Here is a 243,793-nt window from a genome sequence, read left to right on the forward strand (position 1 = left end):
ACGATATCCGCGTGCTGTACCGCAATGGACGCCAGCATGCTGACGCCGACGCACTCTCGCGCTCCCCCTTGCCTGACGACAATACCCATAGCTCAGTGTCTCACAATGCCGTTTCTTCTATCGACATTCACACCATCGCTACTGAACAGCGCAAGGATCACTGGATCGCCTCATTGATAGACTTGCTGACTGATCCATCGGCAACACCATCCACTCGCGCGTTGCGTCGTCAAGCCCACCATTTCGCCGTTCGCGACGACCTCCTCCACCGACGCAATTACGGCGACGGCCGCCAGTGGCTACTCGTAATACCCCGCAGTCTGCGTTCCGACATATGCGAATCGTTCCACTCTGATCCGCAGTGCGCACACTCTGGGGTATCGAAAACCTACCACCGCATTCGCCAACGGTACTTTTGGCGAGGGATGTACCGCTACGTGCAGAAGTTCGTTCGCTCCTGCATCGATTGTCAGCGCCGCAAAACATCAACGCACCTGTCGCCGGCAGTTCTGCAACCTCTGCCTTGCCCTGACCGGCCGTTCGGGCGCGTTGGCATAGACTTGTATGGACCACTTCCTCTAACGTCGGCTGGTAACGCTGGGCCATCGTCGCTGTTGACCACCTTACGCGATACGCCGAAACTGCCGCCCTCCCAGCGGCTACAGCGCGCGATGTTGCTTCCTTCCTGCTTCACCGATTCATGCTGCGTCACGGTCCACCCCAGGAGCTGCTCAGCGATCGAGGTCGTGTCTTCTTGTCGGAAGTCGTCGAAGCCATCCTGAAAGAGTGCACGTTGTTCACCGGAAAACTACTGCTTACCACCCGCAGACGAATGGCCTCACCGAACGCTTTAACCGCACGCTCGGCGACATGCTCTCGATGTACGTCGCCGCCGATCACACCAATTGGGATGCCATTCTGCCTTTCGTCACCTACGCCTATAATACCGCCCCTCAGAGCACTACTGGTTTCTCCCCCTTTTTCTTATTGTACGGCAGACACCCGTCGCACACAATCGACACAATCCTTCCATACAAGCCGGATCCGTCTGAGTGTGCGCCTATTTCTGCCACAGCCAGACTTGCTGAGGAGTGTCGGGAGCTTGCCAAGACGTTTACTACGCATGACCAAGAGCGGCAAAAGAGCATTCGCGGTGACACCACCACTTCTTCGCCCACGTTCCGCCCTGGAGCACTCGTATGGCTCTCAGTCCCTACCACTGCACCTGGCCTCTCTTCCAAACTGCTGCCCAAGTACGACGGCCCCTACCGTGTCGTCGAACGCACATCCCCGGTCAACTACCTGATCGAGCCCATTGAACCATCTTCGGACATGCGCCGTCGAGGGCGCGACATTGTCAACGTCGAGCGCCTGAAGCCCTATCATGACCCGCTCATAGTGACAAGCAGTTAGGTCGCCAGGCGGCTCCCTTTTTCGTACCCGGGGTAATTGTAGCGAAGCGTTGTTAGTCTGTAATGGGTCGCCCTCTCGACGCTTTCTAGTGGGTCGTCCCCTTCGGCTCCGCTCCTCGCGCTCAGAGCCCGCGCTCTGTCTTGACTGTCGCCGTTGTGCTTCGTCGACTAGTGCTGTCAATAAACGCCTTTATACTGTATACATTCTTTCCTTTGTATTCATGTACACCACGGCTGCAGTAGCCCTGCATTGGGCTGCAATATTTGAAAATAAATAAATAGACTGTTTAATTATGAACTCGATGCGTATTTTGTGGTGAACAGCGCATATTCATTTATTAGAAAACAAGAAAGTCAGGCCATACTTGCAGTGCTACAGTTTACCTGCATTTGTTGCTAGACGGGACATAAGTAACTGTGAGTTTCCAGTAATGTTGGTTTCTTGTTTCCATGCTACCGAAAAAAATTTGAGTTAGTATGTATGCTTGCTCCAGGATTCGAACTTCTCAATGTTGGTCCATGTAATAAACTGTAACTCATATTAGGCAGCTAGAATATTAGTCACGGTGACACCCGTGGTACGCGGCAGGGGCGTAGCCAAGGGGGGGGGGGTTCAACCCCCCCCCCGATATTTTTGAATTTTGCTTGCGCATATATACACGCACGCACGAACATACATGTATGGTTGAACCCCCCCCTCCCGAAAAAAACTTCTGGCTACGCCCCTGGTACGCAGGAAAGACGTCTTTTTGTAATGTGAAAAGTATTAGTCGTTATGCGGCGAATTTTTAGGGCACCTCGTTTGGACTTTGCAGCAAACGTCTATTCCCTTTTTTTTTTTTCGTAACTAAAGTACGTGCCAAGAAACGACGTCAAGCCCACCGACGGTGCGGGCGACGCCGCTCCGTCCGCTTCTTGGAGCAGAACCATTTTCATGAACAGGATGATTATTCGTGTTGGGCACTAATAGCATGGCCGTGAACAGGCGTCAACAAGGCGATCGCACAAGCGTTGGCGATCTCGCAAACATCGTTGGCTGTGTCCCGTGATGCAGACGTGAACTTAGCAGCGCACGCACCGATGTCGATTACTTGTGCATACCGTGGTTGTTACTTTGGTCATTGCGATGTTAATTACTTCTTAAATAGTCAAAACAGTGGTGGTGAAGCAAATCAATATTTTAACGACAGTCTAATTCGCTTCGATTGATAACGCACCGTTCTAGGCTGTACATGGACAGTTTTAAACAAAAAGATCAGGCAACACTGTGCCTCTGCCGAAAGCGAGCGTCGGCGCGGTCGACGCTTGCCAGTGGTTGCGCGCCCTTTTCCTCCACGGGGCGCGCCGCGACGCGTTTGACGCGTAGGCGCGTGGAACGCGTGCCGGCGCTTGCCAGTGGTTGGTACTTAAGAGTGACTGCGCAAAGTCAAGTGCGATAATAATAAAAGCAAGAAAATACGAGGGCGGTGACAGCAAAACCTTACTCGTGCTTTGGTAAAGCGGTCAGGGTACTTCTAAAAAATGATAAAGAATTCTGGCTGCTTGTTTCGCTCGAAGTCCTAAGCACAGAACTACTGCCAGATGAAACGGGCTGGATAGAGATCGATGTACAAAAAAAAATAGATTTAGGGGGGATGATTGAAGTAGCGGGGGAGGCCCACGGGGATTGGGCTCCTTTGAGGTGCTCCAGTTAGATCGACGGTTGTCATCGGCAGTTTATTGTTTTATCACGAGTGACCATGCATGCATTGTTAATCCATATTGTGATATGGCCAGCATTTGCGCATACATAGGCAGGGTTCCATGTAAATAAAATTAGTTTGTCAGCACGTGACGCTGTCGAGTGTTATTTTGGTGGTGCAATTCTGCGGTGTAATAAAATGTACGCACGTAATGTATGTTACTTGTTATGTACTCATAATACCTATGTATAGGTTGTTTTTTTTTTTCATTGGACCCGCGCGTACCAATATATAGCCTACGAGTCCAACCAGTTTTGGTAACCTTGTATGATCTATGTCTGCAAATAAAAAAATTTAAGATTACGGTGCGGATACATTTAATACAAAGCCAAGTGATTCCGCCGATTATTGATTCGCGAAAAAAAAAACAGCATTAGTAGGTTAGTCGCAGAGACCAGCTCATGCGAAAGCAAATAAATAAAAAATGAGGCATTGTTTATATCCGGTATAGTGGGGCTCGAAAGGCGGGAGTGAACTCGCTAGGATCGCTACAGTGGCGAAAGGGCATTGAAATCGTATCGACCAGCAGTACAAAAAAAAAAAAAAAACTTGAACGCCCCACACGAAGAGCATTCATATTCATCATAGCCTATTAAAATATCGCCCACCCTCTGTAAATCGGTCACAACAACAGCACTTTATTTCACAAGTCACAGAAATTTGCATGAAAAGAAATTTCGTGTGTTGTGCACCGTAATTCAGACTTTTCTTGCGCGCAAAACAGCAACGCGAGCTAGCCACGCCCTGCAACCCGCCGGAAAGTTTCAGGTGACATAGAGCTACTGCATATGCTACCTCTGATTCTAAGTGACTCTAAGGTGACGCTGCGAACACTTCTAGAACACTGTAGTTTGAACGATCGGGTGGATCGGGCCCAGAAGTTCGTCAAAAACGCGCGCGCAGCCAGGGGCTCCGGAAGTACACATATGGGGCGACGGAATGAATAGGGGTACTGAAAAATGCGTGCAGTTTCAGTTGGGTGTGAAAAGATGACTCATTTGTGGCGATATTTGCAAGCAAAGGCCGAATATCTTTTACTCAATTTCTCTCGCCCCAGACTCGATGCTGAAGAAATGTCTTCACGATCTCGTTGCTCTCAGCGAGTTCGAAGGTGCAATGATACGTCACCACGTGGATAAACGGCCGCTGCATGGCAGCGGCTTTCGTGATTGGTGCTATGGATGTGGTTGCAGACTTTGAACATCGCAGGGAAGGTGTCGTAAAAATATTATCGTAAGTTGTTGAATTGTGCTTATTTCTTTCGTTGTATCTGAGAGCTGGAACTCTGGGGCGATTTGAATGGCACGTGTGAAAATAACTTCAAGCAAGCCAAGATGGAAGATGTTCGAATGCAAAATCTCAGGGGGGACCATTGCATAGGGGGTCCCCCCCAGTCTAAACACAGGGGGGTCAGGACCCCCCTGACCCCCCCGGGATTTACGCCACTGGAAGCCGAACTAGACAAGACGGTGGCGATTACGTCCTTACTTGGGACGCCGGAGCGACAGCCTTTCCGGCTATTCACCGAGCCGCGGAATCGCCCCCATAGACCCGCGCGCGAGAGACGTCCGTGCACGAACGATCCAAACCCCAAAGAAAGAAAGTGCTCTTTCGCAAGCGTCCAAATAACCACGCCTCCAGCCAGGTGGCGCTGCTGGCGCCAACGCGCTCAAGCGACCTTACACCGCTAGGGTGCCTTGATGCCCGCGCGCTCCGCTGAGTACAGTGGGTACAGTGTACTAGAAGAGGGCAGTGGGCTTACTCCGCCGCTCCTCTGACGCAGTTGGTGTCGCATAGGAGAGGTGGCGCCACAGGCATCTTCGATGGAAGCTTCGCCTGCAGAAGCTGCTCGCCGATGGCCGCTCGTACGAGTTGCGACGCGCGTTTCTTCGATATTTATAATAAACTTGCTTGTATTCACTTCCCTCTGATCGTATTGAGAATGTATGTTGCTCTCAGTTCGCCATTATTCCCTTTTCTTTTGCGATAGAGTTTGCCGAAAGTCAGTCCGATGGCAGCTTATGCAGCCTATGCTTTCTCCTTTCTAGTGCGAGGCAGTTAACGCTTTCTTTTCTTTTCTTTTTCTTTTTCTTGAGGTGGGGGGGGGGGAGCTTGAGGTGTTTGCACATTTTGACAAGCTCTACATTTGTTCAGGCCACATCGTATTTTCCCCAATATAACACCTCGCCGAGCTCAAAAGGGCGGTGTACCCCTCAAAATATACGGTTTCATACAGTGACCACATATACGGTTACATGCCGCGTAGACCTAACCTAAAACGATTTTGTAGCAAGATATGCCCTGCCTTACACCAGATAATTATAAAACAGTGCATGCTCCTTCCTAGCCGAGCTTCAACATGCAGGCGTGCTGGCTGGGTTTGTGCCTTTGCTATGCTGAAATGAAATTGTAGCTCAAATACTTTTTGTTCTACTTCGGTTGTTGCACTTGGCACAGTAGTTTTCTCGGGGTTATTATTAACTATAATTATGCAGTTATCCGTCTGTTAGGCATATGTACAAGGTTCTGCTCACGGCATGAAGCTCACTATTTTCAAGAACTGAAGTACAACATCCAACCATTGATTTACACACTTCATTCACGTCATGTGCAACGGCTCAGCTTCATCTGCTTGGCCCGCTTTCCTCCTTTGTCACTGTTCAGTCCTTTCACATAAAAGAAGACGTACGTGTGACAACGTAAAAACTAATTACTTAACTGTGAGAGTAGCTGCGTGCACACTCACACTCGCTCGGACTCACTGAAATTTTTCTCAACCGGACTCACTCGGACTCAGAATCCCGAAAATATTACTCAGCCTGACTCAGACTCGCAGCTCGATCTGAGCCTGAGTGAGTCAGCTCATGAGTGAGTTTTCCGACCTATGCACGGCCGTGCAGTATACGACACAGGCGTGGCCAGGAAAGCTGTGCTTGCTCCAGTACGGTAAAGCCCATAGATAAAACTGATTCACAGGATGGTGGAGATGTAGATGCTTCTGGACATTCTTCACAGCCTGCATCAACAGCGTCGTCAGGTGTTCAAACGGGCCAGACACCGCATGTCGGTAGGACAGAATGCGGGCTTTGTCAGTCTGAAGATTCGATCGTTTCCTCTTACGAGCGGTCCTTTTTTTGTGCCGGCTTTTTACTAATGTAAGCTGGCAGATTTGCTAGAAGCGTCGGCAGCATCAGCACATAGAATTGGTCTCCCGCGAGGTATTCGCACTTCTTTCCCTCGATAATATGCACATAGTCTCTGAGCACATAACGCGGCTCGAAGTGGAGCTCGCACACTGCGCTGGTGTCTTCCAGGGCTTGTCCGCTCTGCGCAGGTTCTTCTCCCATTCTTACACCTGTTCTCATCCTCGGGACGCCAAACAACGACAGCTTCGACCCACCCTTCACGAACACGTAGCCTGCTTGGCACCCAGGGCGTAGCAGTGGTTTTGCCGATATCGCGGCTGGCTAAGGCACTAAAGAACATGCCGATTTCTTGCGCGGTGTGCACGGCTCACAGCTGACGGCAAAAACTCGGCACTCACAACGTCCACAGCAATAACACATCGCTCGACAACTGCTGCTGTGCAAGAGCTGGCCAGCACTTTCAGCCGCCACGCTCCCCCAAAGTTCTATTGATGGCGATGCGAGCGCCGCCGCCCGGGCGAAGAGAGAAGCACACACTGGCGACGTTTGTGGAGCCACCCCACCGCATACCCTCCGCCGGGAGTAAGCCCACTGCCCTCTTCTAGTACACTGTAGCTGAGGGTGAGGACAGACGCGTCGTCTGCTACGACGGCCGCCATTGCGAATCCCGCCGCAGCTCGGCAGCATGCGAAACGCGCTACACAAAGCGCTTGCGGTGCGGATACGTCCGGAAATAAGTGCACGCTAGTGAGCTTTCTTTTTCTTTTTCTTTTGAAGCTTGGGCAGGTTTATTGCGGTTGTTGCCTAAATGTTTACCAAGGAAGCATGTAATTCATGTAAGCTGATGGCCTGTGAATGTGTTATTCTCTAGAGGTAGACGTAGACTCTGTTATGTTGAAACGATCCTCTTCCTTACGTCGGAAACGACAAAGTCTAAAGTCTTACTTAATTTTCTTGTAAGCTCTGCATTCCAAATACAAATAATCGTTTAAAGTATTTGTATACATGTCAGCAGCAGCAATATATGTACCTGAACACACACAATTTAGTGTTGCGAAGCTAGCTAAGCGCGATTAAGGTGGCTCATTTTGCTAAGTTTGCAAACAATTTACTCGTTTATTATAATGGCATCATACATATTGTACACAGAATAAAGGGCCGAGGCGCAGTATGGTGCCAATATCCTGCTAAAATGAAATGAAAGCTGCTTTATCATATTATTGCTGACATTTCTTGCTCACAATCTGTATTCGCTACTGTATCGGCACTCGAGTTGCACCTTGAGTCCTTATCAAAACGATGAATACGATGTTGAGTAGTATGCCGTAAAACTTTGCATGCGCGCAGTATCAGTGCGTTTTTCCTTCTTCTTTTGTATCTGCAGTTTCTTTTTCTGTATCTGCAGGTTTTCTCGCATGCCCAACTGCATGCACATATTATTGAGTGTTTCCAATACTGTTTTACTCTATGTGCGGCAGATGCACGGCGTCGTTTGTTTGTCTCTTTTATTAATAGTCATATCTGCGGTTTTACTTCCCAGAACCATGATATGATTACGAGGCACGCCGTAGTGGAGCGCTCCATGAATTTTGACGATCTGGTGTTCTTTCACCTGCACTGACTCGCACAGTACACGGGCCTCTAGCATTTCGCCTCCACCTAAATGCGACTGCCGCGGCCGGTATCGAACCCGCAACTTTCGGGTCAACAGCCGAGCTCCGTCACCACTATACCACCGTGACGGACGTATTTTTCAAGGCGAAAGCCTTAAATGCCCATCAAACGCGAAATTTGACCGTCGGCGTCCCGCGTCTACGGCGTCAGCGTACCACGACGTCGGGGACGAGGGATGCAAAAAATCGTCACGTGATGACGTCACCATATGACGTCATCATGACTTCACAAATTTTGGCGTGACGTCATATGATGTCGTTATCACATGACATCGTAGCTTGGTCAAAAGTGGGCAGATCACGGAGGCAGTGCTAAACTACGTTAGGCGCCTCCGATCTTGGAGGCAATACAAAATCGCGCTAGGTGCGCAAAAAACTGAGAAGATGGCTTTCGCTTTCGAGCCGTCTTAAGCGAACGCAAAAGGGACCCTGTGAGTTTTTATTTCATTAACTGGTTTTCCATGACGTACCCATTGTACAACTTGACTTTATTTCTTGTATTTTTTACTGACAGCGTGTCTACTGTACACAATGCTTCCCCGTCTTCTTGTTGTTTTCATGCGTCTTCTTTGTATAGACGCTACGCGAGAACTGTTTTTATGCGCATTGCTGTATGAGCCTTCAGGGCCTTATTAATAATAAATAAATTATGCTTGCTCAAAGAAATAAAATACTGAATGTGCGTTAATATCCAGTGTACAGGCCATTTGTGCGCAATAATGCTGCACTGACAGAAGCACTTACACAAATAAAACGCAAATACACAATAAAACACAAATGCCACTAGTCGCTTCACAGTGATCGCAAACAATTAAAAAAAACATGAACTGCGTAATTATGTAAAGGGGAACAACACAGAAACAATGAATTGGTTTAGATTGATAAAGTGTGCTCGGAGTACTCTTGTGTAGTTTATTTGACCACCATAGCTTTATTATTAGAGGAGAAAACTAAGTTCAAGTTTCATTTTTAAATATCGCACCGAACTTTGTAATTCATGACGTAAAAGATTTCAAAGAGCATTTAACGTATTTTAGCGCCATTGGCTCGACGAGATTTCCACAAACTCGTTATGTCAAATCTCTGGCCCCCTCAGAGGACAATGTACTTCGATTTAACCGATTACGAACTACGTAGGCCAAAGCAGGCGGCGTCAAAAATTTGTGACGTCACGGAAAATGGTGCGGAAACTCCAAGGTGGCGTCGCCACCTGTATTTTCTTTTAGCGAGTTTTCTCGCTTATTAAGTGTCTTGTCGCAGCAAGCGTGGGGTTTTTGGTACCTTGGAAGACTACTTTAATAATTCGAGAAAAATCGTTTTGCTCTTTAGTGTCCCTTTAAGACAGGACCAAAATGTAACCTTGAAACACAAAAAGAAGGAAGAATAAAAACATTTACCTGCACACATACATACATGGGGATCAAACCAGCACAAAAGGCGCACTTGAAACACGGAAAGGAATATAAAAACAAGAACGCGCCGTGGTTGTACCTATGGTGCTTTACTGGTGACCCGAAGGTTGCGGGATCGAATCCCGGCCGCAGCGGCCCCATTTCGATGGAGGTGAAATGACAGAGGCCCACATACTTAGATTTAGGTGTACGTTAAAGAACAACATATGGTCAAAATTTCCGGAGCCTTCCTTGCATTATATACGGCGCCTCTCATAATCATATCGGGGTTCATGGGCCGTAAATTCTCTCAAATAATTATATTAGGAAAAAAGAAGGATCTGATCTGCCGACAAACACGCATAATAATTCAATGATACATTTCAAATCAGAAAAATAGTGAAAGCAAAAATCAAAGGCAGATACAGGACCAACCAAGTGCAGTAAAGAATGTTTGCGAAGAAAAAATGCAGGATTCATGCACACGTGAACCAAAACATTTTAAGCATGTAGCTGATATCAGTGTGTACATTTATTACGCAAGGTTAACACCGGCAGAGGTTATCCTTGCATGTGCGTTAGAAATACCGGCCGGACACTTACGCTAAAAAAGTGCATAATGTGTTCTTCGGATGCCGCTTGTCACGTTTATTTTTACTCTCCAAAGAAACCTCGTATCTTCTAAAACGATACAGCTCCCAGCGTTTCTGGAATGATTGGTGCACTGCGGCACGCAACATCCGGCCATGGTGACGGTAGCAAGCGCATAAAACTGGAGGGAAACGAACACCGACCTAAAAACAGCACGCGCGCCACGCACCAGTGACCGGGCGGGGGATTCAAAATGGCGGCCACGCTGCCCCCGGGAGAGGTTCTTAGCAGTACGTTCCACATGGGTCTCCTTTGGGCATGCGTGGCCACGCCTGGCAACCATGGGCAGCGCGCGCTGGCACCTAAAGTCCCTATATTTTTCCCTCTTCTTTCGACTTTACTGGCACCCGCCTCACGCAAACGCCTGGCCTTGGAAAATATGGGCAGCGCGCGCTAGCAGACGCCGCACGCCGACGGTTATGAGGACCCAACTAAAAAAATCACAGCATATCCACGGAGTGAATGATGAGTGGGCGAAGCTGCGGAGGTTCATCGGTAAACCGTGAATCTTCCGTGAATTCTGCCCAGTACATCATCACCGACGTGAGATCGGGCGCGTTTATACTAAAGGTTCGATGAGTTATGACGACTTGCAGCTCACTTTAATTTTACATGTACGCTGTGAATTTTCATTGTTTAGAAAACCATTGCTTTAGAAAACATCTGGCGTCTTTCGTTAAGCAGCTGGCGTCTTTTCGTTTTGCTTTAGAAACATCTGGCGTTCTTTCGTTTTGCTTTTAGAAAACATCTGGCGTCTTTCGTTGGTTTATTTCATCAATCAACGGTGTTTTGAACAAAATTTTTATTGTTTAATCACGCACAGGAGAAATCTCACCAGGCACTACCTTGGAGGTAAACAATGGCTGCTAATGGGAATGAGAGACAGAAGAAGTCGGCTTTAGCTAGCACTTACACTTCTACTTCTACTAACGTTTCCTACTGGAACATGCCAATGGCTGCTAATGGGGAATGATAGACAGAAGAATCGGCTTTTAGTTAACGCGCACGCTGCGAATTTTTTATTGTTCAACACGCACAGGAAAATCTCCCCCGGCACCACCTTGGAGGTCAAGTCTGTACTAGCGTTACGACTGGTTACCTCACTACCACGGCTAGGTCAGCTAGTATACCCCCCAGGTATTCGATAATTGCGCCACTAGCGCCAATTCGTCCCCTGGTGTTTGTAGGCCAAACTGTGAAACTAAAAAAACAAAAGAATTTCTGATGCTGCTATGGCAACGCTTTTTTGATGAGAGAGGAGGAAATGCCGAGCTGCTTGTCGTCGCTATGCGCTCGACGAGCGCGACTGCCTGTGAGCCGCAACGGAAAACGACACTGCTTGCATTTTCTTTCAGGTTGTGTTGCTGCTGAGTGCATTGTTTTCGACAGCTTTCGTTGGTAATTTTCGAAATCACAGCAAGTGCATAAACAATTGTTGGGGAATGTTTGTCAGTTGAATACGCGCGAGCCAGCATGCCCTGACGCGTGAATTTTGTTTCGGCGAGAAAAAGGAGCGGTCAGAAAATGTGGTTTATTCACTTATTTTATTAGCACGTATCGAAAACGAAGACATTCAGTACATGCCACAGTACGTATAGCTGCGTGTCACGTATTGTAAGTACAAATGAACGCGTGATACAGAATGAGACGGCGATTCATGGAGACGAGCTGGCTGTGGTATGGTCGCCTTCTGAAAATAAGGACAAAATGAGTAACATTCAAGCTCGCATGTTGGACTATTGCTTAAACAAATGCCAGCACTGTTTCCGTAAAATGGCGAATCTAACTCAAACTGGTCACTCCGATTGCATATCGTTGCAAGTCGTCAACTAAAATGTTCCTCCAAAAGGCATTAAAGCAATGCTCCAAATTTTAATGTGTTGTTGTACATTCCCGTAACATGTTAGCATTGCTGGTTTCTCACTAGCTGTCTAAGATATTGTAGTATAGTGAGTTCTTCGTATACTTTGCCCTTACCATTCTACACTGCCCACGAGAAATTAATAGCAATCATTTAAAAGCTGCTGGGCGCCGGCACGCGTACTCTTGCTCCTGTAAAATTTCTACTATACAGCGGCAACCAAACTTACGGAGATCATTGCAGCACGTGACAAGGTTTGGCTTCGTCGTATTGAATTGAATTGTGCGGTTTTAAGAACCCGATACGTCCATGTGACGCGCCCTAGTGAGGGACTGTGGACTATTTGACTATCGGAGGCGAGTATAAGTTAGCCCGCATCGAAACACGATTTGATCCCGCGACGTCGTGTTTCACTGTGCAGCACCATATCCGATACCCCGCAACGGCGGGTTACTGTTGTATCGTTTGCTGCAGCGCCAACAGCGCTGCGTCTTCTAGGAGCGTGAATTCGCTCGTTGTGAAAAAAAAAAAAAATTAGGCAGCTGCTCACTAGTGGTGGCAAGCCTCAAGTAGTGCGGAGCCGGGCTGCGTTCCTTGTTTTTCTTTATTTTTCTCTTTCTTTGTCTCTGTTTCTTATGACTTTTTTGTCTATGTTTATTTGTATTCTTTCTTTGTTTTTCTCTGTCTATTTGGTTCTCTTCCTTCCCTTTCTTTCTCCTATTTCTCGCTTCTTTCTTTTCTCTCTCTCTCTCTCTCTCTGTCTCTATTTCTTTCTTTCCATTTCTTTTCTTCTCTCTCTCTGTGCTCGTTTCTCTCCCATCAGAGTTATTGCATCCCACGCCGGACAAATGGACGCGCGTGTTCGGGGAGCGAAGCTGAAGATGAAGAATAGGACGAAGAGGGAGCGTGCTTGTTCATTGATGATAATTTTGTTCGCGACTAACGGGGATTGTTCGAGCTTCAACAGTGCCGCTGCTAAAAAACCGAATAGCACACAATGCCCTGGCGCACGCGGAACCAATTTCGCGGCGTAATGCCACGCGGAGCCGTAGCAGACGACGGGGAAAACAGAAAGCTGTTCACTTTTGCGCCGTACCCTGTATTATGGTTCTCCAACCCTACCCCCCCCCCCCTCCCACTTCACCTCGCCCCAGCTTTCTCGTCCACTGCACAAAGCGAAAATACGCGTCCCTTCCATGATGCCCAAAAGCAACAAGCCGACCTGTGCATACCTGACACTGCGGTGAGCCTGTTTTGGCCCGGGTGGTCTTGAGCCGAATCAGCCGTGACTTGTGCCCGGGAGGGTCCTTGAAGATAGGATAGATATAAGTCACGTTTAGGTTGGTAGCGAAGGAAGACCGTAGCATGAAATCCAGTGTACAGGGCACAGTTGAATTCATGCGTAAATATTGCATGTGAATTATGCATCAGACAATAGGTGTGCGAAAATCAACTAAAGAAGCAAAGGTAGTCGCAACCTCTAAAACCTTGTTTTCTTACCTTCATCGATCAGGGACACCACTTCCACTGCAACAGCGGAACAGCCGTCAACAACTGCCGCGTTCTGGCAAGGTCGGCGTGAGCGCATTCGGTGAAGTAGTACGAGCAGAGGGGTAGCCGTTGTACTGTACATTTGCTTTCATCCCAGCCCCGCCAGGTCTCCCCTTTTGGCACGTGTCATTCCACCATACGTCACACCTAGAAAATGGAAGAAATACCACCATGGATATCAGTAAACAACACGTAAAAGCGAAACAATTATTGTGACTGCAAAGCAGTCCCATTAAAAGTCACGAGTGCGGCTCGGCCGTCGCGCAGGTAACTCCAAATTCTTGTACACGGAATGCAAGCGGTCACTGCTACGTGAATGGTTTAGCGGGCTTCTTTCATGTTAATGAACAGTCAAAGGTGGTAATGTCAATACAAGAAACTAGGCTTCGGAATGATTAAAGCCAAACCAGTTCGTCGAAGAAGCGTTATTTAGCACATTCGGTAGACATGATTTGTAAGCTTTCTTCTCGTGAAAATAAAAAATTAAGAGCAACGGCTAACACAGACGATACCGAAGCGCAATTTCTGTCTGCACGTCAGCTGCCTGCAATCGGCTCACGAGAAACTGCCGACAAGTAGCTTCACATGCTTACAATTTACGGGCGCTGTGCCAAACCAAAAAAAAAAAAAACACTGTAAAGCAACAGCGGAAAATTTTCCAGTTCGCCCTGTAGCTTTTCTGATAAGAATAGCGCTTGCTCCTTCGTAAGGACCGAATAAGAGGTGTGCTTACCGGTCGCTGGGAAGCGGAAAAATGTCGCTGCGCTGTTCCTTCCTGAGTTGTCGCACCACGCAGAAGCGCAGCATGCCTTGTTTCCTTTGCGTAGTTTTTCGGACATTTTGAGCACGGTGGCACTCACAGACACCAAAATTTTCCCCTTCAAGGCATACTACGAAAATTCTACACGTGCACACAGTGAAAGCGGCAGGAGCAGACACACAGAATGGCAGCAGCAGCGATAAGAGCGAAAGCGCCGCCCGTCGGCGCAACGAATGAAGCGTCCAACTAAATATATCGGGTTTTAAAAAAATAGTCACGAACACATTTTATTTCTACACATAATTGCATAACTTTACTTTATTGATGCGTAGGTTGGAAAGAAAGGCCACACATGCAAAAGTTGCTGAATTTTTGCATCCTACCAAAACAATGGCGGACGCTTTATTTCCAATACCGAAACTAGTCGAAGTGTCCGGCCCTGCTGCTACGACTACGAGGGACGAACGGGCCGCCTTAAGGAGCTTCGCCCCTAAATATCGCTCTACAACAGCCGATATCAAGCTTAGAAGAATAGGAAAAAGGGACGAAGGCTCCCACGCGGGCACATTTGAAAGAAGTATTGGGCGTGCAGCTGCTACGATGGGCGAATATGCGCTGCACGCAGGCATCCGCAGCGGCCCGCGACCCATGCATCTAGCTTCATGAAAATATTAAGGGTCTGTCTTGTACTACTCCATTCCATCCGATACAGATGTTACTTCAGTACATTTTGAAGGTGAAACTTGAGCGCTAATTGGACGGAACACGCGCACTGCGCCAGGGCTTCATCTCTTTGTAATTCGTCTCGTTTGTGCTGAAGTTCTTACCTGCGAAGTTATGCAGCAACTAGGCCTATTAACCTGAGCGTTCGAACGGGTTCGTAATTCATCTAGAACATCATCTTGATGGCTTTCACCTTCCAGTCGTCTGAGGCGAATGCATAAGGAACCCTCAGTTTTTATTGTACTTCAGTACAAGCCATTTCACTGGGGCATCTTAGCACCTCCGTACGGTAAACGCCATAGGTACGGCAATATCTACCGCAAGCAAATGTCAGTCGCCACTAACAAGTCCCGCAGGTGCCTTACATCTTCTTCAGGTGCTGTGACCACTGCAGGCTCCACAGGGCCCCGCGCCGCAGGAAAAGTGGCACGGAATCTGCTCTCAACAAGTCCTGAGCGTAGTCGCAGCAGCGGCAAAGCGGCACTACCCCTACACTCAGTATATTCTCGGGACCGTACTACCGCACTAGCACACGTCCGACATGCCTGTGCTCGGCCGCGCCAGAGAACATCTGGCCGCGCTCGCAAGGCGCGTGTCGCCGTTGCTAGGCAACGGCCACGCATGCGCAAAGGAAACCCATGTGGAACGTACTGCGGTACTGCAAGAACCTCTCCCGCTGCCCCCAAGGCCGAGGGGGCGGCACCTGCCCTTTCGAAAGCTGACACCACTCTAAGCGGGGGCGCGCGCATTGAGACACTCTATACACCGCTAAAATCACTGAAACGGGAAAAGTACCGCGACCGTCCTGCGCGCCGCCATATTTGGTCCAGCGCGGCCGAAGCTGCGGCGGCGCGGTGTTGATTTCACGCGGAGTAACGCATGTTTTACGCATTGCGGGCGCTTTTGCAGCCCCGAATGAAGCATACTGTTGTTCTCTAACTGATTAGGAAAGAAATAGCGGCAGTTTTCACTTGCCTACACGCGCACGCACGCGTATTAACCCGATAAAGAAATGCGAACTGCGCGGCATTTAAGCGCTTGGCTGTCGGCATTTATTAACTGCGAATCATTTCTTAGCGAACTTCTGCGACTTTGAACGTAGTATCTATCTATCTATCTATCTATCTATCTATCTATCTATCTATCTATCTATCTATCTATCTATCTATCTATCTATCTATCTATCTATCTATCTATCTATCTATCTAGCCGCCCACGACTATGTGCTCTCCTGGCCGTTTCGTTAATGGGATGTATACCAAATTTGGTATGGGATAACATGACTGTATGATGATATAAACTACTGGTGGTAACATTAAAATAATGACATGTACGCCAGGTACGGCATGATTTACATGCCACGCTCATGGTGCGCTTGCGGCCGCTTCGCTAGCTTGACACACACCAAAATTAATATGGCGTGACAAGAGTTTATGACGAACATAAGTTACCCGTCATAACGTGCAAATCATGGCAGGCATGCCATGTAAAACATGATTTACATGACATGTCTCGGGGCGCTCGCGGTCGTTTAGTGAAATGCATACATACCAAAATTGATATGACGAGATATTTCTGTATGACGACAGGTGGTAACATGAAAATCATGACTTGCATGTCATGTACAGCATCACTTACTTGCCATGCTCATGGTGCGCTCGCGGCCGGTTCGGTAGCTTAATATACACCAAAATTGGTATAGCGCGAGGTGACTGTATGACGAACATGAATGACAGGTGGTAACATGAAAACCATGACATGCATGACATGTACGGCATGGTTTACATTACACTGTCTTTGCGCTTCCGGCCGTTTTGTTAACTGGATGTATACCAAATTGGTATGGCATGACATTGGTGCGTGACGAACATAAATTACAGGTCATGCGTTGTATATACCAGATTCTACATGCATGCATGCATGACAAACATGCGATATATAGTGAACTAGATGTCATGACATGAATGACTTCATCTGCCTCAAAGCGAACAAGGCGATATATGCAGCTCATTGCTGGCTACTTCGCATTAGACTGATTCCCACAATGCGTGGGATCCGCGGATTGACACAAAAGGCACAATTATACAGTCACGTCACGCGCTTCCATTCTTGGTGCATATCAAGCCAGCCGCCGCGGGTGCACCATGAGCATGGCATGTAAATCATGCCTTGCATGACATACGTGCCATTATTTCTTGTTATCACCTGGTATTTATGTTCGTCATACAGTCACGTCACGCAATACCGATTTTGGTGCATATCAAGCCAGCGAAGCGGCCGCGAGTGCACCATAAGCATGGCATGTAAATGGTGCCTTACATGAATGCGTGCCATTATTTTCATGGTACACGCTGTTACTTATGTTCGTCATACAGTCACGTCACACAATACCAATCTGTAGCCGTCAGTTTTCATGGCACACTGATCGTTACATGTGAATCCAAAGGCGTCAGTTTTGCGCCACACATAATTAAGAGCTGCCCGGCAATGTTATTGTGCGTGAACCTTCTGCTGCAACCACGCGAAACAAGCTGCACTGGTGCAGCGGAGACTCAACATTCCCCGAAACAACATTTGCGAGTTCTCAATGAACGCTTACCTCAGAAAGGCGGGTGTCAATCGTGGAACAAATTTTTCGCGCCGTATTCTGTGCAGCCACACAGCCCGTCGCATGGCAACCTTTTTCCCACTCGGAATAGCAAAGACGGCTTTGCCCGTTTCCCGCCGTTGCTGCACCCAAAAGTGCAGCACCCAGGCCTTCTTCGATGCATCAACAAGCTTGCGATGAAGTATCAAAACGATACGGGATGTCGTAATGTTCCTGCACGCTTTTCTGAAGCTATAAAAACAATCTCCCTTCAAGCGCCGTGCGTCGGCGGCCGGGAAACACTGGCGAGGCGAGCGAGCTGGACAATTTATGTGGTGAAGCCGCCGAAAGGGCGCGGCGGCGAAGAAAAAGAACGCGGTACTTTTCCCGTTACAGTGACTTTATACACCGCGCGAGAACAGCGCCATCTCTCGCTCGGCGGTGTTTATCCTAACTACGACTAATCCGCCAGACGCGCATGCGCCCTGCTGCGAAAACGACTTTACAGGGGGTGATAGCAACTCCACAATCGGCACATCGTGTCGTTCCTTCTCTCTCCTCGTCGTATAAACGCCGTTTTTTTTCCTTTCATTATCTCAACAAGATGCGGCAGAACAGCGCGAACGTAAAGCACGGGACGAGGAAGGAACACTCGAGACGACACGAGCGCTGCTTACCACCAACTCTTTATTAGATGCGAAGTATCTTATGGCGGAGTTCAATCCGGTGGTGGTGGTGGTGGTGTGCGGCGTGACCACCCTTACTGCGCATGCGCATACCCTCTCCACTCACCCTCTCCCCTCCCCATCTCCACTTTCCCTCTCCCGTTTCCCTCTCCCCTCCCTCTCTCCACTTCCCCTTTCCACTCTTCCTCTGAAACGCGGGCTAGACATGCCGAAATTCTCTCCTGCGCAACGCCGCGATGAGCACCAGCTCATGCGCGTCTCCTCCCCCTCTCTCCCCTTTCCTACGCTGCCCCCCTCTCGCACAGCTGCCGACCGCGTTCCCCGCTCACCCTGTGAGAATTAACGGCCAAGCTAGAGGGAAGACAAGACGCGCGTAGCGTTTCTCTTCGCGTTCCACGACGCGAGGTCGGTAGCATGCCCAACGAACGCCAACGGAACGCGATCGTGCAAGTGCTCCGGCTTCGCATCGCCTCATGGTCCCCTGTTGTGTCGTGCATATCAATTAAGGCAGATCAAAGGAAACATTCGTTCCTCATTCTTTATTTCCTCTTCGTCGTCTTCGCTGAGGCGGCCGCCGAGCACGTGCCATCTCCTGGCGCCGTAGTCGGCAGTGACGCCTTATACGACATATCCCCTTTTGCGAAAAAAAAAAAAAAAAAGTTGCTACCTAATATAGTCCTTGAACTTCTGCGGTGTCTTCTTCTTACGAGTGCTCCTTCTAATACGCGCTTGAGATCCCGACATATTGGGTGAAACTTGCGCACTGTCTGCTGCGAGTGGTTCAGGAGAGTCCGCATTTTCATGATTATCCTCTCTTGACGTGCCAGGATGCGATAGATCACCCATAACTGTACCAGACGATTGAGTGGATGCCGGTGACCAGTTCATAACAGCAGATGTGCCTGATCTCATTTTGCTGACAGCTGCAGGGTGAACAGCAGCTAACTTGGACGCGTTCCACACTCGTCCATCTTCCAACAAGTACGAGGCTGGTCCACGCTTTTCAACGATCTTCTTGGGCGCGGAGAACTGTGAAGATAGCTTCCCAGGAATGGCAGATAATTTAACCCGTACGTAATCACCAACGGCGAAGTTTGGTTCCTTGGCTCCGCGTTTTTCATCTGTATAGCTCTTCGACCTGGTTTGCTTGTTTTTCACGCGCTCTCGCAACTGCTCAATCGCCCTTGACGGGTCCGTGCTGAAGCATTTGTCGGGCATACCCACTATGTCGAGCCTTGTTCGAGGTTGGCGTCCATGAAGTACAGCGGGCGCAACACCAGTTGTCGCGTGAGGCGTACATCGATATATTTGCAGGTAATCAAGCATGGCTATTTTTATATCACGGCGTTCAAACAGAGCCAGTTGTATGTATGACTTCAATACCCTGTTGAATCGTTCCACCAAGCCGTTAGCTTGCGGGTGGTACACAGAAGAGTTGTAATGCTTGATTCCACGTTCTGCGAGAAATTCTTCAAAATTTGCTGATGAAAACTGTGGCCCATGATCGGATACGAGACCACGTGGGTATCCTTCGCGTGCAAAAAGTTCAAGTAAGAATTTCTTCACTGTAGGTGTGGTCGCGTCTCTTACGAAAGCCACTTCAGGCCACTTGCTGTAATAGTCAATGATTGTAATGGCAAAACGGCAGTCGGCTGAAGCTTGCGTGAAAGGTCCTACGATGTCGATTGCAACTTTTTCCCAAGCTTTGTCATGAAGGAACGGGTTGCATTGGCGCTGCAGAGGTACGTGCAGACTTGTCACAGGACTGGCAAATCACACATGTGCGCACAAGCTCTTCAATGTGACTGTCCATGCACGGCCACCAATAGGACTCTCTCAGGCGAGCTTTGGTGCGACTAATGCCTGGATGTGACTCATGGGCCAGATCCATAAAACGGCGTGTCATAGACGCTGGCACGACAATCCTTTCACCCCGGCACAAGATATCATTTACAACTGAGAGTTCAGCTCGCACATGAAAGTAAGCCAGCAGCTCTTTCGACAAGGATTTTTTGTCAGGCCAAGAAGTAATCGTGAAGTGCTTGGCTTGAGAGAGAGCGGGGTCGTTGGCACTGGCTTCTTGAAGCTCTTGCATGGTAACGACTGGAGACAGGAAGCATATGAATTCTTCTTCGGGTGCATCGCGGAGTAAACTCTGTACGGCAGCCGGGAAAGAGCGTCAGCCACGACGTTTTCGCTACCCTTTCTGTATTCCACGGTGTAGTTGTAGCACAGCAACCGTGAGGACCACGCGCAATCCTTAATGGACGGTGACCGGTACCTTTCGTTGAAAGAAGCGTAACCAATGCCGCATGGTCAGTCCGTAAGATGAAAGGTCTCCCCCACAGGTAAACGTGCCAATGTTCGCAAGCCCAGACGCAGGCAAGAGCCTCGCGTTCGCCAACTGAGTACTGCCGTTCATGTGGCTGCAGGGTACGCGAGGCGAACGCGACAGTTTGCAGTGAGGTTCCGTTATCTTGCTGAAGTACCGCACCTAATCCATATCCTGAGGCATCAGTCGTGACGTACACCGGTAAGTGAGGATCGAAAAGATGAAGACCTCGCAAGATGTTAGAAGAACTTTCAGTCGCTCCAAACTGCCTTGTGCTGCCGCAGTCCAAACGAAAGGTGCATTTCCTCGAAGCAAGGCCCGCATTGGCTCCACAACGTCAGAAAAATGGGGGATGAACTTGGAGTAGAAACCTGCAAGTCCCAGCATCGAACGAAGTTCGTTGAAGTTTTTAGGTGAGGGTGCCTTGGTTATCGCCTCAATGGATGACATAAGTGGGAATAACCCTCTAGCGCTGACAACATGACCAAGAAAAGTCAGCTCTGCGACGTCAAAAACACACTTGTGGTTCAACCTGAGGCCCGCATCAGAGAGCCGTTTCAAAACAGCGCGCAAATTGCCCAGATGATCCTCGCGGGAGCGTCCATACACGATGATGTCGTCAATGTAAAATAAGACGCATTTGCACCCTTTTAGGATCAAATGCATCATCTTTTGAAATGCTGAGGGCGCCGATGCTAGTCCGAAGCAAACCCTTTTGAAGCGAAAGAGTCCGTCATGAGTTATGAAGGTAGTAAGGTCACGGCTCTCTGGACTGAGTGGTAACTGGTGGTACGCAGAAGCTAAGTCGAGCTTTGAGAATCGCTGCGCCCCAGCCAAGCTGTTCAGTAGCTCTTCAGTTTGTGGCAAAGGAAAACTGTCCACTACCACAGCTTTGTTTGGCTCCCGTAGGTCAACGCACATGCGAATCGAGCCATCCTTTTTCCTAGCTACCACAATGGGTGACACCCACTCTGACGAGTCGACGCGCTCAATGATGCCCTGGGCTTCTAATTTTTGTATTTCTGCCGAGACTTGCTCGCGAATGACAAGTGGCAGCCGTCTCAGCTTGCTGGCCACTGGTTGAACAGACGCGCGAACTTTGACCTTGTGACAGAAGCCTTTAACAGTTCCGAGCTCTTTTGAAAATAGGTGCTCGAATTCGAAACGTAACTCTTCAGGCAACACAGGAGTTTCTTGCGTCATCAGAAGACACTTAAGCGGTGACCCCTGAATCTTCATATCCAGAGCCGCGATGCCATCTAATCCAAGAATGGTTGTTCCTCCAGGCACAACGTACAATAAGATAGAAGTGCATCGACCATGGAATGAGGCCGCAGCAATGAAACATCCTTGAATTGGAATGGCGGACTTGGAAACATTCGTTCCTCATTCTTTATTTCCTCTTCGTCGTCTTCGCTGAGGCGGCCGCCGAGCACGTGCCATCTCCTGGCGCCGTAGTCGGCAGTGACGCCTTATACGACATCCCCTTTGTCGGGAAATGGTGTAATTTTTCTTGTGCGCTTGCCACGTATAAATAAATACCTACAATAACCATCAGCGATTGGAAACAGAAAAGAAAGGAGACTAGACGTTGTCCATTGAGCGACTCAGCCTTGTGCTGGCTGCAAAAGCTTTCAAAGCGCAAACTCTTGTTTGATATTGCAGGGGATGCCACACTCGCACACCTGTTCCCCGCACGTGCAATGTTCATAGCCTCTATATTCTCCGTAACCTGCTTGTCTTTGAGACAACTAATGATTTCACTCAGTTGAAACAAGGACCTCGATGCAATTCGACATTGTTTTCAATGCATGCTTAGTTATTCCTGTTTGCTTTCACTAACATTTTAGGGGTGTTCCCTTAACCTGCTGGTCGCACACCTGCCTGTTCGCCCAATCTACTCATGGAACGGAACGCGATAAAGAACACTTTCACCACAAGTGACCAGTGACATAGCCAGTAATTTTTTTCAGGGGGGCGGGGGCGCTGAGATGTGAACATGTATATATGTATATATCATCATAATTTATTTGACCCTTAAGGCCCGCTTAGGGGCATTGTATAAGGGGGGGGGAAGAAAGTAAAAACAGGTCACTAGATAAAAAACAAAAAAACAAAAAACTAGTACAAATATACAAGTAATAGTTAGGCGGCATCCGAAAACATACGCACACAAAATGTACTTATGCAAAATATAAATTACAGCAACGTAAGTGGAGTGTTAATGTGCTTTTAAGTGTAAGTGAACTGTTAATAGCTGTCTGAATAACGCAAGTCACGCTCTGAGACATGGCTTCCGGTAAGTTATTCCATTCTTCGATGACGACAGGAAGAAATGACTTGTTGAATACAGTGCTCCTATCAAAAAACACCAGGCCTGCGCTGAAACCGCAGCACAGTCACAGCGAAAGCTGGAAGAGCGGCGTTTCTAAAGCACCGTTGTAAGCTCCCTTGGGGCTACTAATACAAGTACACTAGCAAGGTACCCACTACGCCATAAATCACAACTTTTTGAAGTTCGGAAGCACCTACTAAGCCATTATCCGTCATTCTGCGGAGAAGCGAGACACCAGCTACACGTCTGTAAGCATTATGTGCACTTTGTTGACGCGACGACTGATGACGATGAAGAATTACGGCTCAACCAATTGTAATGGGTGCGAAGCTTTAAACGGCCCACCAGTTATGTAATTTGCATTAGGTGACGCCCCGTCGCTATGTCCATCTCCCGCCATGCTGCATAACATACGTTGACGTGGGAGAGAGAGGTGGGCGGGAGGGGGCGAAGAACTTACTGAGACCCCGAGGAAATGGATCATGCGCTTATGGGCTTCCTTGGCAACTAATACCAAGTGCACTTGCGAGGAACCCACTATGCTATAAATCATTGTAATTTTTGAGAAGTAGGAAAGCAGGCATTATGCCATTTTTCGTCATTCTGCGGAGAGCCGTGGTACCTGCTAAACGCATGTAAGGCATTATGCGTACTTTGTTGATGCTGTGCCTGATGACGATGAAGAATTATGGCGGATCCCTTTGTAATGGGTTGGAAGCATTCAACAACCTTCTCGTTGCGGAATTCGCATTGTGTGACGCCTGATTGCAGAATTCGCCTTGTGCGACGCTTGATGTTTATTTTACTCTTCTACCACGCTATATTGCATATGCTAATGTGGTTCCTTCCCGACATGAAGCCTGTATAGGACCTTTTTGCAAAGCAGTTTGCAAAGCATAGGCATGGCTCAGAGGTTGAATACTGGGCTCCCACGCAGAGGACCCAGGTTCGAACCTCGTTCCTTCCTGGAATTTTTTTCTTATTTCGTTTTATTTCTGATTTCGAGGAATAGTGGTTACGGACACCGGCGGCGGCGGCGGACAACTACGGCGCCAAAAATGGCCGGTGAAATGATCTCATAACAGCTTTCGCTGTAAAAGTCGTTGTGGAATTGAATAGACGACAAGAACAGCGGGTGGGAGGAAGCAGTAGAGAACCATGTAAGTTAGGAAAGCAATAATACAGTTCGTGAAACAAGCAGAATCGAAAAAGTTTACGCCTGTCAGATCGATTCTGCAAGTCTAAACTCTTTGATGAAAGTGATGCTTGATGAATGATCGTAGTTAGACGTAATAAACCGGGCAGCTCGATTTTGAACGGATTCCAGCAGGTTAATTAGGTAGGTTTGGTGAGGGCTCCAAAGAGAGGACGTAGTCAAGCTTCGTACGAATGACATACGCTATTTTACGGAGTGCAGGGCGGGATAAAAATAACGTTCTACTGATGTGGCATCTGCTACTAAGTGTGTGATATGATCGGAACACGTAAGAGCGTTAGAAGTTAGTACGCCAGGGTATCACTATCTGTCAACACATGCTAAGGTGGTTGAGTGGTAGGCGTATTCCAAGTTAGGCTGATTGTGAGATATGCGCATGCCTTAGCATTTCGAAACATTAGCCTGCATCAACCACAGTGAACACCAGTTTTCAACTGAGGAGAGGTCGTTTTGTAGAATTTCGTGATCGCTAGTGGTGGTTATTCGGCGATACAGGACACAATCGCCCGCAAATAATCGAATGGATGATGAAATTACTAATGGTAGATTTTTTACATAGATAAGGGGCCGAACACTGACCCCTGATGGACACCGGATTTAACGGAAGCTGTCGTGGAATGGAGACCGGCAATGTCATTGAAACGGGTTCGATCTGCTAGGAAGCGTATGATTCATGACTAGAGGCTGAATTTTTAGGCACCAACAAAGTGCGTTTTAAGCGCCAAAAATAGGCAGGCAAAACAGCGTTTTAGGCCTCCAAATCGTAAATATAGGCACAATAAACTTTTACATAATATCAAATAATTTCAAACAAAGGTGTGCCCGACCTGTATCTACCACAGGAAAGTCAGAAATGTTGATGTTCATGGTGGCACGAAGGCGCCAACGGTTCAACATAGCCCTGCAGTTGTCCCTTTTCCCGCACGGTTAGCCGAACGCGGTCTCTCCTTTTATGGTCTAGCATGGTGAGTCAAGCGCCCACCGCCGAATCAACACACTCCTTTTCGGCGTGGCTGAGAAGGGCATCACAGGAGCAGATACCCAGACCGCTAAAAGACCAGAAGGAGGAGGAGAAAAACTTTATTGAATAAACAGGGAGGGATGCTTCGTATTCGCCGGGGCTATTCGCGTAGGGTCAATTTCTCCCCTGTTGGTGAACGCCCCGAAGGGCCCCTCACCAGGTTTGAGCATTTCGAGCTGACAAGTGTCATGGATGCACTCGGCGCTCATGATCACGTCTGCCAAGGTTTGCGACGCTACACGCTGCGGAAAGACGTGAAATTTCAAACTGAACGCCGTTGCCCTTCTCGTAGGCGCGTGCCCCCAGATGGAGGGGCTGACGTACAACAATGAGGGTCCTGCGTAGTTATTTGGGCACTGACGTCGCTCACCTACGTAGACATTGATGCTCTGACGTTGCTAACAATAGGACATGACGCTGCAAGAAGTATTCGAGACATGTGTAATTTGTTTAATCTGTTGCTTTAATGAATCAACGAAAGCTGAGAGAAATAATAAGACACAGAAACGAAATTTAGCAGCGAAGCTGTTCAGGCTAGCCGTAATGTGTGCGGCCTAGCAGAAAACGGATATCTTTCTATCAGAAAAACTATCACCATCATAAACGGGTATGTGCCACAGAAACTGGGTAAGTCCCACGACTGGTCAACTAAAGAAAGACGGCAACATTTAGCCCAACAAATGGCTGAGAAGCTATGGCGGCGAGCCGAAGATCCCGAGTACGTACAATACTAGGGAACGGGAAAGGCAACGGCGGCTGCAAGAAGACCCCGAAGCGATGGAAGGCCTACGTCAACGACGACACGCCCTTAGATCTGAGAGTTGCAAACGCTTAGTTTCAGCGCGAGGTTCTGTCTCGGGTTTGGACATCCGCGTCGTGTCTTTGACTGTCTGGTTGAACTCGAACCTCTGTACGCAGAGGATCAACGTAGAAACAACCCAGCATCACCTAGCTAAACCTCGCAACGACCTAGAAGCAACCTAGAAACAACCTGCATCACCTAGCAAAGGCCTACAAACAACCTACAAGCAACCAGATTAGTCTTCAGAATGGTCCAGTTTGCCCGGCTTAGTGCAAGCTTCGCCAATTTTTTTCTGTTTCTTTTTACTTCTAATCGCAGCCAGACTTATCTGCCGCAATTCCGCATGCGTTCGTGTTCTCGCTTTTCCCGCATCGTGCCGATGCCAGCCCCGACAACGCTTGGCGCCTTTTTGGTGCCTTTTTGGTGCATCGTCCCTTACAGCAGTTCTAGCTGCGCGACGCGGTGTAACGATACATGATCCGAGCCAGCCTTTCCAAACGTGTGCGCACTCAGGAGTCCATCCCACAGAAACGAACGCCGAAACGACACACCGATCGCGTTCACGAGCTGTCCCTGGCCCGTCATGCGCACGTCATCTTGCGTGCGCATGACTTGTTGATGCTTCTGGGTCATGTGATCCGACGTCCGCGATACTGAACAGGACAGGGAAGGGACATGGCTTCCGAAGAATACACGGGGCTAGTGGCAAGGGTTTCAAGATCGCCTTCTCGCATCACGGTTTCTCGGCTCATAATGAACCAATTTGAAATATTCTTGTGGTAAAACGCTCTTCATTGGGCACGCAACAACGCCCAGTGTCTAACTACAATTCCTTATGTGAGCTCGGAGCGGCTTTTTCAGAAGTAAATTACAAAGAAAACAATAGCCGCGTGCTCATCACACTTTTTATTTATTTTGATCTAAACCCTCCTTTCCCCTGACGGCACTGCACGGTTTCGCGTTCGTTCTCCACTTCCCGCGGCTGCAATGAGGGACCTCCTGTTCCCTGCCCACCACCACACGCAGGTCTTCAAGGCTGTTCTGACTTCCTTGTTGACACTTGACTGGAAACCGGTTGTACAAGCCACCCGCCGCGTCCTCGGCAATGCTAGTAGTAGTAGCAGTATGCTCTACTGCATGGCTCATACCCACTCGGGGGATTGGCCAAGAAGTCATCTTATGAAAAAAAAATTTGAAAGTTTTGAGTATTGAATGTTGATGCCAATAAAAAAAAATTGGCCGCGTATCTGCGTGCTTCGCTGCAAATGTCGTCTAAAGACGATAGAAGAGGCGCTGCGTGAGATATGGACGTCATCTGGCAATACGTCGGGAAACATGAGTGCTGTGTTGCGGGCTGGTAGTCCCGGCGCAGCAGTAGGCGAAGACAGGCGGTGACCAACGCGACCGGCGGGAACGCCAGCCAGCCCGAACACGCGGTTTGGCACGAAGCGCTGAAGCAGAAGAAACTTCCGCACTCAACGAGTACTCTCCACACACTCTTTTATTTACACGTCACCTGCCTAAAACAGGAATACCAGAGCGGCGCCCCATGGCATTCGTACAGTGCAATACAGAACTGAAACCGAAACACAACAATGAGCTCGTGCACAGAGCACGGAGGAAGTCAAGTTTAACGCGCAGTCGCATTTTCAGCGCAGCTTAAGAAACTAGGGTCTTTAGAATTACGTATGTATGCATTTCTATTAAAGGAACACACCACCTAATACTGCCTAATGATGTTGCGCCTCAGATATGCGTAATGTTTGCTTTTTGGTCGACAATGTACACAAGTATGATCCTAGTCAGCCGTTCAAGATGGCTGGCCCCAGGGCAAGTGGTTCAACTTTGGCCGAGAGGTTGAATCGAGGGACGTGCCGACAAAGAGAAAGACAGAAAGACAGACCAAAATTTCTCCGTTTAGGTATCCAAGAAAGACTATCGTCTTTAAAAATTATAGTAATAAAAAAGCGTACCCATCAGCGAAAAAGTGCACTAGAAATTACAATAAAAATAATAAGAAGAATTACGCCACTCTCCTTTCTTTCTGATTCCCATCTTTATTTCCCTCTCCCCAATCTCCTGCAGACGCTGAGACGGGCTTCCATTCAGGTTCACTGCTGCTAGTGCTTGTTTTTCCAGAAGTTGGTTGAACTAGAGGGCTAGGTTGAACCCCATAGAGTTTTAAAAGGTCAATATTGCCCGGCAACATGAATAACGGTTTCAAAGTGCACTTTAAAGCGAAGTTTGACGTTAAACAGTGCTCATAGGCGTCGTTTTTGAAAATAGGCATTTATAGGCATTTATATGCTTTTAGGCACGAACCCCAAAAATAGGCATTTATAGGCACTATAAAAACACTATAAAAGCCCTTCTTAACCTCTAATTCATGCACATATATCAAAGTGGCACGATAGGAACGCAAGGAACAAAATAGGCATTTGCCTAAAATCCGGTCTCTATTCATGACAGGGTGAAAGGGTCCAAGTTAAGACAGCAGAGTTTGTTTATTAGTCGTTTATGAGCGACGCGATCGAATGCTTTAGAGAAATCTATGTATATATGACGTCAATTTGGAACATGAAATCTAAGTTTAATTGGAGGTCAGTAATGAATTCGAAAAGCTGAGTTTCGCAGTACAAACCAGGCCGGAAGCCGTGTTGATTTTAACGCGACAGCATCAAAAAGCTCGTTTCGCAGAAATTCCGGCGTCGTTGGTTGTGCGATAATCTTGTCCGTGACCGCAAAATTGAGAAATGTGCAAATAAAATAAACAATGAAAATCTTCGGTTCGAGCGAGGATCGAACCCAGGCCGTCTGCGGGGCAAGCAGGTGTTCTACTCTTCTAAAAGGAAAAATACGTTCTTTGTGCGCAAAACGTTTCAGAGAAGAAGACAGATAGGACAGAGCGCAGGTGTTCTACTACAGAGCCGCGCTATTGCTTGAAACTACTTCGAAAAAAAAAGAAACGCTATATGAATGTCATGTAGGGGAAGGTTTCTCTAACGCATGTAATATTGCGAAGCAGAAGCGTAGAACGAGCCAGGCGTCAAAACATGTGATTTGCACAACGACTGGGCGTTTTAAAGCCCCACCCATTGCAAAGCGCTCAGACATATTTAATAATCATCAGCAGCGAAAGGATGAACGAAGTGAGTAGCTGCCTGGATCGCGTGTTGCCTTACGGACGCGTAGTGGGCCCTTCGCTGATTCGCAAAAGAAAGAAGAATTATGGCGTAGTGAGCACTTAACAACTGCACTTGCAGTAGGCATTCTAGGATGGTTTGAAAACGGCGAATGTTGCGCGCACAGTCGTTCGTTTCCTTACGGCACGGTTGAGGCATCCACCGAGGACCGGAGCTAGGCTAGCAATATCGATGTGCACGAGGCCCGATTACGCTGTCGTGTCCTAGTCTTGAAGGCGAAGCTCAAGCGTCCTTCATGTTTTTTAAAAGAAAAAGCGGTTATTATCTAGGTGGCGGGCAACGTGCGAATAAATAATGTGCTCGAGGATTTTGCAGGCAATGCATGCCAGTGAAATAGGGCGATAATTAGATGAGTTAGAACGGCGACCTGATTTCAATACTGGAGTCGCCATCTTGGCTACTTTCCAGTCTTCAGGTATGGTACCTTCAGAAAGGAACTGAGAAAATATTATGTGCAGAATGTGGCTAGTAATAGCTAAACGTGATCGCTGCGGTGAATTTTGTTAATAACTGTCTTCTTAAATTGGAGTAACCCTTTTACAATCATGAATTCACCAGTCTTTTGGAACATTTTTGCGTCTAAAGATTGTCGCATATATACTGCACCTGCGATTTTCTCATGAAAACGGAGCGCTTTTTACGTCGTATTCGGATGGGCGAATTTGAGCGCTCTGAAAAGTGGTCACGCGTTCGGTAGGTAGAATCGGAGCGCTCGAACTACCTTCGGTTGGTTCTTTCGGAGCGTAAGCCTCCGACTCGGAGCGCTGCCGACCGCTCTATTTCGAAGTGAGAGCGTCGTGCTATCTGACCGGGAGGGGGGGTCGCGTGACACTAGGCGCCGCGTTTACCGGCAGGTGACCGTGACAGCGAAAGCGCGCATTTCGGAAGTGGAGATCATCGGATGCGTATACTTCGTACACGTGCGCTGTATTGTGTTCATGGCGTTTTTGAGCGTTTGTGTGGGTGCTCATATGTACCAAGCCATAACTGCCATGTCGAAACGGAGGCGGCTACTGAAGGCGGAGGCAACGTAAATGGTGTTACAGCAGCTCGTAGACGAATTCCTTCACATCGGTGACGCCGAGAAAAATAATAGCGTATGGGAATGCATTACATGGGAGTACAAAGCTTAATCGTTGGCAAAAACAAGCGCTCAATGCCGAGCTCGCGTGTGATCGTGAACGGCGCAGGCGACGGCCGGCGCCCGCCATGCTAGGCCTACCTCTCGGAGTCGTGAGTGACGGCGAGCTGTTGCGATGCGCTTCATTATACGAAGATGCGGAGTCCTCCGAGTGTGCATGCTGAGGCGCCGTATGTGAGCGGAGCCTACGGCTCATTGCTCGTTCACCCCGTGTGTGCTGAAGCGCACGCCGCATGCCGGACATCCGACGCACCGCCGGATCGGCGGCAAAATCGTACACGATGACGCCAACTCGGATGGTCGACCGCATTTGTCGATGTTTACCCAGCAGCTTCCCGCGCTGGTTGCACGGTGGCGCTACAGGCGCTCTGCTTCTAAAACCCCTTGATCTTGAAAGTAGCGACACTCTCCTCCCCGCGCGCGTTGTTCTCCTCGATTCTCGGATTTCTCCCCTTGCCGGCGCGGTGCGCACGGCACGCTGAACTCTCCACCGGCTCGCCGCAGCCGCATTAGAATCACTGTGCGCGCTTGTTTGTTCGGCCCCTTGAAGCATTGCATGAGAATCTGAGTGGGCTTCCGATAGAACATAGTGTCAAATATATTTTGAAGACGCTTCGACAAATGCAGCGGAAGCGCTTACAAAAAAAAAAATGAGTATACCAACTGGCGGCAGAGCGGTTTACTTCTCCCTCGCCGCTTCGGCTGTCCGTAGCGCGGAGGTGTATTAAGGGCATATAATGTAAGCAGCATAAAGTATAGTCGAGAATTTCGTTCCTAATTGTCGTCTGGATGAGCTCAAAGAAGGTAGCCAAGAAATGTGGCGGTTTACTTAAACTGAATTGGTCGAAATGAGTGGGCCCGAAGCCTTTTTGGGCCAATGCCGCTGTCAGACACGCACACAAGCACATATACACACGGGCGCATACACACGCGATACAGGCACGCACGCATGCACATACATACACACGCGATACACACACACGCACATACATACCCGCGCACGTACACGCGCGATACAGACACGCACGCACGCCCGTACATACATACACACGCGATGCACGCACCCACATACATACACACGCGGGTACAGTGGCGAGAGACAAGCACGCGCGCAGTGGCACACACACACGTGCGCACACGCACCATTACAGACATGCTCAAACGCACGCAGGGGGCATCCATGCACACACATACACTATAAGAAAAAAGAGCGTATACGTGACTCTTTTCGGAGAGTTCTGACTTGCCACGTATAGGACTCTCTTTAAAGAGTCACGGTGACTCTCTTGGTGGGTCAGTGTCGGCGTGCTCCAGGAGAGTTCCCTGACCCTCAAGGAAGAGTGGCAGTATTCTTATCCGAAGGATCACGTTACCACTTATAGGGAGTCAGACGGCTCTTGCCGGTAACACTCCTACGGGGGTCAAGTGACCCACACCGAAGCGTCAAGCGACTCCACAACTGTTAAGCTACTCATTGACCCTTGATCTACTTTTGCGCGACTACTGTTAAAAATAGTGAAGTATTGATTCTAAGCAAGTCCAATATACTTGCCGTTCTGCCCAGCGACTGCAAAAAAAAAAAAAAGTTCAATTTTAGCATTATTTGAATAAAACTCGTCAAAACAACACATCTTTCGCAGCAAAGTAATATAGAAAGCCGGAAAAGATGGTCTGTGATATCCAATAAAGAAGTTTAGGTATTCATCATTTACATGCTGCAGAAATCAGCATCATGTTTCAATCTTTATTCCTTATGGTCAAGAATAACTCAAAAGTGGTGACGGCTGGAAGCATCAGTCTTGTGACTTGCTAGGCTGTCGCTCCTGTTCAGCGCGAGCACAATAAAAACGGTATCTGAAAAGCAGAAGGTCACATTATGATGAGAAAATGAAATTGCAGTACAAGTTTGCAAAATCTTCACAATAAGTAGTTCACACGGACAAAATGAAGGCTCACACAACAAACAACAAATGCAACAGGCCTGGTAAGGAACCAGGCTTTTGCCGTTATCGTGTAAAACACAACTTGCAAATAGTAGCTTTTGTGACACGTCACTTGGCGACAAACTTGCAGCACAAGATCATGTGAGCCTCTTTTAAACAACACACGAAATTGGTTTAAGCTACTTTCCTTGGGTGCCACTCACCTCTTTTCCTACGTCGTCTTGTCCAATTAAAGGAAATGTAGGACCGACTGCCTCGTTCGGTTGACAGGGAGAACGCCGCTGTTGATTTTCTTTCACGAGCGGTGAGGCGCCAAATCAAGTGACCTTAGTTTCCTCGAGTGTGGCTGTCAACTGGAGTGAAGAAAGCGCGAGAAGTGATCCGGGATTCTGGGAATAACCACAAATACACACTGCTTCTTTGTATTTAAAACCACCCTTTGTTCAACAAACCGTTACTGTACACACATCTGACGCAAGTGTTTTGTTCGAAATAATTTTCCAACGAAAACTAATTTTCACGTAAAAGGCAGCGGGAACATCGTTTCGCAATAGGCACTGGCTATGCACGAATGGAAGCACTTCTTTTCTGAGAAATCGCTTCAAAATTTGGTTCAGATTAAGCACGGCTTTGCGCTAGCATATTCCGACACCCAAGCACATCCTCCGGCAGTTAGAGGCACGCGTGAGAGGTTACTGACCGATTGTTTTACAAACGTAACCCATCCTTTAATACTCAGCAACACATTCGAGTACGAGCGCCCGAACGACGCCCAGCGCGCGCGGACGCCGTCTACGTCGACATCAGACATCTCATATGCTAGAATTAGCGCACATAACTCCACAATCACGTACGCTCACTTGATTCTGTTATAGCGTCATCGTAGATGTTGACAAACCACGAAAACAGCAAACAGAAACGAAGGAAATAAGTTGCAGTGGCTTAGCTCGGCTATGCCACGATATACGTAGCGTTAGCAAAGGTTCAGCTGATTATTCTGAGCTTTCCAGATTGTCTAGGAATAGCTTCATTGTCATGCTTACTGCTGCTCCAATGACACACATTCGGCCACATCGTTCAGAACCGGTAGACCTGGCGGCACGGCCGGCTAATGATACCCATGGTAACGCTAAAGAGCTGAATGTTCTGCTTAACGAGAAAGTTCTTGCACGTCGTACAAACCCGCGCCACGGTTTCACCCCACTCAGGCGCCGCCACTAAACTCAACTTTTCAAGCATGGTACTACTTAGCGGCGTCAAGTCTTTTATGTGCCATAGTCTTTCACACGTCGCACACGTATCCAAACAGATTATTTACGAAGTCCGTCTCGAAGGTCCCAGTCGCACTGGCGCTTTCGCTAAGTTTCACGGTATAGGCAGTCGATCGGCGAGCCTTGACGTTATCGACGGCGTCTTGTTGTTGCTGCTGCAGAGGCGGTCGGGCACGTCGCTCAGCATCCTGACGTCGCCGCATTGCTAAACGTTCCTCCTTTCCTCCAGTGTCTCCGCAGCACGTTTAGCCTTCCTCTGTTCATTCTTCGTACGCTGAACCGCTAATGCCAGGCAACTACTTCGGGATCGGGATCCGATGACCCACCTGAAACGCTAGTCAGAGGCGCTATCAAGCGGCACCAGCGCATTGTCAGGCGGCGACTGCACAGCGAAGGCGAATAGCTGCGCGCCGCCATGGCTACGACGTCACCCCTCTCGAATGCTCAGAGCAGCAGCGGCGAGTCGCGCGCGCCGGCGCCAGTCTGTCTGCCGGCAACGACGCCACTCCTCCGCTCTCATCCACCAGCAGCGGCGAGCCGCGCGCGGCGGTGGCGGAGAGCGCGTGAGATGCCGGCTCCGCACTCATCCTCGCGCATGCGCAGGACTCATGATGACCCACGCGAAATCGGCTCCGGCTACGCCAAGTGTAGCTAACGCTACAAAAAGTGCACGGCGGACCGCAAGAACGCGCGCCGTCGAAAGTCTAGCTTTTTCGCCTTACCGGCGAGGCGTGTCCAACTTAAGTGACTAACGCGTACGTGCTGGAAGCATCTTATAATCTGCATCTCAAAATACCGTCTTTAAGTAAAGAAAAACCATAATATAGTTCGTCTAAGCGTTCTGTGGGCGGGCTTTTTTTCACGTTCCCACGCGCGGAAGCACGCTGCACACTCAAGGTTGATGAAAATGTTGTTATGAAGTAGACTAAAGCGCATCTGAAAACGACATCTTGCACCTTCAGCAGTGCAGACACAATGTGCGATCAGCAAAAATGACCCTTGATTATTGTTGGCATCGCTCATTTTATGGGAGCTTGTACAGCAACGCGCATAACGGCGTCAACCCGTTAACTGACAGCTTTAGTTGGGCATCCGCAACAGCCCCGCGGACGCAGGCTGCTGTTGGAAATGGCTGGCAAACTTCCGCAGAGCTGCTGCAGACGCCCAGCTAAAGCTGTAAATTAGTCATCATCATCATCATTTATTGAACCCTTAAAGGCCTTAAACAAGGCATTACATAAGGGGGGGAGCAACTAAATATCATAAGTACATGTCATGACACAAATGCAGTGCTTAAAGAATAAAGTGAAGCAAATATACATTGTACAGTGTTGAGCAAAGATAAAGCAGATTGTGAAAGTGTCAAAACTTTTAACTATTACACGCGGTTGGTTGCAAGGCGCGAACACAATTTAATACTGGAAGGTTTAAAACTTTATTGAAAAGCAGAAGCTTTGTTGAACAACAGGTATGTGCGAAGGTTAGCTGAAAAGAGAAGTCAGCAACACTCTGAATTTGACTGGGTCGCGCTCTTGAACAACATATTCAGGAAGACTATTCCAAATTTCCATTGTTCTATGGCTGAGGGCAAGAAGGATTTGTTAAATGCTTGAGTTGAGCCATGAAGACGTTGTACACGTTTAGAGTTGTACAGTCGACGGAAAGTGCGAGTTGGAGGAATGAGCAGAGTGCCATGCAGGTGAGAAAAGTTGTGATATAGTTTGTGAAACAGGCTGATCTGTGCGGTTTTTCTGCGAACAGCTAGAGGGGTTAGCTCAAGAGACAATTTGATATGAGTGACGCTTGCATGTTTACTGTACTGAGATGATATGAACCGGGCTGCATGATTTTGCACCGCCTCGAGGGAGCTGATGAGGTAGTCTTGATGAGGACTTTAAATGGCGGAAGCAAATTCTAGTTTAGATCTGACGAACGTTTCGAACGCAAGTTTCCTGACAGCGGGAGGGGAGGGCCGCAGAGATCTTTTTATGAATCCAAGTGTCCTGGAGGAGTCTGCTGCGAGTTTGACAATGTGGTCTGACCAGGTCAAGGTGCTGTTTATGAGGACACCCAGGTAGCGGTAGGAATTTGCGCTCCCCTTAACCCTCCCTTGTGTTTTCTTTGCGCGAAATAGCCACTTCCGTGGTTTCTGAAAGGTAGGAGTCTACCTGAGATATCTCATCGGAGTTTAATGAATATTGGAAGACAAGGTTGGCTTTTTTGCGAGAGATGATCATGTGTTTGCACTTTGAAACATTTAGCTCCATGAGCCAGCGCGAGCACATGCCTCGATAATGGTTAGGTCTTGCTGTAGTAATGTTTGATCCGTACTATTGGCGATTCTGCGATACACAACACAGTCGTCCGCAAAAAGACGGATGGACGATGTAATTCCGGATGGCAAGTCGTTGATGAATATGAGGAACAAGAGAGGGCCAAGGACAGATCCCTGCGGAACCCCGGAAAGCACATCTGTTATAGTGGACCACTCTCCACCAATGGAAGTGAACTGTGAGCGAGCTGTCAAAAACATATTAACCATGATAGTGCAAGTGGGTCGAGATTTAGCGTGCAACGCTTAGTTATGAGACGACGGTGGGCTACGCGGTCGAAGGCTTTAGAAAAGTCGATGAAGATGGCGTCAGTCTGATAGCAGGAATCAAGGTTTAAGTGCAGGTCAGTAGTGAATTCAGCCATTGCGTTTCACATGATAAGCCGGGGCGGAAACCGTGCTGCTTGTGATAAAAGAAAGAGTTATTTTCAAGATGACGGGCAATGTGCGAGAAAATGACGTGTTCTAATATTTTGCAAGACACGCATGTCAGCGACATGGGGCGGTAATTGGACGAATCAGAGCGGTTACCTTTATGAAGACCGGTGTAACTTTCGCCATCTTCCAGTCATCGGGAATTTGACCTTCCAAGAGGGACTGAGTGAAAATAACTTGCAGAAAGTTGCTCGAGACTAGTTTCGTACTTTTTAGAAATTTGGACGGTATGTTGTCGGGTCCTGAAGCGCTTGAAGTATTTAGGTTGTCGATGAGTTTAGAAATACCCTGAGCTGAGATGACAATTGGTGCCATACTGCTGAAACTTTGACGAGGTAGTACTGGCACGCTCTACCTACGCTCTACCTACGAAAGCAGTACACTGACCGTTAACGGGCGCACGTTGTCCGTGTCCGCAGCTCCAGAATATTTCGCCCTTCAAGCGTGACTTCGACCACGGAGCCTGGCGTCAACGCCACCGAAGATGCGCATTTTTGTTCGAACACAAAACTGCACGACAGGCAACTGACGCGACCCGCGCTACCGACGCAACGCATTCCAAGAGACCGAGCAAACTGGAGGAGGCCGAGGCGCGGGCGCGGCGCCAGCCCATCTGGCTCCGTCGGCGAGCCACCGCGCCAGAAAGGCGCCGAATGGCAAACGCGCGATACGTACGGCGTATACGACGGCGCTTTCATCACGGAAGCGAAACGAAACGCGCTTCAGGAGAGTCCCGTGACTCCAGCCGAAATGCTAACTCTCTTTCACTTCATGTACCTTCCAAAAGGGGTAAAATGGACACCCGAAGAGAGTCACGCCCGTGACCCTCTTTTGACTCTTTTTTTTTCTTAGAGTGTACGTGCGCACACGCACACGCAGGCGCAGACGCATGCACAAACGCACGCACACGCAGGCGCGCACATGCACTCACACACACGCGCAAACACGTGCGCGCACGCACACACATGCAGACATACAAACATGCATGCACCAGCATAACACCTCTGGAGGGTTCATGGCGTGTGAGCGCGCGAAGTTTGCGCGTGCTTTTCGTGATGTCAGGGTCACCTGACTGGGAGGTATCGCGCGTCGCAGCCAATCAGCGTTCCAGATGCGCCGGCTCTGCGAAAGAGAGGGTGAAAAATGAGGAGGTTGACGGCGCGGCGAGGGTGTGGCGGTGTGGATAAAACAGCGCCGCTACTTTTCAACTTCAATATTAATGAGCACTAACGACAATAATGCCAAAGAAAGTATAGGGCATGGTATTAGTAGTAAATGCAAGGTAAATGTTGAAGAAAAAAAAGTGGACGAAAAGATAACTTGCCGCGTGCAGGGACCGAACCTGCGACCTTCGAATAACGCGTCCGATGCTCTACCAACTGAGCTACCGAGGCGGCCATCCCCCGTCCACATTATGGGGTATATATGTACATTTAAACATGGGAGTGTCAGTCAGAGCCGCCAGTAGCCATGACGGTGAGTGTGGAACACTTTTTCTGCCTGTTGGCGTCACGTAGCACGTTATCTTCTTTCGAGCTGGCAGCTGACCAATAATCCCTCGTTACTACCTGAAAGCATTAAGTCTGCCATAACAAGACCCTCGCTATGAATGAAGGAAAGAAGTGGAAATCTTAAGGGCTCGTTTTCTTTGTTATACACATATTAATGAACACTAAGGTCGCAGGTTCTGTCCCTACCCGCGGCAAGTTATCTTTTCGTGAACTTTTCTTTCTTCAACATTTACCTTACATTTACTACTAATAACATCCCCTATACTTTCCTTGGCATTATTATCTCTCCGCGATGTAAAAAAGCATTTTCTTTTTTTTCCTTGTCATGGTACCTTGCCAGCTCCTTGCGCATGTTTCTGATGCTTATCATTTGTGTATATATAATCTGCATATGCCTAATAAACCACAGTTGAGAGTGAGCGTTGTTCTGTGTATCCCTTTCTTCGTCCCGTCCGTCTGCGCGCTGTTTTTTGCCCATCATTATTGTCTGTTAGTGCTCATTAATATTGTGTATAACAAAGAAAACGAGCCCTTAAGATTTCCACTTCTTTCCTTCATTCACAGCGAGAATCTCGTTCTGGCAGACCTGATGCTTTCAGGTAGTATACGAGGGATATTGGTCAGCTGCAGCTTGTATTAAGTTCACGTGCTACGTGACGCCAACAGGCAGAAAAAGAGTGTTCCACACTCGCCGTCACGGCTACTGGCGATGCTGACTGACACTCTCACGTTTAAAATGTACATAATACCCCTAAATTGGACGGGGGGATGGCCGCCGCGGTAGCCCAGTTGGTAGAGCATCGCACGCATTATTCGAAGGTCGCAGGTTCGGTCTCTGCCCGCGGCAAGTTATCTTTTCGTCCACTTTTCTTTCTTCAACATTTACCTTGCATTTACTACTAATAACATCCCCTGTACTTTCCTTTGCATTATTGTCTTTTAGTGCTCATTAATATTGTGTATAACAAAGAAAACGGAGCCCTTAAGATTTCCACTTCTTTCCTTATCAAGGGGCTTTATCTGCTTCGAGATCGTCGATCCATTCGGTTGGTACGCTACCTGTCGCCTCCGATTCCGAGCTGCCTTTGCATCTGCGGACTCCGAGCCAGAGGACCGGAGCAACCGACGAATACGCCATGAGTTCCCAGCCCGCGCGGCACTCGGTCATTTCATCGTTTTATATCCCTGACACAAGTCCTTTACGTGAGGGGACATCTTCCGAAAGCGTTAATGTGCAGTGACCCACGAAAAAGGGGTATCTCCCTCCCAGCAATCTTCCTTTGCGGGAAAGCCGATCCCGCGAATGTAAAGGGCGCTCACAGCGTGCACAACTGAACAATGCAGGCTTTTATGGAAGGCCCCGTGGGTGCCCCCTTATTCCCTCTGTGATGTTGTAAATATCGCGACCCCCCGTAAATGCACTGCCGAGGTAGCGAGGCCACATTTTGTACGCGCGCATCAAGTGGCTAGCGCCGCCACGTGGAATTCCGGCAGTTTTCCGGCAGAATTCCGGCTTGGGATGCGTTCGAACGCCGTATAAGATCGTGCTTCGACAAGGAACGCGTCCAGTTATTCAACACCCGCGTCGAGTGCCCCACCTCCTCAAGCAACCACTAAAGGATGAGTTGCAGCGTATGAGCGACGCAGGCATCATCGCACGGGTTGATGAACCAACTGAATGGGTGAGTCCCTTCGTTATAGTTCGGAAAAAAAGTGGCGCTCTGAGAATTTGTATGGATCCACGGAACATTAATGGATGCCTCAAGCGTGAGCACTTCGAATGCCGAAGCGGGAAGAAATTGAAGCCGAGCTGACAGGCGCGCGTATCTTCTCAAGATTAGACGCCAACTCTGGTTTCTATCAGATTCCGTTAGACAAAGAGAGCTCTCGCATTTGTACATTCAGCACGCCATTCGGGCGTTTCAGATTTCTTCGCATGCCATTCGGATTAGCGTCTGCACCAGAGGTGTACCAGAAGGCCATGTCGCAAGTATTTGATGGCCTCTCGGGTGTCAGAGTATACGTCGATGATGTGCTCATATGGGGCTCGAATGAAAAAGAGCATGAAGAGCGTTTGAGGGCTGCGCTGGACGCGGCTCAGAAACATGGTGTCACGTTAAACGCTGAAAAGTGTGAAATGGGCATGAAAGAAATAATTTTTCTGGGCGGTAAGATCAGTGAGAAAGGCATACAGCCATCGTCCGAACTCATCAGCAGCGTCTTGCAAATGCCTGAGCCAAGTACAAAGCAAGAGCTTCAGCGCGTCCTAGGCATGGTTACGTATTTCGGAAAATACGTGCCACATCTCTCAGACAGGACTACTCTTCTCCATGAACTGTTAAAGCGCGATAGAGACTTCGCATGGGGACCCGAGCATACAAAAGTTAGAAGCCATAAAGGAGGCTATAACTAGCTCACCTGTGCTTGCAGTCTACGATCCCAAAAGAATGTAAAGTCCTACTGACGCCTCAGGATTCGGGCTTGGCGCAGCATTCTTCCAGAGGCATGGTTTAGATTGGCGACCAGTAGCATATAGCTCCAGCGCCCTCACAGAATGCGAAAAACGATACTCACAAATTGAAAAGGAGGCGTTAGGCGTTGTCTACGGCTGTGAAAAGTTTCACGAATTTATATATGGCCGAAAGGTGCTCATAGAAACGGATCATCAGCCGTTGATTTCGATATCAAGAAAATGTATTGGCGACATGCCTCCTCGACTACAACGCCTGTTCCTCCGACTGATGAGATATGAATACCAGTTTGCCTATGTTCCGGGTAAACTTCTAGTCCTGCCACACGCTATCCAGGGCTCCAACTCCCTACTGCAATGTAACAGAGGACGAAGATAGCGATGTGGAGGTACATGCAGTATCGGTCCGGTCCAGTCTGGTCAGTGATAAAACCAGCGCGAGACTGGTGAAAGAGACAGCAAAAGATCCAATTCTCTCAGATGTGATCAAAGTAATTCAATCTGGGCATGAGCAACCGCTTACGGGTCCGTACAAAGCGTACCGCTCAGAATTGTCGGTCATTGGAAAGCTGTTATTCAAGGGAGCCAAAGTGGTCATACCACGGTCATTACGAACAGAAATGCTGAGTCGGCTGCATGAAGGCCACTTAGGCATAAACAAATCGCTCGCGAAGGCGAGGCTGTTGATGTTCTGGCCAGGAATGACTCATGACATAAAGAACATGATCAGCAGATGCGAAACTTGCAAGATCAATGCATATGCTCAACCTGAGGAATCGCTCTTGATGAGAGAAATCCCCCATTCTCCATGGATTCGCGTTGGAGCAGATCTATGTCAATATGGAGGTAAAACGTACCTGGTGCTCTACGACGCGTACTCCAATTATCCGGAGGTTGAAGAGCTACAGAGTACTTCAGCACAAGAAGTTATACGCAAAATGTCGTCCATTTTTGCTAGGCATGGGGTGCCACTGGAAGTTCTCAGTGACAATGGGCCACAGTTTACATCAAGAAGTTTGCCCGCTTCGCAGCGTCATATGACTTCAAGCATATCACGTCGAGTCCTCGCTTTCCGCGTTCAAATGGACTCGCGGAAAAAGGCGTGCAAGTGGTGAAACATATCCTAAAGAAGACCCACCATTCAGGAGGTGACTTTTATCAAGGCCTTCTGAATTATCGCACAAGTCCTCTAGAATGCGGTAGCTCCCCTAGTGAACTGCTAATGAATCGCCGCCTCAGGTCTGGTCTTCCCGACTTTAATCCACTTCGCCGAGGTCACAAAGCGCCCTCAACGCGATGAACCAAAGGGAACGCTTTCAAGCCTTCAGCCAGGTGACATCGTTCGCCTGAGGGATGAGAAGGGATGGTCACGAAAAGCAACGGTGCTCGCCAGGTTGCACCTCGTTCCTACAGAGTACTCACTGAAGACCGTAAGGAATACAGGCGAAATAGACAGCATCTTCGCCCCACGTCGGAAGCCTTTATTTTAGCAGCCTACCCGATGATGGGATGACAAGATGTGCAGCTACCCTGTAATTCGGAAGTGCCTCAAACGCCTGACCAGGATTACAACGACAGTGCTGGTTCATCTGCTCCTGGGACTCACCCAGCAGAGCCAACCCCCCCAGAAAGCGCTTCCGACACACAGCCTCTTCGGATCTATGAGAACACGTCGTCCAACGAAGTTCCTGTCTTACGACAAGCAGTTCAAGCAGACCTTCGAGATGCAGTTGTTCCAATGCATCTGCGCCAAGAAAGGGAGGTGCAGCGGACATTACATAGTTGTCTGGTAACCTTGGGCTGCGTCCCCTTCCGAGTGCTCTAATAATAAACTGGCACTTGCATATGAGACGCTCTAGGTGCCGCAGCGTCGTGTGGTCTCTCGTGTCTCGGTTCGTCTGTTCCTTTAGCTGGCTTAAGCCCAGCGTCGGTTACAGGTAGGTCGATACAGGGACACAGGACAGGTGGTGCACAAACTTACAACTGGTTTATTCACATCTTGCGAAGTGTCAATATAAGTTAACAATCAGATGGGAAAGGGTGAAGGAAGGGAAAGTGCAAATAAGGTGGGCAAAATGTAAATATAGATAATGCAAGCATATGACATGTGCATCTTGAGCTCAGACAAATTTTTCGCAGATCAGCGTACGCCACTTTCTAGAAATTTTATTTCTGCTTGCGTAAATGTAACGAGGGTGTGCTGATGCATTCCTCTTTTGCAGTTAAGATGAACAGGGCTTCTTTTATCTCCCTAGTGTCTTTATCACCACCACGTGCTAGCAGCATGGTGTCGCGGAACTTCGGCGTGCAGGAACATCGTTTGCACCAACTAGCCCAATTCATCGCTCTTCTAAATGTTGAGGAAGCCGGCTGCTGCTGGCCGCCATTAGCGGAGTGTGGGCGCGGAGTGGTGTTGTTTGTGCTGGTTGCACCCCTTTTTAAATGATCATTTCTTAGTCGCACCTGCGGCGTCGGCGGCGCCGTCCACACCCCCACTGCGCATGCTCGGCTCGTCTCGTGCCGGCAGCAGGCCTCTCCTCTCCCTCGCTCCTCTCGATCGAACGCGGGCGGTGTGTATATAAGCGGCGGAGCGCGCGTTCGGAATTCAGTCAAGGGCGTCTTTACTTGGCTTTCGTTTGACTTGATGCTTTGCTTGACTCGAGTAGATGCGATGGAAGAAACGTACCTTCAATCAGCGTCCCACCTCGTTGAAGACAACGTTACCCCACCCTCACCGTCGTCGGCGTCAACAACAGCAAGTAACGCAGAAGACAAGGCTGCGAAGAGAGACATACGACGCTGAATCAAGCGTTTGAAGCGAGCTGCGGACCCGGAACTTCGTGCACGCTGGAGCCGTTCAAGTCGTACTTGGCGAGCGCATCGTGTAACAATTAAGCATTCCCAAACTATACCCAATTACGCAACATTCACGCGATACCCCCACCACTCTGCGACTCATTTACTCGAGCTCCCCCGTAGGAAGATGCGGGCGACTTTTTTTTCTTTTCGCGGTCACCTCGTCGTGACAGCGATGCCCCACGTCTCCTGTGTGCCGGGCTGTCGCTCGGGACACAAGGGCACCGTCGAAAAAGTTCCCGACGCAGAACAACGCGACAGGTGGAAACGTGCAATCTCGCGACAGGAGGCTATCGGGATTTTCGTTCGACTTCAAGTACGTTCGCGTGTGCGAAAAACGTTTCGATGCCAGTGACTTGTACGTGCGGACGTGTGCACAGTTAATGAAAACATCGTTTCACTGCCTCGATATCGACCAAGACTGGTGGAAGACGCCGTGCCTAGAATTGCTTGTGCAGTTTGTGTGAGTGTGTTTGGAGTTTCATGTGAAGTGCGGTGTTCGGAGTGTGTGCGTTTGCTTTCTGGATAATGATAGAAATTCAAAACTGATGCCGTGGGACAAATGCAATATCTCGTTTTACTTTTTAGCGGAGAGGTAGACGAAGAACTATGCTGCTACATTGACGTACGAAAACCAACTGCTTTATTCGAGGGCCCACGCGCTCGCCTTGCACGCGCCTCCACTGACTCCGTCGTCATCGGTGCCTCGGCACGCCAGCACGCAACAGGGCCCCCGCCGTATAGACGTAGGCAAATATGTCCATTATACAGTCCTGGTCGGAAAAACGGAGTGGCGAAGGGGTGCTCAATTTTCTCTTCAGGGGTCGGGGTTGAGAGTGGCGCCAGAGGACGGGTGGAGAAACCTATAGTGGATTTTGCGAGCCGTTCCGCTGACGGGCGGCGCTGCGGAGAGACGTTCCAGGAGGGCCGAGTGGGTCCGCGAGAGAGCGGTCACACCAGGCGCTTTCGTCTACGTGGGCGTGACCGTCGTGTCCACCAGTCCCGGGGAGGGGCTGGCGCAGTCATGGAGTGCAGGGTGCTTCCGTGAGGGTGCAGTACGACGCTGCCATCGTGCGCCAGCAAAAACTGTATGCGCTGCTGGGGAGTCACTGCCGGAGTTGGCGGAGCCTCGCTCACCACGACCGCACGCTCTCTGTGACTCGTGCGGGCGCGACGGGAACATCGACTGATGTTTTCTGATTGAACGTAGGGGACGGCGGGGGTGTACACTCCGGCATGATTCCGTGCTCCTTCAGCTACTCGGCCAGGTCTACCGTGGGCGCCTTCACGGGCTTCTCCGCGGCTGGTGGCGCCCTTGTAGTAGGCGCCTGTGGCTGGTGGTGTATTTTCGCCGACGTCATGGGTGCCGAGACGGATACGGAGAGATGTTGCAGTGGCGCCGGATGCAACACCGTAGTGGTGGTCATGACGGGATGGTGGGTGACGATATTGGCAGCAGGCATAGAGGACACCACACTGCCGCCCGTCGAGATGAGGGGCGCCGACAGGGTGCCATGATGGTGGTGATGGTGGTGGTCCTGCGCCAGTATCTGCGGCTGGGTGAACGTCAGTATCTACACCAGGACTGGTGCTGGGCGGTCTGGAACGCACCCAGCGTGGCTGGGCCAGAATGTCTGCACGTGCAGCATGGCCTGTAGCTGTTGTAGTGTCAGTGGCTGTCCTGGGACAATGACAAATGAGGGGGCGGAATAATGCGCGGAGGCGCCAGAATGATGTTGGGCCTTGGCCCGAGATTCTGCGGGATGACCAGGGTTGGGGTGCCAGGTGTGGCCTTGTGCTGGGCCGCCCGGCGAGACTGGGACAGGGTGGTCGCGGTCGGTGCGGGCGTCGTCATGTTTGCGCTGCCGCTCGACAGCTTGGGCAGGATCTGCGGTCGGGACAGTCTGATGTTCGAAACCAACCAGCGTGGTCGGGACAGTCTGAGGTGGCTCGGTTAGGGTGACACCCGTGGTGCCACCGAACACGTGACAGGCAACGCTGGTTTGGGTGTCGCACACAGGACGCGCTGATGCCGTCACGCTCATCGAGGTGTCCACAGGCGTTGACCAGTCTACCAAAGGCTGTTCGTCGGCGATGGCATGAATGGCAGGCAAAACAGTTGGCGGCAGGCCATACTCAGTCGAGGCACGTGGCGTGCACAGTGTCGTCCTGGGCGCCGCGTCGAAAGCGATGTCTTGCATGGTTCTCTGGTTCGTGTAGCGCGGTAGGGAGTATGTGACGCGGCGCTGCCGGTTGCGGTAGGGCTAGCACGAACCCTCGAAGTTGGTCGTATGCCTACGGCCCAGGAGGAGGCACGACTCATCGCAGAGCAGGAGCATAGCTACCGTGATGGCGTACTTGTCCTGCTGCGAGACGATGTTACGCAGGTAGAAACCAGCCTCCATCATGATAAGCCAGATGGCTGGCCATCGCGGCCAGAATATGGGAAACTCCGGCGGCAGCAATGCAGTGCGCTGTGGTTTCATCTGGTCGCAGCGCCATCGTGATAGGCGTGTCAGAGGTCGGTTGACTAGGTGAAAACGTCCGGCAGAATCTGCTGGAATGTCATTCCAAGGTCCGGGTCACCACTGAAGAAGAGAGGTAGAAGAATAACGATGCTGCTACATTGACGTACGAAAACCAACTGCTTTATTCGAGGGCCCACGCGCTCGCCTTTCACACGCCTCCGCTGACTTCGTCGTTGTCGGTGCCTCGGCACGCCAGCACGCGACAACTTTGATAGTGCTGTGTGCTGGTGCTGTCGATGAATCGGGAAAATTTCTAGGAACGTATGAAAAGAGTAACGAAGTTTTATGTATGATTGATCAGTTTAAGCTGAATAACTGAGTTGATGGAAGCTCCGGGTTGATGCCGATTTGCGCTGATGTTACATAGAAGGAACAGGGTGGCTAACTGGAACGCCAACTTACAACTCGTGGTCATTGTGACAGTACACGGGAATGGATAAAAAAAGAGCGGCGTATATTAGAACTCGGCAGTGTTATGAAATCTGCATGCGTAAAATCAAAACCCTTTCGCTTGAGAATTGCACATAGTGCCTACATCTAGCAAAAGCAGCTCACAGCAGTTTCACCTCATTATTGTTTTTTTAGTCTTCAAAATCAAAAGCGCGAATTATGACACCAAAGAAAAAAAAGCAAACAACACGAGCATCCCTCTCTGTTTTGTGGTATTCCAATGTGCGCTTTGATTTTTAAAGCTATGTCTCACTAACGATTATCCCTCAAGAGGTACTTCAAAGCTATTGTTGCCAAGTTAGCCTGATATTGGCACGCGAACTTCTATTTCCAGCTTCGTGATGTCCTATACATAGGGCTCCGTGTTTTCTGTTTTATTCGAAAAAATCCGATAAACATTCGCCGGTAAAATTTTTGACAATTTTATTTATCCGATAAACTCCAATTTCAAGGGCCAGTATGACCTGGTTTCGTTCTTTATCGAAAGGGCAAGTTCTAAGCGCTCATTGATACATCTTCTGGTTTGACCGATTTAAAGTTTACTGCGCGTAGCTGTATACCTGGGCGACGTAGCTGTATTGCACTCCGACTCAGCTTCTTACATGCAGAAGCTCCACAAGGACTTGCAGCTCTCCAACCACGAATTCAAGACGCTTCACTTCCAAGCTGCGTGCCGCCTACTGAACAACGTTCTGGAGGATCGAATCAAGACAAGCTCGTTTAACGTAGTTCACGATTTTGTTGTGCACTTTCCTGCCCTGTTGAAGTCGTCGCGGGAGCTGTGCCGTAAGTTTGTTCTTGTGTGCTTGGCCATGGCCATGTCCATCAAGTCGCTGAAAACCGTGTGTCCCTCGAGGCGTTTCACTTTTTATGAAACTCTAGAAGATATTTTGCCCTACTGGCGCGCCATTTTATCTTTCTTGAGAAGCGGCAAAGCCGAGGGAACGAAGATTGAGAAGCTCAAGAGTCTTATTTCATCGCCTGAAGCTGTGCACGACTTGCTCTTTAAGATGAGGTTTCTGAAGACGAATTCGTGTGCCGTGCTCTCAATCAATAATGAACTTGAGGTAGAGAGTACACTGGTAGACCAAGTTTATCCAATACTGGTGGTTCGTTTGCACGCACTCATCAGTGAATGGCGTGATCCAACTGAGGTCTTCGCATCAGATGTCACACTCTGTTGGACCTCCTCGACGATTATGGCCGCTTAACGACTGTCGCATACATTCACGGATACTACGCTGCTGTCGCCGAAAAGTGGGGACAGACATCTGAGAGGAACGTGTGCGATCAACTCCAGTTCACCAAAGAATCGGTTTGGTACTGTGTTCAAATTTTGAATCCAAATGTGAAGCATGAGCTGCCCTGCGCGTTCCAAACCTATGCGTCTATTTTTCAATTAGTGCTTCTTGAAATTGACGACATGCCAGCTCCTGAGTGTTTTGCAAACTATCAGTGCTATGAAATATGTAACATTGTTGAACCCCTGTCGTTTCGAAGACTTCACAATGTCCAGTGGCCAGTGCTTTCTGGCTGCGAGCTGCGTCCTCTGGCGCTAACGTTGAAAGGGCATTTTCAAAGCTGAGAGTCGTCAATCGAAAGGAGTGCGCTTCGATCATTGACAGCAACCTCGCAAAGTTTGCTTGCGTGTTTTACAATAAGCTTTAAGCATAAGGTCGTTATACGCACAAATACAGGTGTTATGTGTTCAAGTATTTCGCTTGTGCGTATGTTTTTTGTGCATTCAAACCTTCTAGAAAAAATAAAACGTGCTTCGTGTGTTTTGATGTTTTAGTATTCAGATATGAATTGATATAAAATTTTCGGGTTTCGAGAAAAATGCAAAACTCCGGATTTCGGAGAATCTGGGATTTACGAGAAGTAAACTCCGATAAATGCCCAATTTCCACCAGAATATAAACTCCGATAAACACCCGCCGATTTGAAGAAAAATAAACACCAAAAACACGGAACCTATAGAATAAAGTGACACTCCGAAAATGAGAGTTACGTGCAGCCAGAGCACGGCTACTCCGCAATCTCTAGCGCAAAATATGTTATCCTGTCAGTCATCTAGACCCAGTCAGAGTGTTCGGGTTAAGCCCGAAAGCGACTATGCAGGAATCGAGAAATGTAGGACCGTCACGAACACACGCGTCACTTGACAGACACCCTCAGTCAAAACATTGCCCGCAGTCAATGACTTGGGCAATTTTACAACGCGCATCATGTACCATATTGACAATACTAATCACTGCTATGATTTGTTAGCGAGAACACGGAAGGAAAATATCTGAGGAAGTGTATTTGACGGCAAACGCTTCCGTGAACGCGCAACTGCCCTACCAAGCGCGGACGATCAATGCCCTTCTGTTTACAGTGGCGCCTCTGGTGGCCACTTTTGTCCCTATATGAAACTTTCACGGGAGTTTCATGACCCGTAAAAAGTATTGAGGGACCATGGTTTGGTGAATGTAAGGGATTACCACAGATATTAGTTCGCGATCCTGCTGCTTTCCCCTCTCCTCGTGATTGTCTGATGGCCGTTCTTTTTTCATTCTTCGGAGCATGCCTTCAGCCACGGAAGCCACAAGTGACTCGGAATAACCGAAATCGAACGCTCTTCTTATCTATAAAACTAGGCATTCTTTCATCATGTGCTCGTATGAGATTTTAGCGCATTAGATAAGCTGTACTTGGTAATAATTATATTTTGACTAGCTTTCAATGCGCTGACACCGCTGGCAGTAGGGCTTTTTTCGCACGAGGTTCATAACCCCAACAAATGCGATTGTTATAAAACCTTAGTCTGAGATCTAGGAACGTAATTGGGTTCTTGTCAGGAAACTCATGCGTCAATGTTAATGGGGTCAAATGGTGTTTAAGATTGTCGAAGACATCACCAGCGATTGTATGAAAAGCATGTACAAATCAACTGACATATTTACAAGGGAGGTTGTTGAAGTCCTAGAGATAAAAAGGCTCGGGGAATCATGCATCAGCATGCCTTCTGTTTTGCTTTCGGAGAGGGATGTCAGATTTCTTGCAGGAACCGTTTTGCACGCGCAGTAGGAGTGACCACGTGATTCACTGTCATATCACTTATAACCTTTCTTTTCGTTTATTCATGTGAAGGTAGTATTTATTCTGTGCAGATACTGAATAAACTTTCAGTTGTTAGTCCACCTTGTGTTACGCACCCTTCTCCTAGTCTGGTCTATTGTTTTCGCCGGCGCTGTTTTACTGCGAATATGAACCAACTAGCCAAAAAGGACATCTTGACTAGGTAAAACTCCTTGTCACAAGTAGCAAATGTTGAGCACAGGTACACATCAAGTAATTCTAAAAACCCGCTCACACTTACTCCAGAAGTATTCTGGAAGTAAACACCGCCAAAAGCGTCGATAGCCTGTACCACGCACCGCAGCAATTCATCTTGTGGCAGGGAATAAAAAATTCGGCAGATCCCACGTACCGTGGGAATCGATGTTATGCGAAGCATGCGCGGGATGGCGACTGGCATAATTTTTCATGTTGAGCGAAACGTTACGGAATGACGCTAGAGAAATGTGGAAGTGGTATAAACACACTCATATGCTGAAGAGTCGCATAAGTTTTATATAACCAGTTGTTTACAGTTGCGTAACGATGGCAACGGCAACATGGGTGTTACCACCACACGCGGTAAGCTGATATGTAGTGCTTATATTCTTCAAAACTGGCTAGCGCGAATCCGAACAGCACAAAGAAGAAACACAAATGCTCAAGGAAAGCGTTACTCGCAACTAAGCTTCATTCAGCAAAGTTCCCCTGGATATACACACAGCCGAGTGGCACACGCAGGCGCACTTCACGTACGTTACAGTCACAGTTGCAGTTCTTACAGTTGCGTTACAGTTGTTATGCTTATACTTATCTGTTATGATGGGAACACACGCACGTGTCACGAACCAGTGTGTATGTGTAGAAGGGGTTCTTCACAGTTCTTGATCAAGGTCATTATCACCGTGATCAGTGAGCACAAGCAGCTGGACCGGACTTGTTGATCGGATCCGTTCGTGATCGCGGCTACGAGGGGCCTAAGTGTAGTGAAGTGCGAGGTATAGCACAGCTGGTGGAAATCCTGGATGCCTCTTACGATGAAATGATCTATGACGCTTCCTGTCCTGCACGTGGCAGCGAGGTGCGTTGTTGAACAATAAAAAATTCGCAGCGTGCGCGTTAACTAAAAGCCGAATTCTTCTGTCTCTCATTCCCCATTAGCAGCCATTGGCATGTTCCAGTAGGAAACGTTAGTAGAAGTAGAAGTGTAAGTGTTAGCTAAAAGCCGACTTCTGTCTCTCATTCCCATTAGCAGCCATTGTTTACCTCCAAGGTAGTGCCTGGTGAGATTTCTCCTGTGCGTGATTAAACAATAAAATTTTGTTCAAAACGCCGTTGATTGATGAAATAAACCAACGAAAGACGCCAGATGTTTTGTAAAAGCAGAACGAAAGAACGCCAGATGTTTTTCTTAAAGTGTAGTAGTAGTAGTTGTATGTAGCCACCTCGCCGATCGTCAACGGGCGAGGTGGACCGGCAACGGCGCGAGGACCCTGCCGTACGAGAGTTAAATCACACTAAAAGACATACTTTGCGGGCGATACACTCTAGTGAGCTTTCAACTTTTCGTCTCAATGTACATGATAAAGAAATTATTTCTACGAAAACGCAAGGCACACCTTGAGCAATATATTTGGTTTTGGGACGCTAAATGGAACCATGAGGCGATGCGAAGCCGGAGCACTTGCACGATCGCGTTCCGTTGGCTTTCGTTGGGCATGCTACCGACCTCGCGTCGTGGAACGCGCGTCCTGTCTTCCCTCTAGCCTTGCCTTTAATTCGCACAGGGCGAGCAGGGAATGCGGTCGCTCTTGGCGCTCTTTCGCTCGGGAGCGGACTTCTTCCTTGCATTTCACCGATCACAAGTGATAATGAAGGGACCACGTAAACCAACAGTACAATAAAGTTTGATGTTTATATACACGATGTTTCACACTCTTTATATTATGTACTGGGCGCATTTCACGGAAGAGTTTCACGGTTTACAGATGATTCCCTCCGTAGCTTCGCCCCACTCATCATCATTCACCCCGTGGATATGCTGTGATTTTTTTTTGTACAAAATCCGGTATTTGCATTGGCTCTTCGGTTGCTCCGGTGTTCTGATATTTGCTGGCCTCCTTTGATAGGCGTCTGGAAAGTGAATTTTGCGAAAAACCGGTTTTACATGTGTTTCTTTATGCTGACGACTTTTTAGTGATTTTAGATGGTTCTTTTAGCAGAGACCTTGATAGTGGCGTCTCTAACATCCTAAGCCGCTTCTCCTCTAAGGGGAAATGTTTGAATTTTACGCATGAATAGAACCACCACATTCAGTTTTTAGGCATTAAATTACAGTTTACTGATGGCCACGTTTGTTGGACGTATAATCCCAGGTCAAACAAAAGCCTCCTATCTTATCATGTCTGCCTGCCTTTCCGCCTTACAAGAATCTTGTGCCCATAAAGCATCATCCGGTTTAACTCGACAGGTAGAGCATCTGCTCTCTGCTGTCTATGGGCAATACATGCTTCGTAGCGCATCCGAAAGACTGCTTCAAAAGCTAATATTCTCAGAAAGGCGACAAAACGTTTTGACGAAAAGCCACCTTTCGTCATGCCTCATTCGCATTGTCTGACCCAACAATGCTAAGAAGGCCGCACAACGGTATAGAATTCGCGTCGTCTTCTCCGCACCGTGCAAAGTTCAAAAAGTGAGCCCACTTCTGACAAGAAAAAAACAAGAGATATCCTGCGAAAAGAACCATGAGATGAAATTCACTAGTTGCAATTCCAACGTTATTTACGAGATACCCCTTTCGTGCGGTCGGTCTTACATAGGACAAACCGGCCGATGTTTGAATGAGCGTGCAAAGGAGCGCAACGTATCTTTGTGCACCTGCACCGGCAGCAATCTTGCCCTGCATTGCAAGAGGCGTGATAGCAAGAACTGTTTGCCTCATCTTGAAAAGTTCTTATCGAAGGCTAAGTCGAGAACTGAAAGGGAAGTCATTGGGGCCTTTTTCATCGCAAGAAGGGGAGACAGTTGTGTCAGCTCTCCTCCGATATCGTTATCGAGGGATGAAATAGAATTCTCAGGTGGATGCATCAGGTCACTCCCGCGTACGGCGCTGTGACTGTGCTGCGGTTTTAGCGCAGGCCTGGCGTTTTTTAACTGCGTCACTGCGATTGTTCCTTGCTCCTATGTTTCTTATATTTTGAAGAACATTTAAATGGCATGCTTTCCGCAAATAAAGTCAGTCGGAAGTCCTGCGCTTGTGTGTATTTCTGTTTTCGTCCTGTCTTCTTCGCACAGTTTAAAACTTTTTTGCTACCTGAAGGGTCCGTCAAGTTAGCTAGCCAACAGATGGCGTGGTGGTCGCTCACAACGTTGAAGGGCTTGCCGTAGAGGCAGGACGAAACTTGGATGTAGCCCAGATGATGGCAAGGCACTCCCTTTCTGTTGTGACATACTTGACTTCCGCCTTAGATAGCGACCGGCTAGCATAACTGATAACCCTTTCCAGTCCGCCAGTACACTGCACAAGGAGGGCGCCGAGTCCTACGTTGATTGCGTCGAAGTGGATTTTCGTATCGGCGTATTGGTCTAAATGCGCAAGTATCGGAGGCGTCTGCAGGCGTCGTTTACGTTCTTGAAATGCCTCGACTTGCGCCATTTGCCACTTGTATTGCACGTCGGTTTTCGTGAGGTGAGTTAGTGGCTCGGCGATCCGAGAAATTTCCTTGACGAAGCGTCAAGGCGGCAAGGCACCGATATCAGCTGTTTTCCGCGGGTCGGCGCGAACTACAGACTGACTAATCACGTGGCCCAAGAACAAAAGGTCCTCATACGCGAGGCGGCACTTTTCTGGCTTCAGGTTGAGTATGGAGGGGTCCATTGCTTGAAGCACAGCTTCAAGGCGCCGGAGGTGTTCGTCGAAGCTGGAGGCAAACACAGTGACGTCATCCAAGTACACGAGGCACGTCTGCGACTTCAAGCCAGCCAATACTGTATCCATAACGCGTTCGAAAGTCGCAGGTGCCGTGAAAAGACCAAAGGGCTTGACCTTGAACACGAACAGGCCGTCTGGTGTTATAGAGGCAGTCTTTTCTGGGTCTCCCTCGTCGACCTCGATTTGCCGGTATCTGGTCTTGAGGTCCATCGATGAAAAGTACTTAGCATTGTGGAGTCGATCCAGGGCGTCGTCTATCCGTGGGAGAGGGTACACGTCCTTGGTGTTTTACAGCGAAAGGTGTCATGAGATCATTTCAACGGCCGTTTTTGGCGCCGTAGTTGCCCGCCGCAGCCGCCGCCGCCGGTGTTCGTAACCTCTATCGCACGGAATAGGAAAAAAAGGAAATAAGAAAAAAAATTCTAGGATAGAACGAGGTTCGAACCTCGGCCCTCTGCGTGGGAGCCCATTATTCAACCTCTGAGCCATGCCGGCGCTTGAAGCTGCATTGCAAAAAGACCTTATACAGGCTTCATGTCGGGAAGGAACCACATTAACATATGTAATGTAGTGTGGTAGAAGAGTAAAATAACAACCAGGCGTCACACAAACGCGAATTCTGTAACCGGATGTCACACAATGCGAATTGCGCAACGAGAGCGTTGTTGAATGCTTTCAACCCATTACAAAGAGCTCTGCCATAGTTCTTCATCCTCGTCAGCTACAGAATCAAGAAAGTGCACATAATGCCTCACAGTTGTTTAGCGAGTACCAAGGTTCTCCGCAGAATGACAAAAATTGCATAGTGGCTGCTTCCCTACTTCACAAAAATTATGATGATTTATAGCGTAGTGGGTTCCTCGCAAGTGCACTTCTATTGGTTGCCAAGGAAGCCCATGTGACTCCCATGATCCATTTCCTCAGGCTCTCACAAAAGCTAATTCCTTCTCTCTCTCGCTCTCTGTTTCTCCTGTTAACGTATGTTATAAAGCGTGGTGGGACAGTTAAATAACGACCAGGCGTCACACAATATGAATTACGTAACTAGTGGCTCGTTTAAAGCTTCCAACCCATTACAAAGGGCTCAGCCATAATTCTTCATCGTCATCAACCGTCGCATCAACAAAATGCACATAATGCCTTACAGATGGGTCCTCGCTTCTCCGCAGAATAACCAATAATGTCGTGGTGGGTGCTTCCCAACTTCCCAAAAATTATGATTTGTGGCGTAGTGGGTACGTTGCTAATGTACCTGTAATAGTAGCCACAACAGAGTTTATAACGCGCTCCAGAAATGCCGCTCTTCCAGCTTTCGCTGTGACTGTGCTGCGCTTTCCGCGCAGGCCTGGCGTTTGCGACCACAACAGACGTAGAAACGTAGGGTCCTGCTACATCGTGGTGGTGGGTGGAGGCAGCGCCTCTATTTTTTCAGTGCCTGGGCAAACGCTCTCCTCGGGCCATCGAGCGCGCGTTCCGCGTTCGCTCGCCGCTGCCGCGTGGTGGCGCTGTTCAAGTAGACTACACATGCACATAATGCCTTACAGATGGGTCCTCGCTTCTCCGCAGAATAACCAATAATGTCGTGGTGGGTGCTTCCCAACTTCCCAAAAATTATGATTTGTGGCGTAGTGGGTACGTTGCTAATGTACCTGTAATAGTAGCCACAACAGAGTTTATAACGCGCTCCAGAAATGCCGCTCTTCCAGCTTTCGCTGTGACTGTGCTGCGCTTTCCGCGCTCCAGAAATGATTTATGATAATTCAAGGGGAAGCGCTTTACTGTTTGAAGCAAGGTCGGGCTGCCTTAGAACGCGTAGTTATAAAGCGAGATTTAGTAACGAAGAAGAACAATGTACATGCTGCGGGGGAACTAGGAAACGATGGAACATGTACTGATTGAATGTGGCGATATTCACCCAGGTATACGTGTGGGCACGAGTCTACATGAAGCCTTGGGTTTTAGGGACAACAATGGAAAGCTGAACACGTCCGCGATAGAAATAAGTAAGAGACGGTTAGAGTATTGGTGGCAGAAAAGTAGAGATAAAGAACAAAAATAAATAATGGGGGAAAAATAAGGTCATTCTGCCTTAAGAGGCAGAGAGATGGACCGTGAATTTATATTTTTGGTATAATAACATAGATTTAATCAATGTAGATAAGGTATTAGGCCAACATGAAACAAGGAAGCTTTTTTTTTTTTTTTTTTTCTTCGAGCCTGGTGGCAGACATGTCACCGCCCCGTTTTAAAGGGGACGCTCATAGCATCCATCCAACCATCCACGGTAAGCTGGCGATGAACGGCCGCGCGTATCACGAAGCTCAAGAATTCATGTTTGAATCCGAGTTTAATTGCATTTGTGCTTCTCGCAGGCTTTCACAGGCGCAGTGGGGATAGAAAGAAGCGAAAACATAGCGGCGCGCTGTTTTCATGACGCTCTAACCGTGGCGGCAATAAAGATGCTAGATGGTCTTTCATTGCGTCATGGATGACGTCCTCTTCTCATCAATCAGCCAGGCTATAACCACTCAAAGTAAATGCGAAACAGCAAAGATTGCAGGTGTCGCATGTTCGAGTGTCTTTCCATGCCCGCTGTATGTATTCCACAGGCAGTCTGTCAGGCCGTGCTACCGGTTCGATACTTACACTCGAGTTTCATAGTATTTGCGTTTTATGTTATATTTCAGGCTATTGCAACCGCCCCAATGCCTTAGTATGTCATACTGCTGTGTTCCGCTCTGCAAATGGAACTGAAAGAAATCCCGATTGTCTTTTTTTTATTGCCTTTTATTCATAAAGAAAAAATCTCACAGGGCCCCTTTGCATTTATCTAAGACGACTGAAAGGCGAAAACCATCTTCTTTTTCTTGCAGTCGATGTATTGAACATTCCCTGCCTCCCTCCGAGATATTTCTGCGCCTAACGTGGTTTTCTTACACCCTCAAGGATAGGAGGCAGTGCAAGCTTTCTGCACATCAGCGGAGGCATGCACTGCCTCCGTGATCGGCCCACTTTGGCCAAGCGAAGATCTAATATGACGACGTCACGTTATGTGACGTCACGATGATGTCACAAAATTTTGTGATCTGTGACGTCATATGATGACGTCATCAGGTAATTATTTTTTGCATCACTCATGATGACGCCGCCGACTGTCAATTTTCGCGTTTGATGAGGCATCTAAGGCTTTCGCCTTAATACACTGTTCGGCTGTCATTCAATGAAATTCTAACTGCCGCTGGTGTTCGGTAGAGCTGGCTTGCAGCAATTAGGCCGCATAATTGGTCTCCTAATATATCTTCAAACTACACTAGAATATGCAGGCGTCGTTTAAGGCGCGAAGATTTCATAGAATATAAGAAGCGGTGGCTTTAGAAGGATGCGTCACTCTTTGCAGACTACCCTTGACGTTTGCAGCCCAAGGTAACAACTCAACCAAGCATGGCAAGTATCCCTAAACGTGACCGCGTTGCTTCCGAACAGTCAACGAATGCATGTATGACCAGTAGCAACGCTTCCTGGTGATCACCGCTATGTGCATGCAGCGCTGACATGTCCCGAAGCTGAAGAAACGGAGCCCATGGACACCACATGCGCTACCGGCGAAACAATCGACAATCATTATGTACAGTGTAAAAATAAATGAGTGCACAAGGCATGCGACAAAAGCGTCCAGGTCGACAGCCATTCGGCCTCTATACTTTGCTCACTACCGAAAACGGCAAATGGAAAGAAAAGAAGAGCCAGATACTGAGGCTACAACAATCCATCGACAAATACAAGGACGAACTCAAGCAACTGACAACAGGCCGCGCCATTTTTCACGCCTTTCACATTGGCTCAAATTGAGAGTCGGCACTACGACTTTATTACTTGAACGACCGCGTCTTTTTCACACACATCGTGAGTGTTACAGGAAGCGCTCGGCATATGTAGCTGTTTTTGTTTGTTTTTCGTACCACCACGATTTAACTGGTTTATGCTCTGAAATGGTGGAATCACTTGGCATAGTTCCTCTTTTTCTGGCACCAGCTGTTGCTTTCTGCCGGTGGAAACAAATGTAATTCTCAAAAGCTTTACGAAGGGAACGGGCGATCACGTATATCCCTGGAAGCATTCTAGTGACATTTCATGCTATTTAGCGCATGAACTCCAGGCTTGTGTATAGTGTGCTACACCAGTAGACGGTCGCACGCATCGGGGCACTTTAAGCGCCCAAGCTTTCAGTATTAGCTCTTGGCAAATGGTGCTTTCGAAAATTGACTTTCAGACAGTCAAAAACCGACTCTCAGTCAAGCGAACGTAACGGTGACAAAACTATTTTCCGCGCATCATTGCATGCGCTCTGTGGTATCGGGCTAGCAGACCACGCTCGAGCGTCTCGATCAAATAGCCGCGAAAGACACATGCCTTCGAAATGGCCTGGTTTCCCAGAACGACAAGTGCTTCATGATTCCAGTTTACAAGTTTTCATTAAACCTTAATCAACCCGAATACAGCCGAAAACTGAACCATTAGCAGCTTCGAACGCGGCCACGGCATTCGTTTCCGCGCGCGACGACGCGACGGCTAGTCTACTACGGTGGCGGCGACCGGCGGCTAAAAGCCGCACCAACGCCGACGGTCGGTGCCCATTGCGCTCCGCTCCTTCGCCCAGGCACAGAAAGATAGAGGAGGCGCTGGTGGAGCGCATAGCATCGAAGAAATAGCCCAGACGAAGGCTGCCTGAACAAGAATGTTTTTTAGGGGCGAAGCTCCTTAAGGCGGCACCCGTTCGTCCCTCGTAGTTTGTCGTAGTCGTAGTGCGTAACCAGTCGTAACGCTAGTACCAGATCTTGACCTCCAAGGTGGTGCCGGTGAGAGATTTTTCCTGTGCGTGTTGAACAATAAAAAATTCGCAGCCTGCGCGTTAACTAAAAGCCGAATTCTTCTGTCTCTCATTCCCCATTAGCAGCCATTGGCATGTTCCAGTAGGAAACGTTAGTAGAAGTAGAAGTGTAAGTGTTAGCTAAAAGCCGACTTCTTCTGTCCCTCATTCGCATTAGCAGCCATTGTTTACCTCCAAGGTAGTGCCTGGTGAGATTTCTCCTGTGCGTGATTAAACAATAAAATTTTGTTCAAACGCCGTTGATTGATGAAATAAACCAACGAAAGACGCCAGATGTTTTCTAAAAGCAAAACGAAAAAACGCCAGATGTTTCTAAAGCAAAACGAAAAGACGCCAGCTGCTTAACGAAAGACGCCAGATGTTTTCTAAAGCAATGGTTTTCTAAACAATGAAAATTCACAGCGTACATGTAAAATTAAAGTGAGCTGCAAGACGTCATAACTCATCGAACCTTTAGTATAAACGCGCCCGATCTCACGTCGGTGATGATGTACTGGGCAGAATTCACGGAAGATTCACGGTTTACGATGAACCTCCGCAGCTTCGCCCACTCATCATCATTCATTCCGTGGACATGCTGTGATTTTTTTGAGGCGGCTATCGTTTTCATAGCCACCGTGAAATTATATCATGTATAATCCGGTGCGACTGAGTGCAAGCATAAACAAACGCTATCTTTAATAGTATGCAGCCATGCGCGCGCACGTATAGCGCAATCTACTTTGCAGCAGCCCTTCCTTGTTATTGTGGATAGCTGAGCTGGTTCCTTAGCTCGCGTCAAACGCCGTAGCACAGGCGCAAGTAATTGTTCGGTGTCGGAGGCTTCATTAGGATCGACTCGAGTTTCAGGTGATGACCCGGCCACTGTTTCACTTGCTGCAGCCGCGGAGCCGTCCCTCAGACGAACCTGGTCCATGGTGCGCTCAAGTAGCCCGGCTGATGTCTCGATGGTCATCATACGGGTGCCGTTCAATTGTTTGATGTGCCAGGTAACCACTTCTCTCCCATCTCCGAAGTCTAGGGCCCAAACTGCGTCGCCCTGACCAAATCTGCATGACTTGTCTTCAAAAAAAAATAAAGTGTTGAGGCGTTTATTGGACGGTAGTCGGCCACGATATGCAATGGCGACAGTCAAGGCAAAAACACGGACTCAGAGTGCGAGCGCGAAGAGCCAATGGGGACGATCCACTAGAAGGCTATAGAGAGCTCAACCCATTACTCATTAAAGGCTTCGCTACAAAAGGAAAATGCAATGGTGGACGAAGACACGTGTCTAAACGAGAGCGAATCTGGTAGATCAGAAGCCTCTGCGAAGGTGACTTGGCGTCTTGCGGTGTTCTTCGGCAGTTCAAGAGAAGCCTGGTCAGTTTTGTAGACAGGCTACCCTGCGGAAGTTTCTTGAGGCCGTCTTTGATTGAACGTATGGCCTTTTCTGCGAGCCCTTCGACTGCGTGTGGTATGGTGCAGTTCGTAGGTGTTTCAAGTTGTTTCCGGACAAGAAGACAGCGTCTCGAATTGGGCGGGTTGGTACATACTGCTTTTTGAACGAAGAAGCATAGCTAGAACAGGACGAAGACGAGAGGACACAAGCACGACGCTGACTAACAACCATATCTTATTGCGTTTGCACGTGAATAATACAGGGGAAACACAATCAGTATATACATCGGGAAACAAGGTATCGCTGTAACATTGCCAAATCAGCGTTTTGAAATGTACAACATTTCATTTTTGCGAAGCGATAGCGAAACTGCGCTGCACCACATTCTCCACTTATGTGGATGCAAAAAGCCTCGAAGGTCTCACGTTGGCGTTGCTCTGCATAAGTCCCTAGTACTTCACAATCTTTAAAAACTGGTTCGCAATCACATTTCCGACAGTGATCTACCAGATGACTGCTCACGGACCCTTTTTGTCGTACCTAAAATGTTGTGCCTTTCAAAACGCTAATTTTGCAATGTCACAGCGATATCTTGTACCCCGATGTATGTACTGATTGTGTTTCCCCTGTGTATATTGACGTACAAACGCAATAAAATATGGTTGTTAGTCAGCGCCGTGTTTGTGTCCTCGCGTCTTCGTCCTGTTCTAGCGCTGTTTCTTCGTTCAAAAAGAAGTTAGCGAACGTCTCCGATGTAAACTGCGTTCCGCTGACCGTAACAATCGTCCTAGGAATACCATAGCGACTGAGCATCTCACGCAACGACGTGACGGTCGATTCAGCTGTGGCGTGTTGCCTAGGCACTGCCTCAATACATGTGGAATGGGAGTCCACTGCCACTAATATCATGACACTGTTAAGTGGACCGGCAAATTCGAGGTGAACGCGGGACCAGTTCGCTTGAGATGGTGGCCAGTTCATCGGTGTCTTCGCCAGAGGCAAAGGCCTTGCTTGCACGCATATCACAATTCTTACTCAAGTGTTCGATTTCTTCGTCTAGACCCGGCCACCACACATTTGCTCCCGCGATCGCTTTCGTAGCCGAGGCTCCCTGATGCATCTCGTGCAGCATTTGAAGCGTCCTCTCGCGTGCAGCCTCGGGAATGACTATTCTATGGCCTCAGAAGATGAGGTCGTGTGCAACCGTCAACTCAAGCTTTCTTGCCACGTACGCTTTCAAGCATGGTCCCACGTGTTTTCCTTGCGGTCAACCTTTCAGTATAAACGACTTGACAGTTCGCAATATCTCATAGGCTTCTGTTAATTGGCAAATCTCGTGTATCGTCAAGTTGCCGCAACGAGTACACTTAATCTGGTATTAATTAGGGAGTTTTAGCTTGAACGTATACTTCTTTACGTTGCCGTTACCGGGTTACATTTACCGTTTTACCGGAACTCGAGTTTTAGTAAAGTTTTTTTAGCTGCCCAAACGTAAACCTTTACGTACGTACGTAAACCTTTACGTTTTCGCAATCCACTAAATGGTCATTTAAACTACATTTAATTTAGATAATTGAAATACGCTGCGGCAAAATCATAAGAGAGGTTTTTAGCGTGTGCAGTATCCCGGTATAAGCGAAGGGGTGTAGCAATACCGAGTTACCGGCGATGGTGTCGACATCTTGTGACGCTTCGTGCAACCACAATCATGGACACGTTTGTTTTGTTAGTGTTATTGAGAGGAAAAATGATTGAAAACACAACTCATTCGTATTTATGCCGCTGCAAGGCATTTATATTGGAAGCAGAATGCCCGATGTTTCTGCAATAACAATTTTGTGCTTGCCTGGTAGACCTTGGCCCCACTAGATGGCGCCACCTATCCAGCCTGTTAGCGTCTTTTGGCCTCTTACGTTTGCGGATTCGGTTCTAGGTCGCTCTAGCCTCGGTAGTCCGGCTGAAATTAGATGATCGTAAGTGGTGCTCGCACTTCGGCTTATTTTGACTCGGCGGCTGGAGTCTCCGCGAAGCGGATATCGCGAGTAGCCACGAACGAAGGTGGATTTGCGAGATAGGGCCGTGAACGTAAAGTATCCGGCGAGTAGTTTACGTTCCGCAAAGTTTACGTTCCGTAAAGGTTCGCGCATGCGCAGATTCCATCCGGTATCCGGTAACGTAAAGATGTATACGTTCAAGCGACAGCGTCAGGGGTCGTGAGAGGAAGTCAGCTGAGGGCGTCGGCCTTTTGGTTGTCTCCTCCTGGCTTGTATTCTATCCGGTATCGGTAGGCTCCCAAAGCAAAGACAAGCGCTGGATGCGAGCAGCTGCCATGACAGGTGTAGGCCGGTCTTCGCGGAACAAGCAAACCAACGGCTTAAGATCGGTTACAAGAATGAAAGTCCCCCAGCAGGTAATACGGAACTTGGTTACGCCGAAACCCAATGCCAAGGCCTCCCGCTCGAGCTGCGAATAATTCCGTTCCGCCTGGGTCAGTGCTAGCGAACGGAATCCTACCGGTTTGTCGACGCCGTCTACACAATGGGAAAGAACCGCTCCTATGCCACACGGAGAGGCGTCACACCCGAGCCGCAACGGCTTGGTTGGGTCAAAATGCATGAGCATTTTGGCATGTCGGAAGGCTTCCTCAGATCGCTCAAATGCTTGTTGCTGACTTGAAGTCCACTTGCACCGGCAATCCTTCTTCAGGAGGTCGTACAATGGAGCAAGCGTGGTTACCACACACGGGAGGAACTTGCTACAATAAGTGAGCAGACCAATGTAAGAACGTAGGTCGCTCACGTTCCTTGGACTTGGTGCCTTCATCACAGCTTCCATGTTCTTCTGCAGTGGATGAAGTCCGTCACTGGTGATTTTGTGTCCCAGATACGACACTTCCGTCTCCTTGAGGGAACATTTATTCTTCCGTATTTTTACGCCACATTCACGGAAGCGTTGGAGCACAGCACTGAGATTGCTACCGCTGTCTGCTTTCCCTTCTGCCACCAGGACGTCGTCTAATTATGCTTGTACGCTATTTAGACCGCCAAGCACATTTTTCATAGTGCGTCACAATTCACAATAATATCGAGTTGCCACCGATCGAGAAATTCAAGTACTTACTGACATATCTGACGGGAGCAGCGAAGCGAGCGATCGAACGCATCAGGCTGGCCAAACAACTACGACATTGCTGTGAAGACATTGAAAGAGCGCTTCGGTCGACAAGAACTTCTGGTGAACGAGCACATCGAGCAGCTTCTTGCACTGTCCCCGGTAAGGAGTTCCAAGGAAGTGGAGAAGCTTCGGATGTTGCATGACGCCGTGCGTTTCCGCGTAAGTGCGGTCGAAGGCCTGGGTGTACCACCTGATCACTGTGGTGATCAGGTGGTACACTGTGGTGCTTAATCGCGTCCTGATGAGGTGCTTGTCAGAAGACTTGGCTATATTGCACCGACAAAAAAAGAAAGAGGTGAGCACCCAGGATGGTGACGCATCAGCTGAGCACACAAGCCCTGAAGCAAGAACGCACAAAGCGACCGACATTTTGTCTCTTTTGAAAATCCAGGTCGAAGTGCGCGAAGAAAGAAAGCAAGCAGCGCCGTCGTCGCATCCTTGCCACTAGACCATGATACCTGATGGCATGAATTCGCCGACAAGATCTGCACATGCCATTCCATCAGCATCTGCGCTGGTTGCGGCGGAGTGCCTACAGCAGCGCACTCTGTCTTGCGTACTGTGCAACAGTAGAGCTCACAGCCTCGCAGAATGCGCAGCCGACATGTCTGTCGAAGAGAAGAAAGCCAGGTTGCGCAACTCTCGTTGCTGCTACAGGTGCGGTACGCGCAATCATGTCGCGCAATTTTGCCGAGTTTCCCGGAATCTCACGTGTAACAAGTGCCGACGCCGATACCTAATGGTCCTCTGCGAATTGTCACGCGCTGTCGGAATGACCGCTTCTCGAAGAATGACTGAGCAACTGGTTACGTCTGGCACTATTCCACCGACAGTAACCACGGCCTCAACTGGTGAAAAGGGAGCCAAGTTAGTGCTGCTTTAGACAGGTCGTGTTTGGGCGGAGAGCGGACCACGACGACTCCTGGTGCGTGTGATGCTGGACAGCGGCAGCCAGCGTTCGTTTATCCGCACCGACGTTGCAAAGAGATTGCAGTGTAGAGCCCTTGGCACCGAAGAGCTATCATTGGTGACGTTAGGAAATGCAAAATTGCGGCATCAATTGCGCTGTCAACGCGTTTCCGTCACGCTGCGTGGACGATTCAACGACAGCACCGTCACGTTGGAAGCACTAGAGGTACCTGAGGTATGCTCCGTGACATGTCCACCGCTGTCCACTGAGGTGCTCGGGCTGTTGTGCGCCAGGAAACACGATGCTGCGGATCTGTTCGAACCATAGACTTGGCAGCCAGATGACATCGGCATCTTGATTGGCTCAGACGCTTACTGGAAGGTTGCCACCGGAAGCATCGATCGCCTCAAGCAGGAACTCACTGCGGTCGAAACGTCTTTTGGGTGGACCGTACTGGGAACAAGCTCAACTTACGAGGTTACAACGACTTGTGCCCGCCTCATGTCAGCTGGTGTCGAGTGCGACGAATCGGCTATTTGGCGCCTCGACACGATTGGTATTGAGAACCGGATGCCAAAGAAAACACAAGAACTCGATATGTTTGAGCCTTGTCTGAGCAGACAAGCTGGATGTTACCAAGAGCATTTCATGATTCCGGAGCCTCGTATCCCTGCTGATAGCTTGCCCACCCGCAACGATGGCTCCTTTATCTGCTGGTCGGTGAAGCTAACAGTCCCGCTGTGCTTCCTGTGGTGTCCTCATCGTTGGATGCGCAGCCTGGACGTCAGGATTTTGTTCCGCTCAGCTTAGTGGAACTAGAAAAGGTTGTGACCAAACAAGTTGATCACCTAGGCAAAGAAGTGAAAGCACTGCTTCTGCCTCCGGAAGTGAAGTGCAGTGCACTGCAAGCGGCGCCGAAGCAAAACAGCGCGATCCATGCGGCCGAGCACCTCAACGAGCTTACTCCCTGGGAGCAGAGGAATAGCCACGTACTGAGACTCGCCCCTGATATGTTGAACCTATCAGAAGGAGATGCGTCCATCTCAACATCCGTCTCCAAGTTCGTGATGACGCATAGTTCGTGCCACAGACGCAAAGGGCGCTGCAGACATACAGGCACTTCGTGGAGAACACCACGGCAATACGCTGCGGCAAAGTGTCTGCAGGAGAACCCGAATGCGGAGCACAACAGCAGCGTCGTGCCGGGATGGAAACGTCGGAGATGGAAACGCGCACACCAATTCCACGCCAGATCGACACGCTGCGTCCAGAACCGATATTCATCGCAGATTTGCGTGAGAGGCGCGGTCGTGGTGCAAGAAGAGAACGCTTCTGGCATCGAGTGACATCGCTACATTGCCATGCATTGCAGACTTTGGATGGGAGAGACCTTGTTTCGTTCGCCTTGAACCGGACCACGTTCTGAAGCCCTGTACATAGGTTGTGCATGTTGTCAGAAACGAAACAACCTATGTCACGTTCGTCCCGTTCCCTCGGAAGATGTTGAAAATAAAGAAGTGGGGCATGGGCTCGGGGAGAGGCGCGAGAGACAAAGAAGGAGAGAAGAGAACGAAGGGGGATTCCGAGCTAGCCCTTGCACTGTAAAGACGTCTATGACCGTGGGTCCTCGTGATTTATAGTGCGCTTGAAGATAGCCGGTGCAGACAACAACCCAAAATGTAAGCGATTGTAGCGAAACAACCCTTTGTGGGTACTGATGGTGGTCAACTTCTTTGACTCGTCATTCAATGAAACCTGATTATAGGCGTCCCGTAAGTCTAAGGTGCTATAGACGTCTCCCTTTTGCAGTGCTGCAAAAATGTCGTCGATGACTGGAGGCGGATACTGTTCAGTGACGCATGCTGCATTTACGGTCACCTTGTAGTTGCCGCAGATCCTGACAGACCCGTCTTTCGTCAGCACCGGCACAATTTGCGTAGCCCATTCAGAGTGAGCGACAGCAGAAAGCACGCCAGACTTCACTAGCCTTTCCGGCTCTTCTGTAACCTTGTCTCTCATTGCATACGAGAGATGTGTCCCCTTGAAAAATTTGGGAACGGCTTCTCCTTTATAGGTGAACAGGCGGAACCTTGAACAGGCCCAGTTTTTCCTCAAAGACGTCTTCATACTCAGACAAAATTGCTTCGAGCTCTTTCATCTCGTCTGCTGGCACTGCTCAGGCTTAGAACAGGAGCACCCTGGTTGTTCAGGACTCGAATGAGGTCGCGACCACATAAACAAGGTCCTGAATGACGAACTACGGTCATGGAGGTAGTCAGGGTCTTGCGGTCGATGGAAATTGGCAGCGTATGTTTACCAGCGATAGACAGTGGTGCCAGGTAACAGGACAACCTCAGGTCTGTCTGCTTGATTTCGGGCCACTTTTCGCGGTGCCTGTTGTACGCGTCCCATGGTATTACGCATACCGGCGAGCCGGTGTCAATTTTCATAACTAGATCAACGCCTCCGCTGCGAAACTTAAGTCGTACGGGACGGACCATTTCGTAGTCCGGCACCGACGCTTGACGTTTGCTGATTGTAAACAGCTGAAAAGTACACGCCTCGTTTCCTTCGGTGCTTGCGGTTAACGCAAATGTGCTCTGTCTCCTGCCACTTGCACTGCACGCTACGGGTATATGCCCCTTTTTTCCGCACTTGAAGCACTTGACATTTTGTACCAGCAAGCTTGATCCGTGTAGGTTTTGTTTCTACACCTTCCGCACTCTTTGCTAACTTGCTTGCTTGTGCATCGTACTGGCCGCCTGTCAGCCGACCTATGCAGTTCCGATTCAGTCTTCACGTCGACGTTCGTCATAAGCTGGATACCTTCACCCGCCGCCTCTGATGCGAGCACCATGCTCTCGGCTTCCTTCAAGGTCATACTTAACTGACAAAGTAGTGCTTTCTGTAGCTCTGTGCTTCGGATTCCGCAACTATTTCTTACCGCAGCATTCGGTACAACATGTCGCCAAAGTAGCCAATCTAAAAAGAAAGGGCGTGCAAAGACGGACACAAGAAAAAAGTCAGGACACCACAAACGTGGTTGCACGCCCTGTCTTTTTAGAATAAATACTTACCAACTAGCTCAGCTCTCTGTTATTCTAAACGCCAAAGTAGCACTTGTAGGCAAGTCGACGGAGCCTCCACAATAAACTGCTGAACAGATTCGTCTTCATTTTGGACACGAGTGAAAAATCTGAAGCTCTCTGCAATTTTGTTCAACTGGGGATCATAGAAGCCTTGCTAAATTTCAACCGCTTCCTTGTAGGTGAGCTGGTTCACCTTACGATTAGCGCACCGCCCACTGAGGATGTCAATTGACCTTGATCCGAGAGCGGAGACAAGAAGCGATCTCTTCCGCGCGTCTTCCGCGATGTTGTTCCCTTCTGTAGCGAGAGTGAGAGAGACGAGAGAGACGTCGTGACGGCGGCCGACGTAGCCGTGCCGAAATCTCGCCACTTTCTTCGGGAGGCGAACTGCCCTAGCGACGGCGGCTGCAAGCTTCGTGATCGCCAGGAGTGACAGCTCGTTCTCAAGTGCTCGCGCCTCGAGAACCCAGCATGAGCTGCGCGAGAGGCGCGGCGCGTAAGTGGTAAAAATGATGATCATGATTGTGAAGGATGATGATGCCGCTACACCTTCCAGTAGGACTCAATGCGAATGACGTACGACGTCCACTTGTACTTGCCGTCGTCAAACGGTGGTACTTGGAACGCCATTGCAGAAGTAGCGAAGCCCTTCGTCTTACGTGGGTGGGTTGCTCGTCGCCATTGCTACATAGTGGTGGTGGGTGGAGCGCATTGTATCCAAGTACGCCAGACGAAGGCTGCCTGAACGTTTTATTTGAGGCGGCTACCGTTTATATAGCCACCGTGAAATTATATCATGTACAATCAAGTGCTTCTCAGTTCAAGCATAAACAAACGCAATCTCTAACAGTAGGCAGACATGCACGCGCTCGTATAGCGCAATCTACTTTGCAGCAGCTCCCATCCTTCTTATTCACTAACACCACAGGAGACGCCCACGGCCTCTTGGACGACTGGATGTTGTCGTCGCGTAGCATTTCGTTTGACTTGTTTATTAACGGCATCACGTTCTCGCGTCGAAACTCAGTACGGTCTCTGATGAAGCGGACGGGCATAATGTTCGATTATAATGCGGTGTTTGGCAACCGGGCATTGTCGAATTTGCTATGACGACGAGGTCCAGTCCTTGTATTGTCGAAACAAGACATTGATCTGTTCTTTCCCGTGCTGGGGAAGACTCAGGTTGATAACAAAAGCGGGTTCTGGCCTTTGCGTGGTTGCAGAAGGTTCGGTAAAATCGGGCAGGGCGAAAGAATTGCCGGCTTGCACAATTTCTTCGATAAAGGTGACTATCGTGCCTTTGTTGACGTTCTTGCGCTCGTTGCTGAAATTTGTGAGCATCACCTCTGCTTTCCCGCCACGAAGTTCGGGTAATCTTCTTGGGACGCAAATGTCGCGACTGACCAACAGATGCTGGTCGCTCTCGATGACGCCCTCTAAGTCTGAGGTTTCTTCGATACCGACGGAAATGACGCTGGAGAGGGGCAATACAGTGACCTGCTGGTCAAGCACATTCAAGGTGTTGTTCCCTGACATCGTGCGGGGCGGCAGCGCTTCTCCTGAGGTTAGTGGTATCGACTCAGATTACAGGTCGATGACGGCACCGTGGTGACTTATGAAGTCCATCCCCTGTATCAAATCCCTAGAGCAATGCTGTAGTATTACAAAGCTCGCATGATAAGTATCGTTATTTATTGGACGCCTTGAATGTGCTTGACGAGCAGTTCACTGTTCCGCCTGTCTTCAGCGTCATCATTTGCGTAGGCGCCGAAGAAACCACGGAGAAGGCGTGATCGATGGTGACTCTTGCTGTGCAGACAGTCCGCATTTCGGGGCCTTGCCAAGCTGTCTTAACTTTCTGCAACATCGTGGCGAGCGGTACACTGATGACGGAATAGTCGGCTCCAGTGTCGACGAGAGGGTAGACGTTGTGGCCACTACTCCTTCGCCTTAATTGTATTGCGGTTAAGCCATGGCGTCGGGTCACGCCTTCGTCGGTATGTCCCGCTGCTTCTACGTCGCGTCGTCGGGTCTTCTTCAAGCCGCGAGGCTCTGGTATCTGAGGAACGTCCAGTGTGCTGGATCTTCTGGCGCACCACGTCAGCGATGGAACACCCTTGAGGCTGATCTCAGCACAGCATGGCTTAATTGGCTTGTCTAAGCATGAAGACTAACTAAGCCCATGAAGAAGAGGACGAAGAAAGATAGAGCACGCGTGGGCCTCTGATGGACAGTTTCTTGTCGACTCCGCACGCCATAACGAAAAGCTTAAGAGCTCCTCTGTAAAATGCTGATACGCACGTAGTATGATTAAAGGGTGTAATCACATTTGATCTATCTCAAGCACGACCACTTGACCTTTTCTTTACAACTTGATGGTAGCGATCAGAAAAGAAAAAAAAGATTGACGATAGCAGTGCTCAAAAGAAGCGGGGCTGGTGTCCGGTCCCCCCCAAAATTACACCATCTCCCGCTAAATGGAACCATGTGTGGATGCGAAGCAGCGGGGAGATGGTTCGCTTGAGCGGCAGATGGTGTAATTTATTGAGAGGACGAATGAGAATGTATAAGAGAAGAGAGAGACGTTTTGTACGTGGTGGTGGAGTCTTTATTTAGAGACCGTATGCGATTCCTAGCGTCGGTGCTCGCGGCGCTTTGAAGACGACGACCTTGTGATCGGTGGAGTGGAGCGTCAAGAGCGCGCGAGAGGGGGAGCGCAGGAGAGGAGAGAGAAGGGGAGGGGACGCGCATGCGCAGTGGGGGTGTGGACGCCTCCCGTGGCCTTCGTGTGCTGGCGCTAACACTGGCGGCGGCGCTGACGCTGGCATTCATCGCGGCGTTACGCCGCGATGAAAGGTGAGAGAGGGGAAGGGGACGCGCGTGCGCAGCGGGGGTGTGGACGAGACGGGAGGGATGGAGAAAGCCCCCGCCTTAAGCTGCTTCGTATCTAAAAGCCTAGCAGACGACAGCTGCGCAGGACTGCTTATAGCGCGCATGCGCGTATTCTCGTTAATTTCGCCGCTGCGCTCCGTCGTGTGACGCATATGAACTTGGCGGTCAACGCTCGCACGTTCAGGTTACAAAAATGCGCGGCTGTACAAGCAGTACACGCTTTACACTGAGAGCGGCGAGCAGAGCGTAGGCCGTCGGTAATCTGATCATTGGCGGAGTGCGCCATCTTTCATAAAGCGGTCATCGAACCTTCCAGCGTTATCGCTGGTGCTCGCGTAAGCTCTAGAAAAGCTTCACTATTCGCGACCTGCGCGTAATCTTAATAGAATGATCTCAAATAACCGCGAAGATTCGCAAGCATTCCGGCGCAGTCTGCGCCAAGCGTTGCTAACAGTTTTTGTGACCGAAACCCGAATACATGAAAATAATGTTTATAATCGCGCGTGGCAATACCTTAGAAGCACATATACGCGGAAGGCAACGGTATAGCTCTCCAGACCTATCCTGGCACGCGGCCCAGATGCGGCACTACATGGACATACGCACACTTCTGCTGCACCACATACACCCCTCCCTGTAACCCAACACTTACCCGTGATGGGGGGTTGTCATCTCTTGAGCACATTACACGACTGTGTAATAATCAGCCACAAAAATGTTACCCTTTTGGCAGAACGCTTTGACAGTAGTAGGCAGTGGGGCGTGTGGCTTGCCAGCAATGTACGGGAGGACCAAATGGCCCTTGTCGACCAAGCCCGGCGTGCCGCGATCACCAGTGGGGCTCTGGACTGAGGGACCCAAACACTCGACCTGGATGCCAGTCAATAAATTTTTATACTATCCGTGCACAATTTGGCTACCCCTAGCCACGTTTTCTTTCCACTTACTCTGTCAGAAACCCAGAGCTGCTCTGCACACGTTTGCTTCAATATATACCAGCGGGCCCCGGCGAATTAGCCGTCCAACACCTCGCCTTTCTTTTCTGATTTTGTCCTCTTGCGCCCTTATAAAGCATAATTTCCAATATGTGGTGGCTCTTCTAAGTCCGCGTAATTCAAATGTTGTAGGTTCGGATTCTATCGGCGAAAAGGGTGCTTTCGTCCACTTTTATTCCCTTCAGCTTAGGCCGTAATCTTTACAATACAATTTCGAACAAGGAACAATGTCCCGTACGCTTTGCATGGTTTAATTATCTGACCGCTTGATGAGTGGTGTCTAGCAAAAGAACTGAGCCTCACCCCCACCCCAATAGTGGTGATTCTTTCGTAGACTCAAGATGTGCTCATGTAACCGCATAAACACCTGTCTGTTCAAGATCGTCGTAAGTTGGCCAAATTGGCACAAGTCATTCATTATGGTACTGAGAGCGAACACGAGACACAGGGCAGGAGAGAGAACAGAGACCTGTCTGTTCTTTCTTTAACTGCTCCATTTTGCCTTTTTTCTGCGCATGTAACTTATTGCAAGACTCTTCCTTTTACAGCGAAGCGCTCTCACATATGTAGCCTGTGCCATCGTCATCGTAGTAGTAGCAGCAGCAGTAATAGTAGTAGTAGTAGTAATTGTAGAAGGCGCCACGCAGGTGAGGTGACCAGAAGGGGGTATGAAGAAACAATTGAAACGGAATGATGATGATGACTATCGGTACGAAATTTGCCGTTTCATTAATCGCAATAGCATAGGACGTGGCCGTTCTTCAGCACTGTATAAGCCTCCTGTGGCCTCCTAACCTCACTTAGCCCTATTACATCCCATTTAACACCCTCTAATTCCTCAAATAGTACAGCTAGACTTGCCTCACTAAATAAAGCTAAGCCACTAGATCGTGGCTTAGCTGACAGAAGAGAACTAGGGGTGGGGTTCCTTATTCATAAAAATATAGCTGGTAATGTAGAGGAATACTATAGCATTAATGAGAGGGTGATATGTATCGTAATTATGTTTAATAAGAGGTACAAGATGAAGGTGGTACAGGCCTACGCGCCTACATCCAGCCATGATGATCAACTGGTTGAACGCTTCTACGAAGACGTAGAATCAGCAATGAGTAAGGTAAAGACACAGTATACTGTACTGGTGGGCGACTTTAATGCAAAGGTTGGCAAGAAGCGGGCTGGAGATCATGCAGTTGGGGAATATGGCATCGGCTCTAGAAACGCCAGAGGGGAGTTACTAGTAGAGTTCGCAGAAAGCAATAATTTACGGATTTTGAATACCTTCTACAGAAAACGGGCTACTCGTAAGTGGACGTGGAGGAGTCCTAATGGCGAAAATAAAAATGAAATAGACTTCACAATGTGTGGCAATTCGGGCATTATACAGGATGTGGAAGTAGTTAACAAGATCCGATGCAGTGACCACAGAATGGTAAGATCTAGAAATCAACTAGTCTTGAGGAAGGAACGGCAGAAACTGATACGCAAGAAGCCGATTAATGAACTAGCTCTGAGAGGGAAAGTACAGGAATTCAGAGTTTCACTTCAGAATAGGTACGCGGCTTTAACCGAGGAAACCGACCTTAGCGTTGACGCAATGAATGATAGTCTGACTAATATAATTAAGGAGTGTGCAGTGGAAGTCGGGGGTACAGTCGTTAGACAGGACACTGGCAAGCTATCCCAAGAGATGAAAAATCTCATTAAGAAACGTCAAGCCATGAAAGCCTCAATAGCAACAGACAAAATAGAGCTGGCTGAGCTTTCGAAGTTAATCAATAGGCGTAAAGTAGCCGACATAAGAAAGTACAACATGGAGAGAATTGAGCATGCTCTAAAGAACGGAAGAAGCCTCAGAGCTATGAAGACAAAACTGTGCATAGGCAAAAATCAGATGTATGCATTAAGGGACAAGGAAGGCAAGGTCACAAAATATGGATAGAATAGTTGAGGTAGCGGAAGAGTTCTACAGAGATCTGTACAGCAGCCGAGACAGTTAGGATAATAACGTAAGAAGCAGTAATAGCCCAGAGGAATCTGACATCCCACCAGTATTGACAGGAGAAGTAAAGAAAGCCAAAAGGGAATGCAACCAGGCAAAGCCGCTGGTAAAGATCAGGTAACACCAGACCTGTTGAAAGACGGTGGAGAGATTATGTTAGAAAAACGGGTCACCCTGTATACGAATTGTCTCTCGATGGGGAGGATACCAGAATCTTGGAAGAATGCCAACATCATCTTGATCCATAAGAAAGGGGACGTGAAGGACCTGAAAAATTACAGGCCCATCAGCTTAATGTCCGTTGTCTACAAGCTATTTACAAAGTAATTGCTAACAGAATTAATCCGACATTAGAGTTCAATCAACCAAAGGACCAGGCAGGATTTCGTACAGGATTCTCAACAATAGACCATATTCATACTATCAATCAGGTGATAGAGAAATGCGCGGAATACAACGAACCCCTATACATAGCCTTCATAGATTACGTGAAGGCATTCCATTCGGTGGAGACATCAGCAGTCATGCAGGCACTGCGGAATTAGTGCATCGACGAAGCCTATATAAACATAATGGAAGGAATCTACAGCGGATCCACAGCCACTATACTCCTCCATAAAGAAAGCGACAGAATCCCAATAAAGAAGGGCGTACGACAGGGAGACACGGTCTCTCCAATGCTATTCACCGCGTGTTTACACGAGGTTTTCAGGGCCCTAGATTGGGAAGAATTATGGATAAGAATTAATGGGAGTGTCTCAGTAACCTGCGATTCGCTGATGACATTGCATTGATGAGTAACGCGGGAGACGAATTACAGCTCATGATTACTGAACTGGATACGGTAAGTAGAAGAGTAGGTCTGAAAATTAATATGCATAAAACTAAAGTAATGTGGAGCGATCTCGGCAGAGAACAGCGCTTTGCAATAGGGGGCGAGACACTGGAAGTTGTAAAGGAGCACGTCTACTTAGGACAGGTAGTAACCGCGGAGCCGAACCATGAGAGTGAAATAACTAGAAGAATAAGAATGGGATGGGGGGCACAACCCCGCACTTAAGGAGGCTATCCTGAGGCGGGCTGTGGTGGTAGAGGAGGCCTACCGCGAGTAGGATCCCTCGCCTTCATCTCGCAGCCCCTTTCCCTTAAGATGGGATAAATAAAGTTATTTCTCTCTCTCTCATTCGGCAAGCACTATCAAATAATGAATGGTAGTCTACCACTATCCCTCAAGAGGAAGGTATATAACAGCTGCATCTTACCGGTACTTACCTACGGAGCAGAAACCTGGAGACTTACAAAGAGGGTTCAACTTAAATTGAGGACGACGCAGCGAGCGATGGAAAGGAAAATGCTAGGTGTAACTTTAAGAGACAGGAAAACAGCAGAGTGGGTGAGGGAACAAACGGGCGTTAAGGATATCATAGTTGAAATAAAGAAGAAGAAATGGGTATGGGCCGGGCACGTAGTACGTCGGCAGGACAACCGGTGGTCATTAAGGGTAACTGACTGGATTCCAAGAGATGGCAAACGCGCGAGGGGGAGACAGAAAATTAGGTGTGTAGATGAGATTAGGAAGTTTCCAGGCATAACGTGGCATCAGAAAACGCCAGGCCTGCGCTGAAACCGCAGCACAGTCACAGCGAAAGCTGGAAGAGCGGCGTTTCTAGAGCCCGTTGTAAGCTCTCTTGGGGCTACAATACAAGTACACTAGAAAGGTACCCGCTACGCCATAAATCACAATTTTCGTGAAGTTGGGAAGCGCCTACTAAGCCATTATTCGTCATTCTGCGGAGAAGCGAGGCACCAGCTACACGTCTGTAAGGGATTACGTGCGCTTTTGTTGACGCGACGACTGATGACGATGAAGAATTACGGCTCAGCCCTTTGTAATGGGTTGGAAGCTTTAAACGGCCCACCAGTTATGTAATTTGCATTGGGTGACGCCCGGTCGCTATTTCCCTCTGCTGTCATGATGTATGACATACGTTGAGTGAGAGAGAGACGGGGGGGGGGGCGAAGAACTTTACTGAGACCCCGAGGCAATGGATCATGCGCTTATGGGCTTCCTTGGCAAGCAATACAAGTGCACTTGCGAGGAACCCACTACGCTATAAATCATTGTAATTTTTGAGAAGTAGGGCAGCAGGCACTGTGCCATTTTTCGTCATTCTATGGAGAGCCGTGGTATCTGCTAAACGCATGCAAGGCATTATGCGCACTTTGTTGATGCTGTGCCTGATGACGACGAAGAATTATGGCAGAGACCTCTGTAATGGGTTGGAAGCATTCAACAACCTACTCGTTGCGCAATTCGCATTGTGCGACGCTTGGTGCTTATTTTACTCTTGTACCACGCTATATTGCATATGCTAATGTGGTTCCTTCCCGACACGAAGCCTGTATAGGACCTTTTGCAAAGCAGTTTCAAGCACCGGCATGGCCTAGAGATTGAATACTGGGCTCACACGCAGAGGGCCCAGGTTCGAACCTCGTTCCATCCTGGAATTTTTTCTTATTTCGTTTTTTTTCTTATTTCGAGCGATACTGGTTACGGACGCCGGCGGCGGCGGCGGCGGCGGCGGACAACTACGGCGCCAAAAACGGCCGGTGAAATGATCTCATAACAGCTTTCGCTGTAAAAGCACAGGACCGGGTTGATTGGCGGAACATGAGAGAGGCCTTTGCCCTGCAGTGGGCGTAGACAGGCTGATGATGATGATGATGAATCGCAATAATTCGACGCTATTGTTATGAGCCATGGCAAGCAAATTAATTCGCGCTCTCATTAGTAACATTAACTAGATACTTACATTAATGGTACTAAACCAAGGCAAATCACCTGGGCCCGCAATGGGTCGTGTAGACCAGTTTCCTAGAATATTTACTGGAGGGAACTCTGCAGCCGCGATCGTTCTGCCAATGTGCGAATGATGGGAAGTATATGAATTTGCCTAGTCTTCGTACTTGCAGCTTTCAACGCGATGGTGGCTTTTCTTATTGTGGTGATTTAGCTTTTGTTTCAGATAAAAAAATTGCTTCTTCGGAACCTCGCGAGCGGACTGGGGTTGGTCGGCGTAGAAGGGTTAAGATGGTCAAGACGGACTGCTGAACTTTTGCGGAAATTCGTGAACTTCATTTCGCGACAAAGCGGCTGTGGGCGGCTGCTACAAGGTGTCCGTTCGATGCGCCTAAACAGTTCACGAAGTATTACACATTACCATTCGTAACAACAGGTACGGGAGAAATGCAGCGCTGGTTTGCGACTTTTCTGCACCCTCTCAAGTGCTGTGCAGCTTGGTTGGTGAAGACGAAGTAGCAGTGCAGTAGACGACACTTGTATACCAGACGTCGCATTTTTTAAAACCGCGTATCGTTCCTCCGGTTTGCGTCACCACAAAACTATAATCGTCCTGAATGGCCTAGACCCCATATGGCATGTCGCGTCACCTAACACCAACATCTTGCACAGCTGCATAGCGCGTGCAACGCAATAACTCGACCGGCGCGCGCTCATTGCGGTTGCTAATAAATGCGAAGCATTTCTTAGCAAACCGCAAGCATTTCCTAGCGAACTTCTGTGACATTGAGCGCATCTATCTATCTATCTATCTATCTATCTATCTATCTATCTATCTATCTATCTATCTATCTATCTATCTATCTATCTATCTATCTATCTATCTATCTATCTATCTATCTATCTATCTATCTATCTATCTATCTATCTATCTATCTATCTATCTATCTATCTATCTGTCTGTCTGTCTGTCTGTCTGTCTGTCTGTGCTGTCCTGGCCGTTTCGTTAATGGGATATAACAGAATTGGTATGGCACAAGATCACTATATGATGAACTTAAATGACAGGTCATAAGGTGAAAATCATGACATAAATGTCATGAACGGCATGATTTACATGCCACGGCCTTGGTGATCCTGCGGCCATTTCTTGAACTTGATATATATCGAAATTGGTATGGAGTGACAATAATGTATGACGAACACAAGTGACAGGTCGTAACGTGCAAATTATGACACACAGGTCATTTACAGAATGATTTACATGACATTGTGTCGGTGCGCTCGCGGTCGTTTAATGTAATGGATATATACCAAAATTGGTATGACGAGACGTTTGTGCATGGCGAGCATAAATGACAGGTCGTAAGATGAAAATGACAGGTCGTAAGATGAGCTCGTACACAAGCCAGCTTTGTGTACGAGCTCCAAAGCTGCATCATGCTACTCGCGCATGTATGCACTGCTGTTGACGTCATTACTTTGTTTATTACATTGCGATAACGATGACATGTTAGACAGCTAGCTCGTGCGCATCATCGATTCTCAGCGAACAGATCGATTGTGCAGGAGCGTGTTGTTTGTAGTTTGTTTCTAGTGCGGAATTTAACAAGGTAGCGTTTCGTGGGATGCTTTGCGCGCGTATTGCTTCACTATGCGTATTTTTCAAGCATTTTATGTCCTATCACTGCCAAATTCAGAGGGGCGACCCGGATTTTCTGCAATTGCTGCAACGGGTTCAACTGTCTTGGTGCAACGGGACTTACTGCAGTAGGCCGCGAAAGCGATCATGTGAACGTGAATATTATTGGCTTATCGTGTTATTCACGGGCACATGTAAGAAATATATTTCATAAACTACCTTCTAATCGGCACCTACTTTTTGGAGCAACTAACACTTTTCATGTTCACTTGTCCCGTGTGTGAGATGTGTAGTATTTTTAAATTTTAACCGTACAGTAATTCTATACATAACTTACGTCGGTGACTACAGCGGCGAAATATTTTTATGAAAAAAAAGACGACAATGTTTTATTTTCGGTTGGATGCACGATACATCAGGACGTAGACTGCCCCTTAGAAAGACGCTTTGAAACGAGTCAGCAGCACTTTATTACTTATCGTTATCGAAGCACCTAGACGTGTCGTGCGATAAAGCCTCTTCCAAACCATCCTACTCTACACGCAAAAATTTAGATAGCTAACAACGCTTTATTCTCTACGCTGAAAACAGCATTTATAACCTACCACACAGATTCATTCTCAGCGACGGCAAGACTACATCTTCTCGTTGTGAGGGAGTTGTTTACACTTAACTCTCAAGGCTGTTACTAGTAAATGTCGGTAACCTGTAAAGGTCCTTCCTCTGACATATTTATGCCCCTAATGACTACTGTCAAAGCAGATACAAGCAAGAAATTATAGCAGCGACTGCAATACGATTTTGACACAAGCCTCCAACATGGCACCGAATCCGTAGCTTCGTCAAACTTCCGACAGATGGCAGTAGTTTTCCATAATGTCTATACACTTAGAGGCTCTTACGTCGCTATAAGATTGAGCAAAAAGACGTTGATCTACTATTACAGAGTTATCTTAAATGCATTGTTATGAATCAAATTACCCACACCGTCATCAACCGCACTGAATGCTTCCCTGTAATGAACAAACTATGGACAACAAAGAATTACTTATCAGTTGCCATTACAATTAAATAAGCTGTATTCTGCAGGTATTGACATAACAGGTATCACACTTTTCAACTCCGCCAATATCTTACTAACTCTCCTGACATTTAAGATTTCAGCTTCAAATTGCGTGCCGAAAAATAACAAAAAAACACCACCACTGCTATGCGCGTCTAAATCAGCGGGTGATGCTCCAGCGGAACGGAGGACTTGGCTCTAACTTTGTCAGGCTTTTCTAGTACCATGGCCGTATAATTTCTTTTTTTCGCACGCCGCAAACGTTTTATCACGAAAGTACACGGCTGCTACTGCAAGCATGCCATATCAAAACTAATCATATGCTTCATACTCCACAACGCACAACATCGACAGCGTGTAGAAGAACTGATAGCTGGGCCACTTGGTGACAATAGTTGAACATGTTTGAACATGTTGAACACACAAGAGAAGAGGAGACGCTGTGGTTTGTATCCTCTTCTCTTGTGTCCACGTCGTCGTTGCGCTATGTTAAACATGTTCAAGCATCGATAGCGTGCACGGCTTCACTTTGCAGTTCATATGGACCATTACGTATCTCCAATATCACAGAATGAGTCGCACATCGATGTATACGCCCTACAGGGTGTTATCGCGGCTTTGAAAATGCATTTCGCGTTGAGTCGGGCGTCGTTGTCGTCGATCGTCTGTTCTTCACCGCAAACGCGATTGGCGAGCCTTTCTCTTTTATGAAATTGGCTTTTCGGAAGTGCCTGTCCAGCTCGAAGATCTTTTTGAAGCGGAGCTGCAGGCGGTGATTGTGAGGCGGCGCGAACATAGCGCGAGAGCTCTGCACGTGCGCGGAAGCGAGCGGCGGCGCGGCGTCGAAAACGGAGAACGCTCGTTGCATGCTCCCAGTTTCTATTTTTCTGCCAGAGATGGCACTGCCTGTCAAGAGCAGCAGCGCCACTAAGCGATTTTTGGGAAGCCTATAACATCCATCCGCCACAGAGACGTGTCCTATAGTCCAGTAGACCAAGTATGGGTGTGGACCCCTGTTCGTTGCCGCGGCCTCTCCGAAAAGTTGATAAGCCACTATTTCGGCCCTACAAGGTGCTACGCCGCGTGAGTGACGTAAACTATGAACTGGTTCCGGACACTGCGTCGTCAACACGAACACAACGAGAACAACCTAGCTCCGCATAGTTCATGTCGTACGCTAGTCATTTTGCGCTTTATAATTCCTCCTACCGCTCCTTTGTTTGTTTGTTTTCTTTTGTTTGCGTTAATGACATCGCATCATCGTTCATTGACTGTGCTCGCGTGACATTTCGCCATTCTTGTACTTTCTCGTTGTCTAAGCTACTTCATTTCTTTTTTTAACACGAAAGTGTTTTATGCCGGGTCCACCAAGGATTCAGTGACGTATTTCCGTCACGGAGATGACGTCGGAAAATTTTACACGATCAGATTGATTGATTGATTGAAATAACTTTAATGAGGTTCCGACGGTCCTAATGAGGTTCCTGACGGTCCCGACGTGGGAGTCGCCCACTGCGCGACTCCCACGTCGGGACCGTCAGGCCAAGCCTGTCGGCCGCTTCGCGGGCCTGCTGCACAGTCCAAAGCTGGTCGGCCAGGAGCGGGCTGCGGATGGCCGCCTCCCACCTGGCCATGGAGGAATCGGGACTTCATTGAACACACCCCCAGAGCACGTATGCCAATGTGGACTCCTCCCCGCATGCGGGGCACGCGTCATCCGGATAGTTCTCAGGGTATATTGCATGTAGTGTACAAAGATTCGGGTATGTCTCCGTCTGCAGCAATCTAAACGTAAGCGCCTGAGGCCTATTGAGTTTCGAGTCAGGAGGAGGGTATTCTCTCCGCGCAAGGCAAAAGCGCTTCGTAATTTCATTGTACGTAGCGGGCGCGTCCCTGCCGTCCAAAACTTCGTCCTCGTCGAGCCCGATGCCGGCGCGGTCGGTGAGCGCGCGCGCGGCTGCGTGGGCCGTCTCGTTGAGGTTCGTAGGGACACCCGCTATGTGCCCGACATGTGCGGGGAACCGGATTAGCCAACAGTGTTTCATCCTGTCGGGTCCGACACTTTGGAGTAGGCGCAGGGCTTGTTCGGAGATTACACCGCACTCAAATGCTCTAATTGCCGACCTCTAGTCGCTGTATATGACCTCATTGTTGGTATCAATAATCGCCAATGCGATGGCCAGCTCGGCTATTACCGCGTCGTTCGTTCGTATGGATGCGCAGTTTGTGAGACGCTTCTTGTCGTCCACGACAGCGACAGAGAAGGTGCGCCCCCATGGTAAGCCGCCGCATCAACGAAACTGGCCTTGCACTCTTCCCCATGGATTTGCTTGAGTATAGTGGTGGCTCTGGCCCTCCTTCTGCCCTTGTGTGCGGGATGAACGTTTCTCGGAATCGGAGCCACAGTGATGAGGTCGCGGATCTCCCTGGGCAGCTTTCACTTCCTACCCCCTCGACGGTAGGGGGGTGGCTCAGCTCTTGTAATATCTGTCTGCCGGCTCTCGTTGTGGAAAGTCTCACGAGTTGTGCTCTCTCCTGAGCCTCCACAATCTCCTCAAGGGCGTTGTGCACGTCTAGTTGGAGGAGCCGGTTGGTGTTGGTAAAGATCGGTATACCCAGGGCTCTCTTTGTGATCTTCCTAAGCAGCGTGTTCAGCTTGTCCCTTTCTGCCCTTTGCCACTTGTGCATCGCCGCAACGTAAGCGAAGTGACATAAGACGAAGGCATTCACCAGGCGGATGAGATTGTCCTCCTTGAGGCCATGGTGGCGATTAGCCACTCTTCGGATGAGACGTAATGCGTTATCGTCTTGGCTGCGAGCTTCATTATCGTCTTTGCGTTGTACCCGGCAGACTCGACAGTCATGCCCAAGATCCTTATCGTGTCGACTCTCGGGATCGTGTCTCCTCGGCTCGTGCGTAAATGAATATCGCTCTCGGCCAACTGCTTCCATCCCTTGGGCTTGCGTGCCCTCCTCGTAGGGTGGTAGAGTAGCATTTCCGACTTTTCGGCCCAGCACCTGAGCCCACTGGGCCGGAGATATCCCTCGGTTACATCAATGGCCTGAGCCCACTGGGCCGAAGATATCCCTCGGTTACATCAATGGCTTCTTGTAGCGCGCTTTCGACCTGTCCGTCACTCCCACCAGTACACCATATGGCAATATCGTCGGCGTAAATTGTGTGACTGATGCCTTTGACCTGCGAGAGCATCCTGGACAGTCCGATCATGGCAAGATTGAATAGAGGGGGCGAAATCACCGATCCCTGCTGTGTACCCCGTGTTCCTAGCTCGACCTCTTCCGACACCGTGTCTCCCACTCGGAGGCCGCCTTCCTCTAGGATAGGAACGACCTGACGTAGTCGTGCATTCTTACTCCAAGGCCGAGCTCCGAGATTGAGCGTAGCACCAAGAGTGGGCGATATTATCGAATGCCTTCTCGAGGTCGAGTCCGAGGATGGCTTGCGTATCTCGTGTTGTTATCAATTATTGGCGCTTGATGAGCATCATGGCATCTTGCGTGGAAAGGCCCGATCTGAATCCAACCATGGTGTGTGGATAGAGTCCCTTGTCTTCTACAAACCTCGTTAACCTGTTGAGTATCGCATGCTCCGCCACCTTGCCAACGCACGACGTGAGCGAGATGGGGCGCATGTTGTCGAGGCTTGGTGGCTTACCGGGCTTGGGATGAGCACTGTGAGCGCCCGTTTCCATTGGTCTGGGACCTGGCCGCTCGTCCACGCCTCGTTAACGATTTCGGTAAGGTAGTCTATCGACTGATCGTCCAGGTTCCGGGGGTCTTGTTCGTGATGCCATCGGGACCGGGGGCGGACTTGCTGTTGAGCTCGTGCAACGCCCGCCGTATTCCTTCGGTGCTGATGTCGACGTCCAGCTCGGGGTTGGCTAACCCTTGTTACTCGGTGTGAGATGTTGCCGCGTGCTTGGTGTTGACCGGAAGATATTTTTTGACCAGCCGTTCAACAACCTCTTTCATGGACGTGGCTTGCTCGGCTGTATGTACTAGCCGCGCAAGAACGTGTCTCTGGTTCGACTTTGTGTTAGTGTCGTGGAGCAGATGCTTAGAAGATTCCAGGTCTTTCCGTTGCGCATTTGGCCGTCAATAGAGTTGCACACCTCGTCCCACTGCTGCTTGGAGAGGATTTGGCAGTGCTCCTCAATGGTCCTGTTTAGTTCTGAAATCTTTTTGCGTAGTCTGTGATTGAGACGCTGGCATTTCCAGCGATCGAGGAGCGACTGCTTCGCCTCGAGCAGGTGGGCGAGGCGGCTGTCTATCTCATCCACTGGTAGATCTGTGCTTATCATGCTGGTGGCGTTTTCGATGTTTCATTGATTTGGCTCATCCTCTGCTCGAGGCTTGGCCTGGTGACCGGACGTAGGCGCTCATTCCGAAGCTTCCGAAACTTGTCCCAGTCCGTCCAGTAGAACTCCTTCTGTTTCTTCTAAGCCACCGGGAACTTCGTGACCAAGATATTGGTCGCTGCCCAGGTTTATGGTCGAATTAATCCATTGCGCCTTGGCGTGATTCTTGACGAACGTCAGGTCGGGGGTCGAACCTCTGCACGTCGAAGTATCCAGTCTGGTCGCGAATGTCTTCTCTGTGATGAGTGTCAGGTCCATATCCGTAGCATTTTGCCACAGCTCTGTCCCCTTGGCCGTGTTATACGTGTAGCCCCACGTGTGATGTGGAGCGTTGAAGTCTCCAGCTACAATTAAAGGGTTGGTACCAGCGATATTGACCGCCTTCCTCAGCAGCGCTTTGAATCGCTGGCGCAAATCGTTGGGGCTGCTGTACACGTTGAGAACAAATACGCTTTGGCTGTTCAGTCTGCCCGGTATAAATTCAATCATAACGTCTTCTGCCTTGCAGGTGGTCAAACCAAGGTCGTGTAAGATGTACGTGAGTTTTTGCTGACTAGAGTGCAAGTGCCCCTACCCCTCACCTGGCTCATGGCCGATTGGTGTCCGGATAACTTTACCTTTGTGGTGAGGCTTTCCTGAACAAGAATTACGTGCGGTTGCTCATTATTGCTGCGAATATATTGCTGCAGAGGTGCCTTCTTTTTGAAAAAGCCCCTGCAGTTCCACTGCCAAATACGAAAAGATTCATTTGTGCTGGCCATCTTGTTTCTGTATCGCCTTGCAGCTATTGTCAGTATCAAAAAAGTCCCTGAGTACGGGAGGCGCTGCTCCAGTGTGTGGTATCCCAGTGGCGCTAGTGTTTAGGGCAGGCGCCACTACATTTTCAAGGAAGGATTCCATTTTGGACACGCGCCTGTCTACGCCTTCGGCTTGCACAACGGCCTCGTTCTGCATCTGAGAGACTGTCTTCCCTAGTTGTCTCACGCTTTATCTCAATGCGAAAAGCATTTCGCGAATCTCTGACCTTGCGCGACCCGAAACACTATCCTGCTCGTACGTCACTGCCCTCTTCTTCGGGGGCCTCGACTCGTCACCTTCTCCTTCTGCTCTGGGAACCTCCATGGGTTGAGGTGCCGCATCCGAGGTGGCTGCGAGTTCGGGGGGTGAGCCTCTCGCCTTCTTGATCGCCGTAATACCCGGACATTAGCTTATTAATAGTTTCCTTCATCAACGCGTTTTCGCACTCGAGTTGCGCTATTCTGCTCGCACTATCTGCCACATGATCTGGGGGAGACCCCGACACCACCTTTGCTGGCCCTTGCCTGACAGTGTCGGCCCATGTGGGAGAGCCTGGCGTCCGGCGGGTCGGTCTGTGCTGGCGACCCATGGATCTGGAGCGGGACCTGGATCCGCTCCTTGACTCGATGTGGACTCTCTTTTAGGGGCGAAGCTCCTTAAGGCGGCACCCGTTCGTCCCTCGTAGTCGTAGTCGTAGTAGTCGTAGTGCGTAACCAGTCTTACGCTTTGACTCCAAGGTGGTGCCGGTGGGAGATTTTTCCTGTGCGTTGTTGAACAATAAAAAATTCGCAGCGTGCGCGTTAACTAAAAGCCGAATTCTTCTGTCTCTCATTCCCCATTAGCAGCCATTGGCATGTTCCAGTAGGAAACATTATTAGAAGTAGAAGTGTAAGTGTTAGCTAAAAGCCGACTTCTTCTGTCTCTCATTCCCATTAGCAGCCATTGTTTACCTCCAAGGTAGTGCCTGGTGAAATTTCTCCTGTGCGTGATTAAACAATAAAAATTTTGTTTAAAACGCCGTTGATTGATGAAATAAACCAACGAAAGACGCCAGATGTTTTGTAAAAAGCAAAACGAAAGAACGCCAGATGTTTCTAAAGCAAAACGAAAAGACGCCAGCTGCTTAACGAAAGACGCCAGATGTTTTCTAAAGCAATGGTTTTCTAAACAATGAAAATTCACAGCGTACATGTAAAACTAAAGTGAGCTGCAAGTCGTCATAACTCATCGAACCTTTAGTATAAACGCGCCCGATGTCACGTCGGTGATGATGTATTCGGAAGAATTCACGGAAGATTCACGGTTTACCGATGAACCTCCGCAGCTTCGCCCACTCATCATCATTCACTCCGTGGATATGCTGTGATTTTTCTTGGATGCCGAGCGCCCCTGGATCTGGAACGACACCGGGAGCTGCTGCGTCCTCTGGATCTGGACCGGCCCCGGGAGCCGGATGCAGCTTTGGAGCCTGGATCCCGGGAGTGGGGTCGCTCCCCGGTGGTATCCGGGAAATTTTGGTCGGCCGTGTTGAAGGGCGGTGACTTGCTTCTGTCCCGTTCGTCGTTGCGCAAACGTTCCCCACGTCTGCGCCTGACGAGGTAGGGCGTCTGGAATCGGTTCTTGCACTCCTTGGCGGCAGTTACGTGTCTGCCGCCACATAATTTGCACTTTGTATCGCAACGGTGTTGCTCGTCCGGGTTAGCACTACCACATCCCCTGCATATGGCTTCGTCTGGGGACGGACACACGTCGGAGCGATGTCCGAGACGGCCGCAGGTGTGACGGACGTCCATCTGCTTGCGGTAGAGAGTGCACCTCACAAGGGTGCCTCCGTAGGCGACGTAGTTCGGAACCTTGTAGCCGTCGAATAAAACCACCACCGCGCTGGTGTTCTTGATTCGCTTTGCCCCCAGTGCGAGCGGGTTCCTTCAATTAACAATGTTCCTGTCGATAACTTCGGGTCCTTCGCCGATGGGGATGCCACGAATGACCCCTTTACAGGTAGCATGCGGCGCGGCGACGTACGCGCTCACCTCGTGCTGCTGTCCGGCGATCACAAAGCTCTCCACAGCGGTGTAGCGAATCGTGTTCTCGTTGCTGGGCGTGCTAACCACCATGACGTTTTGCACTGGGTTTGGACACATGGTGTCCCATTCCCGTTCCGTGGTGTCGATGCCCGCCGCGAACCATATCGCCTCGGCGTCAGTGGTGGGGCCTGCTTTGGCAATGTTCAGAAGGCAAAGAAAAAAATTTCCGCCAACGGGCATCGAACCCACGACCGCTCGGTCCGCAATAACAGATGCCGGGCACGCTATCCACTGCGCCACGGTCACGGACTCTAGAGGCTTTACAAATGCGCCTTTTATATCTACCACTTTCCCGGTCGGGGGGGGGGGGTGCTGTTGCCCTCTGGGAGCGGTAAAGTACAATAATTCGTCATTGCTGTGGCCTCCGCGATTAACACATGCAACGCGTTACACGTCCGTCCCATTCGGCGCGTTTTCTATAGTAGTTCAATTTTGCCAATGCCTTAACACACTGCGAGGTGGCTATCTGAGCGCAAGCGTCGTAAAAGCGTCGGCCTCGCTCATAGCATAACGCTAATCCAAACCAAAAATAGCTCTGCGACGCGCGCCTGCCTCACCCAAGGAGGTTAAAGAAATGCTGGAGAGCCGATTGTTTCGCAAGAGCAAAGCCGTGCCACGAAAAGATAGCGGGCGCAACCGCCATCTTAGGGGCACGATAAACGATCGACGCTTGGCGAAGGAAAGCGAGCGTTTTTCTCGCAGGCCAGACGAGTTTAATGATATCTTTTACGGGTCAGATACTGCTCCAAGTGCGTAGTTGCTCTACTATTTTTTATAAACAAGCCTCAAAGTCATGAAAAATTTTATGGGAGATCAATCGCCAATATTCCTCTCGACGGGTTACATTTGTCGGCAACAACGATCTTTTATTTTATAATTTACGTAGTTGTTACACTAACAGATAAATGCCACTTGATCGCTAACTAGGCGCCACCAGGAAAGAGCATGTTTACGAGCTTTTTGGTGGGCAAAAGCTGGCTTCACTTTCTCTGGCAAGGCGTTGCGACAGCTTCCACTCGAGAATTTTTTTAGGGGCGATCATTTTTTAGGTGCAATCATTTAACACGGATGTTAGTCGTCGGGATGGAGATGTACCACCAATCATCAGCGTGGGTGCATCCACGTGAAACGGTGCTATAGCTGCCAGACATCATTATACATTGTGCAAACTCTCTTATATCAATGTACAGTAAACATTCAGTTACTTCTGTAAGGGCACGCTTTACTTTCGTGTTATTCCGACGGAGGGATCAACCGTCTTTTTCTGTACGCCTACCCTGGAGAATCGCGGCGATGCTTTTTTTTTCGCGGAGGCGGGAATAATGCCCACCTATAGGATGGGTGAATGCCTGGGCGGAGCACAGGTCACGAAGGAAAGAAGTGCGCGCGCTATCCCTCTGGAGAGCGAGCTTAACCGACGCGTTTACCAAGAGCCCTGCTGCTCTACGACCAATAAACCTCGCCTGGACTTCTGAAGCGACGTGACAAAATTCTACTCACACTCTTGAATACTCACATTCATACTCACGTATGAATGTGAGTACACATTCATACTCACGGCGGCAGTGCCTTTGGGCGGGGCCAGTGGTTTTCTACGCACCTGGTCAGGTAGTCGGTAGCTACGACGATCCACTTATTACCACAAGTCGACGTTGGGATCGGCCGCCGCAGTTGGTCCATTCCAATCTTCTGGAACGGTCGCCGAGGTGGCTCGATCGGCTGAAGTAGTCCGGCTGGCCTTGTCGGCGGCGTCTTCCGTCGCTGGCAGTCACGGCAAGTCTTTACGTAGTGGGTGACGTCGGCAGTGACGCGAGACCAGTAGTACTTTTCTTGTATTCTCGCGAGCGTGCGGGTAACACCGATTTGTCCAGCCTTCGGGTCGTCGTGTAGGGCCTTGAGGACTTCTGGTCGCAATTCTGAAGGCACCACGAGAAGGTACTTGGCTCGAAGTGGTGAGAAGTTCTTCTTTTGGAGAACGCCGTTGCGTATGAAAACGACGGCAGTGCTCGCTTTGTTGCGAAGCTTTGGAACTCTGAAGTGGGTCGTCCTCTCCAGCCCCTTCTAGTGGGTTGCCCTCTTTGGAGAAAACGCAAATCGTGCAGAGAGTCGGCCCCGCCTTGACTGCCGCTGTCGTTCATCTTCGCCGAGTGTCCGCCAATAAACATCTTTATAATTTGGTGGAGATGCTGTGCCCTTCAAACAACTTCCGTCACCATTCAATGCCTTGGGAGCTGAGATCCGTGCCGTGCCCTCTACCATGACTCAAGATGCCGCCCAGCAAACGCATCCCCCTGCACCGACATCCTGTCCCGGTGTACCCTGTATCCGCGACCCTCCTGTTTTCACCGGCGCGGATGGCACCGACGTCGAGGACTGGCTCGCGATTTCCGAGCGCGTCAGCTTACCCAATAAATGGGACGAGGCAGGAAAACTAAGCAACCTGGTTTTATACCTCGCGGGTGTCGCACGCCTATGGTACAACAACCACGCATCCGATTTCACTAAGTGGTCCGCTTTCAAGACCGCCATAGTCGACGTGTTTGGCCGCCCTGCCGTTCGTAAGCTGCAAGCTGAACAGCGTTTACGTGAACGAGCCCAGCAGTCCGTCGAGTCTTTCACGAGTTACATTGAAGACGTCCTGGACTTTTGCAAGAAAGCCAACGCCACCATGCCTGAGTTTGACAAGATCCGGAGCGTCATGAAAGGCATCGACGACGGTGCCTTCACCATGTTGCTCGCCAAAAACCCTTGCACTGTGGCTGGGGTCATCACACTGTGCCAAAGCTACGAGGAGCTGCGCCGGCAGAGGCTGATGACGCGTCGACCTCCATCACGCGACGCCGATGTCGCTGGCATGTCGGCCATTTCGGACCACTCCGTCTTGCTCGCCGAAATCAAGTCCTTCGTGCGCGAGGAGATTGCCCGCCAGTTCTTTCTACTGGCGTTCCCTCAACCGCAGCCTGCTGAACAGCCGTCGACCACACTGCTGCCTCCTCTACGCAGGGCTATTGAGCAGGAAATCGCGGAGGTCATGCCGGAATACCACGAGCCCCCTTGGGCGACTGCGCCGCTCAGTTACGCGCAAGTTGTCGCCTGGCCGCCCCTGCGATCCCTGTGGTTCCCCCACATACACCGGAGCCATCGCCAGGCCTCAGGCCTTCGAAGAGAGTGTGCCGGCTGCGTACGCCGTCATCAATACGCCACGACTGCAGCCCACTATGCAGTCATATCAGCAGCCATCCCGTCCCTCGCGTCATGCGACATGGATGGGACCTAGCCCGGCAAGCCGATGGCGCACTTCCGACAACCGCCCCATCTGCTTTGCGTGCGGTTGCGCCGGCCACGTCGCCCGCTACTACAATCGTATGCAGCCGCCTCGAGTCGGATCGACCGTCATCAGCCAGTCCAGCCCCCCATATTACGAGCCGCCGGCGCCTATGTCACCGACGTCACGCCCGTCTCCATCTACCCGCCGCTCGCCGTCCCCAAGACGCCGCTCACTGTCACCGATGCGGTCCCATGCTGTGGCACGAGACCAGGCAAACTAGTCGTCGCAGTCCAAGAGGCAAGGGCTGCGACGCTATCGAACTGCCAAAGCCCTCAGCAAAGCCCATCGAACGTAGTAGACGTTTGCAGATGGCGTGCGCAAATTGGCCCTTGTGGACACTGGAGCTGCCGTATCCGTTATGGACGCTAAATTTAGCCGACTACTACGAAAAGTGACGACGCCGCTTTCCGGGCTCTCCCCCCGTACAGCCAGCACCCAAAGTATTCACCCGACAGCGGTGTGTACAGCCCGTGTCATCATTCAGGACGCTCTGTACGCCGTCGAATTCATCATAATTTCTTCATGCTCTCACGACGTCATCCTGCGTTGGGATTTTCTCGCTCGCCACGACGCCGTAATTTGTTGCGCACCAGCCGAAATAGAGCTCTCACCATTCTCCAATTTCACGACGGCGAACAGTCCATCGGCTGGACCAAGGCGCTCGTCAAAGACGACACCACAGTTCCTGCAAACTCGTCAGCGGCTGTGTCCGTCTATCGCACCGGTCTCTCCGACACCGTTGCACTCCTTTCTCCCCCTGGCCGCGTTTTCACCAGGAAAGGTTTGCTGGTACCATTTGCGACCGTGTGAGTCACTCAGGGCGACACCGATATTTTCGTTACGAACCCATCCCCGTACATTGTTACGTTGGTGCGACGGGAATGTCTCGGCAGAGCGGAAGCCTTCGAAGACGCACAAGTTATGGACGCACCGGGTGACACGCACTGTGCCAGCCCCCGTACGCTCAGTGCTGTTTCCACATCTGACTCTTCACCCGCTGACGTATTTGCTTCCTCCATTGCTGACAACCTTACGTCGGTCCCGCGTTCCCAGCTTCTGCACCTGTTGGAAGAACTGCGTTCTTCGTTCGATGTCGCGCAAACTTCTCTCGGCCGCACATCTGCTGTCACGCATCGCATCGACACTGGCGCCCAACCACCACTGCGGCAACGTCCCTATTGCGTATCTCCTGCAGAGCGTCGTGTAATCAACGAGGAAGTCGAAGACATGCTTCGCCGCGATGTTATTCGACCCTCAAACAGCCCGTGGCCGTCTCCTGTCGTTCTCGTTGCGGATAAGGACGGCTCTGTGCGGTTCTGCGTGCACTACCGACGACTCAATAAGATGACCCGTAAGGACGTTTATCCTCTCCCTCGAATAGATGACGCCATTGACAGCCTGCAAGGAGCACAATTCTTTCATCGCTCGACTTGCGCTCAGGGTACTGGCAAGTCCCCATGGCTGATGACGCTCGACCGAAGACAGCGTTTGTCACACCCGACGGCTTGTACGAATTCAACGTCATGCCGTTTGGGCTGTGTAATGCGCCCGCGACCTTTGAGCGCATGACAGATATCGTTCTGCGCAACTTGAAATGGCACACGGGCCTGTGCTATTCGACGAAGTTGTCGTTTTCTCCTCGGACTACTCCACGCATCTTCAACGCCTGCGGCTTGTTTTGACGCGTATGAGCGACGCCGGGCTACAACTGAACCTAAAGAAGTGCCGATTCGTAGCACGGCAGCTGACAATACTAGGCTACGTCGTGTCCAAGGACGGAATTCTCCCCGATCCAGCCGAGCTTCGGGCCGTGACAGAGTTCCCCAAACCTACGTCCGTCAAAGAACTGCGCAGTTTCGTAGGACTATGATCCTGCTTTCGGCGCTTCATACGAAACTTCGCGACCATCATATCACCGCTGACGAAGCTCCTTGGTATCAACGGGCCCCTCAATACGTGGTCGTCCGAGTGCGACGCCGCTTTCGCGAAGCTCCGTCGTTTGTTGACGTCTCCTTCGATACTACGCCACTACGACTCTACGGCCGCTACAGAGGTACACACGGACGCCAGCGGTGTTGGCCTCGGCGCTGTCCTTGCACAGCGCAAACCTGGGTTCCCGGAATATGTCCTGACATATGCAAGTCGCACGATTACTAAAGCCGAGTCCAATTACATCGTCACGGAGAAAGAATGCCTGGCGATCATCTGGGCCCTTACGAAGTTCCGACCTTATTTGTATGGTCGCCCATTTGATGTCGTCACCGACCATCATGCGCTGTGCTGGCTGTCGTCATTGAAGGATCCATCAGGCCGCCTCGCCCGCTGGGCCCTTCGCCTGCAAGACTACGACATCCGCGTACTGTACCGCAACGGACGCCAGCATGCTGACGCCGACGGCCTGTCGCGCTCTCCCTTGCCTGACGACAATGCCCACAGCTCAGTGTCTCCCCTTGCCGTTTCTTCCAACGACGTTCACACCATCGCTACCGAACAGATCAAGAATGGCTGGATTGCCTCACTGGTAGACTTGCTGACTGATCCGTCGGCAACACCACCCACTCGCGCGTTGCGTCGTCAAGCCCACCATTTCGCCGTTCGCGACGACCTCCTCCGCCGATGCAACTACAGCGGCGACGGCGGCCAGTGGTTACTAGTAATACCCCGAAGTCTGCGTTCTGACATATGCGAGTCGTTCCACTCTGATCCGCAGTATGCGCATTCTGGGGTATCGAAAACTTACCACCGCATCCGCCAACGGTACTTTTGGCGAGGGATACCGCTACGTGCAGAAGTTCGTTCGCTCCTGCATCGATTGTCAGCGCCGCAAGACTTCAACGCACCTGTCTCCGGCAGGTCTGCAACCTCTACCTTGCCGTGACCGGCCGGTTGGGCGTGTTGGCATCGATTTGTATGGGCCTCTTCTTCTGACGTTTGCTGGTAGCCGCTGGGCCATCGTCGCTGCAGACCACCTCACGCGATACACCGAAACTGCCGCCCTCCCAGCGGCTACAGCGCGCGATGTAGCCTCCTTCCCGCTCCACCAATTCATGCTACGTCACGGTACACCTCAGGAGCTGCTCAGTGATCGAGGCCGTGTCTTCTTGTCGGAAGTCGTCGAAGCCATTCTAAAAGAGTGCAACGTTGTTCACCGGAAAACTACTGCTTACCACCCGCAGACGAATGGCCTCACCGAACGCTTTAAACGTACGCTCGGCGACATGCTCTCCATGTACGTCGCCGCCGATCCCACCAACTGGGATGTCATTCTGCCCTTCGTCACTTACGCCTACAATACCGCCGCTCAGAGCACCACTGGTTTTTCTCCCTTTTTCCTATTGTATGGCAGGAACCCCTCGCACACAATCGACACAATCCTTCCATACAAGCCAGATCGGTCTGAGCGTGCGCCGATTCCTGCTACTGCCCGACTTGCTGAAGAGTGTCGCGAACTTGCCAAGACGTTCACTACGCATGACCAAGAGCGGCAGAGGAGCATTAGCGGTGACAGAATCACTTCTGAGCCGACGTTTCTCCCTGGAGCGCTCGCATGGCTCTTAATCCCTACCACTGCACCTGGCCTCTCTTCAAAACTACTGCCCAAATACGAAGGCCCCTACCGTGTCGTTGAACGCACATCCCTTGTAAACTACCTGATCGAACCCATCGATCCATCCTCGTACATGCGCCGTCGAGGGCGCGACATTGTAAACGTGGAGCTCCTCAAGGCCTACCATGACCCGCTCATTGTGACAAGTTGTTAGGTCGCCAGGCGGCTCATTTTTCGTACCCGGAGTAATTGTAGCGAAGCTTTGGAACTCTGAAGTGGGTCGTCCTCTCCAGCCCCTTCTAGTCGGTTGCCCTCTTCGGAGAGAACGCAGCTCGTGCAGAGAGTCGGCGCCGCCTTGACTGTCGCTGTCGTTCATCTTCGCCGAGTGTCCGCCAATAAACATCTTTGTTATAAATTGTTTGAACCACCCGCGGGAATGTCACGCGCATGGAAGGACTTCCAGTAAGGAAGACGAGGAAGTCAACGTGAATGAAAAGAGAATACGGTTTGAAACATAGATGCTGGGTTTTGCGTCTCTTTCCTCTGGCGTCTTTAGATGCCGAAGCGCGGTTTCTCCACATCGATTTTGGTGCCGACGACCCGGGAATCAAGCCAACAACGACCCGATCCTTTCATTCCTAGTGTGGTGTGCTGCACTTCGAGCTAAACCATGGAGCGGGCGAAGAACAAGCGCGCCTCGCGGCGAGCCATGAATACGAAAATCATCAACGAGGTCAACCAGGTGCTCCAGTCCAATCAGTTCGAGCTATCTGGACTTCGAATTCTGCATGGGTGCCTGCGCGCCAGCAACTTGGAACTTAAAGCCTTGAACAACGAGGTTGAATCCCTGATGACCGACGACCTGGCGGCGGACGATTATGAGGTGGTCGTGCAGTACGATGACGCCGCGAACAGCACGCTGGCGTTGCTCGAGCACCGCATCGACGTTCTGAAGACCTCTGCTACGCCGGCGTCGTCTTCGCCTTCAGCCAGCGGTGCAGGGTCCCATGAAACTGCACCTAGTGGACATGGACGACTTCCACAACGTGAGTTCGGAGCACGACTTCCCAAGTTGGAGCTTCTTCGTTTGATGGGACCGTGACTAAGTGGCAGCCCTTTTGGGATAGTTCTTGCATTCTGTACACGAGAACCCGAGGCTATCCAACACAGACCGGTTTCACTACATGGTTTCACTACTGGATGGACCTGCCGCTAAAGCCGTCGCAGGTATACAGGTGACAGATTCTTGTTATAATGATACGCTGGAAATTTTGAAGCGTCGGTTTGGAAATTTGAAGATCACTGAGCAGAAATACCTGGAGAACTTGCGCACGCTCACACCAGTAAGATTAGCGAGCGATGTGACTGCCTTGCGAAAGCTTTTTGACACTGTGGAACTGAACAGGAGGGACTGCAGAGACTTGGTATCACGGAGTCTTCGTACGCGGCTATGCTGAATGAAGTACTGCTCAAAGTCATACAAGCTGACATCGTTGTAGAATACTACAAAAAGGAAAATATGGAGAATGCGACGGAAACTAGCCAGGCTTCCTCTGATCAGGAACTTGCGCAACTGATGAAGTTTCTTCGCATCGAAGTTGAATGTCTAGAAAAGAGTTCGTTAATAAACAATGTGCCAACGACATCGGACAACAATGTTCCAGTTTTCGACAGATCTTTCAAGAAGCCGTCTGCGACTCCTGCTGCGTCACTTCCTCAGAACAAGACAAAGTATTCCTTCTCGTCATGTTTTTTCTGCTCCGCTACCGAGCACAAGACTGAGGACTGCACGAGTGGCATGTCTTATGCAGGGAAATGCATCAAACTGGCGACAGATGGTTGATGTTTCCGGTGTACGACAAAAGGACATCTCGTCCGTGATTGCCGACAGAGAGTACAATGCCAGGCATGCAAACGCAGACACGCCTCCTCGATGTGCAATGCTCGTAGCTCAGAAATGCTATCATCGACTAATGCGCAGAATAAGTCGAATGCTACAGTGCAAGTCTACACTCAGAAAGCTTCGGCTCCTCGGCTTATAAACGACGTTCTCCTCCAGACATTTCGAGCTTGGATAACGACGTCGGCACGTTGTTGCTATATACGTGGAGTTCTCGATAATGGAAGCCAGCGAACGTTCGTCAGAGACAGCGTTGCTTCCAAGCTAAATCTACCTACTGTTGCCGGGACTGAACTCGCTATCAGTGCGTTTGGTAGAGCCAGTGACCCGACCCGGCGATTCAAGATAGTCAAGTTTATGCTCCGCAGTCAACACGACAACCTGAACGTCGACATTGAAGCCATAGTAAAGCCCTTCATTTGTGAGGAGATGATTGAAGCACCAAGTCAGAGTCGTCTTTTCAAGCCATCGCAGCGGAAGGGAAGCATCCGGCCGATGCCGTCGTTTATCCGAGCGTGGAGTGAGCCAGGCGTGTGCGTCCTCATTGGATCAGATCAGCTGTGGAAATTGATGTCAAGCACGAGTGAAGTAAAAGTGGGACGAAGAAAATCCTGCGTTAGTCGCCATTAGCACAAGGATGGGCTGGACTCTCCAGGGCCCCTTATCCGGAGGTAGAAGCGCAAGTAAGAAAGCAAGTACTGAAGTATGTGTTCTTTGAACAGCTGCCTACGAAGACGACGAGGTCGCCTTCCCATTACAAAGATTTGGGACCTCGATACTATTGGAATAAGCGACACGCCAACGTCCCAGCGCGACGCAGATGTTTTACAAGAATACAACACTGCCGTTCTTCGAAAAGGACGCTATGAAGTAGCCATTCTAAAAGACAGGACGTGCAAACACGGACACAAGAAATAAGTCAGGACACCACAAACGCCGAAGTAGCGTTACCCTGGAAATCGCCTCTTGTTGACATGGCTGAGAATCGAAAAGTGGCCCTTTCAAGGCTTCACGGACTTGTTAGGCGACTGTCTTCAAACGACGAAGCTATGAGCCTACGATAAAGCTATCAGGCAGTACGAGATGGATGGTCATGCTGAAAAAGTTGAGGATGTTCCTTCTCGTCCAGAGCGCATCTATTACATGCCGCACCGAGAGGTGATCCGGGAAACATCTACGACGACAAGACTTCGCGTTGTCTTTGACGCATCATCGCACGCATCAGGAGCCTGCTCTCTCAACGAACAACTTGAAAAAGGCCCTAATCTAAACGCCGACCTCATGAAGGTTTTGATCAGATTTCGTAGTAGAACAGCGCCGGCGAAAACAACAGACCAGACGAGGAGAAGGACACGTAACACAACAACACAACAACAGACCAGACGAGGCGGAACAGACCAGGCGCCTCGTCTGGTCTGTTGTTTTCGCCGGCGCTGTTCTACTACGATTATGAACCAACTAGCCCAAAAGTACATTTTGACACGATCAGATCTCGCCTTTTCGCCATCGGAGTGACAGCAGACGTGCAGAAGGTGTTTCTACAAATCGGCATTCGTGAAGAAGATAGAGATGCTCTTCGTTTCTTGTGGTTTGAAGGGTTACCTTCAGCAAGCAGACCACTGCCCAAACTACAAGAAATGAGAATGACTAGAGTTCCATTCGACACCTCTGCAAGCCCTTTTCTGTTATCCGCAACTTTGAAGTACCATTTCAATCACATCTAACAGATTTATCCAGAAACAGCTACCAAACTAAAAGCAAGCTTCTACGTCGATGACCTAGTTTTCGGTGCTTCAACTGCGCAAGAAGCCTTAAAACTCTACGAAGAGACGAAGGACATAGTGGAGCTGGCTTTGGAATGAAATTCAAAAGTGGCCAACAAGCTGCGGCCTCTTGAGAGACAAACTCAAACAAGCGGGAGACAGAATCCACTGAGGAGGTTTCCCGATCTAAAGTCCTTGGACTGTCCTGGAATTACAATGACGACACCATTACAGTGAACTTTGAATGTCTGACAGAAATTGTAAATGCAGGACTTAGTACGAAAAGAACTGTCCTCCAGACCTCATCACGAATTTTCGACCCCTTGGGACTGCTGACACCGTTCACCATCCGAGTTAAAGTACTCTTTCAGAAGATATGGATGCAAGGGCTTGCCTGGGAAAGTGTTCTCCCCGAGACGTTGAAAATCGAGTGGGACAAGTGGGTTGCCGAACTTCAAGACATGAACTTTCGAACCAAGAGGAATCAACTAGGCAACCTCGGCTGTAATAACAACATTTCACAGCTACACATCTTCACAGACGCTAGCCCCTGTGCCTATGGAGCGGTGGCGTACCTGTGACTCGAAGACAGTTCCGGAAATGTTCAAATCCAGCAGCTCCTCGCTAAATCGCGGGTTGCTCCAATCAAGGGACTTACTTTACCACGTCTTGAACTCGTCGGTGCGCTCCTCGGAGCTCGACTTCTCAATCTACTCCTAGACACAGTGCCCTCCAGAAATATAGAATACTTTTGCTGGACGGACTTACGAATTTGCCTGAGTTTGATAAAGTCCACAGCTACCAAGTGGAAGCCCTTCGTTTGTAACAGGGTAATTGAAATTCAAGGCCTCACAGACCCGAGTAATTGGAGACATTGCTCTGGAAAAACAAATCCAGCCGACCTAGTCACAAGAGGTGTATCTGCACATCACCTTTGGGCGAGCAACTTATGGTGGCATTGACCTGACTGTCTAGCTGGCCCCCAAGAAGCGTGGCCGGCCCGCGAAGCTATTCCTAATGAGTCATCAGATGAGTTACTTGGAGAAAAGAACAGCGAGGAAGCAACCATTTTGGCCTGCCAGTGCTCACCTACAGAGCCGCTTTTCGACCGCAACAAGTAGAGCAGCTGGATACGAGTTGTGAGCATCACAGCTTGGATTCTCAGATTCATTCACAATTGTCGAGTCCACAACAACCGCCGTCTAATGGGCCCACTCACCACCGCTGAGATAAAAGATGGTGAGTGTACATGTATGAAGAATGCCCAAGCAGCAGCATTTGACATCGAACTTGCTGCCTTGTCAAAGACAAACCACTACCTAAGGCGTCCCGCATTCGTGATCTGCATCCATTCCTACACAATCACGGGATTTTGAGGATCAACCCGGCTTGACAACATGAAAGCATCAGAAGACGTGAGGTGTCGAATCTTGCTACCAGCTGACCACCTTGAACTTAACTAATCGTCGACAGCACGCACCGGCGCCTGCTTCACAGTGGGGTAAACGATACCCTTTCGGAGCTGCGCGAGTGTTTTTGGGTGATTAAGAGCCGCCAGTGTGTAAAAAAAGGTGATCTCTAGGTGCAAAGTGTGTGCAAGATTCAAGATCCAACCTGCCTCAGCCCCTACCACACCCTGCCGATCGACATGGTGGAGAGATCGCACCCATTTCAAGTTGTGGGTGTTGACTTTACCGGTTCTGTTTTTGTTAAGGGAACCAGTGCTGTGAAAGCATACATCGTCATTTTTACGTGTGCCGTCGTTTGTGCTATCCACTTAGAGGTGTGCAGTGATATGACTGCAGGGTCATTTTTAATGGCTTTCCGTCGGTTTGTGTCGCGACGTGGCTTGCCTAGTGTTGTTTATTCCGACAATGCTTTAGCCTTTCGCGCTGCCAGTCGTGACTTAAAAGTGATGTAACGAATTTTGCGCAGCTTCCCAGTGCAAGACTGTTGCTCTACTAACCACATTACCTGAAAATTCATTGCAGAACGCGGTCCGTGGTGGGGCGGATTTTGGGGAAGGATGATTCGCACTGTTAAAAGCTGCCTGCGGAAAACTCTAGGCAAAGGATGTTTCAATTTAGAGCAGCTTACTACCATGCTTACAGAAGCAGAGAATGTAGTGAATTCTAGGCCACTAACCTACCTTTCCTCTGAAGCTACTGAACCGGTTGTACTTACACCGTCACATTTTCTAACAGGTAGGAAGTCTACTGCACTGCCTAGTACTAATACGGCTGAAACATCCGGAAGTCATTCCGATTTTTTAAAGCATTGGAGGTACAGGCAGCAAAGAGTAAATGATTTTTGGAGATGTTGGTATAAAGAATACCTTCTGTGTCTGAGAAGTGCACACATCAGGGAAGTACAGCCTAGCAACCAGTTTAAGGTTAACGATGTAGTCGTCATTAAGGAAGACAAGGGGCCCATGACATTTTGGAAAACTGGTAGAGTAACTGCTGTGTACTTATCTAGGGATAATCATGTTAGAGCATGTAAGATCGTCTTGGCAGGAGGTGCGGAAGTTACAAGGCCGGTACAACTGTTGTGCCCGTTGGAGTTGGGCGATTGAACTTTGTCGGGCGCGGAGAATGTTATAAATTGTTTGAACCACCCGCGGGAATGTCACGCGCATGGAAGGACTTTCAGGAAGGACGAGGAAGTGAATGAAAAGAGAATACGGTTTGAAACATGGATGCTGGGTTTTGCGTCTCTTTCCTCTGGCGCCTTTAGATGCCGAAGCGCGGTTGCTCCACAATCTTTATAGCTTGAATACTTTCGGAACGACGGCGGTCTTGCCCTCGAGGTATTCCATAAGGCCTCTGAGTTCCGGGTCGGATCGCTGTCGTTCAGCGAAGTCGTCGGCACTTATGGTTACCCAGAAGCAGTCATCATCCTGGTCGTCTTGCGGCGACGAGTCCGCGTGGGGCACGAGACAGGCAGTCGGCGTCAGAGTGTTTTCCTCCGGACATGTAAACGACGGTAATGTCGAATTCTTGAAATCTTAGGCTCCACCGTGCGAGTCGACCTGAAGGGTCCTTCAAGTTAGCAAGCCAACACAAGGCGTGGTGGTCGCTCACAACTTTGAAGGGCCTGCCGTACAGGCAGGGCGAAACTTGGATGTAGCCCAGATAATGGTAAGACACTCCTTTTCTGTTGCGGAATAGCTGACTTTTTCCTTAGATAGCGACCGGCTAGCATAAATGATAACCATTTCCATTCCGTCAGTCCTTTGCACAAGGACGGCGCCGAGCCCTACGCTGCTTGCGTAGGTGTGGATTTCCGTATGGGCGTATTCGTCGAAATGCTCAAGTATTGTAGGCGTGTGTAGGCGTCGTTTCAATTCTTGAAATGCTTGAAGTTCCGCCGCTTCCCACTTGAATTCGACGTCGGTCTTCGTGAGTTGCGTCAGTGGCTCGGCGATCCATGAAACTTCCTTGATGAAACGTCTGTAATATGCGCACAAGCCCAGCAATCGGCGTACGGCCTTCTTGTCGGTGGGCGGCTGGAAGGCAGCAACCGCAGCTGTTTTCCGCGGGTCAGGGCGAACTCCAGACTTGCTAATGACATGACCCAAGAACAGAGTTCGTCGTACGCGAAGCGACACTTCTCTGGCTTTAGGGTGAGTCCGGAGGTCTTGATTGTTTGAAGTACAGCTTCAAGACGCTGGAGGCGTTCGTCGAAGTTTGAGGCAAACACGACAACGTCATCCAAGTACACAAGGCACGTCTGCCCCTTCATCCTGCGAGGACGGCGTCCATAACACGCTGGAACGTCGCAGGTGCCGAGCAAAGACCACAGGGCATGACCTTGAACTCGAAGAGGCCGTCTGGTTTTAAAAGGCGGTCTTCTCTCGGTATCTCTCGTCGACTTCGATTTGCCGTCGTACGCCAGGAAATCCAGCAATTTCTGGGAGCACCGGAACCAGCGCAGCCTGAGCCACACGCTATCAGCTACGCAACCGCAGCCCTCCGTAACGCACCCCCTTACCGCCGACGTCAAGAGGCCGAAGCACAGCTATTCCGCCGCCAGACACCACCGCCGCCACCACCGACGTCAGAGCGCCCGCCGGCCGGCCAGCAATACACATCGAGGAAAACTGACGTTCGGCGCGCCCCAGACAACCGCCCGCTCTGCTACCACAGCGGGGAAGCCGGCCACACCTACCGGCGCTGCCAGTACCGACAGATGGGACTACGTGGTTTTGCCGTCAACGCGCCGTGTCCACAGCGGGGTGAACGAGCTCACGACATCGCTGACTACCTTGCAGGAGCGCAGTGGATGCCCAGCACGTCCACGAGATGTCACGGGTCGTGACGTCGGCGAAGACAGCAGTCGGCGCGTTCAAGGTGAAACTTTATTTGGCCGAACTTGTGGCCGGGAAATGAAAACTCAAACTACAGCAATACACGCTGTACACTGATAGCGGCGAACAGGGCATCGGCCGTCAATAAACTGCTCATGGCTTGGACGCGCCGTCTTTTATACATCACGCATCGATCTTTCCAGTCTTATCACTGGGGCGCGCAAGCTCTGGAATAATCTAGACTATTCGCGTCCTGCGCTCAATCTTAACAAAGTGATCTACTGCAATCGCTAAGCATCTCGAAGACTGCGGCGAGATCAGCGTCGAGCGTTGTTAAGTGTCGTTGCTGGTCAAACTCGAATACATCAAAATAAAACAAGAAGCGGGCGTGGCAATATTCTGTGATGAGTACATTACGAAAAGCATTTTCAATGGCGCTGCAGCCTAAAGACATGTACTTGTATTATCTTTGTTCTAACAGGTATTGTTAACCCCCCACCCCACACCCCGAAAATAATTTCTGCCTACGCCCCTAATGCACACATATTCGATTCGAGATTTGAAGAAAGCTTTTTCTTTATTCGTATTCACAAATTTCAATATCCGCACACCCGAAACAGCGAATTCTGCACTTCTTCACTTTCAGCAACAGCAAGACCTTCTCAGTGTTAGCAACCACAAGCAATCGCATGAATGTCCTTATTGCATGATTGCTTGCATAGCTACAATTGTGAGCCATGGCCTAATGTGTTCCCAGGTAGTACGCTGCATTACAAGAAAAACGTTTATATCTTTCACCTTGCATGACGCGAAGCACATGGGCCGTCAAAATAAGTTGCTGTCGTTCTGCAGTGCGCAATCAGAGGCTGAGATGAGTGGGTCCACCGCTTGAAAAACGTGAAACAGCATGCGTCAAAGACAATCACGATGTTTGTGTGAAACGGTGCATGAAACTGGACAATGCAGAGAAAACGCGAATTAACAAGTAGCGCGGGCAAGCGTGTAGACTATGCTACGTAAGGCATATGGGCGCCGCCATCATGGGCTGTTAAACTAATGTTTTCTTATTTTTCTATCCCCTGACGAGAACCGATAAAGTCGGGAAACGCCGAATGCACCAACCCAACAGTTTTCATATGTATACGCCCACCGTAACAGTGCTCGCTTAGTTGTTCAGGATAAAACACGGCAAGCATGGCGGCACCGAAACCCGTCTGTAAAATAGTATAATGTTTGTTTTCCCCTATTCGTCGTGTTCCGTGTGCTGCTCAACACAGGCGTTATGATATTTGTCCCCAAGTGACCGAGCTGTCGACCTTTCTGCTTGTATAACTGTCCTGCGGCACGATATGAGCTAAGGTAGACCTGCATCTACATCAGTGTATTATACATATTGCCACGCCCGCTTCTGCTTTTATTTTGATGTGTTCGAGTTTGACCAGCAAGGACGGTTATCAACGCTCGACGCTGGCCCCGAAGCAGTGTTCGAGAAGCTTCACGATTCTGGTAGATCGTTTTGTTAAGATTGCGCGCCGCACGCGAATGTTCCAGCGTTGTCGAGAGATAACGCCGCCACCAGCGATATTGCTGGAAAGTTCCATAGCACCTGTATAAAAGCCGACGCGCTTGACCGCTTGTCAGTTGATCGACGGACGACGCCCTGTTCGCCGCTATCATTGTACAGCGTGTATTGCTATAGTTCTAGTTCTAATTTTCCGGCCACAAGTTCGGCCAAATAAACAGTTTCATCCTGCAAACGCCGACTGCTGTCTTCGTCGACGTCACGACCACGTGACAATATTGTGGTCGTGACAAAATGGCTGTACACAGTAGTCCACTGTTAAATGGAAGATCAGAGCGCGTGGCCGCCGCCGGCTACAACGACCTTTACGCAGCCGGTGTTGCGTATTCGACGGCACAACGAGATTCGCTCGGTGGATTTCATGAACAACGGTTGCGTCGTCCGCGATGCCGGGCAACGCTCACTGATCAAGTTTCCACTCTCTGTGATGTCCTCCGCCCCTCGCCGATCGTCGTGCCGTGACGATTGCCTCGTCCGCCAAGCCGAGCACCTCTCTCCGACCGGGGCTTCACCCGTCCGTGATGTCCTCGTGCCCCTAGCCGATCGTGGACCCGCGTCCCTGAACTTCGCTGCCGGATCCCCTCTACTCCTACTCTTTCTTATTATTCTTTTAATCCTTCCTTATCCCTCCCCCCTGAGAGCTACTGCTGAGGTGTCATCCACTGAGATAGACAGTTGCGGGGCTCACATTTTTCTTCCCTTGCTGGTTTTTTATTTTTAAGAATCCCTTCCCCCCAGAACGACCGCGCGTAATTGTCTAACGCACGACCAACACGAAGGCCAGAAAACGAATCTGGCTTTATCCCTGCGAAACACGCTTCCGTCGCTCGCTTTTCACAAAATCGGCCGTGTATCTGCGTGCTCCGTTTCAAATGCCGTCTAAAGACGATAGAGGAGACGCTGCGTGAGATATGGACGCCATCTGGCAATACGTCGGGAAACATGAGCTTGTGCAAGGCTCTCCTTCCTGCGTGGCAGAGGGCGTTCGTCGGCGCGCATAGCATGGCATTTTTTGCGCAGCCGCATTTTCAGCGCAGCTTAAGAAACTAGGGTCTTTAGAATTACGTATCTATGTATTTTCTATTAAAAGAACACACCACCTAATACTTACCTAATGATGTTGCGCCTCATATATGCGTAATATTTACTTTTTGATCGACAACGTTCACACGTATGAACAGCCGTACCAGTTTAAGATGGGTGGGCGGTAAGCAAGTGGTTCAACTTTGGCCGGGTGGCTAAATCGGGTGACAGACAAGCAGAAAAGAGACAGACAGATATACAGACAGACCAAAATTTCTGCGTTTAAGTACCCCAAGAAAGACTATCGTCTCTAAAAAGAAAAGCGAGCGACGGACGTTTAGTCAATGTTGAGATTGAGACAATCGGTGCCCTGGACACACAGGAACGCACGTAGGGACGCACGTCAAGCATAACTGCGCAGAGAGCACCGAGGACGGCGCACTTTCGACGCGTGAACGTTTTGCATCGCGCGTGAATAGCGGTCGGCGCGAGAACACATGGTTCCACTCGACGAAAGAGCACAAAGCACTACTCGCAGCGCGTACTGTGCGCTAGCGGGAAGTTCGTCGCAGCCCGCGGTGGCGCCGTTCAGCCGACGCGCTCATCGACGTTCCATTTAGCAGTGACCGCTCAGTATATACAACGATAACACCTTACACAGAAAACAAACTCCTACAAAAAGAAAAGAAAGATAAACGAGCACTTGCCTGGTACATTTGTGATGACAAGATCGCTGACCGCCCACAAAGGCGCATAATACACCGCAATGGCATGGTTGAACCTCGACGTATACATTTTCGAGAGCGTACAGCCGCTTTCTCTCAGAAGAGGCATCGCTACCGCACAACGTACCAGCGGAATCTTAGATCACACCACGCACAAAAGCAGTCACACGTATACGTTAACAAATTGCTACGCGCGAACAAGAACCGCAAAATACGCCACACCACTACCGCCGACGAGTCTAAAAGAGCAATGACGCTGCTTCCGGCTTCCCGGCTTATAGCGCGCCACGTGAACACACTTGAGCTTAGCGTCATCACGTGACTTCCGGTTGCCTATGGCATCTTCGACAAATGGCACTAGCCACGGAGCGAGGGAGGGAGCGCATAGCTCTCGCCATCTCCCGCACTCCTCGTTGTGTGCTCCTCGCTCTAGCGGCGGACTGGGAGTCGGCAGATAGGGCCTACCTCCTTGATCTGGTTAAGGCGAAAGCCTTAGATGCCTAATCAAACACGAAACTTGACCGCCGGCGTCCCGCGTCGGTGGCGTCAACACGAGTGATGCAGAAACTCATCATCACGTGATGACGTCGTATGGTGACGTCATCATGACGTTACATATCGCCCAAATTTGTGACGTCACCACGACATCGTCGCTTTGTCCTCATTGATCGGTGGGCCAATCACGAAGGCAGTGCAAAAAGGTGCAGAAAGCTTTCGCAGGGGAGCGGCGGAGGCTGAATACACCGACTGAAGAAAAGAAGGAGAAGATGGCCTTCGAGTCGTCTTAGTCGATAGCGTAAGGGCCCCCCTGAGTTGTTTCATTGCGGCATTAGTAGGAGTACAGTGTATGTAGTGCACTTATTGCCATGCACGGGATGAGCCAAACTGGGGCAGCTTGCGAGCCCACAGTGTATACATGGAAATCGCGGCTTCCTAGGAACTCTCTTACCTTTCTCGTTTGGTAGTGATGTGCTAGCATTAGAGCTTGCACGGACCGTATTTCCGAGCCCGAGCCCGGCCCGGGCCCGCTGACATTGTCGAAGGCCCGCCCGAGCCCGACGGCAAAGGGCTGCGAGCCCGCCCGGCCCGGCCCGACGTACGAAAACACAATCCCGGGCCGCCCCGGCCCGGCCCGGCTTTTTGAAGGTTCGCTGCGAAAGCAAACATCGTTTTCCAGTACTTTGACGTTTCATTGAGCATAGCAAATGTGATCGAGCGACACACGACCAACAGTCTCTATTACACAGATTACAAATTGTCGTGCAAATACAGCAAGCAAGTAGACGGCCTCATACCAGCAACAATGAAGTTCGCTCGCCAAAGCCGTCACGTGTATGGGGTTTGCCCATGCAAGCGTTAGCTTGCACGAAGGCGATCTACGTCGGGTCGCTCGTCGCTGTCGCGTACATTTTCACTCATATGGGATTTGGCCTTAAATCTAACGCGAACAGTCGCGTGGCGCCGCCACTAGCTCAGGTGGCGCCACTTCTCTGTTTCTCTGAGTGCAACAGAGGCAGTGCTTTACCTGCTCCCCTTTTGTTTAAAGTAGCGAATGGAAAGGAAAACCGGTAAAGGGCGGTCGCGAAAAAGGCGCCGTATGCGTGCTGGAAAACAATTCCCGCTCATTCTCTATATTTCGGGCTTGAGTCGGGCTTTGCGCCGGGCCCGAGCCCGGCCCGATAAAACTCCAAGTAGCCCGAGCCCGGCCCGGACCCGAGGTGAAAATACGTCGGCCCGCCCGAGTCCGGCCCGCGGACCGGGTCGGGCTCGGGCTTTCGGGCTACCCGAGCCCGTGCACACCTCTAGCCTAGCTTTACTGTTACTCATGCGCGCCCCCTTAAAGCGTGACATTTGTGTCCCTCCGAAGTTTGCGCTTTCCTTTTACAAATGCTTCTTCGGAATCAATTAACACGAAAAAATTTTGGCGGGCACTTTATGGCCTATTCGGGACCAGTAATGATTTTTACAGGTTTGCCTTGTGGGATGTTGTGAAGAGTTAACTTCCGTAATGTTATATGAGCTGACTGATTAGTACCTCAAACAATTAGTTGTGGCACATCTTGTTTAATCAACACCACTGAGGCGTTGATGCTTTTACATGAAAAGTGCATTACGCAGCTACATTTTCCAATGCCAAACAATAAGCAAGTGTGTCGTGAAACTTTGTGCATGAATATGTCGAACGCCCTTTTCTTGATTTCACACCCTCAAGAGAGGAAGTTCAGCCCTACACCCTACAAAGAGGGCGTATTGTGGCAAATTGGGTGCTTCGAGTCTGTATCGAAGGATCTAAATTAAAAAAAACACCATTTTAACACCCTTAGGTGTGAGTGGGTTGAAAGTTTTAGTGTATAGGCGGGGACCACCACCACCAAAGCCGCCTGATTTTTATAATAAAGTTCTCCTCCTCCGATATGATGGAATGGTCCGCTGCAGTCGGCGCGTAGATCTCTGGCCATTGTGATAGCAATGTAAGCGAATCCTGAAGAGGGCATCTTATATATTTATTCAGTGGTTGCACGAGGTTGCGACGTTTCAGAGTGCTTTCGTCGCCATTCGCAAACTGTTCAGAATGTTGCAACGTGCAAACTGTCTGCAGTACGACAGCTGCAAATCGTCGCATTTTGGCTCTTCTTTCAGCAACTTATTCCAAAAGCATCAACACCACAAAACGTTGGTGCATGGCAACGAAGTACACTCACTGTAACATAAGTACGGCGTGATGAGCACCGTCTTTTGCGAATACCGCCCTTTTTTGGAACCTCGAAATATAGCTGATACCTAGCACCTTGTTGCTTACATAAACATCTACGGCCTAATGAGAAGTTTTGAAACAATGCTCTATTGCTCTTAGGACAGGGCACGACCAGAGTTCTTGTTTGAGGGGGGGGGGTGTCACGAGGACATACGAGAATGCCTTAAAAGTGCACTGCAAAGTGTGATGGGTATAATGTGCTCTGTGCCGGTTACAAGCGTTGAAGTGTACAAAATAAGCGCGGAGGTAAAGGCCCGTGGTAAGAAATCCACAGCTCGAAGCTGTATCGGCGACCATCGGAATGGCCACATAAATTCGAGCAGCAACTCTCATGGTGTACTAATTCTGTAATGGAGAATACTGAAGCGCGCATTCTGCCTACGTCGAGGTATGCAGGATTGAGGTACACAACGGTTACAAATTCATTAGTGATACTTAACGCACCGTAGGGTGGGGAGAACATGCTGAGGCGTACACAGCTCTTGCAATTTTCTTATGGCGTTTTAACTAGGACATCGCAGCGGCCTCCAAAATCCGGGAGCGAGCACCTGCATTGCACCAAGCCGTATCTGCTAGTGAAACACGCGAATATGCTCCACGTGCGATTACACCGCATGTGCATAAAATCGCACACATCGCGTTGCCCAACCCGAAAACTATTCTGCTTCTGTCTGTACGTTTCCTGGCAACCTTGGTTGCCGCTGAAAAGCGCGACCAATGGCGCGATCTTGTACGCGTTCCTAAAACGGACGGAGGCGGTCCATCCGTTTGAGTCGCACGCGATTGGTCAATGTGAGCCGTGACGAGCGCCGCATATTAATTGTCACGTAAGCCGTGGCGTCACGTGTCTGCTTTCGGACGGAGGTGAAAGAACGGTTAGACACATCGTCCGCAACGAAACGAATGGGTTAAAATGGCTGCCACGGCTTGGATTGGATTGAAACGCAGGCTTCCACTTCACTGATTGGCTGTTTGGTTCCCTCGTACTCGCGAACCAGTTTGTGACGTAAAGCACGGACCGCCTCCGTCCGTTTTAGGAACGCGCACAAGATCGCGCCATAAGGTTGTTCGCAAAATGACGGAAGTGACGTAAAATCGGCGTTAAATGAAACCTGAACAGTGGCAAGCATTTGCAGTGGGTATAGTGCCCCCGCCGTGCAGTTTTCAGCATGGACAGGCCCGTGCTGCCGAGCCGAATGCGTGCGCCTGTCCATGGTAATCACTGCGCGAGTCCGCTACTTGGCAGAAGAGCGATTGAGAGCAATCCGACGCCGAGCGAGCTGCTCCGAACGACCAGTGTACCCGCTCGAAATCGACTAGTGAAACACGAAATCTTCGCCGCGGGCAAGAAATCCTCCTCCCTGATGAACCAGTGAAAAAACGCCATTAGACGCCGTATAATGCCCTGCTACAACACCCTTCCCCGCAGTTAAGAAACACTGCATTTACCGCTTTATTTGTGCTCCCATTTCATGCACCACAGCAGCAAGAAATCATGAAGTTCATCCCTGCTGATGGTTCTTGTCCTCGTGCCTGCTACTTTTTGCCGAGCTGCCACAGTGCACCCACGTTCCTTCGCTGGGTCGCGCTCAGAAAATTTCTTGGTGGGGAGTTTCTGAAGCTGGGACGGCTTGCGCAGCGCCTTGACCAGGTAAGCAAGTGCGTGCCCAACTACGTCTACAAACATGACGGCCCGCGCTATTGTTGCTCGGCGGTTCATAGTTGCGAGGACCCCATCACGGCGGCCACATTTCAACGGCGGCAAGATGGAAATAACCAAGCACTACGTTTTAAAAAAGCTATAAATACTGCAGCGTAGCTGCATTTTAATGATTGCAAATATTAACAACCCTTGTGACTGCAGCAAGGCTTCTTGTGAGAAGCTGTTGCTTAGATAGTTATTTTAAACAAAGCAGTGCCTCCCGGCACTTTCGCACTGGGACGCTGAGGCGGCAGTGTTGTGTTCATTTTGTTTAGTTTTTATTATTGTAACGCGGCGCTGCAAGAGCGCGAAAGAAGAACGAAGAAATACAACGGGCTCGATGGATTGGTGATCGGCAGCACTGACCGTCCTTGTATTTTGCCTGCCACTTCATTGACTTCATTGTAAATAAACCCATATCATCCGTAACAATATTATCGCCTCACGCACATACAGAAATAAAAAGAGCAAAAACACGTACACAAAGAGAAATGAACACAAAAGGGGAGTAGTAAAATAAGACAACATCAGAAATATTGAAGGGGAATAAAAAATTAGATTGCATATGTACAACTATGCGGAAAGACGGAGAAGAAAAGACTTTGTACATTGTGCCATACTATGTCAAAACAGTGCAAAGCTCGGATAAAAACAGTGACTGTGGACTATGAAAACGTCAAGATCAAGAAAATTAATGTTATAAAGACTTTGTATTCTGTGAACGGTAGAGTGTTGGAAAAAGCAGGCGGGTACATGAAACGGTCTGTTCTCTCTGGTTAACTTACGCGAATTCGAAAATTGACACAATTGAGAAGTACAGGGCAGGATGTGATACCGTGGAGTAGCTTGTAAAGAAATAAGGGATCAGAACGATTTCGTAGGCAGTGAAGTGATGGCAGTGATAATGATTCAGCAGTATTTGAACGAGATCCAGAGTCATTTTGTCAAAGCGATGGTTACAACAGTTTCACTGTTGATTGTAAATGTTAATGTTGTATTAGAGATGACAACATTTCTATGTATCAAACGCAATTGTACTCTGCAATATGTGCAATATTCATGCTCACGTTGTTATCTGTATGCCCACCTGCCTTGGTCTCCAAGTGAGACTGGCAGTATTGAAAATAAATAAATAATAAATAAATAAATATATGCTGAGGAATTTTTTCTGGACTCGTTCAATGGTGTTACCGCTGAATTGAGCAATGCCATTCCATATCACGGACGCATACTCAAGTTGGAAGACATATTGCCGTGTACAATTTGTGTAGGGCCATGAGAGACCTGAATTCTCGAGATATTCTACAAACACATCCGAGAGAACGAAGGCCCCGCACAGCAGTACGCTTAACGTGAGAAGAAAACTTTAACGCGCTGTCAACAACAAAACCAAGATCACTGATTTCATAAACCTACATAACGACACAAAATTGACAGAGTATTGAAATGACACGCTAGATGTTTTGCGAGTGATAGACATGAATTTTGTCTTTGAGGTATTCAGAGAAAGGTTATGCCGTTGCACCATTCGGAAAAAGAACACAAATTCGACTGCAGCAAGCGACAGTCGTTTAACTGAATGAATTTCCTTAAAAATCTTGAATGTCATCGGCATACAAGAGGACAGAAGAATTACGAATGGCGAAAAGAAACCTCATTAACGTAAATTAAAAATAGGAGTGGGCCTAATGCCAACCCTTGTGGGGCCCCACTAGTTATTTATACAAAGAAGACGTTTGGCTATTATCTATTGAGCAGATAGCTCTGCAGGAGATTCACAACCGACAAGTCAACATCAAAGTGCGCAAGTTTGACCATAATCAATGTGTAGCTGACTACGTCAAAAGCCTTGCTCAGGTCACAGTAGATTACGTCAACCTGTCCTCTCTGAGAAATAGGTTTGGAGATCTGCGTCATGAAACTAGCAAGATTTGTGGGTAGTTGAGCGGCGAGCGAGGAGAAAACCATGTTGATTAGAAATTAATGAGTTTTTCACACTAAGAGACAATTACTTTGTAAAGAGCCAGTTCGAAGATCTTCGATGTGGCACATAGTAGAGAAATTCGGGCGATAATAGAAACGTCTGTTTTAGAGCCCGACTTAAATACTGGGAAAACACGAGCAGTTTTCCGCATGCTAGGCAATGTGGAAGTGTCCAGGCAGTTATTAAATATCGTAGTTAGTACTGGGACAAATATGCTACTATGGGATGCGGAGTCTGTGAAGGACGGATCCCAACATAAAACGAAACAATGTTTATTAACGTAGTAGCAGCAGCAGGACAAGCATGCCGATGCTGCGCTTCGGAAGGTTAGAGAAACAACATGAAACCAAGCTTGGTAGCTTGGGTTATATAGCCAGCGGCGGTGACGTAAGCCTCCGGTGAAACTGCGTGGCGCTGTCTTTATCGGAAGCGTGTTGCAGCCAAGTAGCTGTGTCACGCCGTGGCTAATCAGTGCCGAGGACGGAGGCTGCGTAGGTCTGTGCGCAGTGGTCGCCACATCACCTCCCCCCCCCCCCCCGTGGAGTGCAGAGCCATCAGGGTCTGTAGAAAATCTGGGAGGCGTACCAGACGTCCAGAGCGTGTCGTGAAAGGAGCGAGCTGCGACGTCGGTGGCTGTGGAAGGACGCCAGTTGAAAGAGTGGCGCTGCCAGGTTCGTTCGTCGCGATGTATGCGGGCTTGAGTCGGTCAATCGAGACGCGGATGTCGTTCCCGTTCAAGCGCAAGGTGAAGTTCTTGTCGTCGCGATGGATGACTAGATAGGGTCCGCTGTAGGGTGGCTGGAAAGGCCGGCGGACGGTGTCGTCGCGGAGGAAAGCATGCGTGCACGATGCTAGCTCTTTGAACACAAGGCATGTGTGATCGCAAATAAAACCATTAGTTGCAAGTTAGCGCTGTGTCTGTGCGTCCCTCTTCTCTGTCCTTGTCGTGGTGCGCTACGCCGTACGAATTATGAATCCTAACCAACTAGCCCGGCAACGTGCCTTAGCGAACACAAAAGGTGTGGGATTGCTATGGTGGGCTGCAGGGGACGAGCGTAAGGCAGCGATGGTGCGTCGGAGCCGGGCGACGAAGTCGGTGGGGTCTGACGTCGTAGTGCTGGATGGCAAGAGCTGCGAGAAATTCACCTGGCAGACGGAGTGGTTCCCGTAGACGAGCTCTGCTGGCGTAGCATGGATGTCCGGGCTTGAAGGTGGCGCGAAGACCGAGGATGACAGCTGGGATGGCCTCGAGCCAGGTTGAGTCCGGGTGGCACATAATGGTGGCTTTGAACTGTCGGTGAAAACGCTCGATCATTCCGTTGGCGCAGGGATGGTAGCTCGTGGTCCTCAAGCGTTCAAACCCGATGGTCAATCCCAGGAGCCTGAATAGGTGAGACTCAAACTGTCGCCCTTGGTCGGTGGTTACGTGACGGGGAGCGCCGAAACGGGCAATCCAGCCGGAGAAGGCCGAGGCGACGTCTTCCGCGGTGATTCCCTCGAGGGGCCATGCCTCTGGCCATCGAGTGTAGCGGTCGATGGCGGTGAGGCAGTAGCGGTAGGGTCCTGCCGGGGGAAATGGTCCTATGATGTCGAGGTGGACGTGCTCGAACCGACCTGAGGGCTGAGCGAATGTTCCGAGTGGGGACGTGACGTGCCTGGTGATTTTTGCACGTTGGCAGTGAATGCAGGAGCGCGCCCACGTGCGACAATCCCGCTGCATGGAGGGTCAGACATAGCGGCCAGCCACGAGGCGTGTAGAGGCACGTATGCCGGGATGGCTGAGGTTGTGGAGCTGGTTGAAAAGACCACGCGATGGCACAGGGGTACGTAGGGCCTGCTTCGTCCGTCGACATGTCGCAGCAGATAGTTCTTGCCGACCCTGGAATGGGGACTTCTTTTAGCTGAAGTGAGGACGTGCCCTTGAGAAGTTCCTGCAGCTCGGCGTCCGTGGTCTGAGTCTCGGCGAGTATGTCTGCTGTTATTTGCACCGAGCTGAGGTGGCCACACGTGAAAGCGCATCGGCGACCATGTTGTCTTTCCCGCTGATGTGTTGGATGTCGGTGGGTGAACTGTGCAATGAACGAGAGTTGGTTCTGCTGAACAGGCGGGAGTTATCGCGACGTTGAGAGAAGGCGTACGTTAGAGGTTTGTGGTCGGTATAGATGGTGCAGTGCTGCGCTTCGAGAACGGGCAAAAGTGCTGCACTGCTTCGTATATCGCCAGAAGTTCTCTGTAGTAAGCTGGCGACGGGCAGCGGTCGTGGTTTCGTCGGTGAAACTGGCCATTGAAGTGCTCACCTTCCGAGCTGAGAGTTTTCCTAGAAATGAATGCCAACGGGTGCCAGGTGTTGTCCACTGCGTTGCATCAGGGCGGCGCCGACGGCGAAACCAGAGGCGTCCGTGAAGAGTCCCAAGGAAGCGTCTGGGACGGGATGGGAGAGGAGCGTGGCGGTGCAGAAGCAGTCTTGCATCCTCAAAACTTGCATCAAAGTCGGTGTCCACGTGACGGGTTGGTTTCCACGTAGACCAGCAGGACATCATGAAGGGGCGCCTGGTAGTCGGCGGCGTGCGGTAAGAAGCGTATATAGAAGTTCAGCATGCCGAGGAAACGGCGAAGGTCTTAGCGGTGGTGGGTTGAGGGTACTTTTGCAAGTCAGAGATGCGATCAGGCAGGGGTCGAGTTCCCTCTGACGAAACTTCGTGGCCGACGAAATGGACAGTGGAAGCGCCGAGCGTTGCTCTTCTGGACGTTGACGAGCAGGCCGTGGTCGTCGAGGCGTTGGAGGCAACAGACGAAGGTGCCCGTGGTGTTCTTCGGCGTCACGTGAAAAGATCAATATGTCATCAAGATAGACGAAGCAGAAGTCGAGGGCCACGGACCGACTTCGTCAATGAAGCGCTGAAAGGTTTGCCCAGCGTTCCTAAGGCCAAAACTCATGAAGGGAAACTCGAACAAGCCAACGGGGTGATTATTGCAGTTTTCGTGACGTCGTCCGGGTTGACTGGTATCTGCGTGTAAGCCTTCACCAAGTCTAGCACGGAGAAGACGTGGTAGCCATGAATGCGATGGGCGAAGTCCTGTATGTGGTGGACTGGGTACCTGTCCGGGATGGTGCGTGCGTTGAGGGGCGCGGTAGTCCCTACATGGTCGCCAGCCAGCTGCCTTCTTCGGGACAAGGTGAAGTGGCGAGGCCCATGGGCCGTCGGAGCGACGGGCGATGCCTTCTCGGAGCATGGCTTCGAACTCTGCCTTGGCTATGCGCATGCGGTCTGGGGCCAGGCGACGGGCTCGGCAAAAAAACGGGGGGGGGGGGGGGCCGGAGAGGTCCGGATGTAGTGCACGGTGGTGTGCTGCACTTTGCGTGGGAGTCCGCTTGGGCTCGTCAAGCCGGGAAACTCGGCGAGGATGGCATGGTACGGCGTGTGATCATCGACACTCTGGACCTTGATGCTTGGCTGTTGGGCGGGTCGTTCGCTGGCCTGGTGTGGAGTGTCCCGTTGTCGCGTCGATGAGCCGGTCGTTGCGGGCAGTCCGAAAGGAGGTTGTAGTGAGCCAGGAAGTCTGAACCGATGATTGGCTCGGCGACGTCGGCGATGACAAAGTTCCAGTGAAGGTCGCGGCGTGAGGTCTTGAGCTGGATGTGCAGGCGCAGCGAGCCGTACGTCTTGATTGTGGACCGGTTTGCCGCGCTGAGCTCGCAAGATGTCGGCGGGTGAGGGCCTTGAAGGTGAGATCGCGGGTAGCAGCAAATGTTCGGAAACCGCTGTCGACCAGGTAACGCTGCTTCGTGATCTGGTCGGTGACGAAGATGCGACGGCCTCCGGGTTGGCAGCTGCGGCCGTCTTTACGAGCTGCCGTTGGTCGTTTTCCGCCTGTCCCATGGAACAAGGTGAACGACATTGCCGGGCTTTGTCGCCGAAGCGTCGGTGGTAGTAGCACGGACCTTTGATGTCAGGTTGCGGCAATGAGGTGGTGTTTCGGTCGCGGCTTGGCGAAATGGCGGCGCTGTCGCATCGGAAGACGTTCACCCAGGTGTTGTTTGAATGGAGGCGAGCCGTCGATCGATGGTCGTCGATGCGGCGCGCAAGCTCCGTGGTGTTCAGCGGTGCGGCGACAGCCTGGGTGGTGGGCGACCACTGCGGTAAGGAGGCCTCGACGACGCGATCAGCAATTTCCGCAAGTTCATCGAGAGGTAGCCTGACCTGGTTGCCTGCAGAATTGCCTGGGCGTGCGGCGGGAGTCGTTGAAGCCACAGCAATCGCAGGAAAGAATCCTGTACGTGCATGTTGCGCGCGAGCGTACGCATGTGGCGCAGGAGCTGCGAAGGGTGCGCTCAAGCGAGCTCAGCGGACTTCAGTTGTCGTATCTTTTGTTCTTCGAGTAGGTGATAAGTGACGGATAAGTGCGATCTTCAGGTGTTCGTACGCGTTAGCCGTTGGCGGGTTTTGCGAGGATATCCACGGACCTCGTTGGCGTAACGTTCGTCATGTGGGCGACGCGTAGTCGTAGCGGGTCTGGTCTTGGTTGATGTGCGCCAGGGAGAACTGGGCCTCGACCTGGGCAAACCAGACCTCGGGTGAGTCCGCCCAAAACGGGGCCGGAGCTTTGAGATCAACACCGCCAGGAAGCAGCGTGCGGGGGTGCTTCTGTAGGACTTCTGACGTCCGCAGCGGGCCGGTGGGTGCACGGCCTCGCTTGTGGAAGCGTTGCGAGATTGCTGCCGTGCTGGGTCAGTAGTTCCTGTTGGAGTTGTACCTGATGGCGGAGAGCGGTGAGGGTTCTTCTGATTCGGCCATTGCGGTGCGGTTAGTTCGATATCCGGGTCACCAGATGTGGGATGCGGAGTCGGTGAAGGACAGATCCCAACATAAAACGAAACGATGTTATTAACGTAGTAGCAGCAGCAGGGCAAGCATGCCGATGCTTGCGCTTCGGAGGTGAGAGAAACAAAACATGAAACCAAGCTTTGGTAGCTTGGGTTATATAGCTAGCGGCGGTGATTTAAGCCTCTGGTGAAACTGCGCGGCGCTGTCTTTTATCGGAAGCGTGTTGCAGCAAGTAGCTGTGTCACGCCGGGTAATCAGTGACGAGACGGAAGGCTGCGTAGGTCTGCGCAGTGGTCGCGATACCATAAGCTTTTAGTACGGCGGAGGGGATGCCATCTGGGCCACATGATAAGGATGGTTTTAAGCGCTTAATGCATTCGCTGATAAGATTTTCATCCAGCGACAAAGCACTGGATGAGCTAACTGCCTTGGGCTGTTGTCTGATATCAGTGCTAGAGTCTGAGGCCTTATAAACACATGAGAAATGCGTGGCAAAACAGTCAGCGACGGCATGCACTTCTACCCCATTTGAGTCCAGTAGTCTGAAGGACTGTCCGCTGTTGCTAGACCGTTTACGTACATACTTCCAAAACTCCAGCCGGCCTGTCAGAGCCGTTTTTTTTTCTAAGAATTCAATATACGAACTATGATCCCGTTTATATAGGCGTTTAGAGAGTCGATAAAAGCTGAACTCTTCCTTCCACTCGCTGGATGGAGAACATTTAGATTTCCTGTGTGCGTGATCTTTATGCTTCAGTAGACTGATAAGTTCAGATGAAAACCAGTGGGGATATTTACGTTGTTTAGGTGTATACTGGGGAATAAAATTAAGCATGCTGCTCACTACAAGCTCCGTAAACCGATCAATCTGGCCATCAACATTTGGTTTGTCAGTAACCTGTGACCACTCAACGGTGGACAAGTGATGACACAGGCCCGTGTAATCACCTCGCTTGAGCGCAAATCTTGGAGATTTGTTTACGTAACTTCTGTAGCTCGTTGTTTCGGCTGAGGCAGATAATCTTACGTTAGTGGTGGGTGGAATTTGGCCGGACGTACAAGAGAGATGTTGGAGCGGGAAACTTCAAGGGGTTTGATCGTTTGACACACACAGGTCTAAGACGTTGCCACTGAATTGACGACTGAATTATGTTGCAGTAGGGAATTAAACGCCAGAAAGTCCAAGAGCAGGCTGCGCATTTTCTCTGTGGAATGATTGTAATGAGAAAAGGTAAGCGTGCTCCTGTCAATTCCAGGTGCATTGAAATCCCCAAGAACAATAATTCTGTGCCCACTATGAGAAGATATCACAAGTTCAATAGAAGACATGACATCATGAAACGAGGTAGGGGAAATGCTGGGCGGTAAATAGAAACATCCAATCAACAATTTTTCACGGCGCTCAAGGTTGATTTCTAGCCAGACCGATTCTTCGATGGTTTCTAGGTCTTTCCGTCTAACGGATTTCAGTGAACTGTCAATGGCAATCAGCACGCCACCGCCTTTCTGTTTGGTTTCACTGCAATCTCGGTCACGGCGGAAGGTGGTGTAGGTCGGGGAAAAAGTCCGATGAAGGAATTTCAGTGCCGAGCCAGGTTTCAGAAATAGCAATAATAGGAAAAGAAGACGAAAGAACATTAGAGAAAAACTGGAGTGTACTAAATAATAATAATAATAATAAATAATAATATAATAATAATATAATAATAATAATAATAATAATAATAGCTTATTCCCATCCATACAAGAGTTGATGGAAGGCGCGAGTCTAAACACCAGAACGCTTGACGGAGGTATCACGCCTCTGCAGCATGGATCATCACACGGATGCAATCGTAATGGCAAGAAAAAAAAAGGAAGAATTATTCAGTAAGCAAAACAATCAGTGAAATTCATTTGGAGACATTTCATTTCGCCTTATATCGTTATAGCAACCTATAAGGAACGAAAATGTACAAAAAAGTTCCAATCACGCTCGCAAGACTTTACCACACAATAAAAAAAAAGAAATAAGGACGACTAGTGATGATATCTGAAGATAAGAATGTTATTTGCAAGTAGATAATGAATATTAGTATGTGTATAAAGAGTCACTATGTGCATGTTAGCAAGCCATTGGTGTAACGCAGAGACCATAGTTTAACGGCTTAGAACGGGTATTAGAAATGTGCTTGAGGGAAATGTTCGAGTTGTTGAACTCATTTTAGTGGACGGGGGTAAGCAAAAAATATTGAAAGAAAACATTTATTTTTCTTTTTACAGAATTTCAGATCTGCTGGCCTTTTCTGAACAAGAATCTCTCATTCAATTTGTTTCAATGCTACTTCTTTGTGACGAAAAATGGGCATATTTCGAAACCTGTCCGGCGGCCTGCCACGCCCACGATGTTGTGCCCATGGGCAGCTAAAAGTTCTCTGAAATTGTGGAGACTGACTCTTTTTTTTTAGATGCGAAGTATCTTAAGGCGGAGCTCCATCCGGTGGTGGTGGTGGTGTGCGGCGTGGACCGCGCTTACTGCGCATGCGCATACCCTCCCCACACACCTCCTCTCCACTCCCCCTCACCATTCCCCCTGTCCTCTACCCTCTCCCCTTTCCTCTCTCCACTCACCCTCTCCCCTTCCCCTCTCCCATTCCCCTTTTCCACTCTTCCTCTGAAACGCGGGCTAGACATGCCGCAATTCTCTCCTGCGCAACGCCGCGATGAGCTCGAGCGCATGCGCGTCCTCTCCCCTTCTCTCTCCTCTCCTACGCTGCCCCCCTCTCGCCTGCCTGTCGACCGCGTTCCCCGCTAGCCCTGTGAGAATTAACGGCCAGGCTAGATGGAAGATAAGACGCGCGTAGCGTCCCTGTCGCGTTCCACGACGCGAGGTCGTAGCATGCCCAACGAACGCCACCGGAACGCGATCGTGCAAGTGCTCCGGCTTCGCATCGGCTCATGGTCCCCTTTAGCGGGAGATGGTGTAATTTTTTTGAAGAAATCATTGGGGATAACATTTCGTTCTTGCAACAAGTGCTTTTTTAGCCGAATTCAGCTCTAGCCGCAGCCAAAAAACACTTGGAGCAGGTTGGTAGCACGTGTTGTCGATCGGCGTCATGTCGCGAGACGGAGTGGTCTGTTCTTGGTTTGGAACCTGATGCGTTACCAAGATCAAAGAAGGTTTTCAAGAAATGTCCGCTTCTGTGGTAATCAGCATGCGTGAACTGTCATTGAAAACCGATCACCCAAAGGAGCCCGACAGCCAGACAAGCGCCCATGACCGGCTTCAAAGCTCTTTTATTCGCCAGCATGTATTGCCAGCAAATTACGCATTGCTGGCTAAGCCAGAAGAACTTGCCTCCATGGGAAATGTGAAAGCCCCAACGACAATAATGTTGCGTGGAAGCGCTCTCCAAAAAATGTCTTCCTTGGACACCAAACATTGAAAATATGCAGCTTGATGCTGTGCCCTTTTTTAATAATGGCGGTATAGACCTGGTTAATGTGTTTCAACTCCTTTGGAATTTTATCAGGGCGCTGCACAGTGCGGGGCGCTCTTGACTTGCGTAAACAGCACTTCGCTAACGGGGCTACACAGCATGCGACAACGGAAGCTAGGCATCTGATTACAAAAATAAAAACTGATTCTGCTAATGAGTATGACTTCTGCCCATTGAAAGGCTCCGTCAATTTGCCGTTCTTTCATTGTTCCTTTGTAATGAAGCACCTTTTCTACTTTAAACGCTATTATCTCAAAAAGTGTTTTTTAATGCATTTGTTTCTTTATCTCAGCAACTGCAGTTTCTAGGAACATATTTTTCAGTCAGTATTTACATAACGAACTGGAGCGGAGTTTTTGTTGTGTGGGGAAGCACTTTTGTTCAACTCGACATATAATACCCATATTACTCAGTGACGATTAGGTACATGCATAGGTCGGCAAATTCACTCATGAGCGGACTCACTCAGACTCAGATCGAGCCGTGAGTCTGAGTCTGAGTGAGTGCGCGCGGGTTAGTAATATTTTGGCGAGTTTGAGTCCGAGTGAGTCCGGCTGTGAAAAATTTCAGCGAGTCTGAGTGCGAGTGAGCCCTAAGCACAAAATATATTTCTTGAGTCTAGAGTTCGACGGAAGCCCGTCTGGTCGGGACGAAACATGAAGAATAAGAGGCAACCACCGACCAAATAAATGTTTTAAAAAGAAAGAAACGACGTTTCGGCTTCCATACGGAAGCCTTGTTCACAATGAAGCCATGAACACCAAAAGCATCTAACTATACAGGTTTCAGTAAGTGACGTAAGCACCGCGCATAGCACGAGGGAAGGTTTCCAACATTACGATTCAGCGTCTATTTCAGTAGATTGTATCTCGAGGGACTCAAGATGCAGGCGTGACGTCGAGTTCCTTTCCTTCCCGATAATGCTCGCATTCAACCAGTCTGTAGTGTGATTAGTCGTGTCCGCATGCTCCGCCAGTGCATTAGATGCCACTTTCTTGTTTTTCACATCGTTCTGACCTGGATTTCAACCTCACCTGCAAGAGGAAAGGCCTCATTCCTCGTTCGCTGCACCTGAACAGGCCAGTACCTTCCAGTTTTGGCTTTAGTGTCGTCGCAAAGGCCGAGAGACTTCTGCTGCAAGCAAGGATTAATAATTGCCGTGACGACATCCGGAAACTTGAGAACGAAGCGTTTTTTGTTCGGCGTCACCTCGAGTTCCACTGCCCGGACCACTTTGTTAGCATCCAGCTTTACGCCAATCACCAGGCCAAGTTACGTTCCCTCGAAGCCGAGGATGCGCATGAAGTCAAGCTTGCCCGACTTTCGGGATCAACCAAGATGCGTCGCCCTGAAGGCTCGACAGTGACGGTACACAACCTTTCTACGTACAGACTGGATCCTGCCGAGTCCTCTGTTCTCGAGCTTGGCTTGAACTTCAATACTGGACCAGCGTCGGACGTTAGAAGGGTGATCTGTGCTGTTGAAAACGCTGTCAACCAAGTTCATCAGTCTCACCGGAATGAAGCCCGTACCCGCGTTGTCGGGGTGCTGTCTCGGTTGCGCCAAAGGAAGTTTCCTTCCCCTCTTCCGCTGATGAGCGCGGCGCTATAAAACGGCTTCGGGAAAACGGTGAAATCGTCATCCTCCCAGCTGACAAGGGAAATGCCACGGTAGTCCTGGATACTGCCGTCTACAAACGAAAGATGCTGGATTTACTTGAAGACCAGGATACTTACATACGGCTCACACGTGACGTTGAAGGTACAGAAGGAACTACAGAAGCTCCTTTCGGACGTCTTTCGTTTGTTCCGCCTGAGCACAAAGGCCTTTATTACTCGCTTCTCTGTCACAACGGCTCGGCCCTGCTCTGTATGGCCTGCCGAAAATTCACAAACCGGATGTCCCTCTTCGGCCCATAGTTGACTTCACCCGTTCTCCCCTGCACAAGCTATCCGGTTACCTTCATAGAATGCTATCACCCCTAGTTGGACAAGGCAACACTCACGTGCGTAACTCCGCCCATTTCGTTGAAAAAGTCGGCTCCTTGGTCCTTGATGAAGACGAGGTGATGGTTTCATTTGACGTGGTCTCCTTGTTCACTTCCATTCCCACTGATCTCGCCGTTGAGTCGTGTGCTGCTGCTCTTGAAGCTGATCCGCATCTTGCCGAAAGGTCTCCCTTCGATGTCCCGGATTTGAGAAAGCTTCTCAGCTTTTGCCTTGCCAACACCTACTTCAGCTTCGACAAGGTCTTCTACAAGCAAGTTCACGGAGCTCCTATGGGTGCCTCTGTCTCGGTGACTGCTGCGAGCCTAACCATGGAATGGCTGGAAAATCGGGCTCTCGCTTCTTTCAGCCCATCTCCAAGAATTTTCCTTCGCTATGTTGATGATTGTTTTTGTGTCATCGAGCGCTCTGCTTTAGAAGCATTCACGGCACACCTCAACAATCAATCTACCGCCATTCAGTTCACCGTGGAAATGGAGGCTAACCAGAGGCTACCCTTTTTGGACGTTCTTGTTAAAAGGACCAATGAGCGCTATCTTTCTCTGTTTACCGAAAAGGCACGCACACTGGCACGTACCTGAACTTCAAGTCTGTTCATCCTGACACTCATAAGAGGTCAGTGGTTGCCTCCTTGTTAGGCCGTGCAAATCGCCTTCGCACGAATCCCGAAGACCTGGACGCCGATGTAAAGATGGTTCGGGAGGACCTTTCGACGTGCGGTTACCCGCCAGCGTTTGTTAATGCTGTGGAACATCGCATGGCTGCTCCCTCACAGCCTGCCAGTGTCCGACAGAGAAAACGCGCAGCTGTTCCTTATGTGCCCGGAATAAGTGAGACTTTGTCACGCGTTCTGCGTAGCTACGACGTCGAAGTAGCCCACGTGCCTGTACGCAAGTTACGGCACACACTTGTTGGTGGGAAGGACAAACTTCCGAAGGAAGCCTTTCCTGGTGTTGTGTATAAAATCCCTTGTGCGGACTGCGATAGTGTTTATATCGGGGAGATCGGCAATTTCAGACAGCGCCTGCGCCAGCATCAGAACGATGTGAAAAACAAGAAAGTGGCATCTAATGCACTGGCGGAGCATGCGGACACGACTAATCACACTATAGACTGGTTGAATGCGAGCATTATCGGGAAGGAAAGGAACTGGACGTCACGCCTGCATCTTGAGTCCCTCGAGATACAATCTACTTTACAGACGCTGAATCGTAATGTTGGAAACCTTCCCTCGTGCTATGCGCGGTGCTTACGTCACTTACTGAAACCTGTATAGTTAGATGCTTTTGGTGTTCATGGCTTCATTGTGAACAAGGCTTCCGTATGGAAGCGGAAACGTCGTTTCTTTCTTTTTAAAACATTTATTTGGTCGGTGGTTGCCTCTTATTCTTCATTTCTTGAGTCTGAGTGAGCTCCGCACTTTTTTGCCGACTTATAGTTCTATCTAAACAACTTCAGCATTAATATCAGCCATATGTCGGCTCACATTTATACTGCCGTCGACTCACAGATACTTCAACACACCAGTGTTCATACGCCAGCTCAATATTTATTGATCAGAGGCGTGAGTTACGGAGGGGCGTGGGGGGGGGGGGGGCATGTGACACTCCCCGCAAGCTCTTTCACGGGTAGTTCTTGATAAAAATAGCTCGTGTGAGTTATCTCTTTCAATAAAAATGTCCTTACTAGATTGCAACCACTGATAACTTACATGTGAAGGTACGAGATTAAAAGGCGCCAAGTAGAGCACCAGTTATGCGAGATATTGGCGTTGACACCGTGGTTGAGAAAGCTAATTATGTGCTAACGGACTCATGAGTCGACTCACTCAGACTCAGAAAGAGCCTTGAGTCTGAGTGAGTCCGAGTGAGTAATATTTTGGTGAGTGTTGAGTGCGAGTGAGTCCGGCTGAGAAACATTTTGGTGAGTCTAAGTCTGAGTGAGTCCAGTTGAGGAAAATTTTGCTGAGTTTGAGTTCGAGTGAGCTCTAAGGGCAAAATATATTTCGTGAGTGAGTCTGAGTGAGCTCCACATTTTTTGCCGACCTATGGGAACATGAAGTAAAAGTATACAAGAAGTGAGCGTTACAATTTTCAGTGATAAATGTGCTCCAGTGAGAAGAGGGACGGCTGAGAATGATAGTATAAGAATTACGGTAACTTCTACGGTTGTGGAGAAAAAGGTACGTAAACATCGCCTACAATACATGGCGGGCATAGGGCTTACCCTGTTCCCTTAAAAGCAGTGGTAACTTGAAGGCAGTCATCTCGTAACCACAATTTGTTCGTACAGTAGGCTGTCATCTGTCGGAGTAGATAACGGATATTTGAAAGCGCGTAAAGACTTTGACAAGAACTCTAATGACTACGTTTGTTCTTTTCTACATTTGCATAAGAGTTTGTAGGTGTATAAATTGAATGATTGACGATTTTATGTTAGTTCAACAAGTGCTTAGTTCTATGTCCGTAAGCTATAGCATACGCAGGGCTGGGCAGTGATACTTTGAAATTGCAACACGATACTATACAATGGGGGTCGGCAACCTATGGATGTGGAGGGCAGTTGCTTGAAGCCGACACGGCTAATCAAGAAGGGTGGGGGCAAAGAAAGAGAACCCGGCAAATTGACAGTGATTACGCACAAAAATGCAATAGCAGTCACATTTATTTTCAGCATGCACGGCTGCATTTTGTGAACACAGTTTACGTGCGAAAGAAAGAAAAAACACGACACATCACTCTGTCATAGGAATCGGTATAACACGAAAGCGAAACGGGTTTTCACAGACGCAGTTGAGCGTTTGATGTGCATTCTTTCGACAACTAGAACTTAATGAGGGGCTAATGAGTGGATTTTTCTAAACGATGGTTAATTGCAAAATCGTAGGGAAAAGGGCATCAAAAAACGAGCTCTTTAACGCTGTCACGTTAAACATGAGGCGATGCGAAGCCGGAGCACTTGCACGATCGCGTTCCGTTGGCGTTCGTTGGGCATGCTACCGACCTCGCGTCGTGGAACGAGAAGAGTACCGCTAGGCGCGCCGTGTCTTCCCTCTAGCCTGGCTATTAACAGACCTTTTTCAAGCGATCCCAGAACTCTCCGCGGGCGCGCGAAGCACTATGGTAAAAGTGTGTACGGCGAGCCCGCCGGATGTTCCGTCGCTCGTTGCTCGTTGGCGCCGTGGGAGCACCAAACGAAAAAAACACGTCGCCGCTGGTTGACTATGATTAAATCCTAAATATTACACATGTCTGAACGCACCTGCATGTATCTCTACGCATGAAATGCGAAAGGAATGATGCAGTCAGTGTAGGTATTACAGAGCGGATGTATACCGGATGTAGCAGTTAAGCGGCATGCGAGTTATCACGTGCCGATACATGCAGTCGAAACTGTGCTATCGTGAGCAATGTGAGCTGCAACACGGAATTCGTATTTATTCAATGATTACTTGTTCACAAGCAACTATGGCATTTAATGCCATAGCAGCTCGTGATCCGGTTTAAGCAAACTGTAGAGAGGTGTTGCAGTGTTCAGGCATACAGATTATTATTTGATTTTAATTGACAAGTCACGTGCTGTACAAAGAAGTGAGCACATTCTAAACGTGTTTAAAGAAAAAGGTATGGGACTAGAATTCACTTGCGAGATGCCTTGCTCTTTTAATTTGCAGTTTCTTGATACATGCATATTTTCATTGAATACATGATTCAATGAGAGCATGTATCACAGAGATCATTTTCTTGATACATGATTACGCACAGCATTGGAAAAAAACTTGCTCACATAAGATGAGCAGTAGTTTCCAGCTGCAAAGTGATCAAAGAGGCGGTATATCCTGCGTATCGCTGTATCGGTTTGCGAAAATCTGTTCGTATGGCAAAACAATGATTAACACGGACGTTTTTTCATCCGTAAATAATGAAGAAACTAGAAAAAAATTCGGCAGATCCCACGTACCGTGGGAGTCGATGTTATGCGAAGCATGCGGCGGGTAGGTGACTGGCGTAACTTTTTTGACTGAGCGACACGTTACAAAACGATACTAAAGATTTGTATAAATTTTATACGCACACATATATATGCTGAAGAGCCGCATATGTGTTATTTAACCAGTTCTTTACGGTTGGGTAACGCTGCCAATGGCAACGTGGGTATTACCAACAGCAGAAGCGTTAAGGTGATATGTAGTGCTTATGCGTGTCCCGAGAACACACGCACGTTTCACGAACCCGTGTGCATGTGTGGAAGAAGTTCTTGACAGTTCTTGAACAAGGGCGTCATCACCGTGATCAGTGAGCACCAGCAGCTGGTCATGACTTGTTATAGTATCCGGTCGTGATCGTGGTGACGAGGGGTCCATGTGTAGTGAAGTATGTGGTATAGTAGAGCTGTTGGAATTCGTGGATGCCTCGGTCATTTCGTCGACAAATTGTCTGTCGACAGAGCCGGCGACATGTCGGAACCTGAAGCCACCCTTCGCGTTGGTGAGGTATAGGCCGTCGAGGCTGGTAGGCCTGAATAGTGCTACGCAGACCAACATCAGTGGCTGGTGTTTGTGGTATTCGTAGGCTACCTGGGCGTATGTGGCCTACGTAGCCTAATCCACAAAGCGGCTGTCAATCAATCTGGCATCATCCTCGGTCAGCATGCGGCATCGCCCAGCCTCGTAAGAAATGAAGAGGAGACTGCGTCCTTCTGGCGGACGAAGTGCACTTTACGGTGCGGTGATGTGGATATCATATGTAACTTTCGTTAATGTATTCCTCTGGGGTCGAGGAATGCTTTAATATATCTTGCTCAATCATAGGAATACAAATGAAATCTTTATAAGACTGCTATAAAAGCGGAGCCAACACTGGAACTACAGACGTTAATCTGATATGACGCCTGCATCGTAGGAGTATCATGTAGTGTTTATTGCGTTCTTTTAAGATTAGACAGCCAGCACCACAAGCACAATTGACGTTGCACCGATATAACGCCTGCGTATGCTGTTTTTCCAAACAAGTTTATAGACCTGGCGTGGCTCAGTGGTAGAATGTCTGATTGCCACGCAGAATGCTTGGGTTCGATTCCGGCTGGGATCCTAATTTTCATTCTTTCCATTCGTTGAGTCAACGCTGCCGATGTTGGTTTTCCTTAACGATCTAGCGTTTAAGTTACCAATGTCTCTCCTCGCTGTTCCTGGGTAGATATAAACTGTCAATCACCTGTGGCGCATACCCGTACCCCGCGGCCCGTGGTAAACGGGTATGTGCCACACGTGACTAGTGGAAATGGTTTGACGACGTACGCGACAGGATTTTTATGTTATTAATGTCCTGAACCGGCAATCATATTCGTCAAATACTCTTACCCTCCCATGCAAATTTTGGTCTACACCAAGTTAAGGAGGCGATCATGAGAGCACCCGGACGTAGGCGGCTAGATAGATAGATAGATAGATACTGTAGTAAGAGACTATATGTGTGGTAAGAGACTATGGCCCACAAGAGGGTACGCCGAACCAGAGACGACGACGACGGTGTGCGCGAGGGAGACGCTCGCGAAGCTCGAGAGCGGCAGAACGTCGCCGGGCTGAAAGAACGCGGCCAGGCAGCCAGAGCGCCGGTCGTTGGGCCGAGAGAAAAGGGACCGAGCTGGTGCGACCAGGCCAGCCGGGACGAGCTTGGTGTGTCCCGGGAACGAGCAAGCGTGCGGGCCAGGAGCCGAGATCGTGGCCTCGGTGCCACGTACAGGCGGTTCCGGCACAACCTGAGCTGACCCCGTTCTGGAGCCGAGATCGTGGCCTCGGTGCCACGCCCAAACTGACCTTTTCCCGAGCCGAGATCGTGGCCGTGGTGCCACGTCCGAGTCGGCCGTCGTCAGCGTGGGCCTGTACGTTCCGCGACGAGCAGGTCGTCGTATGTTCGTACACCTACGCACCACGCACCTGTCCGCTTCGTGCTGGCATCATCGCTACCTGACTGCGGTATGTGAGTGACGTTCGACGGGCCAATACGGCAGGACGCGCCGATTCTCTCGCGTGTGATTAGAACTCTAAAAGTTAGGACTTAGGGATATCTGTATTGTTCAGTGGGACAAAGCGTGTGTAATTGTGTGTGTGTAATTGTGTGTCAAGTCGATAAATGTGTTTCTTGTTCGTGCCTTGGTTTTCCTGCATTTGAGGGCCCAAGAACCACCACAGATACGTAGATAGAAATGCTCAAAGTGCCAGAGGTTCGCAAAGAAATGCTTCGCATTTATATTGCAGTTATTCTACATATGTATAAGAAGTCACGTGGCCTGAAGAACGTAGGGAAGCGATGTGGGGGCGAAGGTTGTGTTTGCCACCCCAAATAAGCTTATTAAGGTCGCAGAGGTCTGCGGTGGGCAAAGAAAAATGCTGTCAGAGGCATGCCAATTGTTTCGTAGATTGTATAGGAGTTAACCGCAAATTTCTCTTTCTTGTGTCCACATATACATCGGCCAGACTGATCGATGTATTAATACGTAGCGCCTCAACGAGCATTGAAATTGATTGAATGGAGCCGTCTCATATCGCATAGCTATGTCAGTCATGAAAATGTAATCCCATCTTCGAAAGCAGAGTAATTTTGTACCATCAAACTAATCAGACAATGCGAGAAATTTCGGAGGCATATCATGTCTCAAATAACGCCACACTTTGTGTCAGTCAACCTCCTCAGTCGTTACAAGACAAGGAATTCAGCTTTATTAATCGACTGTAAACACGCGCCTTGTTTGTTTGACTTTTTGTGCCTCTTTATGACATGCGCGATGCACTCCCGTTGTATATATGCTTTTTTTCACGCGTGCAATAAACTTTCAGTTGTGTGTGAGTGCTGGTTTGCGCATTTCCTTCCTTGTACTGCTCCTTTCTTTTTTCGATCTAAGTATTATTCCTACCTGTAGTTATATCACCAACGAAGGTTAGTAGGCACTTATCGTTCGTTACAGATGGTGCAAGCGACGCAATGAATGTATCGCATTTCCCCAAATGCCTACTACACTTTCTAGTGTGCTCTTTAAATATCAGAACCTCACACTGTACTCGTTGACAGTGTCGATGGACGTTGATTCTAAATGCATCCGCGAATCAGAGACCGCTCCTGCACTTCATAGGCAACCGAGTGTTTTTATTTATTACGTAAGGCGCACTGGCGCCAAAAAATAAAGAAATAAAAGGTGACGTTTCGGAGCCGCTCAACTGGCCCAATAATTGGACAGATAGAAATCGTCGAGATGCTCGCAGCTAAACACTGAAGTTTGCGATTGAATTGCGCAGTAACATGTTGCAGCTTGCCAAATTCACTGTCTAAAAAGTCCTGGCACGGCGCCGAAAGCTACAGCGCGAGGCCCGCGCGCTCGTCGCGGCGGCTGCTGCGGCATACACACATTTCCCATGAGCGCTTGCGAGCCCGTTGGTGGCGCTCGTGTGCTTGAAAAAGGTCTATAGGGGAGAACCGGTCAAGTTTGCCCGCCGACGCCAGCGCTTGCCATTCCCCTGCCGGCAAAAGCGTACAACTGCACAGTGGCACGACCCCTCCGCTCCCTTTCGTTCCCACGCATTTGCGGAGCGCGCGCTGCACGTGAAACTCCCCTCGTTCGTCGATGTCACCCCGACAGAAAGGGGGAAGCTATTGCTGCGTCCTAAGCTGTCACAATGGCCATCCAAACACGAAGGCGTCGGCTCCACCAGTGCAATTCTACCGATTCCAAAACAGATGGCACAAAAAAAGCAGACGACAGGCACGGATGCGAAGCTCACGCTTGAGTGGGCACGACCACGACAACTACGCGAAAAGAAAAAAAAAAAGCATTAGCCTTTGTTGCACGTCCGTTGTTTTTTTTTTTTTTTTCGCAGATACAGCGAACTAGTCTTTACTGAGTGTGCAGGTACAGCCCGTACAACACGGTGCAGTTTCGATAGTGGCCAAATGCCTTGACAGCAATTGGCTCTTCCCCCCCGGAGATTGCACACAAAAAAAGTTTTTCTGAAAGCTGGGCACTCATCATTTCCCTATTAATAATGCTATGTCACGTTGATAGTACGCACGCTGTTCGTGAACTCGGAGTACCGGCTATGAGAACGGCGATAATGCAAGGAAGGACACGCGAGATAGATGTCAATTTTCGTTGCGGGAAAGAAAGAAGTCCAAAATAGACGATTTATTTTTAGTGTTGCGTAGCGCACGACAAATCGAATGGTTGCTAGTAAATTAAGGTACCTCAAGTAATAGTCACAGCGCCAGGGCCGCTTAACCTAAAGCACAAGAAGCGGTCTTACCCATGCATCTAGTAACAAACATAGAGAGTACGTAGTACACACAGCAAGCCAAATAAAACAGGTATATAATTATGAACATACAGAACATTGTGCTAACTCCACGTCGTAAACAGCGTCGTCCTTCACTTGCGAAATGCACTTCGCGCTGACGAGGACGGCATCTTCTGCTATCACTTGCTCCGCATTTGCTACGTGACTGAGCAGACGCTGATCTCTCACAAAATTGCTGCCACGCGGACAGAAGCATGTACATCCTAACCGCGCGCGACGCGAAATTCTCAAAAACACGTGCAGAACGCGTGCAGCGTGCGAGCAAAGCAACGCGTTTGCAAGGCAGGTTGAAGGGGACAACGGACGGGTCAACACTCGAGTAACCAGTTTTCTCCACACATTGACTGACAGCGCCCGGCACTGCAGCGCCTCCCACGGCGTGGGTCTCCTCTATTCTCACAGGGCGACCGGGGAACGCAGTCGACAGGCGCGCGAGAGGGGAGCAGCGTAGGAGAGGAGAGAGAGGGAGAGGGGACGCGCACTGAACGCGCGCAGCGCTGTACCCGCTTTATATTCACACTTGCAGGAGAGGAGACTAGAGGAGGAGAGTAGCGCATGCGCCGCGAGAGCAGAAGCGAGAACGCAGGAGAAGCGTAAGGAGGTGTTAGGAGAGAAGTGGAGAGAGTAACGCGCAGCTGTTGGAGAGAGGGAAGGAAGAGAGTTGGGCATGCGCAGTGTGAGTGCGCACGCCGACGGCAACGCGGGACATGCCGCCGCTATAAAGTGCTTCGCATCTAAAAGACGACAGACAAAACAGATCGACCGCGAACTACCAGCAAGCTGGTAGGTCGCGCTGGATCTGTCTTCTCTTGTGTTGGCCTTTTTCCTAATGTTGCGCCGTTAACAATCGTTCAATAAGCAGCGTCCGATTGATGCGCAAGAACCAGGGTGGAGTTTTACCTTCTCCATAAATCTATTACCGTTTACCGGATCATCGGAGAGGTGTGCAGCAGCAAAAACGCTGGTAACGATATTTTTGTGGCGCATCGTCTATACACAAAGCACACAAAACTTCAATGGCTGTTCATAATTTTACTTATATCATGAAGTGAAGCGTTAGTTAGCGGTATGTTCCCTAACAATGCAATCTTTTAACATTTCTACTCCGAGAGAACTTGACCAGCCCAGAAACTTCTCAGATGTATTGTTGTGGGTGGCAGAAAGCGTCGCAGGATACTGCCGCCATTCACTCAATTTACACTTGAGCTCAGATCACATGGCTATTTAATAGCTGGCATGATGGATCAGTGGTTGCGGTGTTGGGCTGCTGACACGAATGGCACTGGTTCGATTGTGGCCGCGGCGGTCGCGTTGCGATCGAGAAGAAATGCTAGAGGCTGTTGCGACTCGGGTAGCTTCGCCGTTGGGACCACGAGTGGGTGTCGCGCGCTGAGCATTCATCACGACGAGTGGAAGAGAGAAGACTTTATGTACACCTATTTACATCGTTCGATCTCAGTCAACAAGCGCCGGCGCTCTCTAGTGCGCCGGATTCAAGAACATGGTTGGGATCCACCCCCCCGTTCTCCTCCCCTCGCGGTGGTCAGGATTCCATCAATCTTGCAGCACTGGCAGGATCATAATGAGGAGTATGCCCGTGCTCCCAAGGTCAATGACCAGTTGTTTCTGGTTGAGGTTGAGGTTTGTGATTTGATTTATTTTCTGTACGTACAACAGAAAAAACGAAGCAAAAGGATACATAGCCTGACGGAGGCTTTTTACGCCATTTTACGTCATGGGCACCCGAGATTAGGCCCTTTCTAGGGAAGTGGCCTGCTGGTTGTAGACGCAGCCCGTCTGGTACTGGACAGGAAAGGATCAGGCAGGTGACCTCTGCACGGCGTCGGAGGATCCGCACCGCAGATGCGCGGAGCGTCATTGTTCCTCCCCTCCGTCCCGTTCAGGAATGTTGCCCCGGAATGTCTCAGTCACTGAAAAGCTCAAGAGAACGACGACTGACGTCAGCTGACGGGACCGGTTTGGCGAAGGCTGCACGATACCCCGTATCCTTTGCTGTTCGAAGGTCGTTGGCATTGGGACATTTGTGCTGCGGCACAACAAGGCGCGCGTACTGTGCGATGTCAGAGCAGGATAAATAAAGTGCCCCACGTAGCCCGAGTTATCCTTAGCCCTCCACTCTCATATCCTGAGTCGTCGCTAGACACCATAAACCTACGTGGTGATCTGTAGCAATAAAAAAAGTTAGGGTGACATAAAAAAGAAAAACAAGTACATTTAAGTAAATCACAAGGCGGTTGCATTTCAAACAATCACAGTGAAAATTAAACAAACAGGTTACAGGGGGCACTGCTAAAGGCTATTACATCAAACATCTCAAGTTAGATGTTAAGGTCAGACAACAGGAAATCCGGCGTCACTGGCCAAGTCTCATGAAATTATCTGACGTTTCGGAACCGCATGCGGGTTGCCTGTTCCTGTGCTGGACTGGAAGTCGTTGTCAATCATGTGACCAGTAGGTGACGCAACGAACGTGCGTAAATGGCAGGCATAGTCCCTGTTGTCCTATTCATTGTAGCTGGCGTCGACGGAACGATTAGTGATTCTAGAAGCTGGCGGGATGAGACGTTCTTTTCCAATTTTTTTAGCTACAATGAATAGGACAACAGGGAGTACGCCTGGCATTTCCGTGCGATCGTTGCGTCACCTACTGGCTACATATTTGAGAACGACTTCCAGTCACCCTCAGTGAACAGGGAACCCGTATCCGGTTCCGAAATGTCAGATAATTTCATCAGACTTGGCCAATAACCGTATTTTATCTCATCCAATGCTTGACCAGACGAACTTTCGTCGAACTTTTGACTACGTCTATGGAAATACCATAAAAAGGCTGGTGGGGAAGCTCATGAGAAAACCTGAGTATTCGGTATTGTAATATTTCTCGAATCCCCTTCAGAACATTTTTAACATGTTTGTTTATAATTTACCTCACAATGGAAACCCAATTCTCGCTTTTCTACTACGTCGAAGGACCATAGCCAAAAGGGGGGGAGGGTCTCCGGTGGGGGGGTGTCTTACCGAAAATAAATAATTAAAATAGGCGTTTCTCTAGAATAGTCAAGGCCTTCAGCACGTGCCCCTCCCCCACCACTCCACCCCCCTCCCCCCCAAAAGTTACGCCATATCCGCGAAGTGAATGGCGACTGAGGAGCTGGCGCGGAGGTAATAAGGTAAACCGTGAATGCTCCGTACAATTCCTCTACTGTCATATAAAGACGTCACACGTTGTTATAGTAGCGATTGTGGTCAGACTGTTGTCGAACCACAAGCGTTCGCAGACCTTGCAGCTGTGGCCGAACATGTGGTCGAGAAAATCGCGCTTGAAGCGTGCGTCGGCGCCACCAACTTCAGGCAGCGGCCGCTTTCGGCGCTTGGCCGCTGCATCTCGCGCCCGTACCTCTTCGAGGTTCTCTTGCCGCCGCTTCCGCGCTGCTTCGGCTTCGCGGGCTTGTATCTCGGGGTCCGCACGACGCTGACGTCTCTCTGTGGCCTCGCGAGCTCTCACCGCAGGGTCTTGGCGGCGAGCCCGTCTGCTGCTGCCTTGCGAGCCCTCCGCTCGGCCGCCTTGCCTTCTTCGTTCATGTTATTAGTATCGAAGCGCACTGCCGGAGTGGAGCAAGCGCCGCATGCTACAGTTGGCTATGCTATATGTGGTTTTGGCCTGCGTTTTCATCATCATCAAGGCTCTCGAAGAACAAGAGGAAGACTTCTCTTTCGCACAAACGTGCGCATGCTACAGTTGGCTATGCTATATGTGGTTTTGCCTACGTTGATGTCATCATCAAGGCGCTCGAAGAACAAGAGGAAGAAGACTTCTCTTTCGCGCAAGCGTGAGCATGCTACTGTTGGCTATGCTATGTGGTTTTGCCTGCGTTAATATTATCATCAAGGCGCTAGAAGAACAACAGGAAGAAGACCTCTTTCGCGCGAGCTGTGCGTGTAGCGGTCGCCTCTGGAACTAAGGCTACGCCTACGGCATGGGACTTTGCCCCAGCTTAAGAACCTGGCGAGCCGTTTCCTAAAAGTTCCTGGCTACGGGCCTGTGAATTCTTATGCAGAACTTCAGTTGCAGTATAGCCAAGGTACGCCCAGATCCGCTTATATTTGCCCTTAACATCGCCTTGGCATAATGGTAAACTTATGTAATATATGTAATATGTAAACACGCGCATACTTGGACTGACGCAGACATTTGAAAACAAGAGTGAAGCAGATACCTTATTTTGGCAGCACGTTACAATACATATAGACCAGTAAACAGACGGACGAAAATATACAGAGTTCTATATTGTCACGGCGTCGTGATGTCGATGAAGGCAGCAGCCGGCGTGTCCACGATGAAGCTTTTTATTTGGTCGAACTAGTGGCCGGGAAACGGAAAGTCAACAGCAACACACACTGTACACTGATAGCGGCGAACAGAGCGTCGGCCGTCGATAAACTGCTCACGGCTGGGACGCGCCGTCTTTTATACATCACGCATCGAACTTTCCAGTCTTATCACCGGTAGTCGCGCAAGCTCTGGAATAATGTAGACTATTCGCGTCCTGCGCGCAATTTAACAAAGTTCTCTACTAAAATCGCGAAGCTTGTCGAACACTGCGCCGAGGTCAGCGTCGAGCGTTGCTAAACGTCCTTGCGGGTAAACCCCGAAAACATCAAAATAAAACAAGAAGCGAGCGGGGCAATATAATGTATGATATTTAAACGGGCAGCTGCGAAATCACATGCGCTAACAATCAAATGATTTAGAAAACTCATGAAATAGTATAGCAGGAGGAGCACGGATGCAACACGCCAAGATACCGTATTCACACAATTGTTAGTCCACTCGAATATAGGTCGAACCCCAGAAAGCACGGCAAAAAAGAACGTGTGAGTACACTTGATAAAGGAAATTTATTTACGTAGCCCCTGGACTGACTACATGTTGACTAGCTCCATAGTTCGAGTCAGCGTCCGTCTTGTCACGAAAGTCTCTTTCCTGTTCTCGAAAAAGCAGCATTAAATATTTTAAATACGTATGTATCGCCAACTAGCCCTGCAAGAGGTTTTGTGAAGTGAAGACCAAAGCAAGTGGATTTCGGTGCACAAAGATGGCTTGTCGGCTGTGCTTCACAGCTATGCAGAGAAGCTGGCTTCGCGGCAATACACGGGGATAGTTTTGTTTAAAAAATTTTCTGCAAATTGCTGCTGAGAGGGCGGATCATACGCGATAACCTACGGTATATCTTACAGGTAGAGCCAGAACGCTAGTGTAATGTAACTGGTGGCACTGGTGGCGCCGTAACTGGTGGCACTAGTTTCGGTTTCGATTGCGAGTCGACCCTTCACTTCACATTTCATATTTAGACAAGGTGGCTCGACCTAAATCGTGTAAATCCTTTACGTAAATGCTTGTTGTACTGCATCTAGCACCGGTTCTGACAGTGCGACAGTTGTTAGGATCTCATTTCGAATATAAGTCGCATCGCATGTAAGGCAAGCTTACATCGACAATATCCTTGAAATTGCTGATGTGTGAAAGCCACCAGACGCAAAGGAACCCCATTGTTTGCATTCTTCAGAGCAACTTGGGTAACCACAACTCAAGTGGTATCAGAATTTGCGCGAAAGACGCGGCAGGCAAGGAATACGAAGCACAGTGCCGCGTCTACAAGCAAGTTTCATTGCACCGACACAACTGAAAAGAAAAGAATTCAGGAGCCCTTCAGGGCGTGTGCGCACCTCACGTGATGCTTTTATTGCGACACCAATTATATGGACACTTTCGGCTGGTTTTTGCCGTCGCCGTGATGTCCCGTTTATGTATATAAGCCACAAAAAAAGATAATTTAGAAAATTCTTTCCGAAGCGAGGAATCGAATGGGCGACCTCTCGCACCGCAGCGCGCGGCGCTGAACGGCTAGGCCACGAGCCGTACGTCTTTCAGCATGCTAACGGCGAGCTATTTATATACAACGTTTACTTCAACGTGCTTTCTTGGGCACCAGCGAGCTGGCGCGAGGGACGCGCTTTAAAGGTCATCTCCCCGCTCGTTGCGATACGCGCGCGCCTCATGCCTCGCAGGTGCACTTTACCCCACAGGGCGTGGTCGCCTGCGCGCGCGCTTATATCTGTAGCGCCACCGACATCGACGGGATTGCACAGTGAAGAAAGAAGAGGTCGGACGTGACCTCGTGCGGCGCGGCAGCAAGGCTGGCGCGAGGGGCGCAGAAAAATAAAGAAAAAGTTAGTTGGTTTTAGGCTTCGGCGCTAGACGGACATGTCGAGTCGTTTTCTTATGTGTGCTCCACAAATTGGTGACCCGGACGTTTGGATCAAGTAGCAACTTGTGCCTGATCATAACGTGCAACACGAAACGAAAAGACGTGACGCCATGTCAACCACCGGCAACGAACGCCAGCAAGCCTCGACCAACTCGGCCAACGCCGAGACCTCTTCAACCGCTGCGGTTATTTCGAACACCATCCGACTGCCAGAGTTCTGGGAACGGAACCCCTCGGCGTGGTTCATCCAAGCAGAGGCCCGTTTTGAACTCTCGCGGATTACGTCCCGGACTCGCAAGTACCTCCTCGTGGTCGACGCGCTTCCAGCGGCCGTCATCGACGAGATTTCCGACCTTCTCCATTCGTTCGCGCACGACCTACCAGAGTCGCCTTACGACGTAATTAAGACTGCTATACTGGACCGCACGGCAATGTCGGAACACACACGGTTGCAATCGAAGAACTCGGCAATCAACAGCCAAGCCAGCTACTGCGTCGATTCCTTAATCTGCTCGGCCCACGCGTTTCCACTACGGACAGCAACCTTCGTCCGTGAGCTATTCCTTCAGCGCTTGCCCACCCAAGTCCAGATGGTGCTGGCAACTGCTTCAACCCCAGAATTTGTCAGACCTCGCTACATGGCTGACAAGGTTATGGAAGTTGCGAATCCACTTCCAGTGGTTGCAGCTGCGATTCGGCTTCAACATCGCACGCCGTCGCCCTTCACTGACAAAGCGGTCCGAGGCAAAATCACCATCATTTCCCGTCGCTGAGTTATGCGACAGACTGGAGAAGCTTCTGGTTGCCACTACTCGTAGGAGCGCTTCTCCTCCTCCGCGTCGACGTCGCCGTTCTCCATCTTATCGACGCTGCCCATCCATCGAGAGCCAGCGCAACAGTGAATCACAGCAGTCTGACATCTGCTGGTACCACCGCAGTTTTGGCGCTCGCGCGCGTCGCTGCCTCCTCCCTTGCACCTGGTCGGAAAACCGTCCGGCCGACCGCTAGCGGCGACAAGCGGTCACGGGCCTACTCCATGTCGCCTCTTCTATGTCAACGACAAGGTCACTGGGCAACGCTTCCTAATTGACACAGGCCGCACAGGTCAGCATTCTCCCTGCTACACCAAATGGATTGCACTGCTACTCCCATGCTGTACTTGCAAGCTGTGAATGAAACGCGGATTCCAGTATTTCGACAACGGTCGCTCACTCTCAACCTGCGACTACGAAGACCGTTCCGCTGGCTGTTCATGGTCGCCGACGTTCCTTCTGCCATTATCGGTGCTGATTTCCCTCACCGACCATGCCTCATTGTCGACGTCAAGCGACGTCCTCCTAGACGCGACAACTTACCTCTCGGTAAAAGGCATCGCTGCGCCGGGAACCACAGATTTAGCCATCTCTTGTGCTACGGTTTCCCAATGAACCCTTCGCGACTTTGCTACGAGAATTCCCTGACATCACCGCACCGCCTAATAGAAAAAAACCAGTGTGCCATGACGTACGTCATCACATCGTCACTGTCGGACCTCCTGCTTTCTTCCGGCCACGTCGACTTGCTCCGGACAAACTCAAGGTTGCACGTGCAGAATTTGAACATATTTATTTATTTACTTATTTATTTTATTTATTTGAACATATGCTGGAATTGGGAATATTCGCCCGGTCCGCAAGTAACTGGGCAGCTTTACTCCACATGGTGCCCAAGAAATCGGGTGACTGGAGGCCATGCGGAGACTACCGATCTCTGAACACTAAGAGAATTCCGGATCAGTACCCGTTACCCAACATACAGGATTTCACTGCCGCTCTGCACGGCGCCAACATCTTTTCGAAGATTGACCTTGTCCGCGCCTACACACCAAATTCCCATGGCCGAATCAGACGTACCCAAGACGGCTATTACAAACCATTCGGACTCTTCGAGTTTTGCGAATGCCGTTCGGTCTCAGGAATGCCGCTCAGGTCCTTTGAACGTGTTCATTGACACAGTCACGCCTGGTCTACCCTTGTTTTCGCCTACGTCGACGACTTGTTGGTGGCCAGCAAATTCTGTGGAAGAGTATTTAGAACCCTTCGTTGTCTGCTACAACGACTATCTGACCACGGCATCGTCCATCAACGCCTCAGAAAAGCGAGTTTGGTGTCACTAGCTTAGTCTTTCTGGGACATCACCGGGCACCCGTTGCATCCGCCCGCTTTCATCAAAAAATCGAAGCAGTCCAGAGCTTCCCTAGCCCAACGATCACGAAGCTTGCGGCAATTCCTCGGCATGGTTAACTTTTACCGCCCGCTTTATGAAGAACTGTGGCCGATATAGTGCGCCTTTGGACCGTCTGCTTACCAGCAAGAACAAGACGTCCTTGCTCCCTTGGACTCCACTGCTGAAGATGCCTTTATCAAGATCAAGGGCGCGCTCGCCAACGCTGCCTTTCTTGCCCACCCAAACCCCACGTCATCTCTAGCCCTCATGAGTGACGCGTCTAGCACAGCCGTGGAAGCGGTTCTCCAGCAGCGGGTTGACAAACTCATGGCAACCATTAGCCTTTTCTCCAAGAAACTCAGCCCAACACAAGCTCGTTACAGCACCTTTGGTCGAGAGTTACTTGGAATTTACCTCGCCATCCGACACTTTCGCCATATCGTCGAAGGTCGACCGTTTACAATTTTCACGGACCACAAGCCGTTGACATACGCGCTTTGCAGAGAGTCGTCGACGCACACGCCACGAGAAATCCGCCATCTTGTTTATATCTGAATTCTCCACCGACATCCGACACGTCAGCGGCGACCAGAACATACCTGCTGACACTCTCAGCCGGGTGGACGCCGTGACATCACCTGCAACTCCTGCGCCACTCGATGTGCCGACGCTCGCAGCGCACCAAGCTAACGATCCCGAGCTCATACAACTGCGCTCATCTAAAACAGCACTGCGATTGCACGGTATCCTGCTTGATGGCGCCAACCTCGTGTGTGACACTTCTACAGGCACACCCAGACCATTTATCCCTCGCACGTTACGCAAGCAGCTTTTCGACACGCTGCACCAGCTCGCTCACCCGGCGTTCGTGCCTCGCAACGCCTTGTTTCATCGCGTTACGTATGGCCCCGGATGAACGCAGACGTACGCGACTGGGTACGTGCATGTACACCCTGCAAACGTGCCAAAGTCCACAGGTACCCTGTTCCCCCAACACGCCAGTTTCTCCAGCCTGACCATCGTTTCGATATTGTCCACATCGACATCGTCGGACCACTACCACCGTGTGACGGATTTCGCTACCTGCTCACAGCTGTCGACCGATTTACTCGTTGGCCAGAAGCGACCCCGCTTCCAGACAGCTCTGCTGCAACCGTCGCAGCAGCATTCGTCACAACATGGGTTGCCCGCTTCGGATGCCCTACCAAGATCGTGACTGATAGAGGACAGCAATTCGAGTCTGCCCTCTTTCACGAACTCCTACGCTTGCTTGGCACGCATTGTCTTCGCACGGCTGCCTACCACCCCAGACCAATGGCCTCGTGGAACGCTTCCATCGACAGCTCAAGGCAGCACTGATGGCCCATGGCAGGCCATCGCAATGGGTTCAACGTCTGCCACTGGTACTTCGGGTATCCGCTGCGCTTTGAAATCGGACTTCGGGTGCTCGAGCGCGGAGCTCGTCTACGGCACTCCGCTCCGTCTGCCCAGCGACTTTTTCTCCTCAGAACCACCCTCGGCAGCTCTGTCTACTCACGAATACGTACACCTTCTTAGGGACCTCTTCCGGGATCTTAAGCCCTGTCCGACACGTCCTCCTCCAGACCGCACACCGTACATTACATCCGACCTGACCAATGCAACCCACGTTTTCGTGCGCTTTGGACCTATTCGGCCTGCTCTCCACCCACACTACCTCGGGCCCTTTCCGGTAATGGAGAAACGCGAGTCGACATATGTCGTAGATGTTTATGGCAAACCTGACACCATCGCACTGGAGCGCCTGAAGCCAGCCTACTGTGAGACGACTCCCACAGTCGCCTGGCTCAATACAGTTCCACATGTCTCCGTTCCCGTCGCTGCGGACACTACTTCAATCCGCAGAGTTTCCTGGCAGTGCTGATTTCGTTCGCAGACCATGCTGCTCTCTAGGGGAAGGAGCTATGTAGCGCCACCGACATCGACAGGATTGCACAGTGAAGAAAGAAGAGGTCGGACGTGACCTCGTGCGGCGCGGCAGCAAGGCTGGCGCGAGGGGCGCAGAAAATAAAGAAAAGTTAGTTGGTTTTAGGCTTCGGCGCTAGACGGACGTGTCGAGTCGTTTCCTTATGTGTGCTCCACAAATCTCGTTGGGAGAGAGGAATGTTGTACATCTTGTGCTTTCACCGCGGTGTCCGCGCTGAAGTTACAGAGCGTACGAAGGTCACTTCGCTCGCGGCCGCGTTTGCGAAACGATCGGGCTGTTCAAACAGAAGTAACAACTGTGACAGCTCGCGCTCGTCCTGTATACTTGTGGTTCGTTTCGTGCGTTCTTCTTTATGTTTGAGCAGCGGGCTTTAAGTGTTCAGCCGTGGCACTGATAGTTCGCGGTCGTCCTGTGTGTTCTTTTCGTGCATCATTTGCGCTTGAGCGACGCGCTTCCTTCCTTCGTCGTTGCGACGAAAGTGTGAGTATTTCTTTCTTTCTTTCTTTCTTTCTTTCTTCTTTCTTTCTTTCTTCTTTCTTTCAACGGCATTTCGCAATGCTCCTGACGTTTTTCTTCCTTCTTGCCGGGAATGGGAGCTTCATCCACGTGCGTGGCAGCGCAGCACTTCAGTGCTACAGGCAACAACGATAGTCATGCGTACATATATAGGCAACATTGAAATGTGGTAACGTGAAATCACACGTATCCTCGATAAAAGATCAGATTGCCATATCAGAACATGTGGTCTAAGGAGCAGGCCCATTTAACGTGGGCACCACCCTCCCACTCCACGACACGGTCAGCTGGGATGAGCGACTGCGCAGTCCGCATCTCACGCATCAACTCCCCGCCGTCCAGAGGGCTTGTGTCGTCGCCGAGAGTCATAACCTCCCGGTGCAAACAACGGTGGAGCCACCGACATGACTGGGGAGGTCTCTTGGCCTCTTCAAATCTTGTCCCTCAGGACTACAATAAATTTTTGTATGTATGTATATCATATCAAACGGCTGATCCCCCACAAGCTCAAGAGCATCATAATGTGACCGGTTCACCTTCCAGGGCCGCATTTCTGTACGCTCGCTGGAGCCGGGTTTTAGATGCGAAGTATCCCTTGCTCGAGGGTAACGCGGCGTGGTCATCCGCACGCAGCGTTGTGATCCGCACTCACACTACGCATGCGCGACTCCTCCTTCCCTCTCCCCAACAGCTGCGCGTTACTCTCTCCACTTCTCTACCAGCACCTGCTTGCGCTTCTCCTGCGTTCTCGCTTCTGCTCTCCCGGCGCATACGCTACCCTCCTCCTCTAGTCTCCTCTCCTTCAAGTGGTGGAGCCAGTAGAGCGCTGCGCGCGTTCAGTCCAGCGCTTGCCTCGGTTGGCTCCTCTGAAACGCGGGCTCGACATGCCGAAACTCTCCTGCGCAGCGCCGCGATGAGGGCCAGCGCATGCGCGTCCCCTCCCCCTCTCTCTCTCTCCTACGTTGTCTCTCTCTCGCGCGCCTGTCGAGCGCGTTCCCCGCACGCCTTGTGAGAATTAACGGCCAGGCTAGTGGGAAGACACGGCGCGCGTAGTGTTCCTCTTCGCGTCCCACGACGCGAGGTCGGTAGCATGCCCAGCGAACGCCAACGGATCGCGATCGTGCAAGTGCTCCGGCCTCGCATCGCCTCATGGTCCCCTTAGCGGGAGATGGTGTAATTTTTTTGACGTATAACTCCGCCATCGAAATTTGTGAGTGATAACAAGCGTTGCTTGAAAAATTTGAGAAAAGGTCAGCTGTGCATAGCCGTTCGCGCGCTTGTTTTTGTAGATATTGCGCGATCACAACCTCGTGACCCTGCTCCACGAATACGCACGCACAGGCCCCATACTTGCCCTCGCTGGAGGACTGGCGGAAAAATAAAAAAAAAGAATGAAACTGCCTTTACTTTTAGTCACCCGACTTAGTGGCAGCCGTATCAGCTTGAGAAGCGGAGTTCAGTCAACGTAATTTAGCGAACCGGGGTGTTGCGATGGCAGCACTGTGTACCTTAAGGTGCACAAGACATCGGAAATAGAGATACACATACTCGTCTTGCGAGGCGTACGCGATACAGATACGAGATACGCAAGTATATAGGTCACGGGGTCGTTACGTGGACGAAGGCAGCAGTCGGCGTGTCCAGAAGAAACTCTTTATTTGGCCGAACTTGTGGCCGGGAAACGGAAAGTGAAACTGCAGCGATACACACTGTATGTACATCATAGCGGTGAACAGACCGTCGGCCGTCGATAATGTGATCATCACCAGGATGCGCGGTTTTTAATACACCACGCATCGAACTTTCCAGCCTTATCACTGGTGGTCGCGCAAGCTCTGGAATAATCTTGACTATTCGCGTCATGTGCGCAACTTAACAAATTGATCTACTACAATCCGGAATGTTCCCAGACATTCTGGCGCGCTTGCGCAAGGCAGTAGTAACACGTGTAAGGGGGCGGTAACATAAAACATAAAAATAAAGGAGCGCGTGTGGCATTGCCCCCCTCTGAAGAGGCATCGTCCCGATGCTGAAACGCAGATGGAGGTGAATGCAGAAATAAAAAATGTCGCCCGCATCTTTCCACGGGGGAACTCGAGTAAATGCGTCGCAGAGTGGGGGGGGTATCGTATGAATGTTGCGTAATTGGGTTTCGCAGAAGCGTCGTGTGCCCGATTGATGGATCCGCTGCCCGACGTTCACGAACGGTTGCTGCTTCTCGAGCACGACGTTCAGGATCCACAGCCCGTCGTTGCCGTTTCGCAGCTGCTTCTCGTTCCGCGAGTGAAGGATCCGCAGCTCGTCGTTGCCGCTCGCAGCAGCTTCTTGAGCACGAAGTTCCGGGTCCGCAGCGTGCTTCAAACGCGCTTGCATGCAGCGTGTATTGTACTGCCTCGTGCGCTGCTGCTAGTTTTGTTGTGTACTGGTGGCGCCAAACGCGGGACGGTGGCGATAGGTGGAATGCGCGGCTCATAGAAGCCGTGGGTAAGCGCCTGTTACTCTCCGTGTTTCTATTCAGTTTCATTCTGGTTTGATTTGTACTGCCGACGCTGCTCGCTAGACAACCATGCCTCTGTTACGTCCATTGTTCTAATATTATTTGTTTAAAATGACAGGCCCGTTTTATGCGTGCGCGCGATGCACTGCGTACGTTTCTTATGCATGTCCAAGTTGTTTGCGTGATCTGTTAACACAGATGAATAAAATTGTTGCAGTACAAAACAGCATTCTTGTTTTATGAACACCCCAAACAGTACAACAATGACTATTACGGCTGTATGCTGCGTAAGAAACGCACAAAGACCACGTGATTTATCTTCGCCCAACAGCGTAGCACCAACTAGGCCAAGAAAACCAAAATCTAACTTGCTGAACGTTTTAACAGCCGTCACACAGCTGCACAATAATGCGTGAAAGTACTGTAGCAAATGACCAACAAACATTCACACAGCGTTTTTTTTTGGTCACAGGCCGTATTAACATATGAGGAAGTTCTAACTGCATTGCAATCACATATTTCAGAATATCTAATCACTTTCACCATTGAAGCCACAATCCTCTAAGACATGCGCTTTAAAGTGAGCATGGCATTACTCAGACTTATATAGGAAATGCGCACGCGTGGCATTACTCAGATTTAATAGGAATGCGCACGCGTGCAATGTATCTCGTATGCTAGATTCTCCTTTGGTACGTGCAGCTCCAAATAAAATGCGATTCTAGAAGTAATGTTCGTGGAGTAGCGAGCATATAGCAGAACACTACTTACAGCTTTACTTACCTTTGCGAAAACGGTATTCCAATTGCAATTCATATTAACCGACGCAACAGCGATAACAAGACGCTTGTTGCACACAGGCGTACCAGGTTGACGCTCGAGGCCAAGCGCGGTATTTTAGGTGTAGCACAATCGTGCGCGTACAGTACGCTAGAATATTCTGGCACAATGTCGTCAAGCTTGCAGTCACTTCAGCGGTTCCCACGATGTAGCACCAGTTGACGTCCTCGCGTCATCAAACTGCTACGACGCCGAGAAGTACGCACACAGCTGACTTGGAAAAACGCGGTCTTGCAGGAGGCCATCTTGTCCCGCAACCCACGGACAAAAGTACACAACTGAGGCGTCTGAACATTGCCGTGATGAGATGGCAGCTGAACGAAATCAGGGCTCATCGTCCGACGTGTGGCCACCGCCTTAACACAATATTAACGTTGCAACGTTCAAGGAAAACGCGACCAAAGCGACGAGCCCAGCCGGTCTTGTCGGATGCGCTACAGCCACTACAGCACAGTGCACAGCAGCGCGCGCTCTCACGGCCACCGAAAGAAATAAAAGAAAGTGGAGAGGAGTTAGCTTGGAGCATGGCCAGTCGGTGGAAGCAAGATGACGTGTTGCGTCATCGGTGTGGCGTATTGTCGAGAGATGGCGCTAGTTTCTTTTTGCGCAACGAAATCGCAAACTTGATTCAAAATGCATGGGATCCTATGGGGGGTTGGGAGAGGGCACAACCGCCTGAGCCGAGCGGTGGCGCCACCATACCGATGCACGAGGCGGATACTCGTCTCTTCGCAGCCTTGTCTTCTGGGTTGCTTGCTGTTGTTGACGCCAACGACAGTGAGGGTGGGCAACGTTGCCTTCAACGAGTGGTGGGACACTGATTAAAGGTACTGTTGCTTCCATCGCATCTACTCGAGTAAAGAAAAGCGTCAAGTCAAGCGAAAGCCAAGTAAAGACGCGCTTGACTCAATTCCGAACGCGCGCTCCGCCGCTTATATACACACCGCCCGCATTCGATCGAGAAGAGAGAGGGACGGAGAGGAGGGAAGGAGGGAGGGAGGGAAGGAGGGACAGGAGAGGCCTGCTGCCGGCACGAGACGAGCCGAGCATGCGAGGGAGGGAGAGGAGAGGCTTGCTGCGGCACGAGACGAGCCTAGCATGCGCAGTGGGGGTGTGGACGGGGGCCGACGCCGCAGATGCGACTAAGAAATGCTCCGCATTTGCAAGCAATAATAAAGCAAAACGTACAGTCCTCAGGTTCGCTAACGCTCAAGAAACGGCTTAAGGTGGACGAGATGGAAGACTTCACGTCGTGCACGGCGCCGTTGAGAGCTCATAATGCCGTCCGGGATAACCTCGTCGTCTAGGGCGCCGAGACGTGCGAGCACCTTGTATGGCATGAAGTATCGTCGAAAGAGCTTCTCGCTAAGTCTCCGTCGGCGTATCGGCGCCCAGATCCACACGCGGTCACCGGGTTAGTATTGTTACGCTCGAAGGAGGCCGAGACGTATACGACTGAAGGGGCCGTTTATTTGGTCGCGAAGGTGAGCGCAGGAGCGGCCAACAGGTTGAATCTCCGAGCGTCGTCGTCTTCTTCTTCAGCTGCCTCGGAGCGGCCAGCACGTTCACCGGCCTTCGTTTTCTTTGTCCATATGCGTAACATTCCTCTCCTCGCAGACGAAGGCCGCCGGGCGAGTCAGTCGGGTTGTCGCGACGTGAAAAATTTCAAGCGGGCGACATGGACCACCTGGGTCTTGGCAGCTCGTCTACCACTTGCCGTAAGGCGAGCGATGGTATAGGTGACCTCTGTGAGTCTGGTGATAATAACAAATGGTCCATCGTATGTGGCTAAAAACTTTTGACATAAGCCGCGTTTCCGAGTAGGAGTCCACAGCCAGACTAAGTCACCGGGTCGATAGGTTACAGGTCGGTAGTGAATGTCGTACCGTGCTTTCGCTCTGTCTTGAGATGCCAAGGTGCGTAATCGTGCTATACGACGCGCCTCTTCAGCAAGGCAGAGGGTCTCGGCGACTGTGACGTTTTCGTGAGTACAGAAAGGGAAAACAGTGTCGATTGTGTGCCGGGGTGGACGTGCGTACAGCAAAAAGAAAGGGCTATAGCCGGTAGTCTCGTGCTTGGCGGTATTGAATGCATATGTGATGAAAGGTAGCACGTCATCCCAGTTCTTATGGTCGGATGAGACATACATAGACAGCATGTTGATAATTGTCCGGTTGGTGCGCTCCGTAAGCCCATTCGTTTGTGGATGGTAGGGTGTCGAGTGACGCAAGCGGGATTCACATAAACGAAGAAGCTCCTCCACGGCATCCGCTGTGAATTGTCGTCCGCGGTCGCTGATGATCACGCGAGGTGGGCCATGTCGGAGTATGACGTGTTGCAGCAGGAACAATGACACGTCACTGGCCGTTGCGGAGGGGACGGCCGCCGTCTCACAATAGCGTGTCAGGTAATCGACACAAACAATTATTCAACGGTTGCCCTTAGCCGTTTTTGGAAAAGGGCCCAGGAAGTCGATGCCCACTTGTTGGAAAGGTGTGCTTGGAGGTGGCATCGGTTGGAGGAGACCAGCTGGAGCAGTAGATGGGCGTTTATGGCGCTGACACTGCATGCAGCTGGCCACATACATCTCAACGGACTTTTGCATTCCAGGCCAATAAAAACGTTCTTTAGTCCGGTGGAGCGTCCGCGCAGAACCTAAATGTCCAGACGTAGGGTCGTCGTGCATGGCACTCATAATGGCTGTGCGAAGGCTCTCCGGCACCACGAGAAGAAAACGTACGCCATTGCCGGAAAGGTTTTTCTTGTACAAGAGTCCATCGCGCATGCAGAAATGGCGCGCATTAGTAGAGGCGGACGTGGTGGTGAAGAGCGGTGCTAATTTTGCGTCCTTTCGCTGCTCTGCTTTGAAACTGTCGAGGTCTGGAAAATTAGGCGATACAGAAGCTATAAGGTGGTCAAAGTCATCGGCGTCACAGTCCGTAGTGCTGAGTGGCATACGTGAGAGGCAGTCCGCATCGGCGTGTCGTCGGCCGCTCTTGTAAGAGACGGTGAAGCTGTATTCTTGCAGCCTAAGCGCCCAGCGCGCAAGGCGGCCACAAGGGTCGCGAAGGTTGACAAGCCAACACAGCGAGTGGTGGTCAGTGACTACTGTGAATGGTCGCCCATACAGGTAAGACCGAAACCGCTGGATCGCAAATATTACTGCCAGGCATTCTTGTTCCGTGACAGTGTAATTCTGTTCGGGCCGGCTTAGTGAGCGACTTGCGTATGCAATGACGTGTTCGCGGTCACCATAGCGCTGGACTAGAACGGCACCAATACCTACGCCACTGGCATCCGTGTGAAGTTCTGTTGGGGCCAAAGGATTGAAGTGCTGAAGGACAGGTCGTGACGTGAGCAGAAACTTCAGTTGACGAAAAGAAGACTGACACTCCGGAGTCCACTCAAAGGGAATGCCCTTTCGTAGCAGGCATGTGAGAGGGTGCGCGACGTCAGCAAATTTGGGAATAAAGCGTCGGAAATAGGAACAAAGCCCCAGAAAACTGCGGAGCTCCTTGACAGAGCGCGGTGCACTGAATGCTTCAACGGCTGCTGTCTTCTGTGGATCGGGGCGTATGCCATCCTTATCGACGAGATGCCCAAGCACGAGGGTTTGGCGGTCTCCGAAGTGGCACTTCTTCGAGTTTAAAACTAGTCCAGCGTTTCGGATGCAGTTCAGAACAATATCCAGACGCGAGTTGTGCTCACTGAATGTCCGGCCAAAGATGACGACGTCGTCGAGGTAGCACATGCAGATGTTCCACTTCAAGCCGCGCAGAATGGTGTCCATAAATCTCTCGAACGTCGCCGGAGCATTGCACAGTCCAAAGGGCATCACATTAAATTCAAAGAGCCCGTCAGGGGTCACAAAGGCAGTCTTTTCCTTGTCCTCAGGATGCATCGGAATTTGCCAGTAGCCGGATCGTAAGTCTACTGAGGAAAAGTAAGAGGCCGAATGTAGGCAGTCTATTGCGTCATCAATACGTGGGAGTGGGTACACGTCTTTTTTTGTCACGGCATTCAACCGGCGATAGTCCACGCAAAATCTCCAAGATCCATCTTTCTTTTTAACGAGAATCACTGGAGCTGCCCACGGACTGGCTGACTCTTGTATGACTCCCTTTTTCACCATCTCCTGCACTTGATCGTTGATAATTTGGCGCTCTGATGGTGAAACACGATATGGCTTTTGTCGAATCGGATTGGCCGAACCCGTGTTGATGGTATGGCGTGTTCGAGACGCAGGGATGGAGGGTATGTTGTCCATCTGCGCAAAGTCAAATACCGAAACGTGCTTCGAAAGCACACCCACTAATGTTCGCCGTTCGCTTGTGCTAAGCGACTTATTTATCATTGACAAAAGGGCCGTTTCCGAACTGTGAACTCCAGGTTCTTCCGTTACATCTGTTAGTTCGGCCACCGATAAGGGCGCGTGGTCTCTGCTGACCCAGGCCAATTTCAAACCATCTGGTAACATCACGGGCTCTGAAGAACAGTTTACGGTCCATAAGCCAGTGCGTCCGCTGTTGATAGACACCACACAATGGGGAACCAACACATTCTTCTTCACGCAGTTAACGTGCATCGGCTCTACGCTTGCGTCGAAGCTGTCGCAATCGGCGCCGCAACAGACAACAGGCACACGAACGGTAGATGACGCGGGTATGACAGTATCGCCACAAACACACAATGTAGTTTCGCCTTCCGCAGAGTTTTCCAGGAGCCCTGATGGAAGACCACTCACAAATATCTTCCCTGTGCGGCAGTCGACAGTGGCACCACACTCCCGCAAAAAGTCCATGCCCAGAATAACGTCATGGGTCGACCGAGGAATAATCGTGAATTCCATTGTAATAACATGACCCTCCCAAAAGCACGTCAGCACTGCACACACCAATAGGACGCAACGGCTCGCCACTCACTCCGCAGAACTTTGAAGTTTCGTCCCACTTAAAAACAACTTTGCGCCCTAACACGTCTTTAAAAGAAACACTCATTACCGAAATTGTCGCCCCTGTGTCCACCAGGGCCATCACAGGCACATCATCCACAAGAACACGCACTTTGTTTTTGAGCATCCACACAGGAGGTATTTCTGTCAGTAGCACATCACCAGCGACCTCACCTCCATCGGCCGCGCTAGCTAGTTTTCCGGTGGCGAAGGGGACGTGGTGCGACGCAGCGGTGAGGGAGAACGAGGAGCACGCGGTCGCGGTGGAGGCGTCAAACTCCTGTCAGATGCCGGGGAGTGATTCCGGAAGCTGCTTGGCCAATAATCGTTGCCAGATGGTGGTGGCCGCGGGACACCGCGAGGCCGTTCGGAGGGTCGTGAAAATTCTGGCGGTGGGCCGTATCGCGGAGCTACACGACGGTTGCAAAACCGTGATATATGGCCCGGAACACCGCAGGAGTAGCACACCGGCAGAGGTCGAAACCTTGGTTGCTCTTCAGTGAAATGAGCGTCACCATTTGCTCTTGTATAGCGGATGGGTTCGTCGGGGATGTCATGACGATACGTCGGTCGTTGGGGAGGCGTGCGCTGAGCGCGTCGATCATAGCGCGGAGCTGGAACGCGCGTTGTCACCCTTGACTGTGGGGCTGGGTTGTACTCTACAGCCGCTGCGCTAATCGTCGGTTGCCAGGGGCCCGAAAGAGGCGCAGTCATAGCATCACGTGGCGTGTACACCTCATGATGGTCGGCAGTTGAACGCAGCATTTCTTGGCGGGAGAGTTCCTCGCGGACAATCTGTCGAATGGTCGAGGAAATGTCGAGGCAAGGGCTCGTGTCTACACTGGCAACAGTCGTCACGTTAGCCAGCCGACCAAACTTTGGCGTGATCCGACGCATCTTCAACGTTTCAAAAGTTCTGCAGTGCCGAATGAAGTCGGACACAGAACTGAGGGTATCTTTTCCGATTAGAAAAGTGTAGACGTCCTCAGCCACTCCTTTTAGCAAATGCCCGACTTTATCTTCCTCCGACATATTAGCGCTGACTACCTTGCACAGCCTTAATACTTCTTCGATATATGTCGTGCACGTCTCACCTGGTAGCTGCGCTCTTTGCGACAGCGTCTGCTCAGCACGCTTCTTTTTCGCGACAGAGTCCCCGAAACACGCCTGTAGCTCCTCAACGAAAAGATCCCACGTTGTAAGCGCGTCCTCGTGGTTTTCGTACCACACAAGTGCGGTGTCGGTCAGGGAGAAAACCACGTTGGTGAGCTGAGCGGCTGTGTCCCATCCATTGGACTTGCTCACTCGCTTGTACTGGATGAGCCACGCGTCGACGTCTTCACCCGCCTTTTCCTCCGAAGGGCGGTGGGACTCGGTAGTACTGCAACGGACCGCAAGGTGCTGCCCTGGGAGCATCTCCTTCTTCGGGCATGTCGGAGACAACTCGTCAGATGGCGGGAGGCCGGCGAGTCGACGGCTTCGACGAAGCTGCAGCAGTGATGGTTCCGTCGTCGTGAGCGCGTACCCCGCACCTCCACCACGCTGTTACGCTCGAAGGAGACCGAGACGTATACGACTGAGGGGCCGTTTATTTGGTCGCGAAGTGAGCGCAGGAGCGGCCAACAGGTTGAATCTCCGAGCGTCGTCGTCTTCTTCTTCAGCTGCCTCGGAGCGGCAGCACGTTCACCGGCCTTCGTTTTCTTTGTCCATATGCGTAACAGTATTTCATGTGGCGTCGTCGAACATTATAGTAATGGTTATTGACCCTCTGCTGGTTCTTGATGCGCAGGCGGGCGAGCTGTCGAGCTTCTTGGGCGTGTTGCAAATAAGCGGCGCGTGGAGATTGTCTTCGTCGGTGGCAGTTGGCAGCATTGCGTCCAGCGTCGTTGCTGGGCTCCTTCCGTGTACCAACTTGTAGGGCGTCAGCTGCGTCGTTTCTTGTACGGCCGTGTTGTGAGGGATAGGGCACGGCAGCATCACTGGCATGACGTCTAATCCGTTTGTTTTCATCGTCCAGCTCGTCGCTACCTTTCTGCTAATGCCGGCAGAGAGCGATGCACCGGGCTGGCAAGCTGCGATCAGCGCCTTGCAACCGACTCTCCTCCTGCCTGTCAACGTGTCAACAGCACATGCGCACCTCAACGATATCTGGACTACGCCCCCTTCATCGACAGCAGTTGGTGCTCTGGGCCTTGACGGAGGAGTGACGGCGCCACAAGCATTTCACTGGAGTATAAAGCCGGACCGCAACCATCTAGACGCCATAGGGCACGGCAGCATCACTGGCATGACGTCTAATCCGTTTGTTTTCATCGTCCAGCTCGTCGCTACCTTTCTGCTAATGCCGGCAGAGAGCGATGCACCGGGCTGGCAAGCTGCGATCAGCGCCTTGCAACCGACTCTCCTCCTGCCTGTCAACGTGTCAACAGCACATGCGCACCTCAACGATATCTGGACTACGCCCCCTTCATCGACAGCAGTTGGTGCTCTGGCGGGCCTTGACGGAGGAGTGACGGCGCCACAAGCATTTCACTGGAGTATAAAGCCGGACCGCAACCATCTAGACGCCATAGGGCACGGCAGCATCACTGGCATGACGTCTAATCCGTTTGTTTTCATCGTCCAGGTGAGAAAACACTACGGCAAATGCTTTCGCTCAAATAACCTTTGTCTAGGTGCTGCCGTGCCCAGGGCTGCTCTGCTCATTATTGACTGAAATGCTGTCTCACATTGAGAAGTTACTGTTACTTTGTGGGGACGTAGAAACTAACCCTGGACCTGGAACAGACCTAACCCTCCTCTTTAAACAGATTCAAAAATTGCTGATGATGTCAAGGAAATCAAGAATGACCGGCTGACTGCCATAGAATTTAAACTGGAAAAGTAGCAGTTCTTGATGAGAAGGTTTCCTCATGTGTGACCGCGGTAAACAAATTACAGCAATCACTTTCTGCTATGGAGATCAGGCTAGAAGACCTTGAAAACCGTTCGCGGCGGTCTAATCTAATACTGTATGGAATTCCAGAGAACGGCAAAGAAAATGACAGGGACCTTGCTGAAATGGTTAATGAAGATGTAATAAAGAAGGTACTCGAATTAGAACCCGTGGCCATCGAACGGATACATAGACTAGGAAGACTTTCTGCCAATAATGCACGGCCGATAATACTAAAGCTTCTAGATCTCCAGGAAAAGACTACCATACTGAAGAATTGCTATAAACTAAAGGGATTAAAGATCGCGGTGGGGGAAGATTTCACTCCCCGTGTACGCGACATCAGGAAGAAACTATGGCAAGCAGCTAAGGCAAGGAAACTAGCTGGTGAAAAGATAAATCTTGTGTTTGACAAATTAAAAATCAACAACGAAGTGTTTGAATGGGACGAGGATGCAAACTGTATTCGGCCCATTAAGCGCAACCCTCAGCAAAAAAACGAAGAATCCCAAGTGCGCGCGTTGCGACCACGCAACACTCAGTCACGCACCAAGTAAAGTTCGCAAACATAAACGTCCGTAGCATTCTTCTAAAGACAACCTGGCTAGAATCATTTTTACTCAGCACAGATCTGGACTTTGTCGCACTCACCGAAACGTGGCTGTCAAGTGACGTCAGGGACTTCGAGATAACGCCGCCCAACTATGTAATCTTACGCAAAGACAGAACTACACGGGGTGGCGGTGTGGCCATCCTAATAAGAAAAGATATCGCCTTCACGGCCCTCCCCGTTGTCGAAGGGGTAGAAGCAGTTTTTTGTAAAATGCACTTGACCGCCTGTCCAATAGTAATTGGTTGCGTTTATCGGAGTCCCTCGTCACACTCGGAAGCAATGCATTCCCTGTATCAATACCTGCACGTTCACGCTCTTGCATGTAGGCTTATACTTGTTGGCGATTTTAACCTCCCTGATATCGACTGGCTCACTATGACCCATCAGTCATCTTCGTCCGACATTATTATTGATACTATGCTGACATTTAATCTTTCTCAAATTGTTAAAGAGCCCACTCGTGTACAAAGGTGTTCTTCAAATATACTTGACCTAGTTTTTATTAGTGACCACTTTCCCGTAGATGAGGCCGTCATTGAGTTAACAGGTGGTATATCAGATCACAAAATAGTAATGTGTTCGATTCCCTTGCATGAACGCATCAGGCATTCAAACTCAGTTTCTTCCTTTCTCGATTTCAGCAACGCTGATGACACTAGTATACTTGACCACTTATCACATGAATTTAGTTTATTTGAGCAGCTTGTCGGTCATCCGGATGTTGATATCGAAACGTTGTGGCAGAAATTTAAAGAAGTTGTTTCGTATTGCATCTCTAACTACATACCTTCTAAAACAAGAAAGAAAAACAATTCAATCCATGGATAAATCGTGACATTATTCATGCAAAACGTAAAGTAAAGCGCCTAAGAAAGTCTTCTAAACAATCATCGAATCCCATAACTGGTAAGAACCTTGCGGAAGCCATCAGTTCAATGAAGTCTCTAATTAAAGCAGCCAAGAATCACTACTTTTCTATACTCTACCTAATTTTCTTAACGATGCACCTCAAAAATTTGGAACTACCTCAATCCAAAAAATAAAAAAGATAGTACAATGTCTCAGGAAGAAAGCAGAGACCGAGCTAATCAATTCAACAACTACTTTCACTCAGTTTTCACTACAGACAACGACATCCCACCACCTCTTGAAACTCATGGCGTAAACCCCATTGAACCTCTCCGCATAAACGAAGCAGGTATATTTGACCTCTTGCTAAAAACAAAGATCAAGAAACAGCCAGGGCCTGATAATATACCGAATGAGTTCCTCACCCGTTACGCCGAATGGATAACTAAATATCTGTTTATTATATTTAACATGTCCCTAACAAAATCTTCACTGCCCAATGACTGGAAAATGGCACAGGTCATACCAATTCACAAATCTGGTAGTGAAGCTGACGTCGCTAATTACCGCCCGATATCCTTAACGAGCACAACCTGTAAAATATTTGAACACATTATTCTTAAACATATAACTACTTACCTTGAAAACGAGAACATTTTGACACCATCTCAGCACGGGTTTCGTAAAGGTCTTTCCACCGTTACGCAACTTACCGAATTAATACATGAATTGTCAACAGCCATTGACCATCAAAAGCAGATTGACCTTATCTCACTCGACTTTTCAAAAGCATTTGACCGGGTTTCGCATCAAAAACTTATAAAAAAATTACAGGCGACAATAGGTAAAGGACCAATCACAGACTGGATTAGTGCATATCTAACCAAGCGGACGCAGTTTGTGAAAATAAACCAGCAAACATCGGAACTAACGGAAGTTACCTCAGGTGTACCACAGGGCAGCGTCTTGGCTCCTATTCTATTTCTGATCTTTATTAACGATTGCCCCAATCCATCGGAATCAACATAAAGCTTTTTGCAGACGATTGCATTATATACAAAGAAATTAACTCTCCTTCAGATCATGTGGTCCTCAGCAATGCTCTGCTATCTGTGTCAGATTGGTGCACGAAATGGCAGATGACATTAAACGTAAAAAAATCAGCCTTGTTAAGAGTCACCCGTAAACAAAACATTTCACATTTCGACTACACTATTGGCAACACGCTACTGACTTCCCTCAAACAGCATAAGTATCTTGGATTAGTTTCTAGTGACCTTAGATGGGAGGCACATTTAACTATGTTACTTCTTCAGCCTTAAAAAAATTATTTTTCCTTAAAAGACGACTGCGATCCGCACCACCTCAAACAAAACTCTTAGCCTATAAAACCTTCATTCGACCTACAATAGAATACGCTAACTTAGTCTGGTTCCCTGCCACAAATAACTTAACTAAAAAGCTAGAAAGTGTGCAAAGAAAGGCGGTTAGGTTTATATACAATAAATACAGTTTGCTCGATTCACCCACTGAATTAATCGCAAGAGCTGGGCTACTAACATTACGAAATCGCGCTAAACTCTCACGCCTAAAAATGCTCTTCCAACTTATTCATAAACAGCTAAACATCGACAGCTCTAGGTTCATATCCATTTCGGAAACCAGACAGTCTCGCCACAAACATCCATTAACTTTACAGGAATACCATTTTAACAGCAACTGCTTCAGGTATTCTTTCTTCCCACAGTCAATTAGAGAATGGAATAGATTACCCGGCTGTATAACCAATAGCAATGACTTGAATACTTTTTTGACATTGCTTGATAACCATATTCGTGCCACCCATAGCTGAATTGATGTTGTTGTTTTTTCTCTCCTCTACTTGTAAAAATTCTTGAGTGCCTTTTGATTATGATAATTGTTTCAGTGCCATACGCAGTGAATTTGTTTTTCATGTTATTAGTGACATTTTTGCATGTTATTGAAACGGTCCACCATGTACCATATCTGAGTTGTAAAAGTTTTTCACCACATTGCTTATGCTCCTATATAATCCATGTGGTATCGTATAAGAATTATAGTCATACACTTTCACTTTTTCAATGTAAGTGTATCTCTTGTATCTTTCGGTTGCCCTCCTGCAATAGTCCCCATTGGGACTGGCAGTATGTAAAATAAAATAAATAAGGTTCGGATAATCTCGGCAACACAAATATTCGTTGCCGAGACTGACGAAGTCATTTTCAGCTTGAGTTATAACGATTTAATGCCACAAAGAATGATGGTAGAGTTTAGTGCGTTACATGGCAACAACAAAGAACTGCCATTGCATGACACTCGATCTTGAAGGACTTAAGGTCTCACACTCAACACTGTCCCCCACTGCACTACACAATGTAAGATTCGCCGTGTGACGTCGTTGCGTTGCGCCTCACGCCGACAGCAGCCACGACTCAGGCATGGTCGGAGTGGCAGAGTCGATGTTTGGCTGACACGTCCCGGACAGCCAGTAATAGGCCGAGGTCTGGAATGCGCCGGGTCCGAGCACAACGGACCGGCGCCGGCTGCTGGAACACCCGCTAGAAGGGAGCGAGGCCCGTGCAGTCAACAGGCAGAGGTAGGCTTCGGGACCAGGACCCGACGAGCGCTTCACCCTGCGACTGCTTCGTTCGGTTCCGTTCGTTTGTTTGTTTTAGATGTGAAGCATCTTATGGCGGAGTTCAATCCGGTGGTGGTGGTGGTGTGCGGCATGACCACCCTTACTGCGCATGCGCAAACCCTCTCCACTTTCCCGCTCCCCCCTTCCCTCCACTTCCCATCCCCCTCATCCTCCCCATCTCCACTTCCCTTCCGCTCTCCACTTCCCCTCTCCCCTCCCCCTCTCCCTTCGCCCTCACCACTCCCCCTATGAAACGCGGGCTCTATATGCCGAAACACTACTTCGCATCGCCTCATGGTCCCCTTTAGCGGGAGATGGTGTGTGATTTTTTCCTTCTGTTTCTATGGCACGTACCCACTCTGGTGGATGGGCCAAGAATGCGTAGTTGAAACTTTAAAGCTTATTCGAAGAATGATAAATGGCTAAAAGTAATAATAAAAAGAAATAAGAGCAAGAGAAGAAATGGCAATAATAAGTAACACATCAAATTAAGACACGGCATCGAAATCTTGTGATCGTAACTTCATATTGTCTAGATTGGCTCCAATAAGACCTCCATGGGAAGTTTAGATGCTTGTATTCCGACCACGTTGTTATTGATTCCATCCTATCAATGTGAAATGCCAATTTTCTATGTGTGATTGCGGTGAAATGTTCTACCACTCGATGAACCTGGATTATTGGGAGATCTAACGAAGCGCGCGCTAAAGCATCAGCCATTTCATTTAATTTTGAGCCACAGTGACCTGGGACCCACACTAATTTTAGGTGCTTCAGCTGAGACGGAACTAAAGATCGAAACGTCTTGAGGGCGCGAGAGTTATGTGACGCTGTAAGAGCTGTGCATACGGTGAGCGAATCAGTTATAATTACCGCCCTGATCTCGTCTGTCGGGAGTTTTCGCAGTGCCATGATGACGGCCGTGAGCTCAGCTTCGAAAACCGGAGTAAAATCGGGTAGCCTCACAGTGGAATGACCAGCCGAACGACTGGGAGACAATTCCTACGCCTGCCCGTTCTTCGTTCACGAATGCATCAGTGGCTATTATGTTTGGTGTTTGTGCAAGTATCAGAAAATCCTTTAATCTGTTCTCTAAGAATTTGTGGGATTGAAATTTAGATTTTGGAGCAAAATCTCATCGTAATGTATCATAAAAAACTGATTTGAGCTATTGCTTACAATTATCTCTCTGATGTTGACATTTATAGTTTGCGGTTTCTTTTGTACGAAGATTATCTGTGGTGTGTGAAAACGTGGCCAATGAGCGAGAAAGGAGGAATCTGGGTCACTGATACAAACATATTCCGCTTTCTTACCGGCAAGCTAAATATTTTAGAAATGTCTGTACTTTTAAAACGCGGAATCGACAGAGCAATGAAGGCAGACGCGCTTTCAGATACATAACGGTAACTGCTGCAAACCTAGGGAGCCGCATACACAAGCGCAGAGCTTCCCTCTCCAAGATAATCAACGGCTTAGTTTAGTAAGCTGGTCCGCCCAAGAACAACACACTCCAAGTTCTCATATTGGACACATATACATCTTATATAACATTAACATGGTGCCGCTACGTACACCAAATTTGCGAATTGCTCATTCTGTGCAATAAGCCCAAAGCCCGTTGTGCCTTAGCTGCTATGTACTCGATATGTGGACTCCAGTTAAGTTTTTAGATGCGAAGCACCTTATAGCGGAGTTAAAACCGGTGGTGGTGGTGTGCGGCGCGACACCCTTACTGCGCATGCGCATACCCTCTCCACACACTCCTCTCCACTCCCCCTCACCGCTCATACTGTCCAGTTCCCCTCTCCCCTTTTCCCTCTCACTTTCCCTCTCCCCTCCCTTTCCCCTTCCCCTTTCCACTCTTCCTCTTAACGCGGTCTAGACATGCCGAAATTCTCTCCTGCGCAACGCCGCGACGAGCGCCAGCGCATGCGCGTCCCCTCCCCCTCTCTCTCCTCTCCTACGCTGCCCCCCTCTCGCACGCCTGTCGACCGCGTTCCCCGCTCGCCCAGTGAGAATTAAAGGCCAGGCTAGAGGAAAGAGAAGACGCGCGTAGCGTTCCTCTTCTCGTTCCACGACGCAAAGTCGGTAGCATGCCCAATGAACGCCAACGGAACGCGATCGTGCAAGTGCTCCGGCTTAGCATCGCCTCATGGTCCCCTTTAACGGGAAATGGTGTAATTTTTTTAATATATAAAACACCCAAATATTTTAGAGAGTCTACCTGCGCAATGGCTTCCTGTTTATATGCAATAAAGAGTGAAATCGAACCTGCTATAGGAAACGACAGGACAGCACTCTTGTTTACGTTTAATGCCATTGAGATCGATCGAAGCCATATTTCCAGCATATTTATGTAGAGTTGGAATTTTTGCTGTAGAACGTAAATATCACTGTCGTCTGCAAAAATGCTATATTGTCTGCATACACATATACATAGATATCTTGACAGGTTGGTATGGAACTCGTTAATAGAATTAATAAAAGTGGAGATAGGAGCGACTCTGTTTGTATTTAGATGAAGAGCACCCATCCTTGACAAAATAAATTTTCCTTGATTTTAAAAATTCTGCTAACCACGCCGTCATTGTGAAAAAAATTTAAGATCTGTAGCCTGTTAAGTAAAATGGAATGCTCAACGCTGTCGTATGTTTTAGCAATGTCAAGTATCACAAGTGCAGCGTATTGTCTTGTTTTTCTAGCAAGTTGTGTACGGCTCTCTAAGTCCGCATGTGCACACCAGATTGAGCAATCGGATCTAAAGCCAATTTGCTGTGGTTTATTATTGACCTATGTTGCATCCAAATAGTTATTCTGCCATGCAGGACCCTCTCTATGAGTTTGACCATGTTTCAAGTCAATGATAGGTGTAATATTGCCACGTGCGTTTCTTATTATTACTTTTGCTTTATTCGGTTTTCGCCCACAAAAACTGTCAGCAACGCTCAGCGCAAACCGCGCCTCATTGTTCGCGAAGCATCGCGATGATTGTAGATCATTTTGTTAAGATTGCTCGCAAGATGCGAACACTCGAGCTTGTTCCAGAGATTGCGCGACAACCAGCGATAACGCTGGAATATTCTACGGCACATGCATAAATGCCGACGCGCTTCACCGCTTGTCACTTGATCGACGGTCGACGCTCTGTTCGCCGCTGTCAGTGTATTGCTGTAGTTTGACTTTCAGTTTCCGCGCCACAAGTTCGGCCAAAAAAAAAAAAACAGTTTCATCTCGCACGTGCTGACTGCTGTCTTCGTCGAGGTCAGACCCCGTGAATATTTTCTATGTCGAAACCTGAAACCTGTTTCTTAGGTATCGGAGGTATCTTCGCTAGTTTTCAATCAAAAGGAATGCAGGCATAACTTAAAGATTAATTTAAAACTTTAAGAATTTCACTAGGAGATAACGGAATAAAATTTGGATCATATGCACTGTAATTCCATTGGGGCCGGGAGCTGAAAAGGGTAACTGCTTAATCACGTGGGATAGTTCGGAAATTGTAACATTATCAAAATAAGCCGTGATTGTACAATTTTGCCAATTATTGGTATAGTCGATGTGAATCTACTCTCCAGTCCATTAGCGATTAACTCAAGAGCAGTAGCCATTTCCGCTGACGATAGGAGTTCGTAATCCGAATTAACTGGAGACGGCAGCATTTTCTTTGTTCTCATGTATCTAAACAGTGCTTTCTTATTTTTGGGTTCGAGAGGAACTCCTAATGTCTGCGATCGTATTCCGCTTTTGCTTGGGCAACGGTGCGTTTAAATCTAGCTGCAATGAATTTATAATCAGACCAATTTTTAGGGGACTGATTATGAATGAGCTGCTTCCAAGCTGCCTTGCGACGACGGTGATTTCGTGTGCATTGTGCATTCCACCAAGGACTAGAAGGCGCTCTGTTGGCAGATTCAACAATAAATTCAGCTCCTTTATATGCTATTTTATTAACTGTGTTTAATTTCATCGCTTTGGAATTGTTACTCTCTTGAGAGTGAGAAGATAATGCCGATTCCAGGTTATTTTTAAACCTATTATAGTTCACAAAGACTCGAACTTGATAACAAGGAGGGGTTATCGGGCAAAAAATCTCGAGACTTATGGGAAAATGATCACTCCTTGTGGCACAGTCCAGCGCTGTCCAGGACGAGATAGAAATAGCCGAACTTACAAAACTTAGATCTGAGGCCGATCGGCACCGATTGCGAATAAATGTGGAAGTTCTCGCGTTTAGGCACGAACGATTGTTGTCTGTTGACCACTCCCGCAATCGTTTGCCACAGCGATCAGTTTTGAAAACCCGACACCTGTGATGGGAGTTAAATCCCCGACTAAAGATTTTTCCTTGCACCAAGATCTGACTGCGATATCCAACCGTCCTTTGTCTTGTGCACCCTCAGGATAGTACACCTTAACCAAGGAGAAAGGTTGGCAATCTGGTAATGTAATGTCTATTGCGAACATTACACATTCCGGACACATATCTTGTACGAGATTTTCGCGTTTATACTAATTCTGTTTGAGATCAAAAGCTAAACCTCCACCTCTCGATGGACGGTCTAGTCTAAAAGATCTGCAACTGTAAAATTAAATAATTTATGTATGGAGAGCCATGTCTCCTGCAATGCAATTATATCTGGTGTGAATTTAAAGACAAATATATTAAATCTGTTATTGTCGAGTAAATAGATCGACAGTTCCAGTGAAGAATTTTGAGTGACCCTATTTTCTCGAGAGAATTGATTCCGAGACCGCCTTGTCTAAAATGGATTCTTTTAAGAAGACTACCTTAGAAAGGCTTTCCTTGTCCTTCAGGTATTTTTTTGTTTTTTGAAGGTTTTGGTGAGCCGTTTTCTTCGATAAAGTATATCTAGAACGTTTTAGCGATTTAGGGTCCAAGTCTATGTCGTCAGACTCCGTGTTTCATCAGTGTGATGGTGTAATGTGGGCCCAGGATCAGAAATAATTCAACCGGCAGTCAGGTGATTCTGTACACACAACACAGACTTTAACACAACCGATAACTGACGATTTACACACAACACACTACCATTCCTTATGTACATTTCAAACGTCCCACGCGCCTCGGCAGACAAACTGTCCTACTCGCCGTTATGCCTGTTGCCGCTGCGGCGAGGTCGGTCGTCACCGGTGTTCCTTGTGCAGTCAACAGTCACGCTGTCTTGACCGTGGCGAGGTGGTGGTGGTGGTGATGGTGGCACTGCAGGCCGGTAGATCACCAGGCCACTGCAGTGCAGGTTAACTGCCCGTCGCCAACATGAGCCGCGGCCACCTCGTCACACCACTCGGGCCCCAGGACCTCAGGCCAGGAACAGACTAGGCTGCCGGTCTCCGTGTCAGCACCGGGCACAGAGCGGGAAACAGGCTCACCAGGTCCACATGGCTGCCGGACGCCAGGTTGAGTGACGCAGCCCGAAGCAGGAAGCCAGGCTCACCAGGTCCGCAAGGCTGCCGGACGCCTGGTTAAGCGATGTCGCGACCCGAACCGCCGACCAGCGGCTGCCGTTCCAACCGTGTCGCGCTCCAACTGCTCGCCGCCCGCCGCCCCGCTCGCGCTTCCTTTTCGTCGTCTTCTCCTCCAAGGCGTGCCGCAGAGCAGAACTGCCGTTCCCTCTTCGCCCCGTCACGGGCCACACAATCCACATCACAATCAGTAATATCATTATTTTGGCACTTTTTACCAACTAGAGAGGATCCTGCATAGTCAGCATTTGACGGCGTGATTGAGAATTCTGTTTCATTCAGTGGTCGTGGAAGCTCTGCAGTTTGTGAAGTTATCCCAACATCCACCGGCGTTGCAAATATACGAGTCATCTGGTTGGCTAAAATTTGTGACAGAGACTCACAAATGTTTGCAGCAAGGCGCTCCATAGCCTTTTCCATTGCTCTTTCAGCCACGTCCGCTATGGATTGGGAAAAAGATGCTTCCATTGATGTATTACGGGCTGCTACACCGGCATAGCCCTGATTTCTGGTCTGAATTTCAGCTAAGGCCTCTTTTCGGGAGCAGCGTCAACGATCTACAATTTCGAGAATGCGGATTTCTCTTGCCTTTGCAGAGCAATTGGGATTGTCCGCACTGTGCGCTTCATCAGAGACCAAATTTTTCTTGTTTGCTTTGGCAGTCACTTGCGTTGTGAGGCTCGCCGCACATACGGCATCTGAGAGCAGACCTGCATCCTTTCATCGTGTGGCCGTAGCGCCAACATTTTACACACTGCAGAGGTTGAGGCGAAAGCGGTTCAACGCGGTAGATAAGAGGCCACGCCTTAATTTGCGATGGCCGATTCGACCCGGCAAAAGTTACAATCGCCGGCTCGGTAGGGACTTTAGCCTTATCAATAAAACGCCCACACCTAAACACTGAAATTGCACCAGCCTCTGCAAACATCTTTAATACCTCCGGCGGAGTCATGTTGACGTCAACGCCACGCACAAGACATTTCACAGATGCTAAGTGAGGTGGGATGAATGCGCTCACCGGATTGGAAGCGAACATAGAACACTTCAGTAGGTCCTGAACACAAAGCTGGTCTGACGAAAAGCAGAGGATACCTCCTCTGCCGAATCGGTGGACCTCTGAGATGCTCTGAAAGTGAGCTGTGGCAGCTCGCAGCTCCGCTTGTATTACTTTCGGATTCCTCATCCGTATGGTACCATCATTGGTTGGGACGAGGCCCACAGAGGAACAGAAGAGGTGCCGCTACGCAAGAACAGGGCCACTCGTATCTCCTGCGGCAGAGGAGAAGCGGACCAGAGGAAAGCCCCTGGTCCAGGTGAGGAAAACGGCGTGTCTGATCTTACAAGCTCAACAAGCACTCACTGATCGGCAAGAACGCTATAGAAGCACTGAGCAAGACAAAAATTTAGCAGCGACCACACAAAATTTGGCCATGACCCCCAGACCGAGGGAATGCAACACGATCGAACGCAAGCGAATGTTCCTCGTTCTTAATATCTATACGAACGCTGGTGAGAGCTTCTTCTTTCATCCAATACCACCTCGTCTTCTTCCACTTTTATCTTCTCCCCACGGCTTGGCTTGACTTCGACGACACGATTCCGCCTTTGCCGTGTCTCGTCGTCGTCATCGTCGGCGCACCGCACATCAGAAAACACCAACACCGTGCACCAGATTGGACTACCGCGCACATCATGACAGTTGTATGAGAAGTAACGGGCAATAATGCCAAGGAAATGGAAATAATGTCTGTTAGTTCTCATTAATATTGTGTCTAACAAGGAAAAACGAGCCCTTAAAAGCCATCTTCTTTCCTTCATTTGTATGAGAAGGTCACATACGGAAGGATGCAAATCACGCGTGTTGTGCTCGACGTCGACTAACATGGCCAGCATGTCGGCGATGGTCTTATTTAGACGCTCGCTGAAGCCGTTGGTCTGTGGGTGGTAGGTGGTGGTCCGGCGGTGGCTTGTCTGGCTGTATTCCAAGATCGCCTATCGTTCATACAGCGCCCCGTCTGCGCTACACACCTTCTACCGCGCTTCACAGGAATAGCATAAACAATGCCTTTAACACATGGCGAAACTTGAGCGTATGGTCTGTGCTACAGCCTATTTTTGTAGCGTTAGCTACACTTGCCAAGCCGGAGCCGATTTCTCGTGGATCCTCATGAGCCGTGCTGCGCATGCGCGAGGATCAGTGATGTCACACCGGAGCCGGCATCTCACGCGCTCTCCGCCACCGCCGCGCGCGGCTCGCCGCAGCTGGTCTGCGCGTTCGGGAGGAGTGGCGTCGTAGCCGCGGCAGACACACTGGCGCCGGTGCGGGCGCAGCTATTCGCCTTCGCTGTGCAGTCGCCGTCTGACACTGCGCTGGAGCCGCTTGATAGCGCATCTGACTGGCGTTTGCAGGTGGGTAACGCCATGGAGAAGGAGAGCACAAATGCTGCTCAATGGCGCAGAAGAGCCGAGAAGCTTATCTCATCGGATCCCGAAGTAGTTGCCTGGCAATTAGAGGTTCACCGTACGAAGAATGAACAGAAGAAGGCTAATAATCATGGACAATCTGGAAAGCTGAGAATAATCAGCTGAGCCTTTGCTAACGCTACGTATATCCTGACATAGCCGAGCTAAGCCACTGCAATTTTTTTGTTCATTCGAGACGTCAATCTACACAGGCCAGAAAGCCTTTCAGGGGCCGAAAAAACGATCCCAACCCCAGCGCTTTCTCCTATCTTCTTGACCCTGTGTTAAACGTCATGCACATAAGGCATCACAGCTGTCTTCCTCCTCTCTTGCGCCTTCGATCTGGCTCTGCGGTCCTCTTTACGCCTGGGATCTTTGACATCCCTAAACAGGCCTTGGGCCACAGATGGCACCACGTCTTGAGTGAAACCTCCGACCTTAAGTCGAGACACTTAGTCCGAGAATGCATCATCCACCTTGTGATGGCAAGAATTGCACAGGGCCTTCTGCAAGACCGAGTGCGCAATCGCCCTCTTCACCAGCTTGGATTGTCCTGAAGAGAAAGTCAGCAATGGCTTACGAGCACGGGGCTCGTATCGCAAACAGGTGTGCCGGTTCGGAAAGAACAGCCTCAAGTCCAGAAACTTCATTGTGCCACGTTGAGAAAGCTCATGCGTGGCCTCAAGGGGTCGGAGCTCGTCCAGAAAAACCTTCAAAATGGACAAGGCATCCTTCTCGTGGCCTATGAATTCTGCCTTATTAAATACCAAAAAATCATCCACATACCGGAATACCTTCACAACGCTGCACCCTTGCAAATGGTTATCTATTTTCCTATCAATGCGGGCCATGTATAAGCCACTACGGATCGGCGCGATGCACGACCCTATACAAATACCCTATCGTTGCAAATACACCGTCCAGGAGGAAAAGGTTGATTGAAGGTACATTGTGAGGAGATCCAAAAAACCCTCACTGAAATTTCCAACTTTCTAGAAAAGGATACGGCACCGAACGCTTCTATGGCATCCTCAACACAGTGTAACGGATCCTTGTGGGGGATCGAATAAAACAAATCCTTGACGTCAATGGAAAATCCGCCAAGGGACATCCCAGGTTGAGCTTTAAAAAATCAATGACCTCCTCTGAATTCTTAATTAAGAAGGGATCATAAATGTTCAGCAATCGCAGCTTCTCGAGCTAAAACGACGCGACAAGCTTCTGCCATGAACCTCGTTTCGAAAAATTCACCCTTAACAGGCACCCTTCCTGTGGGTCTTTGTAGAAAAGAACATGTCTAATGTGCATTTCTTGCTCTTTTCAATACTGCGAGCCAAACCCTCCAAACCTAAGCCTCAGCACAGTTTCCTAGCTTGCCTCTTAGCCTTCAACAAGGACACGTCATTCGGCCGGTTAAACGACGCATCAATAGCCTGGAGTGCTTTTTTCTTTAAAAGAAGCCAAGGACAAAACCATTAAACCGTCGTCCTTATCAGACGTCAGAAAGCTTAAGTCATTTTCCAGAAAGAAACGCCTCACGCGCGCCAGAGGAGTAGCAACACACGACAGCTTAGCCCGAAACAACACGTCGACACCTGCCGATACACACCTAGCAATGTCTGGTTTATCCACCCGAGACGACACTCTCCTAACAAACGATAGCAGTTCAGCGCTCGACCTCGTAGGTTCCACGGCGAATTTCGGTCCCAAGCTGAGCGTCCGTAACACGTACTCTGGTAGGCGTACGTCGCTTTCCGAATGGACACCCCTCTGTGTGTTCCGCGGATCCGCCGGGCGTCCAGGACGTGTGGAACGTAGTAGATAAAGCTGTCGTCGCCACTGAGACTCCAAAGAGGCTCGATCAAACCAAAAATCTCGCGCCACTTCCGCTTCAGATGGCTCCGGCCATATTGCTGCAGCCGGGTATGTAAGGCATCCTTGTATAACTTCGCTTCACCAAGACACTCGCCCCGCCACGGTGGTCTAGTGGATATGGCGCTCGACTGCTGACCCGAAGGTCGCATGATCGAATCCCGGGCGCGGCGGCTGCATTTTCGATGGAGGCGAAAATGTTTGAGGCCCGTGTACTTAGATTTAGGTGCACGTCAAAGAACCCCAGGAGGTCGAAATTTCCGGAGACCTCCACTACGGCGTCTCTCATAATCACAGCGTGGTTTTGGGACGTTCAATCCCAGATAATTATTAAGACACTCAGACCTAATGACCCTGCACAATCGTCTTCCGTGCCCCCTGCACGGGGCAAACTGTCCGAAAATCCGAGAACATCCGGAGAGAGCAAGTTGAGGCGTAGACAGGAGGAGATCGAGCGTGCTCGGCACACGTTTACGACCACCAGAGAAATAAGGAAATTTAAATGAGCATTAAAACATGAAAAAAGAGCCCGAGGCCCTAGAATTTTAACTCAACAAAGTCGCTTGTTTTGTTTGGTCCTTTGGTCCTATATACATGTGTGTTCCTCTCGAGTAAATTTTAGTTGGAGGAATGCGCCGCTACTACGTCTCCTCCTTTGTCTGTTCTCTGCTGTTTGCGCTATATACCATTATGACTGACTTTTTCCCACTCGACCAACAAGCCGTTGTTGACTTTCCGACACACATGTCCACACACCGACACTTGAAGAATGCTGCTCTCGCCACAACGATTATCCCTCCGTCGGGACGGCCACCCTACCCTCCTGCTCGGTCAAGCGAGTTTCACGACAATGACGCTGGAAGAGGGGAGGGGGTGGTAGACGTTGACGAAGATGAAAAAATACCCCTTCGTCAGAGCACGGCTCAGCCTCCGAAAATTCGCAACTTTCACAGCCTATAGATGGCGCCACTGTACATCCATCGTTTACAATATAGTCCCGCTACAGACGGTTTGGAATGTGCACGTTTGGCGAAGAGTTCAGTTCCTTGCGCTTAGGTTGTACTCCGATATAAGTTTTTTTGTCAAAGCAGGGTTGCGGTAACATATTGTATTAAGTAAAGGAATGTCGGGTACGTGATTGCAACCACATTAGGAAGATAAATATGCACACCATTGTAAATAAGGCAAACACTCGTCGCGTTGCTTGCGGCGCTTAATCGCGCTTTGCAACGCCTGCTGTGTGGCTAGCGCAATATGATAATGGGAGACTCCGAAGATCTCTCAGTTGTCACAGACATTCTCGGAGACGTGCTTTATCTAATTTTTGCTTGCATTACATTCTGCCGCTTAGCTGGCTCAGCTGACTTCAAAGCACGAAGCAATGTAGGCAAACGATAAAAAAAGTGTTCCCCTTCGAGACCGAAGCATAATGACCACTTGAGGCATGCGCGATTATACGAAATATCACAATTGCACTTTCTTGATAAAAAAAGAACAAAAAGCAGCTGAATGTCACAATTAGTCGACAAGCAGCGAATGGAACCAGCGGCAAGACGCAATTTTCACGTTTAAGAAGTGACGTTCCTGTCATCATTCTACGTTTTCGGTGATTGAGAAGGGCATTAAATAAATCTTACGGGACAGGGACGAAGCAACAGCGCCATCAGCAAGTAATACCTAATAAAAAGTGCTGATGTGAAGGTCACGGAGGCAATTCACAGCCAATACAGGCATGGAATGATGCGATAGACGCTTTGAAACCCGACGTTTCCTATTCTAGAGGCGGAACGCATTCCTAATCCGTTCTGCTGCTGTCTCCACAGCGACCGTGTCGAGCGGAGGAAGGAAGCGCGAGAAATGTGATGTGAGGTAGTAAATATGTACTCGGACACATAATGGGATATGCTGCATACATTCATGAGCCTTGGTTATTCGCTTACGAAGTTTGACCCGCTGAACTACTCACGTTTTAGGGGCGAAGCTCTAGACACATGGGCGCTACTCACAACAATAAAGTTTATTCCTTGATCGCTTCGAACAAAATTGCCTTCACTTACACGTCACAAAACCATGTGACCTTCGTGAGATACCAGAAGCAGACAAAACCGGACGAATGAACAAAAAACAAAAAACACTGCAGCGGAATCACACAATAGATAAATGTTTATGGTTTGCGCAGGAAGCTAATTTCTTTCTCAGACAGCGTTAGCGAAGTCTTGCTGATACAAGAGCTACCGTAATAGTCAATCTGCTCACTTTCTACTATCAATCGGGTGACTTCGCAGTTGCTATTTCTAACAATGACAGTTTTGTCAAACAATGGCACACACGCGCATTCTTGGCAATGTATTGCCAGAAAACCATCTTATTGTTGTGAGTACGCCCATGTGTCTAGTGTCTCTTCCTTTGTGTCCTCGTCTACAACAGCGCTAAGAAACTGCCTTTCCATTATGCACCAACAAGCCCACATCGCCACGCTCGTGGGCGAAGCTCCTTAAAGCGGCACCCGTTCGTCCCTCGTAGTGCGTAACCAGTCTTAACGCTAGTACCAGATCTTGACCTCCAAGGTGGTGCCGGTGGGAGATTTCTCCTGTGCGTTGTTGAACAATAAAAAATTCGCAGCGTGCGCCTTAACTAAAAGCCGAATTCTTCTGTCTCTCATTCCCCATTAGCAGCCATTGGCATGTTCCAGTAGGAAACGTTAGTAGAAGTAGAAGTGTAAGTGTTAGCTAGAAGCCGACTTCTTCTGTCTCATTCCCATTAGCAGCCATTGTTTACCTCCAAGGTAGTGCCTGGCGAGATTTCTCCTGTGCGTGATTAAACAATAAAAATTTTGTTCAAAACGCCGTTCATTGATGAAATAAACCAACGAAAGACGCCAGATGTTTTCTAAAAGCAAAACGAAAAGGCGCCAGATGTTTCTAAAGCAGAACGAAAAGACGCCAGCTGCTTAACGAAAGACGCCAGATGTTTCTCCTCTCCTACGGTCCAAGGTAAAAAGTAATGAACCAACTAGCTCAGCAACACGCCTTGTAGAGCTTTTTACTACTTTTACAAGGTTAAAATATGACATCACTGAAGCAGACGCACTTGTTACGCTTGACCACAACACGCGCGTTTGTAAATACGTGTACACACACAGATAGGACAATATATCCTTGTTTATGAGCACTCGCGCCACACAGTCAGTGACTGATAGGATGTATTGGATAAAGTGCTATAAATATGACGTGCACTAACAGACATAAGGCCAAGGAAAGTATAGGCGAAGTTATTAGTAGTAAATGTAAGGTAAATGTGAACAAAGAAATGTGGACGAAAAGATAACATGCTGCGGGCAGGGACCGAACCTGCGACCTTCTAATAACGCGTCCGATGCTCTACCAACTGAGCTACCGCGGCGGCCATCCCCCCGTCCACTTTATGGGGTATATATGTACATTTTAAACGTGGGAGTGTCAGTCAGCGCCGCCAGTAGCCATGACGGCGAGTGTGGAAAACTCTTTTTCTGCCTGTTGGCGGCACGTAGCAGTGAACCTATTACGAGCTGGCAGCTGACCAATAATCCCTCGCATACTACCTGAAAGCATCAAGTCTGCCAGAACGAGACCCTCGCTATGAATGAAGGAAAGAAGTGTTAATTTTAAGGGCTCGTTTTTTTTTTGTTATACACAATAATAATGAGCACTAACAGGCAATAATACCAGGGAAAGTATAGGGGAAGCTGTTAGTAGTAAACGTAAGGTAAAAAAACTCAGCGCTAGCTCATTTGGTAGAGCGTCGGACGCGTTATTGGAAGGTCGCAGGTTCAGTCCCTCCCACGGCAAGTTATCTTTTCGTCCACTTTTCGTTCTTCACATTTACCTTACATTTTCTACTAATAACTTGCCCTATACTTTCCTTGGCATTAGTGTCGGTTAGTGCTCATTATTATTGTGTATTATTATTGTGTCGCAAAGGACGAAAAGGGTTCGTCTTTTTGGTTCGTCCTGTGTGCGAAAAGCGTTCGTCCTGTGGTTCGTCCTTTTGGGGGTAACTGCACTGCCACAACCATTACTCCCTCGTCCTTTAGGGAGTAACTGTCAGGGACGAAATGTTAGTCCTCAGTTGTTTTGAGGGACGAAATATCGGGTGTAAGAGTTACCCCTTTTATGGAGTAACTGATTTATTCCTCTTTTTGCATGGTAGCTGCGTAGGAACCAACTGTTACCCCTTATGGGTCTAACAGTTGCTCCTTCTCGATAAAAAATCAATTTATTACAGTTTCTGGTTGAATTACCGAGAATTTGGAGCTTGATACACGCATTTTACGACATATACAATTAATACACAGAAATAAACTCAGAAGTAAGCTACAGAAAATTCACAACAATACACAGGATTCGAACTCGTGACCATTGAATCAGCAGTCGCGTACGCTAACCACTATACCACACGCCAGTACGTAGCACAGTGAACACTACCGGGGCTATATATGTACAGGCACCATCTGGAAGCTGCGCGTTCTGCCATGTTAGTCAAAGTAGCAAGATTCCTTATAGACTTCAGCCTTCACTGTTTCGCAAGCAACCATTCGGTGATCACGTTCATGAAAATGTAAAATGCGTTGGATTGTGTTTCCTGCGCGCGTGTTTCGAGCGATTTTGGGCGCTTGATGATGTATGTATTATAAACGTTCTCATATGTGCTCCCGTCGACGTGCCAAGCTTGCTCGCTTCTCACTGTACAGAACACGGCTGTACAGAACACGGTTATATCGTTCAGCGAAAATGTCTGTTTAATGACAAAAAAACGAAAACAACCAAGTTTATTCAACGTCGTGTCAATTCTGTAGCATCGTGCGTACACATAAATTGAACAACTTTGTTGAATACAGAAGATAGGATGGCTTCCCTGCATTATAGGAGAGACAATGGAAAGTGCAATGTTTTATCCGAATGGATGCTGTCCAGCCGACGTCAGGAAGTGCAACAGCACCATCGACAGCTGCTGAGAGCGTGTTCATAGCTGCAAGATGTTGAAGACGTTTCTCAGGAGGCGCAACGCTCTCATTCATCGATTTCCTGAAAAAGTAATTGCAGAAGCATTAATATTTCCGGCAGAACTGTTTGTGCACTTGCAGTTACGTCACAAGGCGTCTGTTAGAAATGCTGCATGCGTAAAAATTAGACGAAAACTGCTCTTTCACAGAACCTGTCATATAGTGCAATGGAACAGTTCAGAATGTGTTATGAAGTTCGAAAAACCCGTCCTCGAGCTTAACGTTTCACGCTTTCACAGCGACATGCTAGTGGGCCCACTTATTTATCAATAAAGCTTGCTCTTCTTTTGAGAGATTAAATGATTCCTAGCATCGCTACAAACGAGCGAAATCGCCGATGCCGTCGCCGACTGCCCGTGTTAGCGGTGCTAAGCCTTTACCTAATATTATAATAATATCTGGGGTTTAACGTCCCAAAACCACGATTTGATTATGAGAGACGCCGTAGTGGAGGGCTCCGGAAATTTCGACCACCTGGGGTTCTTTAACGTGCACTTAAATCTAAGTACACGGAAGCCTTTAGCTAGACATACTATTTTAACCGCCCCGCCACGGCGGTCTAGTGGTTATGGCGCTCGACTGCTGACCCGAAGGTCGCGGGATCGAATCCCGGCCGCGGCGGCTGCATTTTCGATGGAGGCGAAAATGTTTGAGGCCCGTGTACTTAGATTTGGGTGCACGTTAAAGAACCCCAGGTGGTCGAAATTTCCGGAGCCCTCCACTACGGTGTCTCTCATAATCATATCTTGGTTTTGGGACGTTAAACCCCATATATTATTTAACTATTTTAACTGCCAATCTTCCCAAATGACTTGTTTACCTTTCAATAGAAGATATTGTGCGGAGTTTACGTGAATTTTCTTTTAAAATGACGCGAATATTTCTGACAAACAACGCTTATTTGGGCAGCACTGAAAATAAAACTATTTTTGAACAGCTGTACTTGCTACAGCTAATGTTGAGCCTTCACCGAGGTTACCATGTTTCGATGGCCCAACCATCATACTTGTAATACTATAGCAGGCGGGGCAGCACTCGCGACGCTGTATCGCGCGAGCTCATCAATCATGCGTGTTTTGTTCGCGCAGCACGTGAATGTTAAACAAGCGGCGATCGTTACATATCAACTGCACACAGGTAAAATCACGCTGAGTGATGGCAGCCTTGTTTACACCCACCTCTCAGGCGATGTTCCAATCGGCGCGTAGCATTTCGATAGCCTAGCACTTCATTCCAGTAGCAGATCCCGTTTACCACAGCGCGAAGATGATTCAGTGCACCACAAGCGACAGCAATCGCAACCATGAAACGAGAACACATCCACAACGCACCGCAAAACCGCCGAGTCCTAGCTTGCCGTGCATACGACGAGAACACCACGCCGCGCATTGATACAGCTTGGGCGCGAGCACATTTTTTTGTGTGGGAGCTTTTTCACATTTGTTTTATTATGCCATACGAACGATATTACTTTACTTCTCTGCCGCAGTTGCCGTAGTTGACAAGACCGTTTACACTTAAATAAACTGTTAACAGTTGATTTCTTTAGCGGACTCTTTGAATACGCGCATGCTGACCATTCGTTCGAGGCCGCCACTGCACCGGAAAGTTCCATGGGAGTAAACGTTGCTCCCTGTGGTCTAACAGTTCCTCCCTCACTTTGCACACGGCACCCTCGTCTTGCAGTTAATCCCTCCGGGACTAACTACCTATTGCGGGACGAAATGCAGCACTTACTCCCATTTCGCACCTTTGCGGCTTAGAGTGTATTGCGAGGCATTATTCGTCAGCTGCCAGCTCGTAATAAGTTCACGTGCTACGGGACGCCAACAGGAAGAAAAACGTCAGGCCTGCGCTGAAACCAGCACAGTCACAGCGAAAGCTGGAAGAGCGGCGTTTCTAAAGCACCGTTGTAAGCTCTCATGGGCTTCTAATACAAGTACACTAGCAAGGTACCCACTACGCCATAAATCACAATTTTTGTGAAGTTCGGAAGCGCCTACTAAGCCATTATCCGTCATTCTGCGGAGAAGCGAGGCACCAGCTACACGTCTGTAAGCATTATGTGCACTTTGTTGACGCGACGACTGATGACGATGAAGAATTATGGCTCCACCCTTTGTAATGGGTTGGAAGCTTTAAACGGCCCACCAGTTATGTAATTTGCATTAGGTGACGCCCGGTCGCTATGTCCCTCTCCAGCCATGCTGTACAACATAGGTTGACGTGGGAGAGAGAGGTGGGGGGGGGCGAAGAACTTTATTGGGACCCCGAGGAAATGGATCATGCGCTTATGGGCTTCCTTGGCAACTAATACAAGTGCACTTGCGAGGAACCCACTGTGCTATAAGTCATTGTAATTTTTGAGAAGTAGGAAAGCAGCCATTATGCCATTTTTCGTCATTCTACGGAAAGCCGTGGTACCTGCTAAACGCATGTAAGGCATTATGCGCACTTTGTTGATGCTGTGCCTGATGACGATGAAGAATTATGGCGGAGCCCTTTGTAATGGGTTGGAAGCATTCAACAACCTTCTGGTTGCGCAATTCGCATTGTGTGACGCCTGATTACAGAATTCGCGTTGTGCGACGCTTGGTGTTTACTCTTCTGCCACGCTATATTGCATATGTTAATGTGGTTCCTTCCCGACATGAAGCCTGCATAGGACCTTTTTGCAAAGCAGTTTCAAGCACCGGCATGGCTCAGAGGTTGAATACTGGGCTCCCACGCAGAGGGCCCAGGTTCGAACCTCGTTCCATCCTGGAATATTTTTCTTATTTCGTTTTTTTTTTTTATTTCGAGCGATAGTGGTTATGGACACCGCGGCGGCCGCGGCGGACAACTACGGCGCCAAAAAACGGCCGGTGAAATGGTCTCATAACAGCTTTCGCTGTAAAAACATAGCTGATCCCTCCGTCATAGGAATCGGTATAACACGAAAGTAAAACGTGTCTTCACAACGTAGTTCAGCGTTTCTTGTGCATGTTTCGCTCCGGGCGACAGGATGAATGCTAGAGCAACAAGTTGTAATGTCACGCGAAGAACGGCAAGCGGTTAGAAACTTGCAACGCGCTCCTCAAGCAGAAAGCACGCACGGAACGAACATACAGGATGAGCACGAACTAACAACTGTCACAGCTCGACAGTTAAAGCGCGCTGGTCAAATACAAAGGAGGACGCACGAAACAAACGCACAAGTACACAAAGGATGAGCGCGAACTGTCGCAGTTGTAACTTATTTGTTTCTGAGCAGCGCTCTCATTTCGCAAAAGCGGCCGCTGCAGTGAGCGAAGTGACCTTCGTGCTCTCTCTAACTTCAGCGCAAGCTTGCTGTGAGAGCGCAAGGCGTACAAACCACCGCCATCATAGATAAGCGCGCGCGCACGAGCGACCACGCCCTGTAGACACGCGCGCTGATCGCGACGCGTGGGGCGGCGACCTTTAAAGCGCGCTCTTCGAGCCCATCGCGCCATCTCGCTAGTGATAACGAAACCAAGCTGATGTACCACGAATCTTCGAGTACCGCCACCGGCAAATGGTGTATATAAATAGCACGCCGTTAGTATGACGAAGAACGTGCCGTCTGTGGCGGAATTGTTTCGAGCTGCGCGCTGGGCATCGAGGGGTCGTTAGTTCGACGCCTGGTGACGGAACTTTTTCTTCTAGTTTTTCCTTTGCCCTGTGTTAGTTCTTATATTTTAGAACGTCAAATCCGTGACGGAAATGCGTCAGTGGAGCTGTGGTGGACCCTGGCATAAAACACTTTCGTGTTAAAAGAGTGTTCCACACTCACCGTCACGGCTACTGGCGGCGTGACTGACACTCCCACGTTTATAATGTACATATATACCCCATAACGTGGACGGGGGGATGGCCGCCGCAGTAGCTCAGTTGGTAGAGCATCGGACGCGTTATTCGAAGGTCGCCGGTTCGGTCCCTGCCCGCGGCAAGTTATCTTTTCGTCCGCTTTTCTTTCTTCAGTATTGCCTTACATTTACTACTAATAACTTCCCCTATACTTTCCTTGGCATTATTGTCTGTCAGTGCTCATTACTATTGTGTATAACAAAGAAAAACGAGCCCTTCAAATTAACACTTCTTTCCTTCATAAATATGACGTGAGCTTCGTTTTACGCATAGAATTAGTATCCACATAAAACTTCTTGCGCTAAAAGCATTCGTGCGGGAATGTTTGGGCACGGCCGCTGTTTGGGCGAATCCCGATGCTGGATATATTAGGGAAGTCAGTCGACCAACGGCGAAACATTTACGAAAGAGAAGTACTTAGAATTCGACCCATGAAGTTAATGGTACGCGCTATAATGTTCAACACTTTGATGGCGTTGAACAATAGGTCAACGAACTGACCATCTAATGTGAGTCAGCCATTCTTCTGTCGGCCCGCTTTCGGTGGAAAAGTGACTGTGCTAGTGATAACTGTCAGTCATTGTCATAGGAGAAACTAACAAGGGAATGCAAGCTATTGAGACGGCGATACTTCGCGCCCCGAATCGTACATGCAGCATTAGCACAATACAATACATGCACTTTCTTATTTGTGCTAGTACACAAATCCAGGTTGCGGCTTTCTGCAGCTTACGTAAGAAATATTCAAGCGCCTAATGCTCTATTGTATTGTAAGTGTATCCCGTGTTAAGAAAAAAAAGCGCATGAACAAAACTACTCAGAAGCGCGCACGCGTGCTGTTCTGGCAATGAAATGCGTAAGTAGGACGCTCGACGTCTGATTTATACAGAGAATAAATGAATGGAATTTCGGTAATGCTTATCTCGGTCGAATCAATTATCAGGTCGAGCACCGACGGGCGGTAGAAAGGGCCGAATATTCCCGACAAAATACTGTGATGAGCTCTACACTGTCTTAAGGACGGAAAAATGGGCGCAGTATTAGCTGCTGAAAGCCAACGTCGGCTGAAGAACGGCAAAGGTGGCCCAATATTACCCGCGCGCTTCTTTTGCTAGGCTTGTGTAACTGGTCCGTTGCATGTGTGATCGCTGTCTTGCGCGGGCCGCGCCAGAATGCCTGGGAACATTCCAGATTGTATATATCATTTTATCAAGATTGCGCACATGACGCGAAAACTCAAGATTATTCCAGAGCTTGCGCAACCAGTGATAAGGGTAGAAAGTTCGATGCATGATGTATAAAAGATGGCGCGTTCCAGGAGTTATCAGTTTTCAACACGACAGTGTTTTATGCCGGGGTCAACCAAGACTTTTATGACGTATTCGCGTCACGGAAATACGCCACAAAATGATCGCCCTCACATGGCAAAGAAAAAAAAACGTTCCCTTCACAGGAGTCGAACCCACGACCTCTCAGCCCGCGACTATGGCTAACGGGCGTTTAGCCCACTGAGCTACCGCCAAACGCATTAGTGAAGCTATACGTAGACGCGCCTATTATCTTTCACACTAGCCTCTCACAGTGCTTTTGGACGGACGGATGGATGCTATGAGCTTCATCTCTATAACGGGCCGGTGACATGTGTCCACCAAGCTCGAAAAAAAAAACTTCTTTGCCTCTGCAATTACCACCGGCAACGCGCCCTTGCTACGACCGTCCCAATAGGTGCGTGTCCAATAGAAGTGTAATTCGTCAACGCTTTAACACACCGCGAGGCGGCGGCTTTAGGCCAAGCGAGAAAAGCGAGGAAGCGTCGCTCATAGTATCCATCCATATCGAGAAATAGCTCTCCGACGCTCGCCTGGCTGTCGCACCGCATTCCCTGCTGGCTCTGTGAAAATAATATGCCAGACTAGAAGGAAGACACGACGCTCGTGGCGTTTCTCTTCGCGTTTCACGGCGCTTTGAAGGAAGGCGTATCGAGTATCAATGTTTAATATGTGATTGTTGATGCCATCTTTGGACGGGATTCACCACATGTGGTGTACAGGTATATCTTGGTAGCTTCAGCTACCACAATGACTAAATCGTAGTCATGGGCGTTAGTTGTCCGTATGGAGATGTGCGACGAGGCACTGGGTGCCTCCATACCCAGGCGCCTGGGTGCGTCAACATCAAGCGGTGTTATATCTGCCAATCGACAATAGACATTGTAACGCTCTCATATACGAATGCACTATAAACAATAAACTATCTGTGACGACACGTTTCACTTTCGTGTTATACACCAATTCCTATGACGGACGGATCAGCCATAATTTTTTTCGACGGCCGACGCTCTGTTCGCCGCTATCAGTGTACAGTGTGTATTGCTGTAGTTTGACTTTCCGTTTCCCGGTCACAAGTTCGGCCAAATAAAGAGTTTCATCTTCGACACGTCGCCTGCTGTCTTCGTCGACATCACGACCCCGTGACATGGTGGAGGTGCTTGCCGGCCCAGGTACCGAACGCCCCCCTCCAGCAGTGAAGCAAGGTGTGTGACCGGGCTAGTTGGTATTCCATAGTGACGTGAACAGCGCGTGAAATACACCAGGACGAAGAACCGACGAGGACTGCAGTCGTCGGACTCCAGCAGTGAGCCAAGCCCACACCTCAGAGGCGACATCGACGCCAAAGCTGATCAGCGAACCAGGCGCAGACAGCAAAGTCTCCCACAGAATACGGACCCTACCCGACAAGGTAGCCCCGCCACGGTGGTCTAGTGGTTATGGCGCTCGATTTCTGACCCGAAGGTCGCGGGATCGAACCCCGGCCGCGGCGGCTGCATTTTCGATGGAGGCGAAAATGTCTGAGGCCCGTGTACTTAGATCTAGGTGGACGTTAAAGAACCCCAGGTGGTCGAAATTTCCGGAGCCCTCCACTACGCGTCTCTCATAATCATATCGTGGTTTTGGACGTTAAACCCCAGATATTATTATATTATTACCCGACAAGGTCAGGACCACAACGACGAAGACGACAGCCACAATGACGGCCCTAGCGTCGCCTACAACGGTCGTTGATGCGCAGCCAAGGAAGCCACCGACTTTCCGTGGATCGTCGTTTGAAGACCCGGAGAGCTGGCTGGAGACTTACGAGCGAGTCGCCACCTTGAACCACTGGACTCGGAAGAGAAGCTTCGCCACGTGTACTTCTACTTAGAAGACACCGCGAAGACTTGATTCGAGAACCGAGAATCAGCGCTTCAAAGCTGGGACCTCTTTCGGACGACATTCCTAATACATTCGCCAGCCTCGTCCGCAAGAAAAAGCCCGCTGCTTCGCTGCAGACTAGAGCGCAGCTACGAATGAGACCGTCTCCATCTACACAAGGGATGATACGACTATTCCGCCTGGCCGATGCTGCCATGCCTGAGGAGAGAAAGGTCCGCTTCCTTATGCGGGAGTGAAACAAGACCTTTCTGCAGGATTGGTGCGGAACCCACCGAAAACAGTCACCGAATTCCTAACGGAGGCTACAACAATTGAAAAATCCTCGAGATGCGAACGAAGCAATACAACCGCTCAACCCTGTCTACAGGCTACACCGAAGCGCACTCGCTAGGCACGGACGACCTACGGGAAACCATCAGAGCGATCGTGCGGGAGGAGCTGCGCAAGATGTTACTTTCGGCGCCCTCAATGGATCCGATTGCCGACATAGTCCGCGAGGAAGTCCGGCAATCGCTGAGAATGCCTGAACCTAAGCCCAAGCCTTGAGCTACGCTGCTGCAGCCCGACGCACGCCCCCCCCCCCCCCCCCCCTTCCACGCCCATGTCAAGACGCCGCACAGCCGCAGTATCGTCGCCAGACGCCGCAGCCATTACCGACGCCATACCGCCCGCCTCTCCGCCTGCGCTACGCTCCGAGGAAGACCGACGTTTGGCGCCCCCCGACCACCGCCTACTCGGCTACCATTGTGGAGAAGCTGGCCACACCTACCGCCGCTGCCAGTACAGACAGGTGGGACTGCGTGGGTTCGCCATCGACGCGCCGCTTCCACAGCAGGGTGAACGACCACGTGACATAGCCGACTATCTCGCAGAAGCGCACTGGACCCCCCGAGAACCTTCCCGAACGCCGTCGCCAGGTTGCTATGTCTCTCCCCAACGCCGACCATACACTGGCTCAACTCGGGGGCGGTCACCTAGCCCGTATCCGGAAAACTAAGGGCAGCAACCGATGGAGGTGCGGTTGCTGTACGACGAAATACCGAACATCCTCCGCCACCGACGACGCCACCGCGACAGAATACACCGCAAGCCGAACGAGGCCCTGACGTCGAAATTTCGTGGCCAAAAGACCTGACGACGCAATGTGGAAGCAGCGGAGCAAACCGACGTAGCCGTGGCCAACGCCGCGATCTCTACGACCTCGACGTTCACCAAAGGGACGCGCACAACACATCGCCTGCCCTCTCGGAAAGATAACGAATCTCGCTGTATTCAGGTGGTTCAGTGGGAGCAGTATCACCTTGAAACCGGAAGTTATGCCCTAGGACACAGTGGCGGCAATAGAAAAACAAGCGGAAGTCAGCAAACATTGATTGTTTCGTACGTTGGTGTTGCTACAGCAATTCATTCTAAAACCTAATAACTCTCTAGTAAACATGGACAAAAATTGGCTGCGTATCTGCGTGCTTCGCTGCAAATGTTGTCTAAGACTATAGAAGAGGCGGTGCGTGATATGGACGCCATCTGGCAATACGTCGGGAAACATGAGTGCAGTGTTGCGGGCTGGTAGTCCCTGCGCAGCAGCAGCCGAAGGACGGCGGTGACCAACGCGACCGGCGGGGACGTTAGCCAGCCCGAACACGCGGTTTGGCGCGAAGCGCTGAAGCAGAAGAAACGTCCGCACTGAAGGAGTACTCTCTACACACTCTTGTATTTACACGTCGCTTGGGGAAAACAGGAATGCCAGAGCGGCGCCCTATGGCATTCGTACAGTGCAATACAGAACCGAAACCGAAACACAACAATGAGCTCGTGCAGAGGGCACGGAAAAAGGCAAGTTTCAGCGCAGTCGCATTTTCAGCGCAGCTTAAGAAACTAGGATCTTTATAATTACGTATGTATGCATTTTCTATTAAAGGAACACACCACCTAATACTTACCTAGTGATGTTGCGCCTCAGATATGCCTAATGTTTGCTTTTGATCCACAATGTACACAAGTATGAACCTAGTCAGCCGTTCAAGATGGCTGGCCCTTGGGCAAGTGGTTGAACTTAGCCGAGTGGCTGATTCGAGGGACGTGCCGACAAACAGAAAGACAAACAGACCAAAATTTCTGCGTTAAGTATCCAAGAAAGAATATCGTCTTTAAACGAAGGAAGACAGGACGTGTCCGTGTTTACTAGCGCGTCATTAGGCTTTAAAATGAATGCAGCAAAAGGGAGAGTTGAGCTAGTTGGTTTGCGTTCATACTGAAACAGCGCAAAAGACGTAGGACACAGAAAGACTTGACAACACAAGCGCTGACAAACAGCGCTTGTGTTGTCAAGTCTTTCTGTGTCCACGTCTTTTGCGCTGTTTCAATATGAATTTAAAATGAATGTGAACCAACGAGCCCGACTTGGTGCTTTACTGCTATAGCAATATCTTGTATCTTAAGATACTCGATACATTACAAAACGCATCGGAAATACAGATACAGACACTCGTCTTGTGAGACGTATCACGATACAGATACAAGATATCCAAAGAGTACCTAAGCTAGTATCTAAGATGCATGTATCTTCGGTACTGCCCAGCACGGCACTCGGCGACCCTTCATGCTTCTTTGCCTGACGAAGGACCGACGGGGTGTTTTCTCGCTGATTGAGGTGCAATCGAAGGCAGGCCTCGCACGCGGGCTGATGTTATCGCATGCGCCTCCGTGCGACGGTGATGGCCGGTCGTTCCGTGTCTTTTTCAGCTGCGTTCGTCGCCAGCGCGCGTATAAATATTATTCACAACAACAACAAACAACAACAACAACAACAACAACAACAACACAACAACAACAACAACAATAATAATATAATAATAATAATAATAATAATAATAATAATAATAATAATAATAATAATAATAATAATAATAATAATAATCAATCAATCATTTATTTAACGTGCCCAGGAACAACCGTAAGGTCCTTGTGCTTGCGCACGCAAAAAAAACAATAAAAAAAAACAATAATACAGACAGTTTTCAGAAATAAAAAGAGCAAAAACACCTAGACAAGAGAAGTGAACAAAAAGCGGAGGAGTAAAATAAGACAACACGAGAAATATTGACGGGAATAAAAAATTAGATCGCATATATACAACTATGTGGAAAGACTGAGAAGGGAAGAGTTTGTACATTGTGCCACACTATGTCAAAACAGTGCAAAGCTCGGATAAAAACAATGATTGTGGGCTATGAAAAACGTCAAGATCAAGAAAATTAACATTATGGAGACTTTGTATTCTGTGAACGGTAGAGTGTTGGAAGAAGCAGGCGGTAACATGAAACGGTCTGTTCTCTCTGGTTAACTTACGCGGAATTCGAAAATTTACACAATTGAGAAGTACAGCGCAGGATATGATACCGTGGACTAGCTTGAAAGAAATAAGAGATCAGAGCGATTTCGTCGGCAGTGAAGTGATGGCAGTGATAATAATTCAACAGTATTTGAACGTGATCCAGAGTCATTTTTAGCAAAGAGTGGTTATATATGCTGAGGAATTTTTTCTGGACTCGTTCAATGGTGTTACCGCTGGATTGAGCAATGCCATTCCATATCACGGATGCATACTCAAGTTTGGAAGACATACTGCCGCGTAAAATTTGTGGAGGGCCATGGGAGACCTGAATTCTCGAGATATTCTACAAACACATCCGAGAGAACGAAGGCCCCGCTAGCAGCACGCTTAACGTGAGCAGAAAAGTTTAACGCGCTGTCAACACAACGCCAAGATCACTGATCTCATAAACCTTGCATAAGGACACAGAATTCAGAGAGTATTGAAATGACACGCTAGATGTTTGCGAGTGATAGACATGAATTTGTCTTCGAGGTATTCAAAGAAAGGTTATTACCGTTGCACCATTCGGAAAAAGAGCGCAATTATGTCTGCAGCAAGCGACAGTCGTTAACTGAATGAATTTCCTTAAAAATCTTGATTTCATCGGCATACAAGAGGAAGGAAGAATTACGAATGGCGAAAGAAACCTCATTAACGTAAATTAAAAATAGGAGTGGGCCTAATGCCAACCCTTGAGGGGCCCCACTAGTCACTTTATACAAAGAAGACGTTTGGCCATTTATTTATTGAGCAGATAGCTCTGCAGGAGATTCACAACCGACAAATCAACATCAGAGTGCGGAAGTTTGACCATAATCAATGTGTAGCTGACTACGTCAAAAGCCTTGCTCAGGTCACAGTGGATTACGTCAACCTGTCCTCTCTGAGAAATAGGTTTGGATATCTGCGTCATGAAACTAGCAAGATTTGTGGTAGTTGAGCGGCCAGCGAGGAAAACCATGTTGATCAGAGATCAGAATTCAGAAGACCTGAATTCTCGAGATATTCTACAAACACATCCGAGAGAACGAAGGCCCCGCATAGCAGCACGCTTAACGTGAGAAGAAAGTTTAACGCGCTGTCAACAACAACACCAAGATCACTGATTTCATAAACCTTGCATAATGGCACAGAATTAACAGAGTATTGAAATGACACGCTACATGTTTTGCGAGTGATAGACATGAATTTTGTCTTCGAGGTATTCAGAGAAAGGTTATTACCGTTGCACCATTCGGAATAATAATAATAATAATAATAATAATAATAATAATAATAATAATAATAATTATAATAATAACAATAATAATGTCTTTATTTCTTCAAATAACGCAGTACATGTGGCTAGGCCTGCGAAAGCCACTTGGTGGCTTGAGTGGCAGAGCCTGGCAGAGAGCAAAACAAACCGAACGCGTTACATGGTTGTAGTTCATGGCATAAGAGCGATGACAGGACAAGTGCACATTAGATTAGAAGCAACAGGGCATACAAGTGATAGTTATTACCATTATACAATAGTTACAAAAATTGAAAGTAAGCGAAAAACAGAAATACAGCGACGTTTCTTGAGCAAAGTACCACACTAGATGATTGTTAAGCAGCATGCTTGCAAATGAGTGCATATGAAATAACACCAGACATGCATTATATTTACAGACAGATACGCCGTAGCAGTTTATTTAATTTGTATATTGTTTGTATGCGATAAATGCTGGGGGAGGGGATAGTACGTTGAAATACGTTGAACCATAATGGGCTCGTGTTCTAGTTCCATACTTTGTTGAATACCGTGGCCTCCAGTAACGGACTTTGGGCCTTAAAGAACGGGAAGTGACATACGGAGGAAAAATTTGGACCACAAGTGTTCTAAGACAACCGCTTGCATTAAGAGATCATTGAAGTTCGGCATTAACAGCATTTTGAAATTGTCTCTCACAGAATTATTGTTCAGGTCATAAGATATTTTTAACATGGAACGTAGTATTCTATTTAATCTATTGTGCCATCGTACAGCCCAGTGCCCGTAAATGGTTAGTCCATAACGCAGTATACTGTAGCCTAAAGCGTCTGTTATCATCTTACTGAAAACGGCACGTAGTATCTTATATTATATAGTAGGCATGACACAGCGCGAAGTCTTTTGCAAGCATAGGCCAGAGAACTATTCCAGGAAAGGTCGCTATCAATGTATAAGTCAAGGCACTTTACAGCAGATGAATACTGTAGTGACCGACAAGAGCAGGATGAAGAATGTGAACAATGCAAAATCAAGGATAGTAAAGGGTTACTTTCTTCAATGGATTATGGAAGCAGATTAGATTAGTTTTAGACATTTATATTAATAAGGCTGTCTCGACACCAATCCATGGCTTTAGTGGCAGCTGACTGCAAAAGAGTAAAGTTGTTTGCAGACGTCAAGATCACCGTGTCATCGGCGTATTGATATAGAGAAACCGGTATCGCGCTATGAAGGTCATTTACAAATATATTGAATAACAGCGGGCTAAGAATCGATCACTGCGGAACGCCGGTATTGTTGATTTAGAACGCGCTACGAGATTGCCCAACCGATACTAGTTGACGCCCGTCTTGGAGGAAATTTGCCAACAAAGACCAGAAAACACCCCTAAACCCGAACTGAAAAGTTTATCCCATAACAAGGTATGATGGACACTATCAAAAGCCTCGCTGCAATCAAGAAGGAGCGCAGAGGCAACCTTGTTGTCATCGAACGCTGCGTACAACTCATCAGAGAAGTCTTCCAATAGCGTCTGAGTTCTTTTCCCCTGCCAAAAACCATACTGGCAGGGCGATAAAATGTTGTGGCTGTCGAGAAAGCTTGTCGTCGCTAACAACAAATGTTTTCCTAGTATTTGTGCTATAGAAGGCAGAATCGATACGGGACGGTAATTTTCAAGTTTATCACGCGCACCGCTTTGTGTAGAGGTATAAATATTGCTGTTTTCAAGTTTATGGGAACTTCTCCACCAGCAATAATGCGATTTAGTAGTGCTAGCAGAACTTTATGGGTGCATTCAAGTGTACGTTATCAGTTATCGATACCAGCAGATTTTTTACACTTTAAACTGAAAATGATAGATCGTAAGTCCTCTTGAGAGATTGTGTTTTTAATTGCCGGAGAGAAAAAGCTGTTAAATTTATCACAGAAGGGTGTTCTGAGGGGCCAGTTGGTACATGATGCAGAGGAGGGAACAGCGCAAAAACGGGACGAAGAGAAAGTGACCACACAACACAGCGCTGACGAACAACTGTGTGTAAGTTTAATACACCGTAAGATATGGCTGAGAAACATACATAAAAGAAACAAAACAAAAACAAGCATCACGTGCGCAAATGATGAAATGCACGAAAAATCTGGTGTAATAAACTTACACACAGTTATCCGTCAGCGCTTGTGTTGTGTGGTCACTTTTTCTTCGTCCCGTTTTCGTGCTGTTCCCTCCTCCAAATTTATCAGCAATGTCCTGTGCGCTATTGGCTTGACTCCAAAAAAAGTTATTCAAAATATTGACGTGAGTGTTTACGCCTTTAGAAGAGTTAACTAAAGCCCAGGTTTTTTACTGCTCTTACTGGCACCCTTAAATTTAGCTCGGAAATGGGTTAGTTTGGCCGAGCGAATCATAGCATTAAGCTTATTTCTGATTTGTTTAAATTTGACTCGCAAGTCTGAAAAGTTAGGATAACGCTTACATTGTGTCCAAAGCAAGTCCTTTTCTTATCGCAGCGAATAAACGTGATGACATCCATTTATTATCCAAGTTATGTTGCTTAATATGTATTGTTCGCGTAGCACTCTCTTATAATCTTAGGAACGCTTCTACGAGCTTATCATAGAGATCACCAGGAGACATTATTGACAAAACGAATTGCAGTCATAATGAGTTACGAGCCTATTGAATTTTTTATCTAACTCTGAAATTAGTTTTCTGTATCGGTTGCTATCGTCGTCGTATGTGGACAGCTGATTGAGCTAGAAACAAAACAATGGTCAGCAAGCTTCGTCTGCACAAATGCGGTTTTTGTGAGCAGGTTCTGCGCATGCACCAAAACGTGGTGAATGCATGACCTGACGAGCTCGCCAGCCAAAAATTCCTCACGAGTGGCTTGATCTATTTCGGGACTCTATGCCCCATTTTGAAGACTGTCTAGATAATCAGCAACGAAGCCACCAGTGGAACGCAAAAGGTCAATGTTGACGTCACCTACGATGTACACATGCTCTTCTAGCGATAAGGGTAATAGTGTGGACTCAAGTTCGGACAGGAAAAGCCGCACATTGAAACTGGGAGGCCGGTACACCGATAAGAGGGTCACCGAAAAAGAGGGCGTGTTCAATCGCAGTGCTAACACTTCAGCTTGTGAAAAGGGAAAGGATAACTGTGAAGCTGCTTATAAAAACTGCAACGACTGCTCCTTTTCTTGTTGGGCGTGTGTACGAAAAGGCTTGGTAACCCGGCAGAGCAAACTGTGAAAAATGTTCGGATGGAATGTTCATTTCAGTAAGGACGAAAACATCGAAAGTTAGGCGACATGATGAAGTGATCGCACGGAACTGATTCTAGTGTTTCCCAAGACTACGAATATTGATGTGCGATACTGTAAAGCCGTCAGATGAGGCATCGGAAAGGAATTTAGCTGCATTCGTAAAGTCGGTGCAGGTGATACTTTCCATATTCGCCATGTGTGCGCAAGCTTATCCAAGTCCCACAGTTTTTCGATACGAATGGTAGGTGCTCCTCAGCTTTTCTTGCCAGCACCTTTCCGTCTCTCGTCTACACGAAGCCTTTTTCTTCCTTTCGAGCGGGCCAATGGGAAGAGCTCTCGGTTAATCCGTGTAAAGTTTTTGTTAATGAACAAAAGAGGAAACTGGGCCAGATCACGAAGGCCATTTCGAGCTCGAAGCCATTTTTCTTTTACTCAAGTGGTCTGTACTTGCAAAAGAATGGGCGGGCTGGGGATAGATTTATCATGGGTTGGCAAACGATATACCCTGCATGTTTCATCAGCATGAAAGTTTGCTAGGTTCAAACGTCCAGCTAAGTCACCAAGGAAGGACCAAAGGTTTTCACCTAGTTTATAATGAGACCATGATTTCAATGTTACAACGTCTGCTATATTTTTAGTTCATTTGTTTACACCGTCGTACTGTCAACAACTTCAGCTTGACGGGCAACTGTAACGCAAACGCATTCCACCTGAGCTCTTAGATGAGATACTTCGGCTTGGTTACAAGTCACAGTAGAGAGCATGGACTCATATTTTTACGACAGCAAATCAATAGACGTTTCAATTTCTGTCACAGTGTCCGCCAACTTTTCACAGGTTTCCTTGAAAGAGAGCAGGTCCTCCACTTTCGACACAAGCATCTCAAGTGCTGTCAGCTGGTCCAGTGTGGTATTAACAGTAAAAAAGTGGGGAACGAGGGAGCCATCGCTATCACCCGAACCCATACTAAACTTACACGCCTGACATGCCCGCTCTTCACGCTTAACATTAGAAATTTTAATATAAGCAGTGTCTGTTAACGCGGAGCAGTTTTTCCCTAGGCGAAAGCTTGCTTTACAGCTTGGGCACACCAGGAATTTGCCCTCGACGGGCTTGGTACAAGATGAACACACGGAAGGCATTGCAGTACAGTCAGCGGCAACAACCAAATACCAAATTGCTATTGCAACGATATCTTCGTTCCATTTGGATGCTGTCTACTCATAGTACTAATGCCGTTAGGGGCCCTTTAACAATTCTCATGGGTTCCTAAAATTGTACAATACATCCCACCTTACAAGAGACTTCAACTTCAACTTATCCATCGAATTACCATAATATTCAGCGGTCAAGGTCGGGTGGTCGGCCAGGCCTGAGGCCTGTTGCACGGAGGTGACGACGACAGTTTAATTGTAAACCTGTGCGACTCCACAATAGGTGTGTGGCAGTTAGATCGCGGATTGGGGCGTCGCAAAATGGGCGCGATGTACCATACGGGACGCTGTACTTTTGCGCCCAAAGGGTGGTCAGGGATGGGGTAAGCGCCAGCCCAACAGGGATGCGTGGACCTCACCACCGCCCATTGCTTGACTTCATACACGAAGCAAATTTGTATGAGTATTTTTGAATCAATAATTATTATGCCTAAGGGCAGACATTCGAAAAAAAGTTACAATCGCCGTCCCGTTTGCGTAGCAATATCAAATTTCAGTGGCTGATTTCTTATACATTTCGCGGAGTTGAACATAATCAGCCCACTTAAACACCCACTTAGTAATATAACTCTGAAAACTTTGTGCAGGACGCGGCATCACTGACTACCAGCAATGGCATTCCCTACTGCGGCATCTGCAAGCTGTCCACAACCGCGGTACGAGGGTACTTACACGAAGGCTTGCCGGAGTCTGTCATTACCGCCTTGCTGCGAGAAGGCTGCGGAACCCTGGGCATCGAAACTCCTCGCGTGTGTGCAGGTCTCGTCCAGCTCTTCAAGGTAACCACTATAGCGATGCGCTTCGAAACCATGTACTCACCGGACTCTTGTAGCGCTGGAGAGGAAACGAGGCGCTGTTTCACCTGATTCGCATTTTTTTCGTTAATATATCTTTTAAGAGCTCGGCCGTAATATTATGTTGCTGGGGTAATTGCTAAGTAATAATTTGTTTTAATACACTTTTATGTATGTGTTAGTACTGGTCCCTTAAACAATATCCAAGGAAGGTTCGTAAGGTGTTCACAAATACCGAAGTACATCATCATCATCATCATCATCAGCCTGTCTACGCCCACTGCAGGGCAAAGGCCTCTCCCATGTTCCGCCAATCAACCCGGTCCTGTGCTTTCTGTTGCCACGTTATACCTACAAACTTCTTAATCTCATCTACCCACCTAATTTTCTGTCTTCCCCTCACGCGTTTGCCCTCTCTTGGAATCCAGTCAGTTACCCTTAATGACCACCGGTTATCCTGCCGACGTGCTACGTGGCCGGCCCATATCCATTTCTTCTTCTTAATTTCAACTATGATATCCTTAACCCCGTTTGTTCCCTGACCCACTCTGCTCTCTTCCTGTCTCTTAAGGTTACACCTATCATTTTCCTTTCCATCGCTCGCTGCGTCGTCCTCAATTTAAGTTGAACCCTCTTTGTAAGTCTCCAGGTTTCTGCTCCGTAGGTAAGTACCGGTAAGATGCAGCTGTTATATACCTTCCTCTTGAGAGATAGTGGTAGACTACCATTCATGATTTGATAATGCTTGCCGAATGAGCCCCATCCCATCCTTATTCTTCTAGTTATTTCACTCTCATGGTTCGGCTCCGCGGTTACTACCTGTCCTAAGTAGACGTACTCCTTTACAACTTCCAGCGTCTCGCCACCTATCGCGAAGCGCTGTTCTCTGCCAAGATTGTTCCACATTACTTTAGTTTTATGCATATTAATTTTCAGACCTACTCTTCTACTTTCCGTATCCAGTTCAGTAATCATGAGCTGTAATTCGTCTCCCGCGTTACTCATCAATGCAATGTGATCAGCGAAGCGCAGGTTACTGAGATACTCTCCATTAACTCTTATCCCTAATTCTTCCCAATCTAGGGCCCTGAAAACCTCCTGTAAACACGCGGTGAATAGCATTGGAGAGATCGTGTCTCCCTGTCGTACGCCCTTCTTTATTGGGATTCTGTCGCTTTCTTTATGAAGGACTATAGTGGCTGTGGATGCGCTGTAGATTTCTTCCATTATGTTTATATAGGCTTCGTCGATGCCCTGATTCCGCAGTGCTTGCATGACTGCTGATGTCTCCACCGAATCAAATGCCTTCTCGTAATCTATGAAGGCTATGTATAGGGGTTGGTTGTATTCCGCGCATTTCTCTATCACCTGATTGATAGTATGAATATGGTCTATTTTGAGAAGCCACGAACTCGCCTGTCCCTTGTTGATTAAACCAAGAGGGACAAGGATGGCAAGGTCACAACCAATATGGATAGAATAGTTGAGATAGCGGAAGAGTTCTACAGAGATCTGTACAGCAGCCGAGACAGTCAGGATGATAACGTAAGAAGCAGTAATATCCCAGAGGAATCTGACATCCCACCAGTATTAACAGGAGAAGTAAAGAAAGCTCTAAAGGGAATGCAAAGAGGCAAAGCCGCTGGTGAGGATCAGGTAACATCGGACCTGTTGAAAGACGGTTGAGAGATTATGTTAGAGAAACTGGCCACCCTGTATACGAAGTGTCTCTCGACAGGGAGGATACCAGAATCTTGGAAGAATGCCAACATCATCTTGATCCATAAGAAAGGGGACGTCAAGGACCTGAAAAATTACAGGCCCATCAGCTTACTGTCCGTTGTCTACAAGCTATTCACAAAAGTAATTGCTAACAGAATTAATACAACATTAGAGTTTAATCAACCAAGGGACCAGGCAGGACCGAAGTACATAAACATGGTAAAACGGGGTGGAAAACTTGCATATAGATGTGACACACGTCGTAGTGTTGGCACCGGAACAATGTTTATCGCCTTGAGTTCTCTAACATGCTTCTGTCCACGCAACTCCCTCTGTCGCGCATCAATAATGAGAAGCAACAGACAACGAAGCCAACGATAGTTGTAGTGGTTGTGGTATAAATGAGAGGAAATTGAAGTGGACGAAAAGATTACTTGCCGCCGGCAGGTACCGTGCCTGCAAGCTTCGAATAACGCGTCCGGTGTTCTGCCTATTGAGCTACGGCGGCGGTCACATACTCCCGTCCACTTTATCGGGTACATCTGCGCATTTAAACCTAAGAGTGTTAATCAGCGCTGCTCGCAGTCATGATGGCGAGTGTGGAGCACACTTTTTGTGCCTGCTGGCATCACGTAGCACCTTAGAGCAGGTCCGAGCTATTCTATTTACTTTGTTCGTTACACACAGGGTGCTTCAGCGAACGCTTTCAGAAATTCTTAAAAGTAAGCTCTTCGACAAAAAAAGAAAAGCTCTTCAGAAGGAAACTGCTTGCTGCGGCGGAGGCCAGGAAGTGTCATGGGATTGTAGTTTCGGAGAAGACGACGTCAGTTTTTCAAAAACAAGCAAAAACCGTCTGCAGTTCGAGAAAAGCTGACGTTTTTCTTTTGCTCAGAAACGAAACTCAGTAAGCGAGGAAGTCTTCAGCAAACGCAGCGTCAGCTCCTGATGGGCTGAAATGACCACGGCGGGTAATTCGAAATGTAGATGTACAGGGGTGGTCAAAAGTTCCCAGGCCGCAACGCCCGGCCGCGGAGCAGCAGCTCGCTACTATCGGGGCGCTGCTATCGCAATCACGCCTTGGCTCACGCTGGCGTCCAGCGTGTGCGTGGAGGGAGGGGGGTGCATCCCTCTCTCTTTGTTGCTGTATGTCATAAGAAGCTAGGTATGAACTACTAGTGTGCAGCGCTGCTTATTCCACTAAGGTGTTCCAACTAGCCCAAACACAAGCTCTTCTGAATACATATCGAGCTTCGACCATGCTCGTATGCAGCGAATTGGCCTGCGCAGACGGCTGATAGAACCACCGCAGTGCCAATGGAAAGTTAAACGCAAGATATGTTTTCCAGGCAGCCGAAAACCGCGGTAATGTATATGGTGCCTAGCTAATGTGGCCGCAATGATGATGCGTCAGTTTTCCGGAAGACTGCCGCCTCGCTACACGCTGCACAATAGTGAAACACCGAAGAGCGGACAGTGAGGGAACATGACGCACCAAGTTTATACGTCGCTTTCTTATCAAGGAGAGCAAGAAAGGGAGAGTGATGCACTCCCTCCTCCCCCCCCCCCCCCCCATTCACGCACGCGCGACGCCAGCGTGCGGCAAGGAGTGATTGCGATGATAGCACCCCGATAGTAGCGAGCTGCTGCTCCTCGGCCGGGCGTTGCGGCCTGGGAACATTTGACCACCCCTGTACGCATAGGCGTGCGCAGGGGGGGGGGCAAGGGGGCGAGAAGGGGGGGGCGCAAAGTCAGCCCTATACATTGTAGGGGGGGGGGCGAGAAGAGGGGCGCAAAGGCAGCCGCATACATTGACATAATAGGGAGGGGGGCGCTGCGACGAACCTTCGCCCCCCCTGAAGGGGAACCCTGCGCACGCTTATGCCTGTACGTGCTGTTTTCCCTATCGAGAAAACCTCGACGCTCAGCATAGGCCAGCGTGATGGTTTTCTTACTCGCAGGACGTCAAGCATAGGCTAGCCGTCGCCAACTGATAAGATGCTTTTAGTCAAGCGTTTGACGAACAGTCGTCTGGCGAGGGAACATACATACTAGTCGTCTGGCGAGGAAACATACACTCGCCCAGGTTAAAATAAAAACAAAAAGGCATTGACGTTTCGGGGCCCGTACGGGTCCCTTGATCACAAGATGTCAGGTGGCGCAACGTGCGGGTGTATATTTCTGGTAGATTGCCCTTTGTCCTGTTGATCGTGCGGTTAGTCGACTGAATGTTAAATGATTCTAAAAGCAGATGGGCATATATATGTCTTTCCGTTGCGATGATAGCTGCTGCGTCCCAGTCAATACTGTGGCTAGTTTGATTGTGGTGTTCCGCCAAGGAATTCGCAGTTGTGTGGCCCTTGGCGACGTCATTTTGGTGTTGTTTCAAACGCCGTTTGAAATTCTCGCTCTCGCCGATGTACGACGCGTCACATTTCCCGCACGGTATCTTGTAGATAACTCCCGGGAAGTCCGTGCGCTTCAAAGGATCGTTTGCGAGAACAAACTGTTGTCGTAGTTTTCCGGTAGGCACGTGGGCTATTTGAACACCATAGCCTTTGAAAGTTCTTGCAAGCGCCTCGCTTGTTCCCGCTGCGTAAAAAATCGCTGCGCGCTTCGCCCTTTCTTTTTCTTTAGCCGTTTCACGGCGGAGCTTAGTTGCATTGCGCTCCTGAGTCCTGAGCAGTTGATTAGGGTAACCGTTCATTAACAGATCTCACAATCTGCAGTTCTTGCTTACGTTTCGTAGGGCCGGAGCAGACGCGGAATGCCCGGGAATGGAGTGCCGCTGCAACGGATCTCTTTTGTCCGATGGGCTGTGCAGAGTCGAAGCTGAGGTATTTTCCCGTGTGCGTGGGCTTTCTGTACACGCTTGTATTTAAGCCGCCAGAGGGTCTCCCCACGAGGACGCCAAGAAAAGGAATTTGTCCATTGATTTCCTCTTCCACCGTGAACTGTATGCTCGCCTTGAAAGAGTTCAGGTGCTCGAGAAACTGTGCTGCGTGTTGGCGACGGATGATACAGAAGCAATCGTCCAGGTATCTTAGAAAAAGCCTTGGTCGCGTCGCGAATGAGGACAGAGCGGCACATTCCAGATCCTCCAGTGCAATGTTGTCGCAAACGACGGACACGGATGCGCCCATTGCTGTTCCGAACACCTGCTTGAAGTATTGCTTGTTGAAGACGAAGTATGTATTCTCAAGACAGAACTTCAAAAGGCGGCAGATGCCCTGAACTTCAAAAGGCGTACGCTGGGGTAAAGGAGAATCCGCTTCAAGAAGTTTCTTGCAGCATTCCACAGCATAGTCAACGAGCACACAAGTAAACGTTTCTTCACGTCATATGATACCATAACCTCATCATCTTCAAGGTGCACACTTCTTAATTGTTCAATGAAATGAGAGTCTTTTACAAAAGTTGCGGTGAGCCCCGCTAGCGGTCGCAGGACACGGTGCAGGTAACGCGACAGTTCGCACAGCGGTGAGCGTGTGCAGTCCACAATTGGCCGTACTGGGACGTCGGGCTTGTGAATTTTGGGAAGCCCGTACAGGGCCGGGGCCGAGCCATTGCGGCAGAGCAGCTTGTAGTACAGACTCTTGTTTTCGGGTGGAACAAAGTGGAATACTTCCACGAGCAACTTCTGTAGTTCATATTCCACTTTCCTCGTAGGATCCCTCGTCAGCTGTGGATATGTTGATGTGTGTTTCAAAAGCCCGTTCACTTTGTTGATGTATTCGGCGCGGTCCAAGATTACAGTGGCATTTCCCTTATCCGCGGGGAGGATGACTGTGTCTTCGTTGTCCTTTAGTCGTTTAACGCACATCATTCTGCTGCCGGAAGCGTCGTAGAGCTTGCCCGCGTTGCCTTCGAGACGATCCAAATGGCACGTGAGCGGGCCTCTTCCCCTAGTCTTGGCTCAACAAGAAGCACTGCTTGTTCAACGGAATACGTCAACCGTCCGATGTTTGGTCGGGCTCAGATATTGTAATTAGGGCCGCGGCTTAGAAGCATTTCTTCTGCCCATTCGAGTTTGCACGGAGAGGTTACGAACACCCAGCGATGTCGAACTATGAGAATTCCTTCACAAAAGAAGGACGAACTTCGTATCCTGGAAGGCTAACCTCTTATGACGTGTAGCAGCAGCCGTGCTGTTAGCGTGAAGAAGGGTGCCGTGAAACTCATCAGGAGCTCAAGTCGGCGCTGGGCGAAGGAGATGTCGTTGTCAAGGCGTGTTTGATTGTCGCCTTCGTTTCAAGAATACGGGCTTGCAGTAGGCGGCATTCTGCTTAGGCAATAGTGTGTTTCCCCGTGGCAGTGTTTACAGGAACCGGCAGCCGCAGGGATTTTGGGATGGGTCCATGCATCCCAAGTGCGTGTTGTGTTGTGTCAGCGTCGGTTCATGCGAAAAAGGAGCAGACAAGTTTCCTAGGAGGGAGTGACATTTATTGCCACATGTTCATCGTTGCGGGCCCGGTCCCAATAAGCCACGAGCAGGATGCGGCGCGTGTCTTTTAATCGCTTCGCGCGCCTGCGCATTATCGACTTCATCAAATGCGGTGCTCGGCCGGACACCACATCCCTCCCCTTTTATACTTGCTACTCTAACAAGCTAAACTCCAGCTTGATATCTCTCAGGTTGTCGACGGTTTCTCGTTGGGTAGCGTCTTGCTCCCGCTGTCTCAATCTCATGCGAAACGTCAGGACCACTCGTGGTACGAGCGGAGGATGTCATTGGGTCGACGCTGGGCTGAAACACCAGGAACTCTGATCCCTCCTGGCCTGATGCCTCGCGGTGTGGATCTGTGGTCCGCCTGAGCAGCTGGTACTTGTGACGACGCCAGGTGAAACTGCCCCTGGGAGTGGTTACACGAACTGTAAAAGACAAATGGCCTGACTGTACCACCACAACGCCAGGGACCCATATGGGTCTGCCACGATAATTGCGAGCCATCGCTCGGTCACCGACTGCTATATCATGATCACGACGTGGGCGAGCCATGGTTTGCTTGAATCGATTATACGCAATCCTTCCTCCCACCTCAGGCTTGACAACATCGAGTCGGCTTCGCAGCCGACGGTGTAGAAACAAGTTTGCTGGTGACTCCTTAGTTGTCGCATGAGGCGCTTTGCGATAAGCAAGCAAAAACTTTTGTAGTCTCAGATGCAACGTGTCCTTTCCAGTAGGTTTACGAAAAGCGTTTTTTAGTGTCTGCACAAAAAGCTCTGTAAGCCCATTTGAGCTGGGATGATACGGTGCTGTAAGTACGTGACGTCAGCCCATTTTTTGACAAAAATCTTGAACTCTTCTGAGATGAACTGCGGGCCGTTATCAGTGACAATGGTTTCAGGGAAACCAAAACGCGAAAACAGTTCTCTCAATCTGTCAACTGTAGCGTCCGCCATAGTCGAACGCATAAAAAACACTTCTGGCCACTTGGAGTGCGCGTCCACGACTACAAGAAACATTGCGGGCAAAAAGGGGCCAGCAAAATCTACACGTACGCGCTGCCACGGCGCTGTTGGCCAAGACCAAGGATGAAGGGGCGCTTTGCATGGTTCGTAACGTTGTTCTTGACAACTTACGCAAGCCTTAACACGATGCTCGAGGTCCGCCTCGATGGACGGCCACCACACGTAGCTCCGCGCCAGTTGCTTGCTGCTCACGATGCCTGGGTGCCCTTCGTGGAGTTCGTCCAGCAGCAAGTTGCGCAATTTTGCCGGCACGATCACTCGCATCCCGAACATGATGCAGCCTTGGTGAACTGTGAGCTCATAGCGTCTGTCAAAAAAAGGCTTCAAATCTTTTTCAGCCACACATGACGGCCACCCCGCACTAACAAAATCCATCACTTTACAAAGCAAGGGGTCCCGAGCTGTTCGCTCAATGTCGTGGCTCGAAACTGGCATCGATTGCAACCACGGTGTAAGAATATTCAGGTGTTGACACTGCGCGCGCCTAAGCGGCCAGAAAATGTTCGGTCGTCGGTCCGTTGAGCGGTGCGCCATCTAATGGCTTGAGGCGGAGAGCGCCCGCGAGTAGCCGAATCACGGTGGTGCTGCGTCATCGCCGCCGCTCTCGCCGTGCCCTGTCCTGTTGCTCTCTCGATTTCGCCCCTCGACGCCGCTTGGCGGATGCACATTATCCAGCAAAATGGCACAAAAATACACGTTGTCAGCAGCAAGCGCGTTGCTATGGAGACGACTGCCCCGCTTTTCGTAGCGCCCTCTGCAAGTCATCTGATAAGAACCGGAACATTATCTGGACGCGCGCGGATTGCGGTTTCCCATGCGTTGGGGGAAGAGTGTCATCACCTGAGTATATTCTTACACCGTGACTGCAACCGCAATGAATAGAAGGTTTCCTCTCGTTCTTGTGTTTCATCTTCCAGAAGTGATAGCGGGAGGCGCGAGCAGAAATCGGCTTCAGCGTTCTCGCTTGATCGTCTAAAGATGAGGAAATACCGATAAGCTGAGTGTCACAGCCCAGCGCTGCAAACGTGCCGCCGCGATGGTCGGAATGCCGGTTGTTGGGCCCAAGATTGTCGAAGCGGTTTATGGTCGGTAACTAATGTGAACGAACGACAATAAATGTAGAAATGGAATTTCTTAACACCAAAATATTGCAAGGGCCGCTTTCTCGAGCTGGCTGTATTTTTCTTCGGCGTCGGTCAACGTCGGTGATGCGAAAGCGATTGGCTTCGTGCTGCCGTCATCCAAAAGGTAAGAACCGCGGCTGGACCATATTGTGATGCATCGCATGATAGCTGCAACGGTTTGCATGGGTCGTAGTGCGCCAAAATGGGCGGAGAAGCCAACAAGCTCTTGATCTTGGCGAACGATTCCTGGCAGCGCTAATCCGAGCACCACGGGGCGTTCTTACGTAGCAACATGAAAAATGGTTGCGCTATCGTTGCTACGTTAGGAAGGAACTTGCCGTAGAAATTGACGACTCCCAGGAACGACTGCAGCTGCTGCATGTCTTTAGGGACTGGCGCCTTGAGGAGTGCGTCAAGATCCTCCGTCGTTGCCGAGATGGCTTGTGCGCTGATCCTGTGACCGAGGTAGCGATGTTCCTGCTGGAAAAACGAACATTTCTCCTTCTTGACGCGGATGCCTCTTTCAAAAATTCGTTTTAACACAGCTTCCAGGGTCATGAATTATTCTTCGCTATTTTACCAGTCACCAGGATGTCGCCTAGGTAGCAGCAAACCCCGCGTAAGCCCTTCAGCATGGCGTCCATTATTCTTTGGAAAATTACGGGTGCGGATGAAATTCCAAACGCGAGTCGATGAACAGCGAACAATCCTTTCTGCGTGTTTAACGTGAGGTATTGTTTAGACGACTCTGACATGATCACTTGCTGATAGGCCCGATTAAGATCAATATTTGAGAAATGCTTACCTCCCGACAAAGCTGTGAGCGGGTCTTCCATCTTCGGCAGTGGGTAGCGGTCGACATCAAGGCACGGGTTAATGGTCGTCTTGTAGTCGCCGCAAATCCTTATGCTACCATCTTGCTTGATTAGCGGTACCTCCGGCGTAGCGTATTCCGACGTCGTAACCGGCGAGATAATGCCCAGTTTCTCCATTTTAGCCAACTCGGCGTCGAAAGCTTTTTGCAACGCAAATGGAACATTCCTGGCTTTTAGGAATCTCGGCTTCATATCAGGTTTAAGAAAACGTTGGGCGCGCTCTTCCGTTAACGTACCTAACTCGTCTTTGAAAAAGGTTTGGTACTTCGCCAACAATGTGTCGAGCCTCTTTTTTACGCTGATATGGGTTGTGTCTGACCTTGAAATGTTATTCAGGTTCCAGGTTTTCGCCCAGTCCAGTTGGACGGCGTGTAGCCACTCGCGGCCCAGTAGAGGTGGTCCCTTGTGACTCACGACGTAGATCGTAAGACGCGCCGAATGCTCGCCGTGCTGCACGTTGACCGAAGACACCCCTGGGGTCGTACCAGTGCTCCTGTGTAGGTACGAGGTTTCACCTGTAGTGGGCTCCAGTGCAGCCGAAGGAAAGAGCTGACGGAACTGAATCGTTGACATGACGGAAACATCCGCCTGTGTCTAGTTCCATGTCCAGCAAGACGCCATCGATAGTCATCTGTACGGTGACTGGGTCGAGCTTAGCCGTCAACACGCTGTTTAGACTGAGGGTCGAAGCTTTCCGCGACACAACCTTCAGCATTTTGATATTCTTTATCCCTGGCTTCTTCTTAGACGAACTCTTACGACCACTCCGGCACGCTCTCTGGATATGGCCTTTTTTGTCGCAGTTGAAACAGGTTGCGTCCACATGTGGGTACGCTTCACTCCTGTGGTTCGGCGAACTGCAGCGAAAACAGCTTTTACTTGTTTTCTGGGACTCCGCTCGCACCTTGTGCAGATCGCCGACTGATAAGGCGTGCCTCAGCAGCACTCTTTTTAGTCGCTTCCACGGCCAGAGCCCGCTCCACTGCTTTCTGGAACGTTACCTTGCTATCTTCCGTGAAAAGCACTCGCTGATTGTCTTCTCGCAGCAGGCCACACACGAAGCGGTCCCGAAGGGACTCGTAAAGCGCGCTTTCAAACTAGCACGTTTGCGATAGGTTACGAAGCTCGGCGACATACTCATATAGGAACTCGCCTTCCTTTTGATAGCTCCGGTGAAACTTGGCCCGCGCTCCAATCATGGGCGGCTTCGGGGACAGGTGGTCGCTCAAAGCTTTCTTGAGGACTTCGAAACTCTTTGTAGAAGGCAGATCGGGAGCTGTTAACGACTTCAACAGCGCGTACGTCTTGGGACCGATGATACTCAAAAAACGCGTGCACCTTGTCGCTGTCGGGTACACGGTTGACAAACAGGAACGACGTAAGGCGCCCTTCGTACGAAGCCCAGTCGCTGGCGGACTCGTCGAAAGGTTCCAGCTTGCCCAGTCTCCCGGCGAAGTGCGTCCCCGCTGCCTCGGCCTCAGTCATGACGAAAGTCACCGGCTTTGCACACTGCAACAACACGGTCTTTTTCACTGAAGGAATTTCGGAAACACTTGCCTTCCAAATTGAAGAACGACGGCTTCAAATCCCATCTTCGTCGCCAGTTGCTGTGTCATCGTCGGTTCATGCGAAAAAGGAGCAGACGTGTTTCCTAGGAGCGAGTGACGTTTATTGCCACACGTTCATCGTTGCGTGGCCCGGTCCGATAAACCACAAGCAGGATGCGGCGCGTGTCTTTTATTCGTTTCGCGCGCCTGCGCTTATCGACTTGATGAAATGCGGCGCTCGGCCGGACACCACATGTTGGAACTGCAGGTGACACTGCAGGTGACACTAAAACGAAGCAAGTCTCGTTTTATTTAGGCTGACGAACTGACAAATTTGGGTTATGACAGCGTCCGTGGCTGTGTGTCCGTGGCCAAGATGGCATTTGCATCGTTGACAGAGCACAGCAAGCCTGTGAAGCGCTGCACGATGAAGACGATAGGGTTAAGCGTCCGAATTGCTTGAATGCTGCCGTGCGCATAGCCTGCGTTGCTTGGTGCGTGCGCTTTTGTAGTCGCGGTTATCCGTGGTGGCCCTGCATGCCGGTGGAGTACTCCAGTTCCTCGTAGTGACGCAGCTCAGATTCTACTGCCACGAAGGGCAGGATATGAATGTGTAGGTCCGTGCGTTGAATGCTGCGCAGTCCATGTGTCCGTGGCCAAGATGGCATTTGTATCGTTGACATAGCACAGCAAGGCCGTGAAGCGCTGTAAAATCTGCACGATGAAGACAAAAAGGTTAAGCGTCCGCATTGCTTGAATGCTGCCGTGTCAGAAATATTTCTGACAACTGCTGACGTCCGCCAATCCTGGCAGCTTGCTCTTTAAGAGAATACTATTATACTTGAAAAAACTATCTCACAAATTTTCAAGTTGAAGTTTGAATTAAGTTTATTCATCATTGAAGTCATCATGATATCATCATTCATCATACATCTTTATCCAGTGGTTTAAGGGGAAGGGTGGCGAAACGGCACACTACATGCCTGACAAAGCGCCATCCCCCCTCAGACAAAAGTTTGAATGAAATCCTTTTGTGCAAATTGCTATGCTTTCCAGAAGCTCAAATGATTACTTTCAACGATCACTTGATTTCCAGAAAGCCGAAAAGATATTCACGAAACTAACTGATCGGACGATGGCTTTGAAAGAATGCGGTGGAGGTAAAAAAAACCCAACGTGTCCTTAGTGAGTTTAACTCTTTGAGGCACCACCGGGGCACATATGGTCAGATATATATGTACCCATACATATGGGTATCTAAAGAAATGACTCTCGATGAGCGCACAATATAAGTCACACATTCGATCGTTTTAAGCTGGCTTAACAGAACATTATGTTTGGTCGGCATCATTGCCTTACCAATTCCACAGAAGCACTGTTTGTGACGCCGGAGAGCCAGGTTTTCAGTCGACGAGTTAATTGCTATTTTTAATTGTGGTGTGTATCAGTAAGAAACTTGCAGCAGTGTTCTATAGGCTTCATAAATAACCTTGACGGCAGGAGCAGTGTTTAATCACACATATGGTACTTTATTTGGCGAAAAACTGAATTGGGGCACATGCGTCCCTAGTGCCGTGACGGAACTCGGTCTACTTTGAATTGAGCGCACGTGAACGCAGGGGGTGACATCAGCTTGCCTTTGCAAATCTTACGAGAAAAAGTCATCATGCCTTCGTATTTTTATTTGTGCTCCGGGAGCTAAACCATCGTAAGTTTCCTAACCCTCAGATGGGGAAAGCAGCTTCGATTTCTTCTGTCAAATAAGAGTCTTCTTTGCCGATGACAGCGACGAAGGAAGTGCGTTGTCAACTTGAGTCATGGGGGCGCTGGCGGCTGCCAGTAAGAACAAGGGAATGAAGGACAGCATGGGCGCGCTCACGCTCGGCGGGCTCGCGTATAGCCAGAACAGCTGGCAGTCTCAGCATGTCGTTCTGGTTGGGCTCCATGTTTTCTCTGAGTGCTTAGGCCGACCGGTGGCCCTGAGCCTGCAACGTGAAATTCGAAATTTACGAGCGACACGTGCCTACAGGGCAGATATTTATGCTAAACACTCGAACAAGCGGGGCCTAGAAATCCTCCCAAAAAACGCATATGGCGAGCCACACCGAGCTCTTCTGACTTACTGGCCACGATAGCAAAAGAATTGACACGGTAAATTATTACAAGTCAGAGGCTACAAATCGTGTGGGGATGGAGTGTGGCTAGTCTGATGCATGGCTGTAGGCGAAGCGTGTGTGCGCACCCCTTGAAATTTGTCGGCACTCAAACTTGAACATATGATCTCCAACGTATTAGGGAAAGAAGTATGCACTGCACACAACAAAGTGGAATTGCTTTCACACAAAGAAGTGAAGACGTTTCTGGGAGCCAACTCAGTTATGATTACCACGTGTTGCCAGCACCCAGAAAGTATCGGGCAACATTGCCTAATGTTGTTCTGAGTCTTATTGCCAGTGTGTTGCCTTGATTAGTTTGTGCAAACTTCGAAGTGCCCTGCATTTTGCAGAGAGCGAGTTTCAGCGAGTAGAGAGGAGCCCACTTGACACAGCCTACAAAATGCGGCTTCTTATTGTTTATTGCAATGATCAAAGGCGCCTGTTGCAATCGGAAGTGCGCGAAGTGGGAAATTGAAAACCATGCGATAAGTTTTTCACAGTCTCTGTAGTGCCCTTCTGCTTCAGGCGGCAAGAAATTGTTTTCTAGACTTCCATACGGCAAAGAAGTATCGACCACTACTTGAGCCTGTTGGTTCCCTTAGGTACATAGGGACGTGTGTGCCCAGCCTATCTTAGAAATACAGTTATATTTTCACTGTTTCTGCTTTTTATAAGGCCAGCACAACAAAATACATCATTGATCATGTTTTCAGTCTCCAGTTTTCTCCTGTACCTCAGGGGTTAATAGAAATGTGATAAAAATTTAGGGTCCTAGCCCACCACCGTCCCAGAAATTCTGTGTTTGCATTCAAGTGTTCGTAGGCCAGCACCTAGCCACCAAGGCAACCCAAGCCAAAGCCCTGCTAGAAAAACTAAGAAACAGGCTGAAGAATGCTCGCTTATCGACGTGGATTTCATGTCCAACAACGAGCCTTCGCGTTGTACTTGTGAAGGCAAAGGTCCACTCGCCAACTCGGCTTTTACGTACACCACAGAATTAGAAATTGCTGAACAAGTAGCCATCGCATTGACACTTTTAGACCCAAAGAGATCCAGGATCCGCAGCGATTCTATGGTAGTCGTCGGAGAATTTTCAGTGTCATCTCTAGACAGGTCCTGTAATTCTTGAGGGAAAGGTCGTCAAACTGCACTTGATCATCTCGTTCCTGATCATATCAGCAAAATCAACGGTGTTCGCGCGAACCTCAACGATCTTGCCACAATGTTGCACGAGGACTTGCCACGATGTGTCCGAGGTTTAAGATTGCAGGGATCACCTCCTCTCTTACAACGAGCTAACCATGCATTTCTACCTAGGACGCAGGGGCTGCCTCCTCCGCACAGTAAAACTAAATAGAACAGGTCCTTAGGCTCATACAAACAACAACCTATCCGAACCCGCTGTTAATTAACAGACTATCCGGTGTCCAGACTTATCCGGAGTGGCGAGACACTGGAAGTTGTAAAGGATTACGTCTACTTAAGACAGGTAGTAATCACGGAGCCGAACCATGAGAGCGAAATAACTAGAAGAACTAAGCATGGGATGGGGCTCATTCGCAAGCATTATCGAATCATAATGGCACTACACTCTAAGAAAAATCGAGTATTTGGGGAGTATTTCTGCCACACAACATAATCGTCATCTGGCTTGCTCGCGTTTCCTTTCTTGAAAACCCAGCTCTCGTCACTTTCCTGTTCAAGAATGCTATGTCACGCTGATAACGCGCACGCCGTTCGTGACCGGAAAGTGACGCGACCGCGTGATAACGCGAGGAAAGCACGCGAGGGGATGACGATTGTTGTGTGGCAGAAACACTCCCAAAATACTCGATTTGTGTCTTAGAGTGTATCTCTCAGAGGAAGGCATACAACACTGCATCTTATCGGTACTTACCTACGGAGCAAAAACCGGAGACTTACAAAGAGGGTTCAACTTAAATTGAGGACGACACAGCGAGCGATGGAAAGGAAAATGATAGCTGTAACCTTAGAGACGGGAAGTGAGCAGAGGGGGTCAGGGAAAACGGGGCTTAAGAATATCATAGTTGAATCAAGAAGAAGAAATGGATATGGGCCGGGCATATAGCACGTCGGCAGGATAACCGGTGGTCATTAAGGGTAACTGACTGGATTCCAAGAGATGGCAAACGCGTGAGGGGGAGACAGAATATTAGGTGGGTAGATGAAATTAAGAAGTTTGTAGGTAAACGTGCAGCAGGAAGCACAGGACCGGGTTTATTGGCGGAACATAGGAGGCCTTTGCCCTGTAGTGGGCGTACACAGGCTGATGATGATCCGGAGTTCTCTACTCCTACAGCTTGCTATAAATGCAACGACACCACTGATCTCATCATCTGCTCTGGGTCGCTCGCATTACGCAGCGACAAGGACAACACAGCAGAGCGGTCGCACGCAGCTCTACGCAGTCTCGCATGAGAGGGACAGCTATGGGCATTACAACGGGCCTGCGAAGCGGCCTTAAGGCTAGCCCTTTCGGTTCCAATGTGGGAGCGGGCCGTCGGGCTTGGAAACTAGTGCGACCTCTTGGGACCCATAGAAAGTGCTTCCATTCATCCATTCGAGTGTCCAGCAAAGAGCCACCGAAGTGCACGAAACAGCTTAGGAAAACGACCCTGTACAGTCGTCATGTCGAGCAAGCAGTCACGTGAAAAGATGTGATAATACGTGATAGAGGGTAGAATGGCACCAGGCGTCCCATCATGCGAATTCGTAATGAGTAGGAGCTTGAAAGGTGCGAAGCCATTACAAAAAGCTAAGTTGTACTTCATCATGATCATCATCATGAGCCACAGCACCAACAAATTTTGCTGCTACTCACGTGACCTCTAAAGCTCCAGTGATGCTTAAGAGAAGGAAGAAGTAGTTCGAACAATTGTGTAGGCGTATAATACACCGCTTTGTGTTTCCTGAACCGTGCTTCAGAGTGCTACAGTTCTTGGTAACCGGACTACGAACGGACCTTCCATGGAGGAGCGTGAGAAGCCACGGCCTCAACCCTGGTCTTACTACAATTGCAATCGGCGGGCACCCTCTACGAGTGTTGTTGCAGCTACTACCGCATAAAACTACCCGCAGCTATGGCTTCCTGATCCCGCGTTATGTTTCATTCAAGCTGTGAACAAGTTTCGCATTGACCGTGTCACGTCAGAATTTCGCAAGTATAAGCTACTCCATTATGTGTTGCCCCTGCAGGCAATGCCTGAATATACGACATCATCGTGCTACCCTTTGGTGAACACCCTACAATACTCGAGAGACACTTCTGCGCCTACTACACTCTAAACAAATCGAGTACTTTGGAAGTGTTTCTGCACACAACAACAATCGACATCCACCTCGCGTGCTTTCCTCGCGTTATCCACCGCGGTCGCGTCCTTCCCGTCACGAACGGCGCGCGCGTTATCAGCGTGACATAGCATTCTTGACAGGAAAGTGACGAGGCTGGGTTTTCAAGAAAGGAAACGAGCAAGCCAGATAACGATTATGTTGTGTGGCAGAAATACTCTACAAACACTCGATTTATTTTAGAAGTAGCTCGCCTGCACATTGGATCATTCGGCAACTCTGAACAACGAAGAGCTCAGCGACAGACGTCCAACCCAGCTCCTTCGCCACTGATTGGGAATCAGCCGAGCTTCTTCGACACAGCTGATGAGGAGCTGTTTATACAGCGTCTTCCAACTAACCTGCGAATGGCTCGTCACAGCTCAGCATCAGTTCCTGTCGGAGCTCGCAGAACTGGCTGGCGACATTACGGACGTTTCCCTAGTAGCCATAAACGCTGCCCGTGCTTGTCCGGTTTCCGAAGCACATTCTCTTCGAGAAACGGTAAGAGAGCTCGCATCTCATAACACCGACTTGCATCTGGAATTATCAAACACTCGCAACTTCAATGACCGATCCTGTGCACATCGCAACCCACACGTCAGCTTCTGTACAACGACCGTTCTGCTGCCTGAGCGCAGTTTTTCATCGCAGAGCCCATGCTACGACCACCGCCGCGTTCGTACCGTGGCCCGTAGATGTGTGTCCCCTGTTCGTGGCGCATGGGAAACGCTCAGGGCTATCGCAATAAGACGCGGGAAACTACGGCCAATCATCATGCTGTTCGCTGGTGGACGCTGGAGCGGAAGTCAGCATAATTCTATTTACAAAGCTGACTGGGGTCTCCGCGCAAAGTCAACTCCTCTACAAGCGATGAACTCCTCTGTCATCGCAACTTACGGAAAGAAGTCTCTGACCCTCGATCTCGACCTTAAGAGAAGGTTACAGTAGCTAGTTTGGATAGCAGACGTCCGCTATGCCATCTTAGGAGCCGATTCTTAAGGCATTTTCATGTGCTTTTATGTGGATGTAAGACGCTGTCGGCTCGTGGATAACATACCGGCTTCACGGTCAACGATTTTCTATGAGACGCTACGGCCCTAAGCCCATTTCGTGAAAACTACCTACCTCACCGATACAACTCTACTCAACGAGTTCCGGAGATTACTACTGTGGGGTCGAAATGAAGAGCCGCGCTCGGAAGGCTCCGTGTCTTCACCTGCATCTGCGTGGCCACAGCAGATGCCGTCGTGCAACCAGTGTAGAGGGCGCGTGAGTGTCAAGCGCGCACGTAATTCTGGCAAGCTGGTAAGGGGCACCCTCTCGATGTAGTATATTGTTGCGAATGTATTTATAACTTACTTACAGTGCAGGATAGACCAGCAGTCAAGATGGCGGTTGTTACTTTCAGAACACCGACACGTCGTCTGCCTCTTCTTCGCACACCTCATCATAGTCATAGCTGCAACCCCGCTACATCGACCTCCGGCGGCGAAAGCGCCGACTCGGCGCTTGTTAGCAGGTGGTGGGCGAAAGGTACGGCTTCAGGCGAGCGACGTGGACGACGTTTGAAGACGTAGAGGGCGCCGTAGGGTCCAGAGGGGCGATGTCATAGGTAACCTCAGTCACCTGGCGTAGCACATGGTAGGGGCCGGAGTACTTGGGCAGAAGTTTTTCGGCCATGGCAACATGCCGAGACGGAGATCACAGGAGAACGAGGTCACCCGGATTGAAGCAAACGTTACGGTGGCAACTGTCGTATGTAAATTTCTGGTTGAGTTGCGAGTCCGAAAGACGTCGATGGGCGATCTGACGGGCCTTTTCGGGTGCTGATAGCGTGGCGAGCATATTCGGTGGAGAGGTGGGCAGGGGTGGGTACGAACGTGTCGAACGGCAAGGTTGGTTCTTCCATACAAAAGGTAAAAGGGCGAATATCCAGCAGTGTCGTGGCGCGAGCTGTTGTAAGCAAAAGTGACAAAGGGTAGCGCAATGTCCCAGTCGTGATGATCAGTCGAGACATACACGGCGAGCATGTCAGTAATCGTGCGCTTCAAACGTTCTGTGAGTCCGTTCGTTGGGGGATGAGGCCGTCGTAAGCTTGTGCTTGGTTGCACAAGAGCAAAGTAGGTCCTCGATTACCTTGGATAAAAAGTAGCGACCTCGGTCCGTGATAAGTTGACGAGGAGCGCCGTGATGTAAGATGACATCTTGTATCAAAAAGTCGGCGACGTCTGAGCGCAGCTCCTCGGGAGAGGTCTCGTAAAGGCAACACGGGTAGAATAATCTGTAGCGACGGCGACCCATCTGTTACCGTTGTGAGAAAGTGGGAAAAGTCCCAGAAGGTCGAGGCCGACACGCAAAAAGGCTCAGTAGGTATGTCGATAGGTTGAAGGTGCCCGGCGTGGTGTACAGCTGGCCTTTTCCGGCGCTGGCACGTCTCGCAAGAAGCGACATAACGATTTACGGAACGGTAGAGGCCGGGACAGAAAACGTGTCGGCGGACACGGTCGTACGTTCTGGCAACACCAAAGTGGCCGGCCGTTGGTACGTCATGTAGTTACTGAAGTGCAGTCGAGCGAAGATGAGTGGGTACTACAACTAGTAGTTCCAGTCCCACTGGGCGCATGTTCCGGCGGTATAAGATGCCGTCTATGATGACGAACATGCGTAGCAAACTGTCCGTCTAGTCAGTATTCAGGCGCGTGATTAGATCTCGTAGGGACGCGCCACGCTGTTGCTCGTCACCGATGTTGCCGAAAGCAGAGAGCGAGGAGATACAGATGGACGTGTCATGCGTTACGAGGTCTGGATCGTTGACGGGGTGCCGAGAAAGGCAGTCGGCGTCTTGGTGTAGACAGCCGGACTTGTAGACCATTGTGTACGTGAATTCCTGGAGGCGCAGAGCCCAACGAGCTAAGTGCCCTGTTGGATCTTTGAGTGCTGAAAGCAAACATAGAGCGTGGTGGTGTAGTAACGGTGAAAGGTCAACCATATAAATATGGGCGGAATTTACCAACTGCCCATACAAGCACCAGGCACTCGCGCTGAGTAATAGAGTAATTGCGTTTGGCAGGGGAAAGGAGCCGGCTGGCATACGCAAGAACTCTATCATGACCGGATTGACGCTGAACTAACACAGCGCCAATGCCGTAACCACTAGCGTCGGTGCGGACCTCGGTTTGAGCAGACGCGTCGAAGTGGGCGAGGATCGACGGTGTGGTGAGCAGCGTAATGAGACGAGAAAAAGCACTGGCTTGGTCAGGACCCCAACAAAATAGCACATCTTTCTTGAGGAGATCAGTGAGGGGGCGGCAATATCTGCGAAGTTTATGACGAATCGTCGGAAATATGAGCATGGGCCCACAAAACTTCGAACGTTTTTGGCACAAGTTGGTACGGGAAAATTGACGACAGCGCGAACTTTGTCGTGATCGGGTCGGATGCCAGATGAGTCAACTAGATGTCCTAGAATAGCAACTTGGCGATGGCCAAAGTGGCATTTCGATTAATTAAGTTGTAGCCCAGCCACACGAAATACTGAAAGGATGGACGAAAGTCGGTCGAGGTGAGAATCAAAGGCGGGGGCAAGAACAATGACGTCGTCCAGGGAACAGAGGCAGATCGGCTTGTCTTCCTGCGTTCTCCACTGGGCAGGGTCACGATAGCGGCGAAACATTTCCCTGTGCACTAGGAGGCGTTGTAGAACTGACACGAGGTTCCGTCAACGAACACACCGGCTGCAGTCCCACATTTGCCAGCTCTTCCCTCACAACCTGCTGGATCAACGAGATCGTTGGTCGAGGATCATCAGATGGCTGCGTCAGGAAAGATGGTGGCGACGCCGCCTCGATTTCTCGGCGCACGATGCGAACTACGCTCTCATTGATGGCGGTTGACCGCATGGCGGCCGAAGGTCCTCGCAGGATGATGTAGCGGCCGTGGTCGGAAGTCGCACGAAATGCTGGGCAATGCGGCGACTCTTCAGTTCTTCGAACCGGCGGCACTCTTTCATGATGTCCACGGCTGAGCAGTTTTTAGACACTAGTAAAATAAAGCAACATCCGCAATTCCCTTGAGCAAATGGCTTACTTTGTCACCCTCTGACATCTTGGTGTCGACACGTCGGCAAAGGGCGAGGACGTCAAGGATGTAGGAGACATACGATTCGGTCGAAGTTTGTGCCCAACAGGAGAGTTCTTTGGAAGCGGCCCGCTGGCGTCCGACGGCTCTACCAAATAGGTCGCGAAACTTCTGTTTACAGGCATCCCAACTGGTTAAGTCAGCTTCATGAGCCTGAAACCACGCGCCTGCTGTTTCGCAGAGGTCAACGTTGGCATGCATCATTGTAGGGTCCCACCGGTAGACCGCTGCAAACCGCTCGCACTTCGCAATCCAGTCATCGACGTCAACGTGGTCGGTGCCACAGAAGTTACCGGGATCGCGCGGTTGAGTCAATACGACCGGCTGTACCGGCTGTACCGAAATCGCGGTCGAAGCGGCAGCAGCACAGTTGCTTTCTGTTGACATATTTAGGCTGTCCAGGACACGTCCGCTGCGGAGTTCCGTCTTGCATAGTACCCAGCACAACCACCAAAATGTTGCGAATATATTTATACCTTATATACAGTGTAGGATAGTCCCAGCAGTCAAGATGGCGGCTGTTACTTTCAGAACACCGACAAGTCGTTTGCCTCTTCTTCGCACACCTCACCATAGTCATAGCTGCAACCCCGCTACAATATAATGACAATAAACTGGGTCACTTCTGCTCGGGACTTGGAGCGTGCGTGTTGAATCCGTGCCCCCGGGCTTCGGCCTGCATCCTGGGCCACCTCGGCTCGAACCCGCCCACCACATGGTTGCGAGAAGTGGGATCCCAGGTTTCTGCCATTCAACATGGCTAATACGGACGCTCCCGTTCCTGCCCTTGCAACCGGCAGTCTCAGGAGCCAGAGACTGGCGGCGATGCCGGCGAGTGGCTTCCCTGGTTACAGCAATTGGAAGGACCACTGCTTCGCCACCGGCATGCACGCAGCGCCGGAGGAGACAAGGGTTAGGACCCTCGTCTACTGCAGGGATCCATGGGCGCGCATCGTCCTCAGTTCGCTCATATCCGACGAAGACGCGTAGAAGTCTTACGCACAAGTCACCCGGCGGCTCACAAGCTACTTCGTGCACCCCGTAAACGGGTGTACCAGAGCTTTCGGTTCCACGAACGGACGCAACAGCCAGGCGAAAGCATCCAAGGTTTTTCACGGCCATTCGGAACATGGTACGGAGGTGTAACTATCCGTCACCTGCCGTCGAAGAGTGCCTTCTTCGCCACCGTTTCGTCGTAGGTTTGTCGGGTTCTCGCCTCTCAGACATGTTGGGTCGCACCCCCAGCCTCTTGCTGGACGACGTACTTCTGCAAGCCCATCAGCACGAAGACGCCGAGCGCGAGAAGCAACGCCTGTCGTTCACCGCTGGGCAGTCGTCGATGGCAGCAGACGTGGACGCGGCAACTTCACGTATACCCGCGCAGCGAGCACGCGGACGAAACCATAGACAGGATTCTGGCAACTTTGCGTCACGTGACCGGCCCGATGGTTCACAAATCAGCAACAGCAACGCTGGCAAGGTTTCCAAAAAACGGCCAGGGTGGGCGGGCATTTCTGCGCTCACGAGGTTCACGGACGGTCCGACTGCCCAGCTGCTAAAGCGGTCTGTAACAACTGCAAGAAGCGAGGCCACTTCGCGTCGGTATGTCGCTCAAAGAACACTCTCGGATCCGTGGAGGTCCACTCCGTCGCGGCCGTGGATCGGAACTGGCGGTACGATGAAGTTCGGGTCCACCGCCGCCCTGTCGTCTTCAAGGTGGACTCTGGTGCCGACGTTTCGGTGGTTCGCGTACGTTTCCTGGCTGCCAGCCGTCCTCGATAAGCCGCATGAAGACTCCCTGAAGCTTCCAGGCACTTTCTCCGCGGCGCCGTCTTGGAGAGGCAGAGAAGTCAGTGAATGCCTCCACGTCGCTGCCGAACAAGAGCAGCGCCTTCTCGGCTATCCTGCCATCGTTGCTTTTGGTGTCATGAAGTTTGTCGGCGCCGTCATACCAGCTCTGCCGGACACAACACCTCGGGAAATCCCTCCACCCCTTTTCACCGCCCTGGGCACGTTCGCAGAAGAGTACACGATTCGTATCAAGCCTGATGCGGTACCGTATTCCCTCAGCACAGCCCGGCGTATCCCGATACCCCTACGAGACGTCGTCAAAAAGGAGCTTGTCAAGATGGAGCAGGAGGGTGTGATCCGGCATGTCGACCTTTTCGTCGTCCCGAAGCCAGCGGGCTGTTACCGCCTGTGCGTGGATTTGACCAAGCTCAACCAAATCGTTCTGCGGGAACGCCACATACTCCTGACCGTCGACAAAACCCTAGGAGTGCTCGGCGATGCCTGCGCTTTTTTGAAGTTGGACGCAACAGGTGGCCTTGGCAGCAGCGCTTCGGGAACGATGCATCAAAATCCGCTCTGCGTCTTGGTGCAGGTTAATTCTTATTTGCCTACGAAGGCTATCGTAGTGACAACGGTTTACTCGTGCTGCTGCCCTTGCCAATTGGTATTACTCGCACATTGTCTGATGTACTTCATTTTGTGATAAGCCTGCTGACGTGTGGCGATACCGAGGCAAACCCAGGCCCTACTGAGAGGGAACGTTTGACGAAATTGCTTGAAGGGCAGAATAACATGGTGACTACGATGAATAACCTGTTATCGAAGCAAAATAGAATGGAAACAGATATAACAGACATGAAGGAAAGACTAGGGGGTTTAGAAGCTAGCTCATCTCTTTTACAGCCCTTAGCACCGGAAATTAGGAGCATGAATGCAACTGTCGCTGCCTTAGAAACACGGGTGTCAATTTTGCAGAATATGTTAGATGACCTAGAAAACAGAGGTAGACGGAATAACTCGATTGTTTACGGGATACAAGAGGATGACACTGAGACATCGGACAGCCTCACGAAAATACTGCAAAAGGACTTATTCAAGGACAAGCTACGAGTCAGTGTTGGTGACATGGAGCGATGCCACAGAATAGGCAAAAAGACTGGCAGGAGCCGCTTAGTGATAATAAAACTCTTAGAGTATCGTGAGAAACTCCCCATTCTTAAGGCTTGCTCGAAGTTAAAGGAAACAAAGTTTTCTGTAAAGGAAAATTTTTTTCATTCAGAGTACGCCAAAGAAGGAAAAATTATGGCAAAGTGCGAAACAGGAAAAGGAAAGCGATGCTAAAGGTAAGCTAATTTTGGATAAGCTGAGTGTAGACGGCGTAATGTTTGGTTGGAACGAAGCTGAAGAGAAACGCTTCAAAATTTCTAAAAGGAAATGACTTCATTGTAGCAGCAGTAGGCCTCTCGCAATTTTTAACGTGAACTGCCGCAGTATCGTCAATAAAACTGCCCAACTTGAGAGGCATGTTTTTTTACTAGACCCCGACATAGCTGTATTAACCGAAACTTGGTTAAGCGATGATATATTTGACAGTGAATTCGTACCAAGGAATTATAATGTGTTGCGTAGAGATCGTGACACAAGAGGAGGAGGTATTGCGGTACGGTATTAAATCGTCACTAGAACTACAAAGAATGCCTTATGTTCCAGATGTAGAAAGAATTTTACAGCGGAAGCTGTTATGATATCATAACAAGGGCCGTTTATGCGCTGTAGTTGTCCGCCGCTGCCGCCGGTGTCCGTAACCACTATCGCTCGAAATAAGAAAAAAAGCGAAATAAGAAAATAATAATCAGGATGGAACGAGGTTCGAACCTGGGCCCTCTGCTTGGGAGCCCAGTGTTCTACGTCAGAGCCATGCCCGTGCTTAAAAATGCCTTGCTTAAAGACCCTTTACAGGCTTGATGTCGGGAAGCAACCACAGTAGCATATGTAGTGAAGTGTGGTAGAAGAGTAAAATAACAACCAGAAGTCACACAACGCAAATTTTGTAATCAGGCGTCAGACAACATGATTTGTGCAACGAGAGGGTTGTTGAATGTTTCCAACCCATTACAAGGGGATCTGCCATTAATTATTCATCGTCGTCAACCACATCATCAACAAACTGAACATAATGTCTTACAGGTATTCAGCGGGTACCACGGTCATCCGCAGAATGAAGAAAAATTACATAGTGGCTGCTTCCCTCTTCAGAAAAATTATGATGATTTATAGCGTAGCGGGTTCCTGGCACTGCACTTATATTGGTTGCGAAGGGAGCCCTTAAGACTCCCATGAACCATTTTCTCAAGGTCTCAATAAGGTTAATTCCCTCTCTCTCAATCGTTCTCTCGTTAACGTATGTTATAAAGCGTGGTGCGAGAGTTCAATAACGACCGGGCGTCACACAATGCGAATTACGTAACTAGTGGGTCTTTTAAAGCTTCCAACCCATTACAAAGGGCTCAGCCATAATCTTCATCGTCATCAACCGTCGCATCAACAAAGTGCGCATGATGGCTTACATATGGAACCTCGCTTCTCCGCAGAATGACAAATAATGTCGAGGTGGGTGCTTCCAACTTCACAACAATTATGATTTGTGGCGTAGTGCGTAAGTTGCTAGTGTACTTGTATTAGTAGCCACAAGAGAGTTTATAACGGGCTCTAGAAATCCCGCTCTTCCAGCTTTCGCGGTGACTGTTCTGTGCTATCCGCGCAGGCCTGACGTTTTTTTGTAAACTATATGTAAACAAGGGCAAAATATATCCTTGAAACTGCCTACAGACCTCCAAACTCTACTGTTGATTACCTGGAACGCTTGTCTACTTCTATGAATTCACACGTAAGACAAATGTCAAATTATTCTAACTGGAGATCTCAACCTGCCAAAGATCAACTGGAAATCTTTTCCTCACATTCAGCTCAAAGTGCTGAAAACGTTATGGCTGACCTAGCTTTTAAACTTTGATCTTCTACAAGTCGTTAAAGAATTCAGAAGAATTCTTGAATGATTCAAGATCCATTCTGGACCTTTTTCTTGTAGCGGTAGCATAAAAGACAGTATTTCATGTTCAGTAAAAACAGGTATTTATGATCATAACACGGTTGTCCTGACACTTTACAATGTTTTCAAAGAAATAGGGTTCAATCCTTTCCCAATTTTTCACCGCGCACAGGATGAGTGTATAATAGACATGCTGGCTTTCAATCACGATCACTTTGCGGACCTTACTTGTGGTGTAGATGACCTTTGGCATTTTTTCAAAGGCCTGGTCTTTGATTGTATAGAGCATTTGTTCCTATATAGTGAAGGAGTCTGAGCGTCGTAAATGCATGGATTACACGGGAGACAATACAAATGAGGCTGGAAGCTTCAGCGGTTAAAAAAGAAACGAGCGAAAATGAACAATGATGAACACGTGCAGAAGCTATTAATAGGCTGTCTGCAACAGTTAAAGAAAAAGTGCTCAAAGATAAACACTACTAATACAACACATTACTGCCAGACTTTATCATATCATCTCCCGAGAAGTTCTGGAGGTTGTGACGCCGGCTTCCTCATTTTCTGACACGTTTTTTGTAAACGGGTGAAAGTGTGCGGGATGAGAAAACAGTGTGTGCTGCTTTTAATGATCATTTCGAGAGTGTATAAACAAGTGATGACGGTTGTGTACCATGCTTTTCTCCAAAACTTCCGTCCCTTCCTGACCTTGTTGTTTCGGAACACCGCATTTTAAGTTTGTTGTTAAAGCTTGATATTAAGAAATCTCCAGGACAAGATGGTACCCAAACTGTTTTTTAAAGCGTTATGCAGAATGGTGTGCGAAATACTTACAATTCTATTTACGAGGTTCAATAATGAAGGAACATTACCGGAAGACTGGAAAGTTGCTAGGGTGAAGCCATTACGCAAAGCAGGGGACAAAGCTCGCATAAAAAGTTGCAGACCAATTTCACTAACCTCAACATCCTGTAAGCTCTTGGAGCATATCATTCACAAACATATCATTAGTTTTCTTGGCGAACATAAGGTTTTATCAGATATGCAGCATGCTTCTAGAAAAGGCCGCTCGGCTTGTTGAGATCGTACATGACTTTGCTAGCGCTATAAACAAAGGGAAACAAACTGATGCCATATTCATGGATTTCAGCAAAGCATTCGATAAAGTCTCTCGTGGTAAAGTGATTAATAAGCTACGCACTGTGTTAAAAAATGACAAAATGATAGGATGGATTAAAGCCTACCTTACTGGTCGCCATCGATTTGTTAGTATAAATAAAACAGTGTCCTATATAGTTCCTGTCAAGTCTGGCGTCCCGCAAGGATCCGTTCTTGGGCCACCTTTTCTTCTTGTATATATAAATGATATCGTCGCTAACTTATCTGTAAAGGTCAGGCTTTACGCTGACGGCTGCGTGTGTATGAAGAAATAACAACGGAAGAAGACCAGCTTAGGTTTAACGGGGATTTTAATAGGGTAGTTTCATGGTGTAAGCGATGGCAAATGTGTAATAATTTGGAAAATACATATATATGCGGGTAACATTAAGAAAGAGGCCACTAATATACCGCTATGGTGCAGAAGACGTTCCTTTGTCAGAAGTTGCACAATATAATACCTGGGCCTTTACATAACGAGTGATCTCTCGTGGTCAAAACATCTTGACACAGCGCTGCAAAGGGCCGCCGTAAGTTGTTCTTTTTAAGACATGCATTAATATCATCCGTACCAACAATACGTCTCTTGGCACATAAAACACTCGTCTTCCCCGCTTTAGAATATGCCGTATTTATATGGCACCCGTTCACTAAAATGGACGTAGGAAAACTAGAAAGCTTGCAAAAAAAGCTGTTAGATTCTTCTACAATACGTATGGCCGCACTTCAGTCACTAACCTCCTATCTCAAAGTGCCTTACCTGCTATTACTCATCGAAATCGCGTAGGTCGTTCAAAATTCCTTTTTCAACTAAGGAAAAGCCAGTACAATGTCGACACGTCCCAGCTTCTTGCATATTCGTCAGGTTACGATACCAGGCACAGACACTCACTCGCTGTAACACCATTCACGACACGTGTGAACTGTTTAAAGTATTCTTTTATTCCTAGAACGACAGTGGATTGGAACAAATGGCCCGATAAAACTGTGACACAGGATTCACTATCGCAATTTGAATCGCACCTTCAGTAGGAAGCATTTTCTTGTTTGGCTGAGATGTTTTTCGTGCTTTTCTTATTTTCCCTTTTTCTCTTTTTACTCATGCAAACTTATTGTGTGTTGTTTTTAAGAATGTTGGAATAAAGTCACTTGCCTGTTTGTTCTGTTCTTTTAAGCGCATGTGCGAAGAAACTCATTGATTGCTTTGCCTATTCTGTTCTGTGCACTTATACATCTTCCACGCTGCCACGATCTTGTAGAAGATCGCAGTATCTATAAATAAATAAATAAATGAATAAATCAAATCAAATCAAGTTTATTCATCTTTCGAAGAAATGAAAGATAGGAGCTGTCACAAAAAGCTACTACATAGTAGCTTGACGAGGTGACAGCCCTGCTTGATAGAACAGCAGCAGGCAGTGAACAGGACAAATAATAATAACATGGAACAGATTGCAAAGGTACACAAGAGTTATTGATACATATATACACAACCTGTAAAACACTGGTATAACAGGTGTAACGAAGAAAAAAAACCAACGTGTGAAATATTGTTGGCTAGGTGAAGAAAACAGCATTCAAAAAGAAAAAAAGAAAAAACGACGAAATAAGGTAACATTTGTACCCATCGCAAACCTTGAAAGGATCTATACAAACAAGTAAGTAAATAAACAAACAAATAAATAAATAAATAAACTTCCGGCTTCCACCAACCATGCCTGGCGCGCGACTCCCAGAAGAATACGATATTCATCACTCCGTTTGGCAGATATTGCTATTGCCGCCTCCCATTCGGCACAGCGTTTTTATGTTTTTATTATGAGCGTCCCCCCGAGCCGTTTTATGCTATTTTCCATAGGCACTGAGTTTTCTATTGCTTGACCTGAACTTCTGAGTTGACGATGTATAAAACTCAATTGTCGTAACTTCTACAGCTGCCGCCTGTATCGTGTTTGTGCAGGGTGTTTCACGTAAGTAAAGTCGAATATTTTAAAAAAGTGAATAACTTTAACTGAATGAAATCAACGACATGTCACGGGTTCGTGACGTCGAAAAAGGCAGCAGTCGGCGTGTCGAAGATGAAACTCTTTATTTGCCCGAACTTGTGGCCGGAAAGCGGTAAGTCAAACTAAAACAATACACACTGTACACTGATAGCGGCGAACGGAGCGTCGGCTGTCGATAAAACTGATCTGCAGCAAGGCGCGGCATTTGTACATGATGCATCGAACATTCGAGCCTTATCGCTGGTGGCCGCGTTAGATCCAGAATAATCCTAGCGGTTCGCGTTTTCGCGCTCCAGCCTATAAGAATCTGACATAATCTGGAAGGTTCCCAGATATTAGGGCGTGGCTTGCGCAAGGCAGCGGCTACACGTGCAACGGACTATTACATAAGAATAAAAAAAAGAAGCGCGCCTGGCAATATGATAATAATAATACCTGGGGTTTAACGTCCCAAAACCACGATATGATTATAAGAGACGCCGTAGTGGAGGGATCCGGAAATTTCGACAACCTGGGGCTCTTTAACGTGCACCTAAATCTAAGTACACGGCTTTCAAACATTTTCGCCTCCAACGAAAATGCAGCCGCCGCGGCCGGGTTTTGATCCCGCGACCTTCAGGTCAACAGTCGAGTGCCATAACCAATATACGACCATGGTGGGGCTTTCTTCTATTATGATATCGTGATTAGCCAGGGGTGTTTGCGAATACTTAATGAAGACGAGAAAAATTACACATCCCGCTAAAGGGGACCATGAGGCGATGCGAAGCCGGAGCACTTGCACGATCGCGTTCCGTTGCCGTTCGTTGGGCATGCTACCGACCTCGCGGTGGAACGCGAAGAGGGACGCTACGCGCGTCGTATCTTCCATCTAGCCTGGCCGTTAATTCTCACAGGGCGAGCGGGGAACGCGGTCGACAGGCGGGCGAGGGGGGGCAGCGTAGGAGAGGAGGGAAAAGGGGAGGGGACGCTCATGCGCTCGAGCTCATCGCGGCGTTGCGCAGGAGAGAATTTCGGCATATCTAGCCCGCGTTTCAGAGGAAGAGTGGAAAGGGGAAGGAGAGGGGGTGGGAGGGAAAGTGGAGAGGGAGGGAGGGGAGAGGGGGGTGGGTGAGGGAAAGTGGAGAGGGGTAGGGGAGAGGGTGAGTGGAGAGGATGTGTGTGGAGAGGTATGCGCATGCGCAGTAAGGGTGGTGACGCCGCACACCACCACCACCACCACCACCACCACCGGATTGAGCTCCACCTTGATACTTCGCATCTAAAACATTCCTTGTATTGCTGCAGAAGGCATCGTAGCTGTTGCTGTTTGCGTGCGGGAAGACTTGGGTTGACGTCGAAGGATCGTTGATGTATTGTGGTTGTCGTTGTAGGCTTGCCAGAAACTGAAAAGGTGAGCGCACCACTGACGTGCACAAAATCCTTGATGTATGCAATCGCCATGTCCCTGAACAGGCGTCTGTATTAAAGACGATAGTCTTTCTTGGGGAACCTAAACGCCTAAATTTTGGTCTGTCTTTCTGTCTGTGTCTTTCTGTTTGTCGGCACGTCCCTCGATTCAGCCACCGGCCAAAGTTGAACCACTTGCTTACCGCCCACCATCTTGAACTGGTATGGCTGTTCATACTAGTGAACGTTGTCGATCAAAAAGTAAATATTACGCATATCTGAGGCGTAACATCATTAGGTAAGTATTAGGTGGTGTGTTCGTTTAATAGAAAATACATAGATACGCAATTTTAAAGACCTTGATGGTATGCGTTTAACGTTGAGACAGTAACGCTGAAGCGATCAGCGGTCCAAGCCGAGCAAGCGCGAGCGCCAACAACAACCGTCTCGTCTTCTTCTTTCGCAGGCGTTCTTGTCTGCGCCCTACCATGTTACAAATCACTCCCCCGCGGAAAAGGAGCCATCCTGGCGACCTAAGGAACCAGGTACAACTGGTGGGTCCTAATGCGGCTCAGTCGATCGACGTGAACAGCCTAGCGGCCGCGACGACGGCGGTCCGTAGATGATTGAACAGGCTCAATCATATAGTTAATTGGGATGCTTGACGTAGGACGCGGTAGGGGCCTTCGTACTTAGGCAGTAGCTTGTTGGAAAGGCCAGGAGCGGAGGAGGGGAACGCGAAGCCACACCAACGTTCCAGGCGAATACGACTGAGGAGGCAGGTTTTCGTCGTGACGGTCCTTCTGGCCCTACTCGCCCTACAATGTTACACCCTAGTTTCTTAAGGTGCGCTGAAAATGCGACTGCGCTGAAACTTGTCTTCCTCCGTGCCCTCTGCACAAGCTATGTTGTGTTTCGGTTTCGGTTCAGTATTGCATTGTACGAATGACAGGGGGCGCCGCTTCTGGCATTCCTGTTATAGGAGCTTTAATTCCTGTTTTACCCAGGCGACGTGTAAGTAAGAGAGTTTGTAGGAGAGTACTCGTGAGTGCGGACGTTTCTTCTCCTTCAGCGCATCGCGCCAAACAGCCTGTTTGGGCTGGCCGGCGTCCCCGCCCGTCGCGTTGGTCACCGCCGGTCTTCGCCTGCCGCTGCGCCGGGACTACCAGCCCGCAACACAGCACTCATGTTTCCCGACGTATTGCCAGATGGCATCCATATCTCACGCAGCGCCTCTTCTATCGTCTTTAGACGACATTTGCGCGAAGCACGCAGATACACGGCCAATTTTTTCTTGGCTTGAAGTTCGGCAGCATCACGCTACCTTTACTTCATGCTACCGTGCAATGACTCTTCCGACACAAATGTCACGGTCCAGCAGCAAACCTGATCGCTCTCTATGGCACATTGATGTCTTTGGATTTTGGTGCCAATGGAAATTAGGACGATGGAGCGAGACAGAATGGTGACTTGATCCTCGAGGACTTTGAAGGAACGTGACATGGCTTCGTATCCGGTGGTGTCACTTTGCCCGGTGATAGAGTTATCGACTTGGTTCTGCAAGCGATAACGGTGGCGTGACGTTTTAAGAAGTTCGTGCGAAGAATGACATCCCTGGAGCAATGCTGCAGAATTACGAAGCTCGCAGGGTAAGCCTGATTATTGATGATGGCTCTGCTCTGGAGACTCCAGACGGCGTTATAAGATGACCTCCAGTGGCCCGGATTTCGGAGCCTTTACAGGCGGTCCTAACTTTCTTCAAGTTTTCGGCGAACGGCCCACCGACGATAGAATAGTCGGCTCCAGTGTCGACCAGAACGGCGAAGTTGCGGCCGTTGATGAGAACGTCAAGTGCGCTAGTTCGTCGACTTGCGTTGAGATTAGGTCGCGTCGTCGGATCGCGGCTTGGTCGGCTTGTACTGCTGCTATATCTGGTGTCGTCAGGTCTCCTTCCGGCCGTGAAGTTTGGTCGTCAGGGCTCCGTTCGGCTTGCGGCGTGTTCGTAAGATTTCTGGAGGCGTCGGCGGAGGATCTTCGGTATTCGTCGCATAGCAACCGCACATCCATGGGTTGCTGCCCTTAGCTTTTCTGATAAGGGAGTTACAAATAAAAACAGGACGAAGGGGCGAGGCTCACGAGCAACCGCCACGGGCGCTGGCGCGCTCAGTTGGTTCTAATCCTTCGACACAGCCAGACGGCCGGGTTCTGTTTCACTCTTTGTCTATTCGTTACATTCGTTCTGGTGCCGAAACCCTCCCGGTCGTCTAGTCCTCGACCTTCCACCATGTACCAACCACGCACTAAGCGCACCTTCGCCCGAACCGCCATAACAAAGCCCTATCAACACTAGACGCCCTGCTCGCAGATTCGACCACCCAGCTGGCAGGCTCAAGGAGATCCTCGACCTAATCGTGGTAAAGAACGCCCAACTCGTCCACTTCGACAGCGAAATCCAGGCCGCACTTCACGATGATGAGTTAGAAGCAGACCTGACTACCGCCTACGAGTACGAGGAGAAAGTCAGCTATGCACAAACGAGAGTTCGCCGCGCGACCGAGCCGCGGCCCCCGACGCCACCCGCATCCGTCCCTGTTACCGCAAGTCCTACCAGTGAGCCTCTCGCATCGACATCGACGCAGGTAGCAAATTCACGTTCGCCCGCCTCTCAACTCCAACGCCGCCATCTCGCATCGCCTTGCCCAAGCTGCACATCCCAAGTTTTGCCGGTGAGCGGCGCCAGTGGCAAGGATTTTGGGACCAATGCCGAGTCAGCATTAATGACAACGACTGGATCCCAAACATCGACAAATTCAACTACCTATTGACATACCTGACTGGGGCAGCCAAGGCCGCCATCCAAGGCATTTGCCTCGCCGAAGCTAACTACGACGTAGCCATTCAGATCTTTTCCGACCGTTTCGGCCGTCGCGACATGCTAATCGACGATCATCTAGACAATCTGCTGTCTGTCGCGCCAGTTCGAAGCTCAGCCGACGTGGCCAAATTAAGGAATCTCCATGACGAGACAGCATTTCGCATCAACGCACTGGAAGGTCTCGGAGTGTCTCCAGGAGAGTATTGCACGGTTCTGCGGCGCATCCTCTTGAAGGCGTTACCTCCGGACCTCAGCATCCTGTATCATCAGCGGCAAAAGGAAACCTTACCAGCGGAAAACGCTGATGCATCTCAGGGAGCCCAGTCACAACAAGTGAAAGACCTCATGAACTTCATTCGAGTTCAGATAGAAATACGGGAGGAAAGCGGTCTCGAGGAAGCGACATCGTCCACAAGCAGGCGGCATCCGCAGCGAGAATTCCGGCCACCACAACCACCCCTGCCATCCTCTGGGGCTTTATCAGCCGACGATCGACCCCCCTACTCGCGCCCCTGCCTGCTGTGCAACGCGCCCGAACACACTATTCAGGAGTGTTCCGCACGCCTCACGCCGGAAGAGAAACGATGGAGGCTTCTGGTGGACAAGCTATGCTTCCGCTGCGCCAAACGCAACCACTTCGCCAACGATTGCCGAACCTCCAGATCCCTGCAGTGCCACCAATGCGCTGGACGGCATTTGACTTCGCTATGCGACATCAACAACGTCAGGAACCAGTCACAGCGTACCGGCAACGCCTCGGCAGCACAAGATCGCGCATCAGGGTCTGCCACAACCCCATCTCGTGCAACTTCAGTGTCAACTAGCGGCGCTGGTGTCACGCCCGTGCTGCTGCAGACTGGCAGGGCGTGGGCTATCGCGCCAGAAAGGACAGTGCTACTTCGCTTCCCGCTCGACACAGCAAGTCAACGCTCTTTCGTTAGGCAGGACACCGCTCGTGCCTTGAATTGTCCCGTTCGAGGAACTGAGCGTCTTACCTTGTTCACTTTCGGGAAAACGCAACGTACAGCGACTCTGACTTGTGAGCGCGTGGCGGTGACGCTTCGGAGCCAACATAGCAGTAACCAGACGACAATAGAAGCTCTGGCAATACCAGAAATTAGCCCAGTGACAATTCCACCGGCAGACGGCCAGCTCGTCACCATGATGACACGGCAAGGTATGCTCCCGGCTGATGCACGTCGAGAAGCGGCAACATTCCGGGAGGACGAGATCAGTGTATTAATAGGATCCGATATCTATTGGGACGTGGCAACCGGGCAAATAACACGGCTTTCCCCTCAGATAACGGCGGCAGAAACCCTCTTTGGATGGACCATTCAGGGCACTCTGAGCAATCTAGCGCAAGGATTGAGAACACGAGCTACTTCTCTCTTCATTGCTGTCGAAGAAGCCACAGAAAGCGATACCGCCCTGGACATGCGAATTGCCAACCTATGGTGCATCGACTCTCTAGGTGTGCAAGACAGTCCTGACGGCAGCCAAAGCGACAGCATCGCCCTTGAATTATTCGAAAATGACGTGTCCAAGAAAGGAGAGCGCTACGAGGTTCCCCTTCTTCTTCGGGAGCCTGGTCTGGAAACCGGCCAAAGCAACTACGACCTCGCTAAACAGCGGCTTCTGATGCAGCTACGTCGCTTCCGACAGCAACCAGATCTTGTTCGTTATAACGACACCATCAAGGCATATTTCAATGAATCCCACGCAGAACGAGTTCCAGACAACGACACGGTGCCCAAGCCCAACACGTACTACATGCCGCATCATGGAGTAATTCGTCGTGATGCCGTCACCACCAAGCTTCGGGTTGTTTTTGACGCGTCGTCCCATGCTCCCGGTCAACCATCCCTGAACAACGTGCTCATGAAAGGGCCCAAGATGGATGCCGATTTACTGAAACTTTTGCTAAATTTCAGAATGTATCCATAATCATGGTGGCTGACATTAAGAAGGCGTACCTTCAAATCAGCATTCGCCCGGAGGACAGAGATGCACTGCGCTTCCTATGGGTTGCTCATCTCCCGACGGAACACGAACCATTTTCCGCCGATCGTTCACTGGCGAATGACCCGCGTGCCCTTCGGCGCCAAGTCCAGCCCCTTTCTCCTAGCAGCAACGTTACATCACCATTTCCGAGTCTCCGAAGAGCGATTGCCCGAAACAGTGGAATGCCTCCGACAGTCATTTTTCGTCGATGATTTAGTGGTCGGTGCGGACAACCTGCAGACGGCTCAACGGATTTACTCGGAGGCGAGAATCATTCTAGCGGACGCCGGCATGGAGCTTCGTAAGTGGGCATCAAACAGCTCCTTGCTAAGAGAACAGTTCCGGACGGACCGATTATCATTGGAAGATGAAGGTGGCGATCCACATACAATGAATGTCCTCGGCTTTGCTGGGAAAGAGACAATGATTCCGTTATCGTGAGCACCGACCATGTAAACAAATTTGTATCAGCGATGCCCACCACGAAACGAACAACGCTCCAAAGATTCGCTAGCTTGTACGATCCTCTCGGCTTCCTCACGCCGTTCACTGTTCGAGCTAAACTGATTTTCTAAGATCTCTAGAAAATGAAGCATCCTTGGGATGGCCCACTACCGCAAGAACAGCTAACAGCATGGAACGCATGGTGTTCCGAGCTCCCGACGCTAAGCGAGGTTCGCCTGCCACGACAAGTCAACAGGGCGCTGGGGCATCCAATTAAAACCACCGAGCTACACGTCTTCGCAGATGCTAGCATGCGGGCGTACGGCGTGGCTGTCTACGTATGTGCTGAGTCATTGCACTCGCAAGAACGCAGTACTTACCTTCTCATGAGCAAGGGGCGAATTGCACCACTGAAAGCTATCTCTCTGCCTCGGTTGGAACTGCTAGCCTGTCTTACAGCGGCCCGCATCTACCACCACATCAAGAACATACCATGTTTCCAAAAGACAAGACCGTTTTTTTAGACTGACTCCCAGATTGCCATCCACTGGATGTCACAAGATCCAGGGCGCCGCGACGTCTACGTCAGAAACCGAGTCGCAGAAATACAGCAGCATACAGCGGGCCACAAGTGGCAGCACTGCAAGGCAAGGAAAATCCGGCCGACCTACTGACAAGAGGTATCACTGCGGTCGCGCTTCTTCGTTCATCTCTATGGTGGAGAGGTTCTTCATGGCTCTCTATTCCCAAGCACGCCCGGGAGGATGACGGGAGATGCCCAAAGCCCATTTTAACCGCTGAAGAAATAGTGCCTGAGGCCGAATGCGTCGTCACCCTTTCCCAACAACAAGCATTACTCAAGGTCACCGACTACAGCCGATACTCACGCCTTCTTCGAGTAACGGCGTAGATCTACCGTTTCATCGATAATGCTGCAGCACGGCGAGCGTCGACAGTCGGACCGCTAAATGCCCAAGAAATCGCACGAGCTGAACATTACTGGATCAAGCAAGTCCAGCATTCGCACTTTCCTGACTACCTTGCAGCACTGTCGGCTGGAAAATCAGTGCCCACTTCCTCCCATCTCCTGCTTCTGCGTCCGTTCATCGATGACGACGGACTCATACGCGTTGGAGGGCGCCTCCAACTTCTGCCCGGCACCCTATCGTGCTTCCTGGTGGCGACGCTATCATTGAGTTGCTGATTCGTTCCACTCATGAGCGAATGCTTCACTCAAGTGTCGAGCACGCACTCACCGAATTACGTGAGCGTTTCTGGGTGCTGAAAAGTCGCAAAACCATAAAGTCCGCATTAAGAGGCTGTCTGATGTGCCGACGACGCAAGATTGCCCCGGAATCAGCACCCACAGCGCCATTACCAAAAGACCGCATTGCTGAAGCAAGCCCATTTGCGATTGTCGGAGTTGACTTCTGCGGACCACATTATTGTCATGCAACGAAGCAGACTTGCTCTAAAGCCTACACAACCATCTTCTCATGCGCTGTAACACACGCTCTACATCTAGAACTCACAACGGGCGCGACTGCCATCAGCTTTGTCGCAGCATTTCGGCGTTTTATCTCCCGTCGTGGAATACCGTCCACCATATACTCGGGCAACGCACTAGCATTCCATCACAGCGCAAGAGAGCTCCGAAGTCACACAACTTCCAGTCTGGAAGACTTCTGCAGTGACCATCGCATCGATTGGAAGTTCAGTGTCGAGCGAGCCCCTTGGTGGGGCGGATGGTGGGAGCGACTCACACGCATCACCAAGAACACGTTGAAATGAGCGCTGGGTCGCAGCCATCTGTCCTTCGCAGAAATTTCGACGGTCCTCTGCGAGGTGGAAGCGAACATCAACAGCCACCCGCTGACTTATCTATCTGCTGATCCTGACGACCCAATCCCACTGACACCTTCGCACTTCCTGCTCGGCAAACGTGCAACATGCTTGCCGCAAGATTTCGGCGCCGCAATCCCTCAGTCAACGGCCGTCAACCTGCGACGTCAAGTTCTATATTGACAAGCGCTGACAGATCATCCGTGGAAGCGCTGGCGCAAGGAGTACCTGTTGCTTCTGCGATCGGCCCACGAAACGGCACCCAAGACACCACCACGGCTTCAGGTCGGCGACATCGTCCTGGTGCACGACGACTCACCACCAATAACGTGGAAAATGGCTCGAGTGACCGAACTGCTACCGGGTCGCGACAACATCGCACGAGCGTGCTGCCTGAGGTTGGCGTCGGGCTCCATAATTAGACGTCCCGTCCAGAAAGTTACTTCCTCGAAGCAGGCAGCACGTCAGAAGTTCGTCGGCCGCGGGAGTGTGTTACAAATAAAAGAGGATGAAGGGGCGAGGCTCACGAGCAACCGCCACGGGCGCTGGCACGCTCAGTTGGTTCTAATCCTTCGACACAGCCAGACGGCCGGGTTCTGTTTCTCTCTTCGTCTATTCGTTACAAAGGGCTCACGGATCGGCCCGGCGTAGGGCCACTGTACTGTGGGCGTCGCTGAGGGGACCGGTAATATGATAGCTACGGCGAACGCAACGGACGTCGAGGTGTCCGTTCAGCGTCGGCCAGGTAGCTGAAGATGTGGCCGCTTAACACGCTGTGGACGCGGTGCGTTGACGGTGAAGCCGCGTAGTCGCATCTAGCGGTACTGGCAGCGGCGGTAGGTGTGCACGGCTTTCCAGCAGTGGTAGCAGATTGGGTGGTTGTACGGGGCGCGCAATTGTCGGTTTTGTTGGGGCGTAGCTCTGGCCAACAGGCGGACGGTATAGCGTCGCTGTCAGCGGTGGTGTCTGACGGTGGCGTAACTGCGGCGGTGCGGCATCTTCACGTGGGCGCGCAGGGGGAGCGTTACGACGCCTGCAGCAGCGGTGCTCATAGCTTCCGTATGCTGCGGTGCTTCGGGAATTCGAAACAGTTGCCGGGCTTCTTCGCTAACAATGTCCGTGATCGAGTCCACTCGAGGATGCGATTCCTGAACATCTTACGAAGCTCTTCACGCACGACCGCTCAGATGGTCTCGCGCAGGTCGTCGGTGCTGAGTGCTTGATCTTCGGCGTAGTTTGTTGTCGGTGAGCGGCGCCTATACTGCCTTGTCCGCATCTAAAGCTCCGTTGCGATTGTTGTGGCCTTAGAAACCAATTCCGAGACCGTCTTACGCGGGTCGCGCACAAGTCCGGCGAAGAGTTCGTCGTTCAGTCCCCTCATCAGGAGGCTAGCCTTCTTTCTTCGGGCATGGCGGTGTTCGCATGGCGGATCAGGCGAGTCATTTCTGCTGCGTGCTTGCCGATGTTTACGTTTGGAAACTGTATGCGTGTTCCCAGCAGCGTTTCGGCCCTTTCCTTCCGCACGACACTTGTGAAAGTTTCCAGGAACGCGGCAAGAAAGTGGTCCCAGGTCATCAGCGTGGCCTCGCGATTCCGAAACCTAGTCCTGGCACAGTCTTGAAGGGAAGGATAGACGTGGTGCAACTTTTCTGCGCAATTCCGCCTGTCGAACGTAGCGAACCGGTCACTTCCTTCCAGCCAACTTTTCGAGTCTTCACATGGCGATCCACGAAAAGTTGGTGGCTCCCTTGGTTGTAGCAGCATCGATGCAGTTGCCATGGGAGCTCTCATCGTCGCTGATCTGGTGGTCACGGCTGGAGCATTCCTGGTCTTGTCGGGTAGAAGTCCGTACTTTGGTGGTAGTCTTTGTTGTCTGAGGCTAGCTCGACGATGTGCGATGCCTTTGGTGTCCTGTTTGCTTGGGCTTGGATCACGGCTAATCCACGGCGTCCGGAGCATCAAGGAATCAGAACCTCCGCAAGATATCACGTGGTCGTGACTTTAATGAACGCAGCAGTCGGCGTGTTCAAGACGAAACTTTATTTGGGCGAACTTGTGCCCGGACAACAAAAAATCAAGCTAGAAGCAATAGACGCTGTACACTGATAGCGGCGAACAGGGCGTCGGCCGTCAATAATCTGATCTGTGGTTGAACGCGTCGGCATTTACACATTTGGCATCGAACATTCGAGTCTTACCGATGGTGGCCGCGATAATTCCTGAAAAAATTCAACTGGTCGTGTTTGCATGCTGAAGCCTATCAGAAGATTCTAAGAGAATCTTGCATGTTCCCAGACATTCGGGCGCGGTTTGCGAAAGGCAGTGGCTATACGTGTGACTGTCCGGTTACACAGAATTAGAGAAAGGATCGCGCGTGGTGTTACCGTGGTTTTGACACATTAAACACTAATAATAATTATTATGAAAACGAAAGGTCGAGTACAAGCAATTCAAGCTGTGTACTGACGGTGAGGCGAACGGATTGGCCGTCGAGTAATCTCATCTCTGGTAAGGCATGTCGACATTTACACGTGCGGCATCGATGATTCTAGCGTTATCGCCGGTGTTCGCGAAAGCTCTCGAATAAACTTCACTATTCGCATCATGTGCGCAACCTTAACAGAATGGTCTCAAACAATCACGAAGCTTCCTAAAGATTGCTGCGTGGTCTGCACCGAGCATTGATACGTTTTAGTGGCTGAAACCCGTATGCATCAAAATCTGAAAGTAAACGCCCATGACTATGTCCCCTACCGAAAAAGACGCCGCGATGCTTCAATCAGAACATGAAAGTCCAAAAAATGTATGCGATACGAAAGAACACTAATAAAAGTTCGGGACGCTTAAGCTTCGCTTTGAGAGTTCAACGCGATAGCAATATACCCACGCGCGCACGCACCTGGCAGCGTGTTTACACACACACACACACACACACACACACACACACACACACACACACACACACACACACACAACACACACACACACACACACACACACACACACACACACACACACACACACACACACACACACGCACGCACGCACACACACACACACACACACACACGCACGCATGCAATCACACACACGCACGCACGCACACACTATCACCTTCCCTATCACTAGTCTTCCTTCGCTTCTCTGTGGAGAGCTTGATCCGGCCGCAAGGAAAGCCAAAGTGCAAACGGCCTCCGGCTCCTATCTTTATTAGCATCTACCTCGAAGGTGCTTTTTCCCTCACAATCAAAGACGCCGACGCTGCCGACACCGGTATTTCTGCGACGTTGCGGCAAAGCACGGTCAGTAGCACTTTTCCTGTAATTATGTGAGCGTGCGGGAAACACCGAGGTGTCCTGCCGCCGGGTGGACGTCTAGGGCCTGGAGGACTTCTGGTCACACTTCTGGAGGCACCACGAGATAGCAATTAGCTTCAAGTAGTCAGAAGTCGTTCTTTTGTAGAACGCCGTTCCACAAGAAAAACCACGCCTCTACTCGCTTGAATATCATGGGACAACGGCGGTCCTACCCTCGAGGTACTCCACAAGGCCCCTGAGTTCCGGGTCGGCTTGCTGACGCTCAGCGAAGTCGTCTGCACTTATAGTTCCTAGAAGCAGTCATCACCCTGGTCGTCCTGCGGCGGGTGGTCGACGGGGGCACGAGAGAGTGCATTCGTCTGCGCTTGTAAACGACGGCAATGTCCAATTCCTTTGAATCTGAGTGTTGGGGCCGAACTTCGTACGTTCGCCGAATACCTTCATATTGCTACCCGCCCCGCGGCCGGCGAACCCACGCCAACGCGGAAGCGGTGGTTCCGGGTGGGGGAACGACGACTGTCTGCTGGTCACAAAGGACGCAAGGGCTCACGTCTCCCGAGGGGTTCAATTTGGTGCCTTACAGGAGGACCATGGCCTATCCGGGCTACAGGGACGGAAGGTACACTTGCACCTTCGCAGTGACAGCCAAAGGCAGCGGCAATGATGCACGGGCCTATTGTATTGATGGCCCGTCAGCCCAGCATTGCGAATACGTACCCGGAGGTGCTTTCCCCACGACCCTTCAACGCCTGAGGCCGAACATTCTGGAAACCGGGGTGAAAGGTAGCTGAGCGGCGGCGGTGAACCGACGAGCGGGCGAGAGGCGGTGATTCCTGCGAGGAGGTGGCGAGGAGGAATCCGGGCCTGGTGTTTTCAACGGCAGCCGACCAGGAGGCAAGGAGAGAGTTATTCCTGCTTTCCGATTGAACTGTAAGAGTGTTTGAATGGGGAGACAGGGAATAAAACCAGGGGTGCAGCGACAGTAGAGGAGAAGGAAAACGAATAAACGTCTCTATCCAGATGATGTCGGAGCGGTCGTTTCCTCAAGGTGCCAGCAGACGAAAAGTTCTCGTCTTCGGCTTCCTTGGCGGCAGCAGCAAATGTCGTGCAACCACCGAGGCGAGTGGAAGAAACAATAAGGTGAACCTAACTCTCAGGCTCCACCGCGTGAGGCGACCTGCAGGGTCGTTCAAGTTAGCCAACACAAGGCATGGTGGTCGCCCACCACTTACAAGGGCCTGCCATGGAGGCATTGGCAAAACTTCGATGTAGCCCAGATGAAGGCCAGACACTCCGTTTCTTTTGTGGAATAGTTAGCTTCAGCCTTGTATAGCGACCAGCTAGCATAGCAGATAACTCTTCGTAGTCCGCCAGTCCCTCTGCACAAGGACGGCGCCGAGTCCTACGCTGCTTGCGTCGGTGTGGATTTACGTATTGGCGTAATCGTCGAAAGGCGCAAGTATCGAAGGTATCTCCAGGCGTCATTGTAGTTCTTGAAATGCTTCGACTTGCGCCGTTTCCCACTTGAATTTCACGTCGGTGTTCGCGAGGGGTGTTAGTGGCTCGGCGATCCGTGAAAATTCCTTGACGAAGCGTCATTATTAACGTCAAAATTTAAACATGTTGGTGATGCATGATGTAATAGGTGCACAAGCCGACAAATCGACGTACGGCTTTGTTGGTGGTCGGTGGAGAGGCAGCGATGGCAGCTCTGCTTCGTGGGTCGGGATGCACTCCACACTTGCTAATGACGTGGCCTAAGAACAAGAGCTCCTCGTACGTGAAGCGGCACTTTTCTGGCTTCAGGGTGAGTTCGGAAGTCTCGATTGCTTGTAGCACGGCTTCCAGGCCCCGGAGGTGTTCGTCCAAGTTTGAAGCAAACACAAGGATGTCAAGGTTTATTCAATTCGATATTCAATACAGTACTGTGCAAGTAGAAACTTGATATAATACAGAAGGAGGTCGCAAAGTAAAAACTGTCAGGGGGACCTCCTGTGAATACATGTATAAAAAATGTAGAAACAAACATTGGCAACTAAGGAAAAAACAGCAAGCGAAATTAAACAAAATGACGTAATGAAAATTAGTCAATCTTATAGCAGTTCAAATATTTACATGTAAGTGATAAAACAGGAGATAACTAATTGGATTAGATGACTATAACACATACTTATCACTAACACACTTGTCACGTCAATAACTTGTATATGCATATATGTATACATATACAGATATGCATACATACACATAACCATAAATGCATGGATTTATATTTAAACAGATACACATATATATATACACACATATATTTTCAGGTGTTGCATGTTGTTAGTATGAACTGTTTCAGATGCCGCCGGAAACAATGTAATGAAGGGCTTGATTTAATGATTGATCGTAGTGAGTTCCAGGAAAAAATTGCAGAAAACAAGGCTGTCGTTTTGCCGTAGTTAGTGCTTACTTTTGGAAGCAGAAGGCTACTATTTCCAGAAAAACCGGTGTGTTATTAGTATTGTGGAGATGTGTTAGGGGAAGTATGTCACTGGGAATGTCACCAGTTCTGCTCCTGAATAATAAAATTCCAAGTTTGAGTTTAAGGGTGGAAATGAATGGTAGAATTTCGAGAGTGCTAAAGAGGGGTGCTGCTGATGCTTTGTAAGGAATATGTGTGATAATTCGGAGTGCTCTTTTCTGAAGGTAAATGAGGGATGTCAGGTGTGTGGTGTAGGTATTGGCCCAGGATGAAGTGCAGTAAGTAATGTGACTGTGAATGAAAGCATAGTAAAGTGATTTTAGAATGTGTTGCTGAAAACAATGCCTTGTGCGAATGAGTACGCGGATGCCAAAAGCAGTCTTCTTGATGACAGAATTTACGTGAATGTTATTTGAGTTGAGGGTCTAATGTAACACCTAGAAAAGTAATGAACTTTGATGGGGTAATGAGGCAGTTATCCAAGTATATTTCGGGTGATATTGTAACGTTTCTTTGGGACGAGTGAAATAACATAAAAGTTGTTTTAACAGGGTTGATTTTCAATAAGTTATTTTTGCACCATGACACAAGATTCGCGACATCAGTGTATAATTTTGCTAGTAGATTGTTAAGGTCTTTGTCACTAGAAAATATTGTGGTATCGTCAGCGTAAAGGATGCAGTCAGAAGAGTTAAGTGATGATGGTAAATCGGTAATGCAGGTAAGAAACAAGAGATGTCCCAGAATTGAGCCTTGTGGAACTCCTTGGTTAGTTGTTATTGGAGAGGATAAAACACCGCCATAGTTGACAACCTGGGTCCTGTTAGCGAGATAGCTTTGTAAAAGGGCTAAAGTAGGCCCACAAATTCCCAAGGATTCAAGTTTAGCATACAAAATGAGTGGTTAATAGTGTCAAAAGCTTTAGTTAAGCCAATAAATACCGTCCCTGCCCATAGCCCATTGTCGATGAACTGTTTTATGCTATTAACCAGTGCTAACTGGTTAATTCAGTTTAATTAATCAGTGCTAACTCGGTAGATAACTTAGCACGAAAACCAAACTGCTTATGTGACAAAAGGTTAAATCTTGTTAGGTAGTCCATTAGGCGATTCACAATGAGCTTCTCAATTACCTTACTAAAGAACGGGAGGATTGTTATAGGGCGATAATTAGAAAAAACTTTTCGGTCTCCCTTTTTGAATACAGGTGTTACTTTTCCTTGTTTGAGGATTGTAGGAAAATGCCTGAACGAAATGCGGTGTTAATAAGCTCTGAAAGCATCGAAGATAACTCTTGAGCAACAAGTTTGATTTTAGATGGATAAATTGAATCGAGGCCACATCCTGTCGTCTTCAAACTTGTTATAGTGCGAAGAACTTCAGCAGGTGACGTGGGTTTTAAGAAAAAAGATTGAGGCAAGCGAGACAACGAAGGCAGGTTAGTGACAGTCGATGCTGAGTTGTTGAAAAATGATTCATTAAATGAATTGGCGATAGCGATAGGGCAAGTTAGAAGGCTGGTTCCATTCGAAAATTCTGTCTCAAGTGCATCTGGCTGATCAATATGTAAGAATTCTTTAATTACGTTCCAATTTTTCCTACTGTCATTCCCATTTTCGAGCACGTTATTCTGATAGTAGGTTCGTTTGGCTTTTTTAAGTACGACAGTAAGAGTTTGTGAATACAGTTTAAAGCGGGCCCCGAGGGACAGGTTGAACGGCTGAAGTTTTACTTTTTTGTAAAGGTTATCTTTTTTATTTACGCTGCGTAGCAGCCCCCTAGTGATCCACGGGTTTCTAGGGGTTGAGTACCAACGGGATGTGATGGATACAGATGTACACGAGTTATGATACCTGTTAGTTTCTCAGTCAAGGTATGAACGCTTTGTTAACACAAGGCTCTTCGATAGTTTCCCCCAGTCAGAGCGGGATACCAAATCAACGAATTTCGCAGAATCGAAACAACACCTATTGACTATTTTATTTTACAATTAGTTTGTTTTTAATAAGAGAAAATCGGATAGTGGTCTGTCAGATTAAAATTGACCACACCGGCCTTCTGAACAGACATAACGTTACTGAGTATATGGTCAATAAGTGTGTTCCGACCAGAAGGAGCACATCGTGTCGGAGAATCCAGCAGAGATTCCAAACCATGACCCATGAAACAGTTAGAGTACTGAACACAAGAACTGTCGTCAATACTTGTAATGTCAATGTTAATGTCACCTAAAATGATCACATTATAATTTTCGGAAATAAACGAGCTTAATATTATCAAGTTCAACACAAAAGTCACCGTAAGACGATGATGGGGACCGATAAATTGAACCAATGATAGTTTTTTTGTTAAACGGGAGAAATCTCGGTCAAATTCGAGCCAGACTGATTCACATTTCGACACAGAAAATGCGATATCTGTACTTCGTCTATATGATAACGAGTTAGAAATGAATATGGCTGATCCACCATGACAGTCACCCAGGCGATGAAAAAATTCAGCACGGTAGCCCGGAATGGAAAACATGTATCATCAGCTGCAGATAGCCATGTTTCTGATAGACAAATGAGCGAAAAGTGATGATCGGTTAAAGTAAGGAAATTAACCATATCATCAAAGTTTTTCGGTAAGCTTCGAGTGTTAAAGTGTATGATGGAAATATGAGAAGCAGATGAACTAAGAAGTTGCTTCAGCTCTTGGACAGTGTATGTCGCCATGATGGTTCATAATCACAGATGCGTACATGCTATTAGAAAAAAACGGCCACGTCACCGACACCAGAGATACGGTACACTCGGCTGTCCGTAGCCTTTCTGCTTTGATGCGGCAGTTGTCAACCATAGGAACTGCCACTGCTTTTTTTCTTGAGAGCCAATGCCTGAGCAAACAGCTGCTTGTTCTCTGGTGTTAGATGATCGTTGAAAAATATGGGTTTATCCTGATTCGTCATGGCGATAGACCGGGTTGTCAGACGCGCTTTTCTGGCCTCTGGAAGCAAATTCAGCCTCTTTTGCGTTGAACAAAAACGCGCATAATGTTCGAACCACCTTAGAGGGGACCCTGTGCACAGCATCAATCTCAGCAGACTCACAGGACAACCAATTTTTCTGCGATCTTTGCAGAATTGCTTCACAGCTTTCGCCTTTTGTTTCCGGAACACCTTTAATTTCAACGTTGTTCATGCGCGAGTATTGCTGCAATTCAGCAACTGTTGGTTAGATGCTCATTTGTTCGAGACAGCTCTTTATTCTTTGACCAGGCTTTCCTGCTTAGACTTCATTGTTTCATAGATGTCAGTAAACATGACGACGCTGTTACGCAAACTCCCCAACTTCCTTGCGCAATGATTCCAAGTCTCTAGATAGCTCAGCACAAGTGGGCATTTTTGTTTGGCAGCAGTGGGTGCGGCAAAAAAGAAAAAATGAAATTGTTTTCAGTAACGCAAGTTCAACCAACCTGCGCACGTAAGAGGGATGCAGTCAGCGGAATGTTGCGTTGCCGCCAACCAGCTGCCAAGTGATGAGTCCCGCGATGATCGCAGCTTATATAGCTTCCAGAAGATGGTTCTGATGTAGATGGACAGGGTGCGTTCGTCACAGGTGGAACGTAGCGCTGTGAGACACAGCCAGTCCGATGATTTCTTCGTGCTAGGAGAACACATTCTATTGACGGCTGTATAGTGCTGCGGCCGGTTTGCGGTGATTTTGCGCCGGATCCGTAGATACCTGCGCACGTAAGAGGATGCAGTCAGCGGAATGTTGCGTTGCGCAACCAGCTGCCAAGTACACGAGGCAAGCTGCCGAGGCAAGCCTGTCGTCCAAGTACACGAGGCAAGCCTGCCACTTCAACCTGGCGAATCCATAGCTGTATTCATAACGTATTGGAAAGTCGCAGGTGCCGAGCAAAGGCCAAGTGGCATGACCTTGACCTCGAAGAGCCCGTCTGGTGGTTTACAGGCCGTCTTTCCTCCATCTCTGTCGACTTCGATTTGCCAGAAGCTGGTTGAGGTCCATCGAGGAAAAAGTACTTCGTGCGGTGTAGTCATCCAGGGCGTCGTCTGTCATGGAAGAGGGTACACGTCCTTCTTCGTGATTTTGTCTGGCGACGATAATCGACGCAGAAAGGTAGGGTCCCATCTTCTTCATAACACCACGGGAGATAACCCACGGACTCTTGGACGGCTGGATGCTGTTGAGTAACAATTCGTCGACTTGTTTTTAACTACCTCGCGTTCTCGCCTGGACTCTTTGTAGGGGTTCGGACGGAGCGGAATGGCATAGTCTTCCGTTATAATGCGCAGTTTGGTAAACGGACTTGTCGAATTCGCGATTATGACGAGGAGTCCTTGTATTGTCGGAACAGGACTTTGATCTGTTCTTGCCATGCGGGGGAAGACTCGGGTTGACGTCAAATGTGGGCTCAAGTACTTGCGTACTCGGAGTAGCTTGGGTAAAATCTATGAGGGCGAAAGCATTGCTGGCTTCCACAATTTCTTCGATAAAGGCGACCGTCGTGCCTTTGTTGGCGGGCTTCTACTCGTTGCTGAAATTTGTGAGCATGACCTTGCTTTCACTCCACGAAGCTTGACTATTCCTCTTGCGACGGAAATGGCGCGAGGGACCAACAGGTGGTGGTCATCCTCGATGACGCCTTCTAAGTCTGGTTTCTTTGGTGCTGACGGAAAGGATGACGCTGGAGGGAGGCAGAACAGTGACCTGCCCGTGAAGCACGTTCAAGGCGTCGTTCCGTGGCGTTGTGTGGGGCAACAGCGCTTCTTCTGAGCTTTGTGTTGTCGACTCAGATCTCAAGTCGATGACGGCACCGTTGCGACTTAAGAAGTACATCCCAAGTATCAAATATCTAGAGCAATGTTGTAGGATTACAAAGTTCGCACGATAAGTTCGGTTATTGATGGTTAGCGATTTTACGATTATTCAAGCGGAAGGGCTTTACTGTTTGAAGCGAGGTTGGGTTGCCTTAGAACGCGTAGTTATAAAACAATATTCAGTAAAAAAAGACGGAAAAGGTACATGCTGTGGCGAAGATAAGGAAACGACGGAGTATGTTCTGATTGAATGTGGATACATCCACCCAGGTGTACGTTTGGGCACGAGTCTACATGAAGCCTTGTGTTTAGGGGCCAACAATGGAAAGCTGAACACGTCCACGACAGAAAGTAGTCACAGGCGGTTAGAGTATTGCTGGCAGAAAAGTAGAGAGAAAGGACAAAATATACTTCTTCGCCCCTAATATTGACTGAAGACCTTGTGACATGATCTGCTGTTCGCCTTGGACAAAGCCACTAATTGCTATCGTGGGTGGAGGTACACTGATGCCCCCAGGTTCCCTGTCGACTTTCATTTAACTTGGGCCAGGTCGACTTTCATTTAACTTGGGCCAGGTAGTGCGGTAGTAGAAGGGACAATGCTTCCCCATAACCCTCTACCTCTGATCCTAGGAGAAGACGCGTTAAAGCAGCTCAGGCCGAACTCGCCGTGAAGACACCAAAGCCCACAGAACCTCACACCAAGCGCAAAAGCTCTCTTCTGTCTTGAAAAAACGTCAGGCCTGCGCTGAAACCGCAGCACAGTCACAGCGAAAGCTGGAAGAGCGGCGTTTCTAAAGCACCGTTGTAAGCTCTCATGGGGCTACTAATACAAGTACACTAGCAAGGTACCCACTACGCCATAAATCACAATTTTTGTGAAGTTCGGAAGCGCCTACTAAGCCATATCCGTCATTCTGCGGAGAAGCGAGGCACCAGCTACACGTCTATAAGCATTATGTGCACTTTGTTGACGCGACGACTGATGACGATGAAGAATTATGGCTCCAGCCTTTGTAATGGTTGGAAGCTTTAAACGGCCCACCAGTTATGTAATTTGCATTAGGTGACGCCCGGTCGCTATGTCCCTCTCCAGCCATGCTGTACAACATACGTTGACGGGGAGGGAGAGGTCGGGGGGATCGAAGAACTTTACTGGGACCCCGAGGAAATGATCATGCGCTTATGGGCTTCCTTGGCAACTAATACAAGTGCACTTACGAGGAGCCCACTGGGCTATAAATCATTGTAATTTTTGAGAAGTAGGAAAGCAGGCATTATGCCAGCTTTTCTCATTATACGGAAAGCCGTGGTACCTGCTAAACGCATGTAATGCATTATGCGCACTTTGTTGATGCTGTGCCTGATGACGATGAAGAATTATGGCGGAGCCCTTTGTAATGGGTTGGAAGCATTCAACAACCTTCTCGTTGCACAATTCGCATTGTGTGACGCCTGATTACAGAATTCGCGTTGTGCGACGCTTGGTGTTTACTTTACTCTTCTGCCACGCTATATTGCATATGTTAATGTGGTTCCGTCCCGATATCAGGCCTGTATAGGACCTTTTTGCAAAGCAGTTTCAAGCACCGGCATGGCTCAGGGGTTGAATACTGGGCTCCCACGCAGAGGGCCCAGGTTCGAACCTCGTTCCATCCTGGAATTTTTTCTTATTCCCTTTTTTCTTATTTCGAGCGATAGTGGTTATGGACACCGGCGGCGGCGGCGGCGGCGGGACAACTACGGCGCCAAAAAACGGCCGGTGAAATGATCTCGTAACAGCTTTCGCTGTAAACTTGTTCCCACGAATGACGAATGCCCTATTTCTCCACAGCCAGCCCTTGTCAACTCGCTTTACCACTGGAGACCTACAGCTTGAACCTCTTCCAGATAACAACCAACCGCCATGGCTATCACTGGCATGCTATGAAACAGTACTTGAGGACAACAGTATCAATAAAATGACAGTGCAGCCACACCATGTTCAGGCAATTCGAGAACAGACGAGACAAGTTCATCCTGCATGAAGCACAAATCGGCAAACAGCTAAACAAAAAAGAGTCGGCTATCATACGAGAGGTCCTGGAGCAACATACAAAACTCTTCGCTACCGACGACAATGACCTGGGTCTTTTTGAGGGAGCTGAAGATGTCATTGATCTTGTCCCTGAAGCCGTGCCGTAGAGCAGACTGCCGCACTGTTATGCTACTGATCATTTTATTTCATGCCAACGCTGCGTCAGCTTCAGCAAGATGACCAAGAGCGCTCATCTATACGACAAAAGAGCTGTCAACTGACAGTGAAGGAAGTGCTGACTTACTCATACGGATGACATCTGTATCATTGCACGCCGACCGGTTTCAAACACGATCGTTGTGCCCTCTTAAGGTACGCCAGTCAATTCTTGAAATCGCTCACGACAGCTATGAATATGGATGCAAAACGTACACTTAAGGAACTCCAATATTGCTATTGGTGGCCACACATGACGACTACTGTAACTCAATATGTGCAAGGCTGTCAAATTTGTCAAGCTTACAACGGCCCTACGACAAGAGCGGTTACATTTACTGCAGTTGTTATGGGCCAACATTACAATACCTCTCGGCGACAGCAGTAAGTACATACTGAACGTAATCGACTTTGTTATCACTTCATAATACCCGGTGCTGTGTCACAACGAGCACAAAGACGCAATTCAGCATCTGTATTCTGTATTCTATCGCTATGGCATCCCTGACGGCTGTGTGTCAGATCATGGCCGTGCCTTGGATTCCCATAAATTTATGCGCTTCCTGAGACTTCATGGAACAAACAGCACTTCTCTATTCCGTACCGTGCGACGAGTAATGGCCTAGTTGAGGGCAGCAAGCAGCTCTCGTCTCGGTGCTCAAGAAAATATGTAGCACTGAAACCTTCAGTTTGGGAAAACAAAAGTCGTGGCAGCTGCTTTGGCCGTCAACACCACGATCAACGCAGGCTTATGATTAGTCCTTCGAACTGTTGCACGGGCATGTTCCGAAATTGCCTGCAGAAACATTCCGCCGTCCAGCGACAACTAGTTTTGAGGTACGGTTGCTGAAACATCCCGCAACGTCATGAAGAAGCTCAAGACAACTTGATACGTGCTCAGCAACAACAAACGTTACTACGATGAATCGCATCATGATGCCAAGTTCTAAATTGGACAATACGTCTTGCTCAGCGCCAAGAACCTATTACAGCCGGAACAGCCAAGTTCGCCCTCACGTTTAAAGGCCTGTGTAAGATTGTCAACCAAAAGACTCGCGTAACCTCCGTGGTTCGTCGAGCTACCGCCCACCCTGCCAGTAAATCTTCAAGGAGCACAGTAAACCGGGCTAATTGGTATTCATTCATTGTGTTACAGCGCAAAAAGGACGAGAAAAACTTTCTAAGCCACACATATGTCAAGACTGCGCCGATAGACTGCGCTGTGTCCTGTCATATGGGTGCCTAAGAAAGTTTTTCCCGTACTTTTTGCGCTGTAACACAATGAAAGACGCCTTCAAGGGATGCCAGAATTCTACATTGAAGCGAGATCAAGCCATTTCGCCTGCCGTACATCGACCAAGCCCTTTTGAACTGCAAGCAGCTGCGCTTGCTGCGCCACCTGATTGTGCCGAAAGTGAAAATGACGCAGAACTGTCTACGCCACCACGGCGCCCGTCCAAGCTACAACGGACGAAGAACCATGTCCTGAAGTCTCGTCTGTAGGCGCAAACTGCATGCAAGACACTGCTATAGCAGAAGAGCGTGACAGTCTCAGGCGACGACGTCGTCATATTCGACAGCCAAGGTGGCTTGACGACTACGACGTCTGACGTGACAAGCTTTTAGCAACGCGAACGTCGCCAGCCCCAGCCCTGTGCTGCTTCCAAGACTGTGTTTTTTCTGTGCTGAACATTCGACCACGGGACCTGCTCTCAGCCATCCCACACTGGTCGTCTCCTGTGTTTCTTGACAGATGGCAGCGACCGCAGCTGCTTCGTGCAGCATTTAGTCTCAACTTACTAGAGGGCGCTGGTGTCAGGCGATAGGAGAGACTGCCGAGAACTACGCACGTTGCCTCTGTCATATGACCGTGCTTTGGGCGTGTGCGAGCGTCGCCTTGTCGCGCTGCAGTGCTTTCCGTTACTGTTGTTATCAAACATATAATTACCAAGAACAGTGGCCGTGTGCCTGCGGTCATTCACCTTCGAGCCTCACACCTGCACTCTTTCCTTCTAGGAGCGAAATACCTTAGAATCTCGGCTGTCGGAGGCGCATCGTCGTGATCCATTTGCTTGCTTGCATCGTCGTGTCCTGTACATTTGCTTGACCGCTAGAGAAGGCGCCACCGCCTCAGCGCTCGCCGTGTGACGAGAGAGCGAACGGCGTGCGTTGAGTATGGAAACGCTCTTTCTGCAATGAGCGCTCAACTACCAGCTCACGAGGAACGCGAACGCGCCCTCGCCTGCGAGAGACAACGCCGACGCAGGCAGCGTCTGCTGGCGAGTTTCTTGAAAAAACCGACTGCTCACGCTGCACAACCGTTCACCGACCACCTGTATATACGGGCACTGGATCTTGACCTGCAGTGTAGTGTCGGTGAGAGATTTCTCTTGTGCGTAGTTGAACAATAAAGATTCGCAGCGTGCACTTTAACTAAAAGACGACAGCGGGTCTCTGTGTATAATCTTTCTTCTGTATATCACAACCAAGTAGCCGTGATTTTGCTGTGGGTAACATCAGCGCACAATGCATGCTTCGCCTCTCCACAGGTTTCAGGTTAGTGGAGCTGAAGCACCCTTCCCTACATGCTTCGCTGCTCCGCAAAGTTATCTGCGTGTTTTAAATGCGGAGCATTTCTTAGTCACACCTGCGGCGTCGGCGCCGTCCACACCCCACTGCGCATGCTCGGTTCATCTCGTGCCGGAAGCAGGCCTCTCCTCTCTCTCCCCCTCCCCCTCTCCCTCGCTCGCGCTGCACAACCGTTCAACGCAGGCAGCGTCTACTAGCGAGTCTCTTGATTGAAAAAAACCGACCGCTCGCGCTGTACAACGTTCACTGACCACCCCGTATATTTGGCCTGGTGTGCGACCGATGGCGGCGCCGCGAACGGCGCCTGTATGACGTCAGAGCAGGGATTTGCGTGCTTTCGTCTGCTAAGTAGGCCCAGCGCCGTGTTGAAACCACCGTTGTCGTAAATCTCAACAAATGCAGTTCGATTGGTTATCTTGCGTATGGTGGCTACTGACGCTGTTCGAACAGCCGTGGGTCTCCTTTTAACGTTCATTTAGAACCACAGCTTTTGTTTCTTAGAACTGCGGCCGCGTGTCTCCGCGGAGAGTGCTGCGCAATGGTGAAGTACTGTTGTGCCTCAGTGTACTTCGTCCGCTCGTGAAAAAGGCTTTCACAACTATCCTAAGGACCCGAAGCTGAAGAAGAAGTGAATAGTCAAGCTCAAAATGGGAAAGCGCCCCACGCCTTCATCGACCGTGTGTAGCAAGCACTTCGCGTACAGTGACTTCTGCTACCCACTGTACGCGTCACTCTTAGGTATAAGCTTGTGACCGTGTTTAAGCGCCTCGCCAATACTTAGGCCGTTTATTGCACGCAGGCTATAAGCATAGGCGACTTACACCAGTGCGGTGCCGTCGACGCGGCCTCCGAATCGCCTCGCAGGAAAGCGCGCCTCTTGAGCTCAGCTGAGAGGGCAGGATATCTGAGACTACGGCTGCATTTGGATGGTGTACATACGTAGTTTACTTAGGAAGGCAAGCGCGCGCCTAGCGGACTGCTTCTCATAAATTCATAAGCGAAACCTGTTGCCGCTGTTTAGTGCACATTCTCTAAAAGTTTTCCCCTGAGGCAGTACACACACTTTTTAAAAGCGGAGCTCTTTAAGCTTTTCGTTAGGCTGCGTGGCGTGAAACTCGACCCAGCTTGCCTTTGCCACGTTAATCTCTTTGGCCCTGTGCGTGGTATAATCAGCGATTAGCTATTTGTTATATTCTAATACCCATGCGACGGCCCTGTGCGGTGTTAATATGAACTACGACGTAATATCGTTCTCACTGAACCAACATTACGGGACAAACTGCGATCATGGGCATCGGGAGGGGGTGTGCAACAAGGCGGTACTTGCGCACTCGTTTGCAGGACGAGAGCTGCGACGGTGATGCGATCTCCGTTGACGGCCTCGACCGCGCATTCAACAACGTGGCCTGCGTCGTACACCGCCTCGCCCTCGATGAGGCACCGCGACCTTTCACAAGCTTTATCTACATACTTGTAGATGCTGGGGAACGGCACGCTTACTGAAATATCGAAAAAACCCCAAACTAATTGGTATCGTACGGCGGAAACAAGATAACGAGCGAGAACACTCACACATAGTTTCACTTTCTTACCAGCAATGCGGTCGGTGGCATCGACGCACTCGTCGGCCATCCGGGGGATTTCTTGGCCCTGTCGATTGGGCCGCAACTAAAACAAGTTCAAGATTACACTCGAAAACATTCGTTGCAGGCGTTAGTTGACCGTCGCGAGGCTGTTCGTTCGACAAAGTTCCCGCCTGAAGAGACGAACCGCATACAGGAGCAGCGGCTGCTGCAGCGCGGTTTAGAGGAGAGTCCCCGCTATGACGCGCACACGCGAGAGGGCGCCACTCCAAGATCTCGAGGCCAATAGGCACTGGACTTTGACCTCCAATGTAGTGCCTGGTGCGACTTTCCTTGTGCGTGATTAAACAATGAAAATTCACAGCGCACATGTAAATTAAAGTGAGCTGCAAGTCGCCATAACTCTCATCGACCCTTTAGTAAAGGCGCCCGATCTCGCGTCGTTGATGATAATGACGCGATACCCCCCCCCCCCCCCCCCCACTCTGCGACGCATTTACTCGAGTTCCCCCCGTGGGAAGATGCGGGCGGCTTTTTTAAAATATGAAGCATTTCTTAGCGAACCTTTGGTACTTTGAGCGTTTCTATCTACGTATCTATCTGTCTATCTATCTATCTATCTGCCTACGTCTAGGTGCTCTCATGATCGCCTCCTTAGCTTGGCGTAGACCAAAATTGGCATGGGAGGGTAAGACGACTTGACGAATATGACTGTCTGGTCATGACATGTATAACATGAAAATGCTGTCGCCTACAGCTCGGACCGGAGATCCAAATCCGGACTTTCCAGAGGGCCCGCGATTTGGCGGAGGGGCTCGCTCTTCCTGTCCCCACGTGGGTGCGGCCCGCAGCCGACCCTCCCTCTTGAGGGGAATAGGCTCCTCAGGACAATTTATAAATAAATTTCATTGACTGACTGACTGACCGACTGTCGCGTACGTCGTCAAACCCTTTCTTCGAGACATGTGTGGCGCATACCCGTTTACCACGGGCTGCGGTGTACGGGTATACGCCACAGGTGATTGACAGTTTAATCTACCCAGAACGGCGAGAACAGACATTGGTAATTTAAATGAGAGAGCGTTAAGAAAAACCGACATCGGCAGCGTTCACGCAATGAATGGAAAGAATAAGGATTAGGATCCCAGCAGGAATCGAACCCAAGCATTCTGCGTGGCAATCAGGTATTCTACCACAGAGCCACGCTAGGTCTATAGACTGGTTTGGAAAAACAGCCTATGCAGGCATAATTTCTGTGCAACATCAATTGTTTGTGGTGATGGCCTAATTTTACAAGAAAGCAATAACCCCTACATACTACTTATGTACTACATATGCATTCCCACGATACAGGCGTCATACCAAATAATCGTCTGTATTTCCAGTGTTGGCTCCGCTTTTATAGCAGTCTAATAAACATTGCATTCGTATTCCTATGATTCAGCATTATATATTCAAGCATTGCTTGACCCCAGTGGAATAGATGAACGAAGGTTACATGCGATATTCACATGATTCCACCATGCAGTGCACTTAGTTTCGATAATACTGACGTATGTACTCTAACGTGAGAGCTGACGTTACGTCGCACCATAAGTTACCCTTTAAACGACAGTGCTGTCGACGTGCCTGGTAACCACGATGTGCACATACCTACTACACTTCAAAAGCACGCCGATCGACCTTTTACCCTTGGCTCAAAGCCATAAAGTGCAGCATAGAAGTACTCGCTGACTGCTTCGCATGAAACCGATTTCCAACGCGTGGGGTCTGCCGAATTTTTTTGCCCATCATTTTCTATACTCAAATACTTGAAAACTTCATATAATTAATTCTTGGACAATCATTAAGTGTGGGTACGAGTCATTGGAGAGGGAAGAACAACAACGAACACAGATAGAAAAGAACACGCTGTTCCAATTCAAGTGGAGTATTGTAATGTATATTGCGTGCACTTTGTTATTTCTCCTCGGGATCGCATATGACGGGTTTTATTGATGCAGCTTCGTAACTGTGCCTGCGCAGGATGAGTTCTTCTACGTGCTTGGGCACACTACAATGACTCCGGCCGAGATTTGCGGCATAGTCTTCCCAGACGAGTGTCCACCCAGCGGTGTCCTTAACTGGACAGTCCCGTTGCCAGCGAGGCCCAAGCCCCCGTGACGCCCGTGCCGCTGCCAAAGGTCTGTATAGAACTTTTGTGGCATATGGGCAGAGGCTGTACGCGAAAATGCACTTAAGAGACCAACCTGAAGCAGAGATTACGGTCGACATATACAAGGGGTCCTAAATATCACGCAGAACGGTTTAAAAAAAGAGGAACGTCGTTACGCGAAGCACACCAAGTGCATATTGTTCCCAGTATGCTGTAGTCGGCACTACATAGTTTTTTTTTCGTTGATAACGTTTAGTTAATTAGTCCTAATTATGCTTGCAAGTCAACATATACTAAGGTAACCATTAAAATGTCAATGAGGCATATGTAGGCATGTCCCAGATGACTTCCAACTGCGCTATTTTACCAACGTACTAATTGCGTGCTCACTTTTATGGCCAATAAGGAAAGCATGCGAAAACTGAAAAATGACCCGTGACTAGACTGCTGCGCGCATCAGGAAGCAGCGCCCTCAAAAATGATCACTGTGAGGTAGCAAGTCAAGACTACGCTCTCACCTTTTGCGGGTGAGAGCGTAGTCACGTGTTATTTTTCATAACGAGGCGAAAACAGCGCAGAATTGACGAGGACGGATAGAGGGAAGACAGGGCCCTCTGTCCGCCCTCGTAAAGTGTTTTCGCCTTGTTGTGATCAACCAACTAGCCCGAGATGTGTTGTTCCATTTTATTTTTCATACATCGTGTGCTTCATTTATAAGTGGGAAAAAATGAGAACGTAATTAGCATGTTGGTGAAAATTGCACACTTGGATGTCATTTGAACATGCAAATATATGCCTCATTGACATTTTATTGATTACGGGAGTATTTTCGTGTTGGAAACATAATTAGGACTAATTAGGTAAACCTCACTAACGAAACGTTAGTTGTGGCTGCCACAGTATACTGGAACAACACGCACTAGCTATGCTTCGCGTAACGACGTTGCTGTTTTTTTAAAATCGTTCCGCGTGATTTTTGGGAGGACTTGTGTAAGTCGCCTCATAAGGGAAAGCGCCGCAACAGACGACGCACGAAAAAACAAGGACGAGAGATTAAAATGTCGAACTTTATGTACACCCGCTATCACATAGCATCAG

The 243,793-nt window shown here is 49.4% G+C and overlaps 2 protein-coding genes across 2 annotated transcripts; one reads left to right on the forward strand and one right to left on the reverse strand.

Moving 5' to 3' along the window:
* The first annotated feature begins 107,589 nt into the window (after positions 1-107,589).
* Positions 107,590-242,703, forward strand: LOC125756217 (sphingomyelin phosphodiesterase-like). Its single transcript, XM_049411644.1, has 3 exons — positions 107,590-107,745; positions 186,382-186,573; positions 242,566-242,703. Exons 1-3 carry the CDS (start codon positions 107,590-107,592, stop codon positions 242,701-242,703), a joined length of 486 nt encoding a protein of 161 aa, XP_049267601.1.
* Positions 192,823-194,219, reverse strand: LOC125756729 (uncharacterized protein K02A2.6-like). The gene is made up of 2 exons (XM_049411643.1): positions 193,891-194,219; positions 192,823-193,160 (listed from the first exon to the last, which is right to left on the reverse strand). Exons 1-2 carry the CDS (start codon positions 194,212-194,214, stop codon positions 193,005-193,007), a joined length of 480 nt encoding a protein of 159 aa, XP_049267600.1. The 5' UTR covers positions 194,215-194,219; the 3' UTR covers positions 192,823-193,004.
* Positions 242,704-243,793: the final 1,090 nt, after the last annotated feature.

Source organism: Rhipicephalus sanguineus, unplaced genomic scaffold (assembly GCF_013339695.2).
Source record: "Rhipicephalus sanguineus isolate Rsan-2018 unplaced genomic scaffold, BIME_Rsan_1.4 Seq562, whole genome shotgun sequence".
NCBI lineage: Eukaryota > Metazoa > Arthropoda > Arachnida > Ixodida > Ixodidae > Rhipicephalus > Rhipicephalus sanguineus.

What these genes read in the sequence shown, in the direction of transcription:
- LOC125756217 (XM_049411644.1), top strand. Translation starts at nt 107,590, where the DNA reads ATGAAGTTCATCCCTGCTGATGGTTCTTGTCCTCGTGCCTGCTACTTT. An exon ending in TTGCGCAGCGCCTTGACCAG is followed by an intron (nt 107,746 to 186,381) that starts GTAAGCAAGTGC and finishes AACTTTGTGCAG; the next exon opens with GACGCGGCATCACTGACTAC. An exon ending in GTCTCGTCCAGCTCTTCAAG is followed by an intron (nt 186,574 to 242,565) that starts GTAACCACTATA and finishes GTGCCTGCGCAG; the next exon opens with GATGAGTTCTTCTACGTGCT.
- LOC125756729 (XM_049411643.1), bottom strand. Translation starts at nt 194,214, where the DNA reads ATGCCAGTTTCGAGCCACGACATTGAGCGAACAGCTCGGGACCCCTTG. An exon ending in AGCATCGTGTTAAGGCTTGC is followed by an intron (nt 193,161 to 193,890) that starts GTAAGTTGTCAA and finishes AACCACTCCCAG; the next exon opens with GGGCAGTTTCACCTGGCGTC.